This window comes from Chlorocebus sabaeus, chromosome 23, assembly GCF_047675955.1.
Source record: "Chlorocebus sabaeus isolate Y175 chromosome 23, mChlSab1.0.hap1, whole genome shotgun sequence".
Taxonomy (NCBI): Eukaryota; Metazoa; Chordata; class Mammalia; order Primates; family Cercopithecidae; genus Chlorocebus; species Chlorocebus sabaeus.
The window spans coordinates 24,618,025-24,832,456 of record NC_132926.1 but is presented as its reverse complement, the minus strand read 5'-3'; the positions used below and the strand labels follow the sequence as shown (position 1 = coordinate 24,832,456).

Sequence of the window (214,432 nt, the reverse complement as noted above, 5' to 3'; positions counted from 1 at the left end):
TGCATGTGTTCCTGTACAAGCCAGGGTGGGCAATAAAGACCCTGTCCTCCAAATATCAGGGATCTATGTTCTGATGGCTGATGGTTGATTGCTGCTTCTGATCATGGAGATGTAAGCACCAAGGCAGGCAGCCGTTGTCACAAGCCACTCCCCACCTGAGATGAAGCAACTTCCAAGGGATGTAAAAGGCCAGTGTTCTTTTTCTTCCCTGTATATGCCCACTTCATTTTTCTCTTTTTCCCTTTTTGGGAGCCAGACATTAAAGATGAGTAAGTTCAAAAACAACTACATAAAAGGAGGAAATTAGGAAGTTACCCTGTATGCACAGGAAAAGGCACAAAAGATCTGAGAAGACCTTGAGCTTACATGTCAGGCTGATTGCTAGCATGGAGGCAGCCTACAATGATTTAAAAAAAAAACAACAACAAAACAAAACAAAAAAGACAAAAACAAACAGCAAGACTTGGAGGAAAAGAAAGAACCCGATTTCCAGAAATACCATACTATTAGCTTCCCATGTCCAGTGTTTAACAAAATCACAAGGCATACAAAGAAGCAGGAAAGTATAGCTGATTTAAAGGAAGAAAAATATATAAACTATCCATGAGAAACATTAGATGGTAGAACTACCAAAGACAGAGCCTAAGGGACCCATGGGATACCATTAAATGAACCAATATACTCATTGTGGGAATCTCAAAAGAGAGACAAAGGGCAGAGATATTTTTTGAAGATGTAATAGCCAAAACATTCCCAACTTTAGTGAAAGATATGATTATAAACACCCAAGAAGCTCACTACAAGTAAGATGAATTTGAGGAGACCTACAAGAAAGACATTTTAATCAAACCATTGAAAGACAAAGATGAAGAGAATCTCAAAAGCAGCAAGAGAGAAGTGACTTATCAAATACAAAGGATTCTCAGTAAGATTACAAGATTCTCAAACTATGGAGGCCAGAAGGGTTATATTTCAAAGGCTTATATTTCAAAGTGGTAAAAAAAAAAAAAAAAAAAAAAAAAAAAAAAAGGCAAGATTTTTTCATTTTTTTTCTTTTTTTTTTTTTAAAGAAAAAAACTAACAAGAAGGGTTTCAAGATGGCTGACTAGAGGCATCTAGTACTCTCCTCTTCCACAAAGAAGAACCAAACTAGCAGGTAGATAATCACAATTGAATAAACCATCTAAGAGAAAAGGCTAAAATTCAACACAGAAGTGATAAGAAATAAGGCAGAAGAAGGAAGCAAAGCAGCCTGCTGGGCTGGAATCAACTAGGAGCCTAGAGATTTCCCAATATGGTAAAAGGAGAAGTAAGGGTAAGAGAGAGACCCCAGGTGGTCCACATTCCCACTACAGACTCCTGCAATCCTAGCCAAGGGAGAGCCTCATAACCCACACAGACCCTGAGACTAACATAGGGAGCTGCTTGGAGACCATGAAATGCCATTGCTCTAGAGACAGAGCTCACTCTAGGCCCCCACACACACCTTGAGACATAAGCCACGATAACAAAGCACTGTTTTGAGAGCCTAGCCCTCACTGGACTGCATCCCTGTCCAGAGCCCAATAGCTCCTACACCTCCATATCCCTGGAGCCCCATTGACATCCGTCTACAGGCAACCAGGTACTACTACTGGCTGCTGCTGCCAGGGTCAAAATGCCAGCCATGGCTAGCAACCCTGCTACCCCCAGTAGTAGGGCCACCAGCCATTTAAAAGCACACTAAATCAGGGTATGGTAACTTATACCTGCAATCCCAGTGCTTGAGCAAGAGGGCCGAGTTGGGAAGATTACTTGAGGCCAGAAGTTCAAGACCACCCTGAGCAACATAGCAAAATTCTGTCTTTAAAAAAATAAAGTTAGCTACGCATGGTGGTGTGTACCTGCCGTTCTAACTACTCAGGAGGCTGAGGCAGGAGAATCACTTGAGCCCAGGAGCTCAAAGTTATCATGAGCTATAATCACACCACTGCGCTATAATCTGAGCAACAAAGCATGGCCCTGTCTCTGAAAAACTAAAATAAAATATAGCAATAAAATAAGAGCATCCTGAGGAAAGGCTACCCTGTAAATAGCCACCACCTAAGGCCAAAGCATGAGCTCCTCAGGCACCGATTTATGGCTGCTGCCACTTAAACCAACCCCACCCTCCCCAGAAGCAAGGCCATAGTGCAGCTGCCACCTCCACCCAAGCATTCTTCTGGGGGCCTAGGGATCACCCTGCTGCTGCCTATCATAGCCAGCACCTGCACATACCACTGGGGGGCCTAAAGACATGCCTGCCCAGCCTGGCTACATTTCCTGGCTCAGTGCCCAAGCACACCATCCAGGGGCCTGGAAGTCACCCTGCCCCACCCACCACCACTGGCATGTGAGTATTCCTTCCAAGGGGCTGAAAACAGGCTCACCCAACCTGCCACCAGCACCACAGCTAGCACCCACGCACATGCCCCACCTACAAGCATGAGGATTGGCCCACCCAGCCCATCATAGCCACCACCAACACTGGCATGGACCACTTGATAGCCAGAAAATTGTTCAACCACTGCTACTGCCAATTGCTCATGCTATGCCCACTACCTAGGGGACTTGAGAATCTACTCACCTGCCCTGCCCTCTGCTGCCACAGTTGATATCTGAGCCAGGTCAAAAGGAGACCTAAGAGTTGGCCCACTTGTACCCGCTAACACTAGTGCCAGTGTACACCACCTGGGGGCCCAAGGACAAGCACATTTGGCCTACAGATGCCATTACTGGGGCCTGAGGACTGGTCCATGTGACATCCTGTCTCCAGCAAAACTTCACCATAGCTACTACTAATAACCATACCCTAAGCCACAGAGAAAAATCACAGACACAACTGACACCATTTATACCCAAAGAAATCATTTGGAGACTACATGGTAGCATGCACCCAGAATCAAAGCCAAAGTTTTCTACTCAACCAACACTGTAGATACATTTTCAGGAAAAAGTCCTCCCCATGAAAGTAAATCCAAAAAATTGGAAGAAGCAACTATTATACCAGTTGTGCAGATAACATAAGGACACAAGAAATATGAGAAAGAAAGGAAATAAGATACCTCCAAAGGAACACAATAACTTTCCAGCAACAGATTCCAATGAAAAAGAAACATGAAATACTAAAGTAGCTCAGTGAGATGCAAGAGAACTCAAATACAATACAAAGAAATCAGAAAAAAAAAAAAAACAATTTAGGATAGAGTTTACCAAAGAGATGGACATTTAAAAAATCCCAAACAAAAATTCTATAACACAAGAATTCATTGAATGAAATACAGAACATATTCTAAAGCTTCAACAGACTAGATAAAGCAGAAGAAAGAATTTCAGAACTTGAAGACAGGTCTTTTGAAATATCCCAGTCAGATAAAAATAAAGAAAAAATTAGCAAAGCTTATGTGATATATGGGACAATATAAAGCAACCAAATATTCCAACATCAAGTATACCAGAAGCCAGTGAGAAAACCAAAGGGATAGAAAACCTATTTTACAAAATAATAGCTGAAAAACTTCAAGTCTAGCAAGAGATTTAGACATCCAGATATAGGAATCTCAGAAATCTCCAATCAGATACAATTTAAAAGGATCTTCTCCACAGTACGTTATAGTCAAACTGTCAAAAGTCAAATAAGAGAATTATAAAACCAGCAAAATAAAATGATCTAGTTATTTATTAGGGAACCCTCATCAGACTAACAGTGGATTTCTCAGCAGAATCCTCACAGGCCAAGAGAATGGAATGATACATTCAAAGTGCTGAAAGAAAAAAACCTGCCAGTCAAGCGTACTATACCCAGTAAATTTGTCTTTAAAAAATGAAGGAGAAAAGTCTTCCCAGACAAGCTGAAGTTGAAGAAATTTATCACCACTAGATCAGTCCTATAAGAATTGCTTAAGTCAGCCCTACACCTGGAAGTAAAAGGACAATGTCCTCTACAATTCTGAAGACACATGGAAGTATAAAGCCTACTGGTAGAGCAAACATACAAATAAAGAAAATAAAAAACTTGAACATTACCACTACAAAAACAAAAACAAAAAAAAACCCACAATGATGAAAAGAGAGAAAGAAAGGAAGCATATATAAAACAATCAGAAATCAATTAATAAAATGACAGGAATAAACTCTCACATAATAGCCTTGAATTAAAAAAAAAAAAGTAAACAGATTAAACTTTAAAAGAGACTGGCTGAATGGATTATTTAAATGACCCACTTGTATGCTGCCTACAAGAAACTCATCTCACTTGTAAAAGACACAGACTGAAAGTAAAGAGATGGAAAAAGACAAAAACAATCAGGAGTAGCTATACTTAGATAAAACACATATTAGGTCAAAAACAGTGAAGACGAGACAAAGAGGGTCATTATCTAATGATACAGAAATCAAGTAAGGACCAGGATCAAATAGTTCTAAATACATATGCACCCAATATGAGAGTACTCAAGATAGACTATTAGATCTTAAGGAAGAAATAGACACCAACACAATAATAGTTGGGGACTTCAACACCCTACTCTCAGCTTTAGACAGATTATTTAGAAAGAGAATTAAAGAAATACTGGATTTAAACTGTACTTCAGACCAAATGGACTTGAGAGTCATTTAAGAACATTTCAACCAAGAATTACAGAATACGTATTCTTCACATTAGCCCATAGAACGTTCTCCAGGATAGATCATTTGTTAGGATACAAAACAAGTCTCAACAACTTTTGTAAATCAAAATCTATTAATTATCTTCTCAGATCACAATGGAATAAAACTAGAAGTTGATAACAAGAGAAACTCTGGAAAACTATACAATTACATAGAAAGTAAACAATATGCTCCTGAACAACCACCTAGGTCCAATAAGAAATCAAGGAGGAAATAAAAAAACTGCTTAAAAGAAATGCATTGATATACAACATACCCAAACCTATGGGACACAGCAAAAGCAGTGCTAAGAAGGAAGTTTATAGCAATAAATACTTACATCAGAAAAGTAGAAGGAATTAAAACAAACAATCTAACAATGTATGTACCTCAAGGAACTGGAAAAGCAAGAACCAAACCCAAATTTAATACAATGAAAGAAATAATAAAGAAAAAATCAAAGCAGAACTAAACAAAATATAAACTAAAATATAAAGGATCAGTGAAAAGATAGTTTTTTTAAGAAGATACAAACTGATAAACCATTAGCTAGACTAACCAAGGAAAAAAAAAAAAAAAGACTCAAAGTCAGAAACTTTTTAAAAAAGAGTGGGGAGTGGCCAAGATGGCCAACGAGAAGCAGCTAATGTGTGTGGCTCTCTCAGAGAGGAATGGAAGGGGCAAGTAAATACAACACCTTCAACTGAAACATCCAAGTACTCGCACTGGGACTAATCAAGGTAATAACTTGACCCATGGAGAATAAAGAAAAGCAAGACAGGGTCGGGTGCCGTGGCTCACGCCTGTAATCCCAGCACTTTGGGAGGCTGAGGCAGGCAGATCACTAGGTCAGGAGATTGCGACCATCCTGGCTAACATGGTGAAACCCCATCTCTACTAAAAATACAAAAAATTAGCCAGGCGTGGTGGCAGGCACCTGTAGTCCCAGCTACTCAGAAGGCTGAGGTGGAGCTTGCAGTGAGCCGAGCTGAGATTGCACCACTACACTCCAGCCTGGGCAACAGAGCAAGACTCCATCACAAAAAAAAAAAAAAAAAAAGCAAGACACAGGACAACAGTCCAAGAGGGAGCAACATGGAGCTAGGGGAACCTCCCCCACCCAGGAAAGCAGTGAGTGAATGAGCGACCCCAAGAAACCACGCTTCTCCCAGGAATTTTCACAAACCTCAGGTCAGGAGATGTCCTTGTGAACCCACTCCCCCAGGGCCTTCAGTCTGACAGACAGAGCCATGTGGAGCCTCAGCATAGCAGCCACTCAGGCATACACAGAAACTCTGAATCTTTAGATACTTGGGCTTTGCGGCAAAAGTAGCTGCAACTCCGGCAAAGTGGGAGGTTAGACTCCCATACACAATCCTAGGAAAGGGGCAGAATCCAGAGGACTGAGCAGGAATAGCCTGCAGGCCCACTTCCATAGCACCTCACAAGACCCACTGGCTTGGAATTCCAGCCAGCCACCAGTAGTGGCATTGGACCTCCCTAAGAAGCAGCTCCTGGTGGGAGGGGCAGGCTGCCATCTTTGCGGTTTGGGTACCTTAGCCATTCCAACCTTCAGGCCTTGGAGTGTCCAAGCTGACCAGGGATGAAAGGGATCCCCCAGCACAGCACAGCTGCTCTACCAAAACATGGCCAGACTGCTGCTTTAAGCAGGTACCTGATGCCAGACCTCCTCATTGGGCAGGACCTCCCAAATTGGGCCCTCCAACCAATGCTACCAGTGGTCTCCAACTGACAGAGATTTGAATATTCCTGGAGATGGTGGTCTCAGAGTGGGGGACAGTTCACCATCTTTGCTGTTTGGGTGACATAGCTGTTCCAGCCTTCAGACTTCAGAGAACCCAAGCCGACTGGGGGTGGAAGGGATCCCTCAGCACTGCACAGCTCTACCGAAACATGGCCAGACTGCTTTAAGTGGATCCCTGATCCCGCTCCTCCTCACTGGGCAGAACCTCCCAACTGGGTCCTCCAGCCACCCCTCTTGGTGTTCTCCAGTGAACAAAGATTTTTAATCTCTCTGGGATAGAGCTCCCAGAGGGAGGGGTGAACCACTATCTTTGCTGTTTGAGCGACTTAGCCATTCCAGCCTCTGGACTTCAGAGTGTCTGAGGTGACCAGAGAGGGCACTGAAGCAGACCCCTAGCACAGCACAGCTGCTCAACCACATGTTGCCAGATTGCTTTTCTAAGTGGGTCCCTGATCATCCCCATTCCCCCTCAATTGGGCAGGACTTCCCAAGCTGGGTCTCCAGGTACTTCCTGCAGGTGCCTTTGGGCCAGCAACAGGCCCGTACCTCCCGGAAACAAAGCTCCCAGCGGGAGAAACAGGCTGCCATCTTTGCTGTTTTTCAGCCTTCACTGGTGATACCTCTCGGTACTAGAAAATCCAAAGTGACTAGAGACTGCAGTGGGACCCAAGCATACCGCAGCAGACCTATAGAAAAGTGGCCAGACTTTTCCAGGGGCAACTGAAAGCCTCTCTGTCGCTGCCTCTGCAGTGGAACTGCCCTTGCCACCCTCAGACTAATGAAGGAGCAAAGACCCTAAATGCCTTATCCACACCTCCAACAAGCTGCAGTCAACCCAAGGAGAGGAGGCCACTCCATCTCCCATTGATCCCACCACACCCCCTCTACCCCCAACTGCTTGTCACCAGACAGGGAACCCATGGCTTAGGCCTGCAGCACAAACCCTCCATCCTGGGCTGATTGCAATGAGCCATTGCTGACCTTCATTTCTCTGGGGTAGAGCACTCAGGAGACAAGCAAATGACCCTTGACCACAACCACTACTAAAATCCCTTCCTCTGCTGCCTCCAAGTTGGGAAATAGAAACAAACACTGAGATCACCCCAGAGCTGCAGTGGGTAGCCCAGGAGTGCCAAGTTGTCATCTACGGTCAGCACTCAAGGGGGAAAGGAACCCATACTTTCAGAACATTGAGAAAGAACACAGCTGCGACTGTGAGGAAATACAACCAAGCAAGAGTCTACCAACTGACCAATAAGCCTAAGTGCCAACTGCTGGATCACATCTCAAAGCTTCAACACCAAAGATACCTCACTAACATATCCTCTCTGAAATCAGAGACAATAAGTCAGTTTCAAATAAAGACCCTGCACGAAGCCTTGGCCTGGTGAAAACATCCAGAAAAGAAGCCTATTTACTGTAGTCAGTCTACACTGCAGTTAAAAGAACATCCACACAAAGAGCTGAGAAAGAACCAACAGAAGAACCCCAGTTACTCAAATGGCCAGAGTGTCATGTCCTCCAAATAACTGCACCAGTTCTCCAACAAGAGTTTTTAACCAGGCCAAACTGGTTTGAATGACAGAAATAGAGTTCAGAATATGGATAGGAACAAAAATCATGAAGATTCGTGAGGACAGAAAAACCCAATCCAAGGAAAATAAGAATCACAATAAAGCAATACAGGAGTTGAAGGATGAAATAGCCAGTACAAAAAAAACCTAATGGATCTGACAGAGCTGAATAACATAATACAGTAATTTCACAATGTGATCACAAGTATTAATAGTAGAATAAACCAAGGTGAGGAAATAATCTCAGAACTTGAAGACTGAGTCTCTAAAATTTTCAGACAAAAATTTTTTAAAAATCATAAAATGAACAAAACCTCTGAGAAGTAGGGGATTATGTAAAGAGGCCAAATCTATGATAATCACTGGCCTCCTGAAAGGGAAGGGGAGAAAGCAAATAATTTGGAAAACATATTTCAGGATATCATCCATGAAAATATCCCCAACCTTGTTAGAGAGGCCAACAGTCAAATTCAGAAAATACTTCTGAAAGATTCTATACATGATAATCATCCCCAAGACACATAATCAGATTTTCCAAGGTTGCAATGAAAGAACATTAAATGCAGCTAGAGAGAAAGGGCAGGTCACCAAATAGTAGGATACTTCAGCACTCCATTGACAGTATTAGACAGATCATTGAGGCAGAAAATTAAGATATTCAGGATCTAACCTCAACACTGGACCAAATGAATCTGTTAGACCTTTACAGAACTCTCCACCTACAAAGGGAACCCTGTCAGGCTAACAGCACATCTCTCAGCTAAAACCTTACATGCCAGGAGAGATTGGGGGCAGGGGCTTATATTCAACATTCTTAAAGAATAAAATCTTCAACCAAGAATTTCATATCCACCCAAATCAAGCTTCCTAAGTGAAGGAGAAATAAAATCCTTTTCAGATAACCAAATGTTGGGGGAATTCATTACCACCAGACCTGCCGTATGAGAGATCTTGAAAGCGGCACTACCTATAGAAAGGAAAGACTTCTATCAGCTAATACAAAAACTGTAAAGCAAACACACAAAAGCCAACATCTTAAGCAACTAACAGCACAATGATAGAATCAAATCCATACATATCAATACTAATCTTGGATGTAAATGGGCTAAATGCCCTCTTAAAAGGCACACAGTGGCAAGCTGGATAAAAAAGCAAGAGCCTATGGTATGCTGCCTTTAAGAGACATCTCACATGTAATGATACTCATAGGCTCAAAATGAATGAATGGAGGAAAATCTACCAAGCAAATGGAAAACAAAAAAAGCAAAGCTTGCAAAATCCTAACTACAGACAAAACATATTTCAAACCAATAAAGATCAAAAAACTCAAAGAAGTTATGTAAAAATACATAACGGTAAAAGGTTCAATTTAATAAGACCTAACAATCCTAAATATATATATGCACCCAACACAGGAGCATCCAGATTCATAAAGCAAGTTCTTAGATACCTACAAAGAGACAGACTCCTACACAATAATAGTAGGATACTTCAACACTCCATTGACAATATTAGACAGATCATTGAGGCAGAAAATAAAGATATTTGGGATCTAACCTCAACAGTGGACCAAATGAACCTGTTAGACCTTTACAGAACTCTCCACCCCAAAACAACAGAATATACATTATTCTCATTATCAGATGGCACATACTCCAAAATCAACTACATAGTTGGATATAAAACAATCCTCAACAAGGGTAAAAGAGCCCAAATCATATGAAACACTCTCTCAAACCACAGCACAATAAAAATAGAAGACAATGAAAATTGCTCAAAACCATGCAATTACATGGAAATTAAACAGCATGCTCCTGAATGACTTTTGGATAAATAATGAAATTAAGGAAGAAATCAAGAAGTTCTTTCAAAATAATAAGAACAAAGATAAAATATACCAGAATATCTGGGACACAGCTAAGGCAGTGTTAAAAGAGGAATTCATAGCACCAAATGCCCTCATCAAAAAGTTAGAAAGATCTCAAATTAACCTAACTTCACAACTGAAAGAATTAGAGAAGAACAAATCAGCTCCAAAGCTAGCAGAAGATAATAAAAATCAGAGCTGAACTACAAATTGAGACATGAAAAACCACTCAAAAGATCAGTTAATCCAGGAGTTGGTTTTTTTTGAAAAAAATTGATAGGTCACCAGCCAGAAGAATAAGGAAGAAAAGAGACGATCCAAATAAACACAATTAGAAATGACAAAGGGAATGTTACTACTGACCCCACAGAAATAAAAACAACAATCAGAAACAAGCCAGGCATAGTGGCTCATGCCTGTAATCCCAGCAATTTGGGAGGCTGAGGCAGGTGGATCATTTGAAATCAGGAGTTTGAGGCCAGCCTGGCCAACATGGTGAAACCCCATCTCTACTAAAACATACAAAAATTAGCCAGGCATGGTTGTGCACATCTGTAATCCCAGCTACTCAGGAGGCTGAGACAGGAGAATTGCATGAACCTGGGAGGCAGAGGTTGCAGTGAGCCGAGATTGCACTACTGCACTCCAGCCAGGGCAAAAGAACGAGACTCTATCTCCACAAAGGAAAAGAAAAAAAAAAAAAAATACACCATCAGAAATTACTACAAACACCTCTACGCACACAAACTACAAAACCTAGATGAGATGGATAAATTTCTGGAAACATACACCCTATACCCTCCTACTTCTGAGGTAGGGAGAAATTGATTCCCTGAACAGACTAATAACAGGCTCCAAAATTGAATCAGTAATAAATAGCCTACCAATCAACCAGTAATAAAAAGCCTACCAACCAGTCCTGGGCTTTCAAAGAAGCATGCAACTGGATGGATTCACAACCAAATTTTACCAGATGTACAAACAAACAAACAAACAAACAAACAAAAAAACACCCAAAGCTGGTACCATTCCTACAGAAACGATTCCAAAAAAAATTGACAATGAATGACTCCCCCCCAACTCATTCTATGAGGCCAGCATCATCTTGATACCTGGCAGAAACAACAAAAAAACAAAACTTCAGGCCAGTATCCTTGATGAACTTTGATGCAAAAGTCCTCAACAAAATACTTGCAAATCTAATACAGCAGCGTATCAAAAAGCTAATCCACCATGACAAAGTAGGCTTCATCCCTGGTATGCGAGGTTGGTTCAACATAGGCAAATCAATAAATGTTATTTATCACATAAACAGAACTAAAGACAAAAACCACATGATTATCTCAATAGACACAGAAAAGGCTTCTGATAAAATTCAACACTCCTTCTTGTTAAAACCTCTCAGACTAGGTATTGAAGGAATATACCTCAAAATAATAAGAGCCATCTATGAAAAACTTACAGCCAACATTATATTGAATGGGCAAAAGCTGGAAGCATTCCCCTTGAAAACTGGCACAAGACAAGAATGCTCTCTCTCACCATTTCTATTTAACATAATATTGGAAGTCCTAGCCAGAACAATTAGGCAAGAGAAAGAAAGGGCATTGAAACAGGAAGAGAGAAAGTCTAACTATCTGTTCGCAGATAACATGATTCTATATCTAGAAAACCCCATAGCATCAGCTCAAAAGCTCCTTAAGCTGATAAATAACTTCAAAGTTACAGGATACAAAAATCCATGTACAAAAATCATTAGCATTTCTATGCACCAACAACAGCCAAACTGAGAGGCAAATCAGAAACACAATCTCATTCACAATTGCCACAAAAATAAAATACTTAGGAATATAGCTAACCAGGAAGATGAAAAAGCTTTACAATGAGAATTACAAAACACTGCTCAAAGAAATCAGAGAAGACACAAATGGGAAAACATCCTATGTTCATGAATAGGAAAAATCAATACCATTACAATGGCTACGCTGCCCAAAGCAATTTGCAGATTCAATGCTATTCCTATCACACTACCAATAACATTTCACAGAACTGGAAAAAACTGTTTTAAAATTCATATGGAACCAAAAAAAGAGCCTGAAAAGCCAAAGACATACCTAAGCAAAAAGAACAAAGCTGGAGGCATCACGTTACCTGACTTCAAATTACAATACAAAGCTACAGTAACCAAAACAGCATGGTACTGGTACAAAAACAGACACATAGACCAAGGAAGCAGAATAGAGAGCCCAGAAATAAGACCACACATCTATGACCATCTGATCTTCAACAAAGCTGACAAAAAACAAGCAATGGGGAAAAGACTCCCTAGTCAATAAGTGGTGCTGGGATAACTGGCTAGCCAGCCATATGCAGAAGATTGAAGCTGGACCCCTTGCTTACACCATACACAAAAATTAGCTCGAGATGTATTAAAGACTTAAATGTAAAACCCCAAAATATAAAAACCCCAGAAGACAACCTAGGCAATACCATCGTGAACATAGGAACAGGCAGATTTCATGACAAAGACACCAAAAGCAATCACAACAAAAGCAAAATTCGACAAGTGGGTCTGATTAAACTTAAGAGATACTGCACAGCAAAAGAAACTATCAACAGAGTAAACAGCCAATCTAAAATGGGAGAAAATGTTTGCAAACTATGCATCTGACAAAGGTCTAATATCCAGCATCTATGAGGGACTTAAATTTATAAAAACAACAACCCCATTAAAAAGTGGGCAAAGGACATGAACAGACACTTCTCAAAAGAAGACATACATGCAGCCAACAAACATATTTAAAAAGGCTTAAAGTATAATAAAAAACTTAAGAAAAAAGCTTAATATAACTGACTAGACAAATGCAAATAAAACCATAATGAGATACCACTTCACACCAGTCAGAATGGCTATTATTAAAACTCAAAAAATACCTGTAATCCCAGCACTTTGGGAGGCCGAGGTGGGTGGATCACGAGGTCAGGAGATCGAGACCATCCTGGCTAACACGGTGAAACCCCATCTCTACTAAAAATACAAAAAAATTAGCCGGGCGTGGTGGCAGGCGCCTGTAGTCCCAGCTACTTGGGAGGCTGAGGCAGGAGAATGGCATGAACCCAGGAGGCGGAGCTTGCAGTGAGCCGAGATAGTGCCACTGCACTCCAGCCTTGGCGACAGAGCAAGACTCCGCCTCAAAAAAAAAAACAAAAACAAAACAAAACAAAAAAAACAAAACAAAACAAAAAAAACTCAAAAAATAACAGATACTAGTGAGGTTTTGGAGAAAAGAGAACACTTATACACTGTTGCTGGGAGTGTAAATTAATTCAACCATTGTGGAAAGCAGTATGTTGATTCCTCAAAGAGCTGAAAGCAAAACTACCATTAAACTCAGCAATCCCATTACTGGGTATATACCCAGTGGAATATTAAGTCATTTTACCATAAAGACACATGCATGCAAATGTTCATTGCAGCACTATTCACAATAGCAAATACATGGACTCAACCTAAATGCCCATAAATGAAGACTGGATAAAGAAAATGAGGTACATATACACTATGGAACACTACACAGCCATAAAAAAGAATGAGATCATATCTTTTGTGGGAACATGGATGGAGCTAGAGGCCATTATCCTTAGTAAACCGACACAGGAACAGAAAACCAAATGCTGCATGTTCTCACTTGTAAGTGGGAGCTAAATAATAAAAACTCACTAACACAAAGAAGGAAACAACAGACACTGGGGTCTACTTGAGTGGGGAGGTTGGGAGGAGGAAGAAGAGCAGAAAAGGTGACTATTGGGTATTGGCTTAATTCTTAGGTAATGAAATATATGTACGACAATTCCCCATGGCACATGTTCACCTATATAACAAACCTTCATATACACCCCCAAATCTAAAATTAAAAAAAAGCAAAAAAGGAGACATTACACTAGAAGACATACCACAGACATATAAAAGATCAGAAATTATAAATAACTAATAGAAAATTGATAAATTCCTGGACACATAAAACCTATCCAGGTTGAGTCAGGAAGAAACAGAAAACCTGGACAGACCAACAATGAGAAACGAGATTGAACCAGTATTAAAAAGTCTCTCAACAAAAAAATGTGCAGGACTGCATGACTTCACTGTTGAATTCTGCCAACGTAAGAATATTTAATACCAATTTTCCTCAAACTATTGCAAAAAATTGAAAAGGAGGAAATTTTCCCTAATTCAAATTTTTCTCTAATTAAAAAAAGAGAAAACCACATGCCAATATCCCTGATTAACAGACAAAAATCCTCAAAACACTACCAAACTAAATCCAACATCAAAAACATAATACACCATGATCTAGTGGAATTTATCCCAAGGATGCAAGGATGGTTCAACATACACAAGTTAAACACAATATATCACATCAACAGAAGGGAGGACAAAAACCATATGATCATTTCAGTAAATGGAGAAAAGGCATTTGATAAAATTCAACATACCTTAATGATAAAAACTTCAACATAGTAGGCATAGAAGGAAATACCTCAACATAATAAAGACCATATACAACAAGTCCACATCTAACATCACACTGAATGGGAAACAGCTGAAAACCTTTTCTCCGAAAACTGAAACAAGACAAGAATGTTCACTTTCACCACTCATATTAAACATAGTACTGGAAGTCCTAGTCAGAGCAATAAAGTAAGAGAAATGAAAGACATAGGCCAGGCACAGTGGCTCATACCTGTAATCTCAGCAGTTTGGGAGGCCAAGGTGGGAGGATAACCTGAGGTTAGGAGTTTGAGACCAGCCTGGCCAACATGGTGAAACCCCGTCTCTACTAAAAAAAAATACAAAAATTAGCCAGGTGTGGTGGCTGGCACCTGTAATCCCAGCTACTCATGGGGCTGAGGCAGGAGAATCGCTTGAACCTGGGAGGCAGAGGTTGCAGTGAGCCAAGATTGCACCACTGCACTGCAGCCTGTGTGACAGAGTAAGACCCTGTCTCAAACAAACAAACAAAAACCTCAAAATTTGGAAAGAGGAAGTCAAATTGTTCCTCTGCAGATAATATGATCTTATATCTAGAAAAAAAAACTTTAAAAACTTATATTCAATAAATTTATTTCACAAAATAGGATATAAAATCAACTTACAAAAATCAACAGCATTTCTAAACACCAATAATAAACTGAGAAATAAATCAAAAAGGCAATCCCATTTACAATGGCTCCAAAAAATAATAATACCTAGGAATAAATTTAACCAAGGAAACAAAAGACCTTTACAAGGAAAACTACAAGAGTCGGTTGAAAGAAATTAAAGAGGACACAAATAGAAAGACATTCCATGCTCATGAATCAGAAGAGTTAACATGGTTAAAATGACCACACTACCCAAAGCAATCTACAGATTCAACACAATCTCTATCAAAATACCAATGTCATTTTTCACAGAAATAGAAAAAACAATCCTAGAATTCAAATGAAACCAAAAAAGAGCCAGAATAGTCAAAGTCCTCCTGAACAAAAAGAACAAAGCTGGAGGCATCACACTACCTGGTTCAAAATCTATTACAAGGCTATAGTAACCAAAACAGTACAGTACTGGTATAAAACCAGACACACAGACCAATGGAACAGAATAGAGAACACAGAAAAAGTCACATACTCACAGCCAACTGATTTTTGACAAAAACACCAAGAACAGACACTGGGGAAAGGACATGCTTTTCAATAAGTAATGCTGGGAAAATTGAACATCTATATGCAGAAAAATGAAACTGGATCCCTATTTATCACTGTATATAAATGTCAACTCAAGCTAGATGAAAGGCTTAAATGTAACATCTGAAAATATAAAACTGCTAGAAGAAAACAGGGAAAACACTTCAGGGCATTGATCTAGACAAAGATTTTCTGGCTAAGACCCCAAAAGCACAGATAATAAAAACAGAAATAGACAATGAGACTATCATAAACTAAAAAGCATCTGCACAGCAATCAATGTAATGAAGAGAATCTGTTGCATGTGAGAAAATATTAGCCACCTATTCATCCCTCAAGGGGCTATTATCTAGAATATACAAGCAACTCAAACAACTCAATAATATAATAATAATCATTAAAAAGTGGGGAAAATACATGAATAGACATTTCTCAAAAGACGACATACAAGTGGCCAATAGGTAAATGAAATTTTTAAAAAGCTCATCACTACTCATCAGGGAAATGCACATTGAAACCACAATGAGATATAGTTAGAATAACTATAACAAAAAAATTTTTAAAAAACAAAACAGATGCTGGCAAGGATACAGAGAAAAGGCAACTCTTGTACACTGTTGGTGGGAATGTAAATTAGCATAGCCACTATGCAAAATATGGAGATTTCCCTGAAAACTAAAAATAGAGCTACCATATGACCCAGCAATTCCACTACTGGGAATTTAGTCAAAGGAAAAAAAATCAGTGTATCAAATAGATACCTGCCCTCTCATATTTATTGCAGTACCCTTCACAATAGGAAACGTAGGGAATCAACCCAAGTGGCCATCGATGTATGAATGAATGAATGAATGAATAAATAAATGAAATGTGATATATACACAATGGGACACTATTTGGCCATAAAATAAAGAATGAAACCATGACATTTTCAGCAACATGCATAGAACTGAAGGTCATTATGTTACATGAAATAAGCCAGGCTCAGAAAGACAAATATTGCATGTTTTCACTCATATATTGAAGCTAAGAAAGTTGATTTCATAAAAGCAGAGAGTAGAATGATACATACCAGAGACTGGGAAAGGTGTGGTGGTAGAGGGGGGATGAAGAGACGTTGGTTAATGGATACAAACATACAGTTGGATAGAAGGAATAAGTTCTAATGTTTGATAGCAGAGGAGGGTGACTATAGTTAGCAATGTGTTATATATGTCAAAATAGCTAGAAGAGAGGCCTCGAGATATTCCCAACCCAAGAAACAATACTCAAGGTAATGGATACCCTGTATACCCAGACTTTATTATTACACATTCTATGCATGTAACAAGATAACATGTACCCATTAATATGTACAAATATTATGTATCAATTCTAGAAATGTGACAACCAACAAATTTTATATCAAGCAAAACTGTCCTTCAGAAGTGAGAGAAATATTTTATCCCTCATGCCCTTCCCACCCTTTCCCCGAGTCCCCAAAGTCCATTGTGTCATTCTTATGCGTTTGCATCCTAATAGGTTAGCTCCCACTTATGAGTGAGAACATACAATGTTTGGTTTTCCATTCCTGAGTTTCTTCACTTAGAATAATAGTCTCCAATCTCATCCAGGTTGCTGTGAATGCCATTAATTCATTCCTTTTTATGATTGAGTAGTATTTCATCAAATATATATATATATAAAACGTTTATATATAAACTGTGATATATACATATATGTGTTTCTTTATCCACTCATTGATTGATGGACATTTACCAAAATCTCACAAATCACCACCAAAGAACTTACTCATGTAACCAAACACTACCCAATAACCTATGGAAATAAAAATTTTTTAAAATAAACTCATAAGTCAACGAACTGCAGCCCTTGAGCCAAATTCAGCTTGCTACTCGTTTTTCTACAGCTTATGAGCTAAGAATGATTCTTACAGTTTAAAATAGTTGAAAAATTAACAGGAATAATATTTCACAACACGTGAAAATTTTACGTAATTTACATTTTAGGGTAATAAATTAAGTTTCATTGGGGGGAAAAAAGTGAGGGAGATATTAAAAGATTCCCAGATAACCCTTTTGCAGCGATCACCAAAGCGGGAATGGCCAAAACGAAGTTCAATCCCTTTGTGACTTCCAACCGAAGCAAGAATCGCAAAAGGTATTTCAAAGCACCTTTCCACATTCGCAGGAGGATGTCTTTCCCTGTTTCCAAACAGCTGAGACAGAAGTACAATGCGCGATGCGCGATCCATGCCCATTCAGGTTGTATGAGGACACTATAAAGGTCAGCAAATTGGCAAAGTACTCCAGGTTTACAGGAAGAAATATGTTATCTACACTGAATGGGTGCAGCAGGAAATGGCTAATGGCACAACTGTCCACGCAGGCATTCACCCCAGCAAGGTGGTTATCACTAGGCTAAAAATGGACAAAGATCACAAAAAGATCTTTGACCGGAAAGCCAAATCTCACCAAGTGGGAAAGGAAAAGGGCAAATACAAGGAAGAAACAATTAAGAAGAGGCAGGAATAAAGTAATCTTATACACACGCTTTGATTAAAACTTAACGACCAAAAAAAGAGATTCCCATATAAGTACAAATTGAGGGAGTTTGTGACCACTAGACCCGCCCTGCAAAAAATACTACAGGGAGTCCTACAGGTTGAAATGAAAGGACACTAGACAATAACATGAAGCTATATGAAGAAATAAAGATCTCAGCAAAGGTAAATACATGGGCAAGTTTTAAAGCTAATATTCTTGTAAGAATTATCTGTAACCATATTGTTTCCTGCATGATTTAAGAGGTAAAAATTATTACTAGTCCAAAAGCTAGTACAGTTAACCCTTAGAACAACATGGGTCCACTTATATGTGGATTTTTACTTTTCTTTTTTTTTTTTTTTGGAGACAGGGTCTCACTGTGTCACCCAGACTGGATTGAAGTGGTGCAATAATGGCTCACTGCAGCCTCAACCTCCCAGGCCCAGGTGATCCTCTTATCTCAGCCTCCCAAGTAGCTGGGACCACAGGCATGTGCCATCATGCCTGGCTAATTTTTTTTTGGTATTTTCTGTAGAGACAGGTTTTTGCCATGTTGCCTAGGCTGGTTTCAAACTCCTGGACTCAAGGGATCCACCTTCCTTAGCCTCCCAAAGTGCTGGGATCACAGGCGTGAACCACCATGCCCAACCATATGTGGATTTAAAAAAAAAAAATTGAAAAACTTTTTGGAGATTTGCAACAATTTGAAAATAATCACAGATGAATTGCATAGTCTGAAAATATAAAAAAGTAAATGTTATGAATGTATAAACTATAAATAGGTGCTATTTTATCATTTACTACCATAAAATATATAGAAATTAGAAAAAGTTAAAATTTATGAAAACTTACACACACATTTACATGCCATACTTGTGCTATTTGCAATCAGAGAAATGTAAATAAAGATGTGATATTAAACCACAACTGCATAAAATTAACTGAAGTACATACTGTACTGTTGTAATAATTTCATAGATACTTTCTGTTGCTGTTGCAGTCAGATCAAGTATGGTGAGTATCTGCTTAAAATGTTGTGTGATGCTATGCATCTCCATGTGAACAGTTTGTCCCTCTAGTAAATTGCATATAGCAGTAAAAAGATCTCCGGCAGTTCTCACGTATTTTTCCTTAAGTTTAGTGAAATACTGTAAACCTTGAGTAACAACCTGAGGCCCATACAAAATGCCACTAGTGATGCTGGAAGTGTTCAAGAAGGTGAGAAAAGTCATGACATTACAAGAAAAAGTTGAACTACTTGATATGTATAGACTGAGGTCTGCAGCTGGGGTTGTCCACCATTTCAAGATAAATGAATCCTACATTAGGACCACTGTGAAATAACGAAGCTAAAGCTGCAGCTATGCCAGCAGGCATGAAAAACCTTGTTCTCTGTACAAAATACTTTATCTCATATTGAAAATGCAGCTTTTATACGAGTACAGGGTTGCTAGAAGAAAGGCATACATGGATATGGTTCAAAGATGGCCGAATAGGAATAGCTCCAGTCTACAGCTCCCAGCATGAGCAACGGAGAAGAAAGATGATTTCTGCATTTCCACCTGAGGTACCAGGTTCATCTCACTGGGACTGGTTGGACAGTGGGTACAGCCCACGCAGTGTGAATGGAAGCAACACAGGGCATCACCTCACCTGGGAAGCGCAAGGGGTCGGGGAATTCCCTTTCCCAGCCAAAGAAGCCACGACAGATGGTACCTGGAAAAACTGGGACACTCTCACCCTAATACTGTGCTTTTCCAATGGTCTTAGCAAATGGCACACCAGAAGATTATATCCCACACCTGGCTCAGTGGGTCCTGCACCCACAGAGCCTTGCTCACTGCTAGCACAGCAGTCAGAGATCAAACCGCAAGGCAGCAGTGAGGCTGGGGGAGGGGCATCCACCATTGCTGAGGCTTGACTAGGTAAACAAAGTGGCCGGGAAACTCAAACTGGGTGGAGACCACCGCAGCTCAACGAGACCTGCCTGCCTCTGTAGACCCCACCTCCAGGGACAGGGCATAGCTGAACAAAAGGCAGCAGAAACTTCTGCAGACTTAAACATTCCTGTCTGACAGCTTTGAAGACAGTAGTGGTTCTCCCAGTGTGGAGTTTGACATCTGAGAACGGACAGACTGCCTCCTCAAGTGGGTCCCTGACCCCTGAGTAGCCTAAGTGGGAGGCACCTCCCAGTAGGGGCTGACACCTCACATGGTTGGATGACCCTCTGAGACAAAGCTGCCAGAGGAACAATCAGGCAGCAACATTTGCTGTTCTGCAGCATCCGTTGGTGATACCCAGGCAAACAGGGTCTGGAGTGGACCTCCAGCAAACTCCAACAGACCTGTAGCTGAGGGTCCTGACTGTTAGAAGGAAAACTAACAAACAGAAAGGACATCCACACCAAAACCCCATCTGTATGTCACCATCATCAAAGACTGAAGGTAGATAAAACCATAAAGATGGGGAGACACCAGAGCAGAAAAACTGAAAATTCTAAAAATCAGAGCACCTCTTCTCCTCCAAAGGAACACAGCTCCCTCACCAGCAACAGAACAAGGCTGGACAGAGAATGACTTTGACAAGTTGAGAGAAGGCTTCAGATGATCGGTAATAACAAACTTCTCTGAGCTAAAAAGGAGGATGTTCTAACCCATCACAAAGAAGCTAAAAACCTTGAAAAAAGATTAGATGAATGGCTAACTAGAATAAACAGCATAGAGAAGACCTTAAATGACCTGATGGAGCTGAAAACCATGGCATGAGAACTATGTGATGCATGCACAAGCTTCAGTAGCTCATTCGATCAAGTGGAAGAAAGTGTATCAGTGATTGAAGATCAAATGAATGAAATGAAGCGAGAAGAGTAGAGAAAAAAAGAGTAAAAATAAACGAACAAAGCCTCCAAGAAATATGGGACTATGTGAAAGGACCAAATCTATGTCTGACTGGTGTACCTGAAAGTGACTGGGAGAATGGAACCAAGTTGGAAAACACTCTTCAGGGTATTATCCAGGAGAACTTCCCCAACCTAGCAAGGCAGGCCAACATTCAAATTCAGGAAATACAGAGAATGCCACAAATATACTCCTTGAGAAGAGCAACTCCAAGACACATAATTGTCAGATTCACCAAAGTTGAAATGAAGGAAAAAATGTTAAGGGCAGTCAGAGAAAGGTGTGATTACACACAAAGGGAAGCGCATCAGACTAACCAGCAGATCTCTCAGCAGAAACTCTACAAGCCAGAATAGAGCAGAGGCCAATATTCAACATTCTTAAAGAAAAGAATTTTCAGCCGGGGGTGGTGGCTCAAGCCTGTAATCCCAGCACTTTGGGAGGCCAAGGTGGGCGGATCATGAGGTCAGGAGATCGAGACCATCTTGGCTAACATGGTGAAACCCCATCTCTACTAAAAATACAAAAAAAATTAGCCGGGCGTGGTGGTGAGCGCCTGTAGTCCCAGCTACTCGGGAGGCTGCAGCAGGAGAATGGCGTGAACCCGGGAGGCGGAGCTTGCAGTGAGCCGAGATTGTGCCACTCCACTCCAGCCTGGGCGACAGAGCGAGACTCGGTCTCAAAAAAAAAAAAAAAAGAAAAGAATTTTCAACCCGGAATTTCATATCCAGCCAAACTAAGCTTCATAAGTGAAGGAGAAATAAAATCCTTTACAGACAAGCAAATGCTTAGAGATTTTGTCACCACCAGGCCTGCCTTACAAGAGCTCCTGAAAGAAGCACTAAACATGGAAAGGAAAAACTGGTACCAGCCACCGCAAAAATATGCAAAATTGTAAAGACCATCAATGCTAGGAAGAAACTGCATCCAACAACGAGCAAAATAACCAGCTAACATCATAATGACAGGATCAAATTCACACATAACAATATTAACCTTAAATGTAAATGGGCTAAATGCTCCAATTAAAAGGCACAGACTGGTAAACTGGATAATGAGTCAAGATCCATCAGTGTGCTGTATTCAGGAGACCCATGTCACATGCACAGATACACATAGGCTCAAAATAAAGGGATGCAGGAAGATCTACCAAGCAAATGGAAAACAAAAAAAAAGCAGGGGTTGCAATCCTAGTCTCTGATAAAACAGACTTTAAACCAACAAAGATCAGAAGAGACAAAGAAGGCCCTTACATAATGGTAAAGGGATCAACTCAACAAGAAGAACTAACTATCCTAAATATATATGCACCCAATACAGAAGCACCCAGATTCATAAAGCAAGCCCTTAGAGACCTACACAGAGACTGAGACTCCCACACAATAATGGGAGACTTTAACACCCCACTGTCAACATTAGACAGATCAACAAGTCAGAAAGTTAACAAGGATATCCAGGACTTGAACTCAGCTCTGCACCAAGTTGGAAGTACTCTGCACCAAGTTGGACCACATAGTTGGAAGTAAAGCACTCCTCAGGAAATGTGAAAGAACAGAAATCATAACAAATTGTGTCTCAGACCACAGTGCAATCAGATTAGAACTCAGGATTAAGAAACTCACTCAAAACCACTCAACTACATGGAAATTGAACAACCTGCTCCTGAATGACTACTGGGTACATAATGAAATGAAGGCAGAAATAAAGATGTTCTTTGAAACCAATGAGAACAAAGACAACATACCAGAATCTCTGGGACACATTTAAAGCAGTGTATAGAGGGAAATTTATAGCACTAAATGCCCACAAGGGAAAGCAGGAAAGATCTAAAACTGACACCCTAACATCACAATTAGAAGAACTACAGATGCAAGAGCAAACAAATTCAAAAGCTAGCATAAGGCAAGCAATAACTAAGACCAGAGCAGAACGGAAGGATATAGAGACACAAAAACTCTGCAAATAATTAATGAATCCAGGAGCTGGTTTTTTGAAAAGATCAACAAAATTGATAGACCACTAGCAAGACTAATAAAGAAGAAAAGAGAGAAGAATCAAATAGATGCAATAAAAAATGATAAAGGGGATATCACCACCAATCCCACAGAAATACAAACTACTATCAGAGAATACTATAAACACTTCTACACAAATAAACTAGAAAATCTAGAAGAAATGGATAAATTCCTGGACACATACACCCTCCTAAGACTAAACCAGGAAGAAGTTAAATCCCTGAATAGACCAATAACAGGCTCTGAAACTGAGGCAATAATAGCCTACCAACCAAAAAAAGTCCAGAACCAGATGGATTCACAGCTGAATTCAACCAGAGGTCCAAAGAGGAGCTGGTACCATTCCTTCTGAAACTATTCAGATCAATAGAAAAAGAGAGAATCCTCCCTAACTCATTTTATGAGGCCAACATCATCCTGATACCAAAGCCTGGCACTGACACAACAAAAAAAAGAATTTTAGACCAATATCCCTGATTAACATCAATGCAAAAATCCTCAATAAAATACTGGCAAACAGAACCCAGCAGCACATCAAAAAGCTTATCCACCACAATCAAGTTGACTTCATCCCTGGGAGGCAAGGCTGGTTCAATATATGCAAATCAATAAACGTAATCGATCACAAACAGAACCAAAGACAAAAACCACATGATTATTTCAATAGATGCAGAAAAGGCCTTCAACAAAATTCAACAGCCCTTCATGCTAAAAACTCTCAATAAACTAGGTATTGATGGGACATCTCAAAATAATAAGCTATTTATGAAAAACCCACAGTCAATACCATACTGAATGGGCAAAAACTGGAAGCATTTCCTTTGAAAATTGGCACAAAACAGGGATGCCCTCTGTCACCACTCCTATTCAACATAGTGTTGGAAGTTCTGGCCAGGGCAATCAGGCAAGAAAAAGAAATAAAGGATATTCAATTAGGAAAAGAAGAAGTCAAATTGTTCCTGTTTGCAGATGACATGATTGTATATTTACAAAACCCCATCGTCTCAGCCCAAAATCTCCTTAAGCTGATAAGCAACTCAGCAAAGTCTCAGGATACAAAATCAATGTGCAGAAATCACAAGCATTCCTATACACCAATAATACACAAATAGAGAGCCAAATCATGAGTGAATTCCTATTCACAATTGCTTCAAAGAGAATAAAATACCTAGGAATCCAACTTACAAGGGATCTGAAGGACCTCTTCAAGGAGAACTACAAATCACTGCTCAACGAAATAAAAGAGGGAGGACACAAACAAATGGAAGAACATTCCATGCTCATGGATAAGAAGAATCAACATTGTAAAAATGGCTACACTGCCCAAGGTAATTTATAGATTCAATGCCATCCCTATCAAGCTACCAATGACTTTCTTCACAGAATTGGAAAAAACTACTTTAAAGTTCATGTGGAACCAAAAAAGAGCCCACGTTGCCAAGACAATCCTAAGCCAAAAGAACAAAGCTAGAGGCATCACACTACCTGACTTCAAACTATACTACAAGGCTACAGTAACCAAAACAGCTGGGTACTAGTACCAAAACAGATATATAGTCCAATGGAACAGAACAGAGCCCTCTGAAATAATACCACAAACACAACATCTCTAATTCAATTTCTCTAGATCAGAGGGTCATAAGTACCTTTGAGGCCCATTACACATGGTACTCTACAGAAATGATTATTGACACTACCAAGGAGAACCCTGATAGAACATCAAGAAAGTCTGGAAGGATTACACCATTCATGATTCCACTGGTATTACAGAAAAATCTGTTAAAGCCATCAATCTCCAGATAATAAATTCCTACTGGAGAAAACCCTGTCCAGATGTTGTGCATGACTTCACAGGATTTACAACAGAGACAATCAAGGAAATCATGAAAGCGATTGTGAATATGACTTGGATCTTAGAGAAATTTAAGCACCAATAGATGCCACTCCAGAGCAACTAACAGAAGATGACTTAGAGATGAGTGCTTCAGAACCAGGGCCAGGCAATGAGGAAGAAGATGCAAAAGTAGCTGCATCAGAAAACAAATTGACATTAGACCATCTGGAAGAAGGGTTTTGATTCTTCAAGACTGCTTTTGACTTCTTTTCTGACATTGGACCCTTCTATGATACAGGCACTGAAACTAAAGCAAATGGTGGAAGAAGGATTGGTACCACATAGAAATACTTTTAGAAAAATGCAAAAGCAAAAAAAAAAAAAAGTCAGAAATTACAATGTAGTTTTGTAAAGTTACACCAAGTATGCATGTGTCTCCTACCTCTCCTTCCACCTCCTCCACCTTTCTGCCTCTGCCATCCCTGAGACGGCAAGACCAATCTGTCCTCTTCTTCTTTCTCCTCAACCTACTCAACATAGTTGACAAGGATGAAGACCATTATGATGATCTATTTCCACTTAACGAACAGTAAATATATTTTCTCTTCTGTATTCTCCTGCTCACTTTAAGAATATAGTATATGATATATATATAAAATATGTGTTAACAGTTTATGGTACCAGTAATGGTTCTGGTTAACAGTAAGCTACTAATAGCTAAGTTTTTTGGGAAGTCAAACTTGTATGAAGACTTTTGACTCCACTGATATCAGCACCTCTAACCCCCACATTTTCAATAGTCAACTGTGTTATTGCAATGTCAGTTTGTAATTCTACGTTTTGTTTTCTACATAATTTAAGAGACCAATGCATTTTTTAAAACAATTATTAGTTTACATTTTTGGACACAATGTACAAAGGTGCATTTTTTAACTTCAATAGCTGACAGCAGTGGGGATGGAGCTGTAAATGAGCAGAACTTTTGTGTTATTGAAGCTATTAAGACTGATATAAATTCACATTATAGTATTATAACTTTAGAATGTTAAATGTAATATTCACAGTAACTGCAAAGAAAATAGTTATGGAATTTACACAAAAGGAGATAAGGAAATTGAAATGTTTCACTATTTAAAAAATTAAATATAAGAGACAATGCAGAAAAAAGAAAAGAAGTTATAAGGCATATAAAAAAAACAAAAAATGACAGAAGTCCCTCCTTCTCAGTAATTACTTTAAATTTAAGTGCATTACATATTTCACTCAAAAGACAGTTTGGCAGAATAGATTTTTTAAAATGATCTAACCATATGCTGTCTATAAGAGACTCACTTTAGAATCCAAAGACATAAATAGGTTGAAAGTGAAAAGATATTTCATGCACATAGCAACCAAGAAGAGCAGGGATGGTAATATCAGACAAAATAGACTTTAAATTAAAAGAATCATAAGAGACAAAGGTATTATATATTAATAAGAGATTCAATACAGTAAAACATAACATAATAAACATTTACATACCTAATAACAGCTAATCAAAACATATGAAGCAAAAGGTGGCTGAACTGTAAGGAGAAATAGATATTTCTACAATGATAGAGACTTCAATATCTCACTCTCAATAATGGACCGAACAACCAGACATAAGGAAATAGAGGACTTGAACAACACAATAAATCAACTATACCTAATAGACATATAGGACACTCTACCAACAAGAGAATATATGTTTTTCTCAAGTACACATGGAACATTCTCCTGGATAGACTATAGCTTAGGCCACAAAGTCTCAACTGATTTTTAAAAGTTTCATACAAATAATCTTCCCCAATCACAATAGGGTGAAGTTAGAGCTCAAAAACAGAAGGGAAATTGGAAAATTCATATTGTCTAGAAACACAAAACTTACCAAGACTGAATCACACACACAAAAAAAATCTGAATAGACCTTATGACTTGTAAGGAGATTAAACCACCAATTGAAAACCTCCCAATAAAGAAAAGCTCTGGACCTGATGGTTTCACAGGTAAATTCCAAACATTTAAAGAATAATTAACACCAATTCTTCTCAAACTTTTATCAGACATTTAAAGAGAAGGGAACATTTCCTAACTCATTCTGTGAAGCCAGTATTGGCCTGATATCAGCAGGACAGTTCTCTGGGTGGCCTTGGACTGACACAGTTCTCCCTTCTTTCTTACTTGTAGTTCAATAATAACTATAAAATGTGCTGGGAGTGTAATATTCTGAGACAGAGAGGAACCAGTCAGAAATGCCCAGGTCCTGATCCAGTCCCCACCTCCGGAGACAAGATGCCCTTCAACACTTTCACTCCATGTCACGTCACCCCAGTATGTCATGTCACCCCAAGGAAATCAAACCCAGGGTGGGGTACATTCCAGGTTGCCTCAGTTGCAGTGCAAAAGGAGCACACACAGATGAGACTCCATGTACCTTGAGCAGCTTTTCTGAACTTTGGAAGACCAGATCATAATGAATGTGAGGCTTTTGTTGTCCCTTGCTGCTTTTCTGTAAGTAACAAGCCCACTTCATGTAATTTGTTATATGTGTGTGTTCTGTCTCATAAGACTCAGACAAGCTGGTAACTAGTGCAGTGAATCTGCTTCACAATGCTAAAGCCAGAGAAAGACACAAGAAACGTGCAGACCAATCTCCCTCAATAACTTTGATGCAAAAATTCAACAAAATACTATTAGCAGACAGAATTAAGAAGCATTTTTAAATGAGTATGTGCCATGTCTGTATTAATCCATTCTCACATTGCTATAAAAACTGGGAAAAGTTTCATGAGATTAGATTTGGCAATGATTTTTTGGATGTGGCACCAAAGGCACGGGCAACAACAACAAAAAAGACCAGTTGGACTTCACAAAAAGTAGGTTTCTGTGCCTCAAAGGACACTATTAAGAGAGTGAAAAGTCAACCTATGAAATGAGAGAAAATATTTGCAAATTATATGTCTACCTGAGACTGGGTAATTTATGAGGAAAAGAGGTTTAATCAGCTCCTGATTCCACAGGCTGTACAGGAAGCATGGCTAGGGAGGCCTCAGGAAACTTAGTCATGATGGAAGAAGAGGAGAAAGGAGGTTCATTTTACATGGCCAGAGTGGGAGGAAGAGAGAGAGAGGAGGGGGAAGTGCTACATACTTTTTTTTTTATTTTTGAGACGGAGTGTCGCTCTGTCACCAGACTGGAGTGCAGTGGCACAATCTCAGCTCACTGCAGCCTCCATTTTCCAGGTTCAAGTGATTCTCCTGCCTCAGCCTCCCAAGTTGCTGGGACTACAGGCATGTGCCACCACACCCAGCTAATTTTTGTATTTTTAGTAGAGACGGGGTTTCACCATGTTGGCCAGGATGATCTCATTCTCTTGACCTCATGATCCGCCTGCTTTGGCCTCCCTAAGTGCTGAGATTACAGGCATGAGTCTCATGAGAACTCACTATCATGAGAACAGGAAGGGGGAAGTCCACCCCCATGATCCAGTCACCTCCCACCAGGCCCCTTCTCCAACATTGGGGATTACAATTCAACTTGAGATTTGAATGGGAACACAAATTCAAACCATAGCAATGACCAAGTGGGACTTATTCCTGAAATTCAACGATGATTCAACATACAAAAAGAAAAATCAATGTGATATACTGCATTAACAGAATGAAGGGGAGAGAAAACAAATGGTCATCTCTATTGGTGGAGAAAAAGTATCTTACAAAATTCAACACCCTTTCATGGTAAAAACGGACTAGAAATAGAAAGTATCTCATCTCAAAATAATAAATGCCACATATGAAAAATCTACAGTAAACATAATACTTAGTGATGAAAAAGATCAAAAGCTTTTGTTTAGAATGAGGAACAAGGCAAGGATGCTTTGCTTGGTTTCACTTCTATTCAACATAATACTAGAAATGCTAGACAGAGCAATTAGGGAAAAAAAAAAATTAAAGGCACCCAAATTGGGAAGGAAGAAAAATGATCTCTGTTCACAGATGATACAGTCTTCTATGTAGAAAACCTTAAATATTTAACACAAAAAATGTTAGAACAAATTCAAATTAGCAGAATACAAAGTCAACACACACAAAAAGTGGCATCCCTGCACACTAACGAGGAACAATCTAATCTGAAGAGGCAGTTAAGAAAACTCCATTTCTGGTAGCATCAAAAATAATAAAATAGGAATTAACAAAGGAGGTAAAAGACATGCACAGTGAAAACTATAAAACACTGCTAAAAGAAATTAAACAGCACACAAATAAATGGAAAGGCACACCATGTGATAGGGTGTGGCTCTGTGTCGCCACCCAAATCTCATCTTGTAGCTCCCATAATTCCCATGTGTTGTAGGAGGGAGCCGGTGGGAGATGAATGAATTATGGGGGCAGGTCTTTCCCATGCTGTTCCTATGATAGTGAATGGGTCTCAGGAGATTTGATGGTTTTAAAATAATGTTTCTCTCACAAGCTCCCTCTTTGCCTGCTGCCATCCACATAAGATGTAACTTGCTCCTCCTTGCCTTCCGCCATGATTGTGAGGCCTCTCCAGCCATGTAGAATTGTAAGTCCAATTAAACTTCTTCCTTTTGTAAATTCCCATCTTGGGTATGTCTTTATCAACAGCATGAAAAGACACTAATACACCATGTTAATGAATTGGAAGACTTGATATTAAGATATCTATACTACCCAAGTCATCTACAGATTCAATGCAATCTCTGTAAAAATACCAGTGATGTTTTTGAAAATAGAAAAATCTATTCTAATATTCGTGTGGAATTTCAAGGGACTCTCAATAACCAAAACAATCTTGAAAAAGAACAAAATTGGGAGACTCACTTCCTGATATTAAAACTTTTTATAAAGCTACAGTATTAAAAACTGTGGTTCTGGCATAAAGACAGACATATAGACCAATGGAATAGAATACACACCCTAGAAAAATATCTTTGCACTTACGGTCAAATGATTTTCAACAAGGGTGCCAAGACCATTCAATAGGGAAATGACTGTCTTTTCAACAAATGGTGCTCAGAAATTGGATATCCACATGCAAAAGAATTCAATTGGACCCTTATCTAATACCATATATTAACATTAACACAAAATTGATTGAAGACTTAAATATAAGAACTAAAACAATACAATTCTTAGAAAATAACCAGGAAAAGTTTCATGAGATTAGATTTGGCAATGATTTTTTGGATGTGGCACCAAAGGCACAGGCAACAACAACAAAGACCAGTGGGACTTCACAAAAAGTAGGTTTCTGTGCCTCAAAGGACACTATTAAGAGAGTGAAAAGTCAACCTATAGAATGAGAGAAAATATTTGCAAATTATATGTTTAACAAGGGAGTGATATCCAGAATACACAGAGAACCACTGAAACTCAACAATCCAGTTCAAAAATGGACAAAGACCTTAAATAGATAATTCTCTAAAGAAGATATACAAATGACCAATAAGCACATAAAGACAAGTTCAACTAATAATAGGGAACTGCAAATTAAAACCACAGTAAGATATCATCTCACATCCACTAGGATGACTGTTACCAAAAAAAGAGAAAATAAATGTTGGTGAAGATGTGGAGAATTGTAACCCTTGTGCACCATTGGTGCAATACAAAATAGTACCACTGCTATGGAAAACAGCATGGCAGTTCCTCAGAAAACTTAGCAGGTTTATCATATGATCCAGCAATTCCACTTCTGGGTACACACACAGAAGGATTGAAAGCAGGGATTCGGATATACCCACATTCACGGCAGCATTATATAATGGCCAAAAGGTGGAAGTAACCCAAGAGTTCATTGATGGATGAATGGATAACAAAATGTGGTATATTCATATATACAATCAAATATTACTGAGCCACAAAAAGGAAGGAAATTTTTACATACACTACAACATGGATGAAACTTGAGGACATTAAGTCTAATAAGTGAGTCACAAAAGGACAAATACTGTGATTCCACTTGTACGAGATACCTAGAGTAGTCAATTTCACAGAGACAAAGAATGGTGGTTGCCAGGGGCTAGGGAGAGGGGAGTAAGGTATTTAATCAGTAGAGTTTCAGTTTTACAAGATGAAGAGTTCTGGAGATGGATGTCGATGAGGGTTGCATAATAACATGAATTTAGTATCACTGAACCATACAGTTAAAAATTTGAGATGGTAGATTTTATGCATATTTTACCACAATAAGAACAATGGAAAAAATCCATCATGACCACAGAGCTGAGGGAACTTAGGGAGTTATAGGAGGGATAAAATATTCACACATTGTGTTAGAATGTGAAGGAGAATATGGTGAATCTAATAATCACTAGCATTTATTGTGCTTTCTCCATGCCACCCATCAGAAAATGAGCTTTAAACACTTTAAACCTCACAAAAACTTGTAGAAGATAAGTACTATTATTTACTCCCATTTTACAGATGAAGATACTGAGGCACAAGTCTCACAGCTGATAAAGAATGAAGCTAGGATCCAAAGTCTAGTGAGTTTGGATCCAGGTCCAAGCTCTTCACCACTAAAATATGTAACAACATGTACAGTAACTCTATCCTATGGGATCCTAACAAGGCCAGATCAAAAATTTTGGAAGACCAAAGGAAAGAGAAAAATATTCCAGCGGGATAAGATTGACAGGGTGAGGCCTGTATCAGGGTGGTCTTCATGGAAGAGGTTTCATTTGAAAATAAACTTTAAAAAATGAGAATTTGAACTCATGGACATGGAGGGAGAAGCATGAGAGCACCAAGAGAAGTAATCTACCAACAACACATGGTGGCCCTGATCAACACGCAGTCTAGATTAGGTTAAACGCATTTCTGCCCCAAGCCCCACACTTCACTAGGCCCTAAAGGTCACAATAAGTTTATCAAAGAACAGTGGGCATCACTGTCACTCAGCATCTAATGCTCAGTGCTGGCTTAGTGCAATCTGTAATCCTAAACATCTACTCCGTGACACACCATTCAGGCCCCCATGAAATCTTTTTAATATCTCGTGTACATCCCTGAGACAAAATGCTACTGCATCCAAGCACAGCAAACGTCTGTGGATTGTGCCACCACCAATATCAGGCATGAGCACTCCCTGGAACTGTGGAGAAGTATGAGCTGTGGAGGCACTTGGGTAAGAGAAAAGACAAAGACAATCATATAAAGGAGAACTGAAAAAAAAAAAAAAAATCAACTTTCAACTTGAGGAATTTATTTAAAAGACTGTTAGGACAAGCCCAAGGAAATGGCATTAACTTAGCTGAAAATCTGGGGGTATTTTTTCTACCACATACAGCATGTAGTTTAAATTTGTTACTAGGAGACACAGTTATATCTGTGCCTAGAATTATGTCAATTTTTAGAAAAAGATTAAAATATTTTATGGATCTGCTAAAAGAGAACATCTGATGAAACATCAGATTTCACACTGAAACCACTTTCACATACTCAAAGGACTGTTGACAAAATGCTATTAAAGTAGATTTAGTTTGGAAAAAGTAAAAGATGCATTAAATAAGTAAAACAGGATCCGCAAAGAGTAAAATTGTGGGAAAAAATTTTAAAAAAGAAATAAAAGGAAATTGTGATCTTGGGAGAAAATGAAAATAATTTTGAATAAGCACCATCTATAGTTACTTAGTTTGAACTATTTTTTACTATTACCACAAAAAAAAGGAATCTACGCTTGTCTAATTTACTTTAACAACTGAAGTATTACAGGTTTTAGAAACTGCTTTCCCCAAACAAAAATGCATGTGAAATATACAACAAAAATGGCATTCCAATGAAATATAAAGAAACCGAAACAATAAAACAAAAATGTTTTACATGACTATGAAAGAGAAGATTCACATGCAAGTACTCCCAAACTAACTTGTTTATAAACCATTTTTTGACCATTACAGGTCAGGGTATAATCTTGATTGAATGAGGTCAGAACAAATTGAGGAAAATACTGCTTTTAAGAAAGTTTCCTTATAATATCTGAGAATTGAAAAACTTGAAAGAACAGTTCAAGAAATACTGTATGATCTAGATATTGCTTTAAGAGATAGGGAAAATTGTAATATAAGGAATATTTATACAATAAGGTGAAGATAATTTGTAATTTTCTGGGATACTGTTTATAGTAAGTCTCAGTAATTATCACTAGGTTCTTGGAAACTACAAGTTTAAGTGAAACTACACAAAAGCCATTTTTTTGTCCTCATCAACATTATAACAAAATGATGTAGAACCAATGACGACATTCGAGGACCTGTATATTTTACCTAAAGCTGCGGTTTCCAAGAACTTCTCCACAATGTTAATTGAGGGCTTTCTGTACATGTGGCCTCATTACAGGTGAATGTAGTAGGTAAAATGAATACTTAAATGTGACTATTTAGCCTACCACAGGCCTTTTAGATTCAGAAATGAACCTAAATGTTGCTTGACAATTCCATGTGCAACTCCTTATCAGAGCAGTTTCTCCAAATCAAAGTTGATTTGGAAAATAAATGCATAGAATCATGTAAATTGCAAATGTCTTTATTCAAACGTCACTGACACAAATAGAACACGCAGAAATATGCAATAATTAAATTCAGTGATCTTTGATATTTTTGCCAGCTTCTAGTCATAAAAACCATGACTTTAAATATACCTTATTTTGTGTTATAATGGTCTATTTTGTCAAGTTAGGAAGATAGAGCATCTTTTAAACACTTTATTGGTGTGATATGGAACTTTTATTTGGAGACATATGGTATGTGATACTTCTACCCCAGACCCTAGAAACTTTGGGAGGGGGCTGGCTCTCAACCTGCATTCAGCACCCCTAAAAAGAAGAAAGCCCACAGTGGGAAAGGGATAAAGACATATCTGTTTCCCCTCTATGCAAGGAGAAGAGTAAGCAGCCCCCAAAGCCAGTTCACTTCCCATATGGTTTGATTTACTCTTATTTTCTCCACCTGGGCTTCTTTCTGGGCTGAGTCCGGCGGGATGACAGATACATCACTGTCTGGCTAGCCCACAGCTTCCAGCAGAACAGGGATAGGGGAGGGTTTCTCTGGGAAAATACGCTGTGAGATGCTATCCAAGTGAAAAATATGCAGCCCCCAAACTCCACCTTCATTACCCAGAATAAAACCCAGGGATTTCTGCCTTTTGGAGTTTCAGACTGACAGGAAAAGAGGAAATCAAAGAGTCCCTGGTTGGAACTTTTCTAATAGGCTTTCTGTCAAGAAGCCAAACCCAGGAATGAGCTGGAGAAAGTAAACTGGGTTGAACTGTAATGGGGAGGGGGCTGACCGTAGGCAGGGCAGCCTGGGTGCAGCCTGTGTACTAGCTACCACATATTCTCATGTCATATCACTCCGCCCCTCCCTGAGGAGTAAATATCATCCCCATTTCATACACAAGGACTCAGACTCAGAACACAATAAAGGTCAAGCAACCACACTGCCCACTACCCTCCCCCTACCATCTCTCCCCTTCCCCCTCCCCACCTCCCGCTTTTCACAGACCAAGGCCTTCTATCATCCTTATAATGCCTTTTCCTCCTGGAAGCCTGGGTTCCAGTTGATCTGTGAAATATTCTCTAAGCACCTGTCTTTGACCTTCTTACCTCTTATCAAAATTATAATTCAATGTTAATTGTGTGATCATGTAATGAATACAGTCTAGGAGTATAGGGACTTCCTGTCTTGCTCACCATCATAGTGCCAGTGCCGTTCACAGCGGGTGACACATAAATGCTCCACGTATGTCATCTAAATGAATCCATATCTCCCTGTTTCCTTCCCCTAAAAAACAAAAAAAAGCCTTCCTTAAAACAGCAGCTGGCGTAAGAGAGGAAAGCGCTAACTCACTGACTGTAAGTATTATGGGTATACTATATTGGGCTGCAGAAAACAGGACTATGAAGGTAGGGTTGAGGCAGGAGGGACATGGACAAACACAGAAAGGGACAGAGTCAGGGCTGAGCATGAGGTTTCGTGGTGTTAATTTTCTCTTTTGGAACCCTTTTCAACCAAGAAGGCAGGCAGAAGAGAGTAACTGGTTAAGATCTGGGTTGTTGAAAACCCAGCTCTGCCAGGAACTAGCAAGTTCTTAATCTTTGAGCATCTTTTTTCTTATCTGCAAAATAATAGTCACAGTGATAATACCCGCTTCTTGGGTTGTTACAAGGAATGAATGATAGTATGTACGAATTGCTTTGGCGCGGTGCCCGGCACACCGTCCGTGATCAATAACTGGTGCTGATAGACAGAAAAGGGTTCGGTCAGCTGAAGGCACTTGTTCTTACCCTCTGCAGCCAGGTGTCACCGCCCCGTTTCCTCCTTTCCAACTCAGGTTTCCATTCAGGATTCCCCAGGGAAGGTGTAAGTATATCTTGGAAGATCTTGATCACCCGTAATCCCCATTCAGTCCAAAGCTATTTCCAACAGATTCAGGAATCAAAAAGCCTAGATGAGGAAGAAACAACCAGTTGGAGGGGATGATGGCAGAGCCCAGGAAGCCCAGAGATGGGAAAGGGTCGCACCTGAGACCAGTGGGGAGAAGATCAAGTTCCCCATCTCAGCCCCTCCTTGGCAAACTCTTTAGCTCTGAAGAACCCAGAGTTCACTCTCAGGACCTGAAGCCTGAGGCCAGGAGTCTCTGGATAGGTCTTCTATGTGTGCATCTCCCTCCCCAAAAGAGGGAAGACGAGCCTGTGGGAGGTCTTTACCGCCTGGGGTTGACTGGTTACTAAAACTGGACTCACCTGTGACATGAGGGATCTCCCAAACCTCAGCCCAGACCTGGATGCTTCTCTGTCCTTTCTCCTCCCTTGCAGAGGAGGATGTATAGGCAAACATATATACACACACACACACACACACACACACACACAGCACTGGGAGTCATGAAACTCACATCTCATTCCAGCTTTTCTTTTTCTCCATCTTTATAATGGGCATAGTACCCCAGATGATCTCTAAGGACTCCTCCTGCCCTGGCAGTTTGAGATCTTCTGCACTGGAACCATGGATGGGAACCACAGCTGCCTTGGGGGAGATGGCAAGGGAAGGGGAACCCAAAACCCTAAAAGGAAAGCTCTAACCTTAGGGGATCCATGAGCACTCACAAACTACAGGCACATATATATGTGTTTTGCCTTCTTCAGAAAACAGCGAGTCGTAGACAGCCTCAGATTCTCAAACTTCTGCTCTAAACTGGCAACATTTTTAAAGAGTTTATTTGGGAACTTTGGGGAACCCAGTACTCTCCTACTGTCTTGGTGAAAATGAGAGAGGATGCAGCCCTGTTTCCTAACGCTGGTGTAACAAATTACCACCAACTTAACAGCAACACAAACGTATTATCTTACCATTATGGACACCAAAAGACATAAGTCTCTTAGTCACCTGATGAGAATCAATGTGTCAGCAAAGCTGGTTCTTTCTGGAGCACCAGGGAACAATTCGCTTCTCACTGTTTCTTGCTTCTAGAGGCTGTTGGCTCTTGACCGCATCACTTCCACCCCCGCTTCCATCCTCACATGACCTTCCCTGCTAACTGCGACCCACCTGCCTTCCACTTATAAGGACCCTTGTGATTACATTGGGTCCACCTGGAAAACCCAGGGTACGCTCCCTGTCTCGGGATTCTTAACTTAATCACATCTACAAAATCTCTTTTACAATGTAAGGTGACACATCGACAGGTTTCAGGGATGAAGACAGGGGTGGGGAATGTGAATATTCAGCCTACCAGAAGCCTTTTGAATAGTCACATCCTTTAACCCAGCAATTCCACTTGCAGAGTTTATCCTACAGGTTAAACTGTATAAAGAAGTAATGTCCACACAACAGAATGTATAATATTTAAACCTGGAAACAAGCTGTTCTACTGATAATCAGTAGAAACGTAACGAAATAAGCTAGGAATATTTATACATTAGCATATTCCAAAAAGATGCAGTATTCTAAACATAAGTATATTCATATGTATAATATGAAAAAGTCTCTAAGTCAGTTGCTAGGAGAAAAGCAACCTGAAATAAAAGCTGTATAATGTGACTCCGTGTTGTGGTATGTATATGTAATTTCTGGATGGATATCACAGAATCTGTTAATGGTGGTGACTACCTCTTGTGTGTAGGATAGCCAGGATACTTTTATCCTTCATTTTACACCCTTCTGAACTGCACTTCATGTATTTTTTTAACCAATTATAACATACCATTTTAAAATTTTATGATTTGGCTGGGTGCCGTGGTTCATGCCTGTAATCCCAGCACTTTGGGAGGCTGAGGTGGGCATATTACTTGAGGCCAGGAGTTTGAGACCAGCCTGGCCAACATGACAAAACGCGTCTCTACGAAAAATGCAAAAATTATCCGGGCGTGGTGGCACGTGCCTATAAACCCAGCTCGTAGGAAGGTTGAAGCAGAAGAATCACTTGAACCTGGGAGGCAGAGGTCGCGGTGAGCCAAGATTGCGCCACTGCACTCCAGCCTGGGCCACAGAGGGAAACTGTGTCTCAAAAAATAAACAAACAAATAAAAAAGTCTTGCCGAATTTCTTTTGGTCATTCTGAGAGCTGGAAATGTTCCATCTCTTACATGAATGGTAGTTACAAGGGTGTATGCATACATGAAAACCCACTATCTTCGCACTTAACATTTGTGCACTATTCTCTGTGAAGTTCTGCCTTAATAAAAAATATACATTCAAAAATATAGGATGTTTTCCCCCCTTTGGCCAAAAGTCAAGGGTTATTGACTTGTATCCTTCTGAAATTCAGTGCAAAAGTGGTGTGTGCCTCTCTCTGGGCAAGTGTTGACCCCTTTTGTTGGATTCTTAAAGGAATTTGGAGCTCCTAAAAAGTTAAAAATTACCAATGAAGACCTTCCCTAATATAAAGACCACTTACTCCTGGTTCTGTTGGGGTTTGACTGAAGGTCAGACTTCTCTGTCAGAACAGGATTGCCAGAAATGCAGGCCTTGAGATAGGTAGGCACCAACGTAGTTAATGGGCTGGCTACAGAACAAACAGCTACATTTTTCTTTGGGGAGCAACATGCAGATAATTATCACCACTTAAGCTTTAGTGCATCTGTTTAAAAAGGCGTGGCTTTTTATTGGCCCAGCGCCTTTGTGTGCTGCCAATCCCGAGGTGGGCGGCTGTGTCCACACCCTGGTGGGCGGAGCTCTTCCCAGCCCTGCAGGCCTTTGCCCATCAGGACATCTGGCCTCGCACTGGCTCCGCGGAGGTCCTTGGTAGTAGAGGGGCAGCTTAACCCTCTGCCTCCCCTGACAAGCCTGAAGAAAGCTTAATCCATGCTCTGGATTCCTCTGGGGTCCCTTATCTAGGCCTGGCCTGCGAACCAGAATTTCCAGTGTGACTGTGTTGGCAGAGAGTTAATGAGCAGCCGAGGAGGATGTGGCTGTCGCTGCTGTAGACTTGCCCAAGAGGGCAGGACAAAAGAACGCCAGGTCCTTAGTCTCTCTGCTTGGAACGAGGCAGGTGGGTAGGGTGCATCTCAGGAAGTGGAGGCCAGACATGAGATTGGAGGCCTCAAGGGAAGGGAATCCGGAAACTGAAACCCTAACCCCATATATAGAGTTTATAAGGACGGATACCAGCCCCTGGGCTACATCAATGTTTTACATAAAAGAAGGAGCTCTGAAGCCAGGCTCAGCCAATTTGTAGCTGTGTGGTCCCCGGCAAGGTGCATATCTTCTCTCTGTGTTAGGATCCTCCTCCATAATATTCATAACAGTAGTACTACCCCCCAATATCCAGTTTAACTTCTAAGCCTAGCCCTCCAATTCTTTTTAAAGATTGAAATATAATCCACGTACCATGAAATTTATCCTTTTAAAGTGTACAATTCAGTGGTTTTTAGTATCTTCACAAAGTTGTGCAACAATTTCCACTAATTCCAGAACATTTTTTATTTTATTTTATTTTGAGATGGAGTCTCCCACTGTCACCCAGGCTGGAGTGCAGTGGTGTGATCTCAGCTCACAGCCACCTCTGCCTCCCGGGTTCAAGCGATTCCCCTGCCTCAGCCTCCCAAGTAGCTGGGATTACAGGCACCCACCACCATGCCTGGCTAATTTTTTGTATTTTTAGTACAGACGGGGTTTCACTATGTTGGCCAGGCTGGTCTTGAACTCCTGACCTCGTGATCCGCCCACCTCGGCCTCCCAAAGTGCTGGGATTACAGGCTTGAGCCACCGTGTCCAGCCCAGAACACTTTTATCATTCCAAAACCAAGGGTGCCCCCTTGCAGTCACTCTCCATTCTCCACTCCCCTCAGCCCCTGGAGTCATTCATTTACTTTTTGCCTTTGTTGATTTTCCTTTTCTGGAGATTTCATAGAAATGAAATCATAGATGTGGCCTTCTGTGTCTGGTGTCTTCCACTTCGCATAGTGCTTTCAAGGCTCAAACATGTTGTCTCCCATGTGCGTCTCGGTACTTCATTGCTTTCTATGGCTGCCGTGGTATGGATATGCCACATTTTGTTTATTCATTCATCAGTTAACAGATTTTTGGGATGTTCTCATTTTTTGGCTCTTATGAATAATGCTGCTATGAACCAACAATCAGGTACAAGTTTTTGTGTGGACATAGGTTTTCATTCATTTAAGTGTATAGTCGGGTTGGATAATTTTATCTTATACTATTTTCCCCTTCTGCATCATAAGGACCTTCTTTCTGTCCCTCAAGCAAACCAAGCTTACTCCCACCTCAGGGCCTTCGGCCTAGCTGTCCTTTCTGTCTGGAAGGCTATTCCCCCAGATTGCTGCATACAGTTCACTCCTTATCAGTCAGATCTCAGTTTAAATATCGGGGCCTCAGTGAGTCCTTCCCAGACCATTTTATTCATTCTCTGACCTTTACCCTATTTTATTTTCTCTATATACACTATTACACTCTGATCTGTTTTTTTATTTCTTTACTTGTGTCATATCTACCCCTTCTATTAATAGAACTGAGCTCCACGAGAGCAGGTATCTTGTCTATTATGACATTAGCTATACCTGGCTGCTAGAACAGCACATGGCATGTAGTAAGCCTGTATTAAACATTAGCTGTTATTCATACCTCACAGCACACTTAGAAAGTAGGTACCATTATTATGCACGTGTTACAAATGAAGAAACTGAGACTCAAAGGAATTAAGTGACTTGGCCAAAATTATGCAAGTGGGAAGTGTCATAGCCTGGGTTTGGTGCCAGGACTGTCTGGCTCAAAAGCCGGTACTCCTTGTACGATGCTGTACTGCTTATTTCAGCTCTTTCTTCCAGATCGATCTAGCCTCACAAATTGTCAATTCCAACAAGGATTCCTCTGGGCTTAGGAGACAGGGAGAAGAAACAGAAATGTGGATATTGTCTGATCCGGTAGCACCCAGAGGCCTGGCCCTGGAGCTGGTGGGGGAGGGAGGATAGGAGCTCTCACCTCCTGAGAGCTTTGGCTGGAAAACAGGCCTCCCCAGAGCTGCAAGCCAAGGCCCGGCCTCCCTCCAGCAAGGCCCTGTGAGCCCCGGCAGGCAGCAGGCGCTCTCACACAGCAGGCCTCCGGTACCATGTATATTCAGGCGGACTCCCTTTTATGCAAAACTCCAACAGGCATACTGATAACTAACTTCATGCATGGTGCTGTTCTAAATACTTTTCGTGTATTAACTCACTGGCTCCCCAGACTAGCATCATGAGGTGTGTATCATATTACCTCATGTAACTGATGAGGAGACTGAGGCCCGGGATGGTTAAGCAAACTGCTCAAGGTCACAAGGCTAAAGAATGGTGGAGGCAAGATATAAACTCAGGTTATCTGACTTGAGTTTCCTTCTTGTACTTGCCACTCTACCCTGCATTTCAGCAATGGATTTGAGAATAAGTCTTCATTTACAAAAGTATTTACCACTGGATAGCTATGTGACCTAAGCTCTAAACCCAAAGCTTTCTGGCCCTTAATTGCCTTATGTGCATAAATGGACAAGAATCAGCTTCTCTTCCATGTGTGTTCTTTAGAAAAAGATGCTAATATGTATTATGGCGGGGGGCAGGGTTAAGCTAAATTAGGTGGAACTCTTTGCAGCAGGATTTATCAGTGCCTTTAATATGCTAATGTACAATGGAACTCTTCAAGAGAGGGGTTGAGGACGTAGCATTTCTCAAACTTTATTGAACACAGAACAATGTGGAATAGTATCCCATGGAACGTAGATTGGTAAAGTCATTTTAAAAGCTTATTTGGGCTAGGCACAGTGGTTAATGCCTGTAATCTCAGCACTTTGGGAGGCTGAGACAGGAAGATCACTTGTGCCCGGGAGTTCAACACTAGCCTGGGCAACATAGCAAGACCCTGTCTCTTCAAAAAATTAATTTTAAAAAAATTAGCCAGGTGTAGGGGCAATCACCTATAGTCCCAGCTACTTGGGAGACTGAGGCAGAAGGATCACTTGAGCCCAGGAGTTAGAGGCTGTAGTGAGCTATGACTGCCCCACTGTACTCTAGCCTGGGCAATATAGCAAGACCCAGTCTAAATATTAAAATAAAAATAGCTTGTTTGCAGGAAAAAAGTCATTTTTCCTGAGATCAGACAGAATTCTCTTCCTTTGCCCTATTTTCACATGCTAGGAAAAGAGGAACTCATGAACAGTCATCCACTCCTTCAAGTCTGCAGGGACTTTTGGTTAGCATGGAGATAAGGAAAGGGAACTCATTTGCTGAGCACCTACTATATACCAGCTCTGTGATCATGGCTTAGATTGTTTTTCATGATTCTCAAAACAGCCATTTGAAGCAGGCTTTATTTGAAGAAGGTGGGATAATGTTGCAGCTGAAAATGTAGGCTTTGGAGTCTGATAAACGTGAGTTTGCATCTTAGCTATGTTACTTGTTAGCTATAACTGTGTGAACTTGGGCAAGCCGCTTAACTGTTCTACGCTTCAGTTTTCTCCTTGGCAAAGTGGATAATACAATGTCTACCTAATATTGTTATCATGAGGCTTTGCAGATATAATGCACGAGAGGCACTTACTTAGCATCTGCACATAGGAAGTATACAGTAAGAAATCACTTTATTATTATCATTATCCTCATCATTATTTGTGTTTTACAGAGCATACAGCAGAGACCCAGAAAGGGTAAGTAACTTGCCTAACGCCACACAGCTATTGTGTGTGGCCGAATTGAGATCCATACAGAACCCCAAACCTGCTCTTTCTCTCCAGGATCCCTGAAGGAGGCTAAGCCCATTTTATTTGAACTTGCAAAGAAAACCTCTCTTCCTCTCCACGCCTCACATCACATGCCACTCGGGAGTGACTGGGAATTTCCCCTTAGAACGCAAACCCTACCACCCATGCATAAGCGTCAGACCCACTTGACAACAGCATGCCCATGACCCAAGGCCCTGACAAATGGGCCTGGAGAACTGAGAAGGTCCTGAGCCTATGCGCCTCCCTTTATGAGCCTCTCTCTATACAGGGAGCATCCATGGCCAGTGCACATGTTATATGTAGAGGAAGCCACATGGCCCCGGCTGTCGACCTGGGATCTTCCAAGTCCTAGCGTACGTGGGGGATGCCTCTGTGGCTGTCACAGGGAAGGGGCAGCAGGGAGACAACATGGAGGCCAGGGAGGCAAGGTTCTAGGTTCTGGGGCTGAGTCAATGAAAGCAGTTGCTCTTGAAAGCAGTTTGTATGTTGTCCTTCCATGTAACTTTCTATTTGAAAAAGAGGCTTGCTGTCTACCCCCATACCACCACCAAAAAAAAAAAAAAGGTTTTAAACACCACTGATCTAGTTCTTCATTTCCACTGTGCATATTGGGAAGACAGGCCCAGGTGGGAAGGAACTGCCGCAGGTCCCAGTGTGTTAGTGACAGAACAGGGAGTGGACCTGACATCTCCTGTCTCTTTTTATACCAGCCTGTCAAACAGCAGAGTCGGAGGTGGTTGTTTTTGTTTTGTTTCGGGTTTTTGTTTCTTTGTTTTTTTTTTTTTTTTTTGAGATGGAGTCTCGCTCTCTGTCACCTAGTCTGGAGTGCAGTGGTGCGATCTCCGCTCACTGCAAGCTCCGCCTCCCAGGTTCAGGCCATTCTCCTGCGTCAGCCTCCCAAGTAGCTGGGAGGACAGGTGCCTGCCCCCAGGCCCAGCTAATCTTTTCTATTTTTAGTAGAGACGGAGTTTCACCATGTTAGCCAGAATGGTCTTGATCTCCTGACCTTGTGATCCACCCGCCTCGGCCTCACAAAGTGCTGGGATTACAGGAGTGAGCCACCACGCCCGGCCGTTTTGTTTGTTTATTTGTTTTTAACTGAAAGGGAAAACAGAACCTAAGTTTGTTGTTCATGTTCAAGTTAACTTTAGAATCAGTCTTCCCTCTGGCCACACTCAAAGCTCACTGTGTTCCAACCCTCCCTGTTCCCGTATACCAAATGCTGTGGGTCCACACAGGCCCAGGGGATGAGCGTAACTACAGTCCTCCTCAATCCTCCACCAGGAGGTTTCTGCCCTCACTGTTGCCAGTGAGAAGCAAACGGTAGGGAACAAGGAAGACAGAGTGGCAGGTGCTTTGAGAACCTGCTTGAATCCCAGCTTAGCTACTTATTCTCCATGGGAACCTGAGCAAGTCACTTAACCTCACAAAGTCTCACTACATCGGCTGTAAACTTTGGGTAACTTTATGAAGTTACCATGAAGGTATCCTAACATGGGGTTGCTGTAAGGCTCAGAGGCAATACACATAAAGAACCTGCAACACGGAAGTTGTGCAACAAGTAATAGTTCATATCAATATTATTGTTTTAACTACAGCTGGTTTTCGACAAGATCTGAAGTTCTTATACATACTTTAAGTGCATTAGGCTCTCTGCACACCCACATCAAGGCCAAGCAATGCTGCACTTCCTCATACATGCATTGGCCTGAGCCCTGCCCTCTGCGGTAATTTGACAGTCTTCCACCTGTAGGCAGATGTTCTGATGGGAGAATTCCACAGATGCAGTTGGATCAGCCTGAGAAGAAACTGGCTCTGGAATTAGTCTGCTGCTGGGTTTCATTATGGCTCCACTATTTAATAGAAGACAAGTTTCTCAACCTCCCTGAGCCTCAGTTTTCTCATCTCTAAAATGCAAATAATAGCAGTCCCTAATTGCCAGGCTTGTTTTGAGGATTAAATGGGATAATACCTGTGAAAACCTCAGTGCCTTAACTCATCTTTAAAAAATAGCTAAAAACTATTAACTCATGACTTGTCCTAAAGTCTGTCCTTTCTTCTCAGAAAGAAAGCAAAGAAACAGGCTGAGTGCAGTGGCTCACGCCTGTAATCCTAGCACTTTGGGAGGCTGAGGCGGGTGGATCACTTGAGGTCGGGAATTTGAGACCAGCCTGGCCAACATGGTATAACCCTGTCTCTATTAAAAGTATAAAAATTAGCTGGGCATGGTGGCACACGCCTGTAATCCCAGCTACTCTGGAGGCTGAGGTGAGAGAATTGCTTGAGCCTGGGGATTGGAGGTTACAGTGAGCTGAGATCATGCCACTGCACTCCAGCCTGGGTGATAGAGTGAGACCCTGTCTCAAAAAAAAAAAAAAAGAAAAAAGAAAAGAAAGAGGAAAGAAAGAAAGAAAGAAAGAAAGAAAGAAAGAAAGAAAGAAAGAAAGAAAGAAAGAAAGAAAGAAAGAAAGAAGCAAAGAGAGAGATAAAAGTACTGGGTTGGGATTCCAGTGACTTTGAGTCAAGTACTGATTCGGCCACAAATTAACTGAGTGATGTTGGACATGACCTTGCCCCTCTCTGTATGTCAGTTTCCCCACAGTTTCAAACCAGCAGGGTTGGATTAGGTGAGCTTCTTCAACTCTGACTCTGGAGAAGGGCTGATGAGAAGGTTATATAGCTGCCCGCTGTTGAGTCTGGATGGCCCCAGTCTTCCCATACAGAGGAGGATCAGGAAGGGGACTAATCCTCAAACCAGTGGCCTCATCAAACCAGTGCCTTAGTTAAGGGAACTGCTGTGGGAATGCACAATCCCAGCTTGAAATTCTCTGTCACTGTGTGTGAGCTTATGAAAGTCACTTCACCTCTCTGAGCCTCAGTTCCTTCGTCTGTAAGATGGGATTTAAAGTGGTGCCAGAGTAAAGAATTGTAAGAGCACATGAGGTAACGTCTGCTAAGTGCTTAGCACACAGAACTCGGTAGAGTGTAGGTTAGTAATCATTATTGATGCCAGTGGACCCCATCGTTGGGCATGGTGTTCTTCTTAGAAGCAGAGCAAGTACACGTGTCCATTCCAAGCCTTATTTCTGATGCCAGCAAAGCTGTTTATGAGGACAGCAGCCATCCCAGGGACACACCTGAAAAGGGGTGGGCCAGCCTCTGCATGCTGACCATCCAGATTCCATGACTGCCCATCAGCCTGAAGGAGGTGATAACCATCTGTCTCTCCCCACCCTGCCCAGAAGACCAGCTCGGCAGGACTGGGAAGGACTTTAGACTACATCTTGCGCAGTCCTCTTACCCAGGTAGGATGTAAGGAGAAGAGATAACCTATCCAGGTCTCACTAGACCTAGGACTGCACGGCAGTATGTGTAGTATTGAAAGAAGTATTTGGATTTGATGCTTAGTTTCTCAACTTGCAGGCTAAGAGTCCTCACAGGACTTCAGTTTCCTCATCTGGACAATAGGCTTAATAACAGAGTCTCTTACCAGGGTTGTTGCAAAGATTAAATGAAGGTTAAACATAATGTGGGCCACAGACGTCATGTCTGTCCTCTCTATTCCTGCTGTAGTGCCCTTTGACTGTAGCACACTGGAAAGATGCAAAACACTGATTTTTGGATTTCCTTTCCATTGTGAAGCTGTATGGAGACGCAGAGTTGGTCTGGGTGCTATTGTGCTGAACTCCTATAACCTCGATAGGGAAGGTACCAGGTTCACGAGGCTGAAGAAGAGACCCAGAGCCAGAAAATGAGAGTTGGGGTTTGATTGGCGGCTTGCATATGGGGAAGCAAGTCCAGTGGTGGCGAGCTGGACAGAAAAACCCACCCACTGACGACAGGCTAGGACAGATAAGGACACAACATCATCCTTACCTACAGAAAAGGTCCACTGGTGACAGGCTGGACACCATGTCCTCCTTACCTACAGTCCAGCCGCAGTGGGCTGGACAAGATAACCCAGGGATGAAGGGCTGGCAGGAAAACCACAACCAATTACAAACCGCATGCAGTTTATATTCCATCTTCACTTAACACCCTCCCCTTCATGACCTCCAACTGGCAGCCTTCATCCAACTCGAAAGTCAGGGCTTCAATCTTCTGTACAGCCCATATTCCATGGGACAGACCGGGGGCTCAGATGTTCCTCGTAGACAAGGAACAAGTCTCCAGGTTGGCCACTCCCGGATTCCAGACCTTGGAACACACATTCAGGTGTGTCTGTCATACAAGGTCATTGTAAGCATATGCTTAAGTTATTGCTACCAGGTGCATTTACCCTACAGGTGCCAGTCTGAAAAACTGATTGGGGCCCTGACTGCCTCTCTGTTGCTCTGTGACCCTCCGCTGGTCACTTTCCCTCTGGCATTCAGTTTCTTTTTTTTTTTTTTTAAGACAGAGTCTTGCACTCTCACCTGGGCTGGGGTGCAAAGGTATGATCTTGGCTCTCTGTAACCTCCGCTTCCCGAGTTTATGCGATTCTCTTGCCTCAGCCTCCCAAGTAACTGGGATTACAGGCACACACCACCACACCCAGCTAATTTTTTGTATTTTCAGTAGAGACAGGGTTTCACTATGTTGACCAGACTGGTCTCGAACTCCTGACCTCGTGATCTGCCCACCTCAGCCTCCCAAAGTGTCGGAATTAAAGGCGTAAGCCAACACATCTGGCCAGTTTCTTCTATTAACAGCACTGCCCAATAGAAACTTAACATGAGCCACATATGTAATTTTAAATAGTTTAGTAGCCACTTTATAAAGAGTGAAAAGAATAGGAAAAATAATTTAATAATGTTTTTACTTAGCCCGATAATCCAAAATATTATCATTTCAACATGTAATCAATATTTAAAAATCATTAATGAGATTTTCCTTTTTCCTTCTTACTAAGTTTTTGAAATCTGAGTGGTTCTCAATCCAGCATGATTTTGGCAATTGTCTGGGGGTGTTTGGGGCTGTCAAAACTGGGGTGGGCGTCGGGGTGCAGGGGTGTGCATTGCTGGCATCTGGAGGGTAAAGGCCAGGGGCGCTGCTAAACATTCTACGAGCACAGGACAGCCCCTGCCACAAACAACAATCTGGTCCAAAATGCTAAGTGAGCCTGTTTTCTACTTACAGCACATCACGATTCAGATTAGGGGCTAATCGAGTTCTCAGAAGCCACATGCAGCTGGTAGCTACCATATTGGACGGCACAGCTCTATAACCTAAAATGTCTGGACATGCACTTGGGAAAGCAAATTTTTAAAAACTTGGGTTTTGGTGAATTTGTTTTCCTACTCATCCTGGAATAACTGACCAAAAGAGCTGTGGCTGGGTCACCAGTCGCTGGCTGGCTAAGGGCAGAACCCATCTGTCCCTAGCTGGTTAGACCCTTCTTAAGCCACGCGCCCTCCCCAGCGAGACTGAGCCTGGAACAGACAGTGAACCCTGTTGTTCTTTTCTGGGGAGACAATGCTGCAGGCCCTGCTACCTGCCTGACAGGGCCATTGTGGCTGGAGGAGAAAAGGGCTTTGTCAGGACAGCAGCCGAGGAGCCTGCAATTCAATGGGGCCCTTTATGTCTGTATTGGTGAGATGCTCTGATGCCAGCCCTGTTGAGGCCCAGCCCCCTTCTAGAACAGATGGGGAGCCTGAGGCCCAGTGAGGGTGTGGAAGTCCCTGCAGTGGATCCTGGCCTCCTTCACCTCGTGCCACTGCCCTAAAACATGAGATTCCCCTGACTCTGAAAAGGCCCGTCTCGAAACACAGGATAAGCTCAATATTGCCCTTAACCCCTGACGAGGAGGCCCCTGCCCTGACCCTAAAATTTAGAGGTTCCACAAATCACAAACACACACAAAAATAAATGTATTAAAGAACATATATGTGCATCTGTCTTTCAGGATCTGGGCTCAGCTCTGGCAACTACAATCCGAAACATCCTCTCTTGTGATTTAAAAAGTCAGGCCACCAAGAGACACCACTATTTAAAGTGTTCTCAACATACACACATGTACGCGCACACACGCACAATATAACTAAGCGAGGTGATCGATGTGTTAATTAGCTTAATTGCTGTATCATTTCACGACATACACCTATATCAAATCATTACGTTGTACATCTTAAATATATATAATTTTCATTTGTCAGTCATACTTCAATAATGCAAGGAAGAAAAAAGATAGGATAGGACCAGAGGGAAATACTCCACATGTCTCACCTTATGTCCTTGGAACAAAAGCAATCAAGTTTGAATGCAGTGAGGGTTTGAGGGCTGTACCACGCCGGGTTCAGTGCTGACTCTGTTTTATAGCACAAGGAGGAGCTGAACAGCAGAAATGCTTAGGGAAGAGAAAGAGAAGTTGAATTCTCTTGTCACATTCTCCCTTGCAGGTAGCATGGATGCATATATTTTTTCATCATGAAGTATCACTTCCGAATAGGGCCAATCATCCAGTGTCTTGCTGCTCTGTGTTCAAATTCATACAGTCTTGGAGGTGTTCACCTCTACTTGAACGGTGGTACCATACACCTCCAAAGTTACAGGCGGGCCTGGGCACACTCACCGGCAGACTTAGATACATTCGTTGGCAACAGCTATGATTTCCGTCAACTAAAGAAAAGAAAATCAAGCTTTTAAAATTTAAAAAATTCCTTAAGGAATTAAATTTTAAGTTAGTTTTATTCAGAAGTCTTACTGAGGGTCTGTAATCCCAGCACTTTGGGAGGCTGAGGCGGGTGGATCATCTGAGGTCAGGAGTTCGAGATCAGCCTGGCTAACATGGTGAAACCCTGTCTCTACTAAAAATACAAAAATTAATGGGTGTGGTGGTAGGTGCCTGTCATCCCAGCTACTCCGGAAGCTGAGGTGGGAGAATCTCTTGAACATGGGAGGCGGATGCTGCAGTGAGCGGAGATCTGGCCACTGCACTCCAGCCAGGGCGACAGAACGAGACTCTGTCTCAAAACAAATAAAATAAAATAAATCTTACTGAGGACTAGAGACTGAAGACAAAAGTCTGGGAGGAGTCTTTCAGAGAGGTCTTGTCCCACTGCTCTGAAACAGTGTTTTAGCTCATGGCTGATATACAGGTAGCGGAAGTGCAGTGTGTGCTCAAACATTACATCAAACTTGCTCAGAAGTTACAGTAAAGCAGAATCACGTGAAAGTCTGGGTGCAAGAGTATATCTGGTTATAGATGACAGAGGCATAGTCACTAACCTTGTCAAACTTTGTCCTAAGTGTAGGAATAGGCAAGGTCTAGGGTCATTGATCTTTGAAGAAATATAGTGTCTCAGACAAGAGATGCGGGGGCCTTGTGCTCTCTCCTGTTTTGTTTTCAAAGCATTTTTCCAGAGAGGTGCACATCATTAGAGAATCAAGGACTTGTGAAATTATGTGGCAAGTAAAATGAGCAAACGTGGCCTGTTACATTCGCTGTGTCTCACATTTCCCTTTCTCTTTTAACCTCTCCTCTCCCCAACCCGATCCCGACCCCTTGGAGAAGGGGCTGTTGCATTTGACAAAGAAATTGATCCTTATGCAGAGTAAGCAACTTGTTCAAAGTCGTCCAGCAAGTTAGGGGAAGCCCCATGCTGGAAGAACCCATCCTTGGAGGCCCAGCTAGAAGTCCGCAAGTAGACAGTGGAGGGTAGTAGCTAGGAGGACAGAGTTGGGGGTCAGAGCAGCTCTGTTTATACCTGGCACCCTCATTCACTCACTAACTGTGCAACCTTGGGAGCAAGTGTCTTGGAGTATTTAAAGTATAGTTTTTTCGTTAACATTAAGGGAAGCTGGTGACAGGTACATGCAAACTCTCTATACTATTTTCGTAACTCTTCTATAAGTCTAAAATTATCTCATGATAAAATGTTTTAAAATAACAGTTTCCTCTCATCTGTAGCATGGAAAGAGTAAGGATATCTGTCTCCTAGGAGGCTTCGATGAGACAGTCCCTGGAAAGGGGTTAGCACGGTGTCTGGCCCATGCTGACGACTCCATACATGACAGTTCTTAAAAGCTGCCTCCTCCAGGAAGCCGGTGACCACCACTGGCAGAACCAGTCACTGCTTTCTCAGTAGCCCCACACCCTCACTGCCCAGGAGCAGTTTCTTTCAGTGTAAAATGCCAGGCGGCTTAATGTGGCCACTGACAGCATGAGTTTGATCCTGGCTTTTCCACTTCCTAGCTGAGATCCCCGGCAAGTTACTTGAGCACTTTGTGCCTCAGTTTCCTTCTGGTAAATAAGAAAAGTCTGTACATTATAAGGCAGTTATGAAGATTAAATGAACTGGAATTTTTCAGCACTTAGAACTCTGGCCTATAGCAAACTCTACATAAGTGTTTTTATGGTCCAGGTCAGTGTTTTTCTAACTTGCTTTTTACTGTTACCCATAGTAACAAATATGCTTTCCATCACAATGTGTGTATGTAAATAATTTTAAAGTGGTAATTTCAAAAACATTGGTCTCTAAGAGATGATCACACTTTGTTTCCCCCATTAAAATATAAGGTACTTGGGGGACAGGGAATATAGTCTGACTCATTTTGGTCTCCAATAACTTCATTTCCTTCTTTCATTTAATTTACCAAGCTCCTATTATCTGTTCATTAGACATAAATATATATTGAGCATTTATTAGGCACTCACTATGTACCTGTTACTTACCAGCACAGATCAGACCTAGGTTGAATCAATGAATGGGTAAGGCAAGGAAAGGAGGTCCAGGGCAGAAGGAAGGGAAGAAGGGTAGGAGGGTGGAATGGGAGGAAGGGAGGAAAGGTGGAGGGGAGGAGGGAGAGGGGGAGGGTGGGAGGGCGAGAAGGAAGGAAAAGAAGGAACCCAGGTTCCCAATTGGCAGCAGTACCCACTCCCAACCCCTACGTTGCCACTTCCACCTCGGCAGGAAAGTTGCCGCTTCTCCAGCCATCCAGGGCCCCTGTACTCTTTCACTGGGGATGGAGCTGGGCACCGGTTCAGGCATCGGAGGGGTGGTGCCGGGGAACCCGCCCCCTCACCTCTTGCCCCTGGCACGGGGCGGTGACTCCAGAGCTGGGAGCCTGGCAGCGTCCTCACCCCGGGAAGGCAGGCGCCCCTCTGCGGGCGGCCCGAGCCCTGGGCCCCCTTCCCCCGGAGTTGCCCAAGACGCCGGGTGACTCCTCCCCGAGGACCCTCCCCTTCTTGGAGGCGTCACTCTCCTCACTCCTGGGTCCAGACCCCCGGCGGCTTCTCGCGCGCGACCCAAGCGGGAGACAAGTCGCGGCCACCTGCTCCGGAGCTGGGGAGCCCGGGCGCCGGGCGCCGTCCGCCCGCGCGTCGGTTCATGTGCTCTGGGCCCCATGGAGCTGCGGGTCAGCAACGCCAGCTGCGAGAATGGTGCGTACGGCAGGGTTGGGGACCAGGCGGACTCCGTGCTTCGCGCCCTCCCCTCCTTCCCACCCCTCTCCCTCGCATCCTCTCCTCCCAAGGGGGCCAAAGCTGGGGAGAGGCAGGGCCAGCACGAGGTGGCTCCCACCCAGCTTTGAAGATCAGGGTTCTGGCTGAGACTTCATTTTCATCTTCGTGGCTGGGGTGGCTGAGAGGAGGCAGGGAAGGAAAGGATGTCCCTGGGTTGAGATGGGGGGTTAGTTGGGACAGGTATTTTGTCGACAGCAGACACTCTGAGAGTTGGGGGTGGGGGATTCTGTGCTTTTAATGTACTGTTGTGCTTTTAATGTATAGTTGCTTTTAATGTATAGTTGCTTCAGGTTTAGTACCTGAGCAGTTGGGCTTTCTCTTTGGGTCAGTGGGAGGACCACCACAGGACAGTCTTGTCTTTGGAAAAGAAAGAAAAAGAATCACAGGAAGGGGTAAAGAAAGCCCATTGGCTTCCTATTGCATTCTGATCATAAAGCAGGTAGTGGACTAGGCCCTTTACCTGCATTATCTCCCTGAATCCTCTAGAAGGTAGGTAGATATTATTATTTTACTATCTTGCTATCCCCATTCTAAAGATCCAGAAACTGAGGTTCTGAACAGTTAATAATTTGCTCAAGGTAATACAGTAAGGAAATGGAATATAGATCCAGGGCTAGTGGACAGTAAAACCTCGACTCCTTCCTTGGTGTGGCTCCACTTTCCCACCTTGTCTTGGAACTGCAGGCTGTGAGATGTCCCTGTTCCTCTAACCTCTTCCCTTCTACAGTGAAGCTTTCAAAGCCAGCCCGTTAGGTGTCTGACTTTGGTTTCCTGAACAAGGCAGGACATTTTCAGCCTCACCTTTTCTCTGGGCCAGAATGTGTTCCCCAGTCCTAGCATATTCTGGAAGGGATGACAGGAATCATCTGGCCTATGCTCAGAATTGGATTACTTTGGCCATCAGCCCTCTGTCTTTTACTTTTCACTGCAGTGGGAGAACTTGACTCAATGGAGGGTGCTGAGCCCTTGGGTGCTGCAGGCTTTACTGTGATCGCCAAGTCCATCCACAGAGGGTTCTTTGGCTCCACCTGCTAGAGGTGCATCTTCAGGGAGCAGGGGAAGGGCATGGGGATGAGTTTGGTCTTCCTCTCAGGAGTCACCTCCCCTAATCCATGTCATCCCAGGCTCTGGCTCATTTCCTGGGCTCAGGGAACTCCCCAGATTCAGCTCTTGGGCAAGGAAGCCTGAGCTGGAGAAACAGGAATGAGCAGCGCAGAACAAGTCTGATTAGGGACTGAGATGCCTCTTGTCTCATCTTCCCTTGATTGTGACACGAGTTTTGGAAAGAGATCTCACACTGCAAAAGACACATGAATGTGCCCTAGTGGGTGCCGGATCCAGATCTTTCACCAGATTTTGGGGTGACCTCAGCAAGCCCTTCCCCTTCTCAGTTTCCCCAGCTGAAAATAAGAATTTAGGCTGCTTTCTAAGGGCTCTTCAAGCTCTGTTATTCATGGGTCTGTGTCATGGAAGAAAAGTCAACATTGCCCTTAGTCTGTTCCACCAAGATGCCACTCTGCACTGCAGATGTGCCAGAGCCAGAGCTGCTTGACCATGGACTTGGGGGCCCTTCCAGGCACTGGCTGGGAGTTCTAGGTAGGTGGGAGGGACACTTGGTTGAGGCTTACATCCTTGGCATAGGGACCTGGGCCTTGGTGGCACACAGCTTGAAAAAGGCTACCTCCAGAGGTCACAAACTCAGATGCCTACGAAGGCCAAGCACATGCCAGAAATTACTGAAAGGAGCCAGATAAGACTCTTGGGGAACTGCAGAAAGTATGTCCTATTTTAGGGGGCAACACTGCCCAGCTGCAGCCAGTGGTTGCCTTAGAAGAGGGCGCAATATGGTGAGCAGATCTGATTTTTCGCCATAGCCTCACACCTGAATTTTCATGGAAAATCTCCCAATTTTTAAATATTTTCTATTTTAAAATGCCTCTTAGGGCCAGGCACGGTGGCTCACGTCTGTGATCCCAGTGCTTTGGGAGGCTGAGGCAGGAGGATAGCTTGAGGCTAGGAGGTCAAGACCACCCTGGGCAACACAGCGAGACCCCCCCCATCTCTACCCAAAAAACAAAAACAAACAAACAAAAAGCCTCTTAGGAGGCCAGATGCTACCTGCTTTATTGAGGTATGTGTGGTGGTTAAGAGCACGGGCTTTGGCATCATATAAGCTTAGAATCTGACACTGGCTTCACTACTTAGTACCCATGTTTTGGCTTTGGGCAGGTTACTAAACTTATCAGAGCTTTGGTTTCTTCAACTAAAAGCCTAGAAATGATTGTTGTGCCTGTTTCCAAGTGGTCGCTAGAGACCCTCCTGGAAAACCCCAGAGCAGAGGACCATGTGAGTGGTAGCACTGGAGAATTATTGGCTATTCTTTGCAGTTTCATTGAACTTGTGTACTTCTTCTGACTGAGGGTGCCCCTGTGCCCAGGTTTGTGTCTGGCATGTGGTGGTACAAATCTGTTCTGGTCATGCAAAGAAAGCCCCTAGCTAGAGTGAGCACTCACTGAACATTATTATTTTTGGATGGAGGCACAGTATATGGGTATAGCGCTGCAGTAGCAGAAGCACAGGATTTGAAACAGTGGCCAATTCCAATATTTTAAAAGTGTGCAAATGTCCCCAGTGTGACTCTCTCACCATGGTCTTCTCATCCAGGTTCCCTGCTCCACCTCCACTGCTCCTCCCAAGAAGTCCTGTGCCAGATTGTCGGTGACTTCAGCCCTGAGGTGCCCAGCAATGCCACCTTTCACAGCTGGCAGGAAAGGCTCCGGCAGAACTATGGCTTCTACATCGGCCTGGGCCTGGCCTTCCTGTCCAGCTTCCTCATCGGCAGCAGCGTCATCCTCAAGAAGAAAGGCCTCCTGCGACTCGTGGCCACGGGAGCCACGAGAGCTGGTAGGTTCCTAGGCCAGGAAAGGATGGGGCACAGGGCAGCTGAACCCTCACAGGGGCCAGGGCTGCAGTCTAAGAGGATGGACTCGGCGAGATACAAAAGGCTCATTGTCAACCCTGTCTGGAATCCCACCTGCCAACAGGGTTAGGGTTTAGGGTTAAAAAGGAGGGTCTCCAACCGGAGGTCTCAGTTCAGAGATCCAGCAGGAGGACTTCCTTTAGAATCCAATTTCCTGAGACCTTCATGGTGTGTTTATTCTAGGAGGGAAGGGACAAGTCTCAGGACCAAGAATCAGATACTGCAGGTCTGGTCTTGGTCTTACTTCCTACCAACGTCATCACAGGCAAGTCACAGCTTCTCTGCAAAATGGGAATAGCTACCTCTGCTGAGAGCAATGTCAGACGCTAGTGTACCCTCACTTGTCATCCAATTGAGCTCCCTTCTGGGCTGCCAGAAAATGGTGAGGTCTCTGACCCCACGGGATTTGCTTGTTTGGGAAATAAGATGTTTTTCCATGAAACAGTGCTTAAGAAAAGGAATCCTGTACAAAAGGACTCATTCATTTAATCACTATTTATCACATGCCTGCTGTATGCCAGGGACAATGCTAGACATGGCGATTCAGTGTCCTCATGGAACCTTCAGTCAAGTGGCAGAGACAGATGAGTCAGTAGGCAGTTGTTTTATCATGTGTTAAGTGCCATCATGGGGAAAACACAGCCTGCTATGGGGGAATATTTTGGAGGGGTGTGTAAAACCCAGACTCAGGAGATTAGGGGAGGTTTTTCTAGAAGAGATGATCTCTAAACTGAGACTTAGATGATGAGGAGACAGCAAGGTAAAAGGGGAAAGAGGGAGACAGTGTTCCAGGCAGAAGGAATAATATGTGCAAAGGCTCAGAGGTGAGAGAACTTGAGTGATATTAGAAATCGAAAGTCGTTCAGGATGGCAGGAGCAGGAGGGGTGCATGGTGAGCGAAGGGCCAGCTTATGAAGGGTCTTGTAAACGGAAGCACAGAGCCTAAGTGCAATTGTTAGGTGACTGAAAGGTTTTAGGCAGGGGAGTGACACAGACTAATTTGCAATTTGAAAAGATCCCTGGTTTCTGGGTGAAGAACGGATTAGGGGACAAGCCTGGAGCCTGGGAGGCCAAGTAGGTGAGCAAAAGGACAGAACTTGGGCCTGGAAGATGGAAACAGGAATGGAGACAAGTGGCGGATTCCAGAGCTAGTTTTTGAAGGTAGAGCTTACCAGCTTTGATACAGGTTGGCTTCAAGCAAGGAGGGGCGGAGGAAGAAGTCAAGGATGACTCATGCTTTTGACTTGAGCAACTGGGGAGATGAAGGTGCTATTTCTTGAGATGAAGAGTGTCGAAGGAGGAACAGGTTTATGGGAAGATGATGCATTCAGGTTTGGACATGTTCAATTTAATGTTTCTATGGGATGTTGCACTTTGGAAGCAGACTATTAGGGTTCTAATTCTGGTTCCTCAATTCCTGGTGATTCAATTCTGGGCTAGAAAAGTGTCCATTTCTATGCCTCAGTTTCCTCATCTATAAAATGGAGATAAGAATAGTACCAGCCTGAAGGGTTATAAGAAAATGCAACATAGTTAGAATCATACCTAGCACAGAGTAGCACTAGTATTGGCATTACTATTATCTCAGTCAGAGGTTCCCACAGTTGGAGGTACCAGTGTAAACACTAGCACTAGTACTGGTATTACTGTTTTCTCAGTGGGAGGTTCCCACAGCTAGACGTACAGGTCTAGAGCCCATGTGGGCTGCAAAATGAATAGCTGTAAAGTGCAGGGATGAAGCCAGGAACAATGGTTATTACTATGCCACCCTTCACTTCTAGACAAGTGTTCGAAAGGCCAGAGAACTCCCAGAGTGCCAGGGAAATTTCTGCTTGTGCTCAGAGAAGGTATCATCGACCATTCAGAATGACAGCTTCCCTGGAATAGGTTTTTTTCTCCAATCTGCTATTTCAGTATCTTCGGTGATTTCAACCCTTAGAGTAGAATGCTCTCAGAGTTCTTAACATTTACGGGAAATTCTGACCTTTTTTAGGAACCCGATGAAAACAAGAAACCTTTTCCTTAGAAAAGTGGGCATTCCCAAAAAGCAACATAAGAGTTTTGGATTTGGCCGAGACGGGCGGATCACGAGGTCAGGAGATCGAGACCATCCTGGCTAACACAGTGAAACCCCGTCTCTACTAAAAAATACAAAAAACTAGCCGGGCGCGGTGGCGGGCGCCTGTAGTCCCAGCTACTCGGGAGGCTGAGGCAGGAGAATGGCGTGAACCCGGGAGGCGGAGCTTGCAGTGAGCTGAGATCGGCCACTGCACTCCAGCCTGGGTGACAGAGCGAGACTCCGTCTCAAAAAAAAAAAAAAAGAGTTTTGGATTTGTACGAAACTGTCTCAAACCCATCTATCGTCATCCATCACTATCGTCATCCTTGTTGCTAATGTTATTGAGTATTGACTATGTGCCAGGTCCTGAACAAAGCAGACACAGTTCCTGGCTTTGCGGAGCTTCCATTTTACTGGGTGAAATGTCATAAAATAAGAAGATCAACTAAAATTATAAACAACAATGCCATGAAAGAGAAGAGCTGCGCAGTAAGAGAACCCCAGCTGGGTGCAGTCACTCACACCTGTAATCTCAGCACTTTGGGAGGCTGAGGTGTCAGGATCATTTGAGTCCAAGAGTTTGAGACCAGTCTGGGCAACATAGCGTGACCCCATCTGTACAGAAAAATTTTTTAAATTAGCCAGGCATGGTGGCATATGACTGTAGTCCCAGCTACTCAGGAGGCTGAGATGGGAGGATCCCTTGAGCCCAGGAGTTTGAGGCTTCATTTAGTTATGATCGTGCCACTGCACACTCCAGCCTGGGCGACCAAGCGAGACCCTGTAGTTGGGGAGGGAGGGAAGGAAAAAGGTAAGGAAGAAAGGAGGGAAAAGGGAGGGAGGGAAGGAAGAGAGAGAGAAAGGAAAGAAGAAAGGAATGAAGGAAAGGATGGAGGGAGGCAGGGAGACAGGGAACTCCAACAGGAAATAATAGAAATCAGGGAGTCAGGGATGGCATCATAGGGGAAGCAACAGTCACATAGCAACCTGTAGAGTGAGTGTAAGTTTAGGCAAATATTAGGAAGAGTATTCTGGACACAGGGAAAGCATGTGCAAAGGCCTCCAGGCAGAAAAGAGCTCATCATTTTTGGAGAGCTAGGAGAGAGGAGAAGAGTGGCAGGAGATGTGCTTGGACAGGTGAGCAGAGCCAAGACTATGCATGGTCTTGTTAAGGATTCTGGTCTTTATCTTGAGAGCACTCAGAAGCCATTGGTTAGCCATAAGCTGAGGAGTGACATAATCTGATTTTTTTTTTTTTTTTTTTTTTTTGAGGCATAGTCTCACTCTGTCACCCACGCTGGAGTGCAGTGGCGCGATCTCGGCTCACTGCAATCTCCGCCTCCCAGGTTCATGCCATTCTCCTGCCTCAGCCTCCAGAGTAGCTGGGACTACAGGCACGTGCCACCACGCCTGGCTAATTTTTAGTAGAGTTGGGGTTTCACTGTGTTAGCCAGGATGGTCTTGATCTCCTGACCTTGTGATCTGCCCGCCTTGGCCTCCCAAAGTGCTGGGATTACAGGTGTGAGCCACCATGCTCGGCCCTGATTTGCATTCTTAAAAGACCACTGGTTAACATGAAAAGAAAAATAGGTTATTAAAGGGTCAAGAGTGGAACTAGAGTAACTATGAAGGAGGCTGTTGCCTCAACCTGGAGCAGGGATGACAGTGCCTTGGTGTAGCGGGTGGCAGTTGAGTGGACCCATGCGAGATGCTTTTTGGAGACAGAGTTACCAGTTGCAGAAGGAGAGAGAGAAGAGTCACAGAGCAGTTCCCTGGTTTCTGGCTTAAGCAACCAGATAAATGAGAGTGCCACTTACTGTGTTTCATTTGGCAGGTGGGTGGGGAACATTTCAAACCAAGAGCTCCACTTAGGACAGAGATTGAGATGCCTGTGAGAAATCCAAGAGGAGATGTGAAGCAAGCAGTTGGATATACACCTGGACTCAGAAGGAAGGTCCAGGCTGCAGATACAGAGGCACCAGGTATAGATGGTATTTAAAACTTTAGGAACAAATGAACCTACCCAGGAGAAGGCCCAGAACCAAGCCTCAAGCTTGGAGCAGCCCTTAGAAGCCGGGGAGTGAGCAGAGAGTTAGGAAAGGTGCCTGAGAAAGTGTGGCCAAGTGCCGTCCTAACTTTGTGTCCATTCCCTCCACAGTGGACGGAGGCTTCGGCTACCTGAAAGATACAATGTGGTGGGCTGGATTTCTCACCAGTAAGTGGGTTGTTTGCTACTAATAACAGTGGCCTATTGATAGCAGGGCCAGAGACAAAGGGAGGGGTGGGTGGGGCGTTTTTGTCTCTAGTATGGCAAGTGTCCACCTGAGGCCCAGATTCCCAGGGGAAAATCTTGACAACCCTTGCAGGGAGAACATCTCACCCTCAAAGCCAGTCTTCATCCATGAAGCGTCCACTCCCAGAGAGGTCTGCACACAGCTGGCAACAATGAAGGTGTATTTTCTCAACTTCCCTTTAAACATAGCTCCATAGCTCTGTTGGTAGTGGACTCTTGACTTCTACATGGTAGAAGCTGGAACTCCTAGGCCAACTTCCCCCAGTCCACAGGCAGTTAATGTGCTGGCCCACTTAGAACATAGCTGGTCCGTTACTTAAAGTTTGCCCAAATTTGCATACTCACACATTTCCCCCACTTTCCACCCATCGTCTCCTGCTATCAAACCCTGACTCTTTTAGGTGGAAAATAACCAGGTTTCTATTCGTAATCCCCCTACATCAAGTTTTGATCCCCATCTCAACCAGAGCTATCCCAGTGACAATCTCCTTTTAAAGGGGAGACCCAGGTCGTTCTCTATCAGCAGAGAGATGGAAAAGACACTTTTCCGATAACCGCAGCTATCACATATTGAGCGCTTACTGTGTGCTAAACTTTCTAAGTGTTATCCTGTATATTAACTCAGGAGTTTACAAATTGGAAAACTCGGAAGGAGAGAAAAGACTTGCCCCCTTGGGAATGTCAGATTTTTCTCTTTTTTTTTCTATTTGAGATGGAGTTCCACTTTTGTTGCCCAGGCTGGAGTGCAATGGCACGATCTCGGCTCACCACAACCTCCACCTCCGGGTTCAAGTGATTCTCCTACCTCAGCCTCCCGAATAGCTGGGATTACAGGCATGCGCCACCATGCCCGGCTAATTTTTTTTTTTTTTTTTGTATTTTTCATAGAGATGGGGTTTTCTCCATGTTGGTCAGGCTGGTCTCGAACTCCCAACCTCAGGTCATCCGCCCGCTTTGGCCTCCAAAAGCACTGGGATTACAGGTGTGAACCACCGCACCCAGCTGGGAATGTCAGGCTTTTCTAATCACCTGCTTGTAGTTCTAGACTCTTCACAATTCCCCTGGAAAAGAGGGGTCCATGGACCAATTGGTACCTGGAGAATCAATAATTGTAACTGTTTCTTCCTTTGATAATTAACACTTCCTAGAATTTAAATTAAAGATCTAGTCCAAAATACTGGCAGTCCCTGAGACAAATTTGGGCCCGAACTAGAAGCCACGAGGCCTAAAGAACAAGAGGGCTTCTACCCCATAGCATGTCATGTGACCTTAGGCTCGGGGCCTTAGCTTCACCGTCTTTAAAATGGAAGGATCCGATCTGGATAGATTGGGACTGACGTTTGATCAGACTCTCCAGGGAGAGAGTGTACGGATCAGGATTTTAAGGAATGCTGGTCTGGGATTCTCTAGCTGGTTGCACACGGAATGATTCATCTGGAATGGAGATGGTGCTTCTGCGCCATGCTAGCCTCTTTTCTCTCTTCATTTCCTAGTGGCTGCTGGAGAAGTTGCCAACTTTGGAGCCTATGCATTTGCACCTGCAACGGTCGTCACGCCTCTGGGAGCACTGAGTGTCCTCATAAGGTTATTGTCCCCTCTCTAGCCCTCTCTTATTCTATTCCGTTTTCAGTTTGTTGAGGCCTGGAATGCCAAGTGGGATCGACTGCCAGTTGGCAATCAGGGACCTGGGTTAGTCTCAGCCTCCAGAAAGAGGCAGTGTGCCGTTCAGAGCTATAGACCCTGGGACTGACTGGGTCATAGAGAGGCAGGCCAAGCCCAAACCAGTTGGAAGGGCTCCCACCGTCGACAGGCTGAACGGTGCATGTGAGTATTTTGGTGCCGCAATAGATGCAGCATACAAGTTAAGAGCATGTGCTCCGGATTAACACTGCCTTAGCTCTAATCCTCGCTCTGCCACTTAGTAGTTATGTTACCATAGGCAAGTCATGTAAGCTACTTAGTCACTCAAAGCCTCATTTTTTCCATCTGCAAAATGAGGATGGCAATAATACCTACTGGAGGCATTGTTCTGAGGATTGAATGAGATAATGCACAGAAAATGCACCATACAGAGCTGGTACCAAACAATAACCACGGCTGTCACATAGTGAGGGCTTAGTATGTGCTGAACATTCTGAATGTATCCTGCGTATTAACTCATTTAATCCTCACAGCATCCCTAGTTGAGCCCAACAGAGGTTAAGCAACTTGGCCAAAGTCACCAGGTTCTAAGAGGTCAGGCAGGATTCTAACCCAGGCAGTCTTAATTCGAAAGTCAGTGGGCTTAATGCTATGCCACGTTGCCTCTCAAGTAAACACTCAACAAATGTTTGATAGTTTTAAAAATAATTGATACTAAATGTCTGTGCTTCCCGCTGCCCCCTGAGCTACAAACACAGAGCCAGCTCCTCTGTGGGGGTCCTGGAGCCTCATTTGAAGGAGACTAACCTTGGCCTAACCTTGGAACACTGGTAAATCCTAGCACACCACACCCAGTACCCATCATTTGTTTTACCGTCTTGATGAAAATTTTGCAACATTTGCACACTCAAAAACCAAATAGAACTCATGCTGTACAACTGGCCTGACTCATGCTGTGTAACTGGCCTAACATAGCTGATGTAGCTGTGATACTATAATTGCATATCTGATTAGTTTGCAAATTCCTACTCCAGGGAAGCTGGAAGAGCCATGAAATCCTTGTGTGTGACCCCTGCCTGCATGAATAATCTCTTGAATGGGACATTGTGGCCAAAATGTATTTGGTAGTTTCAGAGAAAAGACGGAAGACAGACAAGAGAGCTTAGATATCAATCTCCTCTTACCTGATAACTTGAAGCAGGATTTCTGAGGCTAATTGTGTCCCGAGACAGCCAATAGGTTTTTACCCTAAACTAATGCCACCTTTGTGAAGAGACAGAAGCATGCCCCTGAGATCATATGAGGCTTGCCCATGATTTTTTCCCCTTACTTTCTCGCCTCTGCTGGCTCGGCTCAAGGATGTGAGGGGAATGGAAATCATGTCACCACGGCGCGACAAGGAACTGGAGATAATTTGCCCAGAAATCAAAGACTCAGGGAAGTCACAAGGATCCTCTTCAATGAGGCATAGAAGAAAACCCATGAGCTTTATAATTAGAAAGGACTCGAGCTCAATTCCTGGTTCCACTACTTGCTAGTCATTTGAACTTGCCAAGTCATTTTAACTTCTTTGAGATTCAGTCTTCTCATCTATCAACTGGAGATAGTATATTTCACTTTGCAAAGAATTGTGAGATGCTAGTGAGGTAGACGGGAAGTTCCTAGCACCATACATAGTAGGTAATAAATGCCTAAGATATGGTATCTGTGATTGTCACTAAGGTTGTTTATATTGGCTTATACAAATGAAAGAAATAATAGATTTGTTATGGATGACCCGAGGAGCAGAGATGGAGCAAAAAAATAGAAATTACCAGGAGGCATATTTTTGGTAAATGATTAGAGCAAATCTACAACAGTCTCATTTGGCTTGTGAAGGGGTGGGCTCTCTGCCACCAGAGGTGTCTATAAGTCAAAGCTGAGAGCCATCTGTTGGCGGTGCTAAGAGAGGATGTGTCCATTGGGCAGGCAGTGTGACAAGAGCATTCTGAAGTGTTCTTCCAACTCTTCTGTTTGGGAATACTTTCAGTCTCTAAAATGGTAGAAATTCACCTGCATTTCTATTCCCCCAGCAAATATTCTAACACTCCCAGAAATGAGTTTCTATATAAACCATTTTTTGCGCCCCCCCCCCCAGGAGAACTGAGGGTGGTGGGAAGCACAGATATTTCGTATCAATTATTTTTAAAACTATCAGACATTTGATGAGTGTTTACTTGAGTGACAACGTGGCATAGCAGTTAAGCCCCCTGACTCTGGAATTAGACTGCCTGGATTAGAATTCTGGCCTGGTCTCTTAGAACCTGGTGACCCTGGCCAAGTTGCTTAACCTCTCTTGGCCTCAGCTAGGGATGCTGTGAGGATTAAATGAGTAAATACACGAGATGCATTCAGAATGTTCAGCACATACTAAGCCCTCCATATGTGACAGCTGTGTTTATTCTTTGGTACCAGCTCTATACTGTGCATTTTCTGTGCATTACCTCATTTAGTTCCTGAAAACAATGCCCCCCCTGGATATTATTAGCATCCCCATTTTGCAGACGGGGACAACGAGGCTTAGGGTGGTCACATGACTTGCCCATGGTAACGTAAGTTTTTTTGGAAGAAAAACTTCCATGTGAGAGAGTAGTGAGTTCTGATCTGTTGTTCCCTAGGAGTGCTTGCTCAGGCCCAATTTTTCTTTGGGATTCTGGGACAGGCATATCTGCTCTAATCCCCTTCTCCCATTTCCATGTGCAGTGCCATCCTCTCCTCATATTTCCTGGGAGAGAGTCTGAACCTGTTGGGGAAGCTGGGCTGCGTGATCTGTGTGGCCGGCAGCACGGTGATGGTGATACATGCCCCTGAGGAAGAGAAGGTCACCACCATCATGGAGATGGCTTCCAAGATGAAAGACACAGGTAGACTCCAAGTCCCCGAAGAGCAGGAAAATACTGGAGGTTGAACGCCCCCCACTGCCCCATAAAAGGTCACATTGGGCCGGGCGCGGTGGCTCACGCCTGTAATCCTAGCACTTTGGGAGGCCAAGGCGGGCAGATCACGAGGTCAGGAGATCGAGACCATCCTAGCTAACACAGTGAAACCCCGTCTCTACTAAAACTACAAAAAATTAGCCAGGCGTGGTGGCAGGTGCCTGTAGTCCCAGCTACTTAGAGGCTGAGGCAGGAGAATGGCACGAACCCGGGAGGCGGAGCTGCAGTGAACCGAGATGGTGCCACTGTACACCAGCCTGGGTGACAGAGGGAGACTCCGTCTCCAACAACAACAAAAAATTCAGATTGGGTTCTGACCATCTCAGGTGCTGCCACCTAGAGGAGAAGGCAAGCTAAAGAAGAAACATTAATGGGCTGGTACTTGTTAGTGAGGCTAGCTTAAAGGCTTCCAGGCCTGGTATGTATGGGTACCATTAATAAGTGTTTATTATGTGCCAGGCACTGTTATGAATGCTTTATATACATTATCTCACTGAATCCCACAGAACAGCTTTATGAGGATGATCCTGTTCTTGGTTCTCTTTTACAAATGGGGAAACTGAATTCTTGGGGGTTTAACAACCTAACCAAGTTATTAGAAAGTCATGAAGCTGGGACTGGAACCCGTGTTTGTCTGACTCTAGAGCCCACAATCTTAATACTACCTCCCACTGCCATGAGTCTGGGCCCTAGACACTGCCTGCACCCTCCACAGCTGGGTGATCCTTCTCCTTCTCCTCCCAAAGGGTTCATCGTGTTTGCTGTGCTTCTGCTGGTGTCATGCCTCATCCTCATCTTTGTCATCGCCCCACGTTATGGGCAAAGGAATATCCTCATCTACATCATCATCTGCTCTGTGATCGGGGCCTTCTCTGTGGCTGCTGTCAAGGGGCTGGGCATCACCATCAAGAACTTCTTCCAGGGGCTGCCAGTTGTCAGGCACCCGCTCCCCTACATCCTGTCCCTCATCCTGGCACTGTCCCTCAGCACTCAGGTCAACTTCCTTAACAGGGCACTGGACATTTTCAACACCTCCCTGGTGTTCCCCATCTACTACGTGTTCTTCACCACGGTGGTCGTTACCTCGTCCATCATTCTCTTCAAGGAGTGGTACAGCATGTCTGCTGTGGACATTGCGGGCACCCTCTCGGGCTTTGTCACCATCATCCTGGGTGTGTTCATGCTGCATGCTTTCAAAGACCTGGACATCAGCTGCGCTAGCTTGCCCCACATGCACAAAAACCCACCCCCTTCTCCCACCCCAGAACCCCCTGTCATTAGACTGGAAGACAAGAATGTCCTTGTGGACAATATAGAACTCGCCAGCACCTCATCGCCAGAAGAGAAACCCAAAGTATTTATAATCCATTCTTGAAGCTTGCAATATGTGAGTGAGAGGATGAGCCCAGTGGTACAGCCTGACCTCCCAATTTCAAAACCACCTGGTTATTTTCCAGTGCAACTGTTACCAATAGGCTCTCTTTTCTTGAGAAGTTCATTTATACCTCATCACTGTTTCCAGGAGAAACATCTCTACCCAAATAGCAGTGGTGGCAGAACTTTCTGGAAACAGACTCAGTGACCAAATACCCAAGTTTACATCAGTGCCTGCAGGTCCCCTGGACCTCCCTTCTCATTCATTCTTGCGGTGCCATCTCTATGCCATTGGGAAGAAGGTGGAATCTGACCCATTGAATGTAGCACAGTCCAAGGACTTCCTGAGATATTGGTCATTGGGAGTTCCTTTACACCAATTCTCCTCCTGAGACGGAATCTCTGCTGTTGTTGTTGTTGTTGTTGTTGTTGTTGTTGTTGTTGTTTAGCCCAAGAATGACATAGAGCTGGCTCCCAGAGGCCCAAAGGGCGATTGGCCATGCCTCCCTATCCAGAGCTGATAGGGACACAACCAATGTAAAATATCCTGTTGCTCTTGTCACTTCCTCTTTGGAGGCAGAAGCAAGGCCTCAGCTGACCTTCTTACTGTGAAAGCCACTTGATGTCTCAGGGAAAAATGTCAACCAGCTCATTCCCCGAGCACTCCAGCCTGGCAGTCAGCACCTCGGTATCCACCCAGTCCATCCCACCATTACCCCTTCCCCCTCTACTTACATCCTAAGGAGTCAGTCACTGAGACATAAAGGCAGTAATCGCAGAACTGGAAACAAAACAATAACAGAACCACAGCCAAACTCTGGTGGCCAAACCCAGTGTTTTCATTTTGTCTTACTCTGAAAAAAGAACAGCAAATTCACTGCTTCAAAGTGGCCTGGCTGCCAAGCTAGAATTTGGCAGAATGTACTTTTCTATTCCTCAAGGAGTCAACCAACTTATGATCTGGGGAGGTGGGAAGAGGATGAGGAGCAAAGTTGGGATGTGGCAGAAGACAGTCCCAGGCTGTCTGGATACCAGGGGCTAACTTGTTTGTTGACTCTGGTGCTCATCCAGGAACTTAGGAGAAAAGAATTCAGGGGTAATTTCTGGGCTGCAGCCTTAAAGGCTTGGACAGTGGGATCAGCTGTGAATCTCAATGTCCAAGTGGAGGTGCAGACTTGGCATGGGATGCATTCTAGCTGCTGACCAGATTGCCACCGAGTCCCCCACTCCACTGATGAGCTGCCACACTGGGAAGTAGCATGCCCTGACTGTTCCAACACCACCTGCTGTGGGGATTACCTCTGGTCCCTTCACATTTGGTCGGAGGCATACAAACAACCAGAGCAGCTGGCGAGAGAGATAATTACTATTCCTTCCCTTCCCATCTCTTTTCTGGCTGCAAGAGTGCAGGGGTTGGAGAAGAACCATTAGAAAGGGAAATTAGTGGACTGGTATATCTGGAAAGAGGGAAGACTTTGATCCTCAGCCCCGAGGTTGGTGCAGGGCCTCCCCTGTGTGACTCTACCTGCACTCTGTGTTTCTATCCTGTGCCCTAAGTGGGCCAAGCCCAGGCAAATTCCTGCTGGCCTTGGAGCTCCGAGGTTTGGCTGACCAGCAGACTGGCTCCTGACTCTTCAGCCCCAAATCCCCAGTTTTTGATGAATGTGGATTTCCGTCTGTAATTAAAAGCAATGCAACAACTTGGATCTTGAGAATGGCAGTAAACTGAGGGCCCTAAGAGTGTGGTCTGCAGGATCAAGAATAAAGATTTCAGATTATATTTACTTGATACTTGTGTCTTGACCTTCCTTGAGCACGGAGTGATGAAACTGGTTTTTCCAGTGCTGGAAGGACAGTCTCCAATCTCTGAATGAATGTGACTGCCAATAAAGCCCCTACCATGTCTTTGATAGTGAACACCCTTGGTAGAGTGGGAAAGATAGTTTTTGAAATGGAGTCAGTTGAAGACAACTCATCCCTAGTTAACACGTGAGCCCTTACCAGGCACCAGGCATAGTAGGTGCTTCCTGTGAATTCTCTTTTTAACTCCTCACAAATCCTCAAGTTGGATATGTTTTTATTCCCATTTATAGATGAGGAAAGGAACTCAAAGAGGTTAAATAATTGCCCAAGGCCACACAGCCAGGAAGAGCAAAGCCGATATCTGGTTTAACCACCAGGCGTCATGCCTCTCTCCAAGACTAATCTTACTCCCAATTGTATAATTTGTTTGGTTTTTTGTGTTTTGAGACAGGGTCTGGCTGTGTCCCCCAGGCTGGAGTGCAGTGGTGTGATCCTAGCTCACTGCAGCTTCAAACACCCAGGCTCAGATTTGGTAAAGATGAGGCCTTGCTATGTTACCCAGGCTGGTCTCAAAACTCCTTTCCTAAAGGGATCTTCCCACTTTGGCCTCCGAAAATGATGAGATTTTAGGCCTGAGCCACTGTGCCTGGTGCATAATCTGCTACTACTTTATTCATGTATTTTCTTGTGATCTGTGCTCTTTTCTCATCTGGATACAAGCTTCATGAGAGTTGGCTTTGATTTACTGCTTATCCTCAGTGCCTAGTACATCATAGGCGCTAAAAAAAACCCACAAGATTGAAGGAACAATGTCACAGTCCTTCCTTGCCCAAACTCTCCTGGGACCAGCACTCAATGCAAGGGAGATCCCAATAGAACCCTGCATGTTAAGCAAAGCAACTGTAAACTGATACAGTCAGCAGTGTCTCAGCACACAGCCTGTGACAGGCGCTGTTGGGGGCTTTCACATACAGAACTTCATTGATGATCACGACACTTTTGAGGTAGGTATATTACTCCCATTTGTATAGTGAAAAGAGACTCAGATATCTGGAACTTATCCAGGCCCACTCATCTACTGAGTAGAAAGCAGAGTCAGGACTTCAACCAGGGTCTGTCCAACCAGGCTTTCTCCATTATGCTAGTGACCAACACCTGAGCATCACCCCAGAGACTGGCTGACAGCAGGGAAAAGAGTGGCCTCTTAACCAGGGAGGGATGTGTGAGTGGGAAGCAATTTCATGAGCAGGCATGTTAGTAGTGAAAGCATTTGTGTTTACATTTCTTTAGGGTCCATAGGCAACCTCATAACCACGAGAGGTTAGAAAAGTATAATCAGGCTTGTCGCGGTGGCTCACGCCTGTAATCCCAACACTTCAGGAGGCTGTGGCGGATGGATCACATGAGGTCATCTCTACTAAAAATGTGAAAATTAGACAGGTATGGTGGTGGGCACGTGTAATCCCAGCTACACGGGAGGCTGAGGCACGAGAATTGCTTGAGCCTGGGAGGTGGAGGCTGCAGTGAGCTGAGATCGTGTCACTGCACCCCAGCCTGGGTGACAGAGAGAGACTTCATCTTTAAAAAAAAAAAACAAAAACAAAAAAGTATAATCAGAGAGCAAGAAGCCCCTCTCAGCGTTTTTGTGAAGATTAAATGAGATAATCCTTATTTGTAAATCACATGCAGTGGCTCACATATGTTAAATACAGCTTTCCCAGACCCCCATGGATAATGAAATCTAAGGACAGCCAAATCCCTTATATAAAATGGTATAGTATTTACAAATAACCTACATATATCCTCCCATAGACTTTAAATCATCTCCAGATTTTTGGAAACCTAATACAATGTAAACACTGTGTAACTCGTTGTTATACCGTATTTTAAAATTGTATTACTTTTTATAGTTATACTTTTTGTTTTTTCAAACATTTCAATCTGCTGTTGGTTGAATCCATGGATTTGAAACCCACAGATAGGGAGGGCCGACTGTATTCAGTAACTGTTACCTTCCATCATGGTTATTAATCCTCCATCTCTCCGAGAGAACCTCAAAATTGAGGTAGGGATCAATGAGAGAATAAGAGTGGGATCCTTTTATGGACTGGGAAGCACTAATGAATATGAGATGTGGTATCACGCAGGGTTCTGGAATCAGAAAGCACACCCAACCCTATCCCTGGCTGTGCCTACCTACCCAGCCCAAGAGACCTTAGGCAAGTGTCTCCCCTCTTTAAAGTATGATCCCTTGCCTTAATAAGATGGGGAGGTGAGCAGAGGCTCTCAGCTGTCTTCTATATTCAGTAGTGTAGGATGAGAAGAAACATCGAAAAATCTCAGGATTTAATAAGCAGCCTGCGTCCAGGTGCAAAGACAAACGGCCCCCTCTACTGGTCATAGGAAAACATAGGCTTTCCTGTGGCTCAGGGTCCACCATAATGGCTTTATAGGCTGAACTCATGGTCCTTGTGGGAACTCTTTCTGGAGTCCACATCATAAATCTTATCTAATCTGAGCAGCAGGACGTTACAACAAACATGCAATAAAGAGTTGCCAAACCAGATAACATTGCAAATGACAAACGATTCATTTTAATTAAATACAAACAAGGAAAAAAGGCACCATGGCCCATTCAAGTATTTTGCATAGATGTACAAATATTGTAAACAATTAATAGGTGGACAAGAGAGAAGAAGATCTGTTTTCCATGAACAATCTCCCAAATAAAAAGAAAATTCACATTGCCCTGGATCCCAGACACATACGGACGCACAGTGGATGGTGTGAGAGGACGTGTGGGGAGTGACTTTGGAAGTGTGGGCTTGGATTCTACAGAACCTCTCATTCGCAGGCTTCCCTCGGGAAGGGGACCTTTCCAGTTGGTGTTCCCATGGCTTTCTTGGGTGTCCAGCAGAGCTGTTATACACGTGGTTAACACAATGACTTTGGAACTGGTCCCCAATTTTCAAATTGCAAGTCTTTCATACCTTCTGTCAAATAAGAATAAATTAGGAAGTAGGCAGGGAGCAACTTTATTGGAAAGGCCTATTGCAGGAGGTAGTGAGGGGCTATTGCTCCACGGGGAAGGGTCTATGGCAGTACAAAAAACTCTCCAACCAGAAAATCAGCAAGTCTCAGACCTTAAGATCTGCAAGTGTCTCAGAGCTGGGGCAGAAAAGGGCTTTACTTTTATCGGGAGAAGCCAGCAAGGCAGAAAGGAACCTATGGCTAGCAGCAGTTACAAGATGAAGCCAGGTGCCCAGGCTAAAGCTTCTACAGAGACAGGGAGATAGGGCACTAAATCCCTTGAGGTTTGTTTTAGAGATGGCTCCAAGGCCTGTAAAAAAAAAAAAAATTATTGGGTTGTAAAACTAGCAGGAGGTTAATTTCACTTTTAAAAAGATTTGCCTACATCTCCATCTGCACAAAGAGCTTGTAACTCACTAACCCAAACTTGAGTTAAGTTTCCCTCCTCCCCACCAACCCTGGACTTTGGCCCACCCTCAGCCTGAACCAGCAAACAGCCCCTCCCCTGGAAAGAAAAAAAAAAAAAGGCTGGGCACAAAGTCATTCCCTGAACGTGGCTCTTTCTAGCCATGTTAATTCTTCCAATAAAAGAAAAGGCCTTTTCTGCCTGGGCTTTGAGACACTTGCAGATCTTGCCATCGGTGGGTCTGAGCCTTGTCACAATTCCCATAAGGCCCCTTCCTCTCCCCTTTGCAATATTCCCTTTCCCCTTCTGCAATCGTGCTTTGGAATAAGGTCTCTCCTTCCCTAAGCCCAGATTTATTTGTATTTGACACCTCAAAACAGCATACTGGGCACTGGAGAGAAAAGGGGATGCACAATGGCCAGTCTTCCTCCTGGGCAGCCTTCCTCAATAGAGCCAGGAGTGAAGAAGCATCAGTAGAACTGGTTGCCGAAAGTCTATCAAATTCCAAAACATTCCACCATCTTCTAGTTCACAGTACAACTTTATGGGATGGAGGTGATATGAAAATAATAAAACAAAAAGCAAGAAAACAACAACCCAGGCCTCTTTCTGGTGTGGTTCCAGGGAGGGTGGACTGCAGGTTCAGCCGGCTCACGCAGTCATTGTGACTGTGGCGCTGTCACTTCAGAGCCATCTACCTCCTGATGTGAGGGAGAAAGGCTGGAGAAGCCACGGGAACCTCTGCGAGGCATGGGGTTGGGTTTTGAGGATGTTGCTTGTTTGTTTTGCAGGGGGGTTAAGGGGGATGTTTTCACCTTTACTTTCCAGGAACCAAAGCCTTGAGGCAGAGGGTGGCACATTTAAATAAAAGATTGTCTCCTGACTTAATCGGGCCACAAGAAAGGTGGGGAATGGATCTCCGGAGCAAGGATGGCCCATGGCAGGGAGATGGGGAAACTGTATCACCGCCACCCTGAGGGAAGAGAAACTCATTTTCCTGAGATCTTTCTAAACCCAACCCAGGCTTTTCCCCCAGGGGTACAGCCCGTATTTTCCACTTATTTCCAAACCCAAGAACATCCGAGAAGCACCTATTGTATGCAGAGAACTATAAGGAGGCCCTGGAGTAGTGAATCAGAAGCTCAGCCTCAGCCTTGCAGTGAGGTTTTCAAGAGTAAACAATTGCTCATGGCAGGACAGGAGGAGGCCCCAGAAAAGCCTCAGAGGAGTGAGAGTCAAGCCAGCTCCTGTCCAGAGAACTACCCAGCACCTTTGTGGGGTGGGAGTCAATCTCCCAGAAAACATCTCCAGGCGCTTTGCAAAAACCGTCCTATCTAGCACAGCACCACGTGGCCCTCCCTCCCTGCTGCAGGGAAGACAGGAGCCCCCGCAGAGCCCCTCACCTGCTCAGAGCTCTCTTTCTGTGAGGGTCAGGTAAGGGCAGTGACCAGAGAGAGAACAAAAGGCAGTGAATGACAAAAAGCTGAGCAGAGGAAGAGGCTCCCAGCTCTGACTGTTCCAGCCCAGCTGCTGCTGGCTGCTTCCTCCAGTGATCTCAGGCAGCTCCCAGAAATGGGTCCGTTCTCTGCTCAGAAGGCAACGGTCCAGCCCGAAGTCAACGACCAGCCACTAGGGCAGGCTGGCTCCCTCGTGTGTACTTTGTAAATAGCTGGGCTTCCTAAGGGGGAACCTCACTAGATTTAGCTCAGAGAGTTACGGAGGAAGACCCCCACCCTGCTGAGGTCACAAAACACAATGAAAAATAAACATATGACCACATGGCCATGCCCCAAGTCTACTCTGGTCACACTCCTGAGAGCCAACGCGGGAAATCCAGTGGCCGACTGTGACAGAGGACTCTGACTTGTAGGTCACAAGCACCTGTTCACCAGAAGGTCAGGACTGCTGAGGGTTTGCCCACCAAAGCACCACACTTCGAAGGGGAATGAGAGGGGAAGGAAGAGAGAAAAACATGGGGCACCAGGAAAGTGCAGCAGAAAAAACAAAAAGCAACTAAAAATTATCCAGAGTCAGGAGTCGCAACCTTTGGTATCACGACTCAGAGGAAGCCCAAGCCCAGGCTCCTCTTGCTGTCTACACTGCCTATGAATAGTACCTGTCTGAGTCAGAGTGACCCGTGTGAATACGGGGATGCAGGGGTTTGGGGAGAGGTGGGAGGGGACTTGGTTTGTCACATGCAGCCATACAGCCAGAAGCCGTTCCCTCAACCAAGCCCTGGACAGAGCCACAGCAGTGGCTGGCTTGACCCTTCTTTAATCCCTAAAAGCTAAAAGGAGTGGGTAAGTACCAGCCTCTGTCCAGCCCGGGACCTCTGAGGAGAGCAGAAGCAATGGGAAGTTCTTTTGCGTGCCCTACACCCCAGGAGTGAATGGATGAGCTGGCCTGAGGGGCTTGCCAGCCTTGACCATCTCCATCAGCACCTCGGGGCTAGGAGTCTGGAGGAGAAGCTGCCATTCACCCTCCTCTACTCTCCCCTCCCTACCTGGGGCTGTATATTGCACAAAACAACACCTAGAAGCCATTGGATCGTAGTCCCTCTGGGCTTCCAAGGAAGCCGAGGAGGCACTGAGTCAACAAGGAGATTTTTGGAGATGTGGAGGTTCCTGGAGGAGCGTGGGAGGAGATCAGAGGCGGCGGCCAGACATGCTTCTTCAGGGTTCCATGGCCATGCGTCCTCTGCAGTGTCCAGAGAGCTCAAGGAAAGGGAGAAGCCCCCTGGACAGGTCTAGATTTTCGAGCTAATCATCCCTCCAGCCCTCTGTGATCTGTATTCTGGAAACTGGGAAGAAAAAGAAGGGAGGGAGAGAGACATCAGCTTGATGCTAATCAATGGGATCAAGGGGGAGTCATCCTCCTGATTTTACAAGAAGGGGTGGACCACCCACTGAGAACAAAGGCTTCTTGTGAAGTGCATCCGTGTGTCCGCTCAGCCAGACCATCAGTCCTGCAGGGAGGGGTGTGGTGGGTACCGCTGTCTCAAACTGACCAGTCACCCCTCCCTCTTCCCTTCCCTGCTAAGGCAGCAGCACAGTCCATAGTTTTCCCGGTGCCTCATGGGAATACAGGGTGGTCAGCCAGCTTCTTCACCTCATCCCTTTCTGACCCAACGCCCAAGACTGGCAAACCGAGACAGTCAGCCACAGAGAAGAGGTACGAGGAGGGGCCAAGTGTGCACAGCCTCCCGCAGGCCAGGTGGCTTCTACTAATGCACTGCCTTGCTCTTCACAGCAACCTGATGGGGCTGGTACTACTGCCCATCATTGCCTCTGTACAAATGAGGAAACAGACTCAAGAGGGACTTGCTCAGGGTCCCTCCGCAGGTCAGGTGCAGGGGCAGGACTGAAGCCACCGCAGCTCGGGATTCTAAGCATCAACTTTCACATGAAGCCAAAACTCCACAGTCAAGCAGGCACCAAGAAACATGAATGTTTTGCCCTTGGCTTTTGTTCTGGAAGTTCAGACCACAAGAAGCATGAATTGCTTCGTTTTCTCAACTCTACACCTGCCCCCCTGGAGCCCTCTAATACCAGCTTTCACCTTGGGGGCTTCCCATGGACTCACCTTTGGGGCAGGGGCTGCCAAAGGCCGGGAGTGCTGAGGGCCAGCACCAGGGGTCCGCAGTGGGGATGCACCCCCTGGCCTGGGGAGGCTCCTGCGGCCTGGCACTGGGTTCGCCGGGAGTGCCTTCTGGGGCGGCCGAGGCCTGGAGAAGTCCTGTAGAGAAAGCAATAAGCCTCACTTGAAGGCCAGAGGCCTGTTTGAAAGAAAATATCCCTGCTATCTTATGGGTCAAAATCAGATAGGAAAAGGTTATATACTGTATGGTCCCATTTAGAAAGAAACTGTATGTATAATGTGTTTATAGTCTCAAGAGGAAGTCAGGAGAGCAAGCTGGCAGTATCTATTGAAAGGACAAATAACCAGTGATGATGAGCTTTTTTTCATCTCTTTGTTGGCTGCAAAAATGTCTTCTTTTGAGAAGTGTCTGTTCATATCCTTCACCCACTTTTTGATAGGGTTGTTTGTTTCTTGTAAATCTGTTTAAGTTCTTTGTAGATTGGGGATATTAGCCCTTTGTCAGATGAATAGATGGCAAAAATTTTCTCCCATTCTCTAGGTTGTCTGTTCACTCTGATGATAGTTTCTTTTGCCGTGCAGAAGCTCTTTAGTTCAATCAGATCCCATTTGTCTATTTTGGCTTTTGTTGCCATTGCTTTTGGTGTTTTAGTCATGAAGTCTTTGCCCATGCCTATGTCCTCAATGGTATTGCCTAGGTTTTCTTCTAGGGTTTTTATGGTTTTAGGTATTACAGTTAAGTCTTTAATCCATCTTGAATTAATTTTTGTATAAGATGAAAGGAATGGATCCAGTTTCAGCTTTCTGCATATGGCTAGCCAGTTTTCCCAGCATCATTATTAAATAGGGGGGATCTAGAACTAGAAATACCATTTGATTCAGCAATCCCATTACTGGGTATATACCCAAAGGATTATAAATCATTCTACTATAAAGACACATGCACACGTATGTTTATTGTGGCATTATTCACAATAGCAAAGACTTCGAACCAATCCAAATGCCCATCAGTGATAAACTGGATAAAGAAAATGTAGCACATATACACCATGGAATACTATGCAGCCATAAAAAAGGATGAGTTCTGTCCTTTACAGGGACATGGATGATGCTGGAAACCATCATTCTCAGCAAAATAACACAAGAACAGAAAACCAAACACCGCATGTTCTCACTCATAAGTGGGAGTTGAACATGAAATGAGAACACATGGACACAGGGAGGAGAACATTACACACCGGGGCCTGTTGGATGGTGGGGGGCTAGGGGAGTGATCGCATTAGGAGAAATACCTAATGTAGATGGTGGATTAATGGGTGCAGTAAACCACCATGGCATGTGTATACCTATGTAACAAATCTGTTCCTTGCAGCACTATTTGTAACAGCAAAGAAACTATAAATAAGCAAAATTTCATCAGCAGAAAAATAACTAAAATTATAAAGTGACAGATGACATAGCACTTAAAAAGAATGAAGTAGGTTGACAGGGGCTGGCGTGGGGAGATGTTCAAGAGTTGTCAGGTGGAACAAACAAGCTGGGGAGGACAGCTGACATAAAATAAGTCACCATGCTCACCACCTACTAGAAATGTCTATAAACAGAAAAAAAAAGGAAGGATATGGACCAAATTGAAAAGAGATTATGCTGGGATGGGGTGCAAGAGGGGAGGGGTGTGGTCCAGGTGAACATTCCTTTTTTTTGAGATGGAGTCTTGCTCTGTCCCCCACGCTGGAGTGCAATGGCACAATCTCAGCTTACTGCAACCTCTGCCTCCCGAATTCAAACGATTCTCTTGCCTCAGCCTCCTGAGTAGTTGGGATTACAAGGGCCCACCACCATGCCTGGCTAATTTTTGTGTTTTTAGTAGAGACGGGGTTTCACCATGTTGGTCAGGCTGGTCTCGAACTCTGACCTCAGGTGATCTGCCTGCCTCAGCCTCCCAAAGTGCTGGGATTACAGGCATGAGCCACCACGCCCAGCCCTCGAACATTCCATTTTTTTTTTAACGAGAGCATGTATGTGTGTTGCCTGTTTAGATTAAAACAAAATTTAAACAAAGCAGCAGCTACATTTTGTTCATGTTGGTTGTCTATGTGTGTGGCACATTTCATGGATTCTGTCCTTGCTGTGTTACTATTACCTTCATGTTCTCACCATCTCCACAAGGCTTTGCCCTGACTACCTTATTTAAAATTACAACAGCCCCACCCTGACATTCCCTGACCTTTGTATCCTAACATATCTCTTCTTTTCTTTTCATATCACTTCCTGCTTTCCAATATATAGAATTTATTTACTTATCAAGTTGAGTTGTACTTTCTGTCTCTCCATCCCCCTCTAGAGTTGAAGCAGGGTGGGGTCTCCATCTGTTTGGTTCACTGATACATCTTCGGCTTTCAGAACAGTGCCTAGCATACGGTAGGTGCTCAACACGTATTAATTGATCCATTTTTTTTTTTAGGGGGAAAGAATGATGGTGCCACCCGCAGGCCCCCAAGCTGTTGGGGTTTAAGGGGAAGCCAACGGCATAGATGGGCATTCCAGTGCCTGCTCTCCTTGACTTCCTTCCCTTCTCGAGAAGGTCACTACCACATATTAAAGTGGACAAAAGGCAAGCATGTAGAGAGGCCAGGAATAACACAAAGAGCCGAGATTTTCCCCAAGAAGCTTCGTGGCATCAGAAAGTAAAGCAAATTCTTAGGGTCAAAAAGCCATGCTCTTCAGCTCCACCTAGAAAGACAATGCAACCCGCCCCGTTCACCACCACTTTCCCCAGCCCAGAATAGCTGCCAAGTTGCAGTGGTTGCTGGAAGCCAGGACAGAGACCCTCTGGGGCAGGTGACAGCTGGGTGCAGATGTCAGGTTGCAACTGGTAAAGGCTGTGCTCCCAAGGAACTGTGCCAATGAGCCACTGAGGGGCTGGTGTTTGGGCAGGAGCCTCATCAGCATGTCAGCACTGGGCCTCCCAGCACAACAACCGGCCGGAGGCCACATCTGTGATGATCCGACTCAGCCCTACCAGGGCCCTCGCCCAGCACTGTTTTCCTTTTTCTAAAGCAATAACAGTCCCTCAGCTACTCTGGCCCACGCTCCCTTCCACCACAAGGGACGGCATCTCACTTGATCAGATTGCACAAGTCTGACACGGGGCATCATCCCCTGCCAAGCCCTATTTGCAATGGATCCTCAAGTCCTGTCTATTTTCTCTTCTGCACATTTCTTATCAGCTTCACTCCATCAGCCCTGCCTACTCTCTGCTCCGAGCTTTACCATCTTTCTTCAGGACAACCTTTCAATCTTCTAACTAGGACACCCATTTGCTTCTAGAGTGATTTTCATTTTTTAAAACTATTTTAAAAATTCAAATATAATATACACAGAAAAAGGTGAACAAATTATAAATATACAACTAGATGAATTATCACAACGTGAATACACCAAGTAATCCTCATGCAGGTCAAACAGTAGATTAACAGCTTCAGAAGCATCTATGGGCCCCTTGCAGGAACTACACCTCCCTCCTGCCTAAATATATCCCAAACAGCGATCAATCCTTGTCAATAGAGAATTGCATCATGTCACCACTGTCCTCTTTCTACGGAATACAGACCAAAGTCCTGACCAAGGCTATGTGGCCTGGGCATAGTTGGGCTCCTCCTGGCTTTCCAGCCTCATCTCATAGCTCCTTGGGCCCCAAGAACACAAAACTTTAAGTTCCTTCAACCCACAGGGTCCTCTCCCATGACAGAGCCTCCCTACTAGTGGGTCCTGGGACCAGGAAAGCTCCTTCGTCACTTGCCCTCACAGCCTGGTTAAGTCCTGTTCCTCCTTCATGTCTCAGCTCAAATGTCACCTCCTCAGGGAAACCTTCCTGGATTTCCCAGACTAGGTCAAATCCCCTTGTTACTCTTCTGAGCACCCTGAGCCTCTTCTTCCCAGCACGCATCGCTGTTGCAGTGACACGTATCCTGGAGTCACTGCCCCAGCAGAATGCGAGCTCCTGGAGGCAAAGCTGCCATCTGCCTTCCTCGTCATCCCCTGGCCCAGAGTGCAGGTGCATAAGCCGGTTGAGAATAGCAGAACTGAAGAAGTGCTGAGGTTTCATCCATCACTTCTCCAGGGGGTCCATGTCCCCCGGCTAGGAGGTGGGGAATCTCTGATGGCAGACTGGAGACTGTGAGCAGCCCCGGGGCAGAAGGCTGTCTCGCTCAGCTGGGTGAGACCTGGGTTCAAGTCCTAGCTCCTCCACTCATAAATGTGCAATGTCGGGCAAGTCCCTTCAACCCTGTGAGGCCTGGCAACCTCCAAGAGAAATGAGGGCTGCGGCAACTCCCTTCTTGGAATGGCTGTGAGAAGGCAGGTGGCAGCCCAATGTCATCACAGCAGCCCCCACTCGGAGCAGCTGCCTCCCATTGTTCACTTGTAGAGAGACCCCCAACTGGGCCCTGGGGCCCAGGAGAAGCTGTGCTTGGGAGCCAGCTGTGTTTTGGGGCACCTGCCACTGGCTGGGCAGCTTCCTGCACCCGGGACTCCTGCCAGCTGCCCCAGAAACGCAGGCGCAGGGTACACACAGCCTCCACCACTTAACACACAGCTGGGTCCCCACTGTCCCTGACCCCTCCTGACCTAGGGCTCAGCACCTCGGGGTGACAGGGGTGAGGTTGGCCCCGTGTTCTCTGAACACGCCTCTAGTGTGGGTTTTTCGGAACAATAGTCTGAGTGGACTGCTAGTCCGACCCACTCCCTACTCCCTCCACCGGCACCCCTGCTCTCCCGTAACCCCAAGTCTCTACACGCCTGCTTTCTCCCTTTCTTTCATCTCTCTGTTAGGGACTGAACTGTGCACTCATCACTTAAAAAAAAATCATATGCTGAACCCCTAACCCTGAGTACCTCAGAATGTGGCCGTATTTAGAGATAAGGTCTTTAAAAAGGTGATTAGGGTAGAATGAGGCCACCTAATCCAATCTGGTGTTCTCATAAGAAGAGGACAGTTGGCCACACAGAGACACCAGGGAGGCAGGAGTGCATAGGAAAGGCCACGTGAGAACTCAGCAAGAGGGCGGCCACCTGCAAGCCACTGAGAGAGGCTTCAGAAGTCAACCCTGCCAGCACCTTGACCTTGGACTGCTAGCCTCCAGAACTGTGAGAAAATAGGTGTCTGTTTTGAAGTCAGCCAGTGTGCAGTACTCTGTTAGAGCACCCCCAGCACACAACTACACTCTCCACTTCTCTCTCTCCACTCCTCCCCTCTCTTGCTTTTTTCCTTTCTTCCTTCCCTCTCTCTCCTTGTCAATCTTCCCTCTCTCTTTCTGCACGGAGTTCTCCATTCTACTGCGGCCCCACACAAAAGGAAGGGGAGAGCAGCTGTTTCACAGCAGAGAAACAGAATGGATGCCCTCAGCTCTCCCAAACTGTACCACTGCCACACATCCTAAGGAACCCCCAAAGCCTGCAGCCAACCCCAGAGTCCTTAGGGTCAGAGACAGCTTGGGTTCCATGGACCCCTCTGGACCACCCCCAAGGAAAGGAAAGCAGTCTCAGTCGAGAGGTCACCCCCAAAACACACAGGCCAGTTCCGGAAGGCAACCCGCCCAGCCACCACCCAGGAAACACCTGTGTCTGCACGGGGGGATCTCCTGCAGAAGGTGTGGTCGGAGCCATCAGAGCACACACACGCAGTGGGAACAGGCTGCTGGGCAGGCTCTGCTTCCATGAGCACCAGGCCTGGGGGCAGAGAATCTGGACCCCACTCTCACCTCCCAGAAGCACCTGCCCCTTGGGATGGGCAAGGCATCAGGGCACATCCCTGGGTAAGACTTTCCAATCAGTAGAAGGTACCAACAGGTACAATTTGGTGAGAAGTGTACTCTGGTGAGAAAAGTACAGTCCCATCAGCCTCAGACTTGAGGAATCAGAGTAGGCTTCCCGGGAGAAGCGGCATCTAGGAGCAGATCGGAGGACGAGCAGGAGCTGGCCCCGCCAAGGCAGAAGGAGTGTATCAGGCAGAACAAGCAGCATTGGCAAAGACCTAGCAGGCAGACAAGCATGGGGAACTGACAGAAGTTCATTTGGGGTGGAAGGTGGGTAGTGGCTTGTCATAAAATAGGCCAACCCGGGAGAAAATGCCACGTGGTTTAGGAGCTGCCTGGAGAGTCTGTTTCCCCATGTTAATTGCTCTAATCCGCTGTGCACCCCCGTATTGACCGAATTGCAGAAAAGGCAGTCAGCTCATGACCCCACAAGTTTCACCTTCCCCACCTTTGCCATTACCCAGTGAAAGTGGCCTTAAAAGCAATGTTCCCAGCCCAAGGCTGCTGACAATCCACTTACCTGGGAAAGGATGCAGTTTGGTGCGGGGGGAATTGGCCGGCTTGGAGGAGGCCTCCTGGATGACTCCGTCCTCTCTATTTGAGACCCGGGCCCTGGGGAGTTCCTGGCGGCCCTGCTCAGGTGTGCTGGCAGTGGTGCAGGTGGGGACCCACCGCGCAGATAATCTGGGGGGGGCCGGGGAGGAGGCTGGGAGGGCTTCCGCAGGATTTCAGGAGTGTTGATTACCTGTATGCACAAGTCAAGGAACACCTGAGACAAGAAATCACTCGGGCTGCCCTTGTGTGTCTCTTTGAGATAAACTAGAGCCCAAAGGGAGGACAGACACACCCATCTATCAACCGCCCGAGGATCCCAGAGGTCAGATGCAACCTTTAAAGTCATTAGGGGAAGTCAGAACCAAATAACATGTCTCTCCAGCCAATAAAAGGCTTTTATTACCAATCCATGGGCCCACAGAGGCTCTTAGAAAAATACAGCATGACCATGAGGGATAAAGTAGCCAAGTTCAGTGGTGCAAAGTTCTTACCTTTCGCTTGCCCTGGGGCGTCTGCAGCTTGAAAGTTGGGTTGGCATGACCAGTCCCGCTGTTCTGAGACACCCTGAAGGGACAACTAGAAACAAGAAATGGGGGAGGAGAAGAAAGGGGCAGATGTTCAGCAGGGGACAGTGGCTGAGTTCCCTTTGACGCAAGCAGGGCCAGCAAGCAGCTAAATCTTCCCCAAGTCTGCTCTGGAGGGAGTGGGACTGGTCTTCTCAAACCACATCTTCCTAAGTAGGGAAATGTGTGGCCAATGGAGAACTCTCAAGGAAACAGAGTTGGCCTTATACAAAGCAGAGCTCTCTCCACACCTTCTCTTCACCCTTTTAAGATCCTTCCCCTCTGAGGAGACACAAGGGTGTCACGAGCCATCAACCAATCCCAATCAGGCACAGACCCAGAAAGACCTGGGACTTAAAATCCCCTCCAGAACAAGCATTATTTAATAGGTGATTGAGAGACTGTACATCTTCCATATCCAAAATAATAAATCACTTTTTAAATGGACACCAAAAGCAAGCAGAAGTAGCTATTCTAATATTAGATGAAACAAACTTTAAAGCAACAGTGGTTAAAAAGACAAAGAGGGGGTTAGGCATGGTGGCTCATGACTGTAATCCCAGCACTTTAGGAGGCCGAAGCGGGCAGATCATCTGAGGTCAGGAGTTTGAGACCAGCCTGGCCAACATGGTGAAACCCCATCTCTACTAAAAATACAAAAAATTAGCTGGGTATGGTGGCACGCACCTGTAGTCCCAGCTACTCAAGAGGCTGAGGCAGGAGAATCGCTTGAACCCAGGAGACGGAGGTTGCAGTGAGCCAAGATTGCGCCACTGCATTCCAGCCTGGGCAACAAGAGCAAAACTTCATCTCAAAAATAAATAAATAAAATAACATGGGGAACAAATCAAGTAGATAAAGGATGGCAAACAGATTTTATTTTATACTTCAGCTTGATTTGGTTGGGGATATTCTGCTGAGAAGAACTCAGGAGTGATTACCAGAATCAGTAGAGTACTTACAATAAGATCAACTAGTAATGCCTGTCACAGTCACAGCAGGGGAGAGGGCAGCGTGTTCCTTGCATTTGTCTTCCCTGAATTAGACCCACTGTCACCAACACTTTTGCTAAGTACTATTTATGCAGACCTTTGTGACCCATAAATTGACCCTGAGTCCTCCATGGAACCCTGTCATACCAGAACTGTTGCCTCAGCTTGGAAGGGAGAGCTGAGGGCTTGAGTTGGCCTAGTTTGTTGTTCTGTCTGCAGCAGTAGTACATCAGCATGAGGACCGCCAGCACGAAGATGGCCACCAACACTCCAGCTACCACAGGACCCACACCTTCCAGAAACAGAACCCAAGTGGGAGATTTAGAAGCTGTCTGGGCTACAGCAGATTTCAAAATAGGTATTCCTGCTTCTTCTTCAGGCATTTGATTTGCATTTAATTTGTATTACTTAATTTAACTTACAAATTATAATTAAAAACACACATTATGGGGCAGGCACAGTGGCTCACGCCTGTAATCCCAGCACTTTGGCAGGCCATGGTGAGCGGATCACAAAGTCAAGAGGTCAAGACCATCCTGGCCAACATGGTGAAACCTCATCTCTACTAAAAATACAAAAATTAGCTGGGCGTGGTGGCACACGCTTGTAGTCCCAGTTACTCAGGAGGCTGAGGCAAGAGAATCGCTTGAACCTGGGAGGCGGAGGTTGCAGCGAGCAGAGATTGTGCCACTGCACTCCAGCTGGCAACAGAGTGAGACTCCGTCTCAAAAAAAAAGCTGGCAACAGAGTGAGACTCCGTCTCAAAAAAAAAAACCACACACATTATGTACCACTGGGAAATCACTAATGTTAGCTCAAAGAGCCAAGTCAACTTGTTTTGCACAGACTCTACAGTACAAAGCTTCTATAGCCACTTCTACTTAATTGAAGAGAGTCCCTTTTCAGGCAAGCAGTTCAAGCTCTGTTACAATTTGCCACTAGTTTTTAGCCTGAATCATGATTTTCCTAAACACAAAGGAACCAACACAAAATACAAAAAGACTTGGCCAGGCGTGCTGGCTCATGCTTTGAGAGCTTTGAGAGGCTGAGGTGGGCGGATCACTTGAGGTCAGGTGTTCGAGACCAGCCTGGCCAACATTGTGAAATCCTGTCTCTACTAAAAATACAAAAATTACCCAGATGTGGTGGCAGGCACAAAACCTTTTTTTTTTTTTTTTTTTTTTTGAGACGGAGTCTCGCTCTGTCGCCCAGGCTGGAGTGTAGTGGTGCCATCTCGGCTCACTGCAAGCTCCGCCTCCCGGGTTCACGCCATTCTCTTGCCTCAGCCTCCCGAGTAGCTGGGACTACAGGCGCCCGCCACCTCGCCTGACTAATTTTTTGTATTTTTAGTAGAGACGGGGTTTCACCGTGTTAGCCAGGATGGTCTTGATCTCCTGACCTTGTGATCCGCCCACCTTGGCCTCCCAAAGTGCTGGGATTACAGGCGTGAGCCACTGCGCCTGGCCCAAAAAAAAAAACAAAAAACAAAGAAACAAAAAGACTCAGACAGATTTAAGACTAGAACTCTCACCCATAATCCATAACTTACCATTTGGTTTCATCAAAACTACCCCAATATTCTCTCAAGTGGTTAATGTAAATATACAGAATATATTTGTACTAATAAAATACTACTTTTATCAGTTTTACATATTGGGGTTTCTTCCTTGAAAGATTTTGGTGCTTTTTTTTTTTTAAGTTCTTTGTTATTATTCTTTTTTTAAATCTTTAGAAACCATAGTCCTAGAATCCTTGAGAGATCCACTAAAATACTACAAAACTTTTCCGAGAGTCTGGTTCCCCATTTTAACTTGTGTCCATTACAGGAAATCTAAACCACCATAATGTGTCCCAGGTTCATGATGATTTTTAAGTGCCCAAAAAGAAATAGTCACCACGTTCCCTAAAAAGAATGGGAACATTCAATGACCTACAGTCTCTCTTACTCTCACTCTACTAAGCAGGCTCCCCCTCCTCAGTAGAAAGGATGGGAGAAGAGAGACTGAACCGTGACCCCACACCACACTACGGGCAGTCGCTCCTCTCTCTTGGTCTCTCTTTATCCTGATTTCCTCTCTGCAAAATCAGGACAATGAAGCTGACTCAGTGTGGATGCTCTGCAACATGCCACCTGCCCCTGACACCCGCTCTTCTCACAAAAGCGGGCAGTGGCCCCAGCAGGGCTGGCACTCACTCTCAGGGGGCATGGGCCCACTGTCGATGCTGCCCCCGTGGCCTGGTGTGTTGCAGAAGGGCGGGGCCCAGCCCGGCAGGCAGTGACAATTCTGGTTGTTGTTACAGACCTGGAGTGACGAAAGGGTAGAGGCATCAGCACCCCAGAGAGCATCACCACCCACAGGGCCTGCCCTCATGACGCCCCCATGACACAAAGAAGCCAGAACCCAGCACGCACCCCGTGGCCATTGCACTTCTTCCCACAGCCTTCGGTTTCAAAGAAGGAGGTGTTCCTGCACTGCCCCTCGAAGCAAATCTGCACAGGGAGAAAACAGAATGATCAGTGCAGTGGGAGGTACGCTGGTTGGGAGTTAAGAGGCAAGATTTTGCACTTGGAACATATGAGGGCCCATGGCCTGGCCTGGCGGCTCATGCCCGTAATCCCAGCACTTTGGGAGGCCAAGGTGGGTGGATCACCTGTGGTCAGGAGTTCGAGACCAGACTGGCCAACATGGTGAAACTCTGTCTCTACTAAAAATACAAAAATCAGCTGGGCCTGGTGGCCTGTGCCTGTAATCCCAGCTACTTGGGAGGCTGAGGCAGGAGAATTGCTTGAGTCCAGGAGACAGAGGTTGCAGTAAGCCGAGATTGTACCACTGCACTCCAGCCTGGGCAACATAGCAAGACTCCATCTCAAAAAAAAAAAAAAATTATGAGGACCCAAAAAGGCAGCCCACTTCAGGTAACTATCAAAGTGAAAAATGGAAAACAGCCCACAAACGCTAAGGACAGGACAATAGTCAGCTAAATTCTGCTATTACTTTTGTGATTAGGGAGAAAACAAATATATTGTTAAAGTATCATATTGTTAAAGTATCATATTTAACAATATAATATTATAGAACTATTATGTTGATTATGTTAATTACTTACATTAATATGTACCAATTTTAACATTTTATATATATATATATATTTTTTTTTGAGACGGAGTCTGGCTCTGTCATCCAGGCTGGAGTGCAGTGGCCAGATCTCGGCTCACTGCAAGCTCCACCTCCCGGGTTTACACCATTCTCCTGCCTCAGCCTCCCGAGTAGCTGGGACTACAGGCGCCCGCCACCTCGCCCGGCTAGTTTTTTGTATTTTTTAGTAGAGACGGGGTTTCACCGTGTTAGCCAGGATGGTCTCGATCTCCTGACCTCGTGATTCGCCCGTCTCGGCCTCCCAAAGTGCTGGGATTACAGGCTTGAGCCACCGCGCCCGGCCTTTAACATTATATTTAAAAATAATGATGGTGACAGTATTCTGTGCCAGGTGCTATGCTAAATGCTTCATGTTTTTCATAGTTTCATTATCAGAATCGACTCTACAGGATAGTTGCTATCATTTTGCTCAGGCTTCCCTAACTCCTAGTCCATTTTTAATTCCCATGATAATTAGCAATGAGAATGAAAGTGGCACTAGCTAGGTGACCTAAGTGCTTTACCGGGATGATTTTCTTTAATCTTTCTGACAATTCTCTGGGGTGGGCGCCTGCTGTCACTATACACGCTTCATGAAGGGAGCCACCGAGGCTCAGAGGTTGGGGAGGTGGCATCTGAGCCCAGGCATCCTTCCCTCGAAGGTCACTTCTCAATCAATCTGCTCTGCAGCCAGCTCCTAGGTGAGCTGGGGGAAGGGACTCACATGGTTGTAGCCACACTTGGTTCCAGTCATCACCAGTCCTGGGTCCAGCATGTCACCCTCCTCCTCAGGACCTCGGTAGACGTGCGTGCCCCGGCACTGGATCTGCCTCCCATTCATGATGATAGTGGTGTCGATGGGCACCGCGTTGGACTCCAGGGGCCGGGCCTCGGAGCTCTGACACTGGATCTTCCCACACTTCGCATCTCTGGGCACAAGAGACAGAGAGGGAAGGAGGCGGAATCAGAGGCAGAGGAAAAGCTGGGGCACCAGAGAGCTTCAGTCTTTCCTGACCAAGACAGTGGGCTTGCGTGGGGTGGGGCAAAGGTTTAGGGCAGTCATGTGCTTTGGAGACTCACCAAGAGAGACTCCATGTGGACTGACACCAAGGGAAGAGAACAGGCTCCTTGACCCTGAGCAAATCTAGACCAGAGAACCGGCCTTGAAAAGTCCTTAACTCCAAGAACAGCCACCTGAGCTGAGCAATCTTTCCCTTTTTGCTCCTTATACCGCCATCCACCCAGGAGCTCCAGCCAGAAATCTGGGGTCATCTCCAACTCCCCATTCTCCCTCAGTCCTGGGCTCAAGCCATTTTCAAACCCTATCCATCTTCCCTCCTATATATCTACCTTAATTCACACTGGCCCACTCCCCTTACCTGGTCTGCAGAAGACTGATTTCCCTGCCTCCAGTCGGCCCCATGGGAATCGAATTTCCACACTGCTCTCAAGCTAAAGTCCAAACTCCCCTAGCCATGCATTTGAGGCTTTTCATGATCTGGTCCATGCTAAACTATCCAGGCTAATTTCTCAGCAGACCTTCTCCTTTGCATCCCAACATTATACTTTAACTGTATCAAACTGTTCTCAGTTCTTGCAACCGCCAGTTTTTCTCTATTCATCTCTCTTCCTGGATCACTCTCCACCAGGACCACTCTCCACCCTGTTTACCTAGGTAACTGCTCCAGATCTCAGTGTAGGTATAACTTCCTTTGGGAAACCACTCTGACACATTAAGATGGGTTGGATGGCTCTCTCCACACTCCCGTTATCATACTGTATTGTTAATTACAAGTTCCATGCACTCAGCACTGTATCTTGCACATAGTAAATCTTCAATAGATAGTAGATAGATGGTAAATCTTCAATAGATACTAGATGGATAGATGGATGGATGGATGGATGGATGGATGGATGGATGGATGGATAGATGGATGGATCAGTGGGTGAATGGGTGGTAGATGGATGGATAGATGGATGAATGGATGGATGGATGGATAGACAGATGAGTGGATGGTTGGTTGGAATGAATGATGAATAAATGAATGAATTAGTGAATTAATGAATGAGGAGTTATTCAAATTAGGGCACGATTAGAATTTTGCAGAAATGACCCAAAAGGGCTGATTACCTGCCCTACTGTAAGATGGTCCCCAAAGGAAGCCTGATCAGCTTTCTAGGAAGCACTGCCACCCACACCCTCCTCTGACTTCCTTAGAGATGAATAGGGCACTGTCAAACGGGGGACCGAGAATAGATGACTGACTTCAACTGATTGACATAAAGGTGCAGCTCTGGGGCCAGTCACGCTGCTAAGCTGGGCAGCAGTGAGGACAGAGTAGAAACTGCTTGTTCATCCTCATTTCATGGGGCCTGCCCTTTGGTCATCACCTTGTGTTGCACTTCCTGTGTTCACCATTCATGTCCTTTCCACAGTTTCCAAAGGTGTCTCCTGCCACATTCACCTTCTCGAAGCAGAGGTCAGGGGCAGGTCGGGCTCCTGGGTAGGCAAGCAACGTCTATCAGTATATTCGTCTGTCAGAAGTCCCCAAGAGCAAAGATCTTTGGTAAAGTAGTGAAGTTAAGAATATTTTCTAGGAGGGAATATTCAGCCTCTTCTTCCTGTTCCCCCCACCCCAGGTTATTCCATCCCCCATATTCTCATCAAGATCTACTCAGAGAATAATGTTTTATATAAATTCTTTTTTTTTTCAGATGGATTCTCACTCTGTCACCCAAGTTGGAATGCAGTGGCACCATCACGGCTCATTGCATCCTCTGCCTCTTGGGTTCAAGCAATTCTCTGCCTCAGCCTCCTGAGTAGGTGGGATTACAAGCACCTGCCACCACGACTGGCTAATTTTTGTGTTTATTATTATTATTATTTTTTAGAAATGGGGTTTCACCATCTTGGCCAGGCTGGTTTTGAACTCCTGACCTCGTGATTCCCCTGCCTCGGCCTCCCAAAGTGCTGGGATTACAGGCATGAGCCACCACACCTGGCCTGTTTGATATAAATTCTTCCTACCTTACTGAGGATTTATGTTTGTGTGGGGGGAGGGTTGCATGCTAAGCCTGCTCTCTAATGAAGAAGCCATGTTCCATTTCAAGATTTTAAAAAATAGGTCAAACATGAATAATATTGTAAAGATATACATACGGCTTGGAAAATTTTTCTTGTAGTCATCTAGTTCCTACTAGAGAGGAACTAGTAAGTCTCCTCTAAAGAGACTTACATCTCTAATTTCTATATCTCCTAGGTAAAATTCTGTGTGTATCTTCTAGAGATAATCTATCTAATAAAGAATGGAAGCATATTCTTTTTTTTTTTTTTTGAGACAGAGTCTCACTCTGTCGCCCAGGCTGGAGTGCAGTGGCACGATCTTAGCTCACTGCAACCTCCGCCTCCCAGGTTCAAGTGATTCTCCTATCTTAGCCTCTCAAGTAGCTGGGATTACAGGCGTCCACCACCACACCTGGCTAATTTTTGTATTTTTAGCAGTTACAGGGTTTCACCATGTTGGCCAGGCTGGTCTTGAACTCCTGACCTCAGGTGATCCACCTGCCTCGGCCTCCCAAAGTACTGGGATTATAGGCAAGAGCCACTGTCCCCGGTCTTTTTTTTTTTTTTGAGATGGTACGTCACTCTGTCACTTGGGCTGGAGTCCTAGAGTGGAGTGGCTCACTGCAGCCTCAAACTCCTGGGCTCAAGCCATCCTCCCACCTCAGCCTCCTGAGTAGCTGGGATTACAGGTGCCAGCCACCACATCTGGCTTGAAAGCAGATTTTATTCACTGTTCCACACCTTGCAATTTCCACTTTATTTTTTGTGGAAGATGATTTTATTCAGTAAATATAGGGCTGCCTCCTTATTTAGCCATAAAGCATTGCATTCTATGAATGTACCATCATTAATTTAATTGGTCCCTACTGAAGGACATACAGGTTGTTGTTGCTATGGCTAACAACGGTGCAGTAAACATCATAGTAAATATATCCTCACATACATGTGCAAGTGTTAGCTGCATTTCTAAGTATATCTCCAAATGGCTTTCCATAGTGGTTGTATCTACCTGTTTCTTCACACCCTCCACAACGCTCCATCATTATTATTGTCGTTATATCATTATTATCTTAACTTCAGTCTTTGCAGTCTGATATATGAAAAATCTCCCCTCATCATAATTATACTTTGCTTTCCCTTAACATGCCTGAGGTTAAACGTCTTTTCATGGCTTTAAGGGTCATTTGCATTTGCTCCTCTGTCTCCATCCTCTGCTCATTTTTCTTTCGGATTACTCTTATTCGTTTGTCCACTCTGAGAAATAAAAGCATCAAGGTACCAGGAAGGAACACTGTCCTCTGGTTCTCCCTGAACATCTACCCTGAGTCAAGGGGATGAAAGAGGCAGTATCTAGAGGTGCCATTTGAAGCCAAGATTCCAAACTACCCTGAGGGCCAGGGGAGCTGGCTGGGAAGTGGCGGGCTGGGGAGAGCCGTGCTCCCCAGGAGAGCCTTACCGGGTCCCCACAGCTGCTGGCACTGCTCCTGGTAGGTGAGGCACATGCCGTTGTAGCAGTAGGCCTGGCCACCCTCACAGGGGGTACCATCCATCTGGTAGAAGTTGGTGGGGCAGTGGGGAGACTTGCCCGTACAGAACTCCGGGAGGTCACACTGCCGGGCCTGCTCGCGGCACAGGGTCCCAGGAGCCAGCAGCTGAGCCAAGGAACCAGAGGAAAACACAGTCAATCTCCTCCCCGCCCTCAACTCTATTGCCCAAGGGCTCATAAGGATCACTCTTATAGAACAGAATTTTCCATTACCATGATTTTACAGCACTTTTTACATGACCTCATTAGGCCAAACCATCTTCAGCCTTCTCATGTGAATACTGACAGAATTTCAAGGTGTTTTCACAAATGCTAACTCACTTTCTCTTCATAGAAGCCTTAAGAAGGAAGGAAGAAACAATACCTATACAATAATTTACAGTTTCCTACATGATTTAGTAATAGCAGCTACTTTTCTGCAGCTCCCACGTAAGTATCCAGTACAAATATGACTTCATTTAGTTTTCATGACAGTCCTGTGTAATATAATTATCCCTTCTGCAGAAGATAAAATCTGTAGGCTTAAAGAGGTTACATGATGCATCCAAAGACTCATAGTAAGTGGCAGAGGAGCCAGGCCCACTACCACACACACACACACACACACACACACACACACACCCCTAGCACACATAACACCGGAGTTTACAAAGCACCTCAGCAATAATACGTCCCCACTGTGGAACCAGGCACTGGGCTGACTGTGTGACATACATGTATCTTGTGGGATCCTCACAGTTTCCATGGGATAGATACTGCTATTTGCCCCACTTTGCAGATGAAAAGTTGATCAACAGCACACCTGGGGCAACGGGCGAAGAGTCTTACAGCCTCCCTGGGTAGTCGGTGTTACTAATACTCTTTCCATTTTACAAATAAAGAACCTAGGCTCAGAGAGTTAATAGGTTGCACCAAGTCACACGGCCAGGGTTTGAAGTCAGTCTCGGACACCAGGGAATCCTTTCTGAGGCTCGAACTGAAATTCTTGTGTGGAATGAACGGTCCACTCCATGCCTATGCTTAGGTCTTGGGCCAAAACTGGAAGAACTTGACCCAGCACAGCCTCCCTGGGGGAGGCACAGCCAAACCAGATGCCATACAAATTCCGAGAGCCAGGCAATTTGTTCTCTATGACTGAGAACAGACCCCCTCCCCTGCTCCTGGGCCACTCCTCCCACCCACAGGGTCCTCCCAGGAGAGAAGGCAGACAGGCTTCTCCACTGGCCACTCTCAGGCTGAGACTGGGCCAGCCGAGCAGCTTGCTGAGAGTGGATGCCCCGTTGCAAGTGTGGGCAGGGTGGTGTATGCAGGAGGAGGCTGCAGGACACACCTCTGCCACCCAGAGGCAGGTGGAGGCAAAGAGGACCCGCCCCAGAGCCAGCCTGCCTGGGCACGAATCCCTACTCCTTAACCAGCAGCGGGGCCTGGGCACCTGCTGTGTAACCTGTGTGTGCTCACTCACCCACAACTCAGGATAATAACCCACTCATGGGTGATTCAACGTGAGTTAGAACAAAGTACGTGAATGGTATCTGGCCCCTAACAAGTACTCAGCAAGTGCTGGACAGAAGCCTAGGCCCACAGTTCCTGCCTAAAATGTTGGGGCCAGAGGGGGTTCAGCCTTTTCAGATTTAGAAAGCAGATATTGTAATGCATAGGTACATATGTACATGTGTGTACATATATAATTACACACGTGTGTGTGTATATATATAGGGATATGGATAATTACATATGTCTGCATATATAACTACATATGTATATTACACAACCCCCCAGCAAGGCCGGGGATAACACCTTCTGATCAAACATATTAATATTTCTGTAATGCAATATAAATATTCACTTTAGGAGTGACTTTTTTTTAAAAAAGACTACAATTCATCTCGTGTCAATTCAGGTCAAGTTTTGCCACCAAATGTGTTTACATTTTTTTTCCAGCTTTTAGAACTCTCTTAACTTCAGAATTGTGCAAGAGAGATTGTGGTTCTACAGTAACACTAGCAGTAATAGACGATTTATCTCCCACATCAGTATTAGGAATGTGGGCACCAGAGTCAGGGAAAGCTGGATTCAGTCCCTTCCTGACTGCCTGATTCCAGATAAACCTCTTATCCCCTATAAGCCCTAGTTTCCACATCTTAAAATGAGGATAATCGCCTCTATTTTATGGGGTTTTTGTGAGGAGAGAATGAGATAACGCACATAAAATTCTCAGCACAGTGCCTGGCATCTACTGAGAGGTTCATCAATGTCAATACCAATTATGACAATTATTATTGTTTATGAGCTCAGTAAAATCAAGCCCACTCTCTCCGGACGCTTCTTTGAAAAAGAAAAAAAACTACCATTTCCAAAGAGGCGCTACCCTCCGCTGGGATGGTCTGAATTCATGAGGCCCAGTATAGGAACAGTACATTTTATTCAAGGCGCCTTTCCTGCTCCACGTTTCTGAAACTCTGTTGCCATCACTCCCTTAGGATGGAGGCAAATCCTCAGCCAGCCACCCCAGCAGAGCAGTCCTGTTGTCTCACTGCCAGGCCAGGGCCCAAACACGGAGGAAAGGGCCACTTACCTTACACTGGTGGCAGCAGGAGCCGTGAGCGCACTCCGCCCCTGGCCTCAGGGTGCAATTAGAGGCATTGCAGCAGGGGTTGTTACATTCCTGGGGAGGCAGTGGGGTGGATGTGAGTGGGGGAGGGCCTTCACCACCCCCAGCATTTTCCCCACCCTTGCCCACACACCCCTGGAACCCCAGCTCTCTAGCAACTCTCTCTCTTTTTTTTTTCCTTCTTGAGACGGAGTCTCACTCTGTTACCCAGGCTGCAGTGCAGTGATGCAATATATCTCGGCTCACTGCAACCTCTGCTTCCTGGGTTCAAGCGATTCTCCTGCCTCAGTCTCCGAAGTAACTGGGACCACAGGCGCACGCCACCATGCCTGGCAAATTTTTGTATTTTCAGTAGAGATTGGGTTTCGTCATGTTGGCCAGGCTGGTTTCAAACTCCTGACCTCAAGTGATCCGCCTGCCTCAGCCTCCCAAAGTGCTGGGATTATAGGCATGAGCCACCGCACCTGGCCTAGAAACTTTTAACCTCAAAAATCATGTGACAGTTTTGTCACTAAGCTAATGTGTACTTATCACAAGAACCATATATATGCACAATCCTTAGTAACATGACTTGGACACAGCTACATCTTTTTTTGAGACGGTCTGCAACCTTCTCCTCCTGGGTTCAAGCAATTCTCGTGCCACAGCCTCCCAAGTAGCTGGGACCACAGGCACACGCCACCATGCCCGGCTAGGACACGGCCACATTTTGAGTGTGAATAAATATTTATTTAGGCAAATATATAATTTATTTAGGCAGATATAATATAAAAAAATATATAAAATACCAGGCATTTTCTACACACATACATATATATTTATACTTACCTTACAAAATCATAGTATCCACAGTGCTTTTTACTTAATATAACATGTATATTTCTCCCTGTAACCATGTATTCTTCTAAAATTGACTTTTTAGCATAGTATATGGAAATTTTATGATTTGTTTTTCTAATCCCCAGTAGAATATCCAGACACCCCGTCTTTCATGGGTGCCCTCCTGCCCCCAACCCTCCTAGGCTTTCTTATCTCATGAAAAGGGGCTGCTGGTGCAAGGGTCTGCTGGAACAACCTCTCCGAACAGTTTATGTCAACTCCTGGGCCTGTTTCCTTAGACTTTTTCTCCATCTGCTTCTCTTCCTAAGCTCTTCCTGGCCTGGACCTTTCTGGAACAGAAAGGCCCAAGCGTTCCTTGCTCTCCTCTCTTGCTTCCTGCCCCCCGGCCTGAGATTTTTAAAAGATGATGAGGCGCTCCAGTGACCCTGAGTGTCCTCATCACACTCTTACAGTATTCACAGGCCAATCCATCAGCCACTGATGAAGAGTGTATGGGGCTTCACACATCTCTCCACCACAGCCTTATGAGGCAGCCTTGTCCTCACTCCACAGATGGGGATGCTGCGGCTCAGGCAAGCCCAGTAGCTGGCCGAGGGACACGCCTGCCGAATTCAAGTCAGGTCTGCCTGAGGCCTGCCTCATGTTTATCAACCTTATACCCCTAACTGTCCAGGGCTCTAGCATACTGGAGAGCCACATCCCATCCCCTGACCACAGACACCTGTCCACCTGTTTCCCCTAAGAAAAGGAACAGAATACTTTCCTCCCATTAATCTCCCACCATGTTGGGCTCCAGGAAGATCTGTATTCTTGCCTTCCTAATGTACCGTATTTCTTCCCACGAAGGCACACGCTCCCCTTCCACCTGAAATGTGCCTTCCCTCAAGCGTGCCTCACTAACTCCTAATGCAGCCTTCAGATATGGGCTCCACGGTCACCTCCCACACAAGCAAGGAGGTTCCCCCTCACATTATACATGTTCAGAGCACTGTGTCATTTGTGTTCCTAGCACTTGCCATGGACTGTACATATATTCTTTTGCAATTATTTCAATATGTGTTTCTCCCACTAGTCTATCAGCTCCCCAAGCACAGAACTATGTCATTTTTGCCATTCATCCTAACCCCAGGACCAGACACCGTAGCCCATACTCAGTGTGTCTGTAGAATGAGCAGCTGCTCAGAACCTAAGCCAACTGGCCACGCCCACTCTCAGGCCATTCCTCAACAACAATGGCCCCTCCATGTTCCTACCACTCCCTTCTTTCTGATGGGTCTGGGTTGATCTCTCTGGGCTCATGGTGGTGGGGGTGGCATCCTTGACTAGTTCTTATCTTATTCTGAAAGTGACATGCTGGCATTAAAAAAAGAAAATCACATCATAGAGGTCACAGGCAGAGTGCGGTGGCTCACGCCTGTAATCCCAGCGCTTTGGGAGGCCGAGGTGGGTGGATCATCTGAGGTCAGGAGTTTGAGACCAGTCTGGCCAATGTAGCAAAACCCTGTCTCTACTAAAAGCACACACAAAAAAATTAACCAGGTGTGGTGGTGCACACCTGTATTCCCAACTACTCAGGAGGCTGAGGCAGGAGAATCACTTGAACTCTAGAGGTGGAGGTTGCAGTGAGCGGAGATCACGTCACTGCACTCTAGCCTGGGCAACAGAGTAAGAGAGAGAAGGCCATAAAATCAAATTTTTTTTTCCATTTATACAGAACCTCAGTCTCACCCCCATAATTTACTGTTACTTGTTGTCTACCCCAAATTGTTATGCATGTATAAACATACATATTTTCAGCCTTCAAAAAATAGAGACGAAACAATCCAGTTCTGCTTTCTGCAGAACCACATGCATTTGTTAAAAATGACCAGGCTCTGCTGTGTGCCCTCCACACTCACTGTGAAGATCAGAAGGAAGGAGAGAGTTTACACATAAACAGTTCTGCCCCTTCTTCCTCCTAGCAGCCCTTTCGAGACTCGACAGCACTTCCTACATCCCCTTTCCATCATTTCTCCTCCAGCCTAAACAGCACGAGCTTGTTATTTTAAGCATCCTCATAAGGCCCCTGTTCAAGCCCAAATATCCAGCTGTGTGGCCTCCAGAATAAATTCCGTGCAGCTGGAGGGCCAAGCAGGCATGTGCAGCTCCACTGAAGAAGAGAGAGTCAACATGCCACGCGATTGTGGTTTCTGGTTAGACCAGACATTTACAAGAAGAACTGATCTTGGACACTAGCGAGGCTGGCCACAAACTGGGCGAGGCAGCAGAAACACTCCATCTGGAAGCTTCTTCTCCGTATCTGATTTGTCATGGGGTATTGGATAGTTATGTGTAGGAAATGCCTGTGACTAAGAAATTTTCAATTGTGTTCTTTTTTGACCTTGAGCTTTGAAACCAATGTAAATTCTTCCCCTCCCCCTAGCACCATTGTGACCCCTCACCTCTTCTTCTCCACAGTCACACTCTTCCCCATCTTCCAGGTACCCATTCCCACACCTCCGGCCTCCATATAGCATCCTGGTATCTGGCATGTTGGAGAGACACATTCCACCGCCTGACTGCAGATATCTGTCCAGCTCCCTCCTGTTGCATCCATTGAACACTTTGGGAAAGGGGTGCCTGGCAGAGGACAAGGTTGGAATTAGTGGGGAATCTAAGCATCCAGCAGTCAGGCAGGTGTCACTCCTCCTGTCACTCCTGCTACCCGTGGGGCTGACTCCACCTGGGCTCAGACCCCCATTGTCCCACACACATACATTCTTGCCCCTTAGAACATTTACCGATACATTAATTTCGAATTCTTTCATCCTTAGTGATGAGATAGTAACCATCCAATAGCATTTTATTTTTCTCACTCTGCATGGAGGAAGCATTTGAGAATCAGGAGTAGCAATTTCTGCCCATTGCATGAGGGGGTTGCAATAAGTAAAAGGTTTGAGTGTGTTACAATAGGTCTCCCAAGCCTTAGTGCTGGAGAAAATACCAGTCAACCTAAACCTTTCCTGAAGCTGATATCAGGTGAATATTCTCTTGCAACAGAGGACCAGGCCAAAAAAAGGCCAAGATCATAAGTTTTATTTCTTTCTGGGCCAGTGATCTCATCGCTGTTCCAAGGATGCCGAGAGCACTCCAAACTCAACCAGCCAACTCATAAATGCATGCTCTTTATCACAGGAGCGTGGAAGGTCCTGGGTCCCACTATTGGTGAGAAGGACAAAAAGTACAACCATCTGGGTCTACAAAAGGAGAGTTATCCTGCTCCCACTTCTCTAAACCAATTAAAGGTTAAATCCTCCAAGAAATTAGAGATTTTCCTTCAGTGGGAAGGTATGCTACAAGGAATTTGTTACTAATCGTTATTGTTAAACTACCCAAATTTGTGAATAATTTAAAAATGAAGTGGAGTATTAATCAATATAACTCTCAATCATTTGTCTTCACATATGTTTTTCAGATTGAGAGAGAAACGGGTGGGCTTAACCATGAGCTTATAGGGATCCAGGCATGACTCTGAAGTTGTATCCTGCCTCATTCTTTTGTTGTTGTTGTTGTTTTGAGATGGAGTCTTGCTCTGCTGCCCAGGCTGGAGGCTGGAGTGCAGTGGCACAATTTTGACTCACTACAACCTTCGCCTCCTGAGTTCAGGTGATTCTCCTGCCTCAGTCTCCCTAGTAGCTGGGACCGCAGGCGTGTACCACCACGCCCAGCTAATTTTTGTGTTTTTAGTAGAAACAGGGTTTCACCATGTTGGCGAGGCTGGTCTCAAACTCCTGACCTCAGATGAACTGCCCACCTCAGCCTCACAAAGTGCTGCAATTACAGGCGTGAGCTACTGCACCCAGTCAACATCATCCTTTCTATGTCACAGCTGAGAAGTAATTTTTAAAAATTAACACCAGAGGTCTAAGAAAGCTGCATTGTTTCTTGGAGGCATTGAAACACCATTCTCTAAGAAAGAATCATAAGCAGGCCCTAATGGTTTGGGGTGAAAGAACACAAGGTCCTATCGCGATGCCTTCCAAGGAGCCTGGAAGAACCCAAAGATTTGTGCTGCCTGAGTCCAGATGCTAGAAGACAAGTCCTTTGAAGAAACTTCCTAATTTTCTTCAAAGGCTCTGGTTTTAAAAATCCCTCAAGACCACAGGGAGATGCAGCTGCCTCGCCCTGTTCCTCACGGGTAACACAGCCTGCAAATTCCCTGAGAAGTCACTGTAGGGTGTATGGATGGCCCTCTTCTTCAACTTGTTCTGTTACATCCGAGCTTTCAGTGAAGTCTGGAATTGAAACAGCACTGATTCAACTCTCTTGGGATAGAAGAATTAAGGTTTGTGGCTATGATCAAAATGTGTCCTCATCAAAAATTCATGAAATTAAAAAGACACATGTGGCCAAGCCAATTTATAACTCAACCCCTTAAAACAGAAATTAAGTAAATTTAGGGTTACACCAACACCAAACCTCCTGCTGGAAAGTTAAGTTCTTGCCACACATTTGCCTTGGTCTTCTCTCAATTTCTTTGTTGTAAAAAACACATTTTTTTGGCCCCATCAGAAGTTTAAGGGAGTCTCAGTGGGACCAGCTGGGAGGAACTCCTGTGTCACACTGTCCAGGTGTGCCCACCCTCCTCCCCATCCTCCCTCTTCCTGTTCGACTCACCCAGTGGCAGCCGCCATGATGCACCCACCGTCAGCCGCACTGGCCGAGCAGCAATCCGCAGAATCATGAGTCATGCCAAAGTTGTGGCCCATCTCGTGGGCCATGGTGGCAGCCACGCCAATGGCATTCTCGGAGTGGTCCTGCTCAGAAGACAGAGTTGAGGTCAAGGTCTAGGGGACAGATCCGCCTCTGCCCCCTATCCCTGCCTTATCCTTAGCCAAGTCTTACAGGTCTCCACCAATTCCACTGTCACTGAGCAAACAAACTCTCTATATGTGCCTCTGACAGCAAGGCTGAATCTGCTGTCACTAGGAGGAAATCAAATGTTTAAAAGTCCATGTTTCTGAGTTCTCCAAGGTTGCAGACCACAACTGACCTACTGATGAACTTCCAGACCAATAAATGCTTTCTGAATAAATAAGAGGAAGATTTTTCCCTATTCTTCTTCTGAACATATATCCCTCTCCAGACATAAGGGAATCAACATAGAAAACACCACCTTGATTCAAACATAGGGTGTACTTGGCTTAGTGTTTCCTGAGAGCACAGCACTTGGTGTACTGTCTGGTATGTAATTGTCAGACGCAAAAGCTAAAGAAATCAAGAGGAAAAAAACCCAGCAGGAAAGAAGCAGCAGAAAGATTTACTAAACATGGATGTGTGTTTCCTGCCTTATTTCATTTAATTCCCATTCTTATCCTATGATTATCAATGGTAAAACTATGTTTCTTTACAGCTGAGGACACTCATTAACTCCCCCAAAATCACACAGCTGTTCTTTGAACCCAACAGGCTCAGACCCTAGAGCCTGTGGTTTTGGTCATTACGCTACTTTGTCAATAAATACAGAATGGATAGAGGGACAGACAAATAGATGGAGAGAAGTCTTCCTCGATATGCACTTCACAGGTTAGAAATACAGAGTCAAAACAAATAGTCTCATGAAGTCAGAGTGAATTTCAAAAGAAGGCAGTAATTTCCTAACCATGACTTTGAGACAGGTTCTTGTTTCTTAATGACATATATAACAGCACACGACCTGGAATAAAAACATTTTTAACCTCTACTCTTTTACTATTTTCCAGTCCTTGGTTTGGAACATATGAGATCTAGTGATGAATGCATGTAATCTCTTCAGGGTTCCTGAGCTTGAAGATACAGAATGAACTATAATAAATGAAAATTCACCCTTGGGTACCTCCATCTCTTAGAACTTAATGACTTCATTTTAAACAACTGCCCTTCCTGATATCAAAGCTTTTTCTGCTACAATAATAAATATCAACTTTTTTTTCAAAAGATGACCTCTGGTCTTGTAAGGCAGTTCAGCGCCTTCTGCAGCACACACACATGGGCTGAGACTCACCATGTTGACTCCTCCAGACTGGTACACAGAGCACATGGCCATGAGGGGGGCCAGGCCGATGGTGGTGCCATGGAAGGACATGCCCCTGCAGGAGGCAAGGAGAGAGGGTGACCTGGGAGGGGACTGAGAGGCTGTTCCAATGTGCCTGGGAGTAGGTGGCCATACCAGGTTTCCTTGGCCTGCTGACTTTCCCAGGTCATTCCCAAGGGTAGAGGCTGTTGTAACCGGGCCAACTGGACAACTTCCAGCTCACCACACCTCTCACTTCCTCTCACCTACTCCCTCATGACTCCAGAGAAACACAAAGAGAGAGAGAAAGGTCGTTTATCCCCCACAATATACCCATAACCGATTCTTTGGAAGGAAATGGGCAGGGTTTGCAAAGCTGCATCGCATTCCTGCTGCACAGGAAAAGGTCAGAGGGAGACGTTGATGGAAGGGTGGCACAGATTCTGATGCTGAAGTGAATCATGCCCACTTCCACCAGCTGCCGGGATCCAATGCCTTATCCCTGGCTCTGTGGTGTGAGTCCCCGGGGCAGGGGTGGGGGCATCGGGGCAGCAGCTGTCGGGCTGATGATGCTTCATTCCCACATACTCAGAGGCCAAGGAAACAGCTGTGTCCCATCAGGAGCCTCACAAAGTGCAGCTGGATGCAAGAATGAGCTGTTTCTGCCTTTGTTTTGCAATGGGATCCTCATCTGCCAGCAGCAAGCTGCATTTTCCCCAGCTGAATACATCCTTCTTTCAGTTACTCCCAGGGTAAGGGAGAAGAAAAAAAAAAACTAACAGTGTTTCTGTGCATGCCACAAACATGTAATATATTTAAAGAATCTATGTGAAATTCATTATGTGGTACTTATCTCCATGTTTGTCTTCTTATCTAGACCATGATATCTTTGACAGCAAGACTATCTTAACTATTTTGGGATCAGTAGAACCTAGCACAGAATGTCACACATAGTGGGTATATAATAAATGTTTGCTGAATTACAGGCAGACTTATCTTCAGAGAAACAATCTGCAAAGAAATATGCAAAATCTATGCAAATTGTATGAAGTCCTACTAGTTATTTTCTAAATGTTCCAAAGTTCAGGCCAAAAGTTCTAATAACCAAAGACTCTTCCTAGGCAAATGTATTGTCATGAAGTAACTGTTCACAGCCCCGGTTTTGGGACAGTTATTTTTTCCAGTTTCTTTAAAAGGATAAGCCAAGGTTTAAATGATTACTGACTCAGCTATATTTAGGGAACAGAAGAAAAACGGTTTTAAGGCCAGGCATGTGTGACTCACGCCTATAATCCCAGCACTTTGGGAGGCCGAGGCGGGCGGATCACTTGAGGCCAGGAGTTCAAGACCAGCTTGGCCAACATGGTGAAATCCTGTCTCTATTAAAAATAAAAAAATTGGCCGGGTTTGGTGGTTCATGCCTCCAATCCCAGCTACTTGGGAGGCTAAGGCACTAGAATTGCTTGAGCCTGGGAGGCAGAGGTTGCAATGAGCGGAGATGGTGCTACTGCACTCCAGCCTGGGCAACAGAGGGAAACTCTCCCTCAAAAAAAAGAAGAAGAAGAAGACAAATGGTTTTATTATCTATATGCCTTTTGTTGTAACTGCCTCAAAATACCTTCAGAAGTCAACACTAATAAATACCAAATAATCACCCTGGGGCACAGTCACATGTGACCCCCATCACTGTCTCTCTGGGGCTGATGAAAATCTAGCACAATCACTCCTCAATGTCTCCCTCCAGCCAAACCCTCAGCTCCTGCACTGTCTCACACTTCAACTCTCTCAGGCACTCAGCCCTGTGCCCCTTGGGAACCAAGTAAAGGACAACACAAGGAGCCCCCTCTCCTGTGCCTGTGTTGGGAGATCAGCTCATGTATTAGAACAAAGTGCCAGGAAGATTGAGACGAGCCTCTTAGAAAGTCTAAGACCTGACCAACAGTCAGTTCCTTCCCAAATATATACGCAATTATTTCAGATGCTCAATGGAATATGGGTAAGTCTAATTTTCCCATTAGACTGTAAATATGTCTTAGGACTAATGTGACTCAGGCTTTTAAACATTTTCTGGGGTATGCTGGGTACAGAGCGCATGTTTAGGAAATGCCTGATTCTCTGGACCAGGGAGTCAGAATGGCCTTGTACAACCAACACTTGCCATGGGGCAAACTCTGAGCATATGCACGGTGGGCAGAGGCTTTGCAGCCAAGGACAACATAACATATGGAAAAAGGCTATTTACGTGATTAATTGGGCGTTGTCATGGTACTTCTGGGCAAGCAGCTTGCGCCTCCAACTGAGAAAGGACCAGAGGGTAGAGTATGGATTCTCTGAAACTTCACACATGTTCCCGTGAGTCCACACTTCCAAGCCCACAAGAGCAATCCGGATGTTCAAGGATCGGTAAAACTGAAAGGACACAGAAAAACACGGTATGTCTCAAACCACCTGGGATTTAAAAGCCCCTTCCTTTCATTCTGCTGGAGCTTGAGATTAGAAAGAAAAAAACTAACACTAAAAAATAAAAATAAATTAAAAAAAAAAAAAAAGGCCCCTAAGAACTCAGAGCACAGATACCAGATTTCTCTTCTGCCCATGGCTCCAAGGGAAGCAGGCAACTGGTGTTACTGACATTTTTTAGAAAGGGAAAATGAGGTCCTGAGAGAGAGCAGGACATTCTGGTGGCAGAACTGCAGTGACTTTGCTTAGAGATGACTGAGATAAGAGATAAAATTGCTTTCAGATATGAACAGTCTATCATGTGGAAAAAGGGTTAGCGTTGTTCTGCATGATTTTCAAGTAGGGCTTAGGTCAACAGGTGAAAGAGACAGAAACATACATTTCATTTTAAAATAGGAAGAAGGCTTTCAAACAAAGCTGGTCATGAGATAGCTCAGAGTTGAGCTTTGCTGTCTTCTGTAATCAGTGCCCTTCGCCAGGTTGTCTGGTACCATTTTTTCTCCCAATTTCTTACATGGGCCTTATCTTTCTTATGGGTATCTAAAAAGTTCTCTTGTATATGGATTTTTAAAAACCATTTCATTGAGGTATAATTTGCATACCATAATACCTACCTATTTTAGGTGTACAGCCCAATACTTTTTTGGTAAATTTACCAAGTTTTAAAGCCATCACCAGCCAAGTGTGGTGGCTTATACCTGTAATCCCAGTAATTTGGGAGGCTGAGGCGGGCAGATCACCTGAGGTCAGGAGTTTGAGACCAACCTGACCAACATGGAGAAACCCCGTCTCTACTAAAATACAAAATTAGCTGGGTGTGGTGGTGCATGCCTGTAATCCCAGCTACTCAGGAGGCTGAAGCAAGAGAATCGCTTGAACCCGGAAGGTGGAGGTTGCGGTAAGCCAAGATTGTGCCATTGCACTCCAGCCTGGGCAACAAGAGTGAAACTCCATCTCAAAAAAATAAAAATAAAATAAAGCCATCACCCTCATCCAGTTTTAGAATATTTTCATCACATCAGTAAAATCCCTCATGTCTATTTACAGTCATTTTCCATTCTCACCCTCAGTCCCAGGCAACCATGCATCTACTTTGTTTTTATTCTGCCTTTTCTGGACATTTGTTTTACAGTATGTGGTTTTGTGTGTCTGGCTTCTCTCACTTACCATAATGTTTTTGAGATGTATCCATGTGGTAGACTGTATCATTTGTGATTTCTCTTTATTGCTGAATAATATTCTTTTGTATGGATATACCAGATTATATTAATACACGGATATTTTATTATAAAATGTCTCCCACTCATTTTGGAAGTAAATAAGTATAAATGACCTAAAAGTGCATACATATGCTTATTCTTCAAATTTTCTTCCCCATCCCTGGATAGTCTCAGGTTTTGTCAAGGATGGAATAAGCAAGTTGCAAGCAATAGACTACAGAGGTTGTTGGTAATCTTCAGGGTTTTGTGCAAACCAGAGATCCTGAAATTCTATATGCAAGATCTGACTCAACCTCCTCGAGGCTAGAGCTGCATCTAACCTTTATGGCCTGGCATCTTTCATCTCATACAAATATAAGGAGGAGGAGGGTTTTCTTTAAAACTAAACCACTGGAAGGTGTGAGTACAACAGGTTTTTTAATGGGTCCACCCTACAAATACTGAGCCCGTGACTTAATAAAAAGCCCCATGTATGGTGAGTTCGTATGAGCAGAAGATACCATCTTAATCCAAAATTGGTAGGTACTGCCCCAGCTAAAAAGAATAATCATAGCACCAACATTTTTCCATCTCTTTTTATGTACTAGGCACTGAGGCTTAGAGAAGTTAAGGAACTTGCCCAAAGTCTCAGCAAGAAGATAGTGGAGGCAGGATGAAGTCCTAAATTACAACCTCAGAGCCTATGTGTGACCCTTTACTGCCTCAGTGCTGCAGTATCGACACATCCAGATAAGCCACTTGCTGCAAGAAACGCTGGTCAAGATGGGCTCAAGATTCAGTGAAATATCAGTTTATTTCAACGGAAATTTTGATTTTTCTGTTTTGTGCCAGTTCAATCGTTAACAGAAAATAAAAGGTTCAGATTCCAATTTGAATTTGCTTTCCTAGGGAGCTTTTGAAGGAAGTAAACTTGGCTTTTTTTCACAGTTACAGAAAAACATTTTGGATTGGGTTCATGATTCAGCACAGGAGTGCAATTCATTCCAGTTTTAGTTCAACAATAGTTCAGTTCAAGTAGCTGGGTCAGCAAGCTCCAGAGAAGTGGGCGTGGCTTCCCTCACCAGCCAGGAGCGACTAACAGCAGCCGCGAGGAGAGAGCCAAGGCAGCATGCATGGGCCACCCAGGCTTAGGGCTTTCAGTAAGGACTGGGGCTTGCTGGTGCCTCTCTTCTCCCTTCACTTGTCACCAGCACCCTTGGCTCCATCACCTACCCCACAGAGGGGATACCCAGCCAAGCCCCCACCTGCCAGGTCCCCAAACAATGGATGTCACATGGGTGAAAGCAGAGTCGGCCTCCCATATTCTCCCCAGGGAAACAAGCTTCCCATGTTTTCCCAGATGTTGAGTGTTTGGGTTGTAGGATTATTTAAATGTTATTCTTGAGTGAGTCAGGAGCTAGAGAGAGGACTGGACTGTGTCCCCAGAGTCTGTCCTTCCAGGAAATACCAGTGTTTGACTTTCACCTGTCACTGACCACTGACCTGTGTTTCCAGAGCCATCTAGGGCAGAAAAAAAAAACCATGGGCATGGAAACTGCCATCACATGACTTCAGAACGCTAATATATTTGCCTATTAGTCCCTAAAAAATATTTTAAGTAATCTCCTATATTCTCTAGTGTTTAGGAAAAAATGATTTTCCTTTTAGGCCTGGAATTCATGAATCCCTAGCAGGCCCAAGGTTAAGCTTCATCAATGTTATGAGTGTTCTAAAATTGTGCAATAAACGTTACCAGATTCTCAAAGAGACCTGTGATCCCAAACACATTAAAACCTACTTTTAAAAACTACATACTTGTAGCCTACCAAGAGGCTACTGTCGTTCTAGGTTACCTATTCTGCATTTTGTACTATAACAAATATCCTCTTTCTTATACACAATGTATTTCCAAGTCCCAGACCAGCCTATTCTAGTAAAATTCAAAAATGTAGGTATTTCCCAAGAGCATCTTGTAAAAGGTCCTGACCTAGGAAAGTTAACCATTTGCACATCCTTCCTAAGAGGCAAGACATAATTTCAGGATAGTTTTACAGATGGAGACTTTACAGATTAGCCCCAAGCAACTCACTTCGCAGACAACCCACTTCTCAAACAGCCCACTTCTCAGACAACCCACTTCTCAAACAGCCCACTTCTCAGACAACCCACTTCTCAAACAGCCCACTTCTCAGACAACCCACTTCTCAAACAGCCCACTTCTCAAACAATCCACTTCTCAAACAGCCCACTTCTCAGACAACCCACTTCTCAAACAGCCCACTTCTCAGACAACCCACTTCTCAAACAACCCACTTCTCAAACAGCCCACTTCTCAAACAGCCCACTTCTCAAACAACCCACTTCTCAAACAATCCACTTCTCAAACAGCCCACTTCTCAAGGCTATGTGTCTTTCCCACCCTGACCCACCTCAGTTCCCTCCTAAGTCAGAGAATCCCTGGGCTTTGTATCTGGAGGAACCTTAAAGAACCTTAAAGGATTCTTAAACTGGGCTCTTCCATGCCCAAGCTGCTTGGGATCCACTGCAGGGGTAAGAGGAAGGGGTCAGAAGGACAGTGTTCTGGGTCCTCACCCCTGCTCCCGCTTAGAGCAGTCTGTTTTCATTCAACTTTTATACTAGACATTGGCGTAAGATTTTATTTTTTAAGATTCCACCAGAAAAATAAAAATAACAAAAAAAAAAAAAGAAAAAAATGTGACTCAAAGAAAATGAGTTACTTGCCTAAGGGTACGTAGTTCAGGGCTCTGTCATGACCGCCCTGGGCCTCTATGGCATTGCTCATTCCCTTTCAGAAGATGGCTGGGGTAGCCAATCCAGTAGAAGGCAGCTCCAGTGCCCTTGGAAGTGCTGGCACCTGGTACCTTTCCCACAAAGTACACACCTGGTCTCACCTTATCAACATAGTTGGCGATCTCTATGAGCTTGTGTTTGGTGGCGTCCTGGTCTCGTCGATTCTTCTGAAACTAAATGGGACAAGCAGAGCCATGTGAGATCCCAGAACCTCTCGCAGGATGCTTCCTGCGCCCCATTACTTGTCTTTGAATTTGCTCTTATTTTCTTCTGTCTTCTATGAGCCGTCATTTTTATGCAATTGTCTTCCCCACCACAGTAAGAGCTTATGGAGGGCAGGACCTGTCACATCTATCTTTGTGTCCACAGCTACTGGCTCAGTGCAGCACACACAGTAGGCATGCAATAATTACGCATGGAGTTGAACTGCCTTCCTCTAACCCTTGAAGCACATCTTATTCTCCTGCCCTTCAAACTACAAGGCCTCTGGCAAACTCCCACTGGGGCTTAGGAGGACTGATCCAATCCTCACCTCGGTCATCACCGCAACATGAAGCCACCATCACACAGATCTCACGAGGCTTCCCTACATGTGGTCAATCAACAATGATCGAATTGTTGCTGAATGCCTGCTATGGGCAAGGCATTGCGCTTAGCACTATGTAGGACCCAGAGAAATGTGAGGTCTTGGTCCTAGCCTAGAAGAGCTTCAATTAAAACAGAAAGGGCGAGAAATAACTGTGGCAGATCCTGAGTGACAGATCCTGTACTTAAGGAGTATACAACTGAAATGGTCTGAGAAAACCTGCCTGGAAAACGCGCACAGAAAAACCACAGTAGGAGGCCATGTGAATGGCATGAATGCTAACGAGGAGGACCATAAGACACTGGCAAATAGGCTTCATCTTGCACACCACTCAGATCCACTGACAATGCCTTCTACAGTGAGGAGAATTCTGAGACTGCATCGATTCAATCAGACATTTCTTTTTTTTTTTTTTTTTTTTTTTTTTTGAGACTGAGTCTTGCTTTGTCACCCAGGCTGGTGTGCAGTGGTGCGATCTTGGCTCACAAGCTCCGCCTCCCAGGTTCAAGCGATTCTCCTGCCTCAGCCTCCTGAGTAGCCGGGATTACAGGTGCTCACCACCAAGCCCGGCTGATTTTTGTATTTTTAGTAGTGATGGCGTTTCACCATGTTGGTCAGGCTGGTCTCAAACTCCTGACCTCAAGTGATCCATCTGCCTCGGCCTCCCAAAGTGCTAGGCTTACAGGCATGAGCCACCATGCCTGGCCGCAATCAGACATTTCTAACCAAGCATAGGAAAGAAAGCTGTGTTCCATTAGAAATATCTGCCATGGGTACCAGAAAGAGGACATTTCAGTGTGAATACCTTCTATTTACCATTCCTGCCTCAAAAAAATGGATCTCTCTGAGCTGCGATGAAGGAAAGCTTCACGGTGTAAAGAGAAAACCTGCTACAACTGCAAATTAAATTTGAAAATGATGAGCATGTCCTATATACTGCCATTGTTACATAGAATCTGGGTCCTCTCTAATTTATCTTGGGTACCCACTGTACATGTTACTTCAATTCTGAACCTTCACGTCCTTCCCTCCACTCTATCCTGTAAGAGTATCTAAGCAAGAAACAACAAGAACAGCCAAGTAAAACACCCTGGGATATTTGTTCAGCCAAAGGTGTGTCCCAGCCCTGATACAGGAAAGAAATCCACCATTTCCCTTTCAGCACAGCTTGTGGACATTCTCAGGCTTCCTTAAAACTGCCACTCACCAGAAGAGAATCTGTCACCACCGCTTTCTAGAGTGAGATTCAGTGAGACACTGTAACTTAGACCTTTCCAAGGTGTTAATCCAGGAGTTTCTCATTCTAGAGGTCTCCTGTTTCTAAATTGGTCTCTCGGCACAGATAGCACTGCAGCATTTCCATTCATTTAGTAATATTTATAAGAACATCAGGGTCAGATTTCATTGTCTTTCGAAAAAATATTAACCTTCTTCTCTTCAAAGAACTGCCTAATGAGACCACCATAATTTAAGGAGTGAATTCTGTTGTCCAGAGTAGTCTGAAGCAGGAGTCGGCAAACCTTTTCTGCAAAGGTCAGATTAGGCTTTGTGGCCACATAGTCTCTGCTACAACTCTTCAGCTGTGTAGTGGTGGCTCGGAAGCAGGCCTGGATAATACAGAAACCAATGGGCCTGGCTGTGTTCCAGTAAAACTTTGTTTCCAAACACACAGTACAGGCTGGATGTGACCATGGGGTATAGTTTGCAGACCCCTGATCTAAAGAAAGGACTATCTCAAGCTCACATTTTCTAGGGTGACACAGCAAGTACCACATGCAGCACCATCCTTTCCCAGCCATTTTGCACTGTGCCAGCATCATGGAAGTCCTTTACAGGCCTGTGTTTACAGCTATCCTGTCTACCCCTACAACAGTCCACCTTACTCTTTATTCCGCCCTGGATTCCGTTCCACCTGGGGAATGAATAAACTAGAAGCTCCCACCTAGGACCAGGGAGCGAGGAGCTGCCTGCTCACTTTTACTGCTGACAACTCTCTCTCTAGGCAGCAGCAGCGTCTTGCTCTCCCTATCTGTGTCTCCACTTCCTCCTCTGCATTCAGAGCCGCAAGGTGAAGGCTGTCCTGTCTCGGCAGGAGGTTATAAATCATGGTAAAGCAGCCCTCCCCTTTCCTGCCATCCCATCCCCTCAGATTAATTAATTAATTGTCAAGAATATATTTCTGTCTGCAGAGGATGGAGACAGGTGGAGAGGGGATGATTCGTGAGCCTGTGAACCCAGCCTGGCCTGTTACACCCCCACCCCAGTCCCTCAAATGAATCATTCAAAGCCTTCATCGGAGGGGTGCCCAGGGCTCTGAGAAATGAGCACATTTCTTTATCCGCCACGGCTGCATGAATCACAGCCCTGCTGGGAACCCAGGGCTGTTGCTGAGATGCTCTCCTTTGTAAGAGAAAGATGGCTCTAGGTGACACCAGAGTCCTCAAGGCACCTTGAGCAGACACTTTTTCTCTGGGGGTGTGCTGTGACCCTGGAGGTCAGGAGACAGAAGATGCCTAATCCCTGCCTCCCCCCATGCTGCCTACTTCTCCAGCTACTAGAGATTCACACCCAGTGGGTTTTAAAACCTGCACAGAATTCCTCTGAGAACAGTGCAAGGCCAAAGGGGAGAAACACCCCACCTTTAAACTAGAGCAGTTGGGCTCTACATACTTAAGTATTGGGATTCCCAGGAACTGCCATCTAACCAAAGGATTCTGTAGCTGAAAGCAATGACTCATGACCATTGTATTAGATGATCACAGATGCAAAGCTTAAATGGAAAAATGTCCCAGAGTCAGAGGAGCTCGGTTTTCTTCCACCAGTCCTCCCACGACGGGCAGTCGTGCAGGGCAGGCCAGAGTCAGTTATCTCCTCCCATGACTTTGGAGCCTCAGCTGGCTTTTAAACCAGCTTTGGATTTTGCTCCCCACACTATTCCCCCATCCTATACACACACTAGTCTTTGGAGAGGAAACAGAAAACATAGAAAACACACACACACACACACACACACACACACACACACACAGCTGTTGGAAAAACCAATATCAACATCAATTAAAAAGCTAAACGCTTTTCAAAGCAGAGCACAATGTTCCCTCGGTCTGGAATGCCCTTCATCTCCACTCCTCTGCCCAGTTAACTCCTCCTTGTCTTTTAAGACAGCTTCAAGGGCCACCTCCTTCTGCCACTAACTAACATCCAGTGACTAACACTCAAAGACCTTCTGGCCTGCAGCCTAGTGCTCTCTCCACACTACCAGGCCCTGCCGCCAGGACACGTGCTTTGGAAATGTGACTAGATATAGGCGCCTTAGACTGAGCTCTTTGGGGAGATGGTAGCTAAACCATGCGTATGGGATACAGGCAGACTGGAGTAGCGATGGGCTCTATCCTCAGGAGAGACCAAAGCCAGTGTCTGCCCTGCTCCAACACAGCGAGCGCTCAGCTCATAATGACATCCAATGCACACAAGATGCGCTTAGTACTTATATGATGGAGACACTAAACACAGTGAGAATTGGAGGTAACATCTGGCTAATTTAGGCAAATATGGGCTCAGGGGCCTAAACTCACTCTTTAAGTGTCTGCTTCAATGTCAGAGAAGCTTTCCCTAATTCCCAAAACCATGTTGAATCCCTCATTATCTGCGCTCTCATCCCTCCTAATGGTCTATCTTAGTGCTTGTCACACTTTGGACCTACAGGTTTGTGTGCTGTTACTGCAAACTCTGCGATGCCAGGGGAGGGTACGTCTTCTTGAGAGCTATATGTCCAGGTGCTTGGCACATAATAGAAAGTCAAGAGATCATTGATGAATAAATGAAATATATGATGAGCCAGGTGAGGGTTCATCAAATCTTAGAACCTGTCTGATTTGAGGAACATGGTGTTAAAGGCTGAACTGCTGTGCCTTTAGGTTAGTAGTTCTCAAACTTGCCTGTACAACCCAATCGCCCAGAGGTCTTGTTAAAACATGGATTCCTGGACCCCACCCTGAGGTCTGGGATTCAGGAGGTCGGGGGTAGGGCCCAAGAATTTGCATTTTATATAAGATCACAGGTGCTGCTGATGCTGGCACTCTGGGAACCACATTTTGGGGACCATGGCTTGAGGTCATTATTTGGCATCATTTGACATGATTATAAAAATGGACCCACACACATGGGCAAGAACACAGTTTTCAGTCGGATGACTAGGAATGTACTTATTATCTTTGTAAACGAAAAAGAGTTTTAGAATTTCCATGGACAATTCATGCGTTCCTAAGAATAAACACCAGAACCTTAAGGTCTTCAGACCCAGTTCAAGAAATGTTAATCAGATAACTGTCTTGATTTTCTATGTGATTGATGTATCAAGCCAGGAGAGGCTTAGCTGTGTGTGGGGGGGGGGCGGGGGCAAAAGGTCGGGGGAGTGAGGGGAGCTCCCCCCAGCCATGTTTAAAATGGCAAAAAGAGCCATTGGTCAGATTTTTTTTTTCTTTGAGATGGAGTTTTGCTGTTGTTGCTCAGGCTGGAGTGCAGTGGCATGATCTCAGCTCACTGCAACCTCTGCCTCCCAGGTTCAGGCAATTCTCCTGTCTCAGCCTCTTATGTAGCTGGGATTACAGGCATGCGCCACAATTCCCAGCGAATTTTGCATTTTTAGTAGAGTCGGGGTTTCACCATGTCGGCCAGGCTGGTCTCAAACTCCTGACCTCAGGTGATCCACCCGCCTTGACCTCCCAAAGTGTTGGGATTACAGGCGTGAGCTGCCGCGCCCAGCCCTTGGTCAGACTTAAGGTCAAAATCATAGATGAACTGGAGAAAGATGAATAGGCAACATTTCCCCAAACAGTCTGGAGCCTGGAATGGAAGCTATCAAGAGAGCAGTTTTTCTGTCAAACCCACTGCCTCCCCCTTACCTCTGCATAATCAGCCACGAGGTAAAGCTCCACATACTTCATGGAGTTTAAATCTTCCCTTTTCATCTAAGAAAGAGAAACAGATCAGCACTATAGAAATGGTGGACTTGGCCTCATTTTTAAAAAAACTGCTAAGAAACAGAGCTGCTGGAGAAGCAGCAGCTACCTCCGTAATGATTTTGTCATTGGGCACTAGAGATGTTCTTGGCTGTGGTGGCCGTCACTCACATAACACCGTCCACTGCCATTTGGTTATTGCTGGAGGCTGCTCTGGGACTCTGGCTTCAGTCCTTTATTCTCAGAAAATACTGAGATGAGCTGGCGAGCACATGCAGGACAGAGGCCAGCGCACGAGAGGGAGTGTGCTAACCACCACGTTCCCACAGAACCTCGAAACCTCAAAACCTCAAAACACCCTGCTGTTTTCAGTATGAATCAATATGAGGACTGTGTGCATAGGGTGTAGTGTCTACTCCAATAGGGAAGGCATACTTTTCTTTCCCACTTTTTTATTTTTATTTTTTTGAGGCAGGGTCTTGCTCTGTCACCCAGGCTGGAGTGCAAGTGGCACCATCTCGACTCACTGCTATCTCCGCCTCCCGGGTTCAAGTGATTCCCGTGCCTCAGCCTCCCAAGTAGTTGGGACTACAGGTACCCAGCCACCACGCCCAGCTAATTCTTGCACTTTTAGTAGAGATGGGGTTTCGCCATGTTACCCAGGCTGGACTCAAACTCCTGGCCTCAAGCAATCTGCCTGCTTTAGCCTCCCAAAGGGCTAGGATTATAGGCATGAGCCATGGCGCCCAGCCTTCTTTTCACTTTTTAAGCTTTCTGAAGTCAGCATCTGAATCTTTTAAAGGTAGTGGTACTTTCCCCAAAAGCAGTTATTCTATTATGAGGGTATTTCACACTCAACAATGACTTAGAATAAAAGAAAAACACTATTTCCTTCTTCTTAGGCATCACCCTTCAATTTAGAAATACTCCTGGATTCAAAGTAAGCAACCTCAGAGGGGACAAGTCTGTCCCCAGGTTGATTTCTGCACTGAGAGCCTCAAAACTCACCCTGCGAGGTCGCTTCTTGGTCTGTTGTGTAAACTGAAGAGCCCAGTCCCTGGTGCTGAGCTTGGAATGCCCGAACCCACAGTTTCCCGGGGGTGGCTTGAGATGTTCAGATCTGTAAATAAGGTGTTGGCCCTCGCTGTCAGGGAGGGGCTCGATGACGTAGCTGAGGTTGCTGCTCACCGTAATCAGTCCTCTGTTGAGAGGAGAAATAGAAACTCTGGTCAAAGATTATGGTTCTGAAAAAGTCCCTTGTGTAGGTCTCAGTTTCTCCATATGCAAAATGACATAGTGGGTTTTGATCATCAGTTCTTAACCTCATTATGGGGCCATGTACCCCTTTGTGAGACTCTGATGCAAGCTCACACTTCCTCTCTAGAGAAATGTACATATACATAAAACATGGTGCATGAGCTCAGGGCACTTGGACCTTCCCCACCCACCCCACCCCACCCAACCACCACCACCAAGCTCATCGTGAGGCTCCAGGTTAAGAATCTCTGGACTGGGAAATCTCAAAAAGTTCTGAAAAGGCTGTACCTGTGACACTTAAAACTTATGAAGGATGGTAGGTCCAGGATTCCAAAAAGCCTCCCAAACCAAAACATGGCATAGGACAAATCATGGGTCAAAACTTTAGAGACTCAGAAAAAGCAGTACAGTGGCCAGAGAAAGAACAGTGGCCTGCAAGTGAGGTGACCCAGGTTCTGGATTTAGCTCCAACATTCAATTGTCACATGCTCTTCAACAAGCATCTTAAATCTCTCCAAGCATCAGTTTCCTCATCCCTAAAACGGCAATTATAACTTATCAAGACTCCTGGATGACTAAGTGGAAAGACAAGGGTCTTTGTGCTTGGAAACCAAAGCTAGATGCATCAGTGATGACATGCCTACCTGTCCCAACTGCCCCACGTCAGCACGGCAGTTATTTGGTGAAGTGACATCCACCACCAAGCATGAGTGACTACTTTTTTTCCTCCCTTGATTATAGATACTAGCATGGAACTCAGAATAAACTCATGGAGCCCTTACTGTGTCCTACACATAATCTAGATATAATCCTTTTCCTCGAGAAACTCACAGTCATCTGGAGGACAGTCACAAACATTTACTGAGCTCCTGCTGCGGGCCAGGTTATCATGCTAGTTGCTGAGGATGGAATAGTGAACAAGACACACCAAGTGCCTACCCTTGTGAAGCGTTGAGTCTAAACATTGGAATAAGTCACTCTAATGTATAACAGAGAGAGCAAAAAGTTTCATCACCCCTTGAACTGGAGGCAGCTGCTCCAAGTGTTACATCACCAAGGCTTCCGAGGGCTTTTCTAGCCTCAGCGAGAAAGAAGACCATGACTTATGATCTATTGCTATTGCTAATGATCAGTGAAGGCCCAGGCAGCAGGCATTTGTTATCCTTGATACAATGAGATAAACACGATTGTAAAGGTATGTAATCAAGGCTCAGGGGGAGAAGGAAGCCCAGGAGTAAGCCCTACAGACTCTAGCAGCATTTTGTATGCTCTGAAACCTCAGCAGGCTCTCATCCATCCAGAGAGCTCAGAACCTACAGCATCTCCAACCCAGTCTTTGCCACTGTAAATTGGCAGGACCTCTCTCTTAGCTTATCTCAGCTTCGACCTCCACCACAACCGCCACTTGGGATTCCTGCCCAGATTTTGCCCTTTGGGAAGAGCCTGTGACGCTCTCAGGAAAATCAGCGCCAGGCTGTGATGGGCAGCAGCCTTTCCCGGATCCCATCCCTGGCTGACCTCATTCCAGATCCAGGAAGCCTGATGACTTCCTGGCTGCCTCACCCAGGCTGACGCAGCAATACGCGACCACCCCCTCTGACAGACATGTAAGGTACTCCCTGAACATCTGGGGGTGGGAGCGGGGCAAGGAGCAAGGGTCACATCCACTCCCTAATCCAGTCAGGAAAGGGCAGAGGAGAGAGCTGCTACACACATCCTGTTCCCAAGTTATCTTTTCATCCCAGCCAACCAAGGCCTCTCCCATCACCTCAGTTTCCCCTGATGGCTACACACTTTGGGAACACAGAGGGCTTGACCACCAACGGATGGTTCTGTGTGCACCAGGTTGTGGCTGCCAAGATTACACCCAGTGAGTGGAAAGTTCCATAAAGGAATCGGGGAAAGTTCCAGTGGACGGTCACAAGGCGCAATTGATGTGGCATCACTTGAACAAGCCTGTGAGCTAAACAAGACAGAGACCAAGCTAAAGTGTGGTGCACAATAAATAAGAATCCTCACAGTGGCTGCAGACTATAGAGCCTTTGCTGTGGACTTGGCACTGTGCCAGGAGAGCATTTTATTATTCCCACCACCTTCCTAGGATCCTTACAAATATTGTCCCCAATGTACAAATGGGAAAACAAAGGCTCAGCAAGGTTAATTAACCCAAAGTCACATAAATAGTAAGAGTAAGAGTAGGGATTTGTTTTTTGTTCCTGTTTCATCAACTGTTATTTTAAGTTCCAAGGTACATGTGCAGGATGGGCAGGTTTGTTACACAGGTAAACATGTGCCATGTGATTTGCTGCACAGATCAGCCCATCACCTAGGTATTAAAGGAGTCGGGATTTTGAATGGAAGCATTCTAGTTTCAAGTCCCACAACTTTACCCTGACCTTTCACTGCCTCAGTCACGATAGTCCAGTAGAGGCTGGGCGCGGTGGCTCACACCTGTAATCCCAGCACTTTGGGAGGCCAAGGCTGGTAGATTCCCTGAGCTCAGGAGTTGGAGACCAGCCTGGGCAATATGGTAAAACCCTGTCACTACTAAAAATACAAAAATTAGCCAGGCTTGCTGGCGGGCGCACCTGTAATCCCAGCTACTCAGGAGGCTGAGGCAGAAGAATTGCTTGACCTTGGGAGGCAGAGGTTGCAGTGAGCTAAGATCGCACCACTGCACTACAGCCTGGGCGACAGAGCAAGACTCTGTCTCCAAAAGGAACAACAACAACAAAAAACAGCCCTGTAGAGTGAATCAGAAAGATACCACCAGCCTACAGATGGCTCCAGTGATAGTGCCAGCAGCTCTCCTCTGAGGGGTGATTGGCCTCACCTCAGTTTCCTAGGAGAAAAGACAAAGGAGGTGTGCAGCCTACTTTTCACCTTCAGATACCATTGATTGAGCTAACTGGATGCCAGGCACTGTGTTTACAAATGTTATTTCATTCCCACATCATCATTATAAGGAGGCACCCTCATGAGTCCCACTTTATAGATGAAGAAACTGTGGCTCAGAGACATTAAATAACAAGCTCTCATGGCTAAGGGCAGTGCGGGCTCCAGACATGGGGACCAGGTAATCTAGAGTCAAAGATTTAAGGTCCACAGACTTTGGATCCCATCCCCTTAGCCTCTATGCTTTCTGCCTCCATCAGTGAGTTCCAAGCCTAAGTGTCAGAGCTCTCTAGGAGCAGAGGTCTCAGGGATATCTACTAGAATATTCTACAGTGTACTGAAAACATGGGTATCCAGGTCTGCTGTGGATATGGTTTACCTGTCCCCAGCAAGTCTCATGGTAGAATGTGGTCCCAGTGTTGGAGGTGGGCCTGGTAGGAGGTGTTAGGGTCATGGGGTGGATCCCTCATGAATGGCTTGGTGCATCCTGGTGGTAATGAGACAGTTTTTACTCAGCAAATTCCCATGAGAGTTTCCTCAAGAGCTGGTTATTTAAAAAAGCCTAGCACCTCCTCCCTCTCTCTCTCACTTCCTGTCTCACCACTTGATCTCCGCACACACAGGCTCCCCTTCTCCTTCTGCCACGAGTGGAAGCAGCCTGAGGCCCTCACCAGAAGCAGATGCTGGCGCCATGCTTCTTGTATGGCTCACAGAACTGTGAGCCAAAATAAAACTCTTTTCTTTATAAAGCACCCAGCCTTATGTATTCCTTTATAGCAACACAAATGGACTAATGCAGGGCCCAACCTAAAAAACCCAGATCTGCAGGCCTGAGTGTCTGCACTGTTATCAAGGCCCATGAGTAATTCCCTGCCCAGCCACACTCAGGAACTTTGGCCTGCAGACCGCACTCTGCAGCAGGCACCTGCTTTTCACCGGGACCCTAGTAATTCTGATTCAGGGAGTGGGCAGATTACAGTTTGAGAGAAACACAGGCTCAGAAGGACCCTGAAGGTCCTTCCAGCAATAGGATTCTGTGGCCACTTCCCTCCCTTCCTCCACCTGCTGTTCCTAGTAATGTGCCCATGTCACGGTTGCAATCCTCTCAGACGGCCTGGGGATGGAGGAGAGGCTGGCACAAGCCCCAGCACTGTCAGCGGCCTGCAACTTTGTTGCTGGGGGGATGTCTGAGAATGTGGCTCCAGGGGCCCTCCCCGCCCCCACCCCTAATTCCTTTAGCTGCCCCCTTCCAAACACCACCAGTTGTTTATCCTTCTAGGAGCCTTGCTTGATCTAATTTGCTGAATGTTAGTGCTGGCAAAGGCAGAACTCAGCCAGAAGGCATGAGCCGGGGCCCAGGAGGCTGGGTGGCCAGCCTCACATGCCATTCTCCATTCTGTCCTCCAACCTACTGCTCATTGTTAAGAGATGGATACAAATGAAATTGTACAGAAAAACCCGGGCAAGTCAGGCTGGGCAGGCAACAGGCAATTCATGTCTAACCCCTGCATAACTGAAGGATTCACCAACTGCATTCTTCAAGGAAGTAGGCCAAGAACTGCTTCCTGGGGACTTGTCCATTCAGAGCTAAACCAAAGGGGACACGTTCTACATCCCTCTACCCAGAGGTGCCCTAAAAGGTAACTACCCTGCTACCCTTCTTTCCTCTCCCCTTCTCTGCAAATTATATCCATGCAAAAGGAGTTATGGGGAACTCCAAAGGTTGCAAAAAAGAGAAGAGAAGGCTTATAGGTCATGTGCTATCTTAGGGACGGGGTGCCCCCATGTAGCACCTGGATTCAAACTCTGGCTGTGCTGTCTCCTAGCTGTGTGCTAAGTGATGTAATAACACTGCCCATCTCACAGAGTTGCTGTGATAATGGACTGAATAGGCAATGTTCACTAATAACCAAAGCAGCATTTTAAAAGAACAGCTAACAGTCATTGATTGTGTATTATACATCAAGCAAAGTGCAAAGTGTTTTATTCGACAGCCATTCCACACATCTGTACTGAGAACCCACTGTGTGACAGGAACTGTTCTCAGCACGGGAAACAGCATGGTCAAAGCAAAGTCCCTGCTGTCAAGGAGCCTGCATTCCTCACCTATTGTAAATCCACCAGTGATGTCAATATTGTTATTCCCATTTTACGGATGAGAAAACTGAGACTAGATAGCTTAAGTAGCTTGGCAGGGTTTAAACCAGGAACTGTCTGGCTCCAGAATCTAAATTCATCACAACTTAATAATACTGTCCTCTGAGGGCTTAGTCTGTGCAATGCCTGACATGGACGTGGCATTTATGATCCATTCTGCAGAAGGAAGGCAAGGAATTCAAAGGTGGAAAGGACTTGCCACTTCTCGTCCAGGGCTGGCTGTGTATATATGAACCACCTCCTTCTGCCCCAGGCTCCCACCTCCCTGAGACTCTGCCCAACCTCTCTGCATCCCAGGACTTCCAACACAAAAGGAAGCTTTTAACGGTCTGGTCTACTCTCGTTTTACAGAAGAGAGGAAAGCCCACCCAAAAAAGAACTTGCCCAAGCTCACCTAGTGAGTTAATGTGACAGCCGGGGCAAATCCCAGCTCTCCTAAAGTCCAGGTTCATGACTCTGGGGTATGCCCCCAACCTCACTCCCACTGACCACCCACCCCACTCCCAGGACTTACCCACCTTTCGGATTGAGTAGGGCCTGTGGAGGGACCAGCCTGGCCACAGCAAAGACATGGAAAAAATTTAATGGGGAGGGGAAAACACAGAGAGCCACACAGCCAGGAAGTATGGAGCTAGATCTTAAATGTGGATCCCTTGACTTTAAATTTTGAGCTTATTCCAGGCCATCATGCGCACTTTCCTACACATTCTCCTGCATTCATTTTCAATCTCATATTCTCCCTCTCTCCCTCTCTCACAGAATCTAGTCCAGGGACCACAGTTAAGGTATAATTACAGTGAGAGTGAGCCCTATGTTTTTGAAGGCAGGGCTGCTGTAATATAAGGGTGATCCATCAAATAGAGCACGATGGATGATTTACTGTATGCCTCTGAAAGACTTTCTATATAATGAAAATTTGTCAGACATTAGTACAAATGATATTATGCAATCATTAAAAGAATGAGATAGATCTATGTATACCTAAAACATAATGCTAAGTTGGAAAAAAAATACAAAACTGTATGCATAAGGTAACCTCATTTGGATTAAATATGTTCATATATTACATATATATATATATACACACACACACAAACACACACACACACAATTATGCATTTCAATTAAGGATACCTCCAACAGTAATTAAGGATACCTCCAACAGTAATAACAGATGGAGAATGGGATTGGTTGGAAGGGTAGGACAAGATAAACAACTTTCATTTTTTAAAGCTTACACATTCCTGCATGACTTGAACATTTAATACTAAACCCGTATTAGTTATATAATGATAATTGTTAACAAATTTCTTTAAAGAAAGTAAACAACTTACCAACCAGATACACCTCTGCTATTGACAGGGAACTACAGACACACACACAGAGTTTCCCAGAACACACAGGCTCAGTCAGAGATACCTTAATCCAGTATAGATATTTAGAGAATGTCTTAATCTGAGATAGGCTTGGGAGAATGACACTTGACATCCCCAGTGAGATGGGATGCCACATCTTTTCAATGGTGTCCTTTTTTTTTTTTTTTTTTTTTTTTGAGAAGGGGTCTTGCTCTGTCACCCAAGCTGGAGTGCAGTGGTACGATCCCAGCTCACTGCAATCTCTGCCTCCCGGGTTCAAACGGTTCTCCTGCCTTAGCCTCCCAAGTACCTGGGTCTACAGGCATGCACTACCACACCCGGCTATTTTTCATATTTTTAGTGGAAATGGGGTTTTGCCATGTTGGCCAGGCTGGTCTCAAACTCCTGACCTCAAGTGATCCACCCGCCTCGGCCTCCCAAAGTGTTGGAATGACAGGCGTGAGCCACCGCACCCAGCCTATTGGTGTCATTTATAAGTACCTATAGCTTCCAATCAATTCTCAAAAGGTTCAGGGGCCCAAATAAGATTACAGACATTATACTCCTGTATTAGTCTGTTTTCACACTGCTATAAAGAACTACTTGAGACTGGGTAATTTATAAAGGAAAGAGGTTGAGTTGACTCACAGTTCTGCATGGCTGGGGAGGCCTCAGGAACCTTACAGTCATGGCAGATGGCCAAGGGAAAGCGAGCACCTTCTTCACAAGATGGCAGGAGAGAGGGAGCACAAGGGAAACTGACACTTTTTTTTTTTTTTTTGGAGACAGTCTCGCTCTGTCACCCAGGCTGGAGTGCAGTGGTGCAATCTCAGCGCACTGCAAGCTCCGCCTCCCGGGTTCACGCCATTCTCCTGCCTCAGCCTCCCAAATAGCTGGGACTACAGGCGCCCGCCACCACGCCCAGCTAACTTTTTGTATTTTTAGTAGAGACAGGGTTTCACCGTGTTAGCCAGGATGGTATCCATCTCCTGATCTCATGATCCGTCCGCCTTGGCCTCCCAAAGTGCTGGGATTACAGGCATGAGCCACCACGCCCGGCCGGAAACTGACACTTTTAAACCATCAGATCTTGTAAGAACTCCCTCACTATCACCAGAACAGCACGGGGAAACTGTTCCCATGATTCAATCACCTCCCACCAGGTCCCTCCCTCAACACATGGGGATTACAATTCGAGATAAGATTTAGGTGGGGACACAGAGCCAAACCATATCAATTACATATCTATGTTCTTTTTTCGCAAGGAATATTCCTAAAAGGATATATAAGAAACTAGTAACAACGGCTGTCTCTGGGAAGGGGGGGATATGTGGAAATCTGGGGTAAAAAGAGATGTATCTTTCATTGTACACTCTTTTCTACTTTTTGAATTTATTTTTACTAAGATCATATATGACTTCTTCAATTAAAGTAACCTAAAGAACTGCTTTGGAGAGAAGAGGGGGCCTAGCAACCATCTAGAAGCTCAGCTGATTTCCTCTTGGTATCATCAGCTTGAAGATCTCACTTGATAGAAATCCTACCTATTTTCTCCAATCACGGGATCTTGTTTCCAGGACAGAAGAACAATCACTATGGAGATTTTTCACTGCAGCAGTGCTTTATGAGCTTTGGGAGGCGCCTTGAGTTTTGATGACATGGGTTTGAATACTGCTGCTGTTGCAGCTGCTCCTTCTCCAGGGTCCAAATGGAACCATCTGGCATGAGTCTCCAGCTCTTAAATCAGTCCACCCACAGCCTTGGTTTCTTAAGGCATGTGTAGTGAGAAGACTGGGAAAGTAAGGCAGGTGGACCTCACCAGACGGAAGCATGCAAAACAGAAACACATGGACAGCTCACCCGGTATCCCCCTCCCTGTCAGCACTGCTGCTGGAATGATTTACAAGACGCCAAGCCAAGTTCCCACTGCTCCAGATGGAGGGGATGGAGGAAGACGCAGACAGAAGCAGGTCACACCTGCATGTTCTTTTTCCTCCTTCTTGGGACAAACTTTGTTTACTTGCAGACTGCAGGTGGCGGTGGCTGGGCTTGTAAATACCACTGTGAGGCCAGTTAGCTTGGCTCAACCAGGTCACTTAAACAGAGGGGATTTGGGGCCACTCTGTTATTGCTTCCCATCCAAAGCCCATTTCCTGCCTAATTTCCTCCAGCCAACTCACCATGCAGCATTCAAACAAAGTCATGGCCCAATTTATAAACAGACACTTGGGACCTGCAGTGTCAGAAACCTTCCATTTGTATAGGAGACTGCATAAGTCTTAGCATCGTTTCACCAGTGTAAGATGAGGAGAAACCTTTACATTTAAAAGTACTATAATTACAGCAATAATCTCTATCATGCCTAATATTGATGTTCACTTTATTGACAAGGAAACTGAGGGCTCCAAAATTACAATGCTGGTTTTCCCTCCACCTGTGTAGGGCACTGGCATCAGGAAGACACTCAATTTCAATTTGTGAATGAAAAAGGCAATCACTGAATGAATGAATCAGTCAATAGAGGAAGAACACACAATGGAGCCACCTCCTATCAGCTCACAAGAGCCAATCCAAGGCATGTCTTCCCAATTCTGCCTTCAATAACATCACATCGGTAGCTTGAAATTGATCATGGTGGGATTATCTTTGCCAGCATATTGGCAGATGCTACAAATCAGGGCTTTTTCCTTTTTGTCACAGAGCCAGTTTACACTGGGCTGAAGTGTCTCTCACTGAGCCTGTGTATTCTGGGAAACTGTAGCTCACTGTCTATCAATGCACAGAGGCACCACATAGTACAGGCAATGAAAACCCAGGCAATTAGTATATACAAGGAGATATCAGGTTTTTTAGATCATCATCCTTCTTCAAAAAAAAGGGGAGGAGAAGGAGACTGAAAGTGGTCTACATAAATAAGACTTATTACGTCAACATACATGTGTAGATTCTATTGCATGCAAGGCATTAGGGCAGGCTGGTGGAGAGAAATAGATATGTGAGATATACTGCATATTCTCAAGAAACACACCTTCTCAGGTACAGACTATAATGTGCACACAAATCACATGGGAATCTTGGTAAAATGCAGATTAAAATCCAGTAGGTCTGCGTGGAACCTGAGAAGCTGCATTTTGAACAAACTCCCAGGTAAAGTTGACGCTACCCATCCATGGACCACACCTAGAGAAGCAAAGGCCTAGGAGGTCACCGCATGCTGACAGTGTGCCGCTGCAAGTTCCTAGGTAAGATGGCTATTCGCAAGCTGAATCCTCACAACCACAGGCATATATTCTTTTTATCCACATTTTACAAATGAGACCATTGAGACCCAAGGTCACCCAGCTGGTAAACTGCTACCAGCTCAAAGCCAGGTAGTCTCACTCAGAGAAGGAAGGGTCACTCTCAAAAGCACATTCTGGTGGGAACTTTTCAATTGATTTTCTGTCTTGAAAATTATCCTTGCCGCTCCTTTCTCTTCCTACTCTCTGTTCATTAACTGTCCATTTCCGATTTCACCACCACCAAGTACTCCCAAAGAAGAACTGAGGAGGTGTGGAACCAAATGCTCAAACTCATCCATTGCAGGCATATTAACCATGTGTCTTCTTTTTTATCTTCTGTTTCTTTGACATCTGGGTCTTGCTGACCATAGAGGGACTGCCCCTTCCAGGGTTAGCCAACTCCTAGAGATGGTCAACAATTTCCCAGCTACCTTACCTTTCAAATGCAAGCCAATCAATCCAGAACCCATACCCTAGCCATCTATTTTATGGGTCTGTCAACCTCTGGGCCACTATCCCCCTTCCCTAATCACCCCAGAGCCAGGTATAGGACAACTAAGGACAGAAAGCCCGTAAACCCCAGAGCCTGCTGAAATGATGCAAACTAGCCAATCCTAAACCTGCTTACTCTGCCTCACCCATCCCTTCCTGCAGAAACCACAAGAAGGGCTTCTGCTGACATTTCCCCAGGCTCCCTCAGCCTGCTGACCAACCCCAGTGCCTCCCCAGGCCACCCCCATGGCACAGCTGGGCCCCTCCTTTTTCTGTGAGTATAACCATCTTTTCAATGGCAGTCATCTCCTGATTTTTTGGCCTCACCATACCTAAATAATAACACAACCTATATTTTAAAACATCAAGTTTCATCAGGAAAGTTAAATCCCAATGGATTTGTGGATTACCTAGGCTTTCCCTTGCCCGTCCTCCCAGGCTCAGCCCCTCTCTGGGCTGACTTGCACACATTCTCAATGGACTCCTTCCCAAGGTCCTTGCCTTAGCCTTGTCTGTCTTGAAACTTCCATTCCTGGGGAGAGTGCCAGGTGCCACCTGTAGCCTTAGGGTCTCTTACCTAATTCCCCGGCAGGTGCTGAGCGTGACGCTGGACAGCTCTGTCTCCCTCACTGTGCCGTGGTAAAAGCAGTGATCCTAACAAAGAGAAAGGAGGTGGTCAGGCTAAAGAACACTGATAAGCATGGCAACGTTAATGTCTCAGGATGGTGATGGGTGACTCATGGCTTATTATATACCTACCCAACTTTATAGCACCTTACAACCTGCAAAGAGCTTTCCAAGACACAATTTCATTTGATTCCCATAATAATCCTTGGAGACGGGGCAGGGCAGATGTCATTATCTCCATGAAGCTGATGAAAGGCTGAGGTTCAAAGGAGTAAAGAGATTTGCCTAAGGTCTCCCTGCTGTTTGGGAAATCCAGTATTTTCCTAGTTCAGAGCTCTCTCCATGGCATGCTGTTGGCCACAGAAAACCCTGATTCCTGAAAGAGCCTGCCTCCCCACCAACGTTATCTTCACAACCCCCTGCAATGAGATGAATAGAACCCCCTAAAATTCATGTCCCCCTCAGAATGTGATTTTATTTGGAAATAGGGTCTTGCAGATATAATTAAATTAAGATGATGTCATGCTGGGCCAGGCGTGGTGGCTCACACCTGTAATCCCAGCACTTGGGGAGGCCAAGGCAGATGGATCACTTGAGGTCAGGAGTTTCAGACCACCTTGGCCAACATGGTGAAACCCCGTTTCTACTAAAAATACAAAAATCAGCCAGGTGTGGTGGTGCACACCTATAATCCCAGCTACTCGGGAAGCTGAGGCAAGAGAATTGCTTAAGCCCAGGAGGTGGAGGCTGCGGTGAGCCGAGATTGCACCACTGCACTCCAGCCTGAGTGACAGAGTGAGATTCTGTCTCAAGGAAAAGGAAAAAAAAAAGGTGGTGTCATGCTGAATTAGAGCAGGTCCTAAATCCAATGATTTGTGTCCTTCTAAGAAGAGGTAAGGACACAGAGAGACACACACAGAGAAAGAGAAGAAGGCCATGAAGATGGAGGCAGAGACCAGAGTGATGAAGCTGCAAGCCAAGGAACACCAAGGATGGCCAGAAGCCACCAGAAGCTAGAAGAGCCTGGAAGGACTCTCTCCAGAGGCTTGGAGGGAGTGTGGTCCTGACAATACCCTGAGTTTGGACTTCTAGCCTCCAGGACTGGGAGAAAGTAAAATTCTATTGTTTTAAACCTTGAAGTTTATAGTGCTTTGTTACCATAGGCCTAGGAAATGAACACTGCCTACTCTTCCACAGCTCAAGATGCTCTTCTACACGAATCCCTCCACACCTGAATCATACTTGATTTGTCACCTATGCCCATGAGGTCTGCTGCTGCTCTCCAGCCACTGTGTCTCACAGCTGTCAGAATTCCTCCATCAATACAAACAGCTGTGAGCACTGCTCTGTGCCAGGCCTGGGGCCAGCCCCTGGAGACACCATAGCCAGCAAATAGAGTCACAGCTTCAGCCTTTATGGGGCTTATGGTCTTGTGAGAGGCAGTCATTAATGAGAAATCCAAACAGATATAATTACAAACCAAAAGAAGGGGCTTGAAACAAACATTTCAGGTGCGGGCTGAGTGTTTTATAAGTCAGGTAACCACAGAATTTAGGAAGCAAATATGCACTGTTGAGCATGCTAACGCGCTAAACCAGACAGACGGGGATGAAATCAGGACTGTGTCCAACAAATGGAGGGGTAACAACAAGAGACACATTCCTAGAGGCTTCCTCCCAAATAAGTCAAGAGAGATGCACTGGTCAGAACAGAGAGAAGGTAAAACCCGCAGGGTAGAGCCAAGTTCTGGAAAGATCTCAAAAGGGATGGATGCAAACGACATGGTTGCAGACACGGAAGCTTTCTCTTTTCCCCCACCTCTAGGACCAGGCTGCTTGCAGTTGCTTCTTTGTCCCCACCGGACAGGGATGTGACCCAGTAATCAGCTATCCCTTGTGTCCATATTCTATGGCTCCACCTCCCTCCCAGCTCTAAGCACGAGCATAGACGAATAATTAAATTCAAGCATTTTGGCATAGCCAGGCATATTTAAATCCAGGCATAAGCAGTTCCACAACCTCTCTCTGACCTTCAGTGTCTTTAGCCTCTATCCCCCAGAGTGGTGGTGAGAATATTGTACATAAAGGAGCTAGTAAGAGTACCTGGCCCAGAGTGGCAGGCAATAAACATCGGCAACCATATAATCATGAAATTCTCCTTTATCAAATAATATGGCCTCAAGGGACCTGGAAGCCCACCAAAAGGCTGAATCCAAAGCCCTAGCTGTGCCAGTGCTCCATCCTATCCAGCCAGCCATGCAGCCAGATCAAAGGATACAGGCCAAGCTGACACTCAACATGGCCTTGTTCTCCAGAACACAGGTGCCCTTTCATCTGCATATGATCCATAGGCCAGCAATGTGGCTTCTCTGCCCATTCAAGCTCATACAGTCAGGAGGAGGGACAGAGCCAACCCCTGTCTTTGCATCAAACTCTTCTGGATTTTAAGCAAGTCAGATGTCACCCTTGAGGAGCACAAAGGAAAGTCACTGTGCTGTGATTATGAAAGAAAGTGTGGCAGGCAAAACCCTCCTCCTGGCCAGGATTCCAGCTGCTTTCAAATGCCAGCCTGTCATGTGGCTTCTCAACCTATCCCTGGGATCTGGAATTTGGAGGCCCCTCATGAAACACTCAAGTCCTGAATCTGGTCCTTAGAACTCAACAGGGAAGCCACGAACCCTGTAGCACAGGATTATTCATGGAGAGAAGAGGGGCCGGGCCTGTGTGGAGTAAATGGGGTTCAGAGGAGTTGGAATGACCAAGAATCAAGGAGTTCAGAAACGTATATCGGTATAGTTTCAAAACTGAGGCCAGGCGCAGTGGCTCACGCCTGTAATCCCAGCACTCTGGGAGGCTGAGGTGGGCGGATCACGAGGTCAAGAAATCTAGACCATCCTGGCCAATATGGTGAAACCCTGTCTTTATTACAAATACACAAAATTAGCTGGGCATGGTGGTGTGCGCCTGTCGTCCCAGCTACTCAGAAGGCTGAGGCAGGAGAATTGCTTGAACCCGAGATGGCACCACTGCACTCCAGCCTGGTGACAGAGCGAGACTCTGTCTCCAAAAAAAGAAAAAAGAAAAAAGAAAGAACTGAAACCCAGGGATGGCTGTGAAGAATCCCTGCACCTCTTCCTATCTTTGAATGGATGCTAAGAGTGTTCACAACTCCAGTTCCCTCGAAAATAGAGCACCTGACTTCTGTAACATGCTTTATAATTTACAGAGCTTTCACATACACTATCTCATGTGACGACGACACCTACAACTTACATTATTAACAGTAAGAGGTCAGGTGAGGTGGCTCACACCTGTAACCCCAGCACTCTGGGAGGCCGAGGCAGGCAAATCACTTGAGGCCATGAGTTTGAGACCAGCTTGGCCAACATGGTGAAACCCCATTTCTACTAAAAATATAAAAATTAGCTGGGCGTGGTGGTGGTCGCCTGTAATCCCAGCTACTTGGGAGGCTGAGGCATAAGAATCGCTTGAATCTGGGAGGCGGAGGTTGCACTGAGTTGAGATCATGCCACTGCACTCCAGTGTGGGCAACAGAGTGAGACTCTGTCTCAAAAAATAAAATAAAATAAAAAAATAAGAGCTAACATCTAACCAGGCATGGCAGCTTATGCCTGTAATCCCAATGCTTTGGGAGGCCAAGGTGAGAGGATCACTTGAAACCAGAAGTTCAAGGCTGCGGTGAGCTGTGATCATGTCACTACACTCCAGCCTTGGGGACAGAGCGAGGCCCTATGTCTAAAATAAAAGAGCTAATATCTACCCAGCTCTTACTGCTTGAACAACTTAGGCAGATTTTTCCCTTTGATTCTGACCACAATCTTATGAGGTAGATATTATTATTGTCATATTTTAAAGGGGGGAAATTGAAAGAGAGGTTTTAAGTCATTCACAAGGTGACACAGCAAAGTGGAAACTGGAACCCCACCAGCCTGGCCCCAAGCTCCATCCTCTGCCTCTCTCAGCAGTAGCAAAGGAGGAACTTGGCTAGTCAGAGCTCTTTTATCCCCAGCTTCTCTAGCAACAAAGGAGACAAGTTCTAGCCTAAGCCTTGCCACTTACTGGTTATCTAAACTTGAGCAAGTTACTTTTCCTCTTCTCTCAATTTCCTCATCTGTAAAATGTGGGGTTGGAAGAGATGTTTATGAATTCCCATAAAAATCAGTGATTCATCTTACCCTTCCACAGCCCTGCGAGTCAGATATCAGCATATCCAACTTACAAAGGAGAAAACTCAACACTAGTGTGGTCAAGGGGGTTGTTTAAGGTCATATAACTAGTTAAAGCCAAGATAACAACCTTGGCTTCAGATCGCAAACCGTGTCATTCTTTCTGTCGGAACACATTCACAGACCCATTCCCCCAGCCGCCTGACCTAGATGCAGGCTGTCGCCAAAAGGCCTGGCTGATGAGTCTTGATAAGGTTGCCAGAATTCCAGCTACCCCAGGCCAAGTTTGGTAGTAGAGTGCAGTCTCCAACATTCGGGTCAAGGGCAGCTGAGTGGTTTATTCCATTCCCATTTTTCATTGAGATCTCGGCTCCCAAACGAGAAGTCTGACTGAGAACCCCATGGGCCTGGGTGGGAGCTTTGCAAGAGTATAGTAGCAGGGGATATAAGCAAACAATCAGTTGTCCGTCCCAAGGTTCCGCTAGGATGTGCTTCAGCCAACAAGACCTTCTGGAAGGAGGGGATTTTGGGAGAGGGGGAGTTCTCTTCCAGTCCTCTATTTCTGAAAGGCCCTTACAACATCTCTGCCTAATGCACAAACTGAGAGCACAAAGAACAAGTCAAGAATCAGTCATGAAGTCATTGCATTCCTCAGCTTCTCAGCCTGATGGGGCCACCCCAAGGGGGCTTTCATAGCAGGAAGCGTGAGCTCATGGCAAATTTGTGGACTGAGACACATTCTTGAGCTGTGGGTATAGAAGTGGCAGGATCCAAACTCAGAGGAGGGTGTTTGAAGGAGGTTGTCATAGTTAGGCTTTCTAGGCATGCCTGTTCCCCCATCCCACCCCTGCCCCTGGAGGCAGAGAACAGAGGTCTCAAGAAGAGAGGAAAAGTTTTGACCAAGGGGCATTGAAGAATATGAAGTCACAGCTAGACAATCTCCCTGGGGATGAGAAGACACAGCCCAACTTTGCTGCAGGCACTGGCCACACTACCAACTCCTTCCCTATCCAGGGAAGTCTTGGTGAAGAAAGCAGCACTGGTCTTCGCATTCAGCCATATAATACAGCCCCCGAACTACCCAGTTACTATGCTCCAGGTCTCTTGGATCTATCAAAAACTGTGGCCGGGCATGGTGGCTCATGCCTGTAATCTCAGTGCTTTGGGAGGCTGGGGCAGGTGGATCACCTGAGGTCAGAAGTTCGAGACCAGCTTGGCCAACATGGTGAAACCCCATCTCTACTAAAAATACAACATTAGCCAGGTGTGATGACTCATGCCTATAATCCCAGCACTTTGGGAGGTCAAGGTGGGCGGATCACCTGAGGTCACGAGTTTGAGAATAGCTTAGCCAACATGGTGAAACCCTGTCTCTACTAAAAATACAAAACTTAGCCCTAAGTGTGGCGGTGCATGCTTGTAATCCCCGCTACTGGGGAAGCTGAGACAGGAGAACCGCTTGAACCCGAGAGGTGGAGGTTGCAGTGAGCCAAGATCGCACCACTGCACTCCAGCCTGGGTTACAGAGTGAGACTCTGTCACACACACACACAAAAATTGCCTGTCCTGTGTCCCTTTCCCCACCCAGGGGTAATCTGGTGAACTAATCTGAGCTGTTAATGACTGATAGCGGCCAGTGTTATCTTGCTGGACACTTGCACTCCAGCAGGGATATTTTAAAGAATGGGCCTGCTAGAGTACTCAGGTTCCATGGGAAACTGCTGGAGGAGTCCTGAGGTGGAGGGACCTCTCCTGCTGTTCTCTACACCGCACCTCCCAGTCCGTGTGCCTCAGTAGTCCATTATGTCCTGCCCCAAAGGCAAAGGTCACTGCTGCTCCTACCAGTGTGTGTCTTCCCTTCTTTACCCCCATCTCACCAGCCCAGACTTTGAGAATGGTCACTTGAATCCAGGGTTTCTCAACTTGGGCACTACGGATATTTGGAGCTGGATAATTCTGTTGTGGGGGAGTGATGGGTCTGTCCTATGCGTTATAGAATGCAGATGCCAGTAGATCCTCCCTGCCAGTCACGGCAATCAAAACTGCCTCCAAACATTACCAGATGTCCCCTGGGGTCGGGGGAAAACCACTGGTTCTCCTGGTTGAGAATCAATGTTCTGAGCCTACAAATTCCAATAGGCATCCCTGTAAGAAGAACCAGACACCATGAAATGTGTATCATTCACTACCTTAAATGTCTACCAGTGGAGTGCGGCAAAGCAAACTGACATGTAACCATCTGAAAGACCATTTTCTAAATGAAAGATCTTTGACGTTGTGTAAACATCCCTACTCAAAAACAACTTCGAGGGAAAAAATGTCCAATATGAATAAAGAAGCAAAATAAGAAAATCTTCGTAACTTAAAAATCACATTAAAATAGCAGACTACAAAATGTATATGCACAGTCATTACAACTCGGTAAATGTTATACATCCATTTAAAAAGGACTGATCAAACATCTAATTAGATGAGATGACAGGATTATGAGTAAGTCATTCCTTTTACTAAAACTTTCGTTTATATGTGGGTAATTAACATAAAGAGCATGTATGTTTCATAATAATTTGCACCAACTGTAATCAGATGCAATTACCCTAAAATAGTCCACGTTTCTTTAGCCATTTTAGTTAGCAAAGAAGGGGGAGCACCTATGAAACATCAAATATATGTTTTGCTTCTCTGGTTTGCTCCCTTGGTCTTCACTTGGGGGAAACACTCCCTTCAGGGGAGGGACCAACTCCATCAGGTGTCTCCTTAGGTCCTAGGAGTGGTGCTGGGAGAGGACAGTTGCTGTATAGACATTTGTTGACCTGAACTCACCTCCAATTTCAGTGTGGTGGTTTGAGGGTTACCACTTGAAGTATAATGGGTTTCTGTGTAGGAAGGAGCAAAAAGTTGCCTGCAAAAAATAAAAAGAGACATTTATATCATAAGTGGATGAACTCCATTCTCCTAGCAACAACAGCTAGTGATTTTAACTGACCCAGGCAGGACCATCCCAAGCATCTCCATGCAAAAGAAACTGGGCAGCCACTAAGGGCTAAGGAACAAAAGGGAAAACCAGAAGTTTGCTATTAATTTTCTATTTAATGTAAATTAAATATAATTTATCATCACTATGGGACCATCACTCCAACTAGATCGAATTGACAGAACTAAAGCAATGATCTTAGTATTTGTCTGGGTCCTGGGAAAACAGACATGCAAACACATGTAAAATTTTCCAGGGCCTATGAACCCTATTGTGTACCTTGGTTGATTTTTCCAGCACTGGATCTACCAATTTTTAGTATCAGCAGACCAATTTTTCTTTAAGGGAATACCTGTTCTCTGATATGTATTTTGGTGAGACTGTCAATCAAGGAGTCCTACTTGGCCCTGGCCAAGGGGTGACCTGGCCAGCGGAGTGATGCTGCCAGGTCTGAACAGATGGAAGCTATGCATCTGTTCTTCTGTGCCTGCTGCAAGGGTTCCCTAAGCTTCCGTTGCCTGCCCTTTCTGATGCTTAGTGGTTCAGATTCCCTGAGACCTGGTAATTCTATGTTACCCTTCCAATAAATTCCTTTTTTTCTTTTCTAAACTTGGACATTGGTTTCTCTCACCACAGACCCCTTGAAGTAGAGGTTAAGAATCTCCTCACCAAAGGTCAGGCAACTCCAAGAAATATTCTTAGAATTTCTCTAAAAATTAAAAGAAAAATACAAGAGTCAAATGGATGTTTTCAACTATTAACAGTTCAGCCTCATTAAAGGGAGAATTGATCTAGAGAAAGTCAAGGCCTGCCAGGCGCGGTGGCTCACACCTATAATCCCAGCACTTTGGGAGGCGAAGGCGGGTGGATCACCTGAGGTCAGGAATTTAAGACCAGCCTGGCTAACATGGTGAAACCCCTTCTCTACTAAAAATACAAAAATTAGCTGGGCGTGGTGGCAGGTGCCTATAATCCCAGCTACTCGGGAGGCTGAGGCGGGAGAATCGCTTGAGCCTGAGAGGCAGAGGTTGCAGTGAGCCGAGATCATGCCATTGCACTCCAGCCTAGGCGACAAGAGCAACACTCCATCTCAAAAAAGAGACAAGAAAAAAAAAAAAAAAAGGAAAAAGGAAAAAAACAGGTCCAGATCAAGGGGCAAGAAAGGTTTCTAAAGGAAGGCACCACTAGAAATTGGAATCTGACAAAAAGAGAATGAGGTGGCTCTATATGTACTAATATAGGAAGATGTCTAAATTGGAGTTAGACAGGAGCAGTAAAGTTCTGAAGAGTATGTATTTTAAAAGTCCATTTCATTGAAAATCAAATACTACACACTCTAAAGCGGGCATCAGAAATAATTAGAGGCTCACACCTATAATCCCAGCACGTTGAGAGGCTGAGGCAGGCGGATTGCCTGAGGTCAGGAGTTCAAGACTAGCCTGGTCAATGTGGTGAAACCCCATCTCTACTAAAAATACAAAAATTAGCCGGGTGTGGTGGCAGGTGCCTAGCTACTCAGGAGGCTGAGGCAGGAGAATTGCTTGAACCTGTGGGGTGGAAGTTGCAGTGAGCCGAGATCCTGTCATTGCACTCCAGCCTAGGTGACAAGAGCGAGACTGTCTCAAAAGAAAAAAAAAAAAAAAAAAAGGAGAAACAAATGACCTTTGTTGATGGTGATTATCTCAGGAGTTGCGGAAGATGTTCACAATATAAGTTGCATATTTCTGAAGCTGGTTGACTTTTAAATTAACTTTCAGAGAGGTGTTTTGAAAACTGAAATTTTAACTTAAAACTGCTCTTAAAAAGAAGAAAATGTAGGCTGTGGCCAGCACAGAAAGTCAAAGGAATCTGCAGGGATAACCCAGGTTTTGAAGGAGGTGACATTTCCCAGCAAGAGAGGGTCATCGTAGAGGGTCTCTAGAATCCTTCTAGAGTCACTTCTAGCTCTAAGTTCTGGGATCGCTCAGATTTCCCTCCATCCCCAGTGTGTGGTCAGAAGAAAAATGCCACAAGAATTGTCTCCTGTACTATGTCAAGGTCTTCAACTTCTCGCCTTGGACAAGAAGAAAAGAAGCCCAACAGGAAAATGTAAAAATAAAGCAAAGCACAAACCCCAGCTTTGTGAAGAGAAATTCTCATTCACACGGAAACTTTGGGTCAGTGGCTAACTTGACAGAATCTGTCTCCCAGTCCTTTCTCTTTCTCCTTAGCATCTAACTAGCCCAAGATTCCAGGGAGGAGTCACCCATTTGCCTGAGGGAGAAAAACTGTAAGCCTCATGAGGGCAGAGGCCAAGCAGTTTTGCTCATTGGTTTATGTCAGTGCTTAACATTTGTTCAAAGAAAAAACCACTTAACTAGTTACTGAACGAATGGATGGATGAGTAGCTCAGTGTCCTGGGAGCTTAGAGCATGGTCTGGACACTGGAAAAACTGAAGTTTTGATTCCAGCTCTGACATTTACTGTCTCTATGGGCACGAACAAGTAAATGTACGTCTCTGAACCTTTGTTTCCTCTTAGACAAAAAAGAGGATGAAATACTTATTTGACAGGGCTGTGATGAGGATCAAACAACATAATAAATGTAGCAGGCTTAATGCCATGCCTGGCACAAAGTGGAGCTCGGTAAAAGTTAGTGATAATCATTATTGCTTTCAACAGGGATTATGACAGAAGAACCCAGAAAGTTTCTCTAACTTTCCCCAGCCATGAACTCCCCAGTCCATCACTTAAGAGAGGTGGTAAAACGCAGTGTGCTCATTCCTGCAGCCCATTTCCTGGGTCTGCCTTCACAGACTGCGCCATGTACAGCTGGTCAGGAGTTCAGAGTTTAATGGTTCATTCCAGGTGTCAGTGGGGAAGTGTGAATTTTCCCACAGAAAATGCACTCCTGGTAAAAACATTCTCAGCCTCTTCTGAGACTTAGCAAGGGGAGAAAACAATCATCCATCCAGTGACGTTATCCCATCATCACAGGACTCTCCGACCCTCAGCACTGAAAGGAACCGTAGAAATCATACAGTCAAACTCCAGTTACACTGCGAACTCCCCAAAAACAGGGACCTTGGTGTCTTTGAAGGCTTCTCCCCGGCCCCCAGCACCTAGCAAGCAGGCAGTACATGTGCATTCTGTGAATGAGTGGATGAGTGAATAAACTCGCAAATGAATAAGTGAACTTTTTATCTCGTGTAGGAATCTGCCAGATACACCACTGGACACCTCCTGGGAGAGGCTGCTCCTGAGACTACCCACTCCATATTTGACCACATACAGTAGTTAATTTTTACTCCAGATGAAAAACTACCCGTCTGTCACTGGCACCCACAGGGCTTCGTTCTGGCCTCTGAATCTGCATAAAACAATCTGCCGTCATCTTCCACCTAACCACCCTTTCTGAAGCAGCAGTATCATCTAGAAACTAGTTAAAAATGTAAATTGCCGGGCTCCACCCAGACTCATGAATCAGATAGAAACTCTAGGGTTAGGGCCCAGCCATCTGTTTGAACAACTCTGCAACTCCCCCAAGCTAGGTCCATATACGCCCATGTGTTCAGGTGCTGTTCTCAGAACCAAAGGACACTGCTATCCCACAGAGAGGAGGGCACATGGCCACTGAGCAGCCCGGCCCAGCCCAGCTGCCCCATTCTCTGACCACATCTTGTTCTCATCTCCTCTCTAACAAGCGGCTGGCTCAGCAGACCGGCAGGAAGCCATCTCTCACCACTGGATTGCATTAGGATTTTCAGGAAACGACTTATGAGTGATGTGCATCCAGGAAGACAAAGGACTGTGCAAGATTTCCCATTCCGCCCACTCCTTTTTTCTAGCTTTAATAGAAAAGCAATTTCTGTTCTACCCTGCTGCCTCCCGCTCTGTCTGCTCCGTGCTCAGGAGCCCATGGACAGGCAGAAATCAGTAGGACACTGCCATGTCTCAGCACCATTAGAATAGTAGCCAGCACTACAGTTGAGCAAAATCTGTGTCACTTAGATTCGAAAGTCCCCGAGCAAAACCTGCATCTTCAGACTTCCACCTAGGAAAATAAGCTACCCCCAAATACTGGACATAAAACATCAGGTCCCTCTCTAGGGAAGAAGAACTGAAACCTGTACAAGCAGCCAGCCCCAAAAGTACACTGCAGCCTGAAAACAGCTTGGACCCATCTTTCCTAAGGCTCGGAAGCTTCAAACTCAGGACAATTCCTTTAAGTTCTATTTATCGTCAGACAAATTTCAAATGCCTCTCTATGCTAAACCACCCTCTAGAGAGGAAGGAGCAGTGACGCTAAAATGAATTTGCAAAACATCTTCTGGGAGCTCAAACCTTCTTCCTCCTGCTTCAGATAAGCAAACCAGTGAAGATAAAGTGATAACAATTTCCAAATTACCTTGAAAAACACTCTCTGCAGACGAGCTCAGCATAGGCGAGCATCACTCTGCTCATCTCAGTAGCGAGTTTTGCTGACACCTCCTTTCTCTGGGTCTTTCTCTATCTAATTCTTCCAAGAGTCTCCAGATGATGCCTTGGGAAGTCCTGCTTTTCTGGTCTCTCTTATTTCACCTGGAGGGTCTTCATCCTGCCTCTGTTAGTAATAATGTCCTCACCATGCGACTTAGCCCAGCAACTGCACAACACGGAAAGACTGTTCAAAAATACACAATCCCCTCCCTCCTCTAGGGAAGGATTAAGAAATCTGTATTTTTAATCGTTTTGTTGTTGTTGTTGTTGTTGTTTTTTCAGGTGATTTATGTTTTCAGGTTGTGGGAATTATTCTACTCCATTTGAGCAATTTTAACATTTTTAATTCTCTTTTTCATGTCTAGCCTCCTAATCACCTTCCAAAAATCTAAAGATCGTCCTAGCCCAGCAGAGAGGGAAAGTCAGAATGCTTTGGTTTAAGCAGCAGCCACACTACGCAACTGCCCTTCCAAAGCCTGGAAATAAAGCAAAAGATGACTATAGTTCCTCTCAGTGTCATACAAGTGTACAGCCAGGGCCAGGCATGATGGCTCATGCCTGTAATCCCAGAACTTTGGGAGGTCAAGGCAGGTGGATCACTTGAGGCCAGGAGTTCAAGACCAGCCTGGCCAACAGGGCGGAAGCCCTCTCTACAAAAAAAAAGTAGCCGGGTATGATGGGTGTGCCTGTAATCCCAGCTACTCAGGAGGCTGAGGCAGGAGAATCGCTTGAACCCGGGAGGCGGAAGTTGCAGGGAGCTGACATTGCACGACTGCACTCCAGCCTGAGTGACAGAGCCAGATTCCATCTCAAAAACTTAAATTAAAAAACACGGAGCATAGCCAAGCTTTAGACTCTCAGAGGCCTGCCTACGGTTCTCTGGTCTTTATGGGAAGAATGTGGCTTTGAAAGATGTACTATTTACAATTAATTACGGCAGCCCTTGCTCCACTCTGTAAAATCAGATGTTAACTTGTAAAAACTTAATAAGATACAACAGAAATGCAAATATTTCCATCTAGTAGAAAAGATAACCCCAAAGGTTATGGTTTTACAGCCCCGAGGATATTAACTAGTTTTGTATCTCATTTAGCAATCTTATCTCAGCATTCCTTTTTTCACTATTAAATACACACACACCCACACAAACACATCTTAGTTTCCCTTATCTAATTTTAAACCAGTTTTATCATCTTGCTGGTTCCCCCATTAATTAGATAAATAAAACTTCGAGAAGGGCTCACTATGCATTTGTATAAAAATTGTTTTCACCTGAGCCACATAAACCCCCTCCATTTTCTAGATTCTGCAAAATGAACAGACTAATAATCGCCGTCAGTATCACAGCGATGCTGAGGACCAAATGAGAAAATACTTTCAAATCCTAGCTCTTATAAGTAGTGTGGTTCAGACTGGTCAGTAACTTCTCCATGCCTATGGTTTCTCATCATAAAAATGAGGAGAATGATAAAATCTACTTCACAGTGCTCCTGTAAGATGTTAGAATAGCGCCTGGCATATAGGAAGATCACATGACTATTTGTTAGATAAAATGAACAAATGTGAAAGAATTATTTGTAAAGTAGAAAGTATTTGCGCTTTACAAATATTGCTATCATTTTCTCCAGCACTAGCTATATACACACGTGCCAAAATCTTGATCATTGTTAAATCTAGGTAATGGCTGTCTCAGGTTTATAATACTAGTCTCTCTCTTTTTGGGTTTATAAATTTTGACAATATTTTTTAACTAGCTGGGTGATACGGTGCAAGTCACAAACTACTCAGCCTCAGTTTCCCTTTCTATCAAACAGAAATGGCAATGCCCAGGACAGACAGGTCCTGGAAAGTGTCTCTGAAAAGCAGAGTGCTATTCTAATGTCATGGCCTGCACTAGTCTAGATCTGGGACAAAATAAATTCAGTGAGTAATGTTTTGTTTTCTAAGATGCTGAAAGACAAGCAGGGAAGAGACAGCTAGAGCTGCTTCAGAACCAAGATTTCTGCATCAGTGCTCATTCCACCTCTGACTCCAAAGGAATGGAAACAAACCAACGTGCCAAAGGCATGGCCCCAAAGCCAAATAAGGGACTGATGAGTCCAGGGGGCTGCAAGCAGACACATTCCTTTATGAGGGAACAGAAAGGCCAAGGAAGGGGGAACTTTGGAGGTTGCTCCTAGAGTAAAAACTTGGGACCTCCTCCTATTCCAGGGACTCCCTTGAATAAGCACCATCGTTGCCAGAGGAGCAGCTTTGGAAGCAACACTCCAAAGGCAAAATGGCGACATCCAGAAGCCTGGCAAAAGGCCAACGCTACTCAGTATGTTTTCTTTAACTTCCTATTAAGGAAGTTTCCAAACAATGTGTTAAGTCAACACTCCCTTTCACCAACCACTTCCCATGACATCTTCTCCCAGTCCCCACAAGACCTGGCACCCTTCCGACTAGTTTCTGGTCCTGTGTTTTGCTATTACATTATATACCAAAGCATGTTTGGATGAGCACCACTGACTCCTTTGGCCAGCAGGGTCTTTATTTAACCCTCTTCAGGCCTCCCTCTTGGCTGCCTCTATGAAGATGGGTAACCTCTCTGCACAAATAGAGCTGACTTCTTGAGATCAGACAACTTAACTGGCAGGGACCTGAGGGGCCCTCAAAATGGCTCACCCAAGAAGAGTTCACAAATTTGTTTTCCAGTGTCCCGAATAGTCCATTATGTGTATTTGTTGAAATCAGATAAGAACAGTTCGGGGAAATGAGGTGCTACCTTTAGTATTTCTGAGAAAAATTTAAAAGCGAAAATGGTGAGTAGGAGCAACTTCTCTAGCAACCAGTTTTTGGTAAATAACCACAGTGTTTATCAGATTAGCTGATACCACAGAAAACCTGAAGGGAAAGACGGATGTAAGAGGGTATGAGGAGAGAGGTACATCATAAAGAAAAATGGTGTGGATAAGACACAGGGGAAATGAAGAGAAGGACCCTCTGAGATCACTGAAGCTGTGAGAATATGCTTAGAAAAAAGGGAATAAGCGGACCACTCCCTGAAACTAACAAACAAACATAAAACAGGTAGGTGTAGGTGCTTAGCGCTTTTTAGGCTCTGATTAAATATCCCAGTAACTTTCATAAACTTGCCCAGTGTTTCTTAGCATACTAAGGCACAAACCACACCCAAAGCATAAGTCAAGGATGTCAGAACTTGGAAAGCCCTCCTAGATCATAGTGGATACCTATTGTCGGAGCCTGCCCAGCATCCATGCCACCTTCCTAACAGTGGCCCGATTTGTATTTAAAGAAATACTCCCTTCTCATTGCATTGCTGACTAGGGCACCTGGAGTTGATCAAGGTCCCTGCCCTTGCCTGGTCAAATGAATGCTTCATGATATGCCTGGACAGTCAGATCTCATCTCGGAACTTCAAGATGATAGTACATGAAGGGACCATCTATTCGTTCTGGGACCTCGACCTTTCCAAACCTTAGTTTTTCAACTTTTCCCTCATTCTATGTGTTCCCCCATATCCTTTCCAAAAAGATTGTTTAGGAGAAGCGAGGGTTAGTGTGTAAGTTACAGAGTCTACCGCAATGAAACATTATTTATATACCACCCTCTCTGCCCAACCCTGACCTCCACTTTTACAGATGGAAGAATCTGAAAAAGAGCAAAAGCAACTTGCCCAGCATCACACAGTTATATTTTGTTTCTAAACCCATCATCTCAATGAACTAGAGTAAGCTAAATGTCAGTGGTAGACAAGCCAAGAGTTGGGCCATCCAGACACACCCAGAAGGCAGAGAGAAAGGCTATTCATGTAATCTCATGAATAACTGCATATTAAGCAGTGTAATGTGGTACAAACTGCAGGCCACCTGGCATCGGGAGGCCAGAGTTTCTCACAGCTTGATTTCATCACTATTTGCTGGGGGTCCTTGGTCAAGATGCAGCACCTTTTCTGAGCATCAGACTCTGCAGACCGTGCATCTGCAAGTCCACTTGCTCATTCCACAAACATGTATGGAGGTCCATGATGTGCAGGCACTATGCTACAGGATGGGGCTTCAGCAGCCAATGAGGCAGGCCTAGGTTTCTTTTCCCCCTCCTGGCTTGGCACCTGCAGTTCCCAAGTGCTTGGCAAATGCTGACACCATGCAGAGGGCAGGTGTAACTGTCTGGTCCCCAGAAGGCACTGTTTCACAGCTCATCTTCCTTCCTGGAACAGCTGCAAACCAGTGTGGTAACCAATTTCTAGTTTCTCCTAACAAGCTGTCTACACAGTTATGGAGAAGGGATGTGTATGTGCACACATGCGTGTGTGTGCGTGTGTGTGTGTATATGTGTGTGTGTGTGTGTGTGTGTGTGTTGTGAGCAGAGAGCAAGACTAGTCTGGGGATCAGGAACTAAGGATACTCACTCAACATGGCTGCCCTCCTTCTGCAAACCCATATTCCTATCACCATATCCCAGAGAGGCCAGTTTGACCTTTGCATTCCTACCCAAGCCCCAAATCTAGCATCAGTGAGTCAAGAGATAAAGAGCTTCTAGAATACAAAGAGCCTGACATTCCTCCCCACACTTAGATCACCCTTTTCCCCAGCACTCCAGTCTCCCTCCAAAGGAGTCCCTTTCCATGACTTGCCCTTCCCTTCCCCAGAAGGGGGCCCTTGGAAAAAGAAACCATGCTTGATATAATGCAGCCATTATAGCTCCTTGGCCCTTCTGGCCCTCTCCCCAGGGAGACTGATGCAAGAGGAGAAAATGTGGAGACTGCCAGTTTTCTGCAAGGAGGAAAGGGGGGAAGTGAGACACATGGGAGCCATGGAAGAAGCTGGAAAAGAGCCACAAGTACAGAAGTCATAAAGACCCCATTTCTCCTTCAACTGGCTGAGGAAAGTCCGGCCCAGCTCCACCTACTCAATGATATCATTGTTTTCAACAAAAGCCAGTTTCAGAATCCCTAGAGAGGTCCCCAGTGAAGCCTCAGCTGCTGGAATGGGCAGAGGTCTCACCAGTTCCTAAGAGATCAAGTGCTTAGAATTTTAGATAAGGAGGAAAAAACAGAGAAAACCAGGGGAGGCACACATTTTGCTTCTGCTGGACCTGTCAGCGCTAGGGAAAGAGTACAGGATACTGCTTTTCACATAGGTTTTATTATTGCATCCCCATGATGATCCTGCCAAGTTGGTGACTAGGAATTATTACCTAGTCTAATTAGTCTATTGAGTCTAATTACCTATCCAATGAGAAAACTAAAGATCCAAGGAAAGAGGTGGCTTGTCCAAGATCCCACCACAAGCTAAGGAAAAATCCAGGGACAGACACCTCCCTTGCGATGGTTTGAATGTGTTCCCCCAAAAGCCTGTGTTGGAAACTTAATCCCCAATGCAACAGTGTTGGGAGGTAGACCTGATGAGGAGTGATTAGTCCATGAAGGCTCCACCCTAATGCATGGATTAATGCTGTTATAAAAGGGCTTGAGGCTGCAAGTGTGCTCTCTTGATCTTTTTTTCATGTGCTCTCTTGCCCTTCCACCTTTCACCATGGGGTAACATAGCAAGAAGGCCCTCAACAGATGCTGGTACCTTGATATTGGACTTCCCAGCCGGCAGAACTGTGAGAAACAGATTTCTTTTCTTTATAAGTGACCCAGTCTCTAGGATTCTGTTTTGCCAATGCAAAATGAATTAAGACAACTATCCTGCTACTTATTCAAGCTAGAAACTTTGGACTGTCCCTTGAAACCACCCTCTCCCTCAGCCCACACGCAACCCATTTCCCAGTTTCCATGATTCCACCCTATAAATATCTCTGGAATCTATCCTCTTCTCTTTATATCAGCTACCTCTTCCCTAAATTAGTCCTACTCAAATGCATTTTGGATGCTGTCACTATGTGACTTTTAAAATATTCTTCATCCGCTTCCCATTGCCCTCGAGATAAAAGTCCAAACTCTTTAAGGTGCCTGCAAGGCCCTTTACGGACTCACCTCTGCCTGCCTCACCAATTTCTTCTCATCATTTCCTTCCTCCTTCTCTCTGTTCTAACTATAGAGAACTTCTTTTCATTTTCAATGTCATTCTTGCCTTTGGGCCTTTGATCCTGTGATTTGTGCTGCTTGGCACATACTCGCTGTTGCATGAGCCAACTCTGCCACACTCTCCACCACCACCACACTCCCCCTTTTCTTTACTTCCTCCTATAAGACTTCCCATGCCCCCAGTCCAGGGGAAGTTCCCCTTCCCCATGTTCCTACAGTACCCTCTACTTCCTCCCTCCTAGCAAGTCCCACATTGTTCTGTAACTGTTTAATTATCTGTCCCCTCTTCTAAGTTCTAAGCCCCATGATGGCAGAGACTATTTTGACCACCACTGATTCTCCCAGGAATACCCAGGACCTATCCCAGTGCCTGCCACATAGTTGGCACTCACAATATTTGTTTAACGAAGGAAGAGAAGAAAGGAACGACATAAATTAGGAATTCTCAATGAGTAGTCCAGAGCTCAAGCCCAGTACACTGGGAAGAGACTTGCCAGAAAAGCCAGGGATTCTCTGACTCAATACCTGCCCCTGTTGAGTTTGTGCAAGACCTAGCAACTTGCCCCAGAGTACCCAAAAGACTACTCACTTAGTTTATTCAAGGGGTCAGCCAAAGGTCTGTGTATATCACTGAGTTCTAAATAAAGAAAAAGCAAACATTAATTGCTCAAAATCAAAAATATCTCCTGGGTGAAGTGTAAATGTAGTTTCATTTTCAGGACAGAATCTGTCCAGGGGCCACAGTGTCAGCCTCCTCTCACTTTTCTTCAGGATAGTCATGCTCCATTGCCCAAGCACAAAGCATAAAGAGTAGGAAATACCCTCCAATTTCCAGAGAACCTAGATGAAGAGCTTAGTCACATCCTTGGAGCTGGGAGAAAAGAGAGGGCCAAAAGGGCCTCTCCCAAATCCAAATGTATATCCATAAATCCAGCTGCATCCCGCCCACCAGCCTTGCATCTCAGGAGGCTTTCCCATCTACAGAAGTTGTGAAGAAGCCATCACTGCCTTGCAATCCATGGGCTCCATCCACCAAGAACACCTCCATCCCCTTGGCTCGGCCCAAATTGTTCTTCAGTGGGGAGGGGTGGGAGGAAAGCTGCTTCTCTTCCAAGGTGTAGAAATACAGCCAGCTTTAGAGTGCACTTCAAGCATGTTTCCTAGAAGTAGTTCACCTACTTCCCTGACCACATGGGTCTACCTGAGGCAAGAGAACGCAACTCAAAGCCAAAAATGGGAGAATTAAAATATTGAGCTCTACGCCACTCAAATTCCCTGGTAGCCCACCAGTGAAGGAAAAGCAACCCGTTCTCTAGCCTCAACATATCACTCTTCTGAATTCAAATGATTTGGCTAGTTAGGGATATTAAATTCCTAAAAGATTAGTAGCACTATAGTTTTAGGTTCCCTTTGATCCAGACCAAACGTTTACACATTGTTTTCTCAGTCTGAATTCCTTTCTCATTCTCCATTCATCTCATCTCCCTCCCTCATCAAAAGCCTCCCTTCATTCTGCAAGGCAATATTCCAAGTAACCCCCATTAGGGAAGGTTTCCCTCTTCCCCAGTCACAAATTCCCATTCCTCTTGCCTTCGCAGTACTTTACTTTCAATTCTACCATGTAAATTTGTAATCTGTCTTGGATTATGCTGTTGGCATGTTGTTTTCTCTCCCACAGAGTCTAAACTGCCAGAAAGTAAGAATATCCTGTTTTCATGCCTAATCTCTACAGCACCTAGCACAGAACTTTACATAAAGGTGCTTAATCAGTATCCCCTGAAATCAAATTTGTAGAATGTTTGATTTAAAAGGCATATGAGGCATTTAAAACATAAAGTTTAAAAGGCAGATCTATCAACTAATGAATGGATTAACAAAATGTGGTATATCTATACAATGTAATACTATATAGCAATAAGAAGAAATACTGATACATACTGCAACATGAATAAACCTCAAAAACATTACCCAAAGTGAAAATAGCCAGTCAAAAAGACCACATATTGTATAATCCCATTTATATGAAATATCCAGAATAAGTTAATCTAGAGACATCAGATTGCCAGCTTCATAGGACTGACGTGGGGTTGGGGAGAATGAAGAATGACTGCACTTGTTTTCTAGGACTACCTTAACAAAGTGTCACAAACCAAGTGGCTTAAAAGTTGGAAGTTTATGTCACATAGTTCTTGAGGCTAAAAGTCCAAGATCAAGGTGTCATGCTCTTTATGCAGGTGCAAGGAAAGGGCTTATCCCAGGCCTCTCTCTGGGCTTCTGAGTTCCTTCACTTGTGGTGGCATAACTCTAATCTTCACATGGCATTCTCCCAGAGTGTGTTCTGCTTCCAAACCTCCCCCTTCTAAAAGGATACCAGTCATGTTGGATTAGAGACCTGCCATACTCCAGTATGATCTCATCTTAACTAAATACATCCACAACTCAATTTCCAAATAAGGTCACTTTGAGGTACTAGGGATAAAGACTTCAACATATGAGTTTGAGTTTGGGGGGACACCATTCAACTCATAACACTGCTAATGTTTTCCTTTTGGAGTGGTGAAAATGTTCTAAAATTAGATTATATCAATGGCTGCATGACTTTGTAAATATACTAAAACAGATAAAATTGTGTACTTTAAATGAGTGAACTATATGGTATGTGAGTTATATCTTAGTAAAGCTGTTTGAAAAAAAAAGACAAGAGAGTTTGGGTTTAAAGAGTCTGCCCAAGCTCAATAAATCAACTCAATGGTGTGTTTGGAAAAACAGGATCTCTCAACAAGGGTAGTGAGAAATAAACTTGTAAAGAAGCCAAGGGCAACTTGCCTCTATATATCCATGTTACATGTAAATTCTCTTTGACTCAGTTGGGTATACAGTGATTCATAACATCATTCTCTCTACTCTGCATGTTTGATAATTTTTCATTATAAGAAACTGTAAGAGTTAATCATGCATACACATAGAATATAATATCACACAGCCATGAAAATGATATGATAGTCTCTTCAATAAATGGTGGGAAAACTGGATATCCATATGCAGAAAAATAAAACTAAACCCCTATCTCTCACTGTATACAAAAATCAAATCAAAACAGATTAAAGACTTAAATCTAAGACCTCAGGCTGGGCACAGTAGTTCATGCCTGTAATCCCAGCACTTTGGGAGGCCGAGGCGGGCGGATCACCTGAGGTCAGGAGTTTCAGACCAGCCTGGTCAAAATGGCAAAATCCTGTCTCTACTAAAAATACAAAAATTAGCTGGCGTGGTGGTGCACGCCTGTAATCCCAGCTACTCGGGAGACTGAAACAGGAGAATCAATTGAACCAAGAAGGCAGAGGTTGCAATGAGCTGAGGTCACGCCATTGCACTTCAGCCCTAAGCAACAAAGTGCGATTCTGTCCCCTCCCCACAAAAAAAACTAAGACCTCAAGCCATTAAACCACTACAAGAAAACATGGGGGAAATCTCCAGGACGTTCGTCCAGGCAAAATTTCTTGAGCAATACCCCACAAGCACAGGCAACCAAAGAAAAAATGGACAAGTGGGATCACAACAAGTTAAAAAGCTTCTGAACAGCAAAGGACACAATCAACAAAGTGAACAGACAACCCAAAGAATGGGAGAAAATATCTGCAAACTACCCATCTGACAACGGCTTAATAACGAGACTATATAAGGAACTCACACAACTCTATAAGGAAAAAAAAGCCTAATAATTCAATCAAAAGATGGACAAAAGCTTTGAATAGACATTTCTCAAAAGAAGGCGTAAAAATGGCAAACAAGCCTATGAAAAGGTGCTCAACATCACTGATCATCAGAGAAATGCAAATCAAAACTACAACGAGCTGGGTGCTGTGACTCATGCCTGTAATCCCAGCACTTTGGGATGGATCATTTGAGGCCAGGAGTTTGAGAACAGCCTGGTCAACATGGCAAAACCCCATCTCTACTAAAAATACAAAATACAAAAAAATTAACCAGGTGTGGTGGCGTGCACCTATAGTCCCGGCTACTCAGGAGACTGAGGCACGAGAATCACTTGAACCCGGAAGGCGGAGGTTGCAGTGAGCCAAGATTGCACCACTGCACTCCAGCCTCGGGGACAGATCAAGACTCTGTCTCAAAAAACAATATAAAACAAAACAAAAAAACTACAATGAGATATCATCTCACCCAGTTGAAAGACAGGCAATAATAAATGCTGGTGAGGTGAGGATGTGGAGAAAAGGGAACCCTTGTGCACATTGTCAGTGGGAATATAAATTAGTACAAGCACTATGTCATGCTACCATATGATCCAGCAATCCCACTGCTGGGTATAGACCCAAAAGAAAGGAAATCAGTGTGCCAGGCGCGGTGGCTCACGCCTGTAATCCTAGCACTTTGGGAGGCTGAGGCGGGTGGATTGACTGAGCTCATGAGTTCGAGACCAGCCTGGGCAACAGGAGTTCGAGGCCAGCCTGGGCAACAAGGTGAAACCCCGTCTCTACTAAAAATACAACAAGTTAGGTGGGCATGGTGGTGCACGCCTGTAATCCCAGCTACTGGGGAGGCTGAGACAGGAGAATCACTTGAACCTGGGAGGCGCAGGTTGCAGTGAGCTGAGATTGTGCTATTGCACTCTAGCCTGGGTGACAGAGTGGGACTCCATCTCAACAAAAAAAGAAAAAAAGAAAGGAAATCAGTATACTGAAGACATATCTACACTCCTATGTTTGTTGCAGCAGAGTTCACAATAGCCAAGATTTGGAAGCAACCTAAGTCTCTATCTGGGATGAATGGATAAAGAAAATGTGGTACATATACACAATGGAGTACCATTTTGCCATAAAAAAGAATGAGCTCCAGTCATTTGCAACAACATGGATGGAACTGGAGATCATTACGTTCAGCAAAATAAGCCAGGCACAGACATTGTAGGATCTAAAAATCAAAATAATTGAACTCATGGACAGAGAGAGTGATGGTTACCAGAGGCTGGGAAGAGTGTAGTGGGGAGATGTAGATAGTTAATGGGTACAAAAAAAAAAATAGAAAGAATGAATAAGACCTATTATTTGATAGCACAACAAGGTGACTATCATCAATAACAATTTAACTGTACATTTTTAAATAAAGAGTATAATTGGACTGTTTGTAATGCCTGAGGGAATGGTACCCTTTTCTTCATGATGTGCTTATTTCACATTGCATGTCTGTACCAAAACATCTCATGTACCCCATAAATATACACACTTACTATGTATGAACTCATGAAAATTAAAAATTAAAAAAGGAAAAAATAAAATTACTGAGACTTGTTTTATGGGCTACAAAGTAAGTAAAAATAAAACTTCTAATTAATTTTTTAAATATGATAAAGGTACATGGAGACATATTTATAATATACTCATAATGCAAAATGGTACATTCAACCATTGGGGAGGTATCTGCTGTTGTATAAATGCAAAATGGTACATTCAGCCTTTGGGGAGGTATTTGCTGTTGTATAAATGCAAAATGGTACATTCAGTCTTTAGGGAGGTATCTGTGGAGTGAGAGGTACAACTTGTCAAAATGTAAAAACGTTTTAATTATGTACTCCATAGGATCCTGTAACTCTACATCTAGGTATAGTCCTACAGAAATACTTGCAAATGTGCTTACAGGTTATGTACAATCCTATTACTAGGATTATTTGTAAAAACAAGAAATCAGAAACCTAACTGTTAGTTAATAAGGAAATTAATAAATTTTGATTCATCCATTCAGTGGAATCCTGTCACCATTAAAAAGAACGAAACAGGTCTATAAATGTGCTCATGTGGAAAGACACTGAAGACAAAAAATAAAAAAGCAAATTATAAAATAGTATATTAAGTATGATACCATGCATTTAAAAACTCTATAACTTGTTTAATTTTTCTCTGAAGTTTTATTATGAAAAATGTCAAACATTCCAAAAAGTTCCATGTAAAATCTTTTAAATGTTTTCATAATGCCCATGCTATATTTCCAAGTGAAAAAAAAAAATAGGTTACAAAACCAAGAATACAGTATGACCTCATTTGTATATAAATATACTTAGGGATTTTTAAATCTACATAAAATATTAAGTTCATGGTAAATGCTCACTCCCTCAATGCCAGTTGTTGTTATCTGAAGGTAAGCAGCCTGATGATAAAGGGATACCCAAACTCAAGCACTCCTGACTTCTTCCAAGTCCACAGCTTCCCTTAGTTCGGATAAGGGTCCATCTAAGGCCAACAGGGCAGCTGACAGCTTCCTCCCATTTATTTTACCCCGTGCTCCTGCTGAAGAGCAGCCAGGAGAAATAAGCTTGAGACAAAAGAAAACCATGGACATCCTTCCTGGCTGCACTGGCCGCGGCTCCCTGGAAGGAGAGCCGGAACCAGTGGACAAATCCCAACCTCATATTGGACAGTTCAGGGCCTCATCTGATTCTGCAGGCACAGAAAAGAGGTACAGTTTGGCCCACTGGAGAACACTGCAAAGCAGTGTTTTCGAGACACAATTAGGTCAAACTGGGCATCACTGGAGAGCAGAAGTAATTTCCTCCCAGGGGCAATGGATTTTAAGGTCAACCCTTCTTAATTACATTTGGAAACCAGCTCAGGGGAATTCCCTCTGACTTCATTCTTAAATGTTTTTCTGACCCTGGAAAACACAAATAACAGTGTCTATTTATTGTGCTCTCATAGTGCACCAGGCACCCTGTAAATCCTTTAAAAGCATTACGTTATTGCATTCCACACACATCCTATGAGGTTATTATCCCCATCACGTAGATGAGAAAACTGAGACCCCAAAGGTTGAGCAACTTGATAAAGCTTATATCTCTAGGTAGTGCAAGGAGCCAAGCTTGGATTCACACCTGCCTGGATTACACTATCACATTACACTGACATGAAAATTCTAACCAGGGCCTGGGAAGGGTAGGAGGAAAGGGAAGGGGAAGAGTAGAATAGTGGAGAAGAAATGCCAATGCTAACCAAAGAAGAGCCCAAAGCATACTGAGCCAGGACTATGCATCTGAGAGGCAATATACTGCTCCTGTTAAAAGCCTGGACTTGGGAGTCAAACAGATCTAGCTTCACATCCTGGCCCTGCCCTTCCCACCCACATGACTTTGAGCAAGTCACACTGCTCCACACCTCAGGGTCCCCATCTGCCAAATAGGGCTAATACAGGAATCTACTCTTCACTGGTTGGTTGTAACAAGTGAATGAGATGACCCAGGTAAATACCAGAGTACAATGCCTGTTATACAGGCATCTCTTACATTTTAGCTATCACCATTTATTAATACGTGACAATCATTCCTAGTTATCCTCAGCCAAAAGTTCCCTAAGGGCAGACAGCGCATCAGAGAACATGACCTGGAACTTAGGTAATGTAGATAAGCAATAACCACACAGATTATTGCTCAATATGTTTTTTTCTCTTGTCATTTTCATGCTTGAAGAAAGCTGCAAGGGCCACATGTCACGACTGGCATCCCCAAAACACCTGAAAACATTTCTTCTGGACTTTGCATGAATACAAATTAGCATGTATTGAAAACCTGCTTGCTATGTGCCAGACGTTGTACTAAGCACATTGTAATACATTATCTCCTAACCTCACAAACCCTGTGTGTGTGTTTCCTGGGGCTAGTGTGTAACAAATTGTCACAAATTTGGTGGCTTCGAACAACAGAAAATTGTTTTCACACAGCTCGAAGGTCAGAAGAATGAAATCGGTATTATTGGGCCAAAATCAAGGGGTCAGCAGGACTGTGCACCCTCTGGGAGAATCTGCTCCTTGCCTCTTCCAGCTTCTCCTTGGCTCGTGGCTGCACCACTCTAACCTCTGCCTCTGTGGCCACATCACTGTCTCCTGTTCTGTCTGTAGTCAAATCTCTTTCTGCCTCCCTCTTACAAATATATTTGCCATTGTATTTAGGGCCCATCCAGGTAATCCAAGATAATCTTCCCATCTCAAGATCTTTAACTTTGTCGTTGTTGTTGTTGTTTGAGACGGAGTCTCGGAGTCTCGCTCTGTTGCTCAGGCTGGAGTGCAGTGGTGTGACCTCGGCTCACTGCAGCCTCTGCCTCCCGGGCTCAAGCGATTCTTCTTTACTGCAACCTGTTTTATCAGCAAGGTTTTTATAATCTTTTTTTTCTTTCTTCTTCTTCCTTTTTTTTTTTTTTTTTTTTTTTTTGAGATGGAGTCTCGCTCTATCACCCAGGCTGGAGTATAGTGGCACAATCTCGGCTCACTGCAACCTCCACCTCCTGGGTTCAAGCAATTTTTCTGCCTCAACCTCCCGAGTAGCTGGGATTACAGGGGCGCACCATCACACCCAGCTAATTTTTGTATTTTTAGTAGAGACCGGGTTTCAACATATTGGTCAGGTTGGTCTCGAACTCCTGACCTCAGATGATCCACCTGTCTTGGCCTCCCAAAGTGCTGGGATTACAGGTGTGAGCCACCACGCCCGGCCTCAAGATCTTTAACTTAATCACATCTGCAAAGATTCTGCCACATGTTTCAGAGATTAGAATGTGGTTATCGTTGGAGGGGAGAGGGCGCATTTTTCAGCCTTCCACACCCTGCAATGAAGGTATCAATGTCTCTATTTTCTATGCAAGTGCTATAATGTAGTAAGAGGCAGGCAGGCCTGAGTTTGACTCCTGGTTATGCCCAATACTGGGTAAATTACTTAAACTCCTTGTGTTTGAGTTTCATTATAAAATGCAGACGATATCTCATTCAAAGGGTTGCCATGAGCATTCAATAAGACACTGTGTGAAGTGCCTTTTCCGAGGTACCCATTCTCAGCAAATGCTCACAAAGCAGTGAGTATTATTATTATTATTTGAGACAGCATCTAGCTCTGTCAACCAGGCTAGAGTGCGGTGGTATGATCTCAGCTCACTGCAACCTCCACCTCCTGGGTTCAAAAGATCCTCCCACCCCAGCTTCCTGAGTAGCTGGGACTACAGGCATGTGCCACCATGCCTGGCTAATTTTTGTGGGGGATTTTGTTTGGTTGGTTGGTTGGTTTTGGTAGAGATAGCGTTTTTTGCCACATTGCCCAGGCTGGTCTCGAACTCCTGAGCTCGAGTGATCCACCCGCTTCAGCCTCCCAAAGTGCTAGGATTACAGGCATGAGCCACTGCACCTGGCCAAGTAGTATTACTACGAATACAGATGAAGAAGTAAAACTTAGAAAGCAAGTGACGTACCAAAGACCACCCAACGAGGAAGTGTCAGTATCTGGAATTGAATTGGGGTCTCTGGGACCAAAGTCCAAATCTGTTCTACTCTATGGATTAGGATGTTTAAGGCTTGTGTGCACATGGCTTTCAGAATCAACCCACCTAGGCTATTTCAATTTTGGATGCACTCTGATACTTCAGGCAAGTGTATCATGAAGCTGCATCCCTTCAGATCACCAGGCTTATTACTGAGTCTGAGCTTAAGCAATGGACCCTAAGAAAGTGATATCATGTTTCCAAAAATTTAGAAATAATGGTATTCTTAGTCCATTCAGGCTGCTATAACAAAACAGCATAACCTGGGTAGCAAATAAGCAAAAAATTTACTTCTCACAGTTCTAGAGTCTGGGAAGTCCAAGATCAAGGGATCAGCAGATTTGAGGTCTAGTGAGGGCCCTCTCTCCGGTTCAAGATGGTAGCTGCTAACTGTGTCTTCACCTGGTGGAAAAGGTGAGCTAATTCTCTGGGGTCTCTTCTATCAGGGCACCAATCCTATTCATGAGAGCAGAGCCCTCATAAATGAATCATCTCCAAAAGGCCCCACCTTCTAATACCATCACCTTGGGGACTAGTATTGCAACATAAGAATTTGAAGGGAGACAGAAACATTCAGTACATTGCAAATGGAGACCCTGCTTATGCAGGGGTGGGGTTGAGAGTTTGGCTTATACAAAAATCACATCAGACTGGCTGGCAATCCATTTGTTCTGCAACTCCAGGCATTTGGGACAACATGGGAATTGCAAATGAAATCATTCTCAGTCTACAAAGCTACAATTAGAAACTACATCTCAAACAGGACTACCAGGTCTCTCTGGGACGACGTGCCCAGCACAGCAATTGGAATTTAAATCCACTCATGCATTCACTGCCTTCAGCATCAACACAGCAGGGTTAAACCAGTTCTTGATACTTCCAAAGAACATTTGAAGAAAATTTCAGACACCACAGGCAGCTCTCATCAAATTCTGGTGTCCCCACCCATTCATCCAACTGTTTCCTCAGCACCCGTCTCCCTGGGTTATACAACCTTAGCCACGGGGAATGGGGAGTACAGCTGCAAGTAGAGTTTGGAAAAACATTTTGAATACTTTAGATCTGCCAAATACTTGGTTAAAAAAATGATATCCTTTAATTTCTTGAGCCATGTGTATTTTAAGTGCAATGTAATCCATATGTCTATGACTCATTTAAATGCAACTCAGTGAAGCATGGCTTTACTAAGAGCATTGGGATACCATCTAAGCCTTTCTAAGCTGCTCTTTGATCCAGGAAATTGAATTTTGCCAACAACAAATGAAGCTCCTGACAGGAGAGGGTCAAAGAGAGCTGTCCTTTATCCTAGGTAAGATGTTAAAGTCTACTCTTGACCCGGGAGGAAGCTGGGAGGGTGGAGGTGGGGAGAGCTCCATTGCCTAAGTGGTATTCAGGGTTCTGCTTTGGGTCTGCTACTATTTCTACCAGGCCTCCTTGAAAAACAAGCGCAGGAATAGGAGATGGCAACTAATCTACCCTGTGTGTTGCTGAAAAATTCCTTTCCTGCCTGCTAATTCTGCCCTTCTTCAATTCCACCAATGTTATGCAATCCAAATTGTATAATGGACTTGAGGAAAAACGAGAATGTTAGGGAGCTAGATTACTCCATTAGCACTGAATGACTGTTCATTTTCCAGACTGTAGTTTGATTTCCAGAACAACAAAAGCCTTCTCCTTCCCTGTGATATCACTGAAGGACTGATAAGAAGTTAGGGATAGGAAGAAAGATTAAAGCGGGAGGTAATCATGGGTATTAAAATCAGTAAACCTCTAAAGGCCAAATTCTGCCTTGACAATTGCTGTTCCCCAGGTGGTTTGGGGGTAGACATACTCACAAAAGAAAACAAACACCCATTCTTATCAACTAAACTTGAGCAAATAGGATCTCTTTAGCTAACTGGGCTGGAGCACAAATGGGTGGGGTGAGACCAAAGGACGTCTCTCCCTTTCTCAAGCCATGGTCATTTGGACTTGAGGAAGGACAGTATACTGAAGAGATGAGAGTCCTAGAATGTGTTTAAGATACTAGAAGACAGAAGCATATGGCCAAAGAGCCTCTGGGCAAAGTGCCTACTAGTTGAGCTGTTCATTTGCTTTTGAAGGTGATCTTGGAATAGAGTGATCCTGCTCACTAGTAATGTGGCCCAGTGAGCATCCAGGAATCTGGCTGAGCAATTCAGTGTGCCCTCCTTTTGGGAAAAAGCCAAGAAAGGACAGGAGACAGCACCAGGGTTCACAAACCCCTGTTCATCTCCCTGGATGCCTGTAGCTAACTAAGGAGGATTCCATTTGATTTCAGCAAACAAGTTTTTGTCAATATGGGTTCCTGGGTTGGTGAGGTAGTCTCAGGACATGGGGAGAAGAACATGGAGAAAAAATATGGATTAATGCTCAAATCTGTTGTGCAAACAGCAGTCTATAAGTTCTGCTCTGTAGTTTCCCTTCTTGTATTTTTTGTTGCCTGAACTGCCAGGTTCTGACCTAGAAGTTCATCCCCAACTTCAAGGTCCCGTGATTTGGGGCACCTTTTTCCTTTATCCCACTGCCCACTATTTCCCAGGATGTCTCCAAAGTGGAGCAAATTTCCTGAGGCAGAGACTTCTTTTGCATTTTTCTACTCGCACAGCATGCTTTAAAGAGGTAGTGCAGGAAGAGACTTTCGAGCCTATCTGGGGCCAAAATCTGCATTTTACAGATGAGAAAGCTGAGGCTCAGGGGAGCCGGGTGGCTTGTTGACCAGTTCCACATCATCTGTCTCTGAGGTCAATGCTATGTCCACTGTACCACACTGCCTCAATCACAAGTTTCTCCAAACAACAGCTAGGCACCAATCTTTGCAAATTATGTGATTACATGTGTATATAAATATTAAACAATGTAATATATACTTTATTAGAGCAGAGGACTGTCTTCATGACATCCAATTGAGTTCAAAAAAGGAAATGCTGGAGCAATATGTCTGGCATAATCTCATTTCTGCTCCTCCCTCCTCAACAAAAATAGCAGCTTCTGTGTGACTGTGTCTGTATGTGATTGTGTCTGTGACGATTCATGTGCATGTTCTTGTACGCATAGAAAAGGTCCAGGGTTTGCTCACCAAACAGCAGTGGATTTTCCTTGTTGGGGGGGAAACTTCCATTCTTTTGTTTATTTGGAATTGCTACATGTTTTACAATAAGCATGATTTGCTTTGGCAATTTAAAAACAATGAGCAAGAAATAATCACGGCAACCTTGAGCTTGGAATACAAACAAGGCACTCTGCTAGGTCCTTCACCTGTACCATCTCATTTCTTCCTCCCTGTGGCTCTGTGACATGGGACTATAATTAAACCCCAGATGCACAAGCTGAGGCTTAAAGAGGCTACAAGGTAGTAAGTGGCAGAGCCAGGATCTGAACACAGGAATAACCGACACAAAAGGAATGCTCAGATTATCCCAAAAGGGTCACAGTTTCTCACCTGCACTCAATAGAAAAAAAGAATGTGTGCCTCTCACGGATGTCATCCGTTTATCCTGAGTTGCTTCAAAGCAGAGAAAGGCTGCCGGCTGCCGTGCTATTGTAGGACACCTCAGTGTGTCTGGTGCCTGAGCTGAAGCTCCCTTTGCTGTGTTCCCCCTCCTCTCCTGGCCCATGCCCCATGCCTTTCCATCCTCACCATTCTTGGCAATCTCTCCATGTGTGAATTCCATTAAAGGCTTGCTCACTGCTATTTTGGGCCATGCATTAACACGTGGGCTTTGATTTGATGGGAGAAGGCCAGACACGGCAGGATGATGAAAAAGAAATTTAAAAGGTCCTCTCCCTCCCCCCAGAGTCCCAGAAGCCCTTGCTCACTGCTCCTGGGAGACCTGAGAATCCAGTGTATGGGGAAATGTACAGATGGAGAGTGGAAACCTTCATCGTCTATTAGGGCCTTTGAACGTGGCCGTTCCCTCTCCTTGGAATTGTCATCTCTCAGCTGCCCACATGGCTCACTCCATCACCTCCTTCAGGTCTTGGCTCAAGTATCAGTTCACCCGCAAGGCCTTCCCTGACTGCCATTCAGAAACAGCAGCTCCCGTTCCACCTCCACACTCCTCTGGCCCCACTCCCTATGTTCCTCTGTCTGGTGCACAGCACCCATCACCTGACAGACGGTGCACTCACCTGTCTGCTTACCACTTCCCACTAGAATAGAAGCTCCATAAAGGCTGAACTGTTTTATTCACAGCTTTATCCCCAGTACCTGCACTGGTGCCTGAAATATCACAGAGGCACAGTAGATTTTAAAAAATGAATACATTGATCAAGGAGGTTGAGAACCAGAGGCTGAGAAATGGCTTGGCCCAGGGCCTAGTTTCCCCCAAATATCATGAGATTATAGAAACTGCAACACAGTGATTTGAAAAATTAGAAAATCATCTCCCCCACTCCAAAGCTGTTTTGAATCCGGACTCGCACGCACCATGAATGAGAAGGCTTTGGGAAATAAACACACTAGGAAGTCGTGTGCAGTTGGAGTTCCGCTCACTAACACATGTTCAAAACAAAAAGCTCAATTTGGATGAAAATAGCAGGAAGCCGTCCCCCAGGGACACCTGGTGAGGTCATATTGCTTGGCTCTGCTGCTTCCATTTTTACCAACTCTGCTGCCTTCTGCCAACTCAAGGAGGCCAGGAACCACATCCAGCCCCATGCGGCTCAATGGGAAACGAGAGCTGCTCTCGGAAAAGCAGATGCTAGAACCACAGCCATGGGTTCTCCTCTGGAGCCTCAGTGTGGGACAATAAAAATCCCAACAGTGGCTGGCCACTCGCCATGCGCTCTGCCAGCACTTCCTGCACTTCACCTCATTTATCCTCACAACCATCCCACGAGGCTGGCCTTATTACCCTCATTTTACAGACAAGGACACTGAAGTTCCAAAAGATCCAGCCATTTGCCCTGGGTCACATTCTGTAACTCCAGAATCACACCAAGAATACACATGATCCTAGTTTCAGCTCTTTCATTTACCTGCTGGGTGGCCTCAGACAAATGCTTGTCCCTCTCTGAATCAAAATTTCTGTATCCACAATTTCAGAGTTTTCTAAGATCATTCCATTCAGTGTTTTCTAAGGCATCTTCCTGCTTTAACTTCCTATGGTCTCTAGCAAATGTTTCAAAATAGGAGGGAAGGATAGAGACTTGAGTCCTGGGACTCCTGCTTGGCCACAGACCAACTCCTAAAGATTTTCCCACAACATCAACACTATCACTTGGGCTGACCAGAGGAAGCTGAAGGGCCACAGGCTCTACTGGGGACAGAACAGGAGAGATTAGACACAGGCAACAACAGGGAACACTTAGACTAGAGCTAATGGGCTGGGGCCATGAGAAACAAAGGCAGACCCCTGAGAGACACAGTTAAGAACAAATCCTCTAAGGGCCTTTTCTTGTAGGACCAAAGGAAGACAACGCAAGGAAAAATCCAGGGCTAATAGTTGCTGCACTGTCTGGGGATGCAGCTGGCCAGGTCTATTCCAGGGACAACAGAGAGAAGAAACACAGCCTGAACTGGCTTTACTCTCAAGAGAAGAGAAACAAAAATGACTGTGGTCCCCATCTTTCTGGCTTCCCAAGGCCACCATGTCCTGGAGGCAGAGAAAGGATGTGGATGAAGCACCACCACTGCACAAGCTGTGAGTTGTATTTTAACCATACTCGGGACACCACTCATCCTCCTTTGCAAGTGCCCAAAAAGCCCAAATTTGGAATAAATTATATTCTCCCCCACACAAGCCTAAAAGTCATTCCCATCCTTTTGTATACAGGAAGGTCCTTCTTCATCCTTTTCTTGGCAGTGATGCATTTGATTACTCACTGGCTTCCATGGGGTTGTGGAGGCTGCCAAGAGGAGACAGGCAGCTCTCTAAGCCATGCGGCCTTATCTGCGACGTCTGTGTGGCAAAACGAAAAGTGGGATGGTCGGTGGGGAAATACCAAAGGTTTTCAGAGTCCCTCGGCCAAGTAAGGAGAGCTCTTCACAGCTAAGTAGATGGGGAATGGCCAAAGAATGGCCCACAGACATAGTCATGCCTCGTGCCCATTCACCTCCTCCCTTAAATGAATCCAGATAAGACTGCGTCTGATGGCCAATCAATGCACAAGTGCCTCTGAGTCAGGCTACCACCCAAGATGAATGGGGTTAGGAAGATGGAAGAGCCGGGCCCGATGAAGCCAGGAGACTGTTGACAATGCCCTATTGGCAAAATCTCAGATGCAGCTGACACAGAACACATGGAACGATCTGAGTCTGAGGCGCCAAGCCCCAGCACACCCCTGCTTCGCTCGCTCCTCTCTGCTGTTTTCCTCTAATTTCCTTCATTTCCTGCCACACACTGGGCTGGCGCTAGTAAGGCAGCTGCCAAAGACCTCCGGTCCATCCACTCCCTTAATCTCACACATACACAGACCACTGTGTACCCACAGTGAACTCCAGGGACCCCTGAAATACTGCCTAAGGAAATTTTAGCAACACATTTAGCAGTCCAGCAATCTCACATCAAGTCAAGAGGCTGTGGAAAGCTTCATGACTTTGCAAGATGCTGCCTGAAAGGAACCAAGGACTGAGAGCTTGGGGTCACTCCATTAACTGCTTCCTTCCAGAACAGCGACACCTGCGTCCGGCATTGACACAGACGTTATTTGTTTCATTTTAGACAAAGGAGGAGTCCACTTACTCATTCTTCTCCAGGTCCAGGATCAGTTCTCGCCCCTCAGCCATTACCCTGAGCTCAGCTTTGAGTGGATGCTAAAAGCAACAACAAAACAATGTCAGTTCCTAAAACCCGGCACCCAGGCTCCCAGAGTCAGGCACAGCCTCTAGCACAGTGCTCAGACATTGATCCACAGGAAGTGAACGAGCAAAGGTCAATTGCATTTCCAGCCTACATGTAAAATGACCTCAATCCCAGAATGACCCAAATCCTTCCCCCATCTGCTTTCTCCTGAAAGGCATAGGGAAGAAACTCCAGGCTGCAATGTGGTGTAAGTGTATGTATGTGGTGCAGTGAAGGGGAAACACTGGAAAACACAATCTCCAGCAGTAACTGTCCTGCAGAGTCAGATCTGGATTCAAGCGCCGGCTCTGACACCGGCAGCTGTGTGAAGTCAGACATGTTGCCGAGCCTCCCCACATCTCAGTTTGTTCACGTATGATACAGAGATAGTAACAGTCAATTTGATGGGGATCTTGTAAGGACTGAGTGAGATAATGAGCATAAATAATGTATCACAGTGCCCGGCACACGGCAAGCCATGATACATGTTGCCTATTATCTTGTAAAACACTAGGGGATCTTCTTCGTAGTGGGTTCTTATTTTATTTTGACTCTCAGTTTGGAAAACCCCAATCATCTCAGAGGAAGCAACTAAGAGATCCTCAAATTAAGGTTTTATGGGCCAAAAAGTAGATACATTTTACACATAAGCAGTTTGGTGGTGGCTACAGGTGCTACACACCCAGAACGGATCACTTAACATATACCAGTGGTTGATAAGCACGAAAACTATGTTCAGCATCACTAATAAACCACCTCTCTCCACCTCCAGAAAAAAAAAATTAATAATAAGGTACCTTGAAAAACATCAAAGTGCCAGAGGTTATCTAAAACTCTAAATCACAATGCACAATGCCCACTGTAAAGTGGGCAGTCGCAATCCCTACCACTGAGAATTTAAACCGACGGCAACCCTCTGAAAGATAACATGACAGTATGCACCGAGAGTTTAAAAATGTTTAGACTCGGCTGGGCACAGTGGTGCACGCCCGTAATCCCAGCACTTTGGGAGGCTGAGGCAGGCAGAGCAGGAGTTTGAGACCAGCCTGGCCAACATGGTGAAACCCTGTCTCTACCAAAAATACAAAAATTAGCCAGGCATGGGGTGGGCACCTGTGATCCCAGCTACTCAGGAGGCTGAGGCAATTGCTTGAACCTGGGAGGCAAAGGTTGCCGTGAGCTGAAATCACGCCACTGCACTCCAGCCTAGGTGACAGAGCGAGACAGTGTCTCAAAAAAAAAAAAAAAAAAAAAAGTTTAGACTCAGGAATGTGAGGCTGTTTGAAAGGAATAAAAGGAGGCACAAGCAAAGGTTTGTATAGAAGGATATTTATTACTTATAATAATGAATAATGGGCTGGGCGCAGTGGCTCACGCCTGTAATCCCAGCACTTTGGGAGGCCGAGACGAGTGGATCACTTGAGGTCAAGAGTTCGAGACCAGCCGATCAACATGGTGAAACCTCATCTCTACTAAAAATACAAAAATTAGCTGGGCATGGTGGTACACACCTATAGTTCTAGCTGTTCAGGAGGCTGAGGCAGGAGAATCCCTTGAACCTGGGAAGCGGAGGTTGCAGTGAGCCAAGACCGTGCCACTGCACTCCAGCCTGGGCGACAGAGCAAGACTCTGTCTCAAAAATGAATAAATAAATAAAATAAAAGTAATGAATAATGAAATGTAACCTAACTGTCCTAAATATAACCTGTTAGAGAATGGTTAAATAAATGATGATCCATTCATATGACAGAACACTGAATGGTCATTAAAAGCAGCAACTTTAAGTAGTTGTTAAATTATTGACAAAATGTACACGATAATCGCTAGTCATAAAACCTCAAAATAAAACACTGAATGTTTTATTTAAATACACTTTGCAAAGGGAAAAATTTAAAGAGAAGTAAGCCTAAAGGTTACCATACTTACTCTAGGCAACAGGATCATGAGTTAATTTTGTTTTCTTCTGCACATCTTTCCACGTTTTTATAGTTGCTTTCATAGTTTAAGAAAATAACTTTTATTAATCTCTTTTTACCTTATTATTGTGGAAAATTTCAAAGAAATTTAAAAACCAAGTCATAATAAACCTCATGCTTCAACAATTCAACTTAGGGCTACTGAACTGTTTTTGAAGAAATAAATTATTTATTTTAAAAAGATACTTACATATTTAAAACAGAACAGATTCTTTGGAGTGTTTTAAACATAAGCTCTCTATTTTGGGACTAAGGAACTGACAACTTTTTTTTGAGACAAGGTCTTGCTTTGTTGAGCAGGCTGGAGTGCAATTGCACAATCACGGCTCACTGCAGCCTCACCCTCCCAGGCTCAAGCATACTGAGTAGCTGGGACCACAGGTGCATGCCACCACACTGGGCTAATATTTTTAAATTTTTTGTAGATCCTGGGGTATTATCATGTTTCCAAGGGAGATCTTGAACTCCTGGGCTCAGGTGATCCTCCCAACTCAGGCTTCCAAAGTGTTGGTATTACAAGCGTGAGCCACCTCACCCAGTAGATAAATTCTTGAAGTCCCTTTCAATCCACAAAAGTCATTGCTAGAGTAGAGCTTCTAGCCCTTATAAGGTTGACCTGAAAGCTTAGTTCTTGCATGTCTGAGGAAGTAGGTCACCCGTTCTGCCACCTCTGGTTAGAGGCCTACTTCTTCTAAGCACATTCCCCTTCGTCGCTGCAAACCCCACTCTGCATTAGGATTTGGGCATTTCTGAGACTCTGAGGTCACCAAGGGCTCTAATGAGATCTGAACGTTCCGATCAAGGACTCTTGGTCAACCCTGACCATTGCCTAATTAATCGTATTACTTCATCTCAAGAAGGAACATTTCAAACCCACCGGAGTAGGAAGCTGGGGAGATGTTTGACCAATAACTTTCACTAAAAGATTCACTTCTCTGTTTGTCATGCCCTGATTCAGCTCTGCCAACACCTACTCTGGTTGCAGATCCTTTGCCACTTTATGGATTTTTTGAGCCAGTGACCCGCGCAATCACACTGAGCATCAGGGACCCAGCTCCAAGAAGGCATTTAAGAAAGACCACACAGACCGGGCACGGTGGCTCACGCCTGTAATCCCAACACTTTGGGGGGCCGAGGCGGATGGATCACCAGAGGTCGAGAGTTCGAGACCAGCCTGACCAACATGGAGAAACCCTGTCTCTACTACAAATACAAAATTAGCCAGGCATGGTGGCACGTCCCTATAATCCCAGCTACTTGGGAGGCTGAGGCATGAGAATCGCTTGAACCCAGGAGGCAGAGGTTGCCAAGAGCCGAGATCACGCCATTGCACTCCAGCCTGGGCAACAAGAGCGAAACGCCATCTAAACAAAACAAAACAAAACAAAACAAAAAAAGAAAGAAAGACCACATAGCAACAGAGCTACAGCGATTCCCTCATCCAAGAGGTAGGTAACCATGTATGTCACTGCCCCCACAGAAAATGAATACTGCCCCAAATCAAAGCACTATCACCCCTCCCGCAAAGAGACACAAGCTGCAGCAGGTGTAGTAATCTCTTTTTTTTTTTTTTTTTTTTATTGAGACAGAGTCTTGCTCTGTCACCCAGGCCAGAGTGCAGTGGCCCAATCTTGGCTCACTGCAAACTCCACCTCCCAGGTTCAAGCCATTCTCGTGCTCAGCCTTCCAAGTAGCTGGGATTACAGGTGCCCACCACCATGCCTGGCTAATTTTTGTAATTTTAGTAGACGGGCTTTCTCTGTGTTGGCCAGGCTGGTCTCGAACTCCTGACCTCAAGTGATCTATCCATCTTGGCCTCCCAAAGTGCTGGGATTATAGGGCATGAGCCACCACACCCCACCAGGAGTAGTAATCTTTATTTTTATGTGGCTGATCCAAAAATAATTCTCTCTATTCTGGAAGGTGCTCAGGCACCGATATTTTAAAAAGGATGCTCCCTTTTTCTATGGGGCATTTCAAGCAAAACAATGAAACTGCATTTTAAGATCTATGAAGCTTTTCTGTCCAGCTCTACTGATGAGCTTTTCTGATGAAACTCCACCCTGTATTAAGAAGAGGCACCATCAGCTCTGCTCTCCCAGGAAGTACAGGGAGCTGACCCACCATTTATCCCTCTCCTAGGGATGGGTTAAAAATTCTTTCTCCTTCAGTCTAGATTAAATAGATCTTTAGCTCCACAGGGTATTGGAAATCTGTTCTATATTTGGATTCCCCTTAAGATCTAGCATAATATTTAGTATACAGTATAAGTATTCAGTTAATGTTTAATGAATGTGAGCTTTAAGTCAGTGGTGAGAAAAAGTGAAGAAAAAAATGTTCAGTGAGTGAATTAATTACATAAATGAGAATGAGAGACCCAAGTGAAATCCAGCCTCTAGTCTCTCTCTCTTTGACAGTCATTCATTTGTTCCTTCAACAAATATTTATGGTGCCAGGCACTATACTGACTATTCCTATAGAATATAATGACCCGTATGCTGGGCAGACAATGGTTGGGAACAAAGACAGGATCTGGTCCTCTGCTTTATTCTCAGGCCCTTCCTGAGGATGCCCAGCATCCACATCTGGAGAGAACAAAGAAGCCTCTATAAAAAGTAGCAGGTCCATTCCTCAGGCAGTATGAATAGGTTGCAATAACCAAGATCTTAATTGTTAAAAGTAATTTGCTCTAGGACGACCATCCATTAATTTGTCAAGACTTTTCCTGAAGCTATTTTCAGCATCTCCTACTTTTTGATGAAATGAATTCCATGTGTTTACTGCCTTTAGGACAAAATGTTACTTGTTTTTATTTGTCCTGATTTTTTTTTTTTTTTTTTTTTTTTTTTTTTTTTTTTTTTTTTTGAGGCAGGATCTTGCATTGTCACTCAGACTGGAGGACAGTGATGCAACCATATCTTACTATAACCTCAAACTCCTGGGCTCAGGCGATTGTCCCACCTCAGCCTCCAGAGTAGCTGAGACTACAACACACACTGCTAGGACTAGCTAATTTTCTTTCTTTCTTTTTTTTTTTTTTTTTTTTGGTAGAGATAGGATCTCAGTATCTTGCCCCAGGCTGGTCTTAAATTTCTGGCCTCAAATGATCCTCCTGCCTCAGCCTCCCAAAGTGCTGGGATTACAGGCTTGAGCCACCGCACTTGGCCTGTCCTAAAATTTACACTGTTAGGTTCCCTTGGTAAATCCAAGTTGGAGCCTTTTTGGACATGTCTGTATTATCCTGGCGAGAGCTTCAAGGATCCTGGACGTTGCTCCTTTCCATTTATCTTTCCAGATTCAACAGCCACAATGTCTGAAGTCTTTCCTGAAACATCTCTTTCCTGCTGTAATCTTGCTCCAATATGTTGCCCAATAAATCACAAATCGTTTTAACCCAAAGAGATCTTAGAAAAAAACCCCTCTCCCCAGCTTTCTTTTCTCCTTATTCTCTCTAAGCACTCCTTTATAAATGAGGAAAATCCACCACTTCAGCAAGTGGCAAGTCACATAGCTGGTTACCGGCACACAACAGCCACATCTTCCTTTCCTGCTCTTTCATGTCTCACTTGGGCTGCAATAACCAAAATCACAGTGGGGCACAGTGGCTGACACCTGTAATCCCAACAATTTGGGAGGCCAAAGTGGGCAGATCACTTGAGGTCAGGAGTTCAAGACCACCCTGGACAACATGGTGAAACCCTGTCTCTACTAAAAAATACAAAAATGTGTCTGGCTTCACAGCGCACACATGTAATCTCAGCTACTCTGGAGGCTGAGGCATGAGAATCACTTGAACCTGCCAGGCAGAGGTTACAGTGAGCCGAGATCAGGCCACTGCACTCTAGCCTGTGTGACAGAGTGAGACTCTGTCAAAACAAACAAACAAACAGACAAAATAAAAACACACAAAAAAACAAAAAACAGAACCACAAAGAATATTCTAGATGCACAGGTCCTCTCTGCAAGAACAGGACAGTGTGTTTTGTTTTCTTCCCAATCTCTTTGATAAAGCCTATGCATTTCCCTGGTGTTCTGGCCAGGGGAGCCTACTGGATTGTAAGATACATTCCCTAGTACTAGGTCTCTACCCTGCCTCTTATTAAAATAGTTTATATTATTATCCTTTTTCTCTCCAAGTACATTATTCCTTCAAGAAAATGAAGTATGTATTATGCAGAGCAAAAATAACAATGACAATATTTAATGAATTCCAATCAAGACTAAGTGACTTCTGTGACACCAACACATTTGCACTTAGCTTGTGTCAGCATTAATGTGAATTTTCATTTCCTCAGCTAATAGCATTTGGAAGTGTTCTAGAAGTTTGTCATACAAAGAAGGAAAGTCCCGTCTGTGATATCCAAAATGGGCACCCAGAGGATAGAATGGGCCGGAAACAGAACTAATAGTGATGACTGGGATTCTAAGAAAGTTGAGTAGGTAGCCCAAACCTCAGTTGTCAACTCCTGCCAATGTAAATGAGGTCTTTTGAGTCTTACCTTTTCTCTCATGGGGCTTTCTGGAGTCTTCCACTGAGGTATGATTAGTTCATGCTGCAGCTTGGGGCTGCCTTCCTCACTTCCTCCTGCCAAGACAAGATGCAAAACCATTGGAATCCCAGACCTCTATACCCCAGCTAAGCCACACATACACTTTCTGTGAGCTGCCCCTGCACTGGGTCATTAGAAGACTTGCTGGATTTCAGGCTCTTGGCACTTCCTAGGAACTAGGCACTCTAGGGGTCGGTGATACTGTAGTAAATAGGACATATGAGGTCTCTGTACTTGTAAAGTCTACCTTCTAGAGGTGGGAGACAGACAATGAACAAGTGTTCTCAGATGGTGCTAAGTACCCTGAAGAAAATAAGTTGGGGTCATGGCATAAAGAGACATCTAGCAGGGGGTGCCTATTTGAAACAGGATGATCAACTTAGATGGCATTTGAGTCCTGAGGGGTCAGAAGGCAGCCACGCAAAAACTTGGGGGAAGAGTGCCCCAGGTAGAGGAAATAGCAAGTGCAATGGCCCTGCCTGAGCAGAAGTGAACTCGGCCTGTTGAAGGAATAAGCATAAGGTAGGGGGTAGCTAGTAAATGAAAGAGGAAGTTGGTATGAGATATGGTCAGCAAGACAGCCCTGGGTCTGATAATGCAGAGACCATGGGGAGTGTCTGGATTTTCTTATAAATAGACTTGGAAGGCACTGGGTGTTTTAAATACAGAGCAATACGATCTGTGTTAAGTTGAAAAAAGATCACTCTGCCTGCATGGTGGAGAATGGGGGTGGGGTGAGGCAGAGCGGCGAGAGTGACAGCAGAAGCAGGAAGGCCAGGCTGGAGATATGCTGGAGCCCTGGTGAGAGATGATGGTGGCTCAGATTAGAATGACATCAGTGGAGAGGAACGAAGTGGTGGGATTCTGGGCATATTCTGGAGGTCAAGCCCATGAATATTGCTCCCGTGGAGCTTTAGTTTTCTTGCCTGTAAATTGAAGACAATGATCCTACCTGCCCATCTCACAGCTTTATTGTGGAGAGTCAATATCCAATGTCAACCTCCTACTTGGCAGAGCATCGTTACATTAATTGGAGCTTCCTAATGGCAAGTTTGCATTTGTATTCCACTTTCTACTTCCCAAATCTCTCTCCCAAACCAGTTCTCCTTCACGCTTAGGGCAACCCTGGGAAGTAGGAAGTAGGAGTCCTGCTTTGCAAGAAAGAGAATGTAAACTACAGGAGAGATTTGTTCAGGGCGCTGCAGAACTCGAATACTGGCTGCAGACCATCTTCATAAAATGGTAATTTCCCAACACCTAAACAGACTGGTCTCCGTGGTGCTCCTGGGAATGAGGCTGAGGACTCCAAAATCTATTCTGTCTAAACTAACTACATCAATCATACAGAATATGAGTGATAAAAAGACAGCCATAGTTGTTCTGTTAGAGTGGTGATTGTGAGTAATTATTAACATTCCCTTCAGAATACCAATATAATGCACTTGCAGTCAATATGGATTTTAAAAATAATCTCATTGGACCAATGCCAATTCATCAGACAGGCAAATATTAGAAACAATGCATTCATATATTTATCAAATATTTTCTGAGTACTTAACTATGTGCCAAGTACCATGCTATGAAGAGGTGCTTAATATTCATGGAGGAACAAGATAAGCATACAGCAGGAATGGCAGGAATGGTGGCTCACAACTGTAATCTCAGCACTTTGGAGGTCCGAGGTGGGTGGATCACCTGAGGTCAGGAGTTTGAGACTAGCCTGGCCAACAAGGTGAAACCCTGTGTCTACTAAAAATATGAAAATTAGCTGGGTGTGGTGGTGCATGCCTGTGATCCCAGCTACTCAGGAGGCTGAGGCACGAGAATCCCTTGAATCTGGGAGGCCAAGATTGCACCATTGCACTCCAGACTGAGCGACAGAGAGAGACTCCATCTCAGAGAAAAAAAAAAAAAAAAAAAAAGACAAGCATCGCCCTTGCCCTGGTGGCTCTGATAAGCCTAGATTATTTTAAATGAAAAGGAATTCTATAATATTTAATGGTACATTTAATTGAATTAAATGATATCTGTGATTGTAAAAAAATAGTGAAAGCAATCTACAAAAGAGGAACACAGTACATGTTAAGAAAAGGTCTCCAAAACTTGGAAATAAGGCAAAGAGCAAGCAAGATGTCTTCTCAATGTCATATCGGAGCACTGTTTAACAGACCCATCCATGGATCATTGCATTATCTAGGGGAATGTACCATTGACTTTTTATTTACCACTGATTAAAGGCTATACTCTGTGAAGTTATATAATCTATATATATCTATAGATTTCTGTCTGACAGAGATGTAAGTGATTTCAGCATAGTAGAAAGATAACCTGGCCAGGCACAATGGCTCACGCCTGTAATCCTAGCACTTTAGGAGGCCTAGGCGGGTGGATCACCTCAGGTCAGGAATTCCAGACTAGCCTGGCCAACGTGGTCAAACCCCATCTCTACTAAAAATACAAAAACTAGCCGGGTGTGGTGGCTCATGCCTGTAAGCCCAGCTACTCAGGAGGCTGAGGCTGAGGCAGGAGAATCGCTTGAACCCAGGAGGCAGAGATTGCAGAGATCCCAGATCCTGCCACTGCACCCCAGCCTGGACAACAGATAGAGACGAAAAGAAAAGAAAAAAGAAAAGAAAAGAAAAGAAGGAACGAAAGAGGGAAATTAAAAAAGAAAGGAAACCAAGAATTATGGTTTTGCTTCATGGGGCATCCACCATTTCTGCATCTGTCCTGGGTCACAGGATTTCAACATTCTTTCTCCAATGCTTGTATCACCCCTTTCTAATGCTCCCTGAATCAGCTTTACTGTCCTGTTTGCTACCTCATTAATGAGTTGAATAAATCTTGGCCGCATTTGTATGAGTCGTGTTTTTAACTTTTGAAAACTTTGTATAGAGTCATTAAAATCATGTTTTCCAGAGAATTTAATGATGTGGAAAATGCTCATGGTGTGAAGTGAAAAATGCAAGACAGGAAACTGTACTTATGGTATGGTTCCAATTTTATCAATATATATCCATAGGAACACACAAAGAATGGGGAGGGGAAAAAAAACAAAATATCAATAGCAACTGTGGATTTGGGGGTTGCAGATCATTTTATTTCTTTTACACTTTTCGTTATTTCCCAGATATTCTATAGCAAGTGGTCTCCAAGGACTCAGAACTCAGAGAAGGCGCCTGTGCTAGGAGCAGTAACTTGCTTCCCTTGTCTTTCTTCATGCTTTTCTCCTGAACTAAGCACTGACACAGGCCTGGTGCTACCCTCGAACCTCCTGTGCCTCAGTTTCCCCTTCGGTACAATAGCTCAAAGGGCGGTTCTTTTGAGTTCTTTGGGAGGACCGCCCGACCTCAGCCCCTGGAAGTTCCAAACTGTCGGAAGAGCTCTCAGCCTCTGGGTTTGAGGTGTCTCGGGGGTCCAGCTAGCCCACTCCCGCCCCGCCGGTGCTCGCTTTATTTGAAAACGCTGACTCTTGGTCCCCCAGGCAGCAGTCTGGAGTCAGTCCAGCCCGTCTGCAGCGGTGGAGCCAGGGCTAAGCCTTCTCCGGTCATAATGACAGAACGCGGGCACAGCCCCCCGGGACCATTCCTTCCGCGAAATCTGCGTAGAGCACCCGAGGGATGGGGCCGGGGAGGGGGTTGGTGTCTGGGAAACTAGTCGTGAGAAACACGGACATCACCCAGCATCTAAGCTGGAAACATCCAGTCCGACCCCTTCGCTTTACAGAAGGGGAAACTGAGGACCAAAGAAGGCGGCCGTCGGGTTGGCGTGGAAAGAGAGCCCTGGTTTACAGTGCCACCGCGGACCTCAACCCGTAGCATGGCCATGAGCAAGTCCTTTCCCTTTCGTGGGCCTCGGTTTCCCTATCTGTGAAATGGGTGCGTTTGACTTGGCCTTCGGTAGGGCTCCTGCCTGCTCAGGGATCCGAAGTGTATGCCCCCAGCCAAAGCCACCACAGTCTCCCGCGGGCATTTTATGTCCTACCCCACCAGTGTGGCAGGCACCGAGCCTGGTCCCAGGAAGCCGCTCCCAGGCCACATGGGCAGGGCGCTTGGGATGCTCGGCGCTGGCGAGTGCAGCGGGCGGTAGAGAGAAAGACAGAGAGGCGGAGCGGACACGAGGGACCGTGAGAAAACGGAGGAGGATAAGCCGCGAGAACGGCGGAAAGAGAAGCCAAAAGCAGAAAAACAGAGGAAGGAGAAGGCGACAGGGGAAGGCAAGCCCCTGAACGGACCCGCTGTTTTCTGGCTGTGCCAGGTTTCCCCGACCTCCGCCACCTCCCAGGGCGCACAACGTGGGAACAAAGCCCGGGCTCCCAGGCTGGAGGCGGCGGGGGCGCAGGCCCCGCAGAGTTGCGGGAGGCGCAGGGGTCGCGGTCCCAGCGCTCCGGACCCGCAGGGCGACTCCCAGGTCTCTGGGCCACCCAGATCTCCGGGCCACCCAGCCTCCATCCCCCAGCGCCTGGCCACTTACTTGTCCATCCAGGCTCCCGCGCCGCCCGCGGCCGGAGGAGCTGCAGGGTGAGCGCCAGCAAGCAGAGCCGGGCGGCGCCTGCGCCCCCTGGCATGGTGGCGGCGGCCCTCAGCGCTCGGCGCTCACACGCCCTCAGCCATGCCTGCCTCCGGCCCGGCGGCGGTGGAGGCGCGTCTGGAACCCCCCGGCTCGCCCCGCGCCTCCCCACCCGGCTCCCAGCCCTCAGCCGAGACGCTCCGCCCCCAGCCCCGCGGGGCTCCGCCAGGGGATGGAGGAGGGGAGGCTCCCGCCCGGAGGGGGCTGGAGGGAGCGGCAGGGGAGGAGCTGGCGAGACTCGGGGGAGCAGGGCTGGCTCAGGTGAGGGAGACCGCGGGGAAGGGAGAATCCGAACCCCCAAGGAGGAGGGATTCGTGGTGGATTCGGCCCGTAGAGGGTCGGGGACTCGGGCTTCTAGGAGGTAAACTGGACCCCTCTCCGCACAGCGGTCCGTTTACTGTCCCGCACTGTGCCAGACGCCTTGGGTGACACTCAGAGGAGACTCACCCAGCGCCGTGCCCCAGAGGCCGCCACTCTCGCAGGCAGGCTCAGAAAGAGTTAACCCAACCACCAGGCACAAAGAACTAAGCGCTCTATGGACTTTTTTTTTTTAGCAGGACGCAAATCCAGGAGCCATTCCTTCTGCCTGGGAGGAGGGAGTGGTGAAGACCAGAGGAATCCCAGAGGAGAAGACATCTGAGATCGGGAGGAGAAATGGAACATCAGGCGGAGGAAACAGCCCAGACAATCGCACTGGGACGTGAAAACCCTTGGGCTGCATTGGGGGAGAAAACCAGAATTAGGGATAGTTAGGGTTTTGGAGGGAAACGCAGGGAGATGAAACCAAAAATAATAATAATTACTGTTACTTATTGAGGACTTTCTATGTACTAGAATAAGAAAATCATGATAGCTAAGACTGATAAAACGCTAAGTGTCAAACACTGTCTTCAGCACTTTACACATATTCACTTATTTAATCGAAGAAGATAACTTTTATTATCCAGGGACTCTGCATACATTATCTCTTTTCATTAGCCCAATAATCCCATGGGGTGGGTACTAGTACTATCCCTGTTTTAGAAATGAGGAAATCAAACCTGAGAGGCTAAACCACTTGTCCAAGGTTACACAGCTAATGCCAGCGCCTGGATTCAAACCCACCTCCGTCTAACTCCAGACCCTGATGCAACACACCTTATTTTCCAGGTGGGGAAAGTGATAATGAGAGAGAAATGACTTGCCTAAGATCCCTTAGCAAGTTTTAGCAAAGCCTCATTCTAGAAACCCAGTCTCAAACGTCACCCTTTTTCTGAGCCTCTTTAGTCAAACCCAGGTTGACTAGAGAAGTGCTATGTGTCGGAGAGGGTGAGGCACTCCTGAAGGTGATAGGTAGGCAGGTCTATCAAACCCTACTCATGGGCACCCATGAGGGAAATAAAAGATGTGGTTCTGGCCATTAATGTCGTTTGGGACTCCGTTAGTCTCCTCCAGCTGCTGTAAAATTTGTATCTTTCTGTGAACCCAAAATATGTGAGATAGGTCTCAGTCAATTTAGAAGATTAATTTTGCCAGGGTTAAGAACGTGCTGGTGACGCAGCCTCAGGAGGTCCCAACACGTGCCCAGGGTGGTCGGGGTACAGCTTCCTTTTATATATTTTGGGGAGACATGAGACATCAATCAATATGTGTAGGATGTACATTGCTTCCGGGTCCGGTAAGGTGAGAAAACTCCAAGCTACAGAAGGGGTGGTGCTTCCAGGTTATAAGTAGATTAGAAACAGAAGAGGTTACGTTCTTTTGAGTCCTTGATCAACCTTCCGCTGAATACACAATTTAGTTTAGCTCAGTGAATCTGCATTTTTACATAAACAATAGGGCAGAAGAAGCAATCAGATATGCATTTGTTTACCGCGAGCCTCAGAGGGATGACTTTGCCTGTCCTTTGTCCACAAGGAATTTCCTTGTGTGAAAATTGTGAGGAAGGTATAGAGCTGTTTATCTTTGTAGCTATCTTATTTAAGAATAAAATGGTGTCCTGGCGCTGTGGCTTATGCCTCTAATCCCAGCACTTTGGGAGGCCAAGGCGGACAGGTCACCTGAGATCAAGAATTAGAGACCAGTCTGACCAATGTGGCAAAACCCTGTCTCTACTAAAAATACAAAAAAATTAGCGGGGCGTGGTGGCACACCTGTAATCCCAGCTACTCAGGAGGCTGAGGCAGAAGATTGCTTAAACCTCGGGGAAGTAGAGGTTGCAGTGAGCCAAGATCATGCCACTGCACTCCAGCCTGGGCAACACAGTGAGACCCCATTTCAAAAAAAAAAAAAAAGAAAAGAATAAAATGGGAGGCAGGTTTGCCTGACATTGTTCCCAGCTTAACTTTTCCCTTGGCTTAGTGATTTGGGGGTCCTAAGATTTATTTTCCTTTTACACTTCTCACATGCAGAATACATTCACCCCATCCCAGCAGCCCAAACATCTTCACTCATTCCAGCATTAATTCTAAGTCTGAAGTGTCTAAATTTCATCTGTATTAGATCTGGGTAAGACTTGAAGTTTGATTCATCCTGAGGCAAAATTCCTCTCAGCTTCCAAATACAATGTGGTGGGACAGGCATAGGATAGACGTGCTGATTCCAAAAGAGAGATGCTGAAAAGAACAAGGTGACAGGTCCCCAAAAGTGCAAAATCTAGCAAGGCAAATTCCATCAGATCTTAAAGTTCTTCAACAATCCTCTTTGGCTGGATGTTCTGCCCTGTAGGCCCACTGGGTCAGCAGTGTCACCCCCACAGCACTAGGCAGTGGCCAGCATCATAGCTCTTTGCCACAGTCCCCTACCCCAAGGCACTGGGCAGGGGCAGCCTGGCCTGCTTAAGAGAAGGAGACTCCACCCTTTCACTCCCCGCCTCCCCAACAGCCCGCTGTGGTGGGAGTGGCAACCCTGATGATCTGTGAATCATTTTTCTTAAAGAATGAAGCAAGCTGTGTTATCCTGTACTATAGAACAAAATTCTAAAAGCCTTCCTTTGTTTCATCCTGTCTTTACTCCTTTTGGTCTAAACTGGCAATGTCTTTGCTGGTAAAACCCATCTCTATTTCTAGCTTCTAATGAGATGGCTGATTAGCTCCATGGGTTATTGTCCATCCACACCCTTAGCGTTCTCTCCAGAAAATCCTTTTTCATGTTTTGCAATATGAATAGGCCGATAATTTTCCAATTCTTCAAGTTCTGTTTCCTTTTTGCTTAGCAATTCCTTCCATTTATCTCCGTCCACTCACATTTTACGTAAGTACCAAGGAGAAACCAGGCCTCATCTTCAACACTTTGGAAATCTCTGCAGCTAAATATTTAAGTTCATCACTTGCAATTTCTACTTTCCACAAAACACTAGAACACAATTGGTGGTGGAGAAAACACAAACTCAGAGTGCTTTTTCCTTTTCTCTCACTCAACACAACAACAATCAACAGAGAAGACTTCTGTGATCAAAGATGTGAGGGCTTTCCCCACGCACCAAGCAGCAATCAATTCAGACACTACCCACCTACAGATCGCATCAGATCCCACAGGTTGAGGGCTCAGTTTCCAAGATTGGGCCCCCTTCAGACACCAGTCACAAGTCTGGGCTTCCAGAACTTCTGACCGACTGACTTCCAATGGGGGTTCCCAGGACACCTCTTTGGGTTTAATTAATTTACTGGAGCAGCTCACAGAACTCAGGGAAGCACTTGTTTACATAAACCCAGCAAGGCCTGTGTCTTCAGATTCTTCTTGACCTCTCTGTGCAACATTCCTTCCTCAAGAGTATAGGGCAGCTTGCTTCAGCACTACGTCTATTAAATTGGAAAGATATAGAGATTAGCCTGGCTCCTGTGCAAGGATAACATGAAAATTCATGACGCATTCTATATTTTAAATGTAAAAAATAAAGAGTATAGGGCAGGCTCCTCTCTGCAGTAAGAGTCTATGACCCACAATTAGATTATAGTCCTGCTGTAGGCAGGTGAAGGAAGGGCAGAAGAAGGTCAGATTCTGTTTCCTGGCACCTGTTTCTGAGACCTAAAGTGCCCCAATATCACAACAAAAGACTATAACAAGGGCTATGGGAGTTATGAGACGGGAAACATAGATGAAAACCAATATACATATATATCATAATATCACAGCAATTCAGCTGAACCCTTTGCCATGTTATAAGTAGTACTGGGGTTCAGAAACCAGTATCCCAAGATATGGCACTTTGACACCTTAAACTAAAGAAGGCTTCACGTCTCTTTGACCTTTTCCCACACTCTCCTGTCTCTCAATCCTTTGTCTCTCCCAAAGCACAGGATGAAGTTGTTCTCTGAAGTTCCCTTATCTGCCTAAAGTCTGGACCTGCCAAAGAAGACAACAACTGTCTCGGGCGCCTTCCCTGTGTTTTCATTAGCTGCATTCATATCGCAGGAAGACTGAAGTCTGTCAACACACCTGAACAGACTTTTCTCACAAACCATTGTCAGGTCTGTGGGCCAAAAGACTCTGTCCTGGGCCATTGTATGTTCTTCAAGCCCACTGAATTCCCCTAAAAATCATGTACTATCCCCCTAAAATCATCCACCCTTCCCTATCTCCCTTTCCTCTAAGAAGTAGGGTGTATAAACATCCGTACCCCAATGGGATATTGGACAGTCACTCTGTGATTCTCTCCCATGCATGCTAATACATGTGTATGCATTGTCTCCAGTTAATCTGCCTTTTGTGAGTTGACTTTTTGCTGAAACTTCAGAGGGCAAAGGGGAAGTTTTCTCTTAGCCCCTACACAAGAATCACCTTTCCTCCAGTTTCCAATAACATGTTCCTCATCTCCATCATAGACCTCACCAGAATAGCTCTTAATATTCATGTTTCTACTAATATTCTGTTCCTGACGATGTACGCATTCTCCAAGATGACAGAAGCTTTCTCTACAGGTCTCCTCCTGTCTCCCTGAGCCCTGGTCAGAATCACCTTTAACATCTACACTTCTTTTTTTTTTATTATTATACTTTAAGTTCTAGGGTGCATGTGCACAACGTGCAGGTTTGTTACATATGTATACATGTGCCATGTTGGTGTGCTGCATCCATTAACTCGTCATTTACATTAGGTATATCTCCTAATGCTATCCCTCCCCCCTACCCCCTCTCCACAATAGGCCCCGGTGTGTGATGTTCCCCTTCCTGTGTCCAAGCTCATTGTTCAATTCCCACCTATGAGTGAGAACATGCTGTATTTGGTTTTCTGTTCTTGTTCTTGCAATAGTTTGCTGAGAATGATGGTTTCCAGCTGCATCCATATCCCTACAAAGGACACGAACTCATCCTTTTTTATGGCTGCATAGTATTCCATGGTGTAAATGTACCACATTTTCTTAATCCAGTCTGTCACTGATGGACATTTGGGTTGATTCCAAGTCTTTGCTATTGTGAATAGTGCCGCAATAAACATATGTGTACTACATCTACACTTCTATCAATAGTCCTTCAAAGCAATCTTGGCTTTTTCTAGCATGCACCTCAAAGCTCATCCAGCCTCTACCCATTACTCAGTTCCAAACTCACTTCTGCATTTTTAGGTATTTTGTTACAGCATAGCTGACTTCTCAGTATCAAAACCTGTATTCGTCTGCTAAGGCTGCCAAAACAAAATACCACAAACTGGTGGCTTAAACAACAGACTTTTTTTTTTTTTTTTTTTTTTTTTTTTTGAGAAAGAGTCTCTGTTGCCCAGGCTGGAGTGCAGTGGTGCAATCCTCACTCACTACAACCTCTACCTCCCAGGCTCAAGCGATCCTTCTGCTTCCCGAGTAGCTAGGACTATAGGTGCACACCACCACACCTGGCTAATTTTTGTATATTTTTGTTGAGATGGGATTTTGCCATGTAGACGAGGCTGGTCTCAAACTCCTGGGCTCAAGAAATCCTCCCTCCTCAGCCTCCCAAAGTGCTGGGATTATGGGCAAGAGTGACCACGCCCGGCCAGAAATTTATTTTCTCACAGTTCTGGGGGCTAGGAGTCCAAGCTCAAGCTCCCATCAGGCTTGCTTTCTGGCAAGGCCTCTGTTCCTGGCCTGTAGAATGGTCACCTCCTCACTGTGCCCTCACATGGCCTCTTCTCTGCACATCCAGTGAGACAGAGAGAGAGTGGAGGGGATGGGTCTCTTCCTCTTATTATTTTATTTTATTTTATCCACCCAGGCTGGAGTACAGTGGCACAATCTCAGCTCACTGCAACCTCCACCTCCCGGGTTAAACAATTCTCCTGTCTCAGCCTCCCAAGTAGCTGGGATTACAGGTGTGTACCACCACGCCCAGCTAATTTTTTGTACTTTTAGTAGAGATGGGATTTCACCATGTTGGCCAGGTTGGTCTCGAACTCCTGACCTCAAGTCATTCACCTGCCTCAGCCTCCCAAAGTGCTGGGATTACAGGCGCCCAGCCTCTCTTCCTCTTATTATAAGGACATCAGTCCTATCGGAGTAGGGCCCCACCCTCATGACCTCATTTAACCTTCATTACCTCCTTAGAAGCCCTATCTCCAAATCCAGTCACATTGGGGGTTAGGATTCCAACTTATGAATTTGGGGGCTGGGAGAGACAAATGTAGTCTATAATTATGGCTATAGCCCTAGAGCCATGAGACTACAATTCTAGTTCCAGTTTTCTCTCCAACCAGTTCTGTGACCTTGGGTGAGTCACTTCTCCTTTCTGGGACTGAGTTTCTGCTGAATAACTTGGGAATAGGAATGGCTGCCCCCAATGCATGTCACCCAGGAGCTGTGACGAGCAATTGCGATGATGGGAGTGAAAGTTCCGTGACAAGTGGAAAATGCTGAAGTGCCATGCCTGACTGACTCTGTAGACAGGTCTCCTTGCAAAAGACATACAAACCCCATACTCGAAGTTCCCTTCCCTTTGCTAGCACTCAGCTGATCAATATTTAATCAGTATGTAGGCCTGAAAATTGGGAGGTAGCTCACAAGACAAAAAGTCCAGTGTTTCATGCACAACCAAGGAATCACAGAGTTCCCAGTGTAGTCTCATCCTACTCCTCCTCCCCACTTATCCACAGGAACGGGTATATATACAACTTTGACCTTGTAGAAGCCTTCCCATGTATTTGTAAAGAACGTATATGTTATTTATAAAGAGTATTAAGTCGCTACATAATCTTTGAAATATTCATGACATTTAACCTAGTAATTACATTTCTGGGAAACTATCCTAAAAAAATAATCTGCAATGCACACACAGATTTATGGACTAGAATGCTCTAATGGTGTTATTTATAATAGTGAAAATATTGGAAACAACCTAAATATTCAACTGTGAAAGAACAGTTCATAAATTATAGAATATCCATAAGATGGATTATTATGCAGCCACTTAAAATGATGGGAGTTTCTGCTCTGATGGTAGGTGAAAAAAAGCAGGGTCCAAAATTACATTTAAGTATGATCTCAGCTATGTAAATAAAAGACATTTCTAAAAAGACTTGAAGGAAGCGTGTCAAAATGTTAACAGTAGTTACCTCTACACGGTAAAACTATGGATGACAGGGTTTTTTTGTTTGGTTTTGTTTTCCTGTTTGTTCTTTCTCTCTCTTTCATTTTCTACAATAATGAAGTACAGTCAGGCATTGCTTAATGACAGGGATGCATTCTGAGACACATGATTAGGCGATTTTGTCATGGGAACATCATAGAGTGCACTTACACAAACCTAGATGGCATAGCCTATTATACAACCAGGCTATATGGTATAGCCTATTGCTCCTGGGCGACAAACCTGTACAGCATCCTACTGCACTGAATACTGTAGGCAACTGTAACACAATTGTAAGTACTTGTGCGTCTAAACATAGAAAGTACAATGCAGTGTGCTATGACAGGCTATGATGCCACTAGGGGACAGGAATGTTTCAGTCTCATGGGATCAGGCATCTGGTCCCTTGTTGACTGAAATGTCATTATATGGCACATAACTATATTACTTTAGTCATGGGAGGGCGGGTAAATGTTAAATACACAAAGGAACACAAAAGGAAAAAGAGTTTTTCCTGGTATCTTAAACAGAGTTTTGCAAACTTGACCTCTGTATATACGGCTGATCTTCTCCTCTGACGATGGGAAAACTGAGCCGAAGTTACAGCAACCAGTTCCAGAATGTGGGAGTTGAGGTGACACAGGTCACTGGTCATCTCTAGCTAGAGTATACTATTAATATTATGGTTAGGAAGTGGTCATCCTGCCAGGGGTTAAATCCCTTTTCTGTCCCTTCTTAGCTGTGTGAACTTGAGCCACTAAATTTTTCTGTGATGCTGTTGTCTCATCTATAAAGGACAATGATAATGACAGTTTTTGTGAGGCTTAAATGGGTATTTAGAATAGCACCTATCACATAGCAGGCAGGCAATGAATGCTAGTCAGTATTACCCTCCTTCTACTGCTAATAAGTACTGAGAGGTGGGCTGTTATCTATAATGCCTAGCTTGTGCTTTTTGTTGTATAATGTGTGAAGAGTCTAATTTTATACTTGTTCTCTAATTATTATCAATGATAATGGTCATGTTATACTATTATTGTCTTTTTCCTATCCCCTCGCCCTAGATTGTGAGCCCCTTGTGAATAGGAGCTGGACCTTGTTCTTCACTCAGCCCTCCAGCATTTGGGAGGCACAATCAATGTTTAATTAAACAAATTAGATGTTAAACAATTAATAATAATTATCTCATCCTGGCTCTGCTCAAACTTCCAAGCCCCTCATTGAAGAATCATCTTTGTTGTGTCCCTGTTATGGGAATAATGTTGGACCTGTGATAACTTTGCTTTGTGAACCATTTTCTCAGCAACTTGCTCTTTAAAGTTCTGTTTACTTAGGTATAATTTACATACATTAACATTCTCTGTTTTTTAAATCTATGGTTCCATGAGCTTTGACAAGCACACACAGTGGAATAACCACTTGCAGATCAAGACCACACCAAAAACTTTCCTCCTATCTCTTTGCATTCAGCCATTCCCCTCACTCCTGAAATCACTGGTCTATTTTATGTCCTTCTCAAGTTGCCTTTTCCGGATGTTATATAAATAGAAGCACACAGGATATAGACTCTGGATATGGTTTCTTTCACTTAGCATAGTGCATTTAAGATTCATCCAGGTCACTGCATTATCAATATTTCCTGCCTTTTTATCATTCAGTAGTACTCCATTGTATAGATGTGTCATTGTCAGTTTATTCGGTCACCTGTGAAGGATATTTGGGTGTTTCAGTTTTGGTTGATTATGAATAAAGTCACTATATACATATTCAGGTTTTATGTGAACACAATCTTTTGTTTCTGTAGGGTGAAAGCAATTCCACTGGATATTGTGGTTAAGCATATGTTTAACTTTACAAGGAACTGCAAAAAATATTTTCCAAGGTGGTTGTACAACTTTGCGTTCCCACAAGCAAGGTGTGAAAGTTCTGGTTGTTCTGCTTCCTTGCCAGCACTTGGTATTGTGAGTTCTTTTGATTTTAGCCATTGTAATGGATGTGTAGTTTCTTAACAATTATCTTGCTCTTCAAATACTCCATGATGTAGCCAGGTAGGATGATTATATCCATTTTGATGAAAGGAATTAAAGCCTAAAGAGAGTCTTTTACTCATGTTTTATCGATATAGTAAAGACTTCAGTCTTTATTTCTGTTTTTTTAAATAATTCACAGAAGAAGCAAATCTCCCTAAACCCTGGATAACTCACAAAGCTCTTGAAATCATTCATTCAGCAAGCATTCACTGAATACCTATTATGTTCCCAGCATCTGCTAAAATCTACAGAGAGTCTGAGATAGGGTTTCCATTACAACAATTATGGTAGGGGAAGGGGCATAAAAGAAAGGAGCTGGTAGGAACTGACAAGTAAATTAAGTGACTGATTACAGAGGAGGATCAAGTTTCTTGACATATGACTCGTGTCCTTTGATTTGTCAACATTGGGTACTGTCCCCAACATGGTGCATAATAACAACTATCATATATGGAGCACCCTGATTGGTTCCAAGCACAGTGCCTACATCATCTCATTTAATGCCCATAACAGTCCCATGAAGAGATCTTAGGTTAAACTATCAGGAAGTGTTGACTTTGTAGGTCAGAAACAGTTAAACATTGGTAATGTGCAGGAACTCTATCTCGGCTCACTGCAGCCTCTGCCTCCCAGGTTCAAGTGATTCTCCTGCCTCAGCCTCTGGGGTACCTGGAACTACAGGCATGTGCCACAACACCCAGCTAATTTTTTGTACTTTTAGCAGAGACAGAGTTTCACCGTGTTGGCCAGGCTGGTCTTGGACTCCTGGCCTCCAACAATACATCTGCCTTAGCCTCCCAAATTGCTGGGATTACACAAGCATAAGCCACCATCCCCAGTGAAAGTAGTTTTTTAAATCTCCAAGTATCTGGGGATTTTCCACCTATTTTTCTGTTACTGATTTCTAATTTCATTCAGTTGAAATCTGACTGCAGCCTTTGTATACTTTCTATTCTTTTAAATTTGTTAAGGTGTGTTTTATGGCTCAGAATGGGGTTTATCTTGGTGAATGTTCCATGACATCTTGAGAATGTATGAATCTGCTGTTGTTGAATGAAGTACTATTGGGTTCAACTATGCCCTTACTGATACTCTGCCTGCTTTATCTACCTGTTACCAACAGAGGAACACTGAGGTCCTCAACTATAATAGTGCCTTCATCTATTTCTCCTTGTTGTTCTATCAGCTTTTGCCTCACATAGTTTGATGCTCTCTGTTAGGTGCATACACTTTAAGGACTGTTATGTCTTCCTGGAATATTGACACCTTCATCATTATATAATGTCCCCCTTTATTCCTTGCTCTGAAGTCTGCTCTGTTACACTACAATCACTTTTGATTAGTATTTGCAGAGTGTATTTTTCTCTATCCCTTTCCTTTTAATCTATGTGTGTCTTTATATTTAAAGTTGAGTTTATTACAGATGACATATAGTTGAGTCTTCTTGTTTGATCTACTCTGAACTGTCTTCTAATTGATATATTTAGACCTTTGACATCTAAAGTGATTGTTGATATAGATGAACTATTACCTATCATATTTGTTACTGTTTTCTATATGTTGCCCTTATTCTGTGTTCCTATTTTTGTCTTTCATATTTTCTCTGGCTTCTGTGGCTTTGAGCATTTTTATGATTCTATTTTCTCTCCTTTTTTAGCATATCAGGTTGTCCTAGGGTTTGAAAATACATTTACAACTAATCCAAGTCCACTTTCAAATAACACTGTACCACTTCCTGGGTAGTGTGAATACCTTATAATAAGAAAATAGTCCTAATTCCTCCCATTCCTTGTATTATTGCTGTGATTCATTTCTCTAACAGATAGTCATGCACATGTATACATAAACATTTATAATTGAATACATTGTTGCTATTATTATTTGGAACACAATGTTATCCCTTAGAAGAATTAAGAATAGGAAAAATAAAAGTTTCAATTTTATTGTCATTTATTTATTCTCTGTTGCTCATTTTTTCTTTATGCAAACCTAAGTTTCTGACCCTATATCAATTTCCTTCTCCCTGAAGAACTTTTAAAAAATATTTATTGGCTGGGCGTGGTAGCTCATGCCTGTAATCCCAGCACTTTGAGAGGCCAAGATGGGTGGATCATGAGGTCAAGAGATCGAGACCATCCTGGCCAACATAGTGAAACCCCATCTCTACTAAAAATACAAAAATCAGCTGGGCTTGTTGGTGCACGCCTGTAGTCCCAGCTACTCAGGAGGCTGGAGAATCGCTTGAACCTGGGAGGTGGAGGTTGCAGTGAGCCAAGATCGTGCCACTGCACTCCAGACTGGGCAGCTGAGAGAGGCTCCGTCTGGAAAAAAAAAAAAAAAAAAAAAAAATGCTTGCAACGCAGATCTATTGGCAACAAATTCCTTCCATTTTTGTTTGAGAAAGGCTTTATTTCTCCCTAGCTTTTTTTTTTTTTTTTTTTTTGGAGACATAGTCTCACTCTGTTGCCTAGCCTGGAGTGCAATCGCGCAATCTCGGCTCACTGCAACCTCCTCGCCCCAGGTTCAAGAGATTCTCCCGCCTTAGCCTGCCAAGTAGCTGGAATTACAGGTGCATGCCACCACTCCTGGGTAATTGTTTTTTCTTTCTTTCTTTTTTTTTTTTTAGTAGAGATGGGGTTTCACCACGTTGGCCAGGCTGATCTTGAACTCATGACCTCAGGTAATCCACCCACCTCGGCCTCCCAAAGTGCTGGGACTACAGGCGTGAGCCACTGCGCTCGGCCTCTCCTTTGTTGTTGAGGAATTCTGTACCATGGTGTACAGAATTCTGGATTGGTGGGATTTTTCTTTTAACACTTTAAATATTACACTCAATTCTCTTCTTGCTTGCATGGTTTCTGAAAAGCTAGGTCCAATTTTTTGCTCTTCCTTAAGTGAGGTGTTTTTTTCTTTCCCCTGGCTTCTTTCAAGATTTTGCCTTTATGTTTGATTTTCAGAAGTTTTATTATGATATGCCTAGGTGTAGTTTTTCATTTGTTTGTTCATTTTAACATATTTCTTGTGTGTGACTAGGTGTCCCTGTTTTTTGTTTGTTTGTTTGTTTACTTGGCATATCTCCTGCCTGGTGTTCTCTGAGCTTTTTGGATCTGTGGTTTGGTGTCTGTCATTGGGGAAATTCACATATTGCTTCTGCTCCTTTCTCTTTTTCTTCACCTTCTGGTATTTTCATTGTGCATATCTGTACCTTTTATACTTGTCTCAAAATTCTTGGGTATTCTGTTTTATTTTTTCAGTCTTTTCTTCTCTTTGCTATTCAGTTTTGCACATTTCTATTCTCACATCCTCAGGCTCAGAGATTTTTTTCTTAGCCATGTTCAGTCTACTCATGAGCCCATCATAGATTCTTCATTTCTGTAACAGTGATTTTAATCTCTAACATTTCTTTTTAATTCTTAGAATTCCCTCCTCTCTGTTTATGTTATCTATCTGTTCTTGCATGTTGTCTCTTTATCCATTAAAGCCCTCAGCATATTAATCATATTTAAGTTTTTTTTTTCAGTTGGTTGAGCATGGTGGCTCATGCTTATAATCCCAGCAATTTGGGAGGCCAAGGCAGGTGGATCATCTGAGGTCAGGAGTTAAGACTAGCCTGGTCCAATATGGTGAAACCCTGTCTCTACTAAAAATAACAAAAATTAGCTGGGCATGGTGGCACATGCCTGTAGTCCCTGCTACTCAGTAGGCTAAGGCAGGAGAATTGCTTGAACCCGGGAGGCAGCGGTTGCAGTGAGCAGAGATCACGCCACTGTACTCCAGCCTCGGCAACAGAGCGAGACTCTGTTCTGAAAAATAAATAAATAAAATAAAATTTTTCAGTTGATAATTCCAACTTTGATGCCATATCTGACTCTTGTTCTGGTGCTTGTTCAGTCTCTTCAAACTGTGTTTTTTTAATTTTAGTGTGCCTTTTAATTTTGTGTTTAAAGGTAGACATAATGTACTGGGTAAAAACAAACTATAGTAAATAGTCCTGTAGTAATGTCTTGGTAAAGTATGGGAGAAAGAGAAATGTTTTGCAGTCCTATGATGAGGTCTCAGTCTTTTGGTGAGCCTGTGCACACAGACTGTGAACTTCACAAGTGCTACTCGGTCCCCCTCCTGACCTTAGGTGGGATGAAATGGCTAGAGAGAGTCAGAGTTGGGTATTCTTCTGTCCCCCGGGTAGGTTAGGCTCTGTTAAAACCCCAGCAGGTTAGGGCTCCGGTGAAATAGTTTCTCTAGAGGGCAGGTCTTAAGAATACAATGCACTGGCCTGTTTCAAAATGATTCCTTTTGACCTTCTCCTCCCAGAGTGCAAGGGGAAATTTCTTGGCTATTCACTGTGAAAACCTAGTAGAGTTTCTGGAGATAAAACCCACAAAAGTGTGGGAACCACCTATGATTGGGTCCCCCCAGAGTTTTAGCTCTCAGAATTATCCACACTGAGTCTTTAGCAGTTTGTCAATTACAGTTCCAGTTTTCTTCCCCCAGCACCTCCCAGGAGGTTCCTGCTGGTGGGTTTCTGCTCTAATAAGTTATGATCCTCTGTATCTGTCTCTTTCTCCAATTTTGTGCGCAGCAGTTTGCCATATAACCTCACTTCTCCGCTGGACCTAAGAAGAGCTGATTTTTCAGTTCGTTAAGCTTTTTACTTGTTGTTAGGACAGAGTGGTGACTTCTAAGCTCCTTTCATGCGGGACTAGAAACCGGAAGTCAAATATTTTTAATAGATAATGATGCAAAATGTATCATAGGAGCCAGCTTCCTGCAGCTGTTTCCCCTCCTCAGCTAGCAGCCACCCTTCCCTAGGTGCTTTTTCCCCTTTCCAGATAAAGCCTCGGTGGGATTTAGAGGTTACACCAACCTTTTGCAAACATTTCACTCCATTATCTTATTTGATCCATTCAAAAAGCCATGTGAACTGGGTGTTAGGATCCCATTTCACAGAAGAGAAAATTGTCATTTTAGGGGTAAACAACTTCCCTAAGGTCACACAGCCAGGACACAATTCCAAGAGGGAAAAGGAGGAAAAAAAGATAGAACCCTAGTGTGGGTGTTTTCTCCCATGGGGATGACGTGGGGATACAGATTTCAGAGCAGCAACCTTTTGCATTTATAGCCACACCCGAGGGACATCTGGGTCTATGAATTTTTCATTCAGCTGTATGCAACGCGCTGTGACTTGCCCTGGAAACAGAGGTTCCTGGGTAAGAGCCCCTGCCTTCTAGAGCCTCACTAGCCCAAGTGTGGTCCACAGACCAGCAGCATCAGCAGAACCTGGAGCCTATTAGAAATGCAGACTCTCAGTTCCCACCCAGACCTCCTGAATCAGAAGCTGCATTTTAATAAGATCCAAAAAAAACCAAGGTGATTTGGCTGCTACTTAAAGTCTGAAAAGCATTGCTAGGAGACAGTCCAAACTTGATTTTACATATGGTAAGAGAAAACAAGTGTTTTCCTGGAATGGAAGCTAAGGATTGGAAAAACCCAGAAAAAGGAGAGATTGGGTATAAACAAGGATTGTAGGAGGCTTCATGAAGGAGGGGTTTTGAAGTTGAGCCTTGAAGCAGAAAAGTGCATATGAACAAAGGCATGGAGATGGGAAGTGTTTAGTGTTTGGGGAAAGGCAAATGGCCTCATGTGACAAGAGGGAGAGAGTGGGAGGTGAAATTAAGAATAATAGGAGCAAATGGTCAAGGATGTTTACGGTATGGATAATAAGACAGGTGGAATCCTCTCGGTGAGAGGTCATGAGCTAGTGACCTGTGGGTCAACAAAGTGTTGTAAAAATAATTTGGATTGTAGTTATGTCCAAAATATTTTCAAAATGTTAAAAATGTAATTATCATAAAAATACATAGTGAGCATTTTCCAAGTTTTAATTAACTAATCAGAGAACCAGCAAGATCTCCAAGGTGGTTCAAACAAGGACAGGAAAAACTGGACAAAAGGAACTCAAGATTGAGATCCAAACTGGTTAATGACCTACAGGGCAATCAAACTACATTCTTTGGGGTTATCTTCTCTACCAGACGATAATCATTTACAGCTTTACTGGACCAAAAAAAAAAAAAAATCATTGACAATTTATTCGTTTTCTGTAATTTTACATCCAACTTAATAGAGTTATAAAATGTCAGACCCCTAATTAATCATAAACAGTAAACAGCAGGTGAAACAATCCTGTGTTCCCCTGGAGTTAGACAATGCCCTGAACAGAAAAGACAGTGAGTGGTTAAGGGCAGTGATTCTCAAACCTAAGCTTAAAGCAAAATTCCCTGCAGGGCTCATTACAACACAGAATGCTGATCTCCAGCCTCAGAGTTTCTGATTTAGTACATCTGGGGCAGACTGATGATTGGTTCTCAGGTGATGTAGATGCTATTCACCAGGGAACACACTTTGAGAACCACTGATCTTAGATGCCACTGAATGAAAGAAACTGCAGTCATTCTTTTGCCTCGTTTCCAAATTTTGGATATTTTTTCTGAATAGTTGCCAAGCTTTAAAAAATCAGAGAAAAAAAATTCCTGATTCTGGCTTCTCATGAAAAATTAGAAAGTCAGACAATGGTAAGTCTAAATTCTTTCATGGTGACAATTGCTTAAAGCTCAATATCAGCTGCTCCTTTTTTCTCACCACTGCCCCTAGCCTACATCATTCATTTATTTTGCTGGCATTTGATTTTGATATCCCTGCAAAACATGGTAGAAACACAACGCAGAATTTGGAGGAGGAACATGAGCGCAGCTGGTTAGCGCCTGTCTCACACATCTGTATCACATCTAATCAGCTCAGGTACCCAGGGCTGGTTTCCCAGAAGTACAATCCAGGCAGTTGCACAGGGCGTCACTCTCAGGAGAGCCCCACACTTGATTTAATGCTCTGGTATTGGCATTTTGCAATTCTTACTAATTTTTGGAGAAGGGGTCTCACATTTTCGTTTTGCGTGATACCACATATCACATAATTGTTTTGCAGCAACTTCAAAGTTTGGAATCCACACTTAACGGTGACCCTCTCATTGCCAGATTGCTAAGGAGAGGAAGAGGTAATTCCAGAATCAGAAACCTAGGGGACACTTTAGAAACCATCTCGTCCTGCAGATAGGGTTTTTCATTTTATAGCTATATAGGTATTTCATTTTATAGCTAGGGCTACTAAGGTCCAGAAAGAGGAAATTGACTTCCTCAAGGTCATGGACAAATCCTGAAAAAGGAGTCAAATGAAAAGTCTGAAGTGGTGAGTCTGCAAGGCTGTGAATACTAAGGCTGCCAGCAAGTTTATGTATCTGATGCACCCCATGCATACCAATATGAAAATTCCTGTTTTTCACTTAGCTCAGTCAACTTTGGATTGATCTGGTTGAAGCAGGAGAAGGATGTGGATAAAACAGGAAGAGTGGGGGTGTGATCTTTAAACAGATCAAGAAACTTGTATAAACAGACCCATTTAGAATAAGGATTGTGAAGGGAAAAAGTCTTATATATGAACTCCACCCCCATGTTTGTTACAAAGGACAGACTTCCACCTAAACCCCTAAATAAACTTCAGAGGCAAAAGCATTCAGGAAAAATCCAGCAATATACTACCCAATTAAAAATGGCGATCAACTCAACATCCCTAATCATCAGAGAAATGCAAATCAAAACTACGATGAGATACCATACTCTAGTCAGAATGGCTATTATTAAAAAGTCAGAAAACAACAGATGCTGGCAAGGCTGTGGAGAAAAAGGAATGCTTATACACTGCTGGTGGGAATGTAAATTAGTTCAGCCACTGTGGAAAGCAGTTTGGAGATTTCTCAAAGGAATTAAATAGAACTACCATCAACCCAGCAATGCGATTACTGGGTATAAATTCTAAAGAAAATAAATCATTCTACCAAAAAGACATGTACACTCACATGTTCATTGCAGTGCTATTCATAATAGCAAAGACATGGAATCAGTTAACCTAGGTACCCACCAGTGGTGAATTGGATAAAGATAATGTGGTCCATATACACCATGGAATACTATGCAGCTATAAAAAAGAATGAAATAATGTTCTCTGCAGCACCATGGATGCAGCTAGAGGCCATTATCCTAAGCAAATTAACACAGGAACAGAAAACCAAATATTGCATGTTCTCGTAAATAAGTGGGAGCTAAACATTGAGTGCATGTGGACATAAATATGGAAACAATGGACAATTGGGACTACTAGAGGGGGAAGGGAGGGAGTGAGGCAAGGATTGAAAAAAAAGCTATTGGATACTATGCTTACTACCTGGGTAATGGGATCATTCACATCTCAAACCTCAGCATCATGCAATATATCCATGTAACAAATCTGCACATGTACTCCTGAGTCTAAAATGAAAGTTGAAATTATCGTTTAGAACGGCAATCATGTTTAAGAACGCACTTAATTTCAGCTGGCTCCACTTAGCTGGAAAACAGCTCGATGACTTGTAGGTCTTGGCTGCCTAGTTTTAGGTTAATGGCTGCACGCACTCAAAAAGTCGAGCTCCTGCAGCTGGTTGAGTGGTAAGTTGAAGTGAGAATTAGGCAGATGAGTCACCCCTTGCTCACATCTGCTCTTGTGGTCTGAGTGGGTGGATCTTCCTCTCCTCCCCAGCCACTGCTCAGGAATAGTCAAGGACACAAGGCCTGGGTGTAGAACCGCATCATTAAACCCACTGTGCTTGGCTCAGTGATGGGTGTAAGGCCCTAAGCTGGACCAATGGGCATCTTCCCCAATACTCTTGACAGCTCTGTCAAAAATTTGCTTTCCTCTTGTCTGAGACGGTAAGCAATGTAAGTTTGGGGCTATGAGTTGTCTTCTTGCTGCCATGTCAGGAAAGAACCTGTCTAAAAAATGAAGTCAAACAGTGGTAAGAGATACGGAGAAAGAGAGAGACAAGGTCCTAGTATTATTATTTGAACCTGTGGATTTAGCCATGTCTGAAATCAGCCCCCTCAACTTTTCAACTACGTGAGCCAATAATTTTCTTTTTTGCTCAAGCTAGTCTGAGTTAGAGGTCTGTCACTTGTGACTGTAAATATCTCACTCACGCAAAGGCCTCCTCCATTCTAGGCACTGTGCTAGCTGCTGGGATTATAGGAGTGGACAAAGACACATGTCATTCCTATCTTCATGGTACTCAGCATCCAGTGGAAAAGATGACAGTAAGCAAGCAAGCAAATACACAGATACATAAAATAGAATAATTACACATTGAGATTTGTAAACAATTGATGCTAAAAGAGAGAATGAGAAAGGAGGACTACTTTAGACAGCATGGTGGGGAAGTCTCCCTTGAATTGTTTTTTGAGCTGAGAGTTTGCAGTATGAAGAACAGGCGGAAGAAAGTTTCAGGTGGCGGAGACAGCAACCTTTCTCAGGCTTCAAAGGCCTCCATTCATTCCAGGACCTGAAAGAAGGCCTCATTCATTCACCCATTCAACAAACGTCTGTTAGACAGTGTCAAGTGCTAGGTACAAGGAGATAAAAGCAGCCCCTGGAGAGTTGATAAGAGATATTGAAAGCTATGCAAATGTTCGAACCATGTGATTCAGCAATTCCACTTCTAGAAATTTAGTCAAAAGAAAAAAACAGGAATTTCTGCAAAAACATAGCTATCATGATGTTCATTGCAGCATTATTTTTTCAACTCTGATTGAAGTGTAACAAACATACTAAAGGAGTGCACATAGGCCGGGTACAGTGGCTCACACCTATAATCCCCCAGCATTTTGAGAGGCCCAGACGGGAGGATCATCTGAGGTCAGGAGTTCGAGACCAGCCTGGCCAACATGGCGAAACCCCATCTCTACTAAAAATACAAAAATTAGGCGAGTGTGGTGGTACATACCTGTAACCTCAGTTACTCGGGAGGTTGAGACAGGAAAATTGCTTGAACCCAGGAGGTGGAGGTTGCAGTGAGCCGAGATCGCGCCACTGCCCTCCAGCCTGGGCGACAGAGCAAGATTCCATCTCAAAAAAAAAAAAAAGAGTGTACATATCACAGTAAACAGTTCAACTATTTTCACAGTCCGAACACACCCACATTATCAAAAAAGAGAAGAGAACATGCCCTGCACTCCAGAAGTCCCCTTTTGCCACCTTCTAGTCACAAATCCCCCTTCAATCAAGGGTAACTACTAGCCTGACTTCTAATAATGTAGATTAATTTTGCCTCTTTTTACTTTATATAAATAGAATCATCCAGTATGTAACTTGGGGGAAAGGGATATGGGAAGGTCTTGGCTTCTTTTGCTTAAGTTTTGTGTTTGTGAGATTTTATTATATTGTTAATGTAGTTATAGATTGTTTATTCTGTATAGTATTCCATCATCAGAATGTACCACAGTTTATTCATCTGTTCTACCATTTATAGACATTTGGGTTGTCTCTAGACTGAGACTATTACAAATAGTGCTGTTGTGAGCATTCTTTTGGTTAACATATATCTGCATTTCTTTTGGGTATATACTTAGGACTGACGTTGCTGAGTCATAGTAATGATCAGCTTTAGAAGATATTGTTAAACAGTCTAAGAAAATGATTGCATCCATTTACACCTCAATCAACTTTGTGAGAGACTTCTGGTTTCTTCTCATGGTTGATAACACTCGACATTTTCCACTTTTTAAAAAAATTTAGCCATCTGGTGGGTATGTGTTGGTATTGACTTTTGGTTTCAACTTTCATTTCCCTGACGGTGAATAAGATGATTAGTGAAAACCTTGTCATCTGTTTATTGGCCATTAGATATTCCCTTTCCCGAGGAGCCTGTTCAAGTGTGTTTTCCATTTTTTAAGTGAGTGAGCTGTTTTTTTCTGTTGGTTTGCAGGAGTTCTTTAAATATCCTGGCTACAAGCCTTTGGTCCATCGTATATATGAAACTATATTCTTCCACTTTACAGGGTATCTCTTTACTCTCCTTTAATACAAAGCAATTCTTAATATTAATATCTTAGAATTCATCATTTTTATGAGCACTACTTTTTGTATCCTATTTAAGAAATTGTTGGCCAGGCGCTGTGGCTCACACCTGTAATACCAGCACTTCAGAGGCCAAAGCAAACAGATGTCTTGAGCCCAGGAGCTCGAGACCAGCCTGGGCAACATGGCAAAACCCCGTCTCTACCAAAAAATACAAAACTTAGTTGGCTGTGGTGGCCCAGGAGGATCACTTGAGCCCAAGAGGCAGAGGTTGTAGTGAGCCAAGATCACACCACTGCACTCCAGCCTAGATGACAGAGCGAGACCTTGTCTCAAAAAAAAAAAAAGAAAAAAAGAAATTGTTTCCCACCCCAGGAGCAGAAAAACATTCTCCTATGTTTTTCTTAAAAAACTTTACTACATTCATTTTACATTTAGATCTATAACCTATCTGAAATTTATCTTTATGATGTGAGGTAGAGATCAAGATAATTTTTTCCATAGGGCCATGTTTCCCAAACTGTGCACCAAGTCACCCTTGGGCACTGCAGTCAACTTAGAGAGGGGGCATGGGACATTTTACCTTTTTGAGGGAAGCGCAGTGAGAACCGTTGGATACCATATAAACTGTTAGCTGGAAATAGTTCACAATTTCAATGTTAAATCATACTCCATTCCCTTCAATGGCATGATATTTTTGCAAAGCGGGGTTTTTTGAGGTTGCTATGATAAAAAGTAAATACCATGTGAAATCAGGAAATGAAAATGTGCATTTTGAGAAGCTGTGCAGTGCTCAACAGGAGCACGATCTACAGTCTATTGGTCAATATTGTGGTTACTTAAAAACAAAATATTTTCTTCTTTCAATTTACAAGTATTTTTTTTCCAAATGATTACTACATGGTTAAGATATAATTATTCATTAAGTTGTTTGGATCTAACTACTTAATAAATAGAACTGTTAGGTATTTCTTTCTTTCTTTCTTTCTTTTTTTTTTTTTTTGAGACAGTCTTGTTCTGTCACCCAGGCTGAAATGCAGTGGCATGATCTCAGCTCACTGCAACCTCCACCTCCTGGGTTCAAGTGATCCTCCTGCCTCAGTCACCCAAGTAGCTGGGATTACAGGCATGTGCAATCATGCCCAGCTAATTTTTGTATTTTTAGTAGAGACGGGGTTTCACCATGTTGGCCAGGCTGGTCTCGAACTCCTGACCTCAGGTGGCCCCCTGCCTTGGTCTCCCAAAGTGCTGGGATTAAGAACTGTTAGGTATTTCTTTTGACTGAGGGTTGCCATGAAAAAAAATTACTGAGACATTAAAGGTACCATATATGGAGAAAGTGTGGGAACCTCACTGAGACAGACAGACTCCAGGGCAGTCCCCACAGTTCCCACCCTCGTGTTTGTGTTCTTCTGTGATCCCTGCTCTTGAGTGTGGATGGGATCCCTAACTTGCTTCTAAGTCACAGAATACAGCAAAGGTGACTGATGTATGTGATTGTATGTACAGTACATGATTGTGTTATATTAGATTGTAACACCCAGCTTGGAAGGAGACTGCCTCCCTTGTTGGCTTTTAAGAAGCAGGTTGCCTTGTTGCAAGCTACTCTCTGGAGAGGGCCATGTGTCAAGGAGGTGAGGGCAGCCTTAAGCCAACGGCCAGCAATGAACTGAGGCCCTCAGTTTCCATCCTGTAAGGAACTGAATTCTGCCAATAACCACGCAAGTTTGAAGCAGGTCCTTCCCTGGTCCAGCCTCAGAAAAGACTGCAATGCTGGCCACCACTTTTTTATTTTTTGAGATGAGGTCTTGCTCTTTGCCCCGGCTGGAGTGCAGGGGCACAATCACAGCTCACCGCAGCCTCCAATTCCTGGATGCAAGTAAACCTCCTGCCTCAGCCTCCTGAGTAACTGGGACTACAGGTGCACACTACCACTCCAAGTTTTTTTTTTTTTTAATCCAGAGACAGGAGCTTGCTATCTTGTCCTGGCTGGTCTTGAACTCCTAGCCTCAAGTAATCCTCCCACCTTGGCCTCCCAAAGTGCTGGGATTACAAGCATGAACCGCTGCACCCGGCTGCTGGCCAACACTTTGACTGCAGCTTTGTGAGACCCTGAGGCAGAGGGCCTGGGTAAGCCATGCCCAAACTCTTGTCTACAGAAACTGTAAGGTAATAAGTGTGTGTTGTGTTAAGGAGCAAGTTTGTGGTAATATTGTTACACAGCAAAAGATAACACATGCACTCACCATATAGATATCTTACTGATCCAGCATCATTTAGTGAAGAGACCATTCTTTGTAGTATCAAGTCTTTTTCATAATAGAAGTAGAAACCACCAAAATTTCTTTTTTAAATAATGTGTTTTATTAGGCTGGGCATGGTGGCACATGTCTGTAATCCCAGCACTTTGGGAGGCCAAGGCAGGTGGATCACCTGAGGCCGGGAGTTCGAGACCAGCCTGGCCAACATGGAGAAACCCCATCTCTACTAAAAATACAAAATTAGTTGGGCATGGGGTGCATGCCTGTAATCCCAGCTAGTCAGGAGGCTGAGGCAGGAGAATCACTTGAACCTGAGAGGCGGAGGTTGTGGTGAGCTGAGATCGCGTCACTGCACTCCAGCCTGGGCAACAAGAGTAAAACTCCATCTCAAAAAAAAAAAGTGTTTTATTTCCTTCTTTTTTTGTTCTCCTAGGCTCTTAAAAACCACCAAAATTTCTGATAAAAGTTTGATTAATAGACCATGATACATTTTGTCCACATGACAGAATAATAGACAACCCATAAAAAGTATGTGGAAAATATCTAGTAACATGAAAACGTTTTCACAGTAGATTACTAAGTGAAAAATATGAATTTAAAATCACATGTTCAATTGTATTCTAATTGTGTAAAATGTGAGTACTATGTGTATCTGCATTGTAAAAAGACTTTTAAAATGCGTTTGGGAGAGAGAGGATTACAGGTATTCAACAACTTTTTTGTGTGTTTTTAAAATTTTCTACAGAGAAATTGCCAACAAATATCCTGTAAAGAGAACATATTAGTTTATACACGTACAGATTCATACACTTTTTTTTTTCTTAAAATAGAGATGAGGGCTTGCTCTGTTGCCCAGGCAGGCCTCAAACTCCTGGCCTCAAGTGATCCTTCTGCCTCAGCCTCCCAAAGTTCTAGGATTACACATACGAGCCTCCATACCTGGTAAACATACTTTTTGAATAAAAAAGAACAGTCCCTGTGTTGAAGGAATTTGTAGTGTGGAAGAAGGAGACAGGGTATAGACAAATAAGAGTGCTGTAACATTAGAGACTATATATTGAGGACACTTTCGAGACCCAGTGGAAACCATCTCAACACAGAAGGGAAGACATTGGCTCATGGACTTTGATTGGCCTTGCTTGGGTTATATGTCATCCTTGGATCAATTACAATAGACAGAATATGGCATTCTAGGCCAAAATCAAGAGCCTATGCTACAAGCCCTGCCTGTTGTCAGCACCATGTGGCAAAGGGTGGGAGGTGGCAAGATCTTTCCCCTTTCCCCAAGAAAGGGTGCCAGAAGAAGGGGGATGAGAAAGGTAATTGTGGGAGATCAAGCATGAAGCAGTTAGTTTTGCCTGGAGGAGAGAGGCAAAGGCACAGAGGAAGTGATACTCACGCTGAGTGTTCAAAGACGGAGAGGTGTTTCCAGGCAGCTAGGGTCAGGAGGGCATCTGTAGAGGAAGAGGGGGAGTGTTATGAGCAATGGGGAAGGGAGCCAGAGAGATAGTCAGAAGTGAGAACTGGATGTGGCTTCTGGGTCAGGTGAGGGTGTTGAGCCTTCATTCTGAGGGTCATGGGGGAGCCCTCAAAAATAAAGATGAGGACATGCGTGTTTGATCGCCTTTGCTTCTGCAGCAAAATACAGTGCCTGGCAAACACCTTTACAAGCAATGATAGTAATAATATGGCTGCCTCCTGCACTAGACTCTACGGCTCTCTGATGGCCATGAGGAGGATGGATCTGGGGGCTTTTGACAATAGGCTCCACTGAATTTGAATCAGTGTGTTTCCAATGTTTTTTACTGTGATCCTCAGTAGGAAACACATTTTACATTACAATTCACCTAAATTTCACTGAATTATGTTTAAAAAAAAAAAAAAAGCCCCGCCCTAGACTACCAACTCCATCTTGGCAGTGACCATGACTTATAACTCTTGATAATTACCATAGGTTTGATGTCTGGTGAACTGTCCCTTGGTGGGCCCATAATATTACTGTTACTACTAAGTGCATATTTGCTGAATGAACAGGTGCAGATGTCGATAAATTATTCCAAATATTTGCAAACTACCAAGAGTTATACAGGTGCAAATAATTGATGTTAGCAACCAACTCAGACCGATATTGATGAGCCTGTATGTTAGACCAATTGCCAGAGCAGACAGTGGGAGGTGATGCTGAGGGCAGAGGAAGCGGGTAGAGGGAATTTACTGTCCGTGGTGGGTGGTTCTCCATGCACCACATTTCAATGATTCATGCTACTGCTCGGGCCACGGTTCTCCTCCATAACCACACATCCTTTTTCACAGACTGTGAGTGATTTCGATAGTATATGAAAACTATGACTCAGAGGTTGGAAATCAGAGGGTTTTCTTTGAAAGTCCTAAAAATTTCATCTGAAAGAGAGTGCAACAAATGCACAAGTTAGTCTTTTTCTCTGAATAGAGACATGGGTTTAAAACTAGGAACAGTAAATGATACAGGCACAGAGAGGGTGAAAAAGCCACTTCGTAGATATCTTGAAAGTGCTTTTAGCTCACGGAGGGTCTCCAAGGACCACTTAAGCCCATCATTTCCATCCCACCTCTTGAAGCTTATTGATCAGTACAGTTGCAAAACCCTTCCCATGTGTTCTCTGTAACCAAAGTTCTCTGAGTAAAAAGCCAAACCAAGGAAACAGCTTTAAAAGGAGAAGTTTATACTAACCGGGGCTGAGCAGTGGCTTCCTCCCAACATCAATATTCCTCCAAGGCTTAAGGATTGGGATCCCATTTGAAGAAGCACTTGTCGGAAGAAATAATGATTTTCTGTCTTTTTCAAAGAGTTGGAAACCTTTGTGATGAACGAAGTCATCATTAAAGATTTTTAGTTCAGGATTGCACTCACAGTTTGATAGTTACAGATGACTGAGGAGAAATTTCCAATACCAATTACATGGAGCCTCTCTTTTTTTCTTTCTTTCTTTCCTTTTTTTTTTTTTTTTTTTTTTTTGAAACGGAGTTTCACTTTTGTTGTCCAGGCTGGAGTGCGGTGGGGCGATCTCGGCTCACTGCAACCTCTGCCTCCTGGGTTCAAGCGATTCTTCTGCCTCAGCCTTCCGGGTAGCTGGAATTACAGGCATCTGCCACCAGGCCTGGCTAATTTTTTGTATTTTTAGTAGAGACAGGGTTTCACCATGTTGGCCAGGCTGATCAAGAGCTCCTGACCTGAGTTGATCCACCTGCCTCGGCCTCCCAAAAGTGCTGAGATTACAGGCGTGGGGCCTACGTGGAACCTTTTTCATTCAACAAACAAGCAGAGAGTTAAGATAATATTCTAAAAAGGCCTTAGAGTTCCAGATTAAGGGACCCTGGGACCAGGCTGACTTAGGCTAAATTCCACTCTCTCCCCCATGTCACAGGTAAGATCCACGCCTTGGAAGTTAGTCAGGTAGTTTTTGCCCTGAACATCTTCAGTAATCAGCTTGAATTTTCTAAATGCAACTTCATCATTCTGCAAATCAGCAAGACTCACTTCAAACACACGACCCTTAAGACTACCAGGTGCAATTTTGGTTCCCTAGGTCCTGGTGACTAGTGTCTTTCCAATATTTCTTGCACTGAACATAGCATGTGCTTTCACATCATACCAGTCTTTCTTAGAAAATTGATCAACCAGCCAAGGGTGGTGGCTCACGCCTGTAATCCTAGCACTTTGGGAGGCGGAGGCAGGTGGATCACCTGAGGTCAGCAGTTCAAGAGCAGCCTGGCCAAGATGGTGAAACCCCATCTCTACTAAAAATACAAAAATTAGACTGGGCGCAGTGACTCATGCCTGTAATCCCAGCATTTTGGGAGGCCATGGAGGGTGAATCACCTGGGGTCAGGAATTTGAGACCAGGCTGGCCAACATGGTGAAACCCCATCTCTACTAAAAATACAAAAACTTAGCCGTGCGTGGTGGCACACGCCTGTAATCTCAGCTACGTGGGAGGCAGAGGCAGGAGAATTGCTTGAACCTGGGAGGCAGAGGTTGCAGTGAGACAACATCGTGCTGTTGCACTCTAACCTGGGCAACAGAGCGAGAGTCTATCTCAAAAAAAAAAAAAAAAATTAGTCAGGCGTGGTAGCAGGCACCTGCAATCCCAGCTACTGGGGAGGCTGAGGCATGAGAATCGCTTGAACCCAGGAGGCAGAGGTTGCAGTGAGCTGAGATTACGCCATTGCATTCCAGCCTGGGGATAGGGCAAGACTGTCTCAAAAGAAAAAAAAGAAAAAAAGAAAAAAAAAAAATGGATCAGCCACTTCTTGGCTCCCTTTTTGCTCTCTATCGTAAGGTGCTTGTTCTTGCCAACCACCATGTTGCTGCTCAGAATGATCTTTTCAATAAATGTTACTGAAACAACTGGACATCCATATGAAAAAAATGAACTTTGACCTTTAGCTCACATCATACAGAAAAATTAAATTGAAATAAATAATAGAGATAAAAGTTGTGAAAATAAATACATTCAAAAGCTGTTGGAATCCCCAAAGCACTTTTTTTCTGAGGCAGAGTCCCACCTTAGCCTCGAGTAGCCAGGACTACAGGTGCGCACCACCACGCCTGGCTAATTTTTGTATTTTTTTTTTTTTTTGTAGAGACAGGGTTTCGCCATGTTGCCCAGGCTTGTCTTGAACTCCTGAGCACAAGCAATCAGCCCACTTTGGCTTTTCAACTTGCTGGGATTATAGGCATGTGCCACTGCACCTGGCTTCCAAAAAGACTTTAAATCTTGAGAGAGAACTGACTGTGATTGGAGTCACTTAGCATGTAGTTGCAACTTCTGCTTCTTAGATTATAGATCAACTCTCTTTTCTCATTGTTCTTGTGCTATAAATGACTGGGAGAGACCAGAGACCAGATGTCCTCCCCTTCTAATCACTGACCTTTGTTATAGATTGTCTCCTTCATTATTCTGTACCTAACTCAAACCAGATGGCACAAAAGACCTCATGACTGTTTCATCTTCAGTGTGGAATAAGTGTATCTTTCCTGAAAGAAAAAGATGACCTTCACCAATCAGACCATTGCAATTATGCATTAAGCCTTACATAAGGCCAGACATGGTGGCTCACAGCTGGAATCCTAGCACTTTGGGAAACCAAGGTGGGAGAATCACTGGAGCCCGGGAGTTCAAGGTCAGCCTGGGTAACATAGTGAAACCCTGTATCTATAAAACATTGACTGGGCATGATGGCACACACCTGTAGTCCCAGCTACTCAGAAGACTGAGGTGGGAGGATCACCTGAGCTCAGGAGGTAGAGCGTGCAGTGAACCCTGATAGTCCCACTGCATTCCAGCCTAGGTGGCAGAGTGAAACTCTGTCTCAGGAAAAAGAAAAAAAAAAAGTCTCATATTTTAAAAAAAGTTAAAATTCTGGTTTTTTTCCCCCTAAACTTTGTCTATATAAACAGCCCCAAACTTCTGCACTTCAGAACACACCAGTACAATTCCATCTTTGGAATTTGTGCTCCCTGGGTGGCTGTCCTCAAGCTTTGTGCTCAAGAAAACTCTACGTTTAATCATATTTTCTAACTTTTATTATTTTAGGTTGACAAAGTAAAAGCTAAAACTACAAAACTTCTAGAAAAAAATAGAGGAGAAAATATTCACAAACTACAGCCTTGAGGTAGACAAAGATTTCCTGGACAGGACACAAAAGTATAAACCGTGAGAGAGAGAGAGAGAGAGAGAGAAAAAGATAAACTAGACTTCATTAAAATTTAAAAATTGCCTGTACTTTGAAAGATACTATTAAGAAACTGAAAAGGCAGGCCACAGGCTGGAAGAAAAGATTTGCAATGCAAATATTAAATAAAGGACTTGTACCCAACACACATAAAAGAACTCTTAAAATTCAATGAAAGAAGGCAACTCACACACACACACAAAGATTTGAACAAACCCTTCAAAAAAAATGATACATGAATGGCCAGCAAATACATGAAAAGATGTTCAACATTATTAGTTATCAGGGAATTGCAAAGTAAGGCCACTATGAGATACCACTTAGAAGAATATTCAGCTTTAGAAAACAGTTTGGCAGTTTATGTATCCCTTACCCTATGACCCAGCAACTCAACTCCTACGTATTTATTGGCTTGAGAGAAATGAATCACCTAGGCCCTTTATTTAGCTTCCCACAAATTCACTGATTGACTCCGTGACACTGGCCAGGTTCTTCCCATCTCTGGCCCTGTTTTCCATCTGTGGAAAGCAGATGCATGGGTTGGGCTAGGTCAGGGATGGCAAATGACTTTTATCTTGAGTACAAACTCCTTATCACTGCCAGGGACTGCCCAGACCACCTCTGTGATGAGAAGGAATGTCTGATAGAAGGTGAGAGCTCTGTGACCCACTAACAATGTCTGCTAGAAACAAGAGAATGACCAAGAAAGGCCACGTACTTCCTATGTGCTATATGCCCACAAAAAGATTTGTGCATGAATGTGCATAGCAACTGTATTCATAGCAGTTGAAAACTGGCAATAACTCAAATTCCAGATACATTGTGGTACATCCACACAACAGTTTATTACTCAGCAATATGAAAGCTATTAATATATGCAATAACATTGATGATTCCTTTCTTCATATTGAGTGAAGGAAGCCAGAAACGACTCTATAAGTCAACGTATATGAAACTTCTAGAAAAGGCAAAACTAAGCTATACTGACAGGAAGATCAGTGGTTGCCTAGGATTGGGGTGAGAGAGGGGACTGGATGGAGGTGGCAGGAGACTTCTGAGGGAATAGAAATGTTCTAAATTTTGATTGGGGCAGGTGCACACATTTGTTAAGATTTATCAAGTTGTGGCGGGGGGCAGTGGCTCATGCCTGTAATCCCAGCACTTTGGGAGGCTGAGATGGGCAAATGACTTCAGATCAGGAGTTTGAGACCAGCCTGGCCAATATGGTGAGACCCCATCTCTACTAAAAATACAAAAATTAGCTGAGTCGGTGGTGGGCACTTGTAGTCCCAGCTACTTGGGAGGCTGGGGCAGGAGAATCTCTTGAACCTTGGAAGCAGAGGTTGCAGTGAGCCGAGATTGAGCCACTGCACTCCAGCCTGGGTGACAGAGTGAGACTCTGTCTCAAAAAAAAAGGATTTATCAAGCTGTATGTGCACTTAAAATGAATGTATATTAATCTATGTCAATTATACCTCAAAAAATGATTTTTACAAAAGTAGCCTTGAAATGTAATGAACTATTCCTTGAGCACGTGGCAGGAAGAGGGAAACATACTGCCAGACATACTGTGGGAGAAACGTGGAAGTGAGAAAGGACAGAGCACCCTCTGAAACACATTAGTTGGTGAAATCGCTCTCAGCTTTGCCAAGACCTTTCAGGTGCGCTCAGAGAGGCTGGCCAATTGCTTCTCAGATACCCTGTTAGAAATTTGACCATGGGCCTAACAGGACCAGGGCTGCCACGGAGCATGGAGAGAGGGCCTGGAGCCCAGGATAGGTCATCTGACTTGGTTCTGAGTTCTCCATAAAAATCCTCATGGCCTCTCTCCTCCTCCAGCCTCACGTGCCCCACCTCACCTCCTTAAGAATCTAGGCGCACAGCACTCAGGCAGGCAGCTGTCAACTCCGAGCCCCTTCCCCTTCTCCTTCGGGTAGAGTCCAGTGTTCAGACATTGTCATAAGTACTGTTCTTTTAAAAAGCTGGAAAGTTGGGTTGAGGAGTTTGGGGCTATTATTAGTGCCAAACACTATAAAAAGGAAATGCCACTGATAATCTTAGATGGCTGTATTTTCATACGGGAATAATTCAAGCTTCCTTCTTAGAGTTCTTAGTCATAAGAAACCCTTCATAAAAATACTCCCTCGGGTCATAGCCTCAAACCTAGCATTGCTCAAATCCTTTGGGACTATTCAAGTTAGGACTGACTGGGAGAGCTGGCATTTTTTAGCCCATTTTTATGGCTGCCTCCTTCTGAGTTGCTCGTGTTGTTCTACTGGAGGAAAATAACGAATGATTCAACCTATGCACAAATATTTATTTGCACTGCTTATATGGAGGCGGCATAGCAAAGGGCCTTAGGGGGCAGGCTCCTGTCAGATTTAGCTGAGCTCTGTCCCTGGGTGGTGTCAGGTAAGTTGTTCATCCTTTCTGAGCTTCTCCTAAAAAATGAGCCGTCAACCCTCGGAGCTAATGCCTGGTGGCTGCCACTTAGTAAACTCTACGTGAATATTAATTTGTTATTATTATCACTGTTATGCATTCAGTTATACCATCCACCATGGGTACAGCAAAAATGCTGTTTCACCTTTGAGAATCCTACATTCTACCTTGCTACACAAAGCGTACAGACAGGAGAATAAGAGAACAACAGAAGTGATGACACCCTACCCTGTGATGGAGAAGCTGCTAAAAAAGCATCTCCTTTCGTCTTGCATACACTGCTAGTCCCCTGCTTTGAGTGTGATTGAGAAACAATTGTCAATATGTGCCAGAAGTTTTAAAATGTGTTTGCCCTTTGACCCAGATTCCCTCTAGAAATTTTCATAAGAAAACAATTAAATCCGTGAGCAGAGATTTCTCCTGGATATTACTGAGGGTAACAAAAATTTGGTAACAGTCTATCTGAATGATTAACAACGGAAGTTAAATGCATATTGAGATATTGTGATTGATCAACATTCATGCAAAGCAGGTCACAAAACAATATGTGCAGTGTGGGTCCATTTCAAGGGTATGACCTGAATGAAGTAGGATTTTTAAAAATCGATACATAATAATTGTGCATATTCGTGGGGCACATATAATTTGATACAGGCTTATAATGTGTGATGATCAAATCTGGGTAATTAGAATATCCATCACCTCAAACGTTTATCATTTCTTTGTGTTGGGAACATTTCAAATTTTCTCTTTTAGCTATTTTGAAATATGCAATAAATTATTGTTAACTGCCGTCACCTTACTGTACTATTGAACACTAGAACTTATTACCTTCTATCTAACTGTATGTTTGGACCCATTAGACAACCTCTGTTCATCCTCCCCTTCCCCAGAAATAGTGGTTTGTTTTTTCGTTTTGTTTTTTGAGAAGGAATCTTGCTCTGTCATCCAGGCTGAAGTGCGGTGGCGCAATTTCGGCTCACTGCAACCTCCACCTTCTGGATTTAAGCAATTCTCCTGCCTCAGCCTCCCAAGTAGCTGGGATTACAGGCATACCACGCCTGGCTAATTTTTGGTTTTTTTGTTGTTTGTTTGTTTTGTTTTGTTTTTGTTTTAGTTTTTTGTTTTTTCAGTGGAGATGGGGTTTTGCCATGTTGGCCAGGCTGGTCTCGAACTCCTGACCTCAAGTGATTCGCCTGCCTCAGCCTCCCAAAGTGCTGGGATTACAGTCATGGGCCACTGTGCCTGGCCTGAAATCATGTTTTTATTAACCAGAAACTCTAAGAAGGAAGCTTGAATTGTTTCCATATTACAGATAATATCTATATACATATAAGAGAGAGAAAAGCTATATAGACCTTACTCACCAATGGTTTTATTATGTGTGAGTATTTGAGTGGATTTTTTTCATTTCATTTATTTGTACTTCTATAGAGTATTGCTTTTATATAAGAAAAAAAAACACAGAAGATTAGGAAAAACCAATTCAAATAATCTAGAAAACCGAAAGAGAGAACAAATACAGCACAATAGGCAAAGTAAGCAGTAATATAATTTTTCCTTGACATTTGTAAGAATTCTAGGCCTTTTATTTAGCTTCCCACAAATTCACTGATTCACTCGGTGACATTGGCCAGGTTCTTTCCACCTCTGGCCCCGTTTTCCATCTGTGGAAAGCAGATGCATGGGTTGGGCTAGGTCAGGGATGGCAAACGACTTTTATCTTGAGTACGAACCCCTTATCACTGCCTGGGACTGCCCAGACCACCTCTGTGATGAGAAGGAATGTCTGATAGAAGGTGAGAGCTCTGTGACCCACTAACAATGTCTGCGAGAGACCTGAGAATGACGAATGACCTAGAAAGGCTCTCCACTTCCTGTATACTCCATAATGTAAAGGGCTTGTACCACTCGATGAGTCTGGCACATCTTTAAGCAAAAATACGAACCTGAATTTGGAAAGTCATAGGGTTGGGTGTTCCTAACTACATGTATTCGTTTTTGGTTAGGTTGCACTGAATCACTAATTTTCCATCTTACTTCACAGACCCCGAGACATAACTTAGGATTTACTAAACCAGAAAATAGCCATGGTGGTGGCGTCTCAATTGTATTTGCACCCATTATGTCCCATCCCAAGGACAAGGAATAGATCTGCAGCTGTTGTTTCAGCCTCTTCAACCTGAAACAATCTGAAAGTCCCAGCTGTTGCAGGCATAAACCTGATCCTGGCTTTGTCCTTGGTTTATGTCTCATGTTTTGGGGAACTCCGAAAGCCACTCTTCTGGGGTTGATTCAGAGAAGGCCACGTTTAATCATTACCCTCCTGGAAAGTAGAAGTGCTAAACGCACATTTGTTAGTGGACTTTCCAGCATGGAGTGGGACCCATTCCTCTCTTGACTCAAGGCCTACAGAGGAGAGATGACATTCCTAAAATCACGCATGAAGTTCAATCTACACCCAGCTCTGCCTGCAGGCAAGCAAACATGGATTCTTTGGTAAAAACCCACATCAGGCTGTCAGCGGCTTGCTATTTGGAGGAAGGGGCAGTCTGGAGGGCTTGACTGCATCTCAGCTGAACCACACTAATCTACCATAGCTTCCACAGAGAACAGCAGGCTGTATTCAGGCATCTCAGCAACAGCTGTGCCTTCCAAACCAAGACACTTCAGAAAAATGATCCGAAAGTGGGCCGGGTGTTTCAGCAGGATTTGGTGGGACTTTCCTACTCAAATGGCCCTTTGTGTGCTTTTAAAAGACAGGGCATTAACCTCGCGCGTGGCTAAAGCATGATGGATGACTTGGAGTTCTCTATTTACATTTGGCTGGTGGCCACAGCGGAACCGTCAAAATGCCTGGGTATCCGATGGACAGTACCCGGCTTGTTCAGACTTGTTTCTGATGGAGTGAGTGGATCCCAGGGCTTTTGCTCTGCCTAGGTTTGATAAACTAAACACAGCCAGGCTGTTAAAAAGCTGACTCCAGTGTTTCTCTCACGGCAGCAAAATTCAGTGTCCTGAATCCATAGCCTCTTTAATCATCTTTGTTTATATTCAGCATCTTTATCTACTTCGGGGTTACTCTGATCTCTGCCCATTTGTTGCAAGATGTGTGTGGTCCTGCCCAAGACTTGGGCATCAGGAGCACAGGGCCTGTGCTCATGTCGCTTCTACCCAGCTCCATGAAGTCACCTGCTTGATCCTTTTACCGTCTCAGTAATATGCTTGGCAAGTGAGAGTGAATCTGGATTCGTCAGTTCTCCAGACAATCTTGTCAGGCCAGAGGGAGCCAGAAGTTGACCCACTGCACCATGCTGGCACCATTACGTGAGAGTGTGCAGCACTCGCAGGCAGGAGCTAGCTAGGGTAAATTATTAGGCTCTTTTCTGGCAGACCTGGGTCCTGCTCTTCCATTAAAGAGGAGCTGTTAAAGTCAATTGCTCCTCACTGGGCCTCAGTTTGTTCACCTTTCCCTTGTGTTTTTCGTGAAGCTCAAAGGAGAAAGCAAAGTGTTCTGAATGACTTTATATAAACATGAGAAGGTGGTAGTGGCTGGTACCCTCCTAACAATAGTCCCATCACATCTTGAGGAGAGAGAGAAGCTAAACACTAGCGCACGTGGACACTTAAGTAAGATAAACTTATTTCCCTTCTAATCATTTTCGCAAGCTTGGCCTTGCTGTAGCAGCTTGGAGGATTTCAACTGGGTGTCCCAGAGACATATAAAATAGAGCAGAGAGGGGATGCACTGATCTATTGCTAACAACACAAGAGGGAAATACTGGGACGTAACTACTGCTAATAATAATGACAAACACGTTAGTATTTATTATCACCCAACACCGTGTATAATCATTAACCTTCCACAGCAATCCTGTGAGGTATGTATAATCATTATTCTTATTGTATGGAAAACTGAAGTTCAGAGAGGCGAAGTTACTTACATAGTGTCACACTGCCCTAAAAGTGATGGAGCCAGGAGTCTTTCTCAGATATGCCTGATCCCAAAGCTGATAGGTGAAAAATGTGCAGTATGAAAAGCATTCCCTGGGCTTCAAGATGTTGACTGGCTTCTTTTTCTTCTTTTTTTCTTTTTTGTTTTTGTTTTTGTTTTTAATCGTTATTGGGCAGTCTCTCACCCAGAGTAGGCTCAGAGACTTCCTTGACTGACTTCTTGTATCACATGAGGGGCCTGTTTATATGTCCCTGTGTTTGTCCAGACAAATTCGCAATAAATAAAAACCCACTATCACCACAACCAAAAAAACGACCTTGAACTAGCTAACTGTTCAAGAACCAGTGAGGATGAGCCCTGCAGGATATGGAACCAAAGACTCAAACAGTGTCGGGTTCTATGTCTTCCTGTCTCTGCTTCTGTGTTGTGATGATTTGCTCCTCCCAAAGATGGGCTTTACCCAAACCCCAGAGAACGTGGCCAGAAGTAGATCCAAACTCACATTCTTAGAGAATCATTTTCCATGAGGAAAGCAAAGTTGCCTGCCCCAGAATGTCCACTTAGAAAAATCCTTGTGAAGGCTCTGACTGGCCTGCTGGGTAGGACACCCAGCCCTGGGCCAGTCGCTGTGACCGGGTGTACTATTGTGATCAGCCACACCAAAACTGAGGCTCTCTCAAAGTAACAGGCAGGAATGGGGGTGGTTATCACAAGCAGACAGGCAAGGTAGCAGGGATCCATTGTGCTCTGGCAGGTGGCAATGGAACAAGGGATGTGTTGGTGGCCCCTTTATTCTTGCAGCTACCTTTCATGTTTTCTTCCAACCTAAGCTAGCTCAGGATCTGGACAGGACGTTCGTATCTATGGAAGGAAGGACTTAGCCTGAGAGTTCTACTTGACGTGGATCTTACCCCAGGATTGTTTGTTGGCAAGGTTAACGTGGCAGAGCAGAAAGACTGCTGAGTTTGGAGGCAGACAGACTTGAGTTCAGGTCTTAACTCTTCCATTACTTGCAGGGTGGTGTTGGATAAGTCGCTTCACCTCTATGAGTCTTCAATTTTTTCATTGGCTAAATAAAGAAGATAACACCTATTTACAAGCTTGTTGTAAGGACTAAGTGAGATAATCACATAAACCATCAGATACAGTGGCATATCCTAGGTGCTCAATAAAGTGTACCTTCTACTAATTAATTCAACAAATGTTTAATGAGCATGCAATACATTGCAGGCACAGTGGTAGGTGTTAGGGATAATGCATCAAGCAAGAGATATAATGTTCCCACTCTTTTGGAGCTGCTAGTAGTAGGGGTTGGTGGGGAAAAAATAAGTGAGAAAATAAGACAATTACAGGTAATAATGAGTGCTTTGAAAAAAGAAAATTCTTTTTTTTTTTTTTTTTTTTTTTTGAGACAAGGTCTCACTCTTCTGCCCAGATTGGAGTGCAGTGGCACAATCTCAGCTCACTGAAGCCTCTGCCTCCTACACTCAAGCAATCCTCCCACCTCAGCCTCCTGAGTAGCTGGGACTACAGGCATGCGCCACCATGCCTGCTAATTTTTGTAGTTTTTGTAGAGATGTGGTTTCACCACATTGCCCAGGCTGGTCTCAAACTCCTGGACTCAAGTGATCCACCTGCCTCAGCCTCCCAAAGTACTAGGATTACAGGCATGAGCCACCACTCTTGGTCAGAAAAAATGAAATTATTTTTGTGCTTATATTTATTATTAGTGCGAAAACCCTCCTGCAATGATGTTTGAACCTCCCTGTTCAGTCTCTCACCACCCATTTATCTATGTGTTGGAAATCATTCTCAGAGTGCAACAATTGCTTTGAACTTGACTTTGGAAAGGGACTGAACTATTAGCTCTTAAAGTGACATGGAAGAAAGGAAAGGAAAATGGGATATTGATAGGAGGAAAATCCCGATGTTATCCCTTAGCTCTCAAATTCCTTTTTTTTTTTTTTTTTTTTTTTTTAGATGGAGTCTTGCTCTGTCACCCAGGCTGGAGTGCAGTGGCATGATCTCCGCTCACTGCAACCTCCACCTCCCTCAAGCAATTCTCCTGCCTCAGCCTCCCGAGTGGCTGGGATTACAGGTGCGTGCCACCATATCTGGCTAATTTTTATATTTTTAGTAGAGATGGAGTTTCACCATGTTGGCCAGGCTGGTCTCAAACTCCTGACCTTTCAATCCGCCCACCTCAGCCTCCCAAAGTGCTGGGATTACAGGCGTGAGCCACTGTTCCTGGCCCCAAATTCCATTTTGTAAATCATTACCTGGTGGGTTTCAAGATCACCTCGGAAGCCTTTAAAAGATACAGATTCTTAGGTTGCATCCTCAAATATTCAAATGCCAGCGGTTCAGGGAATTTCTTTTTTTCCTCTGTCTTTTATTTTTAAGCTTCATGATAATTTATATGGGCAATCAGACATAAGAAGCACTGCTTGCCAGCCAGCCTATGAATTCCATTAGTTAAGTTTAGAATACAGGGATGCATTTGTTATTCTGCTAGTCAATGTATACTTCTTTTTTCTAGTTTCTAGGAGAAAGACATGGGTCATGGTTGGCCCCCAAGGAGCTTAGAATCTAGGGGGAGATATAAACAAAGTTGCTATGGGAACACAAAGCAGGAACAATTAGTCTTTGAAAATTAGAGAATGCTTTCCGGAGGGAAGAATTCTGAATGAGTTAGAATTTGGTTCAGCTGCATGTGACACAGAACACAAAATTATAGTGGATTAAACTAGGTAGAAATATATTTTTGTCTCATATAAAAGTCCTGAGGAAAGTAATCCATTGCTGGTATGATGCTCCCATCTTGTTTTTTGACCTTCCTCAGCATGAGTCCTATGTGGTCCAAAAGGGTTGCTCACATTCCAACCATCCCTCCCATATTCCTCACAGTAGGAAGGACAAAAGAGCAGAGAAGGGTATAATCTCTTCCTTTAAAAATATTTTCTGGAACGTGCACATGAAACTTCCATTGTAATGTTATAGTCCAGAACTTGGGTACTTGGTCACACCTTGCTTCAGGAGATGAAACAAAGTCTTTATTCAGAATGGCCATGTATATAACTAAAAATTCAGGTTCTATTACTAAAAAAGAAAAGGAAAGCAGCCATTGGGAAACAACTGGTGGACCTCTACACTGAGATATGAAGAATGAGTAGCATTTAGGCAGGGGAAGTCACATAGCAAAGACTGTCCAACAAGGAGAACTAATGCGTATCATGTCCCCCTCGGCAGGAGGGACACCAGGAAGCACCCTTCTTTCCACATCTTCGTTGTCATCCTTCATGTTGTGATCTAAAGCCCTCCTGGATAGTGAAACTCCGTCTCTACTAAAAATAGAAAAATTAGCTAAGCATAGTGGTGGGGGCCTGTAATCCCGGCTACTTGGGAGATTGAGGCAGAAGATTACTTGAACCTGGGAGGGAGAGGCTGCAGAGAACTGAGATCGCTCAACTGCACTCCAGCCTGGGCAACAGAGGGAGACTCTGTCTCAAAAATAAATAAATAAATAAAAAACAAAGTCCTCCTGAGATGAGTCTGCTGGCCCTAGCTATTCAGTGCTTGGATTTACAATGACCTCGGCACAATTCTGACCTTAAAGCCCTTCGTGTCACTGGAATGATGGCTGCTTCAAGAAAACCCCTCCTTTCCATTTGTCAGTAAGAGAACTCACTCTAAGATCTCATCATTGACATTTACCAGGACAAATTTCTGAAATCTCTTTAGAAGAAACTACAATCCCAACTCTTTGATATGATTAGTTATGGCATATCTGCCTGAAGCAATATTATACAAACATGGAAGGTGATCATTTATGAAAGCATAGAGTATGAGAAACAGCTCATGACAAAATATTGAGAAAATGCGGGACTGTGTATGTGCTGTGATTATAATCGTGTGAAAGATGTGTGTGTGTATAAACAAATATTAGAAAGAGCATCATAAAAAAATGATTATTGGATGGTTAAAGGCTTGTTTCTCCTTGGAAAATTCCCTTTAGTGTGGTTCTGTTGTTTTCATACATAAAATTTGAAAATAAGTCTTGCAAACATTACATGTTGTCAAAAAAATATTATGGTGTCAATGGTAAATATACATAAGAATCACCTGAAAAGCTTACTAAAAATGCATATTCACAGGCTGTAGCCCAAGATATTCTGATTCTATAAGTCTGAGGAATGGCTGCATTTTTAACAAGCATTCAGAGTCATTTTGTTGGAGGTGGTGCATTGACAACGTTTGAAAACCACTGCCATAGATGGTGTCTCAGAGACACCTAAAAATAGAGTTGGGACATTATCTGTGCCAAAACAGCCTAGCTTTGTGTTGCACCAAAGACTCTAGGCCAGGCCGGGAGCAGTGGCTCATGCCTGTAAGCCTAGCACTTCAGGAGGCCGAGGTGGGTCGATCTCCTGAGGTCAGGAGCTCGATACCAGCCTGGACAACATGGCAAAACCCCATCTCTACTAAAAACACAAAAATTAGCCGGGCATGGTGGTGGGCGCCTATAATCCCAGCTACTTGGGAGACTGAGGCAGGAGAATCACTTGAACCCAGGTGTCAGGGGACAGAGGTTGCAGTGAGCCGAGATTATGCCACTTCACTCTAACCTGGGCAAAAGAATGAAACTGTGTCTCAAAAGAAAGAAAAGAAAAGAAAAGAAAAAAGACTCTAGGCCAATATTCCTCTATCGTTGTTGGGGAAACAGTACAAAAGTTTAAAGCAAAAACTCTGTGTTAAGAAAAATGCACTCTGTCCCTGGTTTGTAAAGTGAAATATCACTAAAAGGTACAGCTTTGATGATTTTTCTTTGAGTCTTCCAAGTAAACTTAAAGGTGTCTGATAAAAGCAACCCAATTTTGAACAGTTACATTTCTCCAGTTCCCTTAGAGTCCCACACTTCCTATATCTTATTCCATGCCTTCCTAACAGGCCCCACACAAATTCAGCTGTAATCTGCCTTCAAGTGTAAGGCATGGTAATTTCAAGTCCTACAGCTGAATAACATACTCTGCATAAGCCAGCTTTCTGAATAATTCAACATTCATTTTCTTTATTAGTGATGTAGGATTTTTCTTCTCAGTCACTTTGCAAGCTGGGGACCCCTGGCTGATGACGCCCCGCCCAGATGTCGCTCAGCCACGCTGGCATGCCCCAGCTCACCTGTGTGATAGTTTGTACCTGCATTGGGCCTTCTTGAGCTCTTGTACCACGCCCAAGAAGAATGAAGATAGGCAGGACATTGAAGGGTGAGGAGGGCAGAGAAGAATTTTATTGAGTGATGACACAGCTTTTAGCAGAGAGGGGACATGGGGCTGGTCCCCCTACCTGAAGACGGGAAAGTTCTTCGTGTGGCTGGGTCTGCCTTTTAGGGACTCAGAATAGGGCTTATGTGCTAATTGGTTTGTTAGTACGCAAAAATGTTTAAAGCAAAGATACCACTCAAAGGTGGGCATGATAGTGTAGAAAGCCAATTAGGAAGGGTAGGTATATATAAAATAGGTGAAGGGTAAGGACCAATCAGAGGAAAGCGGGCCAAACGGGAAGACAATTTCTCAATCCAGTCCGACGATTTAACTTGTAGCTTGGCTTTCAGGCTTTAAACTGTCTCCGGCTTGGAGTGGGGTTTCACCACAGGCCCACCCCTATCTGCCTAGGCATTTGGCAGCTGCCTGCCGCTCTCATTAGGGTGACCAACTCATCACAGTTTGCCCAGGAGTTTCCTGATGTTAGCACTGAAAGTCTTATGTTCAGGAACCCCCTGCTCCTCAGTCCTGTGCAAACCAAGACCGGGACAGTTGGTCACCCTATACCTTCCACACAGCTTAAAAGAAGACATTCTCCAGGAGGATTAGTCAGCCTCCACAGTGTGCCCAGGGAGCACAGGCAAAAACTTAGCTTTCTAAAGAAAAAAAAAAATACAGGTAAGGTGCTGAGATATATATACGTGTGTGTGTGTGTGTGTGTGTGTGTTTGTGTATGTAATTTATTTATTTTTTTATTTTTTTGAGATGGATTCTCACTCTGTCACCAGGCTGGAGTGCAGTGGTGTGATCTTGGCTCACTGCAACCTCCAACTCCCTTGTTCAAGCGATTCTTCTGCCTCAGCCTCCTGAGTAGGTGGGATTACAGGTATGCATCACCATGCCTGGCTAATTTTTGTATTTTTAGTAGAGACGGGGTTTCACCATGTTGGCCAGAATGGACTCGATCTCCTGACCTCATGGTCTGCCTGCCTTGGCCTCCCAAAGTGCTGGGATTATAGGCGTGAGCTACAGAGCCGGACATACTGATCATTATTTTAAGAAATAGGACATTTCGGACCAGGTGTGGTGGCTCACGCCTGTAATCCCAGCACTTTGGGAGGCAGAGACAGATGGATCACTTGAGGTCAGGAGTTCAAGACCAGCCTGGCCAACATGGTGAAACCCCATCTCTACTAAAAAAAATACAAAAATTGGCTGGGAGTGGTGTCACGTGCCTGTAATCCCAGCTACTTGGGAGGCTGAGGCAGGAGAATCACTTGAACCGGGGAGGTGGAGGTTGCAGTGAGCCGAGATCATGCCACTGCACTCCAGCCTAGGTGACAGAGTGAGACTCCATCAAAAAAAAAAAGAAAAGAGAAGAAGGGGAGGGGAGGGGAAGGGAGGGGAGGGGAGGGGAGGGGAGGGGAGGGGAGGGGAGGGGAGGGGAGGGGAGGGGAGGGGAGGGAAGGGAAGGGAAGGGAAGGGAAGGGAAGGGAAGGGAAGGGAAGGGAAGGGAAGGGAAGGGGACATTTCGGCCAGGTGTAGTGGCTCACACCTGTAATCCCATCTGTAATCCCAGCACTTTGTGTAGCCAAGGTGGGCAGATCACCTGAGGTCAGGTATTTGAGACCAGCCTGGTCAACATGGTGAAACCCTGTCTCTACTAAAAATACAAAAATTTAGCCAGGCATGGTGGCGCGCACCTGTAATCCCTCCCAGCTACTCGGGAGGCTGAGGCAGGAGAATCGCTTGAACCCAGAAGCAAAGGTTGCAATGAGCTGAGATCATACCATTGCACTCCAGCCTGGGCAACAAGAGCAAAACTCCGCCTCAAAAAATAAAAAATAAAAATAAAAATAAAAGAACATTACCCTTAAGTGGTTTCAGAGAAAGAGCCAGAGATGTAAAGGTGTTGCAAGCAGCCCTTTCCCATTCCCCACCTTTTCTTACAAATATTCATTACTTTGAGAAAATTTTACTAAGATTTGTGCATGTTAAACTCATCATCACAAAGGAGAGATTTGTAAAGTTGAATCGGGTGATCTGAAAGCACAATTCAGAGATAAAGGGTCAATCTGTCAAGAGGATGTGAAATTTTTCATTAAGTAGAATATGATAAAAGGCAACTCCTACACTTGTTTTTAGATAAGTAGTTTTATTGTGATGCCTTTGAAAATTCTCTTAAATCCTAAAAAGTTAAGAAGACCCAGAAAGCTAAAAAATGTGTCCCAGCAAAATCTGTTCCAAAATGTAAGACAAAAAATTTTCAGAATTACTCCGCCCCCATCAAAATCATACTACTTTAAAATATTGCAAGCAGTTCATAGAATCTCCAGAAGTTCATTTCAAAATCAGTTCCAAACTACAATTTTCAAAAGCAGTTCATATTTTTTGCCTCAGGAGTAATCCTACCAACAGCTGGTTGACACAGTGAAAAACATACTCGTGTATCTATTTAGCACATTTGCCTGCTTGAATTCTTGGGTGCAATATCAACTTTCCTTAAAAAACCAGTTTAAATAGAAACAGAGGGACTCCTCCCTAACTCATTTTATGAGGCCAGAATCATCGTGATAACAAAACCTGGCAGAGACACAACAAGAAAAAGAAAATTTCAGGCCAATATCCCTGATGAACATCAATGCAAAAATCCTCAATAAAATACTGGCAAAACGCATCCAACAGCACATCAAAAAGGCTATCCACCACAATCAAGTCGGCTTCATCCATGGGATGCAAGGCAGGTTCAACATATGCAAATCGATAAACATAATCCATCACATAAACAGAAACAATAACGAAAACCACATGATTATCTCAATAGATGCAGAAAATGTCTTCAAAAAAATTCAACACTCCTTCATGCTAAAAACTCTCAATAAACTAGGTATTGATGGAATGTATCTCAAAATAATAAGAGCTATTTATGACAAATCCACAGTCAATATATTGCATACTGAATGGGCAAAAGCTAGAAGCAGTCCGTTTGAAAACCGGCGCAAGACAAGGATATCGTTTCTCACCACTCCTATTCAACACAATATTGGAAGTTCTGGCCAGGGCAATCAGGCAAGAGGAAGAAATTAAGGGTATTCAAATGGGAAGAGAGGAAGTCAAATTGTCTCTGTTTGCAGACGACATGATTGTATGTTTAGAAAACCCCATCGTCTCAGCCCAAAATCCCCTTAAGCTGATAAGCAGCTTCAGCAAAGTCTCAGGATACAAAATCAATGTGCAAAAATCACAAGCATTCCTATACACCAATAATAGAGAAACAGAGAGCCAAATCTTGAGTGAGCTCCCATTCACAATTGCTATGAAGAGAATAAAATACCTAGGAATACAACTTATAAGGGATGTGAACGACCTCTTCAAGGAGAACAACAAACCACTGCTCAAGGAAATAAGAAAGGACACACACAAATGTAAAAACGTTCCATGCTCACGGATAGGAAGAATCAATATTGTGAAAATGGCCATACTGCTCAAAGTAATTTACAGATTCAGTGCTATCCCCATCAAGCTACCAATGACTTTCTTCACAGAATTAGAAAAAACCACTTTAAAGTTCATATGGAACCAAAGAAGAGTCCATATAGCCAAGACAATCCTAAGCAAAAAGAACAAAGCTGGAGGCATCATGCTACCTGACTTCAAACTATACTACAAGGCTACAGTAACCAAAACAGCATGGTACTGGTACCAAAACAGATATATAGACCAATGGAACAGAACAGAGGCCTCAGAAATAATGCCACACATCTACAACCATCTGATCTTTGACAAAGCTGACAAAAACAAGCAATGGGGAAAAGATTCCTTATTTAATAAATGGTGTTAGGAAAACTGGCTAGCCATAGGCAGAAAACTGAAACTGGACTCCCTCCTTACACCTTATACAAAAATTAACTCAAGATGGATTAAACACTTAAACGTAAGACCTAAAACCATAAAAACCCTACAAGAAAACCTAGGCAATACCATTCAGGACATAGGCATGGGCAAAGACTTCATGACTAAAACACCAAAAGCAATGGCAACAAAAGCCAAAATTGACAAATGTAATCTAATTAAACTAAAGAGCTTCTGCACAGCAAAAGAAACTATCATCCCAGTGAATAGGCAACCTACAGAATGGGAGAAAATTTTTGCAATCTATCCATCTAACAAAGAGTTAATATCCAGAATCTATAAGGAACTTAAACAAATTTACAAGAAAAAGAACCCCATCCAAAAGTGGGCAAAGGATATGAACAGATACTTCTCAAAAGAAGACATGTATGCAGCCAACAAACATATCAAAAAAATCTCATCATCACTGGTCATTAGAGAAATGCAAATCAAAACCACAGTGAGAAACCATCTCATGCCAGTTAGAATGGCAATCATTAAAAAGTCAGAAAACAGATGCTGGAGAGGATGTGGAGAAACAGGAATGCTTTTGCACTGTTGGTGGGAGTGCAAATTAGTTCAACCATTGTAGAAGACAGTGTGGCGATTCCTCAAGGATCTAGAGACAGGAATACCATTTGACCCAGCAATCCCATTACTGGATGTATACCCAAAGGATTATAAATCATTCTACTATAAAGATACATGCACACATACGTTTATTGCAGCACTATTCACAATAGCAAAGACTTGGAACCAATCCAAATGCCCATCAGCAATAGACTGGATAAAGAAAATGTGGCACATATACACCATGGAATACTATGCAGCCATAAAAAAGTATGAGTTTACGTTCTTTGCAAGGACATGGATGAAGCTGAAAACCATCATTCTCAGCAAACTAACACAAGAACAGAAAACCAAACATTGCATCTTCTCACTTATAAGTGGGAGCTGAACAATGATGACACAGGGACACAGGGAAGGAAACATTACACATCGGGGCTTGTCAGGGGGTGGGGGGCTAGGGGAGGGATAGCGTTAGAAGAAATACCTAATGTAGATGATGGGTTGATGGGTGCAGTGAACCACCATGGCACACGTATACCTATGTAACAAAACTGCACGTTCTACACATAAATCCCAGAACTTAAAGTATCATTTAAAAAGCCAGTTTAATAGCCAGTAAATTAACAATTATAAGTTTCAGTTTTTCAATCTTTTAAGACCATTAAGATACAATGAAGAAAACTTTATTCAGCCAGTGCTTTCACTAAGGAGTCTGAACTACCCAATGCAGAAAACCATATGCGAAGTCAACAATTTTTAAACCAAAGCCACCAGCTATTATTGTTTTCTGAAGTGTGCTCTGTGAGATGTTAGTAGGTGATATGTTAACACAAAAAGTTGGGGGGAGTTCACACTAAATAAGATTGGGAAATGCTGAAATAGAGTTTAACATGTTTCTTTACTGTAAGACTTTTGAGACATAACAATAATAATGGACACTGACACTCTTTAAGGTGGGGTGTGACATGTTTTTTCCAAACTTATTTGACCAAATTTTGTCAGAATATCTAAAAGGCTTGGATCTCACTGACAAATGTAAAGAAATACTGCTCTTGTCCTCCTAAATTTGGTAACTCAACTCCTTGAAAGTTCAGACTAACTCTATTTTCAGTCAATTTGCAGTGAAACTAGTTTTCATTTGCAAATAGCCAGAGCAGTTTTGCCCAAAGCATAGAACAGCTGAGTGACATTCTAAACATATTGAGATTTCAATATATTTTGAGACTATTCTTATAACAAATGTCATTACCTAACAAACAAGGCAATGAGACCTATTAGAAAGTACTTGTGGCTTTGAACTTGGAGAATTTCACTTGATGACTTAGAAAGGCAGATGAATTACTGCCAGTGGGGCAGGGCTTTGTTTGGTCTGTAGATCTCTAGTCGGTGGTTTGAAAAGCTGTAAATGATCAGATATGGGCATTTGTAGTTGGGAATGCTTATCTGCAATTAGGTACTTTCTAAATGAAATACTTATATTTCCCAGCCCAAATCATACTGTGGATCTAAACAATCTAAACTCCTAGCTTCTGATCCCAGCACTGAGGAAGAGGAGAAAGAGTAAAAGAATTGCCCAGCGTTAGCCATTAAAAGAAAAGTTTAAGGAAAGAACTGGAGAGGGGCAGGGCTACCCTACAGACAGGCAGTTAGGATATACTGACCTATGCTTTATCTCATTCACTGCTTTATACAGTGATTCCACCAACCAATTTGTCTATAATAAGGTCTATGGTAAAAATCCAGTTAGTCACAAAGGTGCTATTAAATGAGATGAGGTAAAATGGGTCAAATTGTTGCATACATTTCTCCTTAATGGTATAGATATCAAATGTGTAGACAATCAAATGTTATTTTAGTTCAGATGTGAGGTGACATAATGTTTGCTTTCTATCACCAAGAAATTCTAGTTTTCTCTTTAACGACATCAAAATGGCATTGAGCATAGTAATAAAGAATATAAAACCATGAAAACAAAATTTGTATTGGGAAAGGAAATGTCGTACAATAAACATTAAGTCTGATTAAATGTAT

The 214,432-nt window shown here is 44.2% G+C and overlaps 2 protein-coding genes, 1 long non-coding RNA gene and 2 pseudogenes across 4 annotated transcripts; 3 read left to right on the top strand and 2 right to left on the bottom strand.

The window, feature by feature from the left end:
• Positions 1-17,652: 17,652 nt before the first annotated feature.
• Positions 17,653-18,393, top strand: LOC103244867 (large ribosomal subunit protein uL24-like; annotated as a pseudogene).
• Positions 18,394-33,526: 15,133 nt separating this feature from the next.
• On the bottom strand, positions 33,527-51,243 carry LOC103244868 (uncharacterized). The gene is made up of 4 exons (XR_501765.3): positions 51,137-51,243; positions 48,338-48,730; positions 35,214-35,373; positions 33,527-34,710 (listed from the first exon to the last, which is right to left on the bottom strand). It is a non-coding gene; the product is annotated as an uncharacterized lncRNA (long non-coding RNA).
• Positions 51,242-65,521, top strand: NIPAL4 (NIPA like domain containing 4). The gene is made up of 6 exons (XM_008015621.3): positions 51,242-51,494; positions 54,240-54,479; positions 58,773-58,829; positions 60,401-60,491; positions 63,291-63,451; positions 64,270-65,521. Exons 1-6 carry the CDS (start codon positions 51,458-51,460, stop codon positions 64,896-64,898), a joined length of 1,215 nt encoding a protein of 404 aa, XP_008013812.3. The 5' UTR covers positions 51,242-51,457; the 3' UTR covers positions 64,899-65,521.
• Positions 65,522-69,266: 3,745 nt separating this feature from the next.
• Positions 69,267-167,947, bottom strand: ADAM19 (ADAM metallopeptidase domain 19). 2 transcript variants are annotated; one of them, XM_008015145.3, is made up of 23 exons: positions 167,735-167,947; positions 163,211-163,296; positions 156,637-156,707; positions 129,979-130,057; positions 122,920-122,996; positions 111,914-112,106; positions 110,849-110,914; positions 105,460-105,531; positions 101,131-101,297; positions 98,880-98,964; positions 97,514-97,653; positions 95,299-95,476; positions 91,982-92,071; positions 89,317-89,512; positions 87,188-87,296; positions 85,521-85,725; positions 84,073-84,150; positions 83,854-83,962; positions 81,807-81,951; positions 80,596-80,680; positions 80,070-80,294; positions 73,719-73,871; positions 69,267-72,936 (listed from the first exon to the last, which is right to left on the bottom strand). In XM_008015145.3, exons 1-23 carry the CDS (start codon positions 167,826-167,828, stop codon positions 72,883-72,885), a joined length of 2,757 nt encoding a protein of 918 aa, XP_008013336.2. In that variant the 5' UTR covers positions 167,829-167,947; the 3' UTR covers positions 69,267-72,882. The 2 variants fall into 2 exon arrangements, with proteins under 2 accessions (XP_008013336.2, XP_037861461.1); XM_038005533.2 differs by lacking the exon at positions 69,267-72,936 and having other exon boundaries at positions 73,577-73,871.
• A 3,643-nt stretch (positions 167,948-171,590) lies between these two features.
• On the top strand, positions 171,591-171,691 carry LOC119618473 (U6 spliceosomal RNA; annotated as a pseudogene).
• The last annotated feature ends 42,741 nt before the right edge of the window (positions 171,692-214,432 follow it).

What these genes read in the sequence shown, in the direction of transcription:
- NIPAL4 (XM_008015621.3), top strand. Translation starts at nt 51,458, where the DNA reads ATGGAGCTGCGGGTCAGCAACGCCAGCTGCGAGAATG. An exon ending in CACGGGAGCCACGAGAGCTG is followed by an intron (nt 54,480 to 58,772) that starts GTAGGTTCCTAG and finishes TTCCCTCCACAG; the next exon opens with TGGACGGAGGCTTCGGCTAC. An exon ending in GCACTGAGTGTCCTCATAAG is followed by an intron (nt 60,492 to 63,290) that starts GTTATTGTCCCC and finishes TTCCATGTGCAG; the next exon opens with TGCCATCCTCTCCTCATATT.
- ADAM19 (XM_038005533.2), bottom strand. Translation starts at nt 167,828, where the DNA reads ATGCCAGGGGGCGCAGGCGCCGCCCGGCTCTGCTTGCTGGCGCTCACC. An exon ending in TCGCCAACTATGTTGATAAG is followed by an intron (nt 101,298 to 105,459) that starts GTGAGACCAGGT and finishes GTGTCCTTTCAG; the next exon opens with TTTTACCGATCCTTGAACAT. An exon ending in GACAACGCCCAATTAATCAC is followed by an intron (nt 98,965 to 101,130) that starts GTAAATAGCCTT and finishes TGCCTCCTGCAG; the next exon opens with GGGCATGTCCTTCCATGGCA.